The sequence below is a fragment of the Pyrus communis genome, chromosome 6 (genome assembly GCF_041283825.1).
Source record: "Pyrus communis isolate YQ-2024b chromosome 6, ASM4128382v1, whole genome shotgun sequence".
NCBI lineage: Eukaryota > Viridiplantae > Streptophyta > Magnoliopsida > Rosales > Rosaceae > Pyrus > Pyrus communis.
Genome location: NC_142570.1, coordinates 7,672,047 through 7,925,568, shown reverse-complemented (window position 1 = coordinate 7,925,568; position 253,522 = coordinate 7,672,047). Strand labels below are relative to the sequence as shown.

Sequence of the window (253,522 nt, the reverse complement as noted above, 5' to 3'; positions counted from 1 at the left end):
AACGCCCAAAAAGCCATAGAGCTGAAACACCTTTTGGTGCAGATTGGTTTAGGAGATGATGGATTCATAAGTTGCAACTTGGGACAGAAGGATAAAGATGTATAACATAACATTATTCAGCTACCATTATCGAGATTGGTAATTGGATAGGGGCTAAGAAAGTAAGAATAGTATTTGGAGTTGGGTGTCCCAGAGCCACTTCTTGAGTGCCCGTAACTCACACTTCGGAATTGCAAAAGCTTGTTGGGCAAGGAACTAGCGTGGCAGGCTTAATCACATCTACTAGGGGGAGGGATATTTACATTCGAAAGTTATTGACTAGTTATTCTTTACTAAAATTTCTCATCCACAATGTCAAAAGAGGTAAAAGGTTCGGCTTCCATGTCTTACACATATCAGAAAAGAAAGTTCATAAAAATTTGTCTGATCTTTTGATTTTTTTGACCTTCTTAACAAACAAAGCATGTTTTTCGTATTAAAACAGAAATTGATGGAAAGCCTCAGACAAGAATAAAGCGTATGCCAAATTATTAAATAATACTTGAAGAAAAAGATTGAATTTGTGATAACGATCATCCATGTGTACTCACAAGAGACTTCATTTTTACTTATTAATTAATTGTAGGTAGATAGAGAGAAAAGAGAAACTCGCACCTAGCCGCCTACTCATGACTTTAGCTTCATTGGTCGACCGCAACCATCACCTTCCTCTCCCTTTTCACTTCCCTTTCTCTTTGTGGTTCTTTTGTCCTAACATTTTTCACCGGTCTTCATTTGGCTTTAGTTGCATGGGCGGTGCTGTTGCGACAAATAACAACGTATAGTTTTATAATCTAGCTATAGTCAAGTTGACTTACGTATACTTTCGGTACATATTTGTCGTGTTATGTTGATTTGCGATCGAGCTTGCATGGTTGCTAATGAAATTTTATGAACTCAATTAGTTCATGATCAAGGAAAGATTTATTAAGGGACTTCGGTGGTCCTGGGACCAACCAGAAGCTCGGATAAGTGGCTATGAGGACCTCCAAGGAAAACCCAAGTATGGGCGTGTGGTGTAGGAGAAGAGTAGCGACGACTACACAGCAGGTTTTGCAAACCAAAAGCAGAAGAAGACGATTTATTTATTTATTTATTTTTTTTAAATGAATTTACCAAAACGATATCGTTTTGAGCCAAGCCCCATCTTAAAAAAAAAAAAAACAACCTTCTTATTAAGCCACATGAGAGCCTCATCTTTTTTAATTAAAATAAAGAAAGAAAGGTTCGAATGACTGTTTCCTCTACCCCATACCTCCAGACTTCACTTCACCCAATCCCATTTCATTCACTTTTGAAATTCCAGTTCCCTAATTGGCTAATTGGCTATCCCCACACAACCAATCCCAGGCCACCACCAGTCTCCTCTCCACAACCACCACCTGGTTCACTTCTCTCCACCATCATTTAATCCCCTTCTAAATTTAAGTAAGTTTTCTAATTTAGTCTAAATTAATCAAATAAGATATTAAACACATAAAGATTATAGTTATTGTTAATTTGTCATAACCTTTTGCAATTGTTTGGATCATTTGTTGGTTATATACATATTTTTTGGCTTCATTAGTATGATTTTTTGTTTTGAATAATTGATATGTGTAGAAATTAGAAGTATTGGACGATATTAGAAGCAAAAATCATCATCGATTAGTTTGGACAATTCTATTCCTTATAGCTCAACTCTAATTTTGGACAATTCCAAACCTATTCAGGATAGTTCCACTCCATTCCAAATAGTTCCAATCTGATTCTGGATAGTTCCACTCCACAACAAAACTAGTTAGAAACTGATTTAGATAATCTTGAGAGAGACCCCGGAAAGAGAATTCCAATGAAAGATTAGTCTGCAAATATTCGAGATGAGGTTCGAAGAGCATATATATTGGTGAAGCCTTTTAGAACTAACCATCATGATTTTCCATTCACTTTTTCAGAGTATGAAGCCTTTTGTGGACAAATTTAGTCTTTGTTGTTTGTACAAATATTTTGATTGAAAAGTTAGTAGTTTATCGTTTAATTTTTCAGTGTTATTTCATCTAGTTTCTTGAGAGTTTTTATATTAGGACCATCTAATGTTAAAATCCTGAATCCGCCACACTGTATTCCCAAATTTCATGAAAGAACTTTGCAATTGAATGTCAAAATCTATACTTTTACTATAAGGTGGATTCTTGCATTAATTCCAAATGCAAAGTAAACTTTGTCAGTCCCTTTGTATAAAACCCTAACCTGCTCTGCTGGAGTCTGCATGCTTGTTAATGGTCATGGCATCGTCATCTAAGCCTCAGCTAATACGTCTGCTTGCTCTTCTTCTCATATTCCTCCACCTCTCATTCTTTCCATTGTGCATGCAGACCCCCATGGGACATCTCTCTCCTTAGCATCTCATATAGTTCTATAATTACGTTTTTGCCCTAGTATATTCTGAAATTTTGAATACTGCATTTTTTTTCCCTTCTGATATTGCAGAAAGTGATCTTTGTAATTACGACGACGATTCCGATCTGGATGATGTTGCTCCAAACAAGTACAAGCTCGACGATTGCGTTTTGAGTAGCAGGGAATGCAAGGGCATGTGAGACTGCGGCCCTGTGCGTAGAGACATGGGAATATTGAACCCTAACGCCATCAAATGTGTTGTTCTCCCAACCAAGCTGGTGGAACTGGAAAACGTTGCTGCTGTCTTCCTCATACTGAACCCAATGAGCTACCTACCTTAATCACCTTTTTATATCAAAACCCTGACTTCAATGTTGTTTTGTAATAAAGATAATTAAGGTGAGGATTTTCATTTCTCCTAGATGCTTAATTTATGTACCAATTCAAAACCAGGGGTATTTGAATTTGCATGAGTATGTATTAACTTGCAAAAGATTATTGTTTGATAAAACTTTGATTAGAGTCTGACGCAGTGCGCCAAGTGAAATAATAATTGATTACATTTCACCGTTAAGGATGCAAATTCATTATGGATGTTGATCGGCTTGGGCTTTGGCAGTTTTGGGCCCTTCCGCCCAAGTTACAATCATGTCGAGTGATGCAACTTTGTTACTTTTTTTGTGACTTATACTACCGGCATCCTACCATAAGCTAATCTAAATTATGGGAAAGGAGACTCAAACTCCATGCATAAGGGAAGCACATCCACTTTGGCCAATATAGTTACGCTCATGTCTACAAAACGTTTTGTTACCTTTAGGGCATGCTTGTATAATTGGGTGCCCAAATCACTCATGAGATATTTTCCAAACTTTTGACCCCAAAAAAACACCTAAAAGCTAATCAGTTTGTCCATGGGCCTAATAATCATGCCCAAAAAATGTTATGGGCTATTTCAAGCTCATTTCCAATTTACTCAAGAGAAGGCAGATAAAGAAGATTTCCCACGTGCGAAACCGAAGTCGGAAGAATGACAAAACTAGACACCGCTTTTGGCTTCTGCTTCTGTTCTGCCCCTTCAGTGGAAAATGCTCGGAGACCATGATTACGTCAATCCGCATCATCAATACCTGACAGGGTCATCATTCCACCCAGCATTGTACAATGACGTGGCAGACACTGGTCCAGTGCGGCCCCCCACAACCTACGCTGGTCCCCCCCCCTCGTCCTCTCTTCTTCCCAGAGAGGAGAGACCACACTGACTAATTAGAGGTTGCAAAAGCATCTGAACTGCCCGGTTACTTGTTCCCCGTATCGCCGGCACTCGCCATCTCAAAATAACTGCCGTCTGATTGACGCGTCCATCAACATCGTCCGTCCGCCACGTGTCCGGCATTGAGCAAAAGAGAATAATATGTTTTCGATGCATCAGGATGATGATTTACAAAGAAATTTTTAATTATGACTGAAACATAAATGGTATATCACATGTTTTAATAAAAATGATGGAAAATTTTACTTTTTAAGTTATTAAGTTTCTAGCACAAATATCACATCATTTGTATAATGGCACTTGGGTGTACCACTCCATATACCGGTCACCCTGAAAATTATCTCATGGTCCATATTGGCTTTTTGTGTGGCTGATTGATGGCAACCACTCGGAGGCGTACCACAACTCAAAACGCCAGTGGTGAAAACTGCTTGCAAAAGACTTTCACTTTAGCAAATTAGGGTTTGAAAAGCATTAGGAGACGGTAAACCCTAATTTGTATGGAAAGTGTGAAGTAAAACTAAACATTAGGGAAAGCTCTATGAAACTATCCAACCCCAATACTAACGTGGACTATGAATTTCATTAAGCATAATAGTCATGCGCATGCAGAATACTAAGTTGTATGTTCCTATTAACTTTTTAGTGTGAGACTGACTCATCAGGACGAAGTTACGACACTATGAAGGGTTGTACATATAATGTGTGATGAAAGGACGGTGATCTTGATGTTGGCTAAGCATGTGTACTTGGAAAGAAAAAAAAATAGTTCAGAAGATTAAGTTCATTTCAGTAAAGTTTGAAACTCTGGTTTTATTTCTATGACCCGTTAAACCCTTATGATTAATTAGTATTTTTCTTTTTTTTTTAGAATAAATGATATTATCTACATTAAGAGGAAGAGAGATGGGATTAGCCTTACAAGGGGCTAGCACAATATTTGCATTACATCACTTTCATTAGTGTGTACCAATCACTACTGTACATTCTTCTACTAATCATCACAATATTTCACAAAAAAAAAAAAAAAATCATCAAGATAATTACACTATGGCTCTAACCTATCAAGGACTTGGCTAGAAGAGAATAGTTTTGGAATTGCTCTCCACCTCCAATATAGCGTTGAAAACTCCAAGTCTTATAATTATGAACCTATAGTATATATTATACAGCTCAAGCCGTATAATAATAACAATTAACATTCCTCATATATTAATATTATCCAGCAATCATAATATATATAGTGTAAGCGTAATGTGTGTGTATATATAACTAATTAATTGTTAGAATTGTGTGTAGTTTGTGAAAGAGGAATCATGTGGCGTTCAACCCAAGTCATGACCAGCCGGCACACAATTCACAATGGTTGTGTAAAAAATGAGGGGGGAGAGAGAGAGAGAGAGAGACAGAGAGACAGAGAGAGAGAGAGAGACATTCTCTGGTGGAAAACAGTAGTGTAGTGGAGAAGGGGGTGAAAAATATGATTGTCGGATGCTGTTTTTGGGTAATCGGGTAAAACCGTAAAAAGGGAGCCTAAATCAGGGGAGAGAAAGGGCCAGAAGGACTTTTGCTTTGTTTGTTTGTATAGAAGGTGGGGGGCCCCGTGTCTCTGGGGGTGGGGGTCCGGAGGCTGGACCTGTGGACCTGCCTTTTGCTTGCTGATATGGGGAGGAAGGAGAGACCATCTTCTTGATTAAATCAACATGATCATGATTGGATCATCAGTCGTGCCTCAATGGAGTTTTTAAGCTCTCGAGCTTTTGTTAATCAATGCAAATTAATGCAATTGTTACTCTTTACCTTTGTCATCTACTCCTTCGTTCAAAAGCTCTATCATTTCTTTGTTTCCATCTATTCATAAAGACGAAAGACGAGAAACGAACTCTTATAAAGAAAGTCTTGTAATATTATTAGTAATAGTTTGATTCGAAAATGTAATACTACTTATATACACTTCTTTAGAGGTCTACATGAGTGTATTGGAGGTGGTTTGCCAAATTTTTCGAGTTAGCCATTAGATTTTTGGTGTTCGTCCAACTTTTAATTCATGCTGGAAAAACTTATGTTTTTATCTGGTTAACTTATCAAGTATATTTACTCAACTTCCACAACAAAGAGAATATTGTTTTGTTAACTAAGGAATGGATTACAATAACAAAGTTTTACTCTTGATCTCTCTATTTTAGGATAGTTTTGAGGGACTTTCAAGTCCTAAGTTTGAGGGCAAGTTAGTAAATGAATGAATTAATATTAGATAGAGGAGATTAGAAATGCGCTTTATCAGGAATGATACAAAGAAATTATGTAAGAGATTTGCAAATCACATTACTCGGAATGATTATGTAGTACATTTATAACTTCGCAGTATATTTCTGTCTCATTTAACCTAAATCCTTTGAAACTTGGAAGTTGGTCACCCAAACATAACCTTAATGTACTCATAGCACTTACAAGCCTTCATTAATACAGTAGTTTTCTTCTATTGAAGTACCACAAGTATCCAAATTGAACTGATCAAAATAATAGGGTTTTACCAATGGGTCATGGACTTTATTTTGTTTCCTCACATTTTCAATTTGGTCTATGTGTTTTCAATTTGAGAGCTTATGTAATGGTACACATCATAATAGATTAACATCAAATTAAGAAAAAATGAACTAAAATTAGATTAACGTCAAATTAGATAAACTGATCCAGCAGGGGCATAGGCACTCTAAGGCCACCATAGGCCTAGGCCTACCTTCACTAAGGATTCCCCTAAGTTCCTAACTAACCTTTCTAAATACTTTTGTATTATATATATATATATATATATATATATATATATTTTATAAACTTAATATTATACTTCTTTTAATTTACACAAAACTCTTAATTTCTATTTGCCAATAGTTAAAATAAGAGGACTCTTTTTTTGTTTCAATCCCAACAGCACTCATCCTAAAAATAAATTTAAAATCTTATTTTATAAACAAATCAATAATTCTTAAAATTCAAATATCAAAAAATATTCTTTTACATTGCCAACTAAAGAATAATAAACTTTGACTTTTTCTCTGCTTCTTGAATTTTATATATTTTGTTTGTGTTCTTTTTAACTTTTTACTAAATTTTTAAAATTTCGTATATTTTGTTCACCAAATTCCCAATCCATTCTTCTCATTTTTTTGTTCGAAAATTCTCAATCTATTCCGTATTGACTTGGGGCGATGCTAAAGATAGCGTCTACTTGAGACATATTTTAAGACCACATGATTATATAGCAGTTAATGGTTGGACTATTTCTTTAAATCAATAAAGAAAGAATCCAATCATCAACGGTGCCACATTATGTGATCTCCAAAATATGGTCTAAAAACTTAGTATCCCTAGCATTTTTCATTGACTTGATATTGAAAGGTTAATTCTCTTAATCCTCTTTAATTTTTGATTAATTACTTTTTATATTGACTTGAGAATGGAAGGTTAACTTCAACATAGAAAAAACATTTAGAGCCTCAAAAAATTTAATTAGCTCACAACTCCAAGCATGTATTATACTCTCTTGTAAATTATGTGAGGCCCTTCCTCACCTAAAATCTTAACTCCGCCACTACACCGGCCAAAATCTTTAATTGGATGAAACACCAAGGATGAAATTAGTCAAGTTGAAACAAAACAGAAAGAGATAAAAAATATAAAAAAATACAAAACACAAAATTTAACCTTCCCCCTCCAAACTCATTTTTTCTAGCCTCCAACCCATCATATAATATTTAACCGAATAAAACCCAAAGATTAGGATCCAACTAAGCAACTTACCAAATGAAGTTTGTGTGTCCGTTTTTATATTTTTTGGATCCCTAATATACCCCATCTAAACCAGTATGGAAAGTTCTTGTAATTTGTTTTAATTGATCACGTGCATTGAATTTGGCAAGGTCTTGTAGCCATGAAATATGGTTCTAGATGGAGGAATTAATTTGGATTTTTTTTTTAATTTCGACAATAAATTTCAATTTGAATGTACCTAATTTAGTGTTTATTTTCAACAATATCTATTGTTTAATTTTATAAAAACAATATCTATTGTTTAATTTTATAAAAACAATATCTATTGTTTAATTTTATACCTACAATATAATTACATGAAAATAGTTTACTTACTATGAAAATTAATTTTTTTTGAAAACAATATATATTGTTTAATTTTATGAAAATAATTTACCTATTGTATAATTACATGAAAAAATTTACCTACTATGAAAATTAATTTTTTGAAAACAATATTTATTGTTTAGTTTTATGAAAATAATTTACCTACTGTATAATTACATGAAAATTAATGTGCCTACTTTTTAAATTTGTAACAAAATTAATTTTCCTACTTCTTTTTATGGTATTAGTATACATAAATGTAGAATATATGTCCGTATATATTTGATCTAATTAGGTTTTGGATTGGAGTTCACACAAAATTAAAAATATATTAAAGAAATTAAATGTCTAAAAGATACGCATAAGAGAGTTGGTGGCATGATTTTGTAAATAAACACAAATTCATGGACATCTTTTATCCAACATGACATCATATTTAAAATTTAATTATGTTTTGTTTAGAAGTTATAATATATGTGGGTTTTTGTTTAGAGTTGCAAGGCTTAAATCTAAAGAATTCAAATAAGAACGAAGGGTAAGGATCGTGATGAGGGAGCTAGCTAGCTAGCTACGAAACAAGCAACAAGGGTACGTACCACCTTCGTTCACTAGCAAGCTCTCAGTCTCCAGTACTCTCCACCTCACTGAAGGCTGTGTAACCCTAGACGGTCCATGATTCTATAGACGCAGTAACCCAAATGTGAAAACTGACCACACAGTGAGCCATCGAAAACTATATATCCCATGTGTCATCATTTTAACTTTTACTGTTTTACATGCCCACAGTTTTACGTGGCCTTAGACCTCTGTTTGGCGGTTGTGTGAACAAAAACGATAAGCCAAAAAATAGAGATATATTTAGTAATCATAATGCCAACTTTCCCTAGCTACCCAGACATCTAAACGCTGCATTTGATCATTTTTGGGTAACCTAATAATTATGCGTTTCCTCTGTGAAACCCTACATATATGCAAAACCTAACGACATGAAACGATATGTTGCCAAATCTGTGTTTTGAGTTGATTTGAACAGGAAATGAAGTGAGGTTTTAAAGCCAAAGATTTTGCTCTGAGTTTGCCTTTCGTATGGCATTGTATTCCTCTTTTGATGGTAACGTGAGAGGGAGGCTATAAGATTATCATTTATTTATGCTGCACTTTTATTGGACAATATAAAGCTTATGTGGCAGCTCTCTCTCTCTCTCTCTCTCAAATGCTTTGTCAGCTTAAAGCTTCCACTAAAGCACCGAGATTCCTTGTATGATTGATTTTTCCAAGAGAAAATCCATGACGAAATTTGGACGAGGACAAAATCCCATCTTCCTTTTCCTTGGACTAAATGACACCAAGAACCCTAGTCGGGGTTGAATGGTTGGAGCAGAAGAGCCAAGAACCCTAAATTTCTCTAAATCTAGCATATTATACCACTTGAATTCTTGTTTGATTGTATAGTGAATATTATCTCGTAAGGTAAAAGTACACTGCATATGTTCATGAATTCTACATGTTAAATTTGTTTGTGTGCGTACATTTTGTGTTGGCATTAAAACCAAAAAAGAAAATAAAGAGATATAAACTTTGTGATTGATTTCATTCACAGCTGTTACTTTAACAAAAGTTATCCCAATTTATCTTAAAGAAGTCTCAGCCTTTGTAAGATGAGAATCTATAGCAATGAGTACATGTTATTATCTAAAATGATTAACTTATTTATTTAGAACATACTTTAGTTAGTGCTGCTTAACAATAATTAACATAGGTCAAAATCACAATTCAAATTTACTATCTAGCATGCATGTTATTCTCTGTAGAAAAGGGATCATCTCATCGTTGACAAAGAAAGACGTAAAGCAGGTCGATTGCTATTTAGCTTAGCATATTCAGAAGAATAACAACCTTTTGCGGCTACGGAGCAAACTGTTCTACCTAATAAAACCCACACCAATTTTCCTCAGTAAAATTAGTTGGGAAAACGGTTATATATATATATATGTGTGTGTGTGCGCGCGCACGCGCGCATGGGACACAGTTCAAAATAATACAAATACTCTAGTTGCAAGATAGCTTAAGACTAGAAAACATTTGTATCCATTAATGGAGACTATTCTAAATTATTGTTTCCAGTCAATTTGCAAGCCAAAACTTGAGAAAATATTAGAAACCACATGCGCCACTCGTATATTTGTAAGGAACATAGGCTGTGAATAAAGATGACATAATTATATATATGGATTTGTATCACCGCAAGGAGGTCTAACAGTCACACTGAATCCTAGTCGATCAGAGATACTCAAAGCTGCAAGATATAGCTAGGATTGAAAAATAATTTATATTAAGTAATAGAGGCTATTGTTGAATTATTGTTGCAACTAGTTTCCAAGTCAAAACTTGAGAAATTTAGAAATGCGAATCTCATATATATGCCACTGTTATATGTAGGGATCAACATAACATTATGACTATAACGAGAAGGAGCCAGATATCACGATTGGAAGTATTATATATGATATATGACAGTTAGCATTAGATATGGAGTCCATCGAATTCTCGTATGTGCCTCATTGCTGCAACAAGGCGGCTCATTCCATGGCCTCGTTCTTATGCAGGATGGGGGGTGCTCATAGATGGGGTTTGTTTTTCATTTTTCCCTGAATTCTTATTTGATATTCTTGTTGAAGATGTAAACTTATCTATTCGTCTTTGATACAATGAAAATCTATGGTTGACAACAAAAAAACATAACATTATGACTATGAATAATGATTTCTGTCCAGTACCCCTTAAATAGGCCATCCCTGCCCTTTATTTCACAGGACAAAGCATGTCTTCCCAAGAAAATAAAGCTTAAAAATGTTAACACAATAATTAAAACTTTATGTAAGATCTGAATTTTTCATATATTCAATCATCATCTAAATGAAGAACTTTTAACATTTAATATACACACTGTCACCAACTCAAACAGTTTAATTCTTAATTGAGCAGGCTTTGTTTGTTCTTTATAAATCAAACAGGAAAGGAAAAGAGAAAGACAACCAGCAATCCAAATCCTATTGCCGGATTTCAATTCCTCCCTTTTTACCCAAAAAAAAAAATAAGACCAAAGAAAAAAGGAGGAAAAAAAGAAAAGTGTAATTAGCCAAACTTTCTGATGCAGTTGACTTAATTCTCAACGGCTATGATGAAGCGTGTGTTGTCTTGAGGAGACAAAATCATGGTCTTTTGCTTGATAAAGATGAAGGGTGGTGATGCTGAGAAAAATTGAGCAACTTTGCGTCTTTGCAATCACTTGTGGTGGGTTCTATATCTCCCTCGACAAACCCACCCACTAACACAAAATTTTGAGCTCCTAGCTAATATGGTTTTAAGGCAGAGACCTTATAATTAACGATTTTAACTAACATATAAGGGTATTGCTAGGGAGACCAAACTTTTAAAATCAAATTTGTAAACCAAATGATGTGGTTGTTGATGATTAGATTATTAATTAAATATCGATTAATGTGGTTGTTTCCTATTGGTGACACATTATTTGGTTTGCAATTTAGTTTAAAAAATTTGATCTCCCTAACATTATCCAACATATAAACACCAAAATGAATATGTTTAAGAACAATCACATTGTGGTTGACTCTCAATCATGAAATGCCTTGTCAGTTTGAGTAAAATTGGGAGGGAAGTTAATTACCAAAAACAATAACAATAGAGACCTAATTGTCATCCCAACTTATAGTTACCAACTGATGTGACGCATCATACAACGACTTTTTACTTTTTGAGAATAAATGAAGTCAAGAGCATGAGAAAATATGCTCTAATACCAGTTGTATATGATTATATATTTATCTCTATCATCACATAATTAATTAAGTAATGAGAGAGAAATAGATACATAGGTGTATATAATCAACGATACCCAATAGTCTCTCCAAAGTAGACCCAAACAGAAACAAATAAAAACCAAAGTAGACCCAAACAGAAACAAATAAAACGCTATCACATTAGTTAAGATCTCAAGCTAATCACATTAAAGTTGAGATAAAAGTTGGTGTCTCTAATACTAATGTGAAAAAAAGTGACCAGAAAAGAAAAGGAAAGTTGTTCAATAGGTAATTTGGTAGTTTATTGAAGTAGGATATACAGCTGATGGAGGAGGGAGATTGGAGAAGAGGTGAATAGGGTAATGGAGAGAGTGTAATGTCATGTAAACATGAAATAGGATTGTGAAAGATCCAAATTGGCATGGGGAAGAAGAGTAAAGAAGGGATTTGCCAATTTGGTGGTGGTGGTGGTGGTGTGAATAGCAGGATTGTGAAAGGTCAAGATTCTCAGACTAGGAGTAGACTGTAGATGGATTTGCATGGGGACCCATATACATATATATGTCTCATGCACTAATGCACCAACATTTGATCTCTCTTTTTATAATTTTATTTATCATGAAGAATAATGGATGTTCCCCTAAGCTTTTAGGGTGACCTTGGATACCCTACAAACACAGAGAGAGAGAGAGAGAGAGAGAGAGAGAGAGAGAGAGAGAGAGAGAGAGAGAGAGAGAGAGAGAGAGAGAGAGAGAGAGAGAGGTTTTCAAATTTTCAATATTAATATAGCTCTGGTTGTTGATCAGCTGGCTTAGCTGTATCAGTTAAGGACTGACAAGTCACTGAGCTAGGTCTAGGGTTTCTATGGAGCATGTATGTAAAAAACAAATTGTGCAGTTTGATATTTAGAAATAGGGGATGGCTCACCAATCTGGGGCTATGTTATGTATCAGATTGAAAAAGGCTATGAACCATTCATAAATATTTGCATGAAACTCTCTTCTTTTACCCCAGAAAAATGCATAGCAATTGAGATTTTATTCAAGTGGTGTAAAGACGAGATGGGGTAAAAGTGCACGCTAGGTTAGTATGTTAATTCAACGGTGGAGCCAGAATTTTATGTGTGGGAGAGTCTCTCACATACATAGGTAATTTGAACTCATAACATGAGAGATTGGAGTAATTTTGCATCAAAATTAAAAGACCCTAAATTTAATAGAGAGAACTAAAAAATATTGCACAGGCCCAGAAACCCAAATATGAGGTAAAGGGTAAGCAAGAGTTTTTTTTTTTTTTTTTTTTTAAATATAAGTTAAAGCCAAAGAAAATTTGATAATAAGGAGGGAAGTGAAGACTACACCACAATAAGAGGGATGGGGAAGAAAAATGAGGCATGGCCTGAAATGGAAAAAAATGAGTTTAAAACACACTTGGATTTTAAGTGTGTTAGACTGATATGCAGCATCATCTATTATAATAACAAGAATAAAAAAAGGCAGGATAGGTCAAGGATCATTTTGGTCCCTTAGTGGCTCCGCCATGTGTAAATTAAGGGGCCATGGAATTAGGAGCTAGCTATTAATGAAGGGGAGGGTTTGAAATTTCAATTCTACTTCTAACTATTTTTCTCTTTCTATACAACTTCTCTCTACTTTTAGTTGTCGAATCGTATAAGTCAATAGAAATAACAAACAAAATTAAACATGAGTATATATAGAGAGAAAAATAGCGTGTGACTATCCTTAGGCTTGTTTACTAGCTGTTTTTTTTACCTAACCACACTCTGTACTTACACTTACATAGCCCTTTTACGCTGAATTGTGATATGATGTGACTATGTCTACTTGGTGAATTGGAATTGCTCTATATATAACACATGATCTTTTATGTTTACTCATATTTAATGTCATACGCAATCAAAAAAATGTTATGATTCCATTGCTCTTCTATATAACGTATGTTGTAAACTGTATAGTCTCTTCTACTATTACGTTATACTTTATTTATGTGACAAATACAAGTCATGTACACTAGAGCGCCCCATTAAACTTACTTATTTGAGCTTATGTTATGTCAACAACGAATTAATGAGAAGAAATATGTTAACGTCCATCGTGTATGATTGCGTGACACAATTAATACAAACACAGCTCTGATGACATATCATTAAGCTCCACCTTAATGAGAAATACACAAGTTAGAAATAAAATCCTTCGTCTTGTCGATATTTGATACTTTGAACGGGATTGACCACGAGCCATCAATGATTGTGCTTCATATTCGATGCACTTGAATTATATGCAATTCTCGAATAATATTTCATTAAAATAGAAGAAAATTGCCATTTAATTATTGCTATTCTCCTCTGGGTGACTAGAGTGTAGACCTGTCTTCGGGAAAATGAGAGTGAGAGAGAGAGAGAGAGAGAGAGAGAGAGAGAGAGAGAGAGAGAGAGAGAGAGAGAGAGAGGGGGGGAGGCATTGGCAGGGAATGAAATCAGAAAATGATCCCTACAAACCCCACAGACCCTAAATTTCTTAACATTTCCCGAGGGTAGGACCCCTACTAGAGCCCACCGACATCTCACTATTCTATAAGGAATATTCTCTCTGGCACAAATAATCGTCGGGCTCCGACGGTGACCACTTTCCCATTAGAGCTATTGACCATTAGCCGCCAGCCATCACCACTCTTCCCAACCAAGCAACAATATCATTCCCTACATTATTTGCTTATTCATGAGTTTTCCGAAAAAGAAAAAAAAACTTATGTATGAGTTTGAATCTATACCAAATTAATTTGGTTACGTAGTAGTAATGGATTGAATTCATCGAGATAATATTCTGTCAGACAATATTTAACTCGAGTCATGATTCTATAACCATTTTGCATTAGGAGAATGACTTACATAAAATAAATTATGATTAATTTAGAAATGTTCTTAAAATAAATGAAAGCATTTTTAATGAAAATGTTTTTGAAACCCTTATTTCGTAAAATTCACCAGTTATATGTTTCTAAAAACTACTTCAAATGCCTTTAACATTTTACAAATTATACGACATCAAGGCATGGTTATACCAATACAATTTATTGGTATTTCTGTAGTGGCCTTGATGTTCTATGACCTATGAAATGTTAAAAAGTGAGATAGGGATGGAGAAAGAAGGGTGATAGAAATAAAGTAGAACCGTCCATAATTATTAAAATCAAAGTTACTAACTTGCGCAGGACGCGATGTTGATAATATACTACTGGTCGAGGCGCAAGTTAGCATGGATCTTTAGGTGGCGCAAGCTAGCTAGCATGTAGATTTTCCTTTTTTTATTTATTAATTTTTTTTTTCTTTGGAGACAATGATATTTCGGGTATTGGAATTTGGAGTATTCATTAGTGAGTACTCATCTTTTGATTTACTATTAGATTAGGTTATAGAATGGATTAGTCATACTTTGTATCAAACTCAAACAAATATTATACTAGGCACTCATCATCTATGTCGCACATGAAATCTGTACCGACAGATGATGAAAAATATTACTAAATTGTAATCCTAATTAGTTATCTTGGTATTTTAAGTGTAGTAGGATGCATAAATTTAATTATTTATAGAAGTAATAATGGGAAAGGAGATTTTGCATAATAATGTTATTGGCACTAGAATGTTAGAAGTAGTAGGGTGTGTTGCTTTGAGGAGTTGATCGATAGGGATTAGGGACGGTTGCTTTTGTGTGCCTTGTGTGGCTTTTTTATGTTCACCTTGTTTGGGAGTTTATTACATGTGTCTCAAAATTAGTACTTTTCTAGTTCCACCTCTTTTTTTTTTCTTTTTTTTTTTTTTTTTGTGGATTGATAATTTTGTTTCTAGTTCCATTGTTGATTTCGATCGGTCTACCAATAAATTTCGTTGATTCCGTTTTGTGGGATCTGTTCGAGCAAACAATTGAACCCATAACTGGGTGGAAATTTGAAATCTGTAATGTCAGAGCCTTAAGCTGCCTCATTATAGTAGAAGAGCTCGAATTTGCAGGCTTCTCCAATCACGATCCCATTAGAACTTGTATCCAAGATGGATACCAAACAGGTCCTAACTTACGCATCTACTAATTCCAAACCCAGGCTCCTAATTTTCAAAGTAGAGGAAATTCCACCTTTGGTCAATAGCTCTAGGTCATCATCGCCTTTGTCAATTTGTACATTTCCATTTCGTTCGTTGATTTTCTTGTTCAATGTAAGCTTTGTAATCTTATAGCTTTGGTAAAGTTAATGCAAAAGAAATATAATAAAATAAAGAGCTTTATGATTGTCAAAAATCGGAAGAAATTAAGCACTTTAATTAACACAATTACTCGTTTGATTAATTAAATTCATAATATCATTTATCAATAAATACATTTTCTATATTAAATCCCCTTGTCCAATATAAACCCAACACCTGTCAAACAAAAATAAATACTCCATAAATTTCATGATTAAATTATAAATTAAACCAAAAATTTTCCTAATAACTATGCATTAAAAACCTAGATTTTCCCTTTCATTTTCTACTATCTCGCGAAACTTCAACATCTCATGGGATTTGGAAAGTTTCTTCCGAGATATTCAACTATAATAACCGGCTGTAGCCGGTAAATCAACTGAAAGTGATTTGGGCGGACCAATGAGGACCAGTCACCGGCAGGTCCAAGTCTCCAACAAGACAAAGATATTACCACAAGAAAATTCAATACCAAGATGGCAAGATCTCAGTGTTCCCCTTTAACTTCGGAGTAGTGTATCAGATTTCATTTTCGTCTTTTTCTTTTTCATTTTCATTGTTTTTTATTAAATTATTTTATGTGACCGTCATATTGCTACATAAATTGATTACAAATGTAATTTTCCTTTTGTACAAATCTCTAATAAATCTTGTCCGTAATCTTCATGTGATGACCAGAAGATGTGTAGGAGAAGAAAAAAATTGTATGTTATTATCATTTTCTTAAATTTATAAATCCAATTATGTTAAAACACGTGTATTAATTTATTTAATATTATATTGCATTAAACAAAATTATATCAATTTTATCTTTTATCTATCTTAGAACATGAAAATTAATAACACCGTGTGGTGTGATGACCGAAGCTAAACTCATAAAGACAATAATCCATAACATTTATGGAGACTAGAGAGAGCTGAATAAAAAAAAAGAGAAAAAGGAAAGCAAACCTTAACAATCAGCCCCATCACATTCTCCTCATCTATATAAATATAAAACCTTTCCCTTTAATCTTAAACTCTCACACTCTAAGCCGACCACTTCCACCTTCCAAAAATTTCTGGCAACACAACACAAACACTCTTTGTTTCATAAAGACACCAACTTTGTTGTGCCCTTCGGCTTGTTTTCTTGCAGCAACACCAGAAAGCAACAAGCTTTGGTTTTTCTGCTTCATTAATTTATTGAAGTATCAACAAAAATTCCAGAAAAAAAGAGTTGGGTTTCTGGGTTTTTGAGCAACTGAGACTGAGTGACCGAGTTGAGCTGCCTGGTTGACTTGGACATGGACTTGGGGTTCTGAAGATTTGGGATTTTTGAGGTTGGTTTGATTTGGGTAGTGAAATGGGTGAAAGTTCAGTGGTGAGAGAGAGGCTGAGGAGTCTGTGTGTTGGCAATGGGTGGTCTTATGGGGTTTTCTGGCGCTTTGATCACATAAATTCCATGTAAGTTTCCATTTTTTCTGCCTCTTTTCTTTCCTTTTGGGGAAGAAAATAACACACTTCCATTTTTCTTTCATGTTTTTGTTTGTTTCTTTTCGTTCCTGGTTCTGTTTTTAATTTTTTTAATTTTTTTTAATTTTTTTTTTTTTATCATTTGGTTTTTCCAACTTCATATCCTTATATTTATTTCAAAGATTTGGTTATTTATTGTGTGCATGCTAGCTATTTTACACTTAACTTTATGAGATCAAAGCTTGTATTGAAGTTCACATTTATTATTTGGGATTTTTAATAAATTTTAATTGGATTCAAATCTGACGTTAGTTCTGGATTTGAAATGCTTTAGGTTGTTGACAATGGGAGATGCCTACTATGAAGACCATGTGGGAGCAGTGATTGAAAATATGCTTTCCCAGGTCCACATACTTGGTGAAGGGTAAGCCTATTATTTCAGTAACTCCGTTTCTGTTCACACACATTTTCCGAATTCGAATCCGAAAAACATTTGTACAAAACATCCCACAAGATTACTTTTGTTGTTTTCAAACAAGCATTGCAAAGTTATCACATGGCTGATCCTGTTGTTGACTGTAATAGTGTTATTGGGCAAACCGCTTTCGCCGGAAAGCATCAATGGATGCATTCAGATGTTCATGGTGGAGGATGGAATCCATGCACTTCTCTTGAAAGTCAAGATATGTTTCAGGTTGGTAGGCCATCAAACTTCTTGTTGAATTGTTCAAATTAACTTAAAAATTATGTGAAATGGGAGGTACTTGTTTTTACTAATGTCGAAATTTTCTGATATTCTGCAGGATTGTTCTGAGTTCGGTAGCCAATTTTCCTCCGGTATAAAGGTATGATTATTTCCTTGCGATCCTCTATGATTTCGTGAAAGGAACCGTTAATTGTTGAGATTTTTGATAAATCTTATGAACTCTGTACCTTTCACCGCCAATTGTAGTCATATTTGTTGTAAACTTTTCTTCATTCATCCATAGTCATATTTATTGACACTGAAATTTAACTTGCAGACAATTGCAACAATCTCCGTTGAACCACAAGGAGTAATTCAGTTAGGATCCACCGAAAAGGTAATTCAACGGAAGCATCCAAATGATTTCCACATTCTTATGTTCGAATGAGACCATGTTCTCCAAAATCTAGTTCACTTGATTTGTTGTTTATATAGTATGGAATGGTTGAACAGTTTTTTTGACTATTCTGCAATTACTTTTTTCAGATTATGGAGAGGCTGGAAGTTGTGGATGAAACAAAAAAGTTGTTCCAGGAGATGGACAATCGTGACGGGCTTATTCCTTTGGAAAATGCACCTTCATCGATGAACAATGAAACTAGTGATCTAAATGAGTTGTTTGCTTCATTGATTTCACCTGAGAATTCCAACAATGGAGATGTTGCCTTGAATCCCGATGATAAATGTAATGACCACCGAGGAAATATTATTTCTGCAGTGGGTTTTCAATCTACATCATCTGATGATATTGGCGCAACTGATACAACCCCCTGGTTTAGTACTTGGAGTACTGAATCTTCAATTTTGACTTCATTCGAACCGCAGTTGGCATCTGAAATTATTCTTCATGATTCGTTCGAGTCTTGCAGAGATACAGCGCAGAATATTCAGGTGGACTCGGCATTCACTTCATTAGCTCACTTCGAGAAACCTATTCAAGGAAGTTGTGGATATCAGATGAACGACCAACAATCTCTGCATGGATTCCCGGTGGAGTTTAACCCAGCTGATTTGAGTACAGATTTCTCTAAACTATACCAGTTGGATGATCTTTCCCAGTGGTTTGCTACTTCACCGGAACAGAACTTCAATGCAATGGCAACAGCACTGAACGGTGACTTCTCACAAGTAAAAGAAAGTACTTCAGTGTTGTCTAGTCTGATTGAAGGTGATAACTTTATTGATGTTCCAATTCAACATCCAGCTAACTCCATTCAAAGTTCCATTACAAATCCATTTAGCGTTGATGGACATGAGAAATCTGTGATCATTCAGAGTGTCGAAAATGGTTCGTTTGATGGTTTGGGAGCGGATTTTGCATGTGGTCAAGTCGGGAAGTGTTGGGAAGATACTATGATGCCTACTGTCAATGGTGGCTACTTGGCTACTGGTACTGCTTTCTCAGAGTCAGAAATAACTGGCTCTATGCCTGGTCCTCGTAAAGGGTTGTTCTCAGAGTTAGGACTCGAAGAGATTTTAAATGGTAAAAGTACTACTTCCAGCTCCTTAAAATGCACTTTAGAGGTCCAGTCATCCACCACAAGAAAAAGGAAGTCAGAATGTTTATCTGTGAATAGCAATCAGGTTCAATTGCCAAGGCTTGCTGGCTTGGATAGGAGCACGCATTTGGCGAATTCTTTCTACAACCCGGACAATACAAACAGACTTGCTCCAAAGAAAGACTGTTTCCCAAAATCACAGGTAGGCTTATGGATTGACGATAGCTATAGCATCAATGCTAAAAGTGCGGTTCCAGATAAACAACAGAAAGCTGAGGAACACACAAAGAACACCAGGAAAAGGGCAAGGCCTGGGGAGAGTACTCGACCTAGACCCAAGGATCGCCAGCAGATTCAAGACCGTATCAAAGAGTTGAGAGGGATCATCCCTACTGGTGGCAAGGTAATTGCATTTTTGTTTTTGCTTTCAGTGGAAACTAACGAGATGTCAGATTAGACAATGTGTTTCTAGTAAGGTTTTTGACATGTATATATTTGGTTCATGTAACAGTGTAGCATCGATTCTTTGTTGGACCGGACAATCAAATACATGGTCTTCTTGCAAAATGTGATGAAATACGCGGATAAGCTTAAACAGACTCATGAGCCAAAGGTCAGTTGGTTTGGTTATTTCTGTTATATATATGCAGGACAAGCCCAAAATGTTTTATATTTATGAACTAATGTGACAATATTTTGCATGGCTTTACAGCTGATTGGCAAGGAGAATGGAGTGGTTCTAAAAGACAACAGCACCAAATGTGGTGGTAATACATGGGCATTAGCAGTTGAGGGTCAAACGGTGGTTTGCCCTATAATAGTCGAGGACCTTGATCAGCCAGGCCAAATGCTTATCGAGGTAAGCGACAGGCATACGAAAAAGAAAGAGTTCCTTCCAAGTCTTATGTCAACCTTCTCCTGACTTCAATATCTACTTTCTGTTGCAGATGCTTTGTGAGGAACAAGGTTTCTTTCTTGAGATAGCAGACATAATCCGCGGCTTTGGGTTAAATATCTTGAAGGGGGTGATGGAAAGTCGTGAAGATAAGATATGGGCAAGATTTATCGTTGAGGTAAACCTAAAATGAAAGATTTACATAAGGATCTTAGATAATTTCTCCCGTAAAAAAATGAAAAAGTAATGGGGAAATTCGTTATATTTACTTTCTTATGAAGATTTTAATCCGAAACTTTGTAACAGGCAACTAGGCATGTAACAAGGCTAGATGTGTTCTGGTCCCTTGTCCGGCTTCTACAACAAACAACTACGGGTGTGGTCGATCCAACTAATCGGCTAAGTAATGTAGTAGATAGTGGGGTTCCTCCTCTATTGGATAGTTGTCAGCAACAAAGCTTGCCGCCTCCGGTCAGTTTGATGTGAGACACATTAGCTTATTGACTGCCGGATGAGGGGTTTCAGAAATACCTTGAGCATTGATCTGTGAGGACCTGCTGTGATAGGTGTTTCTGGCAACTGAGGAAACCACACACAATGAGAGAAACAGAGACCGGTGATCGAGCCTCGGAAGTAGGTGTGAAGTGTGTATATTGTTAGTAAAGACTAGGAATGTTCCTGCAAAAAATTGCAGTTCTGCTGTTTTTACTGCTTTAATTAGTTCCCATGGTAGATTTATCCCGTCTTTGGATTTGGGATTTTCTTTTACATGTTTATATCTTCAACCTGATGAGAATTTAAACCAGTTAGTAATAGGGCTAACCACTGAATTGTTTTTGGCTTCTGTTGGGGCTTTTTATTTTTTGGTGAAAGTAGTCACGGAATGTTGTCATCTCTCTCTCTCTCTCTCCATCAAAGGGACTTGCCTACGTCTCCGGAACGCCAATATGGCATCCGTGATGAACAACATGATACCACGTGTTTAACTTTACTAATGACGCGTAATTAGTTTGAGACACCATTATCTTAACATTTCTGTTGCCTACATCTCCGGAACACCACTATGGCATCCCAAGAACAACATGACGCCACATGTTTAACTTTACTCATGACGTATAATTTGTTTGAAACATTGTCATCTTAGCATTTTTATTTCATGTAAGTCGTCCAAATGGAGGAATAAACCTAAAGCATACAAAACAAAGAGTGATGGACCACCAGAGAACAGATACTAAATCACAGGAAAAACATAAGCACCTACAAACTCAAGACACAAAACTAAACACATGACTAAACTAGCTAGGAACGCAAATTCAGAAGAAGAAAAATATGGAAAACTTTGGATCAGAGACATACATCGGAAAAGGCCAAGAACTTCAAGAGTTTCATCATGTTTCGTTTTCTTTCTACAATGACAACAAAATTACACGACAATCTTTAGATTTGTTATATGCGTTGCATATTGAAGGGAAAATTTCTCTTCTCAAGCAACTAACATCATGTGAGTCTTAGCGTAAATATTACGATTCACAGTCTTACAATATTATATACTAATACGGGTGCTTTAGATTTTGGCCCTTACAATTCATTATTTCTAGATAAAAACTCATCTATCTTTAAAGATCCAGTTTAAGCCCTAATTTAAAATTTGCAAACATATAGGAATACTATTGACCTATTAATGCAATTTATTTACACTCATGCCACTCATACTTTATGGTCCATTTTTCAAATTCCTAAATTTATGCCAAATTAAAAGTAGTAGAAAAAGTGAAATAAAATGAAAAAAGTGTTTGCATTAACCGTATCTATGTTAAACTAGAAAAGTAGTTTTTTTTTTTTTTTTTTTTTCGTGATATATTTTGTAGCAATTTTATCCATATTAATTGGTAGGTAAATTAGTTTGTTCCAATTATTTAAAAAAAAAGTACTACACCTATATTATATATTTTGAATCAAATAACATTCCTCTAACTTGTAGGTAAATTATTTTCTATGTATTGTTATATATGTTAGACACGTTTTGTTGTTGTATAAACATGAGTGGAACATAATATTGTTGATTTTATACATCAAACTGCATTTCTTTTGTTATAGGTAAATTATTTTCCATGTACAAGTACTTATGTTAGGCAAGTTTAGTTGTTGGTACCTACACCCATGGTATAATTGGTGTAGGTAAATTATTGGAAATTAATTTGTAGTTAGGTAATGAACATTTTGCATCATTGGAAATGAACATTTCAAAGAGTAGGTAGGTAAATTAATTTGTTCTAATTATATAAAAAAAATTACACGACACCTAGTTATATTTAATTTTTCCAATTATTAAAAAAATTTATGCTACACCCAACCAAATAACATTTCTCTAACTTGTAGGTAAATTATTTTCCATGTATTGTTAGATATGTTAGGCACGTTTTATTGTTTTATGAACATGGGTGTAACATAGTATTTTTAATTTTATGCATCGAACTACATTCCTTCTTAATATAGGTAAATTATTTTCCATGTAATTAGTACATATGTTAGGCACGTTTTGTTGTTGGTATATTATTTTGCATCATTGTAAAAAAGAGATATTATATTACACCCATGGTATAATTGTTGTAGGTAAATTAATGTGCATGTAGATAATGAAATACAATGTTCTAATATATTAATAAAAACGGATAAATTCAAAAGTATTCAAGAGTAGGGTGAAAAAACTACATCGAATAGTTTAATGAAAATTCAAAACCTTTCTAAAAAGTTAATATGCAATAAATTTTTAACATTAATGTCTTTGTTTTTTCTTGTTACAAAATCATTTACTATTTCCTTACAATTAATTGTCTACATCAAGTATGTAATAGGGGTATTTTAGGCATGTGAAAAATGTAAAATGTGTGAATTAATATGAAGTTAATGAATTTGCTTATGTGGATCCTAGTCATTGGGTTTTCTTTGAGTAAAAAAGTTATGTAGGGTTTTATATGAAGAAAATTGAGTTTGAAGGGTTAAAGTCATATTTTCACTACTAATACTAATATATATAGCAAGAAAGCATGCATGACCCTTAAAAAATTTAGTATTATCTAATACAAATAGAGAATCTATATTTGAAGGAAGACCTAATATACATACTATACACCAAAGTGGTCATTGATCATCATGCACTAAATTCTTGAAGGCTAAAATACGTGGAATTAGGTACTTCCATCTGACACAGTTGAAGTTAGGCTAAGATTTACGTTGGTTCTAACAACCGATTATTGTTCGAAACTGTTGTTATAGAGTAATTACTGGTAATTGTCTGGTAATCATGGTATGGTACATGAGCACATTCTATGGAAAGCTGATAGATCAAATAATACTTGAAGAGAAAAATATACCATGAAAAAACCCTGCAGAATTGTTGGTGAGAGTGCTATCTCACGTCGTATTTGTTTGATGACCCGATGATAGTGTGTAGTTCTATTCGTCTAACCCTTTCATTACCGTTGATGTTGTCTTCATGGAAGGAAAATGAAAATTTCTTGCCAGGTATGTAGTTTGGCAGTTTTATCTAGTTAATAAAGTCTTTCGACCATTTACGGTTCATGTTTCTTCCCTCGCAAGGCACTAGGGATCTACATATATTGCCAGACATATATGTCATTCATAAAGAGAGTTATTATTGGCATTCCAAAATAATTATCACGCACTCCATAATGATTTTTTTTTTTTTTTTTTTAAGGGAGCAAAGAGCAAAATATAAATATTTGAATTGTTAACAACAAGTTCTTCGTATAAAACAGAAGAAAAAAAAGGAGGAACTGTTGATGAGAGTATTGTCTCACGTGGGATGAGTACAGCCATGCGTAGCAATAAGTATAACGTCTTGGATCCTTTTTTTTTGGTCTGAAACATTTTTGGTCTCTCCATCAATTATTAATTGGTGTTGAGTTTGATGCTCTATATATCATGTTGTTATTACTCTCAAAGTAGGTTATGGACGTGTAAGTATCAGTGTATCACCAGTGGCGAAGCCACATAGGCGCCAGGAGGTGCAGGCGCATCGCTGGTCATTGAAAATTTCTTTTAAGAGTGAGGAATCCGTCCTTCTGAACCTGCACAGAAGGTGTTCGACGAATGTTTGAATGAAGGTGGTTGTCGCTGCTGTGCTGCACTGGGCGCCAATTTTTTTTCAGTACGATTATTTTACAATTGGAAATCAATTTTTCTTTTCTGTTTTTCAAACTAGAGAAAGGAGGAATGTAACGTTGCAGTTTTGCAGTTTCTGGTTCCAAACCAAGGTTCTAAAAGACGCTAGGCACTAGTCGAGCAGCGCGTTGGGGTCTAGCACCTAGGTGGGCGCTTAGGCGGACTAGACGGATTTAAGTAAATCTATTATATTTCGTATAAATAATGTTTGTTTATACTTAAAATATATATAATTTCATCATAGACTACAAAATAGAATGATATATATATATATATATATATATATATTATGAAGATTGGAATATAATGAAAACATGGGGAACAAACATATAATGTGTGTTTATTTAAGTATTCAACAAGTTTCTTACAATTTATTGAAAAAAATAAAATGCAAAATAAAAGTTATTTGTTTTCTTTCTAAGTGAGTCGCAACCTAGACGGGTCTGGACGGGCTAGGTGGGTGTCTAGGCAGTCCAGGCGGGCGCCTCAATAGGTCTAGGCGCCCTTTCTTAATTTTCAAACGCCTAGGCATTAATCAGGGCCGTAACCAGCCGCCTAGTGCCTAGGTAGGGCCTAGACGGCGCTAGATGGAGATTTTTAGAATAGTGTTCCAAACAAAGTAGAAGAGAGAGGAAGAATAAGAGAGTTTCTGTCTTTCCCCTTCCCAACCCACGCGACCTCTCATATTTCACCTAATTTGTATTTTTTATTTATTTATTATTGTCCAATCAATTTGCACCACCTAGCTTGCTAGTTAATATGTCTTGAATATATTAGGATTTGTTTTTTTTTATTTATTTGTTGTGGTCCAATCAATTTGCCCACTTTGTTAATATTTTTTAGGTCATGTGTTTGACACCATTATTTCTTTTAAAATTCGCTACAAACTCATATGAGCTTAAAAAAAAATCTTAAAGTACCATAAACTCGTAATCACTTTCATCTCATACCTGCCTAGGCATTAAGTCCCAACTCATCACCTGACTAGCACATAGCCTTTTAGAACCTTGCACATTATACAGTTACATTATAGAAAGATACTACAAGAAACAGTGCTTAAATCCTCCTTCAGATGATACAGTCAACTCAAACCCTCATTTAGATATTCTGGGTAGTCCAAATCCTTCTTCGAATATTCTGGTTAGTCCAAATCCTCCTTCAAATATTCCGAGTAGCTCACACTAAACCCTTATTCGAATAATACGGTCAGCTCAAATCCTCTTTCGGATATTCCGGGTAGTCCAAATCCTCCTTCTAATATTCCGATTAGTCCAAATCCTCCTTCAAATATTCTAAGTAGGTCACTTTAAGTGAAAGTCACTGAATTTGATGAAATATTGGCCACTCTTCTTGCAGACCCTATATTTAGACCTTGAATAGTTTTCTACATTTTTTCCCAACCTTTAACCTTTTTAAATTTTGTCCCTTTACCCGACAATTCCTGACTTCGTCATTGTGTATCACTACATAAAAATATAAGTTAAAAGGAACCAAACTTAGAGATTTTTTTTTACGTACGGGGTTGAAAACTTGCGTTTGACATGTCTACATCTTCTTTCGGCAAAGTATGATGCATAATTAACACACTTAATTATATTAAACTACATAATAATCAATCTGATCATGATATGGGAGCAAATGTACGCATATATGCTTTTTTGATAGTTGAATTAGCCTTTCAAATCAGTGCATGCAGCTGTGGAAAGGAGGCTGAGATAAGTGCTCTTTCCATTCAAACTGAGATGAGCAACAAACAATCAAATGCAGCAGCCCCCAAGTTTTTAATCCTCTCTAAAATCCAACACCCCACAACTTTCCTTGGTCACATTCGTGACCTAATTTTTCCTTCCATTTCAAATTAAACAAAATCATATACAAACATTTATAGTACCATATTGGACTTTCCACTATGATTGAATGGGATTAAAAGTTTGTGAAACAGCTGGAGTAGTTTAAGCAACTGTGACAAATAGGGTAATGATAGGGTAATGGTGGTTTGAAAGGAAAAAGTTGGGTTTTAGGTTATGGTGGGAGGGGAAAGAAACAAAGGCCAAGACTATTGTTTTTTTCCTCAAAAGGACATAAAACAAATTTTCTTTACTACTGCAGAGGACTATAGAGGGAAAGCAAGAAACACGGCTCCTTATGATTACTTTATCGTTGTTTAAAATATCGGTATTGTGGAGCTAAAAATAATTAAAAAAAATTATGGAGGTGACACGTGAACTTTTGGGTGAGAAGGACAACATTACCCTCGAGGCACACCGGATTCCTACGTGCATGCAACGGACAATAACGGCTCAATAAAGAAAGAGTTAAATGTGATCAATATGGTATTTATTCAAATCCCTCTCATCACTCCCCATCAATCCCTTATTGATTTTATTCAAAAGGTAACTGTTAAAACTTCCTATTTAATTTAGAAATAATTGCCATGTTAATTGCAAGATATTTTTTCACATAATATCTTGTAATTATTCTCCAAATACCATCATATATGGCCAGCCGTGCTCCATCCTAAGGGTTGTCCACGCCTCTATATACAACCCTATTGTCCTACTAAAAAACGGGGCCATTTGCTACCCACAAACTATTAAACACATTTTTTTCTTCAGAATTCTAACTTTGGTATCGGAGATTCTTTGGTCAAAGCACACCCCCCCTGCGCCCCCCCCCCCCCCCCCCAAAAAAAAATTTCATGATGGACGCATGAGGCTTTTCGCATTAAGCGAAGGTGTTATTATTTTGCAGGTGCATTTTAGTCAAAGGAAGAGATAGCGGAAATTCGCATCCAAAAATTGGTGCTTTCATTGAGAGTTTGATTCACACGCTCGAAGAAGACTCTCACATTCAAAGTTTCTCATTTCTCGTTTGTTCGTAAATTTTTCATACGTTTGTATTTCTAGAATTTTTTAATTCTTTGAATAGGCATTAGAGAAAATACAATGGCAGGAAATTCAGAAACCATAATGAACGGAACTTTCTACATTCAAAGATCTGGATCAAATGATGGAGGACGCGATGTAGCCCTACCACAATGATCCACGAGACTTAATGCGACAAGAGGAGTAACCTTGCCACTTCGAAGCACCACCACGAAACAACGACAACTACAACCCATGACAGCTGGGCCACGAAACAACAACAACTACAACCCATGGAGCAGCAGCCCAGCGAGTAGCTGCAAAGCAGCAAGCCCAAGACCCGTTGGCCCATGGGGCAGCGCAAGCCCAAGCAGTGCCAAGAAGAGGAAAGACCCAGCGCCCGCGCGCCCTAGCTGCCTAGCCCGTGCCTGCGATTTAACCCGCACCCGTGGTCTAGCCCATTCCCGTGGTACACTTAGCTATCCAAATCGGTTTGACCATCTTAGCTTCAGATTTTCAGACCGACAATTGAATTGGGGATATTTTCACCCCATTTTTCTGGAGATTTGACATATCTTAACTCAAATCTCGCACCTGGAGACCGTTGCACTTCCACTACTCAAGGAGATGCATACCATCCAAGCTCTTCCATCCTAAATAACGAACAACACTTGTCTCGACAAGTCATAGAGTTAACAAGCACCCTTACGCAACATAGAGGACGGAGAGAAGTAGTTACTCAATCCAACTCCAGTTCAACCGGCAGCCTGCTAGTGACTCGTTCGCTTACCAGGAACATACCACATGCATGACAGCTGTGGCATAAAAGAGACAAGCACAGGGAAAAACAACCTCGACAAACAAGTCACCACCGGGAACAGCCAAAAATCTACTGCCCTAAAGAGGAAAATTCATGAAGAAGTTGAAACGTTCCTAATTGCACAATTGCATGGTTTCCAATGCAACAAAGCTACTGAAAAAATGATTCGACGAGACATGACCAACATAAACATGTCATTTTTCATTGACAAGATCGAGCAGACAGAACTATCCCACATAAACTGGAGGATACAATGATTACTTTTGTTCCGATAAACACAGCAACTCAGCCTAATCGCTTGCTGAGGGCAGACAGGTACCAGAAGAACACACTGACCCAACCACCAAGAACCTGAGACATGTCTTGTTTTCATCACAACTCTGTGCTCAAAGTTATGCTACCTGCTCCACGGCCCCCGACTACCCTTAATCTGTTACATAGTTCCCAGCCGTGCTGATCTTGCCCCATGACTCCAAGTCGTACCACCTTGCGGCTTCTATCTACGTCGACTAAGCCCATGACACTTCAAACTTCAAAGCATCCAACGACGAAGCAAAATATGAGGCCTTACTAGAAGCCTCTGCTAGCGAAAGACTTAGTGGTGAAGAAGCTTGCAATCCATTCAGATTCTTAGCTGACCACCAACCAAGCCTCATAAGAACACACTATAAAACATCTAAGGATGATGCAAATACTTGGAAAAGGTCAAGGAATAGCTTACTGTGTGCTTCCCACATACACTCTTATGCGGGTTCCACAAGCAGTTTGAAGTCTTAAGTAGATCACTGAAAAAGACCTCACAGGCTGAGGATTATTTCAGTTGTCCAGCTTTCCTTAACTGCACTCACGACAACGACTTCCATGCTTTCTAGTGCGAGAGGGTAAACCAATTCCCCGACATCCATATGGGTCAGCTTTTCAGTGCGAGAAGGTAAACTAATTGCTGTCCAGTATGAGGATCAGCTCTTTAGTACGAGAGGGTAAACTAATTGCTCTCTAGTGCGAGAGGGTAAACTAATTCTCCGACACCCATATGAGTCTACTTTCTAGTGAATTGCTCTGCAGTACGAAATGGTAAACTAATTCCTTGACACCCATATGGGTAAGTTCTCTAATGCGAAAGTGTAAACTAATTGTTCTTCAGTGCTAGATTGTAAACCAATTCCTCGACACCTATATAGGTAAGCTCTCTAGTGTGAGAGGGTAAACTAATTCTTCGACACCCATCTGGGTAAGCACTCTAGCGTGAAAGGATAAACCAATTTCTCGACACCCATCTGGGTAAGCTCTCCAGTGTGAGAGAGAAAACCAATTCCCTACACCCATCTAGGCCACACAACTCAAAGGGTCGAATACTCAAATACCAGCTAAGCAACAAATGGTTAGGAGGTAGCAGCTAATGACGAACTCAACAACTCGATGGCCCATGAAGCCAAAACTCACCGCCATAGTGACTCTGTGGGATCGTCAACCTTTTTCCAGCTAAGTAGAGCAGCCCAAGTCATGGCCTTTGCCACACCACTTCCTCGGCCTATGCCGAGCAGACTCCTGGCCCCTACCAGCCGACGTGCTAGACCACCCCAATGGTTACCCAGCAATAGTACCACCCAAGAAGAAGACAAAAAAATTTAAATTTTTCCTACCTTGGAGCGGCGTAAAGAAGACAAAGAAACCAACGGAAGACGATTCTTTGCATGAGCAAGCAATGAAGAATGCTAGGGGATGGGGAACAAATATCCTCTAGCTTTCTCTTTTTCTTGCACGAATAAATAATTGCCCTTCGAAGTTGATTTAATCCCCTACTTAAGGTAGGATTAAATAGGCTTTAGAGGCTATTTATTTCCCTTTCCTAGAAGAATCTAATTCCAAGTCCAAGTGGGAATCTACATCAAAGTTAGAGATCTCTACACCTGCTGTTCTTTCTTGCGAGTAGCATAGCAGGTGTGGGAGCATTTGTGAAGCAAAAAATAATCCAAGAAATTATGGAGGTGACATGTGGACTTTTAGGTAAGAAGTCAACATTACCCTTGAGGCACACTAGGATTCTCATGTGCATGGAATAGACAATAATGGCTCAATCAGCAAAGAGTCAAAGGTGATCAATATGGTATTTATTCAAATCCCTCTCATCACTCCTCATCAATCCCTTATTGATTTTATTCAAAAGGTAACTCCCAAAACTTCCTATTTAATTTAGGAATAATTGCCATGTTAATTGTAAGATATTTTTCACACAATATCTTGTAATTATTCTCCAAATACCACCATATATGGCCGGCCATTCTCCATCCTAAGGGTTGGCCACTCCCCTATAAATAGCCCTATTATCCCACTAAAAAGCAGGGTCATTTGCTACCTACAAACTCCTAAACACATTCTTTTCAGAATTCTAACTTTGGCATCGGAGATTCTTCGGCCAAAGGCCCCCCTCCCCCCCAATTCATTATGGGCTCGTGAGGCTTTTGGTCTTAATTAAAGATGTTATTATTTTGTAGGTGCATTTTTGTTAAAGGAAGAAATGACGGAAATTTGCATCCACAGGTATTGGTGGAAATATTGATATGCAAATTTGTGGAAATATCAACGGATATATCGAATATCGATATCGGTCGCTTTCGATGGAAATCATGGAATTTTAGAATGAAATTTTATGGATTGTCAAACATTGGTTTGTATGAAATATAAGAGTTTCTCCGATTAACAAATGTGTAAGAAATATCGACGATATATGCCAGTTTTAACCTAAACTCAGTTTCTCCAATATAAGGTATAGTTTGGACTTCACCCCCATTTTTATATCTTTCTCTTATTTTTTGGATATTTCCAAGGAAGTATTGACCGTATCGAAGAAAGTTTAAACATTGCCTACAGTTATGTCAGTTAATGAGTTATTTTTCCTTAGCTGCAAATCACAAGCTGAAACATATTATAAATAACTTGTAGCTTGACAATAGTTTATCTGCAAAGAAGAAAAACTCGTTAAACTATAAGAAGCCGGGTGTTTCCGGGAAAGAAACTCTAACACTCAAGATTCTTACCGTAGTACTAGAGAGAGAGAGAGAGAGAGAGAGAGAGAGAGAGAGAGAGAGAGAGAGAGAGAGAGAGAGAGTACAAGATTGTTGAAATAGTTCTTCCATGATGGTATATGATATCGTAATATAAGAAATATGTCTTGAGTGCTGGTTCCTAATTATGTTATCCGTGGCATAATATATAAGTAGAATATATTGATTTGATGACATGATAGTGCGCTGATGTTACCACTTTTGTTGAATTTAGGACGCAAATCCGTAGTACTAGAGAGAGAGAGAGAGAGAGAGAGAGAGAGTACAAGATTGTTGAAATAGTTCTTCCATGATGGATATGATATCGTAATATAAGAAATATGTCTTGAGTGCTGGTTCCTAATTATGTTATCCGTGGCATAATATATAAGTAGAATATATTGATTTGATGACATGATAGTGCGCTGATGTTACCACTTTTGTTGAATTTAGGACGCAAATATGTCACCAGTCATCAAGGTTTGGTCTTAGGTCCATGATTCTCTCTCTGGCATTAAGGAAAAATTGGAAGGTTTAATTATCAGTGTATCATAGAATTTCCTTCAAATGAAGATCTGCACAAATTAGTTATATTTAGTAGAATCACTTGAATGCATTTTTGTGCTCCGGTTCGAAGATATAACTATGAAACAGAGGCGGCAAAAGGAGTAGAAGAAGACTTAAGAAGACTTGGAAAGAAACTTTGAGAAAATATATGGAGTACTTAGAACTAATGGAAGACTTTTGCAAAACAGAGCGCATTGACATCCTAAAATTCATACAGTCGATCCCACTTAGTAAGATAAGACTTAATTGTTGTAGTTGTTGTATTTGTCTGCATATCGTAGCATCAGGATTTTCCTAAAAAAAAAAAGAAAAGGAAGAGAACTATCTGTATGCAGTTTGATTACTAATTATAATCTGTAAAAAACTTGTCCCACTTTCCATATGTTGATAGTCACCTGATTACATTTGGTAAATTTCCACAAATGTCCCATATCACATTTAGTAGGTTAAAGAGTCTAGGCAGAGCAAGTAACACAAATTAATTGTATTATAAAAAAACTTTGAATTTCAGGATTGAACACTGTATATGTTTGAAGTGAAAACGACAAATTGATACAAGTGTAAGAAACAGCGAGATTATAAGCTCGAAATCTATGCATGACCTATGCGTAGTTGCCATTTCATAGATATAAATCGATAACATATGAATATGTTTTATTGGTGATAATGATATCGTCCTATATCGAACACATAATGATAATCGAAAAACAAATGTTCTTTCCATAGTCGAAAGCTTGAATAGAATTTTTACCTATTTTGAGTGAACAGAGAAAGGAATTAATGGAAGTTGTAGATCAACGTGTGTCCTTGAGTCTTCAACCTGACCTACCCAACATGCAACAAAAAAACAAGTGCATTGGCCTTTGGCTGCTATTGGAAATTTCTTGTTTATTCTTTCTTCTTTACATCATTACTTGCTAGTTCATTTGTTTATTTCGTTCCACTATGAGAAATCAAATTCCCACTTAGCATATATACTTCAGTAGTGCCACTGCTTTCCTCACCAACAATCTTCTTCTCCACATAACCCTGAGGACCACATTGTCGTATAGTTCTGCTTGTCTAATTCTCTATTTTCCTTGCTATTTCCGTTTTTGAAAAAATGGCTAAGGAGAAGGAAGCAAGTGGCACAATGGAGTGGAGGATAAAAATGGCCGACGGGTCATCTGAAGCTTTGGCTCCCACCGAGGCACGGGGGTGTCCCGGCATAGCATGTCTTGCCCTAAAGGGTCTGGTTGTAGGGTTTGTAATGAAAGTATGGAACTTTCTGAAGAAAGCTTGGGACTTGGGACACAGTGATCCCAGAAAAGTGATCCACTGCCTCAAAGTTGGGATGGCACTCACTGTTGTCTCACTCTTTTACTACATGAGACCTCTCTATGAAGGTGTGGGAGGAAATGCCATGTGGGCAGTTATGACAGTTGTGGTTGTCTTCGAAAATACTGTTGGTAAGTGAACAATTTTTCTCATTTGTGTCTTTACACGATCTAAAAGTTTAGCTAGTAAAGCTCACAAGCCGAAAAACATCAATTGTTAACTTGTTAATGTGCATGCAGGTGCAACATTATGTAAAAGTATAAACAGAATATGTGGAACTTTTGTTGCCGGATTTCTTGCCATCGGCATCCATTGGATTGCAAATCGATCCGGAAAAGAATTCGAGCCTTTCATCACTGGAATATCTGTTTTCTTATTAGGTATGTAGTAGTCTTATTAATCTCATTTTATTTTGTGAGTAGCTATAAATAGTAGACTTATAAGTTCTAATGTGTTACTGTTATAATGTTATTGTTATTCTTTTTTTCTTCAGCTTCTGCGGCAACCTTCTCGAGATTCATACCGTCAGTGAAAGCTCGATTTGATTACGGTGCCCTCATCTTCATCCTCACATTCAGCTTAGTTTCAGTGTCGGGTTACCGGGTGGATCAGTTATTCGACATGGCCAGCCAAAGAATATTGACCATCGTCATTGGGACTTCCTTGTGCGTTGTCATAACCATGATCATTTGCCCCATTTGGGCTGGGGAGGAACTCTACGTGCTCATCACTCGGAACATGGACAAGCTTGCCAATTCCTTAGATGGTACCAAATTTAATCCAATCCCATCAAGTTTAGGACAATTTAATCCCGTCTTGTGTTTGCTGTCCTAGGACAATTTTGCTGACGGTATAAAATTGTCCCACTATACTTTCAGGTTGTGTGGCAGATTATTTCACTGATAGTGGAGGCTTTGCTTGTAGTGACAAAGAATCTGACAAGAAATTGCTTGGCTACAAATGTGTTTTGGGTTCAAAGGGAATAGAAGAATCCATGGTATGCAACATAAACATATATAATTTCATGGGTTATTTAGCGTAACTTTCATTTTTTATTCAATAAAATTCTCTTGTATCGTCGAAAAAAAAATCTAACAATAGCATTTTCAATTCTATAGGCCAATTTTGCTAGATGGGAGCCCGCACATGGCCGATTCAACTTCCAGCATCCATGGAAGCAATACCTCAAAATCGGGGCATCAATGCGCGACTGTGCTTATTGCATTGAGGCCCTCAACGGTTGTGTCAGTTCTGAAAATAAGGTAATTCCAATATCAACAATCTACTAAAAGCAACTTTATTAAAAACATATGTTGAAAGTTCAATAAAAATCCTAAGTGCTTCTTGAAAAATATTTGAAACTTGGAAGTTGGAACTACAAGAAGCATCTACTACGTGCTTCTCGAGAAAGGCACTTCTAAGTGCCTTTATAACCAATATTTTTTTTTTTTTTTTCAGTCCAACGTTGTCAAAAATGTTTTTAGTTATTTAAAAAACGCTTTTATTATTTCATCACCAGTGCTAGAATGACACAAACTGAACCTCTCTGATATGAATAAACAGGTCTCTGAGCTGACAAAGAAGCATATCAGTAACATTGCCATGAAAGTAAGCTCAGACTCTTCAACAGTGATAAAAGAGCTAGCAAAAACTATGAAAACAATGAAGAAATCAACTGCAATAGATCTCCTAGTTGGAGAAATGAACAATGCAGTTCTGGATCTCCAAGAGGACTTGAAATCTCTTCCTAACTTATTCATTAATCCACAGCCACAACTGCCGCAGGAACCCGATGATTGTCCCGAAAACAACAACACAAAAGCAGAAGCAGAAGCAGAAGCAGTTGCTCTCATGGACATAATTCCACTTGTGACTTTAGCTTCTCTGCTGATTGAAATTGTTGCAAGGATTGAAGGCATGGTAGGTGCAGTTGAGGAACTGGCTGAGCTGGCTGAGTTCAAGGCAGCCGGCGATCGGAAGGCGAATCAGAATCAGACTACTAACAAAGTTGTACCAGATCAACATGCCCTCCGAAGGGTCTGAGTTAGACTGTACATGTCCAACATTGAAATCATATTACTAACAAAGTTAAATAATATGTTTCAAATTTCTTTAAATAATAACTTGAAATGTTGAACATGTCCAACATTGAAAGGTCGGAATTCAAAATTCATATTGAAAACAGAAACTACAATGGTTAATAAATCCGCTTATAAGAGAAGAATAAGTAGAGTATCGCCTTGAAATAATTATTTCAACATAAAGTCAATTATTGTGGGTAGTTTAAGTTTGAAAACTCGATGTGTACTTTTATAATTTTAGAGCTTTCAGAATTTTAATTTTGGAAAATTTTAGAAATTTGAATATCAAAATTGATTTGAGTGTCCCAAATTGAAAACTCCTGAATTGAAATAGGTCAAAATCAGAATTTCCTATTTAACCCTTGCCAAAATGAGCCGATGGACTATAATACGGTATGTGGAATAATGGTAGGTAGACCAACTTTTAGACCACATTTTCAAATTATATGATGTGTTATCAATTAAAATAAGCACGTTAATCACCATTTAAATAATAATCTAATAATCAATAATTACGTCATTGCAGCATGGCGGCAAATCCCTTGACCGCCTTAATTGGGCTTAGTCCATACAATTGGGCCTCTCCATATAGCCCAAAGCAAAAGGAAACGAACGTTCCAGTCTTTGACGGTCCCTTCTCGCTCACTTCATAACTCTCCAAAACCCCTTCGAAACTCGAAAACCTTCAGCCATGGCGGAATCCATCATTACCTCAGAAAAACCCTCCACCTCGTCCCCTCTAGAACCTCCTTCCCGTATCGTCTGCCACGTGTATGTTCTTCTCCAAGCTAATCTCTCTTTCATCAACAAAGCTTGATACTTTATTTTATTTTATTTTTTCTGGAAAATTTTCAGATTTTGATTTATTCAATTTTTGTTTTTGTTTAATTGAAGCTGCCAGAAGCAATTTTCTCAGTACACATGCCCTCGATGCAACTCACGCTACTGTTCCTTGCACTGCTACAAGGTAAGTATGCTAATTTATACAGATTTAATTTAATTTAATATATTTATTTTGTAATTTTGGTGTTTGATTGTTTTGAAATTTGATTTGATTGAGCAGTCGCATAATCTCCGGTGTACTGAATCGTTTATGCGGGAGAATGTGGTGGGGGAGATGGGGCAATTGGGGCCCGATGACGAAACTAAACAGAAAATGCTGGACATACTGAAACGATTTCACTCTGAAGAAGAAGAAACTGACGACATGGATGATGATGATAATGCTGGTAGGTTTTTATTTTGTTATTATAAATTGGTGTTCTCATGTTTTTCGATGAAGTTTATGGCTTTCGAGTTTAATGACGCTGTTTTCGGTACTTGGGATTTTGTATGTGCATTGTAAGATATAAGAGAAGTTTGTTATTGAGGGATTGCTATGGCTTTGAACTAGGAATTAGGACTGGAATCTAGTTAGTTTTTGATAGATGTTTGGTGGTTCGGGTGGGTTTAAGGGTGGAGTGAACAATTTTGCTGATTTAATCCATCGATGTTATGCTGATTACCGATTGTTTAGCAGTTGATGGCATATGCAAGTTTACTAAACTAGTATGTGTTTTATAGTTGAGTATAAATGAAGTAAGTAGGTCTTGTGCGACGTTGAATCGGGCCTGATTGATGATAGCAATAAGTGTAACGCTGCCTTTAAATGAAATTGATAACTAGTATCGTAGTTGGTATAAGGATAGTTTTTCTGTGTTTTATTGGCTTCCTAAGAGATATTCATTGTTTAATTATGGTCCTTAAATGTTTTTTTTCACAAATTTGGATTTCTGACCGAAATCTAAACTTATTTTTCAGCAGGTTCTGCACTGTCTGAGGAGACTATTGAAAAAGTGCTGTCTGGTATGTTGCCGTGTCTATCTTTTATTGATGTATTTAGCTTGTAGCTCTCAAGTTCTTTCGTATCTTTCATTCATTCGATTTTACATTTTCAAAGAAACAGATATTTGCGCTCCTTAGTTTATATTTGGAAGTTAAATTCAGCTCACGTCTACTGGATTATGCGTTCTCTGCTTTCCTCTATATGTCCTAAAGCTGACATGAGTCATTTTGCACTCCGTAGTTTTATACTTGCAAGTAGTAAATTTTAACTTTTGTCTTTCTGGATTATGCTTTTCCTGCATTCCTCCCCATTTCCTAAAGCTGACATAAGTTGGTTGCCTTTAACCTTTGTAGGTGGTGAAGTTAGTCTGGATGATCTATCTACAGAAGAGAAGAAACTATTCCAAAGAGCTGTCGTTTCTGGGGAACTGAGCAAGATGATTAAGCCTTGGGATCCATGGTGGTTGAAGCCTTCTGCCAGAACGATATCATTTAGCAGGGAAGGATCCCAACTTATCCAACCTCTTGTCAAAGACGATGAATCAATGTCACCTGAGGATAATTCAGAGAGCAATCAAGCGAGTGAGATTCCACCCGGGCCTGACACCCCACTGCCACCAGTCAGCAAGCTGAGTTCCACAAAGCCATCACCGTCCTTAGCTGTTCATCTGGTTGACATCATATACAGCTACTGTTTCACACTCCGTCTTTACAATGGAGATTGGAAATCGGATGCCATAGGATCATCCATGGCGGTGCTTTCTGTCTCCAATGTACTGGGCCAGGGTGGGCAACCGGAGACTGTCCTGGAAGTGCTGTCTTATTCCTTGGAGAAGACCTGCTCCCCAGACTTCAAACATACAGGCGGCTTGCAATTTGGACTCGGTCTCATAGATGATGTAACAAGCCTATTAACGCTAGGAACACCTGCTTTGTTGTGCTTGCTCTGTGATCTGCAGAGGATGGTTCAGGCTGGGGAGAGGGATCTGAGGTCGGAGAAACCGCGAAAGTCGTCACGAAGAACAGAAATTAGGAACAAGCTTAAGTTGGCCGAACGGAAAATTTATTTCATCATGTGTTGGGTGCACGAGCAAACCGGGGAAGTTTGGACTTCCTTAGCAGCCAATGTAACGGCCGAAAAGAGTTCAGCTCTGAGTTATCAATCGGCTTCGAGGCCCGGGAAAGCGGAGAAGAAAGCCGAACCAAAGAGCAAGGTTTTGATTCAGGAGATTAGATGAAAATAATAACATTGTAACTATTCTTTTCGGTTCGTTGTTGTAATCAAATTGTTTCTCCTTTTGAGTGTGTGTTATTGTAATTTGCATGGGACTATGAGTAGCACAGAAGTTGAATACACCGCGTAGCACGTGATCTCAGCCGAGAAGCAAAAACGACGACGTTAAACCTTTTAATTACCGGACAATGGCAATTCCGTTATTTCACAAAAAGTCAGGGGACGTTTTTGACGTTCCATCCAAAACCGATATCTATTGACCACCTGGTTTGGCTCCCGCGGATGCTCTCATAAACCTTCTCAGTAATTTCCCAGAGAAGAGAACCGACAATCACAGAACGTCGTCGTATCGTTCTCGGCTCTCTCTCTCTCTCTCTCTTCCCGATTCGAACCAGGGAAAGCCCTAATCTGCGTGCAGAGATGGTCGATGTGAACGACAAGTTAGTGTATTTCCAAGAGATCACAGGCCTCGAAGACTCCGATTTGTGCGTGGAGATCCTCACCGCCCATGGCTGGGACCTCGAGCTCGCGATCTCCTCCCTCACCACCACCTCGAACCATACGCCTTCGCCGGAAGATACATCTGCCGCTGGAACCTCCACAGTCTCCGATGCCGGCGGTGGGGACGGTCTTCGCTCCATTCCTCAACCGTCGTACCAATCTGGACAGTCGTCAAACGCCGTCGCGGCACCCGGTTTGGCTTGGAGGATCATAACTCTGCCGATTTCTGTTATTTCTGGTAGTCTAGGTTTGATTTCTGGCGCGGTTGGGCTCGGGCTGTGGGCGGCGGGTGGAGTGCTATCGTACTCGCTCGGAATGATTGGGGTCGGGGCTGGTCGGGACGGTGAGGCCTCGGCCCGATTAGTGTCGGTGTCGGAGGTGGGGAATGAAGCAGCGCAGTTTGTAGCGAGGTTCGAGCAGGATTTTGGGACGAGGAGGCCGAATTTCGTCAGCGAAGGGTTTATGGACGCCCTGCAGAGGTCGAGGAACTCGTTCAAGCTGTTGTTCGTATACTTGCACTCGCCGGACCATCTTGATACGCCGTCTTTTTGTGAGAGGACTTTGTGCTCGGAGATGTTGGTGGATTATATCAATGAGAATTTTGTGTCGTGGGGAGGGAGCATTCGGGCTAGTGAAGGCTTCAAGATGAGTAATAGTTTGAAGGCCTCGAGATATCCCTTCTGTGCCGTCGTTATGGCTGCTACGAACCAGAGGATCGTGCTGCTTCAGCAGGTATATGATTCTTTGCCTGCCTTATTTCCATATAAAAATTATCGGTCCATCAGACTATATACAGATTTGATAGCTCTATAGATTGAATTGAGTGAAAAATATTATAACTCGGTTTAATTATTATATTATTTGTTGTTGGTAATGGATTGGAATATCTTAGGGCGGAAGTTAGAATTATCAGTATCAATCTTTGTTTGATATTGGGGGATGAAGATGGAGGAATGGAAGTTATGCCTGTGACATTGTATTTTGAAACTAGAGGTTTTTCAGCACAAAGTTCCAATCTGAGTAATTGTTACTCGATTTATCGAATAACACATTTGACTCATTATATTCGAATCTTTTATGTTTCTTTTTTTGTAAATGAGTTGACCAGTCAGTCTGGTGATTCATGGGGTTTAACTGGGAAGCTTACAGAGCGGTGTTTTTAGTGGATTAAGGATTCTTCATTTGATTTCCCAATTTGGTTGCTCAGAGTGCTACAAACATCCCTTTTCATGCAATGTTAGCAGCAGAAACATTGCATGGAAACATTGCTCGGCATGTTCATTTTTGGTGTGAGTGATGTTAGCATTAAAAAAGGTTCTATAGTGGGTTGATAGGTGTTCATGGTCGCCGGCAGAAACAGAGTAGATATTTACATACTGGTGTGGTTTAGCTTCCTGATTCATCATTTGTTCTTCTATTTTCCATCCCTAGAGTTTCTAGTGACTGAAGTTTCGGGGATTTTCCTTTGTTGCTTTTTACCCCTTAACATTGAAAGCATGTTTATTTTGGTGAGAAGGCAGGCACTCTTTTTTTTTTTTTTTTTTTTTAATAGATTAGAATGTAGGATAGATTCTATTGGAGGGGTAAGAGGCTCAACAGAATGGATATCTTTTAGAAAATTTCTGCTATTGTCTTTCTGGAGATGCTATTAATTTGAAGTTGTTTCAATATGATCTGCGCTTATCTTAAAAATTGCTGCTCTGTCTATACCAATGATGTTGGAGCTTTAGCCTTTATTTTGACTGGTCATGTTCCTTGGGGAAAATGGTCAATTATTGTACAGAAAGATTGTCACAATTTATCCTGGACAGTAACTAAGTATTATTGTTTCTCTTTCAGATTAGGTGGATGTTAAATTTGTTATTGAGCTATTGAGTTTAACTTAAGCTATTCTATAGCTTGGTATGAGCATTTTGTTTTATACCCTACCTTGAATGTGTTTTCCTCTTTAAGTGATGCATCTTAAACTTGAAGTTTTTCTTTCTAGAGTATTAGATTGATTTCAATGTTCTTTTTCTTTTCCATATTTCCCAATATTCCGTTTCAACTGTATGGTAACTAAATATTAATGATGTCTAATTTTGTTGTTCATTTTGTCCGTAACGACTATCTTTGTCATCTTTGGCAGGTTGAGGGGCCAAAGTCTCCTGAAGAAATGCTCTCAATACTAAATAGAGTGGTCGAAGAAAGTGCTTCTGTTCTTGGTACAGCAAGGCATGAGGCAGAAGAAAGGAGAATGAACATTCGTTTAAGGGAGGAGCAAGATGCTGCTTATAGAGCAGCACTTGAAGCTGATCAGGTATGTTAATATTTTAACCTAATTTCTTGTGACAAACAAAGGCTATAGGTTTTAGGAAGCTCTTAGGTTGTTCTTTTCTCATTCCCTTATTGTTATGTTCGTTTACTTCAGGCGAGGGAAAACCAGAGGAGGGAAGAGCAAGAACGTCTAGAAAGAGAAGCTGCTGAAGCTGAGCGGAAGCGCCAGGAGGAAGAGGAGGCTTGTGAAAGAGCAGCACAGGAAGCTGCGGAGAAAGAGGCTGCACTAGCTAGGATGCGGCAGGAAAAAGCCTTGTCACTTGGTGCTGAACCTGAAAAAGGACCTGATGTTACACAGGTAATCCCTCTTGCATTATGACTTAAATTTTCTCTTGTTATTTTCTTGTACGTTTTGAATGTATAGGTGTTTCAGATAACTTCTATGATACGTTCACACATTCAGTTCAGTATGTTTAGATATCATTCATGGACATTCTATGCAACTTTTATACTGGTCGCAAATCCCAGTATTCCTTGTTTTGTTCGAGATACTAGTTATTTAACCTAATCGACGCATGGTTATGTTTTTATTTGATAACCCAGGTTGTGGTTCGGTTCCCAACTGGACAACGCAAGGAAAGGAGATTCCACAGCACTGCAGTAATCCAAAATCTCTATGATTTTGTTGATTCTTTGGGTTGTTTAGACGCTGAGAACTACAGTTTGGTGTCGAACTTCCCTCGAGTTGTATACGGACCAGAGAAGTTGTCTTTATCCTTGAAAGAAGCAGGATTGCATCCACAGGCCAGTCTTTTTCTGGAGCTGAATGCTTAGAGAACTTTAATGCACGCATCGTGGTTTGTTATCAAAATTCAGTACAGATGATTACTGCAAACTGCAACTAGGGTTTAATTTATTTTTGCACCTCTATACATAGCAACTATGTCGATTTATTTAGAACGATGTGACGAGTTAAGGTAGATGACGTTGATGATATGTGGATGTGTAGTTTGTTTTCGTTGCAAATTCTTTCAAACACGCGGCCCCTAAAATGGAAGCGGATTGAAATAACGATACTGACTATATGGACATGAAAATCTAAATAAGCTCTTCCACTCGTTTCTCTGTTTGATGTGATTAATGATTACTTTGTGATGTTGCCTCCTCCCTCCCTTTTCGTTTCTTGATAGAGCTGATGAATTTCGAACTTCAGAGATGAGTGCCGGGCAAGAACCAAGTTTTCAATGCAATCGTTACGACTACGAACAACATATGTCGACGGAACTAAGTCAACTTTGTTGTCCTAACGGTTCATTGATCGTAATTTAAATTTCGTAATCAACAGAACTTCGTTGATCTAACGGTTCGTTGAGCGCAACTAAGCTGACGGCAAGCATCGTCAACGTTGGCCAGACTTGAACCGAAGACATTTGATTGACGTGACTTGAACTGGAGACCTTCGACTGATGTGATTACTATACTCGTAAGCATCATAGCTTTACCCCTATCTTACTTGGTTAAGGACATGGTGGTTGTGCACCAAACTCCATGAAAATTGTGGGTACATTTCAACACCCTACTTAAATTGTGCCAAGTAGATAAATAATTGAAATGTAATGCGCACATTGTGGTTTTGAATCATCCAGACCGTCAAATGTAAAGATTTCATATGTCGACACATGGTAAAAAAATAAAAATAAAAAAAAACTAAAATTATGCTTTTACATAACCGAAAGTTGCCATATAGTTGGAAAGGTTGTGGCTGTGGAGAACATGGTTGGAAATATCGTGATATACAAGCCAAGTCCAAGTCATCTGTAACTTGTTTCTCTGTTGAAAATCTTAAATCTCTTATGTTGATTCTAACTTCTTTGTATGGTCGATACATTTGTTGCGTTCCAAGACGTTGAAAGAGCAAAAATGTAGTACTACACATACACCACACCAAGAATTTAAGTTCAAATTACATTCCGTCTTTCGAAATATTACACCAGAAATTAGGAATAAAACCAAAAAGCCTTGTTGTCTTTTGATCCTTTCTCCATTAGACTTTAATCTTACCTCCTTTATTCCTTCGCTTTCCCAAAGCAACAAGATTTGTGACAACACCAAATTTTGATTCTATTAAATTCGTAATATTCAAAAATCGAATTAATTTCCTCACTACAAAAGTTAGTAACACCTCTTTATGTCATCCCTTTCCCCGCCATTTCCCTTTTCTTGTCAATTTTCTTAAATTTATTTGAATTTTTGATCGATATATGTTTCTAAAATAGTTGTGGAGTATTAACGTTTTTTAATGTACCTGAAACACAGTCATGTGACAGTACTATTTTACTTAAATAATAACATGTAAATTTGATTGCCTTTATTAATATACTTTACAATTTAGACATTTAATCATGTCTATACTCTTATTATAACACGTAAATAGTGCACTACATATCCGTAACATAAACACAAACATGTGGTGTGCAAAGATTGTGAAAGAATCCTAGTACATAGTTTCGGAATAAATAAAAAGTAGAACAAATATACGAAAAAATAGAAAAAAAAAATATAAATTTTAATATTTTACCAGAACTCCAATTTCAACTTTTCCAGCCTTTTCAGGACACCGTGATTAATTAAATTAAAGATTAATTTGCTAATATTTTTGCTGATCAGTATATTAATTTTACTAATACGCTCCGAGCTGAATTGTCTTTCCCTAATCAACCTCCTAATTCCTAAATTAAATTAAAGTTAAATTAATTAAATTTAAAATTCAAAATTAAATAATTAAATTAGTTTCCAAGTAGAAGTCGAGAAGAACAGCGTGTACCATCTAATCATAGAGGGAGAAAAGGACTCCACCGGAACACCTCTTCCGATCCAAAAATCAAAATCCCTAGAAATCCCAATCGAACACCATCACAATGCCCCACCCAACCCTACATTTACCCCTCTCCTCCCAATCGCAATCCCTAGGGTTCCATCTCCAATCGCTCTCGCTCTCTCCGAGCTCGATTTCTGCACTCTAGGGTTTTCTTAGGGTTCTGAGAGTCCCCAATTTCGCCTCTCCAGCTGGAAAGATGCAGATAGCACCATGGCTGAGTCTCGGATAGCTTTGACAATGTGGAGCTCCGTCGCGAACCGGAATTCAGGGACGGAATTCGGGAACATGTGGTTTATCGGCTGCCGCTTTCGTCTTCGTTTGGCGTTCGACTCGTACTCCGTCGCTTGCGAGGCGTTTTCTGAACACTATTGTAATCTGATTCCGGTTGGGGTTGTTGAGCGCAAGAAGCTTTTGAAAGGTTTGTGAAGAATCGTTTCCGTCTTAAAAAAAAAGTTTGCTTCTTTCGGGAGATTTTTTTTTGTGTTTTTAGGGTTATGGATTCCTGTAGTGGTTTTGTTGGTGGGAATTCTGGTTGCGACGATGGTGGCGTTGTAGAGAAAGATCCGACTGGGCAATACTTGCGGGTACGGTTCGGGATTTTGTTTGCTCTTAATTTGGTATTTCAATTGTGTTTTAATGTAAATTTTATCGGTGTTTGTTGAATGTGTTTTCGGTCATCTTTGCTTGCTTGTTGTTGGTTTTGGTGATATAATTCTTATGTAGATTTGTGTTTGTTCATCCAGTATGACGAATTACTGGGGAGGGGAGCATTCAAGATTGCGTATGCTTCTCTAACCACCTTGAATTCGTTTCTTTGTAGTTGGTTTCTAGGGTTCTAACGATTTGATATTGCAAAATTATTTGTTTACTTATTTGGATGTTGTACAAAATGTAGATACAAGGCATTCGATGAGGAAGAAGGAATAGAAGTAGCCTGGTGCCAAGTGAATATCAAGGAGGTGTTGCAGTCTCCGGAACAACTGGAGAGATTGTATTCTGAGGTTTATCTGCTGAAGTCGTTAAAACATCAAAACATTGTGAAGTTCCATAACTCTTGGGTGGATGATAAGAACAGGACCATCAACATAATAACAGAGCTGTTCACTTCTGGGACTTTGAGGCAGTTAGTTTTGCTGACTTTTTTTCATGTTTCATGTTTTTACTTGGCGTACCTTCTTCAAATGCTAACCGTTTTTGTTCTGGGATTAAGGTATCGAAAGAAGCATAAGAATGTCGATATGAAGGCCATTAAGAACTGGGCAAGGCAGATTCTTCGAGGATTGCACTATCTGCATTCTCACAATCCTCCAATTATTCATAGAGATTTGAAATGTGACAACATTTTTGTCAATGGAAATACTGGAGAAATTAAAATCGGAGATCTTGGATTGGCAATAGTCATGCAGCAGCCTACTGCTCATAGTGTTATCGGCACCCCTGAATTCATGGCTCCAGAGCTTTATGACGAGGAATACAATGAATTAGTCGACATCTATTCTTTTGGCATGTGCATGTTAGAAATGGTTACTTGTGAATACCCTTATAGTGAATGTAAAAATCCGGCACAAATTTATAAGAAGGTTACCTCTGTAAGTTTCTGATCGACTGATTTATGAATTTCTCTCCAGTTTTTTTTTTTTTTCCTACTAAATGGTTGTCTAATGTTTCTCCTGAATTCCTTTGTTGTAGGGTGTAAAGCCCGCTTCACTCAATAAAGTGGACAATCCTCAAGTCAAGGAGTTCATAGAGAAGTGTCTAGTTCCAGCATCTATGAGATTGAGTGCGGTGGAACTCTTGAAAGATCCATTCCTTGCACCTGACAATTTGAAGGAGCCGAATTGTGTTATTTTACAGTCAGAAAATATGGTGAACTTGCCACACCCCGAAGCTCGTCCTATGGACATAGATACTAACTACCAGAAGTGCCCTGTTGGATCTTGTGGAAGAAGTCCCAATGAAAATTCTAACCCTTCAGTTCTGGAGTTACAGAGTTTAACTGAGAATAATGAGTTCAGGTTAAGAGCAACCAAAAATGCTGATAACACCGTCTCATTAACTTTGCGCATTGCTGATACATGTGGTAAGTACATCTGCCGTGCAAAAAGTTTTTCTTCCTCCCCTTATTTTCCTGAACTACACCTGAATATTATTTGTTTATACAGGTCGTGTGAGGAATATCCATTTTGAGTTCTATCTGGAGTCTGATACCTCAATTTCAATTGCTGGGGAGATGGTTGAGCAACTTGATCTTTCGCATGAAGATGTCTCTGTCATAGCGGAGTTAATTGATAACTTGATCATGAAGCTAGTACCTGGCTGGAAACCTTCATCAGAAGGTTCATCATGTGGAACAAATAGTTCGTGTGGGGATCAGCCTGCACGGCAAAATGTTGTCTCACATTTTGCACATGCGGAGGACCGAGATAACCAAGCATCAATGATTTTAGATACTTCGGCTACCTCAGCTGAGTATGGTGTCCCTACTGCCTCAGGTGCCAGTAATGTCAAAGTTATGGAGTCGGCTAAATACAGTTCTGATGAATGCTGTAAAGCTTCAGATGGTTACGGTTCCGGTCCTGATTGTATGGTTCAGGGTGCGGCCAGGGAGAAGAGTTGCGAAGCTGATTCTGGTGATTCAGTTGTGATGAATGAGGTACGCCCCGACATGTCAAGCATTTGTTCCTTATCTGAGCTGTCTCTAGCAAATAAAGATCGATACAATGAGCAAAAGGGGGAGCTTGTTGCTATTGATAGGCAGTACCGTCGATGCCTTCTCGAGCTCTTGAGGTTGAGGGAGGAAGAAATTCAGAGTGCAAAGAAGAGGTGGATAGCGAAAAAGAAAATAGCTGTTAATTGATGTACTATTTAGTGTTCTCTTTCGTCTTTTTAATTCGTTTTGTACTTGTAATTGTTTTTTCGTCAAGAAATGTGGCGAAGCGAATCATGCCCGTGTTTTTATGTGTCGATTTGGTTCATACATTTGGTTTTACGGTTACTAATAGTAATAATGATATTTTCTTTGTTCCATTGCTTACTAAAAAAAAAAAAAAAAGTGACGGCCTGTGCTAATACTTCATATTTTCGACAATAATCCACATATGAGAGAGATAATGTGTGCATATATATGTGGACACTTGGACGAGTATAAGAAGCAGAGACCCCAGTTGACCGACTTTCAGCTAGTTTTTACTTTCCTCCTCTCACCCTCTGGTTCATTTCTGCTTCACCTGAGCCTTCACAAACGAGGACGTGATCCAGGGAGGCTCGGGGTCTCTCTCGAACGGGAGGAACATTCATCATGGCTCCATCAACAGCTACCAACCCCCCACCGGATTTGAGTGAAACTAGTCCGAATCTCGCTTAATGGTACAGAGGTACGTAAACTTTGAATTGAAGTGAATACAAGTTTTGTTATTTAAACTAGTAGATCATGGCACTGGCTTTAGTTGGAGGGGCTGCTGTTGGAGCACTGTTTGGAGCTCTCTATGATGTGGTTAAGGTGGCCGTGGGAAAGACTGCTATGCAGCATAGACCCTTACTTGGAGACCTCAAATTCACACTAGATTCTCTAAGACCGCGGATCATCCAACAGATCGGAGATCATAACGTGCAATTGGGTCTTCCAAACGACGAAATAGAGAGCCTTCAGAGACAAATGGAGGAGGGTATAGAGCTGGTTAGGAAGCTATCGAACGTTGGTATGTGGAACTGCAATATCTGGTGCAGTTGCTGCAACTGCACAAAGCCAAGTTACACGGATCAACTTGTTGAATTGGATAGGTCATTAAGAATACTGTTAGAGATACTGAAGCTGCAGGAAGCAAGGGATGTGAAGGAGGCCTTGCTTCTGGCAAGGAAAATCCACGACAAACAAGATGAGTTGGATAAAAAGATGTCGGATTTGCTCAAAGTGCAGCAGGAGGCAGGGTTGACAGCGCAACATGAAACGACTGTGGGAGAGATTTCAGCAAGTAACACACAGACGATGGTGCAGGACCGAGTTGAAGGGAATAGTGTGCAAGGGACTGCTTTAGGAGCAGCGTTTTCTGTGCTCTTTGGTGCTGTTATACAAGTGAAGGACAACACTAGGATGTTTAAGCGCGTCCTTGGATATCTCAAATCCACGCTAGACTCCTTAAAACCGTTGATAGAAGAGGTAGCCAAATGTAACAGGGTACTGCATCTCCCAAAGGAGGAACTAGAGAATTTTAGAATAGAAATGGAGAAGGGTGTAGAGCTAGTTGTCAAGTGCTCTAAGGTTCATCGGTGGGCTAGCTACAAAAAGTATGAATATTCAAACAAACTTCTTGGGTTGGACGAATCTCTTCAAAGATTGTTACATATACTGAGAGTGCAGTTAGCAAGGGATGTGAGAGAGAGTTTGGTTTCCGTAAGTAACATGGAGAAGGTGATCAAGCACATTGCAGGGCATGATGTGGTACAAAATGATGAGGTTGCAGGCAAAGGTTTGTGTCCCCTGCCTGAACCTACATCCACTACAGTTGGATTGGATGTACTGAATGTGCAGGAGAGAGGCGATGTGATCAAGGAGGCATCGGTTGCAGCAAGGAAAATAGTAGAAGGCGTCAAGCTAATTGAAGGGAGTGGTGTGTTAAAAGATCAAAACGGAATCAAAGGTTTGTATGAAGTTGTAGAACCACCATCACCGAAAGTTGGATTGGATGTACTGAATCTGCAGGGAACAATGAATGTGGAGGAGACATCAGATTCCACAACGAATATGGAGGCAGGGATCAAGCAAATCGAGGAGAGTGGTGTGGTGAAAAATCAAATTGATATTGCAGTAACTGAACCCCAGTCGCTTCGAGATGGATTGGAAGTAGCGAACATGCAGGGAACAAGGCATGATAAGCAAATTCAAGGGATAGGAGCGGTTGCACTCCAAGCTCCAGTTTCTGTATATGAACCTTCATCGCTTATTGATTCAAGCTTCCAATTTGGGCTCTTAGATTCAATGAGTAGCTTCGAAGACAACCAGCAAGTAATAGACTGGCAGCAGCAGCAAAACTCTTTGGTATGACTAAATTCATGCATTCTCTTATCCTTTTAACTGTGCAGTCAAAAGCCTAGTTTTGAACCTTATTCTGAGACCATATCATTTTTCATGAACAGGCAGAGGCACTGAAAAGCCCGCAGCAGTCACTGAATTTCAACAAGTACTATAATTTGCCAACAGAGAAGGCAGGACTTGAGTCTGAAATTGAATTTGAGCCAGAATCACAACCGGGTTTCTGCCCAGACATTCTCACGGGCATTGCATATTTACGGAGTAGGCAACATGACGATGCTCCAGAGCCTGACTACATACATAGAACTCAATCGTCTCAGCATGTTAGCCAACTAAAGTCAGATGATGGGTTTAACTGGAGAAAGTATGGGCAAAAACAAGGGAAAGGTGGTAAGTATCCCCGTAGTTATTACAAGTGTACATATCACAATTGCCCAGCAAAGAAGAAGGTTGAGAGATCATTGAATGGAGAGACTACTGAAATCGTATACAAGGGAAGTCACAACCATCCTAAGCCCCAGTCTACAAGACAATCAACCTCTCGACCAATTCAGGGTTCTTCATACGGAATCTCTGATCAATTGGCCCCAAAAATATCCAACCCAAAAGTTGAATCAGCCAAGATGCCGGATGATTTGGAACAAAATTCTCCAATCAGTAATTCAGGAGTTGAAGATGAAAATGAGCCCGTCGCCAAAGAATGGTAATCTCGGACGATTCCGGTTAGTACTGTATATGTCATATGACAGCCAAAATTGCATATGCGGTAATGGGTTTTTTTTCCTTCTTTTGCAGGGATGTAGGAAATGCAAATGATCAGACAACTCATACCTTTTCTGCTTCTGGGAGTAGCATTGTAAAAGAACCAAGATTTGTGGTGCAGACAGTAAGTGAAATTGATCTTCTGGATGATGGATATAAGTGGAGGAAATATGAGCAGAAAGTAATGAAGGGAAATTTTCTTCCAAGGTACACATTCTAGGTCTTTAACACTTTTAGTTGCTTATATAGTATTGCAACCTTGTAAATCTGTTTAGCTTTCCTTGGTAGATTCCTTTCATTACAAGCAAACACTTCCCAACTCGGCTGCTTATCCTTTTCAACTGTTTTCCAATCTGTAGGGCCTACTACAAATGCACGCATACACGTTGTCCGGTGAGGAAACATGTGGAGCGATCACCGCATGACTCAAGGTCCGTGATCACCACATATGAAGGGATACACAACCACGATGTTCCTGCAGCACGCTATAGTGACATTTATAGTGCTCCAAAAGAAGGTGCTTCCGAACACCAATCTCAATCTTTACTAGGCGGATTAGATGTATTAGACGTGCATGCAACAGAGGATGCCATAAAAAAGACACCGGTTGAATCAGAGCAAGAGTTGCTAAATGAAGGGAATGTTGTGGTACAAGATCAGATTGCAATTAAAGGTTATTGTGAACGGATTGAACCTCCGTTGTTTGCAGTTGGATTGGATGGACAGGGACCAATGGATGTGAAGGAGATGTCTGATTCAACAGTACGGAGACACTGAAGCGCCGAGGACGGCACTCATCGTGTTTCAACAAATTCTCAAGAAAGGCGACTTTATCAACAGAGATAACGGAGTGAAGTCTGGAATAGCTGAAATGATACCCTGGTTAAACCTAAAAGATGTTCTCATGCGTGCAGTAGCCTTAGATGGTCTCCCCTCGGCAACAATTTTAGTTGAAGCTTTGGGGAATATGGTGTCGGTCTCTGGGGAGCCAATGCAAAGATTGGGTGCGTACATGTTGGAAGGTCTTAGATAAAGTAAATTAATTATATATATCATTAAAAATGAGTGTCTATTTAGACTTAAACTTATATTTGTATTGAAAATTTGGGTTTATTATTTTAATTAAGTTTATTATATAACATATAACATACAAAAATATAAAAAAATTTCGCTTTAGTATTTTAGTGAATTTAATGGTATTAGATGAAAGTTTAAGTGATTAGAAGTCCGTCGTACTTTACTAAATTTTTTTCAGAGATCATATCAATTTATGTGAAATTTAAAAGAAATAACTGTGACAAACATGTGGTATAAAAAGTATTGGTTGAATAATATATCATTCCTTTATTAATTAAATGCTAAGTGACACAATCTGATTGGACAATAATTAAAAAAAAAAGAAAAAAAAAAAAAAAGAAGAGTTGATCACGTGGAAAATGGAGAGAGAAAGTCATTTTCTCTTCTTCCTTGGAACCAAGGTCCAAGAATAACATGTGTTGCAATTTACATGAATTATTCTAACAATTAGATGATGGTGCATTAAATATATGTAAGTATTGTAGAAAGAATATAGGATAGAATGAGAGTCGAGAAGGGGAAAAGGGGGAAATTTCTAGGGTTAGGGTTCACCCAGTTGCAATCAATCCACTTGGTTAATCAGAATCTCTCTGCAAATTTCATTTGGCTTGTAGTTAATTGGTTAACTAGTTGGATAACATAGGGGAGGGAAATTTCAATTAGGGACCAAAAGAAATTAGAATTTAGTCATTTTGATAAGGCTCGAGATTTCGCATGTTTTGATAAGTCCTTGTCTCGGGAGGATAATCCTCATCATTATGTTAAAAGAGGAGAGTGTGGTGTGCTAATTCATAATGAGAAGATCAAGAGACGAGGGAATTACCCATGGTGGGTGACTTGGGAGGTGACGCTAGCTGTCGTTTGCTGCCGTAGAATTGATGACCTGCTAACCGGAGCATGCAAGGTATGTTTCGATTATCATTGGTTCATTTTGGGTGGAGATAATTATAACACATGTTGGAAGCTAAATAGTCTTTTTGATATGAATATGATTTTAATCTCTAGGCTTAATCATGATTGCTTAAATATTAGTTGTTGGTTTAGAGTGTCTTGGTTTCCCAATTTAATGTTTTTCGAGAGCATGCATGCTTTCTTTGTTGTCTGGATTAGGTTTAGGTTTTGTAGGGTGTTAATTATCTCTAAATGCTTATGTGTGTCCCTTTGACTTATGGGTTTGCCCACTTTGTATTCCTAGAATCATCTTAATAGCTTTGCCATTAGTATTTATAGGCGTTGGTTGATTAGTTTTAGTCTTTACTTATCATCCTTGATTTCCCCTCAGAGCTTTAGTACCTTAACCATGACTGTCATTTCCCAACTTGGAGCTTCCTCTTCTAAGCATGCTAAAATTCCCACCAGCCCTAGAATCCCTGCTTGGGCCAACAAGTTTGCCAATCCCCTTCTTGGTCAACCCCCAATTGTGGTTAAGGGTGTTCGTGGTACCTTCACCATGGATAGTGGTATTACTAGAGTGTTTACCAGCCTTTATTTAAACCTGAATGTTAAGTACATGGAAAGTTGAGTGCTTATGGGGTAAGTTAGTGGGTAAGTAATTGGATGCTAGGACCATCAAGTGGAAGTTGGGGTTAACTTGGGGTACTAGAGTTAAGAATCCATTTTATTTGGACCACTTTGGGCATATGTGGTATACTATTGAGTTTACTGATGAGGAAGAGTTAGAGTTTGCCTTAGGCAATAGGCCGTGGTATGTTCAGGGTCAGATCTTCCATATGGAGAGGTGAAATGTTCATTTTAGAGATACATACCTTATCTCTAATTTGAGGGTTTAGATTAGGATTCCCAAAGTTCCGGTCCAATACCATGATGCTGAGATTTTGGAGGTTATTACGCAACCTGTGGGTAGCTTTGTCCGAGCAGATGAGACTACCCTATCGGGGCTCAATGGCTTGTTTGTTAAAGTTCTTCTCGAAGTAGATCTGAGGTTGCTCCTGAAGAGAATCCTAGTTGTAAATGATGAAGAATGCCTATTGCTACTGAGCTATGAGAAACTTTTTAAAGTATGTTTCTATTGCGGAAGAAATATGACTGATAAGCACTCTTACCCTGCTGACTATGATAATGATGGTTGTCTCATTGTGGATAGAATCTTTGAGGATGAACCTCTGGTGTGCCCTGCTGATTTCCCAGTGAATGGTGAAACCAAGAGTGAGCTTCATGATGGTGTTATGATGTTATTTCCCCAACGTACTCTAGTTGATAAGTTAGGTTCTGCTGAGCGTGAAACAGCAGTGAAGGGTGAAAATTTCCAAGAGCAAACCGAGGATGATAAAGGGTGGAATTCGGTCCTAGTTAGAAGAAGCAAAAGTGCTAGTAGAGGCATGAGTTCTAGTCATATGGATGCCAGAAGCTATGAGAATGTTGTACTAGGTATTAGAATTTGGGCATCACAGGCTGATCTTGTTTCTAAGTGGTGTCCTCAAGCTGATAGTGGGTCCGAAACTGGCAATGCCGAAGAAAGGATTGTGATGACTGAGAATGTAACGCCCCGCCCCAAAATATTTATTTCGGAAATTAATACCGGTGATAGGCCCAAACTAAACTCTTGTTTATTTAACTACCATTAATCGCGATTCTTTAATTAAATTCCTTAATTCCACACGTTATCTGTAACCATAATTCTCTTACCAAAGCATACGATTATATTCTCAATTTATCACCATTTTCTTCTCTTAGATCAAATTACACTCTAAAGATTAATTCTCAATTATTTAAGGCTGCATCTAACCCTGTTAGACTGCCTACGTACCATTGAACAGGATCAAACCTTTCGTAGTTCACATTTCATTCTTTTATCCATTTCTGAAAATATTCTAGTATCGGCCACATTCAACATTAGCTTTCACAATTGAATCACATCAAATGGGCACCAATTACGGACCTAAAATATCAAAATTTTCATGAAAAAAGGCAGCGTCGGCCGCCTCGACTCGCCGAAAAATTCAACTATTTCCAAAAATTACCAAATTCCACAGAAATGTAGATCCCAATGAGTAGAGCAAGTTTTATACTGAGGCCAAGTCCAATTTGGCCGGGAAACACCTCAAATTGCCCACGAACCGCCAGAAACCCTTGATTTTTGGGTGTTCTTGATTCGACTCCAATACAGCTCTGACGCCCTAACTAATGCATGGTCTTTGTTCCTGAGGTTGATGGGAGTCTATTGGTGGTGGTGGTTGAAGGAAATCACTTTAGAATTTGGAGGATCAGCGACAAGAACCCCCGCACCCACTGGTGCGGTTTTCCCGAATTCAAGGCCAAATATCTTTGAATTTTGGTGTGGAATTGGTATAGGGGAGGCTAGGGAGTTGTTTCCAAGTGATGGATGGCGGCGATTTTCCGTGAAACACCGTGTTTGGCATCAGAAAACTGCATTGTCGTCGAGTTGGGTCGCAAGGGGTGCAGGTCGAGGATTCCCTGCTTCCTCTTTCGTTATAACTCCGTTTTACGAACGGTTTGCGTCTACGCACTCGTGGAATTGTCCTTTATCCAAATATGTCAAGAAATATGATAAAATCTATGAGGATAAAATATGTCCTCGAATAATTCAATTTAGCCTACTAGGGGTATTTTTGTCTTTTCAACTTAACAATAAATTTTATGATGTAATATACAATAATTTCAGGAAACAAAATTTTAAAAGTTCTCAATTGAATTTTTCATACTCATAAATCGATTTATTTTTTATTTTTCTCCACATATTCATATATTTAAATTTTCAGGGTATTACAAAGAAGGCTACCGGTAGTGGAAGTAAAGGTAAGGGAGTTAAAGAAGTCACTGATCTGGATACTGATGAGGTTTTTATGGAAATTGAGGAAGTTCAAGCTGGAGGTAATAAGAAGGGGGTTAGAAGTGAGGTTAAAGGTGGAACGGGTCCTAGCTACAATTTGGAGGATGTTGATTAATGAAGTCACTGTTATGGAACTGTAGGGGCTGGGGCAGGCTTGATTTTGCCTCGCATCTTAATTTTCTTTGCTGTCTATGTTTTTTAGAACTTTTTTTTTTTTTTTTTTTTTTTTTTTTTGTATTGTCGAACCTAGATCCAGCCTTGATAGAAGGCTTAATGCTTTATTGTCTAAGAGTAGACCTGGCAATTTCTTACACGACCCGTTAACACGACACGTAAACGACACGAAAATAACGGGTTTCGGGTCAACACGATAACTAATCGGGTCATTATCGGGTCACACGATAATAACCCGTTAATAACGGGTCCTTAACAGGTTTACACGAGAGTGACACGCGGGTAACCTGTTTCGACACGATAAGAAAAATGCTATTTTGATGATTTTAATTTTTTAAACTACTAAAAAAAACTTACTATAAAATGCAATAGATATAATGAATATGTATATATTGTTTATTAATTATTATTCTATATAAACTTTAAATTTTAAGTTTTATTTATTTATTTATTTTTATAGTATATTATAGGCAAAGATTGAGATTAAAAATCATAAAACACATTAAAATAAAAATATCAAGTAATATAAAAATACCAAACACATAAAAAAATTATAATAATTAATTTCCCACCTAATATTTCAAGAGTTTCATCCATTTCCCACCTAATGTTTGGGAAATTTTGCAGCCTATATCCATCCATTTCCCGCCCAATATTTAAGCCAAAGAAACTCTAAGTGTTAGTTAATGTATCGTTTTGATGGGATACGCATCCTATGAAACAAATTTCAATGATCCAACCGTCAAACTTGTTTATATATGCTTCGAGATCTCATACGCCAAAATTTGCAAAAAAAAAAATATACAGAGATCAAGAAACGAGACAAAACTTTTCAACGGTTATAAACGAAAAATCACGATTTAACGGTTGTTTTAACTCTGATTTTGATGATTTTTTACAGCTATACTCTTTGACCCTATATGAATATAATGAATGAATTCGATCTTCAATTTAAAATATTTACATTGGTGGATACCACAAAATCTTATGTTATACTTGATAAAAATATAAATAAACTCTCAAGTGTTAGTGAATTTATCATTTTGATGGGATACGCATCTTACAAAACTAATTTCAACGATCCAACCGTCAAACTTGTTTATATATGCTTCGATATCGCATACACCAAGAATTGCAAAAAACAAACATTCAGAGATCAAGTAACGAGACAAAAAATTTTGACGGTTATAAACGAAAAATCACGATTTAACGGTTATTTTAACTCCGATTTTGATGATTTTTTACAGCTACACTCCTTGACCCTATATGAATACAATGAATGAATTCGATCTTCAATTTAAAATATTTATACTAGTGGACACCACAAAATCTTATGTTATACTTAATGAAAGTATAAATAAACTCTTAAGTGTTAGTGAATCTATCGTTTTGATGGGATACGCATCCTACGAAACTAATTTCAACGATCTAACCGTCAAACTTGTTTATATATGCTTCGAGATCGCATACGCCAAAAATTGAAAAAACAAACATTTAGATATCAAGTAACGAGACAAAACTTTTCAACGGTTATAAACGAAAAATCATGATTTAACGGTTATTTTAACTCTAATTTTGATGATTTTTTACAGCTACACTCCTTGACTCTATATGAATACAATGAATGAATTCGATCTTCAATTTAAAATATTTACACTAGTGGATACCACAAAATCTTATGTTATACTTGATGAAAATATAAATAAACTCTCAAGTGTTAGTGAATCTATCGTTTTGATGGGATACGCTTCCTACAAAACTAATGTCAACGATCCAACCGTCAAACTTGTTTATATATGCTTCAAGATCGCATACACCAAAAATTGAAAAAAACAAACATTCAGAGATCAAGTAATGAGACAAAACTTTTCGACGGTTATAAATGAAAAATCACGATTTAACGGTTATTTTAACTCCGATTTTGATGATTTTTTATAGCTACACTCCTTGACCTTATATGAATATAATGAATGAATTCGATCTTCAATTTAAAATATTTACACTAGTGGATACCACAAAATCTTATGTTATACTTGATGAAAGTATAAATAAACTCTTAAGTGTTAGTGAATCTATTGTTTTGATGGGATACGCATCCTACGAAACTAATTTCAACGATCCAACCGTCAAACTTGTTTATATATGCTTCGAGATCGTATACGCCAAAAATTTCAAAAAACAAATATTCAGAGATCAAGTAAAGAGACAAAACTTTTCAACGGTTATAAACGAAAAATCACGATTTAACGGTTATTTTAACTTCGATTTTGATGATTTTTTACAGCTACACTTCTTGACCCTATATGAATACAATGAATGAATTCGATCTTCAATTTGAAATATTTACACTAATGGATACCACAAAATCTTATGTTATACTTGATGAAAGTATAAATAAACTCTTAAATGTTAGTGAATTTATCATTTTGATGGGATACGCATCCTACAAAACTAATTTCAACAATCCAACCGTCAAACTTATTTATATATGCTTCGAGATCGTATACGCCAAAAATTTCAAAAAACAAACATTCAGAGATCAAGTAATGAGACAAAAATTTTCGACGGTTATAAATGAAAAATCACGATTTAACGGTTATTTTAACTCCGATTTTGATGATTTTTTATAGCTACACTCCTTGACCCTATATGAATACAATGAATGAATTCGATCTTCAATTTAAAATATTTACATTAGTGGATACCACAAAATCTTATGTTATACTTAATGAAAATATAAATAAACTCTAAGTGTTGGTTAATGTATCGTTTTGATGAGATACGCATCATATGAAACTAATTTCAATGATCCAACCATCAAACGTGTTTATATATGCTTCGAGATCGCATACGCCAGAAATTGCAAAAAACAAACATTCAGAGATCAAGTAACGAGACAAAATGTTTTGACGGTTATAAACGAAAAATCACGATTTAACGGTCATTTTAACTCTGATTTTGATGATTTTTTACAGCTACACTCCTTGATCTTATATGAATACAATGAACTAATTTGATCGTCAATTTAAAATATTTACAGAAGTGGATATATACCACAAAATCTTATGTCATGATGATCTATGAAAATTGAGGATTTTGTAAAAGGAATAACATGTAAGCTTTGAGTTCCATTGGCAAGGTTACATGGTCGTTTAGATTTTTAAAACCCTCCAAATCTCATGAACAATGTTATTTATTTTAGTGAAAAATTAATAAAATTAATAATAATTATTGTAGAAGTGTGAAAAATGTAATCACTCGTAATAAAAAGCTTTACAACTTTCATTAAGGGGTCAACTCCGAAATTTAGTATGCATATACTGATTTAGTATTATGTTTTACATTTTTTTGGGTCAAATTATGTTTTTCATTTTCATTTTTATTGATTTAAAATATATTTTTCTTAACGGGTAACGGGTCGGGTCATATTACCTGAAAATATTAACGGGTTGATTTCGGGTCGGGTCATATTACCCGTTTACTTTAACAGGTATTACACGACACGACCCGTTAAGCTATCGGGTATGACATGAAAACGACACGAACACGAGAAACACGACACGAATGCCAGGTCTATCTAAGAGGTTCACTAATGTGTTTTTTGCCAGTGGGGATGGAAGGGCATGGGGTCTATGCCTTTGTTGGAACGATCGAAATATTAATATGAATGTGCATGCCCATAACTCTAGATTTATTCACTGTGATGTTTTAGATAAGCAAACAAACATTAAATTCTTTTGTACTTTTGTTTATGCTTACCCTAAAAAAAATCTGCAACCTCAGATGTGGAACAATATCATTAATCTAAGGCCTACAAATAACGAAATTAACCCCTGGCCAATATCATTAATCTTACTGAGAGGTTGGAGGTAATAGAAGTGTCCCAAATCACATGATAGACTTTAATAAGTTCTTGAGTGAAGGCAATTTAATTTCAATCCCTACTTTAGGAGTGCCTTTCACCTGGCGTAATGGTCATAAAGATAACACCATTATCTATGAAAGATTGGAGAGGGCTATTACTAACTCCAATTGGTTAAACTTATACCTCAATGCCTCTCTCCATAATTATCCCATTTTTGGCTCGGATCATAGCCCAATCTTATTGGATACTAATACCTTGTGCTACACTAATGTTGTAGGTAGTAATAAGTTCAAATTTGAGGCTATGTGGTTTACTCATCCGAATTTTGTGAATGTTGTGAGTAAAGCTTGGAGTGATGACATGCCTAGTAACTCTTGTGATAAGGTTAAGAGTTACTTAAGTAGATTCAAATTTCTTATCAAGAAATGGAATAAGGATATCTTTAGGAACATCTTCGACAAGAAAAAGGTTCTTATGAGTGAGTGAGATAAAGTCCAACACGATAGTATACGTATGATCTCTTGACATCTTGAAAAATTTGGAAATGTGAATAAATAGTTTTGGAAGTGGTTAGAAATAAAAAATGGAAGAATTATATCAAAAAAGTGAATTTTGTGTGGATATTTGAACAAATAGATAGGTATTAATAGTGTTTTTGGATAAATTTTGATTTAATATAATTGTTTTAGCCGTTGAATTTAATTTTAAGTCGTTTGATATTTTTTTATCACCGTTAGATCATTGGATTCAATATATTTATAAAATTTAATTAAAATATAAATAAATTTGAATCCAGACCATTAAATCAAAGAAAAACTAACGAAAAGTAAAAAAAAACTTATCTTTTAATGAAAAGCCATTTTTAAAGGTATAGTGAATAGTACCAAGAAAATGTATAAATGTGGTTTTTTTTATTAAAAGTAAATAGTGCCAGAAGTGTTTTGTTAAACCTTGCTTAAATCAACCTACGTTCCAATCATCATGACAGCCCGATCGAGAAAGAGCCCTTGTGGAAGTATTGGGTGGCAACAAATATTTTAGCATGGGCTAAAGTTAAGTTTTAGCCCAAAAATTATTTTAAGTCCAACAAATGACGAAAGTTTTGAGGCGGAATTTTAACCAACTATTGGAATTGGTCCAATTTTTGGGTCACCTCCACTTTAATGCATGCATTGCCATACTACTTCAAACCATGTTTTTTGAGTTTTGACTCGAAATTCAACTTATGGAGACAACCACAAAAAGTCAAACTGGTTATAGAAGTTAACGCGTTAAATGTCTGTCGAGTGGCGTGAGGGAGGGACATTCCCAAGATTGGATTCCTGAGTTCGTTCAGTTGACCGAAAACTCTTCGCCGCTCTTCATTTCTGTAATCGGAGCTTCTCCGGGGAAAACAAGGAGGAGGCCTCAGCAGCCACCCACGCGGCGGCCACGCTGTTCGGATTTTGAACAAAAAACTGGTCAGAAAAGTGAAACCAGTCGATCAGGTTAGAATTCAGATTGAAAGACAAACAATTATACAAAGTTATGTGATTTTCTTGTGCGTAGTGGTGGTGTTGTAATCATGGCACTGTCCTTAGTTGGAGGGGCGGCCATAGGAGCGCTGTTCGGAGCGTTGTATGATGTCGTTAAGATATCGATAGGCAAGACAGCTATGCAGTACAAACCCCTCCTCAGAGATCTTAAATTCACACTAGACTCTCTAAGGCCGCGGATCATCCAACAGATAGGAGAACATAACGTGGAATTGGGTATTTCGAACGAAGATATAGAGAGCCTGCAAAGACAAATGGTGGAGGGTACAGAGCTCGTTAGGATGTTATCGAACCGTGGCACGTGGAGCTGCTACATCCTGTGCAGCTGCTGCAACTGCAATAAACCGAGTTATGCGGAACAACTTGTTGAATTGGATAGGTCTCTTAGAATATTGTTGGAGATACTGAAGCTGCAGGAAGCGCGGGATGTGAAGGAGGTCTTGCTTTTGGCTAGGAAGATCAACGACAAACAAGGTGAATTGGAAAGGAGACTGGCCGATTTGCTCAAAGGGCAGCAAGAGTCGGGGGACGGGGGAGAGTCTTCGGGAAGTGGTGCAGAGACAACACCGAATGAACAAAATGGAGAGAATGGTGGACAACAAGTGGCGCCGTCAGGTGGAGGAGTAGGGGCTGCTGCTCTAGGAGCGGCATTTGGGGTGTTGTTTGACACTGTTATGCAAGTGGAGGACAAGACTACCATGCTTAAACGCCCCCTCGGAGATCTCAAATCAACGCTAGACTCCGTAAAGCCGTTGATAGAAGAGGTGGCAGAATGTAGCAAGGTATTGAATCTCCCAAAAGATGAATTAGAAGATGTTAGAATGCAAATGGAGAAGGGTGCAGAGCTTGTGAGCAATTGCTCAAAGGTTCGTCAGTGGAGTAGCTATAAAACGTATGAATATACCAACAAACTCCTTGGTTTGGACGAGTCGCTTCAAAGATTGTTAACTGTGCTAAGAGTGCAGTTAGCAAGGGATGTGAGGGAGAGTTTGGTTTCCGTAAGCAATATAGAGGCGGTGATCAATCAAATTGAAGGGAGTGGTGTGGTAAAATTACAAAATGAGAAAAATGAAGCTAAAGGTTCATGTGAAGCGCCCGCAGCCATGGCTAAGAGTGCAGTTGGATTGAATGCACTTAGTGTGGAGGGAACAAGGGACGTGACCGAGACATTGGATCCAGAAGCGAATATAAAGGTAGAGTGGCAGAAAGTTGAAGAGAGTTGGGTGGCACAAAGTGAAACTGAACATCCATCACGTACAGTTGGACTGGATGCAATGAACATGCAGGTGGGAGCAAGAAGTATGGAGGAGATCTCTGTAAGTGATGTAGAGCCGGGGCTCAAGCGAATTCAGTGCAAAGAAGTATCCAAACTTGATGTGCCATTTAGGGTATTGGGGAAGGATTTTCTTAAGGATGAGGAAGATGAGGAACTTGATGAGCAAGTGGAAGATCATCATGACAGGAAGAAGAAAGGAGCTGAGTCTGTGACAGGTGCAAGTGGAGACAGGATGGTGATTTGTAAAGCTGATGGGTGTGCAGTCGATCTGAGTGATGCAAAGGCGTATAATAGAAGGCATAGGGTGTGCGAACTTCATTCGAAGGCTCCACTTGTGATTGTGTCTGGTCTAAAGAGAAGATTTTGCCATAAATGCAGCAGGTTTGGCCTCTCAACCTAGTTTTATAATTATCGTGCTGCTAATTTTTTTGCTTCTATGATTTCTGTCTGGTTTGGTTTTCGGATTTCAGTCTTAGTAATTTAGTTAGTTGTCCTGAATCTAAATGTTGTGTTGTAGATTTCATGATCTATCAGAATTTGATGACACCAAACAAAGTTGTCGTAGGCATTTTCCCTACATTGAACACCATGGTACAGCCACTCAGTTAAAGGACTTAAGTGGTGATATAGATAGGGTGATCAGTCAAACTGAAAGGAGTGGTGCGGTACAATCACAAAACGACCAAAGTGAAATTAAAGGTTCATATGAAGTGGTGGAAGCCACACCACCAGCAGTTGGATTGAATGTACCGAGTGTGCAGGGAACAAGGTATTCAAAGGAAACATTGCAGACCTCACTGTGCAGGGAACAAGGGATTCATACAGAGCCACGACTCAAGCAAATTCAGGGGAAAGACGTGTTTGATTCTGAACCTCCGTACGCTGAATACAAGGAAACTGAATATGTACCTCCATCGGTTACAATTGACATGGATGTGCTTTTGAGAGGATTGAAGAGGTTTCTTCTTAATGAAGAGGTGTCAGCGGTTGTGCTAACGGGTCCTGGGGGAAGCGGGAAAACCACATTAGCAAAATTCTTCTGTGAAGATGAGGAAGTCAAAAATATATTCAAGAACAACATCTTCTTTGTTCATGTTTCGGAAAATCCTAACTTGAGCCTTATGGTACAAACACTATATCAACAGACGGGTTTCCAGATACCTGTGTTGGAAGACGAATCAATTGCGCTTCACTGGTTGCACCGATTTCTCATCGAAACAGCAGTGCACCCATCAGTGTTGGTCTTGGATGATGTTTGCCCTGGATCAGAATCCCTTCTTAACAAGTTTGATGAATTCAAAACACCAAATTACAAGATTATGGTGACATCAAGGTATGAATTTCCGGCATTTGGTTTTCCATATTATCTGAAACCACTGAATGCTGAAGATGAGATGACTCTTTCTCATCATTCCCGCGCACACAACATCGAATTACTGGATGATGACGACCTGATATGTGTTTCTCCGCCGTCCATCACATTTGATGATGATGGCCCGATAACTCATTTTCCTGATTCCTCCGCGTCCTACTTGGGAGACGGAAGCTCTCATGTTTCAACAGCTATCAGGCCAATGGATCAATTTCATGATTCCTCCGCATCAACCTTGAGAGATAAAAGCTCGTATGTTCCAAAAGATGCAGGGACAATGGTGAGTTCTTAGTCTGCAATGAACACCTACGAATTCTCATGCCTTCGTTTTTTTCGTTTGTGCAAACGCGTTCATACTGTTACCAACGTGGCTCAGGTGCTTATCCAACTTTAACATGCTCTCTTTCTTTCAATTTAGTTTGAGCCCGACAACCCTGTCAAGTCGACGCAGACATATATGCAGCAGAAGTTGGAACTGAAGGTGAGTGCCAGTGACAAAGCAATGAAGAAAGTCATGAAAGCTGTCCACGCCATAAAGGGTATTCTAATCTTTCTTGCCTAGTTTTGTTTACAGCACTCAATATGAGACGAATACAAAGTATTATGTAATGAAACCGTTTCATTTTTCGGGTGATTTGGATGAGCAGGGGTTCATTCGACCAGTTGGGACGCGAAGAACCAGAGGCTAACAGTGACGGGGCAGTTGGATCCGGCGCTAATAGCTACTAGGTTGAGAAAGATCGCTGCGAAAACAGAGGTAATATCAGTTGGGCCAGCGAAGGAAGAGATCAAAGAAGACAAGAAAGAGAAATTTCTTACCAAGACCGAAATAAAAGACGATAAGAAAGCGAGAAATCTCACTTTGAAAGAGAGAATGGAAGACAAGAACCAAGAAAAGAAAGAGCGAAGTCTTCCCTTGAAAGAGAGAATGGAATACAAGAAAAGAGACGAGGAGGAGAGATTCATTACGCCCAGGTGACACGGCCGTAAGAAATCTCTCTTCCGGCTCCTCCGGTGGCTGTCCTTGTATTTTGTTTGTAATCTATATAACGATAAAAGAGATTCATCCAAGAACGCTGCTTCAGATGCCAACGATATCAAGGGTGTAGATCAGATAAACGTGCATTTTCGACCAATACTGTAGAGGTTTCAGATAGCAAAACAGAAAACAGGGGTTAATTGTTGTACTGTGTTCCTGCTAGGGTGTATCATATCTGCATTTTTCCAAGACATTCATTTTATTCTTAATTTATCTTTCAGGTTTTGGTACATCCATTTGCTTTAAGGTTTATATACGATGCTGCAATCATATACGTTGGTTTATATACGGTGCTGTGAACTACCTTATTTCTTGGAAATGACAAATTCGAGAATCTTGCACATTGCTGATTGCATAAATCGCCCAAAACAACCTGACTCTAGCACTACAAACATATTCTCTAACATTCCAGATCTTCAATTTGCCCGTCGGGGACAGGAGGTGCGCGACAACCATGTCAAGAAGACAGCAGAGCTTGCCGAGAAACCAACCAGCCCAATGTTAAAGGATTAGTACTGGCTTGATCAGCTGACTTGAAATCGAAGCTTAGAGAATCAGGTAACTTTGATCCCCGCCTCCAGGCGAAAGTACTGAAAGTGGTTGATGTTTCTTATGGAGGAGAGGATGGTTTCAATCAGGCTGTTAAGTGCCGGCCGAGTTTCTGTCCAACGTGATATTTATACAGGAGCACAACTTGCTAGGAAGACACTTTGAAGAGGTTAACCATGGGCGTAGATGACACGCTAAAGGCTTTGGAGATGGGAGCGATTAACAGACTTATTGTGAGGGAAAATCTTGACAGCAATAGGTATGTGTTAAAAGAACTCGAAGACCGATGAGACTGTTGTATAACATTTCGACAAGGAGCAGGGAAACAATAAGAGCAACTTTCGGGATCTTGGCACCCAAGGAGATCTAGAGGTTCAGGCTGTTGACGAGCACAAGTGTTTTGGTTGTGATCTTAAGTTTGTCACCAACAAATCACACGAGGGTCGCAGTTCTGTCGAGGTTTTGGAGGCATTGGAGGGTTACCAAATGAATATTTCTAAACAGCTTACTGAATGAATTATTCACATCTTATTCAAATTAGTAATATGCCGGTTCCAGATACAATATTCACACAACAGACACAAGAGGAATCCACAACGAACAACAACAATTGAATTTTTCAATTGTTAAGACTTTGACAAGATAAATACAAGCACGAGCATCCATACACTTACATTTGACATGCAGATGGTTGAACTTGAAAGCCTTCACAGATGCTACCAGTCTTCCTTGACTATCTTCGATTTCTCGAGAACGAATTTCCCTTCCTTGTACTTCTGTGTTTGCTCATAGGCACGTTCATACTTCCAACCCAGCACCTCATGGCAGTCGCAGCAGGAAACATCAGCGACCGTGTGCAGACCGGTCATGAGTTGTCTGTCTTCTTTTGGCCCGACTGTAACGTTCATTGCATGTGAAAACAGAAACGCTCGACCATTTCTACCCTATGATTTAATAAAAATAGATAGTGGAATCATGTTTCTTGCAATCTACTCATCATACTCAAATCCTGAAGACTATCGTTTACACACACAATAACCATACGAACACAATGCAGAAAATAGGAACTCTCAACCAAACACAAGACAACCACTCGGCTCCTGGCATAGATAACCGAGTACAAATTGAATCTTCATTTCATTCCCAACATGCAAAAAGGCAAAATCTTTATCCCTCATTTACTCCCAAAATCCAAATGTAGTGAAAAGTAGACACCAATTCATGTCAAAACAAGAACGGATGAACGTTAGTTAATTGAGTATGAACTGAATCTTCATTTCAAATTAGGAAAAGGCTAAAATTGTATTCCTCATTTCCTCCAAATGTAGTGAAAAGTAAACACCAAATCATTTCATTGTAAAGACCAGATTTTTGTTAGTTATCCAATAAGCATAATGAGCGGCAATCAGAAAAACCACAACAACTTGATCAAACATCAAAGTAAAGTTGTTCACCTGAAAGGCTTTCGAAATGACATCGTCGTGAAGGGCAACATGGTTTCGGCAATTGCAGCAGCCGTACAACCTCGGCCCAACCAATTCCGCCATCGAAAATCGAGATTACTAAGAACAAGAACGGACCCCTTACAGCCAAAATATACAAAATCAAGACCCTCTCCTTACAAAGGATCCAGCAATCAGCCTAACTTCTTAGCAAAAAAATCAAAATTACAAAAATTCAAGAGTAACAAAACGCTTACCTTTTTAAACCAAAAGATATTGGTCTATATGATTTTGGATATCAACCAAACTTGTACGCAATCTGTTGACAGAACAAAACAGGACAGTGATTACGTGAAGAATCAAACAACTTAAGCCAATGATTAAGAGTAGTAATGGTGATCAGTTAAGCCAATAATTGCACAAAAACCCAACTTCTAAAACCACCACAAGATCAGAAACAAGGTAAAACTTCACAATAATTGGAAATGACTCGTGGCTTAAAAATAAAACCCAGAATTTAAAAAGTGAAAATTTTGAAACCTTTTCATTAATTATGAAATGGGCAGTGGATGATCACCTGAAAATGCACGAGATATTGAAGATGTGAAGATTAAATGGATGGATTAAGATTGATTAAGAGTTGTACCTGACCAGAGTGCCATGGTGACTTTAGAGGGGGGAGAGAGAGAGAGAGAGAGAGTTTAATCGTAGTAGCAGTAAAGGAGAGATGCGTCAGTGTTTGGGGGTGGGAGGGGGATTCTTTTTTCTCTTTTTCTCCACCTTTCTTATTTGAATTAAGTTATATTAATATTTTATATTAATTTTATAATCACCTTAGATTTGATGGAACCCATTGATGAAGATCATGGGGGGAGATGAACAGTGGGAGATGGAAGAAACTGGTGATTTGAATTTGGGGCAAAGCTATTGAAATCAAGGGCAAGAAGAGCAGTAAAGTGATGATAGCTGCCATCGACCCTAGCCACAACTACGATCATCGGCGACAAGGAAAGACTAAAGATATGTTATTTCACCTAATTATCTGCCACATGTCTTTTTACTTAATTCTAGTTAACTTTATATTAAAAGTTACTTATACAATTTTGAAAAAAAATTAACCAAAGTTAAGTAAAATGACACGTGACAGATGATTGGGTGTATGGTGCGCATACACAAAAGTTTATGTTTATGATAGTAAGCAAAAATGCTCACTTAGTCATTAGAGAAATTTCGATCATTTAATCTCAATAAAATAGTAGAATTATGAGGAATTAGTTCATTCACAGAATAGTGAGAAGGACTCTCACCGAAAGAGAGAAATGACTTTAACGGACACTATTTATATAATTTTGCATTCATTATCATGCCCACATTTGGGACCCTTACATAAATTAAAGGCTGTGTCTGGTGCACATTATTATTTGTATAAATTAAAGGCGAGTGGCCATGTATTACAATGGTGAAAAAGAGTTAAGCTTTTGTATGACATCATAGTTTCGAATTTCATAGATAACTAATTTAACACCTAATCTAACAAACTTTATCATTTTGACAAAAAAAAAAAAAAAAGAGAGAATTTGAATGCAACTCTAAAAATATAAGTTTAAGACGATCCATCATGCATATAATAAAATAAAATTTTGACTACTTAATTGTTTATTTCATTAGAGCGACAAACATTTTTTTTTTAATGAGACAATTTGTCACGTTATTATAGTACAATTTTTTTTTTTTTCTAAATTTATGTACATCAAGAAGATGCTCTTAGCTCTGATGATTGCATCTTGAGTCCCCATAAATTAAAGGCTAGGTTTCTCGCATATTATCATAATTCCATTATCTTTGTTAGAGAGCAACGTGGCCTGATATTGGACAGTATTATACGGGATATTACAAATACATGCAAGTTGCAACACCGGCAATAGTGTCAATTTTGGCAATTGCATTATGATGCTAAGAAAACTAAATTTTTAAACTAAATTTACAAATAAAATGATGTGTAACTAATAAGATATAAGTACATTAATCGACACTTAATTAATAATTCAATCATCAACAACTATATCATTTGATTTTAAAATTTTGATTTCACTAACATTACCCATCGAAAACAGCTACAACTTTTTAAACATAAAAATACTTTTTCAAGTCTTAAACTTAAAAACACAATACGTGAGTTTTTGAAGTTTTTTAACTCAACCAACCTCTGCTCCCTCCCTGATCCTCCTCTCTCCTTGCCTTCTCACTCTCCAATATTTGCCGCTCTCTCTCTCACTCTCTCTCCTCCAATTTTACAGATCTGTTCTCTCTTGTCGTTCTTCAATTTCTGCCTCTCCTCACCAGAATCACTAAATCAAGTTTAGCCTCTACGATCTCATTTGTCCAATAAACCTCTTTGACCTGGTCATCGACATTGCATCGATTTTGAACCGTGGTGAGGGTTTTTTCTACACGTCTGCTGCCGTCGCCGTCGTTGCGGAGCCAAAAATAATTCAAAAAATTATGCAGATGCCATGTGGACTTTTGGATTAAAAGGAAAAAATTATCCTTGAGGCACACCGGAATTCCCACGCGCATGCAATGGACAATAACGACTCAATCAAGGAAGAGTAAAAGATGATCAATATGGTATTTATTCAAATCCCTCTCATCACTCATCATCAATCCCTTATTGATTTTAGGCTTTTTAGTCAAAATAGTCTCTAAGATTTGCATGACTTCTCACTTTGGTCCCTGAGATTTGAAATCGATAGAATTGGTCCCTGAGTTTGTCCACAATCAATCATTTTGGTCATTCCATGAAAAACCTACATTAAATAAGAGTAAAATGACAAAAATACCCTCAATTTTTGTTAAATCATTTTGGCATATTGCTTATTATATTGAGGATAATTTTGTCATTTTAATCCTTATCTAACATAAATTTTACTGAAAGACCAAAATGATTGATGGTGGACAATCTCATGGATCACTTTTATTGATTTTAAATCTTAGGAACCAAAGTGAGGAGTTAGGCAAATCTCATGAACCATTTTAACTAAAAAACCTTGATTTTATTCAAAAGGTAACTCCAAAAACTTCCTATTTAAATTAGGAATAATTGGGTGAATAATTGCAAGATATTATTTCACATAATATCTTGCAATTATTCACCCAATTACACCATATATGCCTGATTCGTTAATTGCAAGATATTATTTCCCAAAACTTCCTATTTAAATTTCACTTTGTCATGAACAATTTTGATGGCCAATTTGTTTAGCATGCGTATACGTTATAACAAATACAGCTACAACTGCACATGAAGGCAACCAAAAACTTCAAAGTAGAGCTGGGAGGGCTTCTTGGGGAGAGTATAGCTTGCTCTGGCAGGTGAAAAAGTAATAGCTGCTAAGAAAACGACAGAGATTTTGAAGTTATCCGAGGAGCCCACATCATTCTTCATAAACAAGATGATTACTTAAAAACATTCTCAACTACACATTTTTTCAAAAAAGTCTCCCCTTTCTCTCTTTAAAACTTTCTCTGTGAAACACAGTTCTAATAACTTTTGTCACCGGCCCTAGCCTTTGGCTTTGGGTGCCAGAGGCATCCACCCCTCATTCCTTCCTTCCTTCCTTCCTTATTTCCCCTATCTTCTCAGTTTCTCTCTCCTTTGCCCTCTCCCTCTCGTTCTCCCATATCATCTCCTTTGTTCCTTTCGCCTTTTCCAGTTTTCTTCCTTCCTTTTTTATTCTAGGTTCTCTCTTAATTTTAATCTCAATTTTCCTTGAGTCAAGCCCCCAACTATCCCAGACTTCAAGCCCCTTATTCGGCGTTTTTCCTCTGCTTTTACTGCTTTTTGTCTTTTCCTACCCTCTCCCTAGTTGTGATGCTTCATCCCCATCCCACTATGTGCTTAGATCAACGGGCTCCAATTTGAAATTGGATACCAAATTCACTTCCCTTCCCTCAACTAGCATGATGGACCCCATCGAGGCCAAGTGTTGGGTATTTTACGTACCCCTTAACCTCACTCTCTACCCATATGTTACTTTGTTTGTATATATTTGCAGGGGTTTGTGAAGAGGACTTGGATTTGATGTTTATTTTCTTGGTTCAGAGTTTTGTTTCTTCCAAGGATGTGATGACGGCAGCGATGTGGTCTTTGTTGCTGGAGAGTAGGGTTTTGTTGTTTGTTTTTTACAACCTTTGTGCCTAAGATAGTGCGGCTCTTCCATTGTTTCTTGGGTTGCCGCTTGGGCCTTTTACTTTGTCTGTAATTGTCTACCTTATTCTTTTTGTGCCTTGTACTAGTTTTTAATGTAATGAAAATGATCTTCGTGATAAAAAAAAAAAAAATTACTTAAACCTTCAGGCCGTGTTTGGTACACCGGATAAGATTAATAATACGGAGTACGGTGTTTGGTGTTTGTTCATATTAGATAGCCATCAGATTAAATAATTCAGGCCCACTTATTTTATACGGTAAGCACCCGTTTCCTTATCCCCTCTAAAACCACGGTACAATTTAGTCGGCTTCCTGAGAACACACCCTCGCTCTTTCATTTCTCCTGAAAACGCACTCTCGCTCTCTCTTCCTCTCCAGACGGTACAAGAAAATCTCTCGCTCTCTCCTTCCTCTCCAACCGCACCGATCCTCTCCAAACACACTACTCCCAGGTTTGTCTTCTCATTCTTTTTCTTCTTCCCAGGTTCCGCCACTCTCTCTATTCTTCCCCCTCCTTCTATTTTTCTTGCAATTTTCTTTCAATTGTTTGAATCTAGTTATTGTTTTCTTTGTAATTATGCAAATGATTATGTAATTTTGTGTTTTAATTAGAATTTTCGAATTTAGGGTTTGTTGTTAGGGTCAAAATACCTGAGACTCGAAGCTCTCAAAGGCCATTTCCTTTTTTCTGGAATTCCTGCGATTCTTTAATCCAAAACCTTCGAACCCTTTTCTGGAATTTCGATCCCAACCCACTGAGTGGAAGAGAAAGAGGGCATACTCTGCATGTTTGGGTGATGAGGCTGGCATCCATTGGGAAGAAAACCCTGCAATGGAGCAACATTGGAAGAAGGGCAACTTGAATGAGAAGTATGATCAATGTTTGAGATGTGAAACTCGTCATCTTCATGAGCAAGAAAAAGAGTTTGTGAGAATTCGGGCAAATGTTTTTGATAGAGATTAATGCGTTCTACAACTTGAATGAGAAGTATGATCAGTGTTTGAGATGTGAAACTTGTCAAATTTTTTTTTTCTTCCCTTTTCTTATCCGGTTCAGTACCAAATACAATATAAATAATACGATCATTAGTCCGATACTGCACCAAACACCCAACTAATTTAGTCAGTACTATCCGGTGGTTATTTATCCTATCTGACAAAAATAATCAGTACAGTCCGAGCTGACAAACGAGGACTCAATATATCTCCATGGCTACAAGGCCCTTTGACTTGCCCGGTTATACGACTACTAGGGCTTTTTTAATTATTTTCTTTCATTTTATATTTTTTGTCCGGTAACATTCATCCGACCATTGGGCTATCCCCAATGGGGTAGGGTCCCAAACTTTTGATTGGAGGTTTTTTGGATTAATTAAACTAACATCCCCTTAAACTTATCGAGATTTTACAAAAATTTTTTAGAAATTACATTAACATTTTTTGAAATTTTAATTAATTTACACATAACCCCTTTTACCCAAATTTCAGCTAAATTTTTTTAGATACAAATTTAGCCTTATGATCACATAAGAAAATGAAAAATAAATAAACTTTTATAAAGGAATAGAAAAATAAAAAACAATAATAAAAAATCAAAAATTCCCAAGCAGCCAACTATCTCCTTGTCGATCAAGCACCTGCTTCCCCACTGCTTTGCCATGGCTTCCTGCAAGCCATTCCTTTTATTTCACACCTACAACCTTGTCTCTAACTGGGCCTCTCCATCCTTATCTCTATTTCTCTCCCTAGAGTTGTGGCAGAAACGTAGAGATCTTGATGGTGGTTCGAATGAGGCTAGTAAAGCCGTGGCGGCTGGGTTTGGAGCTGGAGGAGCTGCTTCTGTTGTACAATCAGAATCACATACCGAAAGCACCTTGAATGGAAGCTAAATAGCTGCTTCCAAGTCTTATGTATCTGTTAGGCCCCAGCCATTGCTATTGTTACTTTCTTAACCCAAACCCAGATTGTGACCGACATCCATATCAAAATTCAATCTCCGACCTAATTCTTTCATGGGTATTTACCATTCACCTTAAAATTATAATCTTTTTTTGTGAATGATTGAAGAGATTGTGGTGAAAAATGAAAATTTGTAGCGAGAGAGACAGAGGTAGTTAGGGCTCTGACTGTTTGATTAAATTTTTTTTTTAATATTTAACGTTTTAATTTGTTTTTTTTATATGTAGAAATTAGTAAATAAAAATAGAGATTTTCTTTAATTATATGGGGAAATTAGTAAATTTATAATCAGATTTTTTACTCAAAGGTTTATATGAAAGAATGTACTTTCTCTGCTTGTGGGATTGTGTTTGATAAACCTAATCTTCCCCAAGCGCTCGGTTTCTCTAGTTTGTGTTTTGTACTTTTTTCTGCAATCTCCCTGTTCTAATTTATTGGGTATTTTGAACTTTGTGTGCCATTATGGAAGGAGAATAAATTTTTAGTTGTGACGGGAACACAAGTGGTACATCACATGTTTTAGAAGTAGTGGGAAATTTTATTTTTTAAGTTATTAACTTTTTAACACACATATCCTACTATTTATATAATAATATATAATGTACTGTCCCGTGTACAGATCACATTGAAAAATCTCTCATGAAAGGAGATGGAGGAATTTATTACTGGAATCTACTTCGTATAGTTAATGAGGATAAATGAAGTCCACCTACTTCTAAATCAGAACTCTGCTGCAAAAGTAAATATCCTTTGAAGTACAGGTACTCAAATCTAAACTTCCTCTTTGTAGTTGTTTTACTTGCTCACCAGTTAGAAGAAGTGCAAACGGAAGATCTGGTTGTGGAGCGCGAATACAATCGAAAGTCCAAGCTCGGAATTGAATCCACAAAAGACATCTCTATCATATCTGCTCCAAGGGAACAAGGAGTAAGCGACAGCAACGGACACATGGCGCACCAGGAAGTTGAGGGGTTCGTGGTCCATCTGGAGAAGTCAATGGATCTGTCCGTGCTCTTCTATTTGTGTAGTTACGATTAATCCACGTTAATATTTTATATTACTATTTATTTTTGTCTTATTATCTCTATAAAAAAAACAACATAAAATGTTGACGTGACTTAATTATGACCACACAAGATAGGAGGGCACGAGAAGTGGGAGGGCAGACAATCTTGTCCCTTTCTTAACCCAAACCCAGATTGTGACCGAAATCTATATCAAAATTCAATCTTCGACCCAATTCTTTCATGGGTATTTACCATTCACCTTAAAATTATAATCTTTTTTTGTGCATGATTGAAGAGATTGGGGTGAAAAATGAAAATTTGCAGCAAGAGAGACAGAGGTAATTAGGGCTCTGACGTTTTGATTTTTAATTTTTTTTTTTTAATTATTTAACGTTTTAATTTGTTTTTTTTTATGTATTTATTAAAAAAATTATTTAAAAAATAAAGCTTTTCTTTAATTATATGGTTAAATTAGTAAATTTATGAGCAGGTTTCTTACTCAAGGGGTTATATGAAGGGGAGTTAAAACTTCAAGGAATGTTAGTGCAATGTTTCAAATACGAGTGAATTTTGTAAAAACTCGATAAGTCTTAAGATGTGTTAGTGTAATTAATCCGATATTTTTTTTTTTATACAATGATATGATTACACTAAGTGAATGAAATAATAAATTAGTTGCACTATCATCATTTTTTAGGGAAAGGAATCCTCGCCGAATCCTTTTCCTTAGGATCTCAGGAATCGTATAATCATGTTCGTTCATTGTATATCGTGCGATCAAAAATTATTTTAAATTTTAAAATTAAATACAAATAGTATCTAACGAAAACTGATTAGACGATGGACGATGAACAGACATGATTACACGATTCTTAGGATCCTTAGGAAAATGATGCAACGAGGATCTTTTTCCATTTTTGAGATTCAAACTTAGGATTTTTTACTCATAAGTAAAAAAAAAAAAAAAAAAAAATCTTATAACTAACCTGTAGTACAAAGTAACTTTTGATCAAAGTTAATTTGCTAGGTAAAGAATGCGTGAGATTTATTCAAAAAAAAAAAAAAAAACGAAGAGTAGCAAACTTTTATAATTTATAAAGTCAGTCTCTAAAACCAGTCAACCCCGTAACATTTCCACGTAACCCGAAATCTTATCTTCTTGTGGATGCGGAAGGCTTCGTGGAGGCTGGGCACAGGAGGAACATCCATATCCGCTTTATGGTCCGCCACCAACTGCCACCGGATTCGAGCAAAACTGGTCTGAATCCGACTGATCAGTAATAAGGTTGGTCAATTTAGATCGAATCGAATACAAGTTTTCTGTTTTTTGCGTGTAGGGAGTTTTCGGAAGCTCGTATATCATGGCAGTGGCTTTGGTTGGAGGGGCTGCGATAGGAGCACTGTTTGGAGTACTGTATGATGTCGTAAAGGAATCGATGGGAAGGACTGTTATGCAGTACAAACCCCTCCTTGAAGATCTCAAGTTCACACTAGACTGTTTACGACCGCGGATCATCCAAGAGATAGGAGATCATAACGTGGCACTGGGTCTCCCAAACGATGACATAGAACGTCTCCAACAACAAATGGAGGAGGGTATAAAGCTCGTTGGCAGGTTATCGAAGCTTAGCATGTGGAACTGCTACGTCTTGTGCAGTTGCTGCAAATGCTCGGAGCCGAGCTTCACCGATCGACTTATTCAATTGGATAGGTCTCTTAGAGCACTGTTAGAAGTGCTGAGGTTGCAGGAAGCCAGGGACTTGAAGGAGAACTTGCTTTTGAATAGGAAGATATACGAAAAACAAGATGAATTGGCAACAAGGCAGTCGGAAATACTGAAAATTGCAGGGGAGATACTGAGAGCGCAGCAGGAAGATAAGGGTGTGCAAGAGCTTTCAGGAAGTAATGCACAAACTGTGGTGCAGGAGCAAATTGGAGGCAGTGGTGTGCAGCAAGCGGCATCAATAAACAGAGGAGGAGCTGCTCTAGGAGCAGTGTTTGAGGTACTATTTAGTGCCGTTCAACAAACGAAGGAGAAGACGAGGATGTTTAAACGCATCCTGGGACATCTCGAGTCCACGCTAGACTCCATAAAGCCATTGATAGAAGAGATTGCAGAATATAACAAGGTATTGTTGGTGTTTTTCAAATAAAGAATCTAAACCAATTAAATACAAGGAACTACAATTAACATCACAATCAAATACAGCATTGACTCTATAGAAACAATCTGTAAAACTTACTTGATGAATTCATAGTAAATGGTTCTTGAATTAGCCTTCTCCTCTCTGGCTCTCGGTATTCAGTTTCAATAGGGAAAACTTCTTAATGAACATAAGAGTGAGAGGAGAGACCAAATCCATATATATCCAACTGTTGGCAGTTTCCTCCTATTAAGGAAAACTGTCATCCCATTATGTGAGTGGCGTAAACCACTCCCTCAGAGTTCTATTCCCAATCAATTTTGATATAAATAATTATATTATTTATCTCCTAATACATGTATAATTCTATTTCTTATTTAATATAATACAGATAAAATGATGTGGCAAACTCACACACATGGTAAAATCTTACATTCTCCCACATGAGTGCAGCCTCATCATTTCCGAAATAGTATTACATCCAATAAGACAATAGTGATCACAGAATCATACTCATGTATACCAGAATTTTCAATAACTCTCCACATCAATACAATTACAGGACTATAGAAAACTTGACACAACCATTCTTGTACCAGCACTCTACAATCACTTAGTAATCATATCAAGTGTCATCATTGTAATTAGGGAATCGATGTGTGAAAACTTTGGTACCAATAAAGCTCCCACATTTTGGTCCTTTTAATGTCATAGACATTCCAAAATTTCTTAATAGTTTTGCAAAACACAATCAACAATACTAGATCCAAGTGAAAATTACTCCATAAGAAATTACCAACATAATGTAATTTGCTTACAAGAAATAAAACTCATCTATAACACAGATAAGTCCACTGTCTAGTTAACAACATGAAGAGTTGAAACAAAAAGAGAAAACAGTACCTTTCTCCCACATTCAAACTAGATCAAGAGATGCATGTAGGCCCATCTTTGGCACCAATCTCTGGAAGGTTGTAACGTTCACTGCCTTCGTCAAAGGGTCTGCAATCATATTATGAGTACTAATGTGCTCTATGTCAATGACCTTATCTCTGACCTTGTCTTGAACCACCAAATACTTGATGTCAATAAGCCTTGAAGCTTCAGAACGCTTGTTGTTCTTAGCAAAGAAAACAGTTGAGCTATTGTCACAATATAGCTTCAATGGTCGTTCTATGTTTTTGACAATTTTCATATCCAAAATCATATTCCTAAGCCAGTTAGAATGTCTAACAGCTTCAAAGCATCCAATATACTCAGACTCCATGGTTGATACTGCTCGAGTCTTTTGTTTCTGGCTCTTCCATGAAACAGCACCATTTGCCAAGAGAAAAATGTATCCACTTGTTGACATACGATCATCAATATCTCCACCCAAATCAGCATCACTATAACACACTAAATCAAGGGAATCTACATGATTATATATCAGCATGTAAGACTTGGTTTTTTGCAGATACCTCAAAACCTTTTTGGCTGAATTCCAATGAGAGACACCTGGATTTTGTTGAAATCTTCCCAACACACTTACTGCAAAGGCCAAATCTGGTCGAGTACATACCTGAGCATACATGACACTTCCAACCAATGAGGCATAAGGCTTATCCTTCATGGTTTCGATTTCATAATCTGTTTTGGGACACTGATCAACCGAAAATTTGTCTCCCTTGCCAATAGGAACATCACCACCAGAACATGCTTCCATATTGAATCTCCTTAGAACTTTGTTTATATAGCTTTGTTGAGACAATCCCAATACTCTTTTAGCTCTATCTCTGACTATTTCGATGCCCAAAACATAATTAGCCTCTCCCAAATCTTTCATATCAAAATTGTTGGCTAACATGCTTTTTGTCTCTTGCAATAATTGAAAATCTGAGCTAGCAAGCAATATGTCATCCACATAAAGAACAAGAAAAATGAAATTGGATTTCACCATCTTCATGTAGATACAATTATCAATTTTATTTTCAACAAAACCAGAAGAAGAGACCACGTTATCAAATTTGAGATACCACTGTCTCGAAGCCTGCTTGAGACCGTAAATAGATTTGGTCAGTTTACATACCAGATTTTCTTTCCCCCTTTCAACAAATCCAGGTGGTTGAACCATATAAATATCTTCATCCAAGTTGCCATTGAGAAAAGCAGTTTTCACGTCCATTTGATGCAAGTGAAGATCAAAATGAGCTGTAAGAGCCATAATTATTCTTAAAGAATCTTTTGTAGAAACTGGTGAAAAAGTCTCATTATAATCCAAACCTTCTTTCTGAGTAAACCCCTTGGCTACAAGTCTGGCCTTGTGCCTCTCAATTCTTCCTTGTGAGTCACGTTTGGTCTTAAAAACCCATTTACATCCTATAGGCTTAATTGTAGGATTAGGAGTTTCTAAAGACCACACTTTGTTTTTCTGCATAGATGCCAATTCATCTTCCATAGCTGTAAGCCAAAAGGCAGCTTTATCACTTTGCATAGCTTGTTGAAAAGAAGTAGGATCATCATCATCTCCCAAATCATATTCGACTTCCTGTAAGTAAACCAAATAGTCATCAGAAATTGCTGACTTTCTTGGTCTTTGAGACTTTCTCAGAACTGGTGCAGTTACTATGTTTTCTTCTTGTGGCTGTAATGGTTGCATATCAGCAATCTGAGGTGGAACTACATTGATTTCAGGTTGTTGAGTGGATGTAACCTGATTCTCAAAAGCTACATTTTGCATGGAAATAGGCAGAGATACGGTATTGCTGGAAGATGGCCCTTGTGTTTCATCAATTTCCTCAAAAACATATGAATTCTTGGATTGACAGTAGAGTGTATTGAAATCCTCAATGAACTTTGCATTATTTGTCTCAGAAATTCGAGTATGAGAATGAGGACAATAGAATTTAAATCCCTTTGACTTCTCTGAATAACCCACAAAATAACAACTGGTCGTTCTTGGATCAAGCTTCCTTTCATTAGGATTATAAAGTCGTGCTTCTGCTCTACAACCCCAAGTGTGAAAATGAGCTAAGCTTGGTTTCCTACTTGTCCAGATTTCAAATGGAGTAGAGTGAACAGATTTGCTAGGCACACGATTAAGAATATAGTTGGCAGTCTTTATAGCTTCTCCCCATAAGAATTCTGGCAATTGAGAATGAGATAGCATGCTTCTTACCATGTCTTTCAACGTTCTATTTCTCCTCTCAGCTACTCCATTTTGATGTGGGGTTCCCGGAGTTGTATATTGTGCCACTATCCCCTGTTGTTGGAGAAACAAGGCAAAAGGTCCCTTTTGTTGCCCACTTTCTGTGTACCTGCCAAAAAATTCCCCTCCTCTATCTGACCGAACAACTTTAATAGACTTTTCTAATTGTTTTTCAACTTCCAGTTTAAAGACTTTAAAACAATTGAAAACTTGAGACTTTTCAGAAATTAAATAAAGATAAGTGAACCGTGAAAAATCATCAATAAATAGAACAAAATAGAGATTACCACAGATAGTCTTTGTTGGAAATGGACCACAAACATCTGTGTGTATTATTTCTAATAAGTTACTGCTTCTAGTTGAACCTAGCTTCTTAGTACTTGTGGTTTTGCCTTTAAAACAATCAATGCATGACTCTAAATCAGTAAAATCCAATTCTGGCAGCATACTAGATTTCATCAAACGTTTCATTCTATCCTTGGAGATATGCCCCAATCTCCTATGCCAAAGCATAGATGACTTATCATTAGAGAGCACTCTCTTAGGAGCAGAATTTTCAATATTGAAACATTCTTGAACATAAGTACATTGAAGCTGCCATAAATCCCCATTTGGAAAAGCATAACCAAGTAAATTATTAAATTGGTTCTTATGAAAAAGTCTGATGCTTTCATTATCTCCGATAAAAGAAAAACCATCCATTACAAACTTAGAAACTGAAAATAAATTCCTTCTCATAGAAGGTACATATAAGACATTGTTCAAAGTTAAAATAAAACCAGAAGACAACTCTAATTTGATACTTCCAACAGACTCGACATCTACTTTTGTCCCATTTCCAACAAACACTCTATAGGCCTCTCTACTTGGTTCCCTCTGGCTTTTGAATCCCTGCAATGAATTAGTGATATGGACAGTGCAACCAGTATCAAACCACCATGAATTTTGGGGTACAAAAACTAAATTTGATTCAACAGTAACAAAAACATCAACAATTTTGATACCTTTCTTAATCAACCAAGCCTTAAAACCAGCACAATCTCTTCTAAGATGTTCAGTTGACTGACAAAAATGACATTTTTTGACACAATCTTTACTCACTTTCAGATTAGAGGAAGGAACATTTTTAGCAAAGACACCAAAGTTTTGAGCACCCTTTTTAGTTCCAGAAGAAGAACCTGCTTTGAATTTTACAGATTTGATTGGAAAGTTCCCAGCATTTCCAAATTTGTTGAATGCAGCAGCCTTCTTCCCTTTTCCCATATTCACAAGGTTGACAGCTTCGTCCTTGCCTTTCTTGAGCCTTTCTTCCTCTTGACAACAGATTGCAATCAGTTCATTAACACTCCAGGATTCCTTTTGTGTGTTGTAGTTGATTTTGACCTGTTCATATTCAGCTGATAGAGAACCAAGTGCCATGTGCACTAGAAATTGCTCAGAAATCGGCACATCCAAGTTGTTCAGCTTATTGGCAATATTGACAAGCTTGAGTAGGTGTTCTCTGATGCTCCCAATCCCATCAAACTTGGCAGAAGTGAGAGAGGATAAATAAGACCCTGCCTCCACTTTATCTGACCTCTTGTATTTTTCCTCAATAGCTGTCAAATAATCCTTAGCCAAATCACATGAAGGTATGCCTCCTCTAATATGTTCCTCCATAGCACTCTGCATAATAAGCAGGGACATTTCATTTGCTCTTTCCCATTTTTCAAATGCATCTTTCTGTTCTTTTGTACTCTCAGTAGTCAAGGCATGTGGCTTAGGCTGCTTGAAAGCAATCGCAAACTCCAAAAGTCCCAGATTCATGTCAATTTGCTGCTTCCATGTTTTGAAGTTGTTCCCATTTAATTTCTCAATATTGATGAGATTTAGAATATTGAGACCTGAAAGTTGTTCAGAATTTCATAAGTGTTTGAATTTCATAATATCTATGACAAGAAAGTTGAACAAGCTTTCTCCATATTCAACTATAGAAACTGGTTACACCTTTGGGCAAGAAACCATTCTATATATTAAGATGAACATTCAAACATTTGCATAGCCAAGAATAAAGCACCAGAAATTATGTCAATCCACACCTTTAGGCAAGAAGAACAATATATAATCCAAGTTTTCCATTGCTCACTATACATTAGCTTATGACTAATCCCAGCAAAACAACCCCTTTGGAGGCTAATTTTACTTGTTACAGTTCATAAACCATAATCTGGTTAAACGAAACTTGATTTCTTAAGAGCAAAATTTCAAATAAACCACTTTGGTAGCAAATTGAACATCTTAATGAAACCAACCCAGAATTCATATTTGTCGATCCAAGATATTGACAAAAACAAAAAATTTACAGAAGGCCATCAGACAAATCAATTCAACTAAATTTGATTTCCAATGAATTCTAATATGATTCAGACAAGGTTCACAACTATAACCATAATCGAAAACGAACTCAAAATAAACGATTACAGTAATAATTTTAAACAAAATGTAAACTTTATCTGATTTAATTAGACAAGATTATAGAATTTTGATGAAATAATGATCGAAATGGCAGAAAACTAAATTAAGGTCCATACCTTTAATATAAGACGAAAAGTAGAGTTGATAAAATTGAGATCAATCTCAAATATCAAGAAAAGAAAAATTGAACAGCCTCCATATAAGAATTGAAGAGAAGAAGTTCATCATTATACCCAGAACAGCGGAAGAAAGTGAAGTTTTATACCCAAAAGACAAACGGCACCGTTTCAGCTTTATATTCTTTAAGTCAAAATAATTGAGTTCATGATTTAACTGGTGGCTCTGATACCACATTTTGGTGTTTTTCAAATAAAGAATCTAAACCAATTAAATACAAGGAACTACAATTAACATCACAATCAAATACAGCATTGACTCTATAGAAACAATCTGTAAAACTTACTTGATGAATTCATAGTAAATGGTTCTTGAATTAGCCTTCTCCTCTCTGGCTCTCGGTATTCAGTTTCAATAGGGAAAACTTCTTAATGAACATAAGAGTGAGAGGAGAGACCAAATCCATATATATCCAACTGTTGGCAGTTTCCTCCTATTAAGGAAAACTGTCATCCCATTATGTGAGTGGCGTAAACCACTCCCTCAGAGTTCTATTCCCAATCAATTTTGATATAAATAATTATATTATTTATCTCCTAATACATGTATAATTCTATTTCTTATTTAATATAATACAGATAAAATGATGTGGCAAACTCACACACATGGTAAAATCTTACAGGTATTGCATCTTACAGAGGAAGAACTAGAAAGTTTTAGAGTAGAGATGGAGAAGGGTGCAGAGCTCGTTCGCAAGTGCTCAAACGTTAGTCTTTGGGCAAGCAACAAAAAGTATGAATATACCAACAAACTTCTTGGATTAGATGAATCTCTTCAAAGATTGATAAATATACTGAGAGTGCAACTAGCAAGGGATGCGACAGAAAGCTTGGTTTCGGTAACTAATATAGAGACGGTGACCATGAAAATTGAAGAGAGTGGTATCATACAATACGATCCATTAGTTGAACTTCCATCGGGGGACAGGGGAGAGTCTTCGGGAAGTGGTGCAGAGACAACACCGCATGAACAAAATGGAGAGAATGGTGGACAACAAATGGCGCCGTCAGGTGGAGGAGTAGGGCCTGCTGCTCTAGGAGCGGCGTTAGAAAGGGATGTGAGGGAGAGCTTGGTTTCCATAAGCAATATAGAGGCAGTGATCAATCGAATTGAAGGGAGTGGTGTGGTAAAATTACAAAATGAGCAAAATGAAGCTACAGGTTCATGTGAAGTACCCACAGCCATGGCTAAGAGTGCAGTTGGATTGAATGCACTAAGTGTGGAGGGAACAAGGGACGTGACTGAGACATTGGATCCGGCAGCGAATATAAAGGTAGGGAAGCAGAAAATCGAGGAGAGTTGGATGGCACAAAGTAAAACTGAACATCCATCATGTACAGTTCAACTGGATGCAAAGGACATGCAGGTGGGAGCAAGGAGTGTGGTGGAGACATCTGTAAGTGATGTAGAGGCGGGGCTCAAGCGAATTCAGGGCAAAGAAGTATCCGAACTTGATGCGCCATTTAGGGAATTGAAGGAGGATGTTCTTGAGGGTGAGGAAGATGAGGAACTTGATGAGCAAGTGGAAGATCATCATGACAGGAAGAAGAAAGGAGCTGAGTCTGTGACAGTTGCAAGTGGAGACAGGATGTCGAGTTGTAAAGCTGACGGGTGTGCAGTCGATCTGAGTGATGCAAAGGCGTATAATAGAAGGCATAGTGTGTGCGAACTTCATTCGAAGGCTCCACTTGTGATTGTGTCTGGTCTAAAGGGAAGGTTTTGCCATAAATGCAGCAGGTTTGGCCTCTCAACATAGTTTTATAATTATCGCGCTGCTAATTTTTTGCTTCTATGATTTCTGTCTGGTTTGGTTTTCGGATTTCAGTCATGGTAATTTAGTTAGTTGTCCTGAATCTAAATGTTGTGGTGTAGATTTCATGATCTATCAGAATTTGATGACACCAAACAAAGTTGTCGTAGGCATTTGCCCTACATTGAACGCGATGGTACAGGCACTCAGGTAAAGGACGTAAGTGGTGATATAGATACGGTGATCGGTCGAATTGAATGGAGTGGTGTGGTACAATCTCAAAATGATCAAAGTGAAATTAAAGCTTCATATGAAGTGGTCGAAGCCACACCACCAGCAGTTGGATTGAATGTACCGAGTGTGAAGGGAACAAGGGATGCAAGGGAGACATTGCAGACCTCAGCAAGTAATACAGAGGCAGGACTGGAGCAAATTCAGGGGAAAGACGTGCATGATTTTGAACCTCCGTACGCTGAATATAAGGAAAATGAATACATATCTTCATCGGTTACAGTTGGCTTGGATGTGCTTTTGAGACGATTGAAGAGGTTTCTTCTTAATGATGAGGTGTCAACGGTTGTGCTAACGGGTCCTCATGGAAGTGGGAAAACCACATTGGCAAAATACTTCTGTGAAGATGAGGAAGTCAAAAACATATTCAAGAACATGATCTTCTTTGTTCATGTTTCGGAAAATCCTAACTTGAGCCTTATGGTACAAACACTATATCAACAGATTGAACCCGAGGGTTTCCAAATACCTGCGTTGCAAGACGAATCAATTGCACTTCACTGGTTGCGCCAATTTTTCATGAAAACAGCACTGCACCCATCAATGTTGGTCTTGGATGATGTTTGGCCTGGATCAGAATCCCTTCTTGACAAGTTTGATGAATTCAAAACACCAAATTACAAGATTATGGTGACATCAAGGTCTGAATTTCCAGCATTTGGTTGTCCATATTATCTGAAATCACTGAATGCTGAAGATGAGATGACTCTTTCTCGTCAATCCCACACAGACATCGAATCACTGGATGATGAATTCCTGTCATGGGTTTCTTTGCCATCCTCCGTCACATTTGATGATGAAAGCCTGATAGATCATTTTCCCGATTCCTCTGCGTCCGACTTTGGAGGCAGAAGCTCTCATGTTTCAACAGCTAGCGGGCCAATGGACCAATTTCAGGATTCCTCCGCATCAACCTTGGGAGATAAGAGCTCGTGCGTCCCAAAAGATGCAGGGACAATGGTGAGTTCCTAGTCTGCGATGCACGCCTACAAATTCTTATGCTTTTGTTTTTTTTGTTTGTGTAAACGTGTTCATACTGTTAGCAATATGGCTCAGGTGCTTATCCAACTTTGACATGCTCTCTTTCTTTCAATTTAGTTTCCGCTTGACAACCCCGTCAAGTCTACGCAGACATATAAGAGGAAGATGGTATTCAAGGCCAGTTTAAATGAGTATCAAAAGAGGAAAGCCCTAAAAGCAATTTCTCGATTTGAAGGTATTCTAATATTTCTTGCCTGGTTTTGTTTGCAGAACTTGATTCAAGGCCAGTTTTAATGTAATAAAACCGTTTCATTTTTCTTTCCATTAATTTTTCGGTTGATTTGGATGAGCAGGGCTTGACTCGATCGCTGGGATTCGTCGAACCAAAGGCTAACAGTGGTAGGAGAAGGGTTGGATCCGGTGCTAATACTTACAAGGCTGAGAAAGATCGCTTCAGCAGACGCACTATCAATTGGGCCAGCGAAGGAAGAGATCAAAAAGGACAGGAAACAAACAATTCAACAGGACGGGAAACAAACAATTCAACCCCACTATACGTGTTACCCAGTTCAACAATCAGTTCAACAAAAGTAACCATCTAGCATATTCCGATATTTCTATCCTTGAATTGTTGCCCTGGTGTGTTTCTGTTTTTGGGCTTCAAAGTATGTTTTGGGCACTTTCTTGTTTTGCTTTGGGGTCTATTTTTTTTTTTTGGTGCTATCATGTAATTGGACATCTTCTGTATATTTGTTCCATTGATTATAAAGTTTTAACGGAAGACGTGACATATAACCGAGCGCAATAACGTTTTAGGATTCATACAGCCAATCCTATTTAAGTGGAAAAGGCTTTTGAAATGACATTGTCGTGAAGGGCTACATTGTTTCGGCAATTACATTAGTTGTACAACATCGGCCCAACCAATTCCACCATCGAAAATCGAGATTACAACGAACAAGCACAGACTACCGCAAAGCATACAAGCATTTACACATACAGCAACAACTAGGGGTACAATTTGGGTTGGGCCAATCCGAACACACCCATGTCCAACCCAACTTTAAACCCTAACAAGTGAGTTTTTTTTTAGTTATAACCCGTTTGAACCCAACCCAATTTCAACCCGTTCATTGATTAGATTGAGTTAGGTTGATCATTTGCCCATACATCCCCAACCCAACCCGACTAACCAAACCCAATCTAACTAGATTATAACTCATATCAATTAATACTCATACTACACCCAAGTGAGTCAAGTCCAAAAAACAACGCCCTTTCTAATATTTTTTTTTTTAATAAATTACCCTTTATAATTACTTAAAGATTTTAGGGAATAAGAGGCTTTGATTAGTTAGCCCATATTCGTAGTCTCGAAATCCTAAAACTTTATAGTAGATTAATTTATGAAATTAAAGTTAGCTAGATTTGATGCTACTTGGCTTTTTTTTTTCTTTTGAATTCTTGAAAATTAAGTTGTTACAAGATTAAACTTGAAAAAGTTGGATAATTCAAACCCAACCCAAGTAAACCTAACCCAATTAAACCTGAGCTCAAATGAACCCGAATGAAACCAAACCCAAACCTCAGCCCGAATTGTAAAAGTTAGATTAGGATTGGGTTGATCTTCCAACCCCCCAAACCGACCCAAGTTGTATCCCTAGCAGCAACCAGCACTACTTTTTAATTAGTAATATCAAAATTGAAAATTCTAAGAACAATAATTCAAGAGCGCCAACAACTTACCTTCAAATTCAAGAGGGTTTAAGCCAATGTAATAGATCAGTAATGGTGACCATTAAACCGATAATTAAGCCAGTAATCCACAATGAAATCAAGATTAAAAAGAAAACCCATAAATTGAAAGGTGGAAATTATGGAACTTTTTGTTTAATTGTGAAATGCGCAGTGGAGTGATCACCTGCAAATGCTAGAAACGTTGAAGACGTGATGATTAAATTGATGGATTAAGATTAATTATGAGTTGTAGCTGGCTATTGGGAAAACAACGGTTGAAAACAAATGAAGGTCCAACATAAAATCAATTGTCAATATTGCGAGTAGCGCAATGTCTTCTAAATCCTCACAAGGTTTCTTCTTTTAAGGATATGAGACTCTTTTAACTTCACATTCTCACATCACCTTGAGCTAAATTACAAAGTTACCATTTGTACTTACTTATTTGGTTAACGGTGAGTGAAGTGGTGGTGCCAAAGTACAACTCCAGTCAGTTTAGTGGGAAAATCGGCAGCAACATAATAGTAGGATTGAAGTGGAGTTGTACCTCACTTTCTACTCCCTAAATTTCTACAGGACATAAACTTACCTACACTCTGAAAATTGTATAATGGAGAAAAATATTGTCATCTATGATAACTCTACAGAAGAAAATACAATATTTTTGTATGTTTTTCCATTTATATCAGTCTATAACCTCGAGACTTTCTAGATACTCTTGACATGTGTGGTGTGACACAATTCGACCCGGGTCTCAGTAGGCATCAAAATTGAGGCGTGCTAGCCATCATCCGAATGGTAACGAAGCCATGATATACACGAAAATAATATAAATAAAATTATCAACTAATCAAACTTACCCAAAATTCGGCAAAACTTGGACAAGCCCAAGTTAAAACACTTGCAGGAAATCATATTTATATCAATACATCCTGGACGGGCCACACTTAATGGGTCTCCAACCCCCAGTTACATACATAATAATACTTCAGAGCACAATTGTGTAATACCAGTTTACAAATAAAGCTGAGTAGATAACCTACTTGATAATGATGTGCCAGCGCCTGGAAGGATGCCTCGATGTCAAAAATGCTCATGTCAACTACTGCAGATTCATGTATGTACTGAGAACAAAGTCTAAGCCTGTATGGGTATATGCATGCCACAAGATAAGTAGTAATGATTCCTAAGTTCATAAAATCATCATCGTCATAAATCATAATTCATAAATCAGGTAAAGTCTGTACCAAAGACAAATCATAAAAATATCACATCCAAAAATCGGAGACATGATACACCGTTTAATTTTATTTAATCTTATGACCGCATCTAACTTTCGAGTTAAACTGCATACGTATAATGTGAAGAGATCAAGCTAATTATAGTTCACCCTTTATATGAGAATTTCAATATATACTACTTAAACATTGAACATCGTACTTAATAGAAATAAATGTCTCGCTTAACCATAAAATAGAGTGACGATGGGCAAGTTCTACCTGCTAGGCTCTAGTGGGCCTCTAATGATGCTAACGTCAACATTCGAGAATTATTCAGGATATGTTGACCCAAGTCAACCCAGAATTTCCCCGAGCTCATATCATTGTCATGTCTCCACCATTTCACACAATCCATATATAAAAATTTAACTACTCAACGAGATGAACACAGCTTGGTGCTCCCTTCCCTCTGGAAATCACTTTCAAGGTAAAACTTTCGATGACATCCAAGTTGTATTTCTTTTAATTATAACCTAAATGTGCACTACTTCATCGTCTCCTTGTCATACGTTTACATCTTTAGGAAGCCTTGCATCAAGATTAGCTCGATGACCGTATCTTTATTTTGAGGAAAACATTGAAACCACTTACGTGCGATTTATTAAATGGGTCGGCACAAGCATGACACAAAGTAAGATTAGTCTGGTTTTAAATAGGTTAGCTCACCCTTAATTGAGTGTTTTATTGGTTGAAAAGTTTAGTCGTTATCTTCTCAATCTCTGAACCGATTTGTGAAAATCAACTCCGTCAATCAAGATGCAAGCAAACCTTTTCAGAGCAATCTTCATGCTCCCCCCTCTTGGAAAGTCACTTTCAAGGTGAAACATTCGATGGAATCCTCCAAATCTTATGGTGCATCTCTTATGATTCTAAAAAAAAAACTCAAATGTAACACAACTAATTTAACAATGTAATGAATCCTTCGAACCCATTATACATCAGTTCTACCAAATTCAATAGATAACTAAATTCAAATGAATACATCAAGACCTCTTCCTTGGCTAGGCCAACTGATATTTACCATCATGAACTGAACTTCCCCAACTCACTTAGTGGTTCCACGCAATCCATTTATCCTATCAATGAGTCTCACATTGATGGGAGGAAGGACATTGCATGGACTTATAGATGTTAGGCTACTCACTGTATTGCCAATTGATGGTGTTATGGTAAAACTTCAACTTCTTCACTTTGAATATTATAAAAGAAACTTAGCAAGAAAATAAATACCATCTAGTCCGCACATATCTCTCATGCCTTTCGGGATATTTTCCTTGCCAACACATGTCATCAAAACCACCAGCTACATAATTCAAACCAGCTAGAAGAAAAGGAAAAACAATGGTTATTAAATGTCTATTTATATAGGAAAAGGAAGAACAATGGTTATTAGATGGCATCCACCCCTCCTTCCTTCCTTTCTTCTTTTCTCTCTCTTCTAGGTTTTCTCCTGAGTTTTCTTGGTTTCTCTCTCCTTTGTCCTCTCCCTCTTTTTCTCTCATCTCATCTCCTTTGTTCCTTTCGCCTTTTCCAGTTTTCCCCCTTTCTTTTTTATTCTTGGTTCTCTCCTGATCTTAATCTCAGTTTTCCTTGAGTCAAGTCCCCAACTATCCCGGACTTCAAGCTCCTTATCCAGTGTTTTTCCTCTGCTTTTATTACTTTATGTCTTTTCCTCCCCTCTCCCTAGTTGTGATACTTCATCCCCATCCCACTATGTGCTCGAATTGGCAGGCTTCAATTAGAAATTGGATACCACATTCACTTCCCTCCCTTACTTCCCTTCCCCCAACCGGCATGCCAAAACCCATTGAGGCCAAGTGTTGGGTATTTTACGTACTCCTTAGCCTCACTTTCTACTCATATGTTACCCTGTTTGTATATATCTGCAGGGGTTCGTGAAGAGGACTTTGATTTGATGTCTATTTTCTTTGTTTTTTGCAACCGTCATGCCGTGTGGGTCTTCCATTGTTTCTTGGATTGCCACTCTCATTTTGTTTGGACCTTTTACTGTCTGTAATTGTCTACCCGATTCTTTTTGTGCCTTATACTAATTTTTAATGTAATGAAAATTATCTTCATGATTAAAAAAAAATAATAATAAATAAAAGAAAAAAAAAGAAAAAAAAAGAAAAAAAGAAAAAGAAAAAAGATTACTTGAACCTTCAATATATATCCATGGCTGCAAGGCCCTTTTACTTGCCCAGTTATACGATTACTAGGGTTTTTTTTTAATTATTTTCTTTCATTTTATATTATTGGTCCTGGAATTGTGTAACATTCATCTGACCAATGGGCTATCCCCAATGGGTAGGGTCCCAAACTTCTATAAAGGAATAGAAAAATCAAAACAATAATAAAAAATAAAAAAATCCCTAGCAGCCAACTCTCTCCTTGTCGATCAAGCACCCCCTTCCCCACTGCTGTGCCATGGCTTCCTGCAAGCCATTCCTTTTATTTCACATCTACAGCCTTGTCTCTAACTGGGCCTCTCTATCCTTATCTCTATTTCTCTCCCTAGAGTAGTCGCAGAAGCGTAGAGATCTTGATGGTGGTTCGAATGAGGCTAGTAAATCACCATTAATTTGCCACCATATGCAACTTAAAAGTTTGGTTTTTGAGCGTCGTTCCTATCTTGTAAATCACCATTAATTTGCCACCATATGCAACTTAAAAGTTTGGTTTTTGAGCGTCGTTCCTATCTTGTAAATCACCATTAATTTGCCACCATATGCAAGGAATAATCAAAGACCAATAGTTGCAAAATAAGATGTGTACATGAAAAACAAACTATGAAGGGAGACACTCATCACTACTTAAGTGCTCCTTCCACTAGCCATGTCAATTATGACTCTCTCCAAGCTTCCCTTCCATAAATTGCACAATTTATTAATAAGTTTTCATCAATTGTAAACACTACTAGTCTACCACCTTCCCTTCGGTTGGTGTTAGAGTTGGAATTGAACTTCTCAATGATTTTAGCCTCCAATTATTTTGATTTGTACCGACGACACCATTTTCACTAGTACAAACTCAAGCCAAGCACAAAGTAACATCTTCATCATTTGACCAATTAGGTCCTCTATATGATCTCTTGACATCTTGAAAATTTTGGAAATGAGAACAAATAGTTTTGAAAGTGGGTAGAAATAAAAAATGGAAGAATTGTATGAGAAAGGTGAATTTTGTGTGGATATTTGAACAAATAGATAGGTATTAATACATTTTGTAGGTGAATTTTGATTTAATTTAATTGTTTTAACCAAATTACCGTTAGATCATTAGATTCGATGTACTTATAAATTTCAATTAAAATATAAATAAATTTAAATTCAGACCATTAAATCAGTTCCAATAATCATGGCTGCCCGATCGAAAAAGAGCCCTTGTGGAAGTATTGGGTGGCAACTAAGATACCAAAAATTATTTTAAGTCCAACAAATGATGAAAGTTTTGAGGCGGAATTTTAACCCAAGGAGTTGGTCCAATTTTTGGTCACCCCCACTTTAATGCGAGGATTGCCATACAACTTCAAACGTCTTATGAGTTTTGACTCGAAACTCAACTTATAGAGACAACCACAAAATGTCAAACTGGTTGTAGAAGATAACACGCGTTAAATGTCTGTTGAGTGGAGTGAGGGAGGGACATTCCCAAGATTGGATTCCTGAGTTCGTTCAGTTGACCGAAATCTCTTCGCCGCTGTTCATTTCTGTAATCGGAGCATCTCCGGAGCAGCCGCTCTGTTCGGATTTTGAGCAGAAATCTGGTCAGAAAAGTGGTGGTGTTGTAATCATGGCACTGTCCTTAGTTGGAGGGGCGGCCATAGAAGCACTGTTCGGAGCGTTGTATGATGTCGTTAAGATATCGATAGGCAAGACTGCTATGCAGTATAAACCCCTCCTCAGAGATCTTAAATTCACACTAGACTCTCTAAGGCCGCGGATCATCCAACAGATAGGAGAACGTAACGTGGAATTGGGTATTTCGAACGAAGATATAGAGAGCCTGCAAAGACAAATGGTGGATGGTACAGAGCTCGTTAGGATGTTATCGAACCGTGACACGTGGAGCTGCTACATCTTGTGTAGCTGCTGCAACTGCAATAAGCCGAGTTATGCGGAACAACTTGTTGAATTGGATAGGTCTCTTACTGTTGGACATACTGAAGCTGCAGGAAGCGCGGGATGTGAAGGAGGTCTTGCTTTTGGCTAGGAAGATCAACGACAAACAAGGTGAATTGGAAAGGAGACTGGCCGACTTGCTCAAGGTGCAGCAAGAATCGGGGGACGGGGGAGAGTCTTCGGGAAGTGGTGCAGAGACAACACCGAATGAACAAAATGGAGAGAATGGTGGACAACAAGTGGCGCCGTCAGGTGGAGGAGTAGGGGCTGCTGCTCTAGGAGCGGCGTTTGGGGTGTTGTTTGACACTGTTATGCAAGTGGAGGACAAGACTACCATGCTTAAACGCCCCCTCGGAGATCTCAAATCAACGCTAGACTCCGTAAAGCCGTTGATAGAAGAGGTGGCAGAATGTAGCAAGATATTGAATCTCCCAAAAGATGAATTAGAAGATGTTAGAATGCAAATGGAGAAGGGTGCAGAGCTTGTGAGCAATTGCTCAAAGGTTCGTCAGTGGAGTAGCTATAAAACGTATGAATATACCAACAAACTCCTTGGTTTGGACGGATTGCTTCAAAGATTGTTAACTGTGCTAAGAGTGCAGTTAGCAAGGGATGTGAGGGAGTGCTTGGTTTCCGTAAGCAATATAGAGGCGGTGATCGATCAAATTGAAGGGAGTGGTGTGGTAAAATTACAAAATGAGCAAAATGAAGCTAAAGGTTCATGTGAAGCGCCCACAACCATGGCTAAGAGTGCAGTTGGATTGAATGCACTAAGTGTGGAGGGAACAAGGGACGTGACTGAGACATTGGATCCGGAAGCGAATATAAAGGTAGGGTGGCGGAAAGTTGAAGAGAGTAGGGTGGCACAAAGTAAAACTGAACATCCATCACGTGCAGTTGGACTGGATGCAATGAACATGCAGGTGGGAGCAAGGACTATGGAGGAGACCTCTGTAAGTGATGTAGAGGCGGGGCACAAGCGAATTCAGGGCAAAGAAGTATCCAAACTTGATGCGCCATTTAGGGTATTGGGGAAGGATGTTCTTAAGGATGAGGAAGATGAGGAACTTGATGAGCAAGTGGAAGATCATCATGACAGGAAGAATAAAGGAGCTGAGTCTGCGACAGGTGCAAGTGGAGACGGGATGCCGATTTGTAAAGCTGATGGGTGTGCAGTCGATCTGAGTGATGCAAAGGCGTATAATAGAAGGCATAGGGTGTGCGAACTTCATTGGAAGGCTCCACTTGTGATTGTGTCTGGTCAAAAGAGAAGGTTTTGCCAAAAATGCAGCAGGTTTGGCCTCTCAACCTAGTTTTGTAATTATGGCGCTGCTAATTTTGTTGCTTCTATGATTTCTGTCTGGTTTGGTTTTCGGATTTCAGTCTTAGTAATTTAGTTAGTTGTCCTGAATCTAAATGTTGTGTTGTAGATTTCATGATCTATCAGAATTTGATGACACCAAACAAAGTTGTCGTAGGCATTTTCCCTACATTGAACGTGATGGTACAGGCACTCAGTTAAAGGACGTAAGTGGTGATATAGATAGGGTGATCAGTCAAACTGAAAGGAGTGGTGCGGTACAATCACAAAACGACCAAAGTAAATTAAAGGTTCATATGAAGTGATGGAAGCCACACCACCAACTGTTGGATTGAATGTACTGAGTGTGCAGGGAACAAGGGATTCAAAGGAAACATTGCAGACCTCAGTGTGCAGAGAACAAGGGATTCATACAGAGCTAGGCCTCGAGCAAATTCAGGGGAAAGACGTGCATGATTTTGAACCTCCGTACGCTGAATATAAGGAAAATGAATACATATCTTCATCGGTTACAGTTGGCTTGGATGTGCTTTTGAGACGATTGAAGAGGTTTCTTCTTAATGATGAGGTGTCAACGGTTGTGCTAACGGGTCCTCATGGAAGTGGGAAAACCACATTGGCAAAATACTTCTGTGAAGATGAGGAAGTCAAAAACATATTCAAGAACATGATCTTCTTTGTTCATGTTTCTGAAAATCCTAACTTGAGCATTATGGTACAAACACTGTATCAACAGATGGGTTTCCGGATACCTGCGTTGCAAGACGAATCAATTGCACTTCACTGGTTGCACCAATTTCTCATGAAAACAGCACTGCACCCATCAATGTTGGTCTTGGATGATGTTTGGCCTGGATCGGAATCCCTTCTTGACAAGTTTGATGAATTCAAAACACCAAATTACAAGATTATGGTGACATCAAGGTATGAATTTCCGGCATTTGGTTTTCCATATTATCTGAAACCACTAAATGCTGAAGATGAGATGACTCTTTCTCATCATTCCCGCGCACACAACATCGAATTACTGGGTGATGAAGACCTGATATGTGTTTCTCCACCACCCATCACATTTGATGATGAAGGCCCGATAACTCGTTTTCCTGATTCCTCCGCGTCCTACTTGGGAGACGGAAGCTCTCATGTTTCAACAGCTATCAGGCCAATGGATCAATTTCATGATTCCTCCGCATCAACCTTGGGAGATAAAAGCTCGTATGTTCCAAAAGATGCAGGGACAATGGTGAGTTCTTAGTCTGCCATGAACACCTACGAATTCTCATGCTTTTGTTTTTTTTTGTTTGTGCAAACGCGTTGATACTGTTACCAACGTGGCTCAGGTGCTTATCCAACTTTAACATGCTCTCTTTCTTTCAATTTAGTTTGAGCCCGACAACCCCGTCAAGTCGACGCAGACATATATGCAGCAGAAGTTGGAACTAAAGGTCAGTGCCAATGACAAAGCAATGAAGAAAGTCATGAAAGCTGTCCACGCCATAAAGGGTATTCTAATCTTCTTGCCTAGTTTTGTTTACAGCACTATATATGAGACGAATACAAAGTATTATGTAACGAAACCGTTTCATTTTTCGGGTGATTTGGATGAGCAGGGGTTCATTCGACCAGTTGGGACGCGAAGAACCAAAGGCTAACAGTGATGGGGCAGTTGGATCCGGCGCTAATAGCTACTAGGTTGAGAAAGATCGCTGCGAAAACAGAGGTAATATCAGTTGGGCCAGCGAAGGAAGACGATAAGAAAGCGAGAAATCTCACTTTGAAAGAGAGAATGGAAGACAAGAAGCAAGAAAAGAAAGAGTGAAGTCTTACCGCGAAAGAGAAAATGGTGTATTTATGCACCAAGAAAAGAGAAGAGCGAAGTCGTACCAAGAAAAGAGAAGAGGAAATTGATCGTATTTATGCACTCTGAATAATTATAATCAAATTCCATTGCTCCTAAGCTAAGGTCAGAATTTGTAGCATATAAAGGAAGGTTAGCAGATACTTACCAATTATCCAAAGCTGGATATTAAGGTCTTTAAGATTAATCTCTTTTTGTATGTGTAGCATCTGCTTGGAAAAGGTTTCAACTTTATTTTTTATTTGTTAGATGATCAATTGATGTATTTTATGAAAGTTGATCTGCAAGATGCAAAGATGATTTCTTTGTTTATGTATACTGTTTAATTATTATATCAATGGAAATTGGTGCTGCCATTGTGGCAGTAGATGAGTTTCTGGCATTTGAGATGAAGTACGAAAAAAAAATTATTTCTTTTTTCTTTACATGCTTTTCTTTTAATTTTGCAGGAATTCTCACGTTGCTTTCATTAAGTTATACATGGCCATGATAAGGTATTGCTCATCCCCACAAACATTTTGTACATGTGTGGCATTAATATATATATATTTTTTTTTTTATTGAATTTGTTTTCATTCAATGGGGTTAGTGAGCTAAACAGCAAGTCGCTTTTTAATCATATTTAAGTTGAAGTCCTAATTTCGTTGGTTTGTTCATAATTAGTGTGTTATGTTGTTTTCCCATGTGTTTTATGTGTTTGTTAATTTATGGAAGTCTTCACAAGAAATGTTGGGTACAAAAATATTTTGCTTCCATCAAAATGTATGATAAGGTTACATTCATTTTTTTAACGTTTAATTCACTTTTTCAAATCCACGTAGATAAATACATTTAAATTATATAAGTCGAACGTAGAATGCTATAATTATAAAAGGGTCCGCACGCACATGAGCGCGCAGAAAGGCTAGTAATTTATAAAGTAAGTGACAGGAACAAAGAGATTGAGGACATATGATGGGGAACAAAGAAAAATATTAGAAAATAGAAACCAGTCTTCAGCTGAATGAGCCACAGACTCTTAAACCAGTCAACACCTTAGCATTTCCACCTAACCCGAAAACTGTAGCTTCTTGTGGATGAGGAAGGCTTCGTGGAGGCTGCGCACAGGAGGAGCATCCGTATCCGCTTCATGGTCCGCCACCAACTGCCACCGGATTCAAGCAAAACTGGTCTGAATCCGACTAATCAGTAATTTAGATCGAATCGAATACAAGTTTTCTGTTTTTTGCGTGTAGGGAGTTTTCGGAAGTTCGTATATCATGGCAGAGGCTTTGTTTGGAGGGGCTGCGAAAGGAGCACTGTTTGGAGTACTGTATGATGTCGAATTCATTTTATTCTTAATTATCTTTCAGGTTTATATTGATGCCGCGATCATATACGTCGGTTTATATACGGTGCTGTGAACTACCTTATTTCTTGGAAATGAAAAATTCGAGAATCTGGCACATTGCTGATTGCATAAATCGCCCAAAACAACCTAAGCACTACAAACATATTCTCTAACATTTCAGATCTTCGATTTGCCCGTCAGGGACAGGAAGACTAATGCGCGCGACAACCATGTTAAGAAGAAAGCAGAGCTTGCCGAGCAACCAACCAGCCCAATGTTAAGGGATTAGTACTGGCTTGATCAGCTGACTTGAAATCGAAGCTTAGAGAATCAGGTAACTTTGATCCCCGCCTCCAGGCGAAAGTACTGAAAGTGGTTGATGTTTCTTATAGAGGAGAGGATGGTTTCAATCAGGCTGTTAAGTTGTCGGCGGAGTTTCTGTCCACCCTGAAATTTATACAGGAGCACAACTTGCTAGGAAGACACTTTGAAGAAGTTAACCATGGGCGCAGATGACACGCTAAAGGCTTTGGAGAAGGGGCGATTAACACACTTATTGTGAGGGAAAATCTTGACAGCAATAGGTATGTGTTAAAATAACTCGAAGACCGATGAGATTGTTGTAAAACATTTCGACAAGGAGCAGGGAAACAATAAGAGCAACTTTCAAGATCTTGCGAGCCAAGGAGATCTAGAGGTTCAGGAGAACATCTCACTGCTGCAATGGTCTGTTGACGAGCACAAGCGTTTTGGTTGTGATCTAAGTTTGTCACCAACAAATCACACGAGGGTCGCAGTTCTGTCGAGGTTTTGGAGGCATTGGAGGGTTACTGAATGAATATTTCTAGCCAGCTTACTGAATGAATTATTCACATCTTATTCAAATTAGTAATATGCCGGTTCCAGATACAATATTCACACAACAGACACAAGAGGAATCCACAACGAACAACAACAATTGAATTTTTCAATTGTTAAGAATTTGACAAGATAAATACAATCACGAGCTTCCATACACTTACATTTGACATGCAGATGGATGAACTTGAAAGCCTTCACAGATGCTACCAGTCTTCCTTGACTATCTTCGATTTCTCGAGAATGAATTTCCCTTCCTTGTACTTCTGTGTTTGCTCATAGGCACGTTCATACTTCCAACCCAGCACCTCATGGCAGTCGCAGCAGGAAACATCAGCGACCGTGTGCAGACCAGTCATGAGTTGTCTGTCTTCTTTTGGCCCGACTGTAATGTTCATTGCATGTGAAAACAGAAACGCTCGACCATTTCTACCCTATGATTTAATAAAATAGATAGTCGAATCATGTTTCTTGCAATCTACTCATCATACTCAAATCCTGAAGACTATCGTTTACACACACAATCACCATACGAACACAATGCAGAAAATAGAAACTCTCAACCAAACACAAGACAACCACTCGGCTCCTGGCATAGATAACCGAGTACAAATTGAATCTTCATTTCATTTTCAACATGCAAAAAGGAAATATCTTTATTCCTCATTTACACCAAAATTCCAAATCTAGGGAACAGTAGACACCAATTCATCTCAAAATAAGAACGGAGATTCGTTACTTAATTGAGCATGAACTGAATCTTCACTTCAAATTAGGAAAAAGCTAAAATTGTATTCCTCATTTACTCCAAATGGCAACTGTGATGAAAAGTAAACACCAATTCATGTCAAAACAAGAACGGATGATCGTTAGTTAATTGAGTATGAACTGAATCTTCATTTCAAATTAGGAAAAGGCTAAAATTGTATTCCTCATTTCCTCCAAATGTAGTGAAAAGTAAACACCAATTCATTTCATTGTAAAGACCGGATTTTTGTTGGTTACCCAATAAGCATAATGAGAGGCAATCAGAATATCTACAACAACTTGATCAAAGTAAAATTGTTCACCTGAAAGGCTTTCGAAATGACATCGTCGTGAAGGGCAACATGGTTTCGGCAATTGCAGCAGCTGTACAACCTCGGCCCAACCAATCCCGCCATCGAAAATCGAGAAAACTACGAACAAGACCAGACCCCTTAAAGCCAAAATATACAAAATCAAGACCCTATCCTTACAGAGCATCCAGCAATCAGCATAACTTCTTAGCAAAAAATCAAAATTACAAAAATTCAAGAGTAACAAAATGCTTACCTTTTTAAACCAAAAGATATTGGTCTATATGATTTTCGATATCAACTAATCTTGTACGCAATTTCTGTTGACAGAACAAAACAGTACAGTGATTACGTGAAGAATCAAACAACTTAAGCCAATGATTAAGAGCAGTAACGGTGATCAGTTAAGCCAATAATTGCACAAAAACCCAACTTCTAAAACCACCACAAGATCAATAAACAAGGTAAAACTAAATCAAAATAATTGGAAATGAATCGTGGCTTAAAAATAAAACCCAGAATTTAAAAAGTGAAAATTTTGAAATTTTTTCGTTAATTATGAAATGGGCAGTGGAGTAATCACCTGAAAATGCACGAGATATTGAATATGTGAAGATTAAACGAATTGATTAAGATTGATTAAGAGTTGCACCTGACCAGTGTGCCATGGTGACTTTAGAGAGAGAGAGTTTAATAGTAGTAGCAGTGGAGGAGAGATGAGTCGGTGTTTGGGTGAGTTGTAAACTTTCTGATCAGGAAGATGACAAGTTGCCTCGAAGCTGTCCACTGAAAAAATGACATCAGCTTTGCGCTAAATTACAAAATTAACCATCTAGGTATAACTATTCGGTTAATGGCGAGTGAAGTGTCAGTGCCAAAAATGTGTGCGCGTCGAAGGTTGGAAAAGTCGGCAAATCTTCCATGGATTTTGTTACTTTATTTAATGTTTTATGATTGTTGACTGTTGATGTAATATGAGATTGTCTGCATTAGCCAGAAGTCTTCGCACTACTGTTACTAGCACAGCTCAATCAATCATTTACTTGATGGTTCTTTTTTTCTTTGGTCAAATGGTAAATATATTACCAACAAATAGCAACTACAAACATTAAGGTTCAGATACAAAGTTAGCACAAAAGAAAAAGAGTGCTGATATTTCTACTCCTGTGTCTTATAATACAAGGTTATTTTGGGAATGGTAGTTGGTGGAGAAATAGGGTTTTAATTTTTTAACTTTTGATGGTGGGTAGGTTTATAACGTGGGTATAGAAATAAGATGTTGTGATGGGTTTAGTAGCCCATAACACAGAAAACACCAAACAGTGAAACCCTAAAGAAGCTACAATCTATGTAGCTACTGCCTCCGCGGCATAGCTCCTACTCCATGCCACGATCAACACAATCAGTCGCACCCTTGATTGCTTGCGAGTGCCCCAGTGTTAAATAAAAGTAAGGTCGCAGCATCCTCCCAGGACCACCACAACAACGATCGCTATCACATGACATAGGAAGTCCACAAGAAGAAAGATCTCACATGCAACATCGCTAACAAAGGCGAACAGCAGGAAGGACCAACAAGGGCCAACAAAGGAGATGGTGCGAACACTCAAGCTGAAGCTCTACACATCCTTCCTAAACTTTGCTACAAATTACGAAAAACACAAACGGTAATCGATCGAACTTGTAAATGGATGGGAAGATGATGGAACCCACTGATGAAGATGATGGGAGAGATGAACTGTGGGAGATGGAAGAAAGTGGTGATTTAGATTTGGGGTAGAGCTATTGAAACAACAAAGTGATGATGATCCTAACCACAACATGGCCAATGGCGACAAGGATTGGTGAGACTAAAGACATGTCATTTCACCTAATTATCTGCCACATGGCCTTTCACTTAACTCAAGTTCAATGTTACTTTTACAATTTTGAAAAAAATTAACCAAGATCAAGTAAAAGGACATGTGGCAAATAATTAAGTATATGATGAACATACACTATAGTTTACGATAGTGAACAAAAATGCTCACTTAATCATTAGAGAAATTTCGATCATTTGATCTCAATAAAATAATTGGATTACGAGAAATAAGTTCACTCATAGAAAAATGAGAAGGACTCCCACCGAAAGAGAAAGGACATTCACACCGACATTATTCATATAGTTTTGCATTCATGATTGCGTCTGCCCTTGGGACCCTTACATAGATTAAAGGCAGTGTCTCATGCACATTATTATTTGTATAAATTAAAGCCAAGTGGTCATTCAACACAGTATGAAAAAAAAAATTTTGAATTTTTACATGATAGTATGATTTCGAATTCCATCAAACACATAATTTAACAAAATTTATCGTTTTGACAAAAAAAAAAAAAAAAAAATCTTCTTCCTTCTTTTTTGTGTGTGTGTGTGTGTGTGTATACACCATGAAGATGCTCTTAGCTCTGTTGATTGCATCTTGAGTCCCCTTAAATTAAAGGCTAGGTCTCTTGCATATTTTCAAAATTTCCTTATCTGTTTGGAAAACAACATGGCCTGATATTGGACAGTATTATATGGGATAAGAATACATGCAAGTATACAAATACATGCAAGTTGCAACACCAACAATAATGTCAATTTTGGCAATTATGTTATAGACAATGCTAAGAAGACCAAATTTTTAAACTAAATTTGTAAATTAAATAATGTGTCATCAATAAAAAAACAAACACATTAATCGACACTTAATTAATAATTCAATCATCAACAATTAAATCATTTGGTTTAAAATTATAGTTTCCCTAATATTATTAATTAGGTTACTATCATACTTCCATTGAAAACAATTTTTTAAACTTAAAAACACAATACGTGAGTTTTTGAAGTTTTTTAACTCAATCTCCCTCTGCTCCCTCTCTAATCCTCCCTCTCTCCAATTTCTTACTCTCTCATGCCCCGACATTACCTATGTTGTCAATCAAGTTTGTCAATACATGCACAATCCGAAAACCACTCATTTTCAAGCAATCAAGCACATTTATTGCTATATCAAGGGCACCGTTGCTCATGGTCTCCTCTTTCGTTCCTCAACAGACTTCTCTTTTCGTGGATTCTCCGATGCTGACTGGGCTGGTTCTGTTGATGATCGTCGATCCACTAGTGGTGCGTGCATTTTCCTTGACTCGAACCTTCTGATTTGGACTGCTAAAAAGCAATACACGGTGTCTCGCTCAAGCTCTGAAGCTGAATATCGCGCTCTTGCCACCACTGCAGCTGAACTACGGTGGTTCTGCTATTTGTTTCGTGAGATTGGCCTTCCTCTTTATACTCCACATGCATTTATGTTGATAATGTCTTCGCTCTTCAAATGGCTACAAATCCGATCTTCCTTGCTCACACTCGGCACATAGAAATTGACTACCATTTTGTTTGTGAATTAATTGTTCACGAGGTCCTTGCCACTCGACATATTCCTTCACATCACAATGTTAAATTGCCGATGTCTTCACCAAGGGACTATCTCGTGAACGATTCTCCTTCCTTATTTCCAAGCTCAATCTTCACTTTGTTCTGCTTCGCTTGAGGGGGGATAAAGAGATTACTACAAGTCCAGCAAACCAAGTAGACAAATCTACCATTAGGATGTGATTTGCTACACTGCACGAGTCTCTGTCTTTACTGTTGTGTTGTATTCTAATACTTGCCTTCTATGGCTTTACAAAGTCAACTAATGTAATATGTATATATAAATATACTAGAAAACTTCATTTTAATCATTGGCAAAGATGACTTTTAGGTACACATATGGTACATTAATTCAATATAATACATTTTGGTACTAACATTTTGGTGCATACATTTTGATACACACATGTAGGTACATTAATTTAATATAATACATTTCGGTGCATATATTTCAGCACATACATTTTGATATTAACATTTAAATACATTAGTTCAATATAATACATTTCAGTACTAACGTTTAGGTACATTAATGGAGTCTTTCAAGTTTAAAGAATGTTAGATAAAATTAAAAAATTAAAAAACTTTTTTTTTGGTCAAAAAATAAATTAAAATTTGTATATTAATAAATTTAAATATTTAATGGGAGACATTAAATAAAATACACATTAATTATTTTGAATTAAGGACACATCAAGGGATTATAATCAATATGTAATCAAACACTAGATTTATTTTAAATTTCAATCTTTCTTGAAGGATTAAAGTTAAAAAAACCTTGAAAACTTCATTTTAATCCTTGGCAAAGATGACTTTTAGATTAAAATCATGAGTAAGATTAAAATCTAATTTCAATCCCTTGATACATTAATAAACTCATTTATTAATTATATTTTGAATTATTAATTATTTCTCTTTTTACTTCCTAATTTTTAATGTATTAATTTTATTTCATTATAATTTTCATTGTCATTTCATTTATCCTAATATATTTTATTGTAAACATTTAGATAAACTAATTTTTGTTATACAATATATTTTGATGTACTTTGTCTTCTTCATTTAGGTACATTAAATTCATTATAATAGATTTTGGTGCATACATTTAGATACATACATTTCGATACAAATATTTAGGTACATTAATTCAATATAATACATTTTGGTACTAACATTTCGGTACACACATTTAGGTACATTAATTTAACATAATACATTTCGGTGCATATATTTCGGCACATACATTTCGTTACACATGTTTCAGTACTAATATTTAGGTACATTAATTGAGTCTTTCAAGTTTGAAGAATGTTAAATAAAATTAATAAATTAAAAAACTCTTTTTTGGTCAAAAAATAATAAAAATTTGTATATTAATAAATTTAAATATTTAATGGGAGACATTAAATAAAATGCACATTAATTATTTTGAATTAAGGACACATCAAGGAATTATAATCAATTTGTAATCTAACACTAGGTTCATTTTAAATTTCAATATTCTTGAAGGATTAAAGTTTAAAAAACCCTATATATACAATATGTGATAATGCAAATAATCAAGTAAATCAATCACAAATTATTCTCACCTATTCTCTACTCTTTTGCGTTCATACATTTCCTTTCCAATCTCAAATTCTATATCTCACTCCCCAATTTTTGTCGATCTCTCTCACTCTCTCTCCTCCAATTTTATTGATATGTTCTCTCCTGTCGTTCTTCAATTTCTGCCTCTCATCACCAGAATCATTGAATCAAGTTTAGCCTCTACTCCAATAGACCCCTTCGACTCAGTCGTCGACATTAAGTCGATTTTGAGCCGCCGTGTGGGCTTCTTCTACACGGCACCGGCCGTCACCGTCGTGGTGTAGAAATGGAACCTGGTTTAGTTTCTTCTCTGATGCCATGAAATTCTTGCTCAAGAGTGTTTGAGTTCAACCAAAAAAAAATTTTTAGTAGGATACCAAATGGGCTCTAAACATTGACAATATAACATGTCAAAATTTATTCTTATGTACAATTGAAAAAATGCAAATAAGATTGTCATATATTAACTCATAATAGCATTGCTATATTTCAAACTAAATATGTAGACAACATAAATAGAGTGACGTAAAACATATGTGGCCATTGAATTAGACACGAGAGAATTTGCTCTGCTGTAATGAAATGTTTGAAGTTTTATCATAAAACCAATTAACATCACGAAAAATAGCTCTTAACTAATTATAACTAAATACAAATTCCTTATCTTATTATTATGAAACTCATTTTCAACAACGTGAACGATTATATGTAATCTTTTTGTTTTCTATTTCAAACAAAAAGTCGAGGAAACTTTACGTGTGCGAATGTGTATCATCAAATTCCACCTGCAAATCTACAGAGGTTCAAGAATGATATTTTGAATCTAGACCAGAAAGTGCGCTTTAGACACACAAGCGTAGAATAAATTGGCATTGGGTTGGGTTGGAAGGGTAGGTACCACACTGCATCGTACTAATTTGGTCATCAACTATACAATTACGTGACAAACCAGCTAGCAATAATTAACCCCTCAAAACTCTTCTCATTTGCCATCTTGTCTTGTCGTGCAGCACATGATCACTGCCCGGCCAATAGCAATCAAAAATCATATGTTAGGCTTATGGGGTTCTTAGCAATGTTTCAATTATTCCCAACTTGTGTGAATAATATAGAATAATACTTCCATATAGTTTCCATTAAAGAAAAAAGTCTTAATGTCTTACTAACATGATATCATTTCACCGAATAAATTAAAGACATTATTTTAAAATGAATTTTAGATGATGATGATGATGAAAAGAATGACTTGCTCTAATTATCACATTTTTTATACAGCGAATTTTCTAAAATAGTCTCAATATCACAAACTATCAAACAAAAAATTTAATAAAAACTTACTTCTATGTTATTGAATTAGAACAATTGTGTAAGTTATAGAATTCAAATTTGATTAGATTGATGACTTTGTCTAGTTATCCACAAAGTCAAGTTAGTTAGGTCCATCGAAAGATTGAAAATAGATCTATGAAAATGATAGATATTAATAATAATGGACTTTGGCTATATAAATATAGGCCAATATTTTTCTCAACCCTCATAAAAAGAAATGGACGAAATACTAAAAGTAATAGCACTGAATGAACCTTTTTTTAGGTGAATGGCAGCACTTTTATTTCATCATCGAAGAGAGTTACAATCTTATAGTAAAACATCGTGAATTAAATCTGGAGGTCCATCGAGCCAATAAGAATTCAACCAAAGAAATAGAGTCATTCGAACTAATCAATAAACCATTTTGTTAGCTGAACGATGGACATGTGAAACTCGCACATCATCAAAGGAGTGAAGCCACAGTTTAATGTCCTCCGTGATAAAACTGAGGACAAGCCTTCGGTTAGAGAGAGCCCACCGTCTGCACGAGATCTAGGTGAAGTGAATCACTCTCCACCGGGATATTAGGAAGGCGATGTTCCAACGTTGAATGAACCCTAAAACAATAACTTGTACAATGACTCAAATTAATAACTTAAATCAACAAAAACTTTAGGACTCACTAATAAAAGGCCCCTCCTTAAAATAGATTTCCAAAGAAAAATAGGATAATGTATTGATGCTAGAAAATAATAACTTAAATCAAACAAACTTTAGGATTCACTGATTGTAAGTTTACAAATTTCATTAAATAATAAGTAAAAGAGCTACAAACATTAACCTTCACTAAATAGATAGATTTTTCAATATGCCGGAATACGGGATGGTAAACCACGTGTCTCTATATAAGTGGTGAGATTCTTGTGTTAAAAAATAAAAAACATAAAAAATAAAATTTCCCACCACTTATATAATAACACATGGTGTACCACATATGTTATGGGCACAAGGAAAAATTTCTCCACTAAATAATCAAAATCAGTTAAATCTGAAACAGCTAAATAAGAAAAAAACCTTCAAAAACACTAATTTAAAATTCACTTGAATATATAGCATGATTATATAATAAAATTGGGAAAAAAAAATTATTTTTAAGGGTCTTGTATTATTGACACTTCAGATATTGTGCACTCCAAAATTTTATATTCAGGAAGAAAACAATGTGCACTAATAAAAAGTGCACAATGAGATTTTAAAGTGCTAATAAAGGTAAGTTTTTGTTGTAGGCCTAATTTATTGAACAATATAAAGGACAGAGAGAGAAGGTGCGACAACAATAGAGAGAGAGAAAAAGAGAGAGATGTGTAATTGTGAGGTGTGTGTTATTCCATCCCATTTTGCCTTTATTTATAGTAGTAGGGAAGATAAATTCCTTATCCCAATAGGTTTACAACTCTAATAGGATAATATCGATAGGATAATATCTAGTCTATGAGATATGGTTAGAATCCCATAAGCATATCCTACATATGTTAGGATTTACACAATCACATTCCTAATCTAATAGGACTACAACACTTCACTTTGAGTGTGTAAATACTCAAACAAATGGCGCATCAGGTCTTCAGCGATGAAGTAAGTTCAGTTAATGAAGTCTTCGACACAATGAGCGAATACGAGTCTCATATCAACAAAAGAATGCATAAAAGGTAAAACTCACAAAACCTCGCTATGGTAAAACCCAAGGTGGGAAAAGAACTCATAGACTAAGGAGAAAAATGAGAAGCTGCATTAAGTCAAAACTAAATGTCTTCTAGATGCATGTAGAAGAGCTCACAAGAGTATGACCAGCCCATGATGGGTGCCTAGTCAAAACCTAGTTAGGTAGCAAAAACCCAATGGGAAAATGCTCCTAATCGTAGGGGAAAATGTACATTAAGATCAAGTAAATATACTTTTGAATACTCCCCTTAGTTTGATAAAACTTCCAATGAGAACTATAAGCATTGTATATGAATAGTTAGGTATACCAATTCCTCGGATAAGCTGCTAGAAGGTTGACTTCAACAGTGACATTGTGTAGAGGTCGGTAAGGTTGTTTGGGATCGGCTTGCATGACTTCAATCTCCTGATACTTTGCTAATGCGATGTAGACGCAATATGTCTTAGTGTTAACTTTATTGATGATGTCTTGGTTAGGTTGATACATGGGCATAGTCTTCATGGATCGTCCTCGGGACTTAACGATGAATGAAAACAGCAAGTATTTCGAATATGCTCAACAAAAGCTCTCAACCATGTCTCATGTGTGGCATAGTGAAGTAAGTTGAGTCTTGGAACGGTTCGAAGATTTCACAACTAAAGTCATATCATCAACTTCCAAGATATTGTGATATCCTTAACAGTAAAGACATAACCATCTTGGGACGTACCTTGTGTGTATTTGATAAGCAACATGCGTCAGCATAACAAACAGAGCAAGCACTATTTCTAGGATCAGGGGGGTCGGATTCGCTTGTGATGCATTGAGATTAACCTAAGTCTTTAGAACCTTCAAGGTAACGGAAAATTTTCTTTAATACCAATTTAGTGGTTGCATGTAGGTGTGGTGCTGCATCTTTACCAATAGATCAATAGTGAAGGAGATGTCATGTTTAACGCAATGAGCCAAGTACAACAAAGTGCAAAGTTGAACTTAATTATGGAATTTCGGATTCCATAACCTTTTCAATAGTCTCATTTGCATACAATGTATGGAAGATCATTAAATACTCAAAGGTAACACCTTAGGGGTATAGTTCAACTGTTAGACCAAAGTACCATCAAAGTAACACTTAAACTTCAGGTCAAGGCATAAACGAGTTTTTCCAAGATCATTTATCTCAAATTTCATCTTTAGATGCAAGGTAGTTTTATCAAGCTCTTCCAGAGTCTTAGTGAGATTCACGTCAACGACATAAACTGCAACTTTAGGAATTCGGAATAAGACTTCATAGTTTAACACATAAGGGTATTTATTCATATTCCTGACTGATTAAATAATCACTTAGACGAGTATACCATATCCGTCAGATTGCTTTATTCTGTAAATGAACGCCTCAAACAAGTTGAGAGGGTGTTCCGTGGTTTGGAACAATTTGAACCAGTCCATGTAATTCTTCAGGAACTTACATGTAAATCTTCGTATCAATATTCCAATGGAGAAAAACTAACCATATTTCATAATGTTACTGCCAATCACAATGCATTGAGAGAAACCTTGCACCGTAAGGCGTGCATTACTTTGCACTATTTCATTCATCTCATTATGCTTCATTTCTCACTAGTACTACAACTGGGTTACCTTAGGTAGTATAGGAACTATAGGTTCAAAACACACTTTGGTATGGAATTTAACCTAGATTGTAATTTCAGTTGTCCAATCAATTCTATGTTTTCACTAATCAACTGAACACGGTTTGATATCTTCGTTTTTCATTTATGTCGGTAGCTACCATATAAGTGAAAACATCATCAATGATAATCTTATTCCAATTTGATTATCTCATCCAAACTAGTATATTGGACCAAGAACTTTAAGTTTTGAGAGTAATCCGGATTAATCTCATGAAATGAAAGTGATTTGAGATAGCGATCGAGTATAGATTCATGTTGTGTCGTGATCTTCCTCTTCGAGGGAAGTGAATCCTATGAACTAAGTGATTAGTCATGCTTCAGGCTGAGACAAATTGATTGGTTATTCGCTGGTGTACCGAGCCGTCCAACAGGGGTAGCCAAACCGTCCTTTAAGGGCAACACACCTTTCAAGGATATTTACTCGATGTTCGTTAGGTATGTCTATCATTGCAAGCATGTTTGCAGCTGGTATATGATCATGTCGCTTTAGCTAGATTAGATGAATGTGTTTAGAGCAACATTCTGAAAGCTAGAATACATCGCACTTGTTTATTACATTTGTGCAGTACATGGATTGAGATGAGACATAGTGGGCAACGTCCATGCAAATTCGTGTCATTCTATAGGAAGGTTAACATTCTTATCTCCCCCTAACGGTGGGAAGGCTGTCTTATAATAGAAATAAATGAATTTTTTATTATCTCTTCATTATTTAAATAGAATTTCCATTTCTACAATCGTATAACCAATTATTCATGATTGAGTAAGAGATCATTTGCAAGGGCTTTAAAGAGCTAGTGCGAAGAAGAATCATGATCGATAAAGATTCACATCCTTCTTTGAGGACCCATATTGATACATTGCGGAGGCGAAACTTGGCACATAGAATGCACACCTAAATGCATAAGTATGAAATCTCAGGTTAGTTCCCATTAACCAACTGTAACGTCGAAAAGGTTGGGTGGCAATGGGCCTCAAGGCAAACCAACATACATGTGTACAAGATTGCATAGCCCTAAGCAGAAACCTAAAGTTTGGTACGTTTACCAAGGTTCGGGCGATCAATTAAATTGCGCTTTATGACTACTCTATGAGGCTGTAACATAGGAATTTGATGCCCAATTATAAACCCAAAAGAAATGTAATACTTATCAAAGCATCTTTGATATAAACTCTCCGGGATTATCAAGTCTTCCAAACTTTATGCGATAATTAGGGTGGTGAACCCTTAAAATCGGCCAGGAGGTTTAGCAACAATGTGTGTGGACAAACATGTGACCATTTTGTCGATACATCAACCAAAACCATAAGTATTTATATAGTCCGCATTTTGGTTGGATTAGTCCACATATATTCCCTTGATTCCACAATGAAAAGAGGGTCATTTCGTATCTTTACGAATGGTGATATAAAAATCAAATTTCCTGAACAAGCGGGCTTGGCAAAGTGTGCTTGTAAGCACAAGATCCTTACTTTGGGTAAGAAGATGTGTCATAGCATCATTGTCTGATCGAAGTGTTCCAAACAGTCGTGCCAAGGCAAGTAAACTACTTGAATCACCTGACTCTAGGCCGGCTACATGGCGCATCCCAGTTAGGAGACAGCCCATTGGCCTCAAAATATAGCTTCAGGCTCATTTTTAGAGGTGGTGCAAAAATATTCCATTCTAGTTTCTTCAGTGGGTTCATTCATGATCATTGGAAAAAAAATATTTTTTTTTAAGGGTGTTGTTGTTGACACTTTCTGTCACATCCCGACCCGGGAGGGACCACTTCCCTGCCCCGCTCCACCACCGTAACACGATATTGTTCGCTTTGGGCTTACCATTCCCTCACGGTTTTGTTTTTGGGAACTCACGAGCAACTTCCCAGTGGGTCACCCATCATGGGATTGCTCTAGTCACCTTCTCGCTTAACTTTGGAGTTCCTACAGAACCCGAAGCCAGTGAGCTCCCAAAAGGCCTCGTGCTAGGTAAGGATGAGAATATACATATAAAAATCACTCCCCTGGATGATGTGGGATGTCACAATCCACCCCCCGTAGGGGCCCGACGTCCTCGTCGACACACCACGGTCAGGGTAAGGCTCTGATACCAAATTATCACATCCCGGCCCGGGGGGACCACTTCCCGGGCCCGCTCCACCACCGTAGCACGATATTATCCATTTTGGCCCCGACCACGCCCTCACGGTTTTGTTTCTGGGAACTCACACGAGAACTTCCCGATGGGTCACCCATCCTGGGAGTGCTCTCACGCGCTACTCGCTTAACTTCGAAGTTCCGATGGAACCCGAAGCCAGTGAGCTCCCAAAAGGCCTCGTGCTAGGTAAGGATGAGAATATACATATAAGGATCACTCCCCTGGATGATGTGGGATGTCACACTTTAGATATTGTGCACTCCAAATTTTTATATTTAGGAAGAAAAAAATGTACACTAATAAAAAGTGCACAATGAGATTTTTAAGTTCTAATAAAAGTAAGTTTTTGTTGTAGGCCTAATTTACTGAACAATATAAAGAATAGAGAGGGTGCGGCAACAATAGAGAGAAAAAGAGAGATGCGTAATTGTGAGATGTGTGTTATTCCACCCATTGTACTTTTATTTATAGTTGTAAGGAAGGTAAATTCCTTATCCCAATAGGATATGGTTGAATCTCATAAGGTCATCATCCTAGATATATTAGGATTTACGCAATCACATTCTTAATCTAATAGGACTGCCACTTAGTACTACGATCTAATAGGACTGTCACTTAGTACTACGGTTTAATGGTATTCCTCTTCACTTGTAAGTGAAAGGTTAGGTTCGATTCTCGTCAAAAGTGAATTTGAACTACATTATTACTAGTCTATTGTAAGGCTAATCTCACCCCCTTCTTTTGAGTATAGATAATTTCGTTTGTTCAAAAAAAAATATATATATATATATAGCCTTATTATCTATAAATATTAGATGGCAAAATTTAGGGGCTTCTTTGCAATTGCCTTTTTACTTTCCCAAGCCACTTTTAGTGCTTGAAAGACCTTTACATGTATGTTTCCGGACTGTAGTACGATAGTGAGCAGCTCACATGTTTACTTAGAGCAACTCTACCGTGGTGGATTGCTCGGGGGACAGGCCAGAGAAAATGGCCCGAGGCCCTGTGGATTCGCTCCAGCATGAAAGAGCCCGAGTGGAGGTAGAGGCCTGAGCTCAGGGCCTGTGAAGAATTGCCAACCCGAGAGCCTGAGTGAATGTGATGCCAGGGCTGACATCAGCCTGGTGTCAGGCCCTTTTTTAATTTTTTTCTGTCAAGCGCGTGCATCCCACTCGCGCGTGAGGGCGCGTCGCCCGACATATTTTCAGAAAAGTCAGCCCACTTTTTAGATTGAAATGTTACCGTTGGAAGCCACGTGGCTTCCCACAGTCCGTTCGATCTCAACGGCTCTTTAACTTGGACCGTTCGAACTCAACGGTAAAAAAAATTTAAAAAAAATCTTATTTAATATCAACCGTTCGATCTGAGATCGACGGTTGATATTAATCTGCTTTATAAATAAAAAAATAAAAGAAAAAATAGTTTTAAAATTAAGAAAAGTTACCGTTGTGACACGTGGCACAATCTGGAGTGTTGGAATTCAAATTTTTTTTATATCCAACGGCAGAGATTAATTAGTTGAATAAAAATTTTAAAAAAATTGTAAAAAATTCGAAAAAAAATCTGAATTTTTTTTAAAAAAATTGTTTTTACTTTTCTATAAATACCTTCTCATTATCATCTACCTTATGCCACAATTTCATATTTTCTCAACTACTTTCAATCACATTCCTTTCTTTCTCTCAGAGTTTCAATCCATTTTTTTTTTCAACAACATGACTACTGATGTAGTACGAATTGGTCGCTTCTTGAAGATGTTGCGTTGTGTACTAGCTGCGTTGAAATTACTCATAGTTCGCTTACGGGTAATGAGATGCAGTTGCGAGAAATGTGGAGTCTTATTTATACAAATTATCTTGAGAAAATTGGTGAGAAAAGAACCAAAGAATCGATGTCCAGTCGTTAGAAATTACTTAGCCAATCATTTAGTATGTGAAGAGACGCCTTGGCACAAGCTAGTACTAATATTCGAAGTGGGGAAAATTACTCGGATCAAGTAACAATATATTATTTGTTTGTTTGTACTATACCCAAATTTACATTATAATTATTTGTTTGTATTATTTATTTGTTACCTACTTACATTATAATTATTTGTTTGTATTATTTATTTGTTACCAATTTTCACTATAATTATTTCTTCTCCCGCATTGTGTAGGAATTTCAAGCACAAGCTTGGTACGGTGCCAAAATCAAAAGCAAAAATAAATCTTTCAACCGGTGGGAATGTTGGAATATTGTCAAAGATTATCCTAAATTTAGAGTTGAGCTCCCACATCATCCTTGAAGAAGAAGAAGACATTGTAAGAAAGGAGCAAAAACTATGAATAATGATAGAGATTTTTGTGATGAAGGAAGCAGAAATTATGAATAATGATAGAGATCTTGAGAAAATTGGTGTGAGATTTGTGAGGATGGATGGTGGATTATATGGAGGATTCAGAAAGGATTAGGTTGCAGATAATGCACGTGGCATGCCGTCATTCGTTAAAAATCTGATGGAAATCTATCCTCAAAGATTGTAAACAGATTATGACACGTGTCACGATGTGATTGGTTAATAATCTTATCAGAAATCCATCACAAATAATTGTATTTTCGGATAATGACACGTGGCATGCCGTCATTCGTTAAAAATCTGATGGAAATCTATCCTTAAAAATTGTAAACAGATTATTACACGTGGCGCGACGTGATTGGTTAATAATATTATCAGAAATTCATCACCGATAATTGTATTTTTGGATAATGACACGTGGCACAACGAGTACGATTAAAAATCTTATCGGAAATCTATCCCCAATAATTGTCTTTTCGGATTTTATGACAAGTGGCGCAATGAGAACGATTAAAAATCTTATCCGAAATTACAAATAAAATTATTTTGTATTATTTAATAATACTTCGGATAATGACACGTGGCACAACGAGAACGATTAAATATCTTATCCGAAATTACAATTAAAATTATTTTGTATTATTTTATAAATAAAAAAAAATACTAATATTTTATTGCCTATTGTCAGGGCTATTGAAGTGCAACAATAGAGATGCAAAAGGCGATTACTGTTTTTTAAGGGCAGTTATTATTCACCAGATGGATAGCATAGTGCATTGCCTAGGGGAAATTTCACATGCTGGAGTTGCTCTTACTAGCTAATTTTCCTAATTAGTTTTGATGGCGCCATGCAACTAGATTTATTATAAAATCTCCTAAAATTAGTTACCATTTACCACCTATGAAATTAAACTTCTTAGATTTTGACTATCCTGCCTACCCTCTCTCCCTCTTAATATTCTCAGTCCTCTAGATAATTCAATTCCTCACTACAAAACAATCACACACGGAAAACTATATATCCAAAATCCATTTAATTATACTTAGGAATAAAAGACACAGAATAACAGAAAGCAGCAGAGAATCCATGGAAGAAGCATCGTCTCATGAAATCACATCCCCTCTCAGTAAGCCCCCTTCATTTATTTTACATTTTTCTCTTTTTCTCTTTTTGTTTTTTTCCTAATTTTACTTTTTTTGGTTTCTGGAAATATTTGCAGTTCCTGAGGAAGATAAAAAACATGGCGACTTCCATGGCCAATCATCATCTTTCCAATCAACAGATGAAGAAAATTCACCAGTCGAACAAGTAGCTCTAACTGTGCCGACCACAGACGATCCATCCCTCCCAGTCTTAACGTTCCGAATGTGGGTCCTAGGCACTCTCTCCTGCGTCCTCCTCTCCTTTCTCAACCAGTTCTTCTGGTACAGAACTGAGCCCCTCACCATCACCGCAATCTCCGCCCAGATCGCGGTGGTGCCTCTGGGGCAGCTCATGGCTTCCAAAATCACCAACCGTGTCTTCTTCAAAGGGTCCCGCTGGGAATTTACCCTCAACCCTGGCCCTTTCAACGTTAAGGAACATGTTCTAATTACCATCTTCGCCAACTCCGGCGCCGGCACCGTCTATGCCATCCATATTGTTACCGCGGTTAAAGTTTTTTACAAGAAGCACATCACCTTCTTCGTGTCCTTGCTTGTCATCTTAACAACTCAGGTAGGTTTTTGTTAAATTTTGAAGTTTTAATTGATTTATTTGTTGAAGAAGGTTTGTTTTGATATTTTGTTGATTAGGTTTGATGGGGTTTGAATGGTTGGTAGGTATTAGGGTTTGGTTGGGCTGGGATTTTCAGAAGGTACTTGGTTGAGCCAGCTGCTATGTGGTGGCCAGCAAACCTGGTTCAAGTTTCACTGTTCAGGTACGTACATTTTTTTTACCATTTTACTATACAATATTTACTGCATATTAAGGTGGTGTTAAATTTGTCATCTCATTTTTTTCCTCTATATTTTTGGGTTATGAATATTCCATGGATTCCGTTGTTTTTTGAGTGGCCGTCGAGCTTATTGCTTTTAACTGGTTGGTACCTCGGTTTGGAGGGTCTAGAATTTAGAAGAGGGGCAGGTATCTGCGTTCAAGCAGTGTCGTTTTCAGTAGTCGTCACAAAAGTTTATCACGCTAGCTATAGTCATGACAGAGATATTAGTTGTTTGCATTGTTTTGGCATCTACAGAATATGATTTATGAACCCCATTTTGTACATGTATCATAAAAGTATAGATGACATTTTATTTTCAATAATTAAAGATAATTTTTCAATCACAACTAATTTTTCTGCAAACGTTCATGCATGCAACAAATCTTCGGTACATCACGACGCACGACACGCTGTGGATAGAGGTTTTTTTATTTCTTTTTCTTTTTAGAAAGACATTATAATTACAGTTCGCTACGACACCAGTTATAAAATCTAATTTTATCACGAAAGCTATGTGTACCTAACATCTTCTAGTAATTTGGCTGGAGACTGATTATCCTTTCTGAATTAGAAGACCAATTTTATCAAACAAAAATATTACTATTCTCCTCCACGTGCGTTTCAGTTCTTCTCCACGTGGGTTTCAATTCTCCTACACATTGGTTTTTTGCCATCTGCTCTTCACTCTTTTTTATATAGTAATCACGTTAATTAATACTTAAATAATAATTTAATCATCAACATTCACATTATTTGATTTACAAATTTTAATTTAAAATTTTAGTTTCTCTAACATAAGATTAATACAAATATATGACAAGAATAACTTTTTTGTTTTAAATGATTACTCGTAAACAAACGGCATTTTTGGATTCATTTGGATGTTTAATTATATAGGCTTCTCCTTAAGTAATATGGATGACGAGTCGGGTTGTCCAACACACAAAAGAAATACATTGTTTACATATAAAACCAAAACAAGTCATTATTGTCCATTCTTTTTATTTTATTTTTTATATAAGAAATCATAATCACGTAAAAGATTCTTCATTATTCTTGAACTTAAGGGAAGGAGAATTATAAAAGAAATTCTTGCCATGTCTCTTCATGCTAGAATCTGGGGGTATATTTCTTATGGATAATGGTAGGGATATCAAGTTTTTAAAATCAAATTGCAAACTAAATGATGTGTCATCAATAAGACATAAGCACGTTAATTGACACTTAATTAATAATACAATCATCAACAACCACGTCATTTGATTTGCAAATTTGATTTAAAAAAAAATTGGTCTCCCTAGCATTACCCATTTCTTATTTGTAAGTAAGAAACTTTTAGGTTCGACTTGTGTAGACGACTAGTTCTATACTAAATTTTTATAACTAGACTATTGTATGTGCTTTAGTCCAAATATTCTATATATTAGTGTAAATATATTGTTGCATTAAAAAGATTAACAAGTTTAATCAACTTTAATAGTAAAGAAATTTAAAACTCTGGAATTTTTTCTTCAATGATATGTAAAATTAAGTGGTATGAAAAATGTATGAAAATAAAAAATTTAACAGTTGTTCAACCACATTAATAATTAAAATACCCATAACATTAAGTGGTACATAACATTAAAGCCACACTTAGCCTATAAATCCCAAATTCACTACCAAATTTTGATGAGTAAGTTGCAATAATTTCATTTGTTCATGCATCATTTCACTTTAAATCTCATTACTAAAGCAAAATAATTGCATATCACACCTATGCCACACATTATTGATTGACTAACATTTGAGAGAATCTTCATGCCACAGGGCTCTCCATGAGAAAGAAGTAAGGCCCAAGGGTGGGTTGACACGTACACAGTTCTTCCTAATAGCATTCATGTGCAGCTTTGCCTACTATGTTTTCCCAGGCTACCTCTTTCAGATGCTAACCTCCCTCTCATGGATATGTTGGATTTTCCCCACCAATGTCTTGGCCCAACAGCTCGGCTCAGGTCTTCATGGGCTTGGAATTGGAGCTGTTGGGGTTGACTGGTCAACCATCTCCGCCTATCTTGGAAGCCCACTGGCAAGCCCATGGTTTGCCACAGCCAACGTGGCTGCTGGTTTCTTCTTTGTCATGTACATATTGACTCCCCTTTCTTACTGGTTCAATATCTACAAAGCCAAAACCTTCCCCATTTTCTCAAACTTAATGTTCACATCGGATGGTCAAGAATACAACATAATAGCCATCATCGACTCCAATTTCCGCCTTGATTATGATGCCTACGAACGGGAAGGTCCTCTTTACATTAGCATAATTTTCACCATAACTTACGGTGTTAGCTTTGCTGCACTTACCGCCACAATTGTACATGTTGCTCTATTTCATGGAAGGTAGCAAGTCAAATTTCACAAACAATGCGTTTTAACTAGCAGTCAGTTGTTTACATTTATGTGTGTATCTCACTGAGCGTATGACTAGTCACGTGATGAGACAGATTTATACATAGTATACATTCAATGATAGGTATGTAGGGTTTTGAAGCTCATTCTTTGGCTATATGGTATGTAGGGAAATATGGGAGCAAAGCAAAGCAAGTTTCAAGGAGAAGAAAATGGACATACACACAAGGCTGATGCAGAGGTACAACCAAGTGCCTGAGTGGTGGTTTGTAGTCATACTTTTGGCCAACATTGCACTCACTATATTTACCTGCCAATATTACAATGACCAACTTCAGTTGCCTTGGTGGGGGGTTTTACTAGCTTGTGGTATTGCCATTTTCTTCACCCTCCCAATTGGGATTATCACTGCCATTACAAATCAGGTACCTATTTTGACACTTATTCTAGCTAATATTTTCATTTGAACCTCCTTTAGAATCGAGAAATATAACCACTCGAACACTTGTTTAGGTAATACTTCAACTCCCTTTTAGTTGTACTTTAACCTCGTCGAGCAGCGCTCAAACCCCCCTTTCGAGTGGTTAATACTTTTAAAAGCTAATAATTTTACATTCAAATTTTGGTTGTTTTGGTTTCTTCATTAAGATCACCTTTTATTATGCATTTCTATGGCAGGCACCAGGCTTGAATGTCATTACTGAATACATAATTGGGTACATCTACCCAGGATACCCAGTTGCTAATATGTGCTTCAAGGTTTATGGCTACATAAGTATGTCACAAGCCGTCACATTTTTGCAAGACTTCAAGCTTGGCCATTACATGAAAATTCCTCCAAGAACTATGTTCATGGCTCAGGTACATTTTCTAGTCCAAATTTACAAGAGATTTTATCATGCAACCGAAGTTATATTATCATGTTTCTATATCTCTCATCACGTGATAAGATCACATTCACATAACGAGAGATAAAAAAACATGTGGATATATATACGTCGGTTGACCTAAACATCTCCCCTGATGTACCATTTCACCTCTTAGGTTGTGGGAACCCTAATAGCAGCCATAGTCTACTTAAGCACAGCTTGGTGGCTAATGGAAACCATCCCAGACATATGTGAGGACACGACATCAGTGTGGACTTGCCCGGGCGACACAGTGTTTTATGATGCCTCAGTCATATGGGGATTGATTGGTCCTAGAAGAATATTTGGTGACTTGGGCACGTATGAGGCAGTCAACTGGTTCTTCCTAGTTGGTGCAGTTGCCCCCATTTTTGTATGGCTAGCTGCCAAGGCCTTCCCACGACAAGAGTGGATTGGGCTCATCAACATGCCGGTCCTCATGGGAGCGACAAGCTCAATGCCGCCAGCTACGGCGGTGAACTACACTTCTTGGATCATTTTAGGGTTTTTGTCTGGTTTTGTAGTGTATAGGTATAGGCCAAATTGGTGGAAGCGGCACAATTATGTTCTATCTGGGGCACTTGACGCAGGACTTGCCTTCATGGGGGTACTTTTGTATTTTAGTTTGGGGTTGGAGGACATTAGTCTTAGCTGGTGGGGGAATGACCTTGATGGTTGTCCCTTGGCTACTTGCCCTACGGCCAAGGGAGTGGTTGTGGAGGGTTGCCCTATTTACACATAAAAGAAATTGTAAATTGTATATATAAGTCATTTTTGTTTCTTTCTTAAATAATTGCACCAGTTGAATAGAAAATGATCAATAAATTTTAATCGATTGTTTATATTCCTGATTTGTAAAAAAGGATGAAACGATGTGTTCAGAGTCTTAGTTACGTAAGATCTGATTGTGTATAAATACAAAGGGTGCTATCCACACATCATTTTTTACTTCTCACACACCCCTTGTTAATTTATGTCCGTTAATCTTCTTCAATTCATCCGATCCAACGGTCAAAAACTAAAAAGGTGTGGAAGAAGTAAAAAGGGATGTGTGGATATCACACCCCCAAAATACAAAAGTAGAGTTCATGTTCCTTGTGAAAATAAAATGCACGATCATCCATCTAGTTGAGCTGATTCCTAAGCAAAATTTGACATTTTATAAATCATCTTATGAGGTGGTGTGTGAAAATTACTGTGTGTTTGTTTGATACATCACTTAGAATGAGTTGGCTCCGTAATTACCTAAAAACACTTTGATTCAAGTGCAAAAATTTAAGCTATTTTTGAATTTATTCGAGTTTTTTTATTTTTCAACTTTAATTAAATTCCTTGATTTATGCATATTTACTTAAAAATTTTATTTGAATATTTAAATATGAAAATATAACCACTTTCACGAAACTAGTTTAAAAAATTTCAAATATGTACATGTAACCTGTGATATAAGTATCTTTGAAAATAAATAAAAAATTAATTTACCTATCATCCATAAAAATAGTTCTAAGAAATTTCATCTTTCATATGTTTAAAAATCCAGATGAGTCTATATGCTGATATATAATAGACCTACAACGTAGCTTTGTTTTTTTTTTTTTTTTTTAACAAACGATATTATCTACACTAAAAGGGAGGAGTGGGCTAAGCCTCATAATAGAGTAGCAATAATGTGGTTCGAATTCTCCTTTGGCGAGAATAAAACTTAGGACCTCTCACTTATGAATGAAGAAGAATACCACTAGACCATAATACTAAGTGACACAATTTAGCTTAAGTTAACACAACTAACTTGTGATGGAGGTAGAAGAAAAAATTGAGATACGAATTAGGAGCAGTAAAAGGGATAAAAAATATATATTTAATTCTAAATTTGAATAAAAGATAAACTTATAAATAAGGATGACAATTATCAGAATTTATCAAAAGAGTAATTTTTAAAAAAAATGCTGATGCAGATAATCAGTAAATAGACGTAACCCAATAATGACTCACAAAATTGGACTTAAATCAAGTTTACAACATGGTTAGCCACGTCAGCAGACACATTAGTCCTGTCGGACTAAGTGGGCTGACTGGGCCCGATGGCCTAAATTTGAAAGCAAGGTCCAACATTCGGCCCAGACAAATGAGCCCAATTGGCCCGGCCTCGCCAATACAAAGACCCTCCGCTATTCCTAGAGACGGGGATACGTTAGTTTGCTTCGGCTGCTTCTTCTAAAACCTCACTCAAATCTCAGTCGCTCGCACAGAGAAAACCACAACAAATCCATAGCACCAGCACCAGCACCAGCAATGGAGACCCAATCGGAAGGTGGAGGAGGCAAATCCATGGCCAGCATCCGAACCATGGCTCAACAGCTCGAAGCTCGAATAGAGTCTCAACGCACCACCCAGTTCGAACTCCTCTCTTACCTCCAATCCCAAATCGGCCCCACCATCGTCCCCACCATTGATCTCTCTCTCAAGGTTCTCTCCGCCTTCAACGACCGCCCTTTTACTCCCACGCCTCCTCTTCCCGACCCCAAACCAAACCCCAGAAAGCCGATCGAACCCACTCTCCCTTCGACCCCAGAACCCCACCGCAGCCGCCTCCCGTCCCCTGAGCCGAAACCCACTAACCCAATTGACCAAAGCCCGAAGCTTTCTTTGAAACCGGAGAATTCGGAGCCGACCCCCCAAGCAGAACCGGAGAAATTCAGCCCCATTGATGAGATGGGGAACCCGTTATCTCTGGTTCGGGCTATGGTGGCGGTTTGCTTACTTGAAATAGTGCCCTTTTCGCGAATTGACTCGTCAGCAGTGTTGAGGAAGCTTGAGGGCGACCAGAAAGCGACTGAGGAGGAGAAGGCAGCCTTGCGCGAGATGGGAGGAGAGTCCGGGGCGATATTGGCGGTGGAGATGGCGTTGAGGTCAATGGCGGAGGAGAACGGTGGTGTAGAGTTGGAGTTTGTGGTGGGTGGTAAGTCGAGGGTTGTCGTTTTGGGGATTGACCGGACTCGGCTGATGAAGGAATTGCCAGAAAGCAAGCAGTTTCATAGTCGAGATTTGAATTCAGGAGTTGAGAATGGGAGTTTGAGTCAGAATCAGCAGCAAGTGGTGGCTAGCGGCAGCGATGGTAATGGAGGTGGAGTGTTTGGGATGGGAGGCCCTAGTTCAAGGCCAATGCAGGACATGTGGATGAACCCTAATGATGCTCACATGGCCAGTTTTCCGCCTATGTTCCCTGGGAGTGGACAGCCGGGTTCATTTATGGGTCCAAGGGGTGCTCCTAATCCTAGAGTTATGGGCATGATGGGAATGCCTAGAGGGATGGGTGGTGTTCCTCCAATGCATAGAGCTAATAGTATGGGGCCGAATGCAACAATGGATAGCCCCAATTCGATGTTACATAAGCCGCGGAGTGAAGAGGAGGAACTGAAGGATGTTGAGGCACTGTTGAATAAGAAGACTTTTAGGGAGTTGCAGAAGTCAAAAACTGGTGAGGAGATTTTGGACCTCATTCACCGGCCAACTGCGAAGGAGACTGCTGTAGCTGCCAAGGTTTGTCAATGTCAATTTTTTTATTTGTATTGCTATCTTAATATATTAATGGTTTTATCTGTCAAAGACTACTCGACCAAACCTGGAAATCTGCTATGTGTAAAAACTATTACCTGTCTGTTAACTAAACAATGAGTAGGCTGAAGGTTTCAAATGGTCATGTAGTTTACTCTATATGTGAAGGTTTATGGGTAAGTCCTATTTTATAACATTGCCCTTTTGGTCTTCGTCCATTACCGGTTTTAGTAAAATCTCTAATTTCCGTCAATGTGTAATGTAAACAAAATTGGAGATTTGACTAAAATTGGTGGTTGGCATAGACCGCAAGGGTATTGTTAACAAATTGAAACCATATGACTTATCATCTGTTCAATTTGTCTCAAAGAGACTCACGACATATATTACCATCCACATGAACCATTTGTGAGTAGTAAAATGGGTGTGAAACGACCATAATGCTCATGCACATGATGCGTGTGTTGGATGATCTGTTCTAAAATTTGTTCGAATTAGGAGGTTCAACTAAAATTGGTAACTGCTGTAGACCACTACAGTTATATTAACAATTTTATAAAAACTTACATTGTCATATATGGTAAACCACGAGAAACTTTTGTATCTACAGAAATGTCTTAACCACCTGGTCTTACTAATCTAGCACCGTAACATGTGGGGGCGATGGGTTTGTGTTATGACACAGGTTGATTGTAACACCACATGACGGTGTTACATATCATGTGGAAAATTACTCATAAACATGTGGGCCATATGTGATTTTATGCCTAATAAATGTATTAATGTGATGAATAAGTATTAATATGATATATTTCGTATTTTGTATTCTCTTCTTTACTTATTGACCAGTAGCACCAAAATAATGATTTTGGGTTCTGTAATCATGAGTAGGCAGCTTGTGGTGACTTGTCCAGAACATATAATTTTGCTTACAGTTTGTTCTGTATGTTACACCTGCAAGTCAATTATTTCATGGAATCATTGCTTGCACCTAAAATACGCTCAAGCTTTCAACTTCGTAATGTGTCGAATATTTCTGGTTTTATATTCTGTATGGGACTAGTTGCACCAGCAGGAAAGGCTGATGTCAGTTAATGTACTTTTTTGTTTCAGTTCAAAACTAAAGGTGGTTCACAGTTGAAGGAATACTGCTCATCCTTAACAAAAGAGGACTGCTGTCGTCAGTCTAATTCCATGCATGCATGTGAGAAGGTTGGTAAGATATAGTCAGTTAGCTGTTCTTAAAGCACAAAACATGCATTTGATCATGATTCCTTAATTCCTGAAATTAGTTACAATCAGAATGCTGCCTCTTGCTTATCATTTTTTTCTTGTTGTGCAATTTCAATTTAGAGCTTGCATCTACTCTAAGGCCTCGTTTGTTACAGAGGATTGGCTTGGATAAGACTATTGACTATATTTAAGGCATTTTGAAGGAAGAAATGGATGACAACCTTTCATATTATGTTAAAGTTGAAGGATATTCATGAAGAAAAGATATCCCTACTAATCCCCAATAACTTTGATCTTAGTACTTACAACTATTTTGGTTCTTCACATTGAATTTTATTCTCTCTTCTTTCAGGTTCATTTTAGGCGAATAATCGCTCTACATACTGATGTCAATTTAGGAGACTGTTCTTTTCTAGATACTTGTCGTCACATGAAGGTAAAGGTTACCCCCATTACTTGAGTGATAAACTAACTATATGCTAATGACTGGATTTCATAAAGTAATGCACTTTTTTGTCTCCATTGTTAGACATGCAAGTATGTCCACTATGAGCTTGATCCAACACCTGATGTGTCACACATGATGATGGGGCCTCCAGCACTCGCTCCACCTAGACAATTAAGGCCTCAACGTGCTGAATACTGTTCTGAGGTTGAACTTGGTCAACCACAGTGGATTAACTGTGATATACGCAACTTTAGAATGGACATTCTAGGGCAATTTGGAGTGATAATGGCAGATCCACCATGGGACATTCATATGGAATTGCCTTATGGGACAATGGCTGATGATGAAATGCGCAATCTTAATGTTCCGGCGTTGCAGACTGATGGTCTGATTTTCCTTTGGGTCACTGGACGTGCAATGGAGCTTGGGCGTGAATGGTATGTGTATGCTTTGGCCATCTGTCAACTATATGTTTCCTGAAACATATAATCAACTATGCTTAGTTGTATCTGCTTATTCTTTGTCTTTCGCTCACAGAAATATCACTGTTCTTGCAGTTTAGAATTTTGGGGATACAAGCGTATCGAGGAGATAATTTGGGTAAAGACTAATCAACTTCAACGAATAATTAGAACAGGGCGGACTGGCCACTGGCTTAATCATAGCAAGGAGCATTGTCTTGTTGGAATAAAGGGGGAACCATTAGTAAATAGAAATATTGATACTGATGTCATTGTTGCTGAGGTCAGAGAGACAAGCCGCAAGCCAGATGAGGTTAGTGGAATATGCATCATATAATTCTGCAGTGAAATACCTATTGAAATATAGTTCATCCCAATTCGCTTACAGGACGAACAATATTATAATTGTACATTTCCCTTACAATTTAAGAGGTGGTTGTCTAGAAGTTACTGCCTTCTGCTAGAGAGTTTTGTCTTAATTATCGTCTTTATTGTATTATTATTTCTTTATTTTTTCTCAAGAATTCAAATTTGACTAAATATACGTGCATTCCTGCAGATGTACCCTTTGTTGGAGAGGGTAAGTCCAAGGACAAGAAAACTGGAACTGTTTGCTCGCATGCACAATACTCATGCAGGGTATGATTTTTGTACTAACGATTGTAATTGTTTAAAGTGGTCCTTCGTTGTTGTTGATTACCAACGTGGTAAGTAGCGATTTTGGCATAAACTGATAATCAAGGTAAGCAGAGTATCCTGTGACAAACGGTGACAATTTGAATATAGTCCTGTCTTAGGTTTCTGTAGGTTAAAGGTTTTTGATTGTGCAACTCAAAGTCGGGTATCATGGTAATGAGGGTAGATGCCATTGTATCTCTTTTCCATAGTTATAATGCGTTTACCATTGTTTATTCCTTGTTGTCTGTGGGGCTTTACTTGAAAATCAAGCTTTCTAACCCTCCACTTGCGTTGCAGATAGACAACCAATATGAGTGTGTGTTTATTTTGCTACCATCTTGGTTATGGCTTTATGTTTTTTTTTTTAACTTTATTCGAAACTATCTTGTATCAGGTGGATGTCACTAGGTAATCAACTGAGTGGTGTACGATTGGTTGATGAAGGCCTGCGTGCACGATTCAAGGCTGCTTATCCGGATGTGGAGGTGCAGCCCGCTTCCCCACCCAGGCCATCTGCTATGGAAGTCGACTCTACTGCTGCCCAAATGCGGAGTCCATTTTCAGAAACTGCAGCTCCGGAGGCCCCCTATGCTGCTTCTGAAGTTAAGCCTTCACCAATGGATGTTGAAATGGCCGGTTAATTAACCATTAGATTCATCGCAGTTACTCAACCGAAACAGCACTCCGTTGTCTGGTACATTTGTACTGAGATGTTGAGAGGAAGTCCTGCTCGGCCCTTGCCCGGATTACGATAGTAATGTAATGAGCTTGAAAGGGACTCCATGATCGTCATCGATTCTGTCAGATGTGTTCACCTCATCTTAGTTAAGAAAAAACGGTGGTATGACGAGGGTTTATTAGTGTACTTCTGTGCCATATAGAATCGAGCATACTATGTTTTACAGTTACTACAAACAAATTTATTTTCGGCCTTCAAGGAGCCCTATGAGGTGAAAATCTCATTTACAGTTCAGTAATAGCGATAGTAACAGTGATGGTATCACCGACATTAATCAGTTAACAGTTTAAGTACAATTGATATTGTTGAGGCACCATCAAAATATGGTTTTTGGAATGAATTTGTGGCGTCAGCCTATATGGTTAATCATTTTTATCATTTATTCTAGAAAAACTAATGAAAAAAACTTGAAAACTTTGAGTTTTAACGATAAGGATAAAATAAAAGAGAAGTGAATAGTATCAGAATTGATTATTTTAGTGTAAAAATGTGGTTTTTCTTAAAAGTGAACAGTATCTAGGAGTTTTTCGTTAAAGCTCTCTTTATTCTTTAGCATTTATTCATTCAATTCAACGATCAAAAATTAAAAAGCGTTTGGTGGATAAAATCACCCTTATTCTTTGTCTATTATGTTCCTTGGATTTTCATTATCCCTAACTTTGTCCTTTCAATTGTTTGTTACATTCAAGATTTTGAGTTTCAGTAGTTGGGTCCCTTTCAATGTTAGCGTTACGAAAATCGAAAAAATGGGGAGCTTGCTTGTATAGCCTAGTGACTATCGAGTCAATAAAATAAAGACACATGAAAAAAAACAATTTTATTTTATATCATTGTATTATTAGCATATGAAATCACTATGCCAATAGACCGGTGTCATATAAAATATTATTTTAAAAATCAAATCAGCGACAAAATTTTCTCATTTGTGAGATATTTTATTTATTTTGAATCTATGATATGCTGCATAGTTTTGATTGGTGACCCACGTAAGAGGGAGATGAGACATTGTTGTCACACCGTCGCGGGCAGGCAAGGCAACCCACGTCCAGCTGGAAACCTAATAATTGTACAAACAATTAGACCTGCTCACCACCATCATTGCCCGGCGGTGTTCTGTTAAAAGAGTGAAATGGTAAGGAAATTCTCTAAACGTGGAATTCTTCATAAATTTTCTGACATTTCATGCATTTGGCACAATAGTTTGTAATGTTGGAATAAAAATTAATTTTAAACTGCAAGGCGGCAAAGAATTTATAAATAGTATAATTTTGAGAAAAATCCCCTTAACATTTCTCTCTTTGACTTGTCACATGTGAGGAAAACCATGTGATCTTTCTCGACACCAGAAAAAAGTACTTTATAACTTTCTGGTTGAGGTTAAAGCCCTTTCAATCGAGACCTATCAGGAATTGTACATAAATATCAAAATACGATTATATGTTTATTTCTCTATTTACGCTGTTTCAAAAATTAGGAATTTCATCAAAAGAATCTAAGAACAAGAACACTAAACATCACATAAGGAATTTTCTTTATTCTGTTGAATTAACAAAAAAAATTACAAAACCAAAACTTCCATATTACAGAACCAATATTAACGGGAAAAAGAAAAAAATAGAAGTAAAAAAAGAATCACCATCCAAATGTGAAGAGAAAATTCAACTCATGAATGTTAAGGGTCTTCACATATTGCCACTGAAAAGTGCGAACACCACAAATCCAACAACGGCCGCTGCGAAAACTGGAAACCTTTGTGACGGAGAAGAAGAAGAAGGCGGAGCCGGGATGGTGCCAAAGACGGTGGGGTAAGAAGGAGCAGAAGCATCCAATGAACTAGGGCCAGAGGAAGGAGAGTCAGCAGAGCCATTGCCAGACAGAAAGGAAATGTGGAGCTTCTGGTTCTTTTCGCAATGGCCCGGTTCGCCGCTGGTGAAGTAGAAATCCCCCAATGTGGTGAAATTGAAGAGAGAGTTGCCGTCGTTCATGTACAAGATTGGATCTTTGAGGTTGCAGCTGCCGTAGGATTGTGCTGTCACTCGAATCACCGAGTCTTGGCTTGGTGGGTACAAAAATACTGCATATCGAAGAAAGAAATGAGAAAGGCGACGTTCTAAACTGCTCTAAATTATTCAAACTTCTTGCAATGGGGCCGGGACATTGTTCTTGCCCTCACATAAGGGAAATGAATCGATTTAGTCTCCCTTTTGTTCTTTTAGTGATTTGTTTGACAATGTGATATTCCAAACTGCAATATATTATTGGAAGGGCGATTTGAAATGGGGTGCAATGAAACGGTCATACTACAACATGCGAACTGACCTAACCGACGTCTTTCGTTTGGAAAGGAGAAAAGAGGAAGAAGAAACTTACAAAGAGAATCTCCAAGCTTGAATTGATGGTATTTTGACCATTTGGTGTAGACCTGTGGATTTGCAGAAGTTGGTATTCCCCAAGAATCTAGATCTCCTACTTTGTAATGGTAGCAGAGCACTTGGGACTGAATTAACATGAGGAACTGCAGAGCCAATAGGAAGTGCAATCTTGGAGTTCTGAGGTTAGCCATCTCTCTCTCTAACCCCTCCCCCACTCTCTCTCTCTAACCTGAGAGGTTTATTCTTGAATTTGGGAGTGAGAGTTTTAAGAATTAGTCACTGGATGGGCAAATCTTATTGGCTCTGAGGGTGTCTGCAGACAGATAGCCTGAAGACAGAATTACCAAATGCCCCTTGGTATGTGTGTGATTGGGCAAATTTATATGATGCAGATGGTTTACATCTTTTTAGAGATGGTCCAAAAAGTAAATGTCAAGCCAGCTGTATCTCATAAGGGGCATCAAAAGGATATAAAAGGTATTTCCACACTTTTTTTTGACATACATTTATTTATTTCAGGCTATCGAATTAGATGAAAAAAAAAAAAAAAAAAATTTTAACGGTACTGTTCACTTTTAGAGAAAATGACATTTTTATTCTAAAAATTGATTTCTGATACTATTCACTTATAACACCTTTTTGCCCTTTTGATTAAAACTCAAAGTTTTCAAATCTTTTTCATTAATTTTCCTAAAAAAATAATGGGAGATATGTAAGAGAAGAATTTAGGTGAGACAACCATCCCCACCGTTGAATCTCAAGTCACTAATACAAGGTCATGCAGAAAGTGTCTTACACATAAATTTTGTATAAGAGGTTTGAAGCGCCATAATAGCAATGAAGTCTCTCTCATACTTGTAGATCGTGGGAAAGGTTGGTTTGTTCTTGGTAAGTGGTAACATAATGAAGAGATTGTCAGTTAGGAGAGTAATTTACACATAATATTATTATATGATATCTCAAGCTGATCATGCATTATCAACGTTTTAAATTTGATACTTAACCGTGAGTAATTGGCTCCAAAGTTTGTTGATAGGATGAAATTAGAAAGCCAACATCATATGGCCAATAATTTCACATGGGCAAGTTGGGAAAGTTTGTTGATAGGATGAAATTGGAAAACCAACATCATATGGCCAATAATTTCACATGGGCAAGTTGGGGTGGTGATCTATGGATTCAACACCAAATGGGATTAAGAATTTTCATTTTAATATGATTGGGAAGATAAAACGAGTTGTAATTGGATGATTGGATCATGTTGAGCACAAATGGAGTAGCATGAGAGCCTGTCTCTATTCCACATGGAGTGTTTGTCTTCTAGATTCAGTCACAGCCAGAGGCCACTTAGGGGTCACAACTACTTAGATTTGGCTGCAATACTTATTTATATTTAATAATATCATCGTCTCGATGTCAAATAGTTATTGTATTAAATATATATATTAACATAAATTATAATTTAACCGTCAATTGATGATTGTATTGAATACATGTAAGTATTGCAATTAGTCCCCATCTACTTGAAATTGTCTTAGTAAATTATAGTCAATCTATAAAAAAATAAAATTAGTAAATTATAGTCAATCTATGAAAAATAAATAAATAGAAAATTTATATCAAAAGCTTTTTCATTGCCCAATAATAATTCAAGATTATTATTATTATTATTATTATTTTGCTAGGAAATAAACTTCATTAAGAAAATGAGAATCCCCGAGAACACTTGGGAGTCCATACAGTCAAATACAAACACTTGGCAATACTGTGAACAACGGATGTAATAGCATCGGCTAGAGATTTGGCTTCTCTATAACATATTGCCATTGAATAGAATCAAAAGAGGTCGCCAGCCATTTGATGCCCTCGAATATAATTATGTGCCTCCAAGAGATCTTGCATTGGTCGAGAATCCCATCTATAACCATCTTGGAGTTCCAGCAACAATTGGCCTTCCAAGAGAATCTCGAATAACAAATCCTCCAACAGCTGAACCTGTCACTGAGCCATCAAAGTTGATCTTTAAAGTGCCTTCTCTCGGAGCTTTCCATTTAATGGTGACTATAATTTAATTCCTATATTGACTCTCCAATTAAGAAAACAATGTCAACATTCTCTCTGTTGGCTTTATGCAGCTCAGATTCTCATAAATTCAAGACTTCAATGTCCAACATTTTCAAATTTTGAAATGCAAAAGAACACTACAACGTCGAGATTCTCTTTTTCTTATACTAGGCAGAGGGATTTCGAACTCGAAACTTAATACGAAGGAGAATACTCTTAATCAACACCGAACTGCAAAGCCTCTTGTCAATGTTAACATCCGCCTAAGTTCAAATTTCAAAGACGACAATTGTTTGATCGAAGAAAAAACTAGATGCAATCTCATATTTCATAGGTGTATCAACGAAGGAAAAATAGAAATGTAACAAGTATATGCTACCTCCAAGTATTTCTAATAGAAACAAATAACAAAAAAAATAAAATAAGGGGACAATAAAAGGGAGAGAAAAGAAACCATCACTTGCATGTGTCCTTACATTTTCTACCATTCATATGACAAAATATACCTGATAAAGCACCAGTCTACCATAATTGGAGAATACATGAACTACACATAGTAACTAGAGTTGTTAGTCATTTCTTTGTGCTGTAACCACCAGCTGATTGCCCCCTGAAAATCCTCCATACCTCGTTTCGAAGTAGGAATCAAACGGGATTTTCCTCATTGATCAGACGGCAAACAGAAAACCAAGATATACAGCTTGAAAATCCAAATTACAGTAGGTTGTTTTCAGCACCAAAAAATTGCAGACATCTTTTCCTTTTTCTTCTTTTTTCCTTTATTGTTGTTATTTTCATCTTCCAATTAGTCGTTTAATGGCTCCGCTTCTGTGTCCCTCTCCTGCATTGTCCATTCTTCTGGTTCTGTAATGAAACATAAACATATTTCATTAGTAATGAACACCGTAAGGAACCCACAGAAAAAAGGAAGGGAATACAAAGATTCGAACATATTAATTAAATCGGAATATGTGTTGACTACTGCAGACTCACTTGACTTGTGGCCATCAGAAATCACCATGAGCCGCCTCTGCAATACAGCAGCCATAAAAAGGAAAATCGAGCACATACCAAACATGATGGTGATGGGAAATGCATTGACCTACAAGGAAACCAAATATTTAGATACGGGGAAAAAAGTGCAAATATAATTTTTTGTTTACCTATGAGAAGCAGAAACCATTCAAGGATGCTCGTGAAATTTTTGTTTTCATAAAAAGAGCAATTTCTGATTGGTGCAGTCCCAAGGAATCATGAGCAAATGCAACCAAATCACTCACATTGTACAGCACAACACACACAAAGATGTTGAGAGGAATGCGGAAGAAATTCATGATGGTGCTTCTCGCCTCCTCTGGGATGTATTGGGACCTCATTTTCATGATAGATGGCCAGAATATTCCCACACAGGCCTCAAATGTGCAGAAGCCAACAAGCTGACAATACCCTGATAATGACATGCTCCCACCTTTCACATCAGAAGGTGCAATCAAGAACTGCAAAAATTCATAGACAAGTTGATGTCCGTGGTTCAAAGAAACCAAAATTCATAAATTTGAAGAAAATTGATAAATTAAAATTCATGACATACGCTTGTCACAATGGGAAGCAGAAGGGAAGCCGCAGAGACTGCAAATACAATCTGCATGTAGCTCTCAACTCTTAGGGATGAACCTGCCATCAGCCGAGATGCTAAAGAGCTTCCCAACATCGAGGCTAGCATGAATGTTGCAAAAATGAAACCATGTGGAATCTCCTCATCATTTGGGCTCAAAGCAGGAGTCCAGAGGAATACAAAGGTGTACATTGAGCCTTCAAATAGGGACTGTATGGCACCCAGCAAAGCAATTTTCTCATCTGCTCCAACAGAAAATAATAGAAAAAGAATTTATGAGAAATGCAGAAGAATAAGGTTAAAGTCTAATATTATGAAAGTCAATGATGGAATTAACCACTAATGAAAAAGGAGTAAGTATCAAAAGAGATGAAATCAGGGATTCACCGGAAGCGATGGCTATGGCAGCACCCCTGAACTGGGTAAGTAAGTTCTTGTTTTCTGTATCATCTCCATAATTTTCACCCCATGATACCATTATAATTGCCATGCCAATTGCCAAAAAGCATGCAGCAGCATCAAATGGAGAAACGGGGCCAAATCCCAGAGTATCTACCAGAAGATTCCCAAGCAACCCAGCTACTATAGCAATTAGACCATTTCCAAGAAATACAGCCTTAGAGAATGTCAATGAAAGCCACTGTTGCTCGAAGCCCCTCTGCAAAAATTAAGCAATTGAAGTGAATGAAATTTACTTTTATGACACAATGTCTAAGTAACAAAAAAAGATGACTTGAATTGAGCCCTATGGACCCAATCCAACTTACACCTCCTGGGCCGTGCCATACAAAAACAATGCACATAAGTAGGAAGTCCATAATATCAAAAGAATGATATATTCATTGACAAATTTGTCACAGTAACTACATATTGGAGACTTTCACAAATACAATCTCCAGAATTGCAATTAATTAGCTGAGCAGTTGTCACACCTTATTATGTTCCGCCACAAGCCAAGACTCAAAAGCTGAAAAAAGTAGAGAAGTAGCAATGCCTCCCAATATGCGTCCCAACAATAAAACCTTATAGTCGGGAAAATGTTTGGTGAAGCAGCTTAGAATGTAAGTTATGCAGTACGTAATACATGCCCTCTTCCGACCCCTGGATTTGACATATCATTATTCAGAATCAATAATGTGATCATGTTAAGGGAAATAAAGCTAATCAACAAGGAAACCTCTTACTGTTTGTCAGCTAGAGATCCAACAACTGTCCCGAACAACATGGATGATCCAAAGCCAGCAATAAAAAGTTGTCCAATGTCCCCCTTGCTGAACCCATACTGGCTGTATAGATAGTAAACATATGGACCCTGCAACCAATCACCGGCTATATCCCACAACCAATTCGATCAGATCCAGAAATGATACAACATATCTAGTATAAATCCCAATGTTAAGCATCAAACTTCAATTCCAAGCAATTTTCAAGGACAACAATACTCTTGAGACCAAAAAGGTTAATGTTACCATAATCAATGCAATGAAGTCCACTACAAGCAAAAGATCCCGAAACCACGGTATAAAGAAGTACACAAATTGTAGAATCAAGAATGATAAGGGTTTTCATATCACTTTGCGATCGAATCAAGACACTGTAAATTGTAGAAGAATCTCTAATTTCAGTCCAATTGGGTTTTCCTATCACTTCACAATGGAATCAAAATTTCAAAGACAAATTCGATCCAAAATGAAGTCCACTGCAAGCAAAAGATTCAAAAACAGCACAGCCAAATACATAAATCACCACTCCAAGCAACTGTAAATTGTGGAATCCATAATTTTAGTCCAATTGGGTTTTCACATCACTCCACCACGCAATCAAAAAACAGCAAATTCGATCCAAACATTCAAATCTAAAAAAAAAACCCAGATGAAAAAATGGCAGATCCGGACGTACCCATCATGAGAGAGTATATGAGGAGGTAATTGTTCTTGAAGGCATTGAAAGCAGAGGTGGTATGAATGCGATCTTTGTTGTTCTTGCTCAGCTCGAGAGCTGCCACCACCGCTGCCATTCCCCCGAACAGAAGGATGTAGAACAACTCCATTGCTGCTGCTGCTGCGAGCTCTCAATCTCTCTCTAAAACCCAGAAAACAAAAGGGAATCGATGAGAGAGAGAGGGGGGGGAGCGAGTGGGAGGGAGTGTTGAGTAGTTGAGAAGCTTATAAAGGACCGGGTACCAACTGTGAAACGGACGTGGAGTGGAATGCGAAGTTTAGGTGGTGGGAATGCGATTTGTTGAATTGAAAAAAGGGGTTCAAGATTTCCCGGGGAATCCAATTCCCGCAAATCTCACACCGGTTTTGATCCGATGGGTTTGTTGACTGTATCTACTATGTTTTCTATTTTTTTTCTTTTCCCTTCTTTTCTCTTTTCCGCTTCCTCTCTTTTCTTTTCAATTCTACAACGGGGTAAATTTACTGTTAGTACTACGATCCAGTAATTTTTTTTTTTAATTACATTATTACTAGTCTATTATGAAACTAAGCTCCCTGCCTTCCCGAGTGTAGATAATATCGTTTATTAAAATAAAATAAAATAAAGTAAATTTGAGCTTTTAACCAAAATAGTCTTTAAAATTAGCATAACTCCTCACTTTGGTCCTTATATTTGATACCAATAGAAGTAGTCTCTGAGTTGTCCACCATTAATCATTTTGTGTCATTCTATGGAAAATTCTATTAAACAAGGACCAAAATAAGGAGTTATGTCAATCTCAGTGACCATTTTGGCTTAAAAAAATCTAAATTTGAAGCCCAAGACATAAGATAGTTTTAACTCAAGTCATTTCTTATATTAGTTGTTTATTGCGCGCATGAGTTGATTTTAGTTGTTAATTCAAGTGGTTTATGTAGGACGCATGTGTATTAACAGCTAAAATTCGTTCTCACATGTAACTGATATTTATTAACTGCACTATTGTGGTCGTATCTCTTACAAATTTAAAATTCACATCTCAATTTCAAAAAATGCTTCAACAACATAACAACCAAATGTAATAAATATAAAATTACTAAAAATAAATTAAAAATTTGTTACAAACTTATCATTCCAATTCCAAATTCCCTCAAGAAAACATCCACATACAAACTAAATCTTTAAGTTGACAAATTGGTATGGTAATTAGCAAGAGCAAGATAGTGCATTAGGCAGGGTGCACATAATTAAGAAAAAGGTTAAAATGCAATAATCCACTTTATTTGGTAGATAAATTTTGTTAATGCTCCACAACCTATATGTTCTAGGAGATGAAGTGCATATAAGCCGACTATATGGACAAATACTTGCAACGCCATTTCTTATTCGTGGTAAACTTGTCAACATCCTCTCTTTGACTTGGTCGGTTTTTTTTCCATTTTGCCTACTGTCTTGTTGTTTTTGACCCAAAAAGAGTCGGCATTCCACTCGTCGCGGAAAATCAATCCCTAAAAAGAGTCGGCATTCAACTCCTTGTTTTCAACATTTGCCAAGCTTATTCCGATTGATTAGAGTGCGTAGAACGAAAATAAGTGTACGAAGATCCTTATAAAAAAAATATACTTCTTTACCTCCTATCCACTCCTTCTAAGAGCATCTTTAATGGGGGTTTTGTCCTTTATGAGGTTACCACATTTCCAGTCTTAACGAGAAATTTCATCCTTAATAAGCTGGAAAATAAAATTAGATCAACTACTAGGGCTAGCAACTTCCTTTCTTAGGTAGCATAAAATCAGACTACATCTAGCCCAAAAAACCAATGGGTCCTACCAAAAAAATAGCAACCCATGTGAGCAAAATTCTATCAATCTCCTCCACTTGCGAATACACTTATGCTCTCATTTTATTTGTTTTAATTATTTTTTCGTACTTATTTTTCTTGCAATTTGGCTAATTAATGATCGTTTTAAATTCCATAAGAATTAAATTTTCAAATTGATTTAACGTTCATAGCCATTCATGGGTGAAATTTTCAAATGATTTTTTTTCAAAATTGTATGATACTAACTTACCAATTGGTGCTAGGTAAGTTGTTGTGTTATATATGAAAATCAAATTATTTCAGAGGGCAAAGTGGGGATTTCATTCTTTCAACAAATGAGATTGAGATAAGGGAATCTAATCCAACAAAAGATTCATAAGTGATGAAATCTAACTGTTTCACAATTTGAACTTTTTAGGTTGAAGGGTTTATAAAATACATTAAGTTAGCATGTCCAAAAATCAACTTAAGAAAAGCTAACACAAACAAAAAAATCATCGCTTAATCAGATCACTACAAAAGAAATATATAACCTCGTATAGAGTTCGAAAGATATAACCCTCATTAGAAGAGATTCTTTTATAAAACCCTAAAAATTTCTCGAAGCTCTAAAATAAACTATATCCATTATTTTTCCAGCCACTTCTCAGTGGAATGCTCTAATTATGTAATTTGGCCGGCAATAATAATATGACCTTTATTATGAAAACATCCATGGGCCCAATACAACTACAAAAGAAAAAGAAAACGAAAAATTTACAAAAAAAATATGTTTTCAACAACCGCCCTTTTCATTCACTCCAGTACTTCTCATCAGCATCCTTCTCATCCTCCTGCTCATCATCTAAACCGTCCATCAAGCTCATCTTGAACCTCTTCACGTCCTCCACCGCCGCGCCCCTAAACAGCCCAACATCAACGGCTCCGGACACCATGTGGTATCCACGTGTCCCCAAATCGCGAGGCCCATCGTGGGGCATAGCGAACCCGGCCAAGTAGGCCCCGCTCTCTTTCGGGTCGGACCCCAGCACTGCCTTCTCGGCCACCTCCATCATTTTCCTCACCTTCTTGTTCGCTGGGTCCCACAGGTATCCCAAGCTGGCGCTCAGATCCAACGGTCCCATCTGAATACAGTCGACCCCATCAACGGTCGCGATGTCCTCCGCGTGCTTCACGCCCTCCTCGCTCTCCACCTGGCACATGATCAGCAGCTGGTTCTCGTAATTACTCAAATACCCCTCGTCGATGCCGTAGCTGGAGGCGCGAACGACGGTATGGGCGGATCCGCGGACGCCGGCAGGAGGGAAGCGGCAGTAGGAGACGGCCTCCTTGGCGGCCTTGGAGGATTCGATCATGGGGAACATGATGCCTTGTGGGCCCAGATCTAGGGCTTTCTTGGCCCAAGTTGCGGAGGTCTCGGGCAAGCGAAGAATGGCGGGGGTTTGGGTGGCGGCCAAGGCGTGGAGGCAGGAGAGGCCTTCGGGTATGCCACCGTGGCCGTGCTCCATGTCGACGACGACGAAGTCGTAGCCGGAGAGGCCAGCAATCTCGGCGAGGGTAGGGGAGAAGGAGAGGAGGAAGAGGCCGTATAGGGTATCGCCATTTTGGAGGCGGGACTTGAGGGTTAGTGGGGAGGGGGAGATGGAGGTGGTGGTGGTGATTGTGGTTGTGGCGGTGGAGGAGTGGTCGGAGGAGGCGGTGGATTTGATTGAGAAGGTGGTGGGTTTGGAGGTGCGGTTTAGGGTTTTGAGTGGGGAGATGGAATTGGGTTTGATTGGGATGACGGAGATGGTTTTCCTGAGAGCTGGTGGGGTTGTTGATTTGGTGGTTCTGACTGTGGCGGCGGCGGCGGGGTAAGTCAGTGTGGCCATGGTTGCCGGTTGGGATTTTGGGTAATGGGAGAAGGCTGTAACTTTTCACTTCACTGACTCGTGAGCTACTGAGCTGTGTGTCACGACGCAGATTAATTTTGGGTGGCAAAAGAGAGGTTGTCACGTGTGCACGTGCATGTTGGACTCTTGGAGCTCTCTTGCCGTCGAGCATGTATTCAACTGTACTCAACTCAAGAGTCTGTGAGTATGTAATCTAGCTAAATGGCTGTAGTTTGCTCCGTTTCATGAAAGTCTTTCTCGTTTTAGGAATTATTCTCGTCTTTTCGGGTGACGGGAATTGGGGTTTAAGTTTTGTGTAACCCATAAAATGCTAAACAGATACATACATACATACATACATATATATATATATATATGCTCAGCTGGATTCAGCTAGTCGCATGGAGCTAGGAAGTTCCTTCACATAGCGACCAGGAGCTAGAACCGCATCTTCCAGTCATTGACAGAGAAACATCAATACAATTAGTGTCTTCCACAATCCATATACCAGTTTTTGATTCTGTAATTGCTGATAAAATGTTTACTTAATTCAACTTAATAAGGAAATTTATCGTCAAATACAATATCAGAAAACGCAGTTATGAGCAAAATTGGTCCCGATGAGAAATAGGCTAAAGTAAGAGAAATTAGCCAAGACGTAGCTGAAATGCCCAAGATTTTGTAAGCTGAATTAGTAACACGCCAATGCAAGTCAATCTGCTCAATCAAACTTCAAACTCGCTTTCGCCATGGCAAGAGCACCTTCATAAGTTTGATTTCCTCCGATAAATCCGCTCATGTGAACAAAAACACATCCGGGAATCCCAGCCTCCTTCGAGAGCTCCTCATCCCTAAGCCCCCGCCATTGTGATGCAAGAGCCTTTCGGCTCTCAAAACTTTCAGGAGCAACGGCCACCGCCTGAACTCTCCAGTGTTTGCTCCTATCATCCTGCATATCATTTTATTGTGATAACAAAATTACGGACTCTTCTCCAGACAAAATTTGCAGACATTATTAGCTGCATAACCAAATGGAACGTAAAGGTCACAGAAAACATTCAAATTTTGTTCTAGGTAAGTTTGGGAGATATCATACATTAGTAATGCGAGTATAGACAACGCTTCCAAATGATCCCAGAGATACGTCCTTTAAAGCTACTTGCATTTCCAATATCTCTATAAAGAAGCTAAATATATTTCGGACTTGCATGGAAAGAACTTGCATATTTACAGGCAAACAAGTTTCCAAATGCCAATACTCTCTTAACATGTATTATATCCATTGTTGTGACTCAGTTTCCTAATATTTTCTTTGCGCATGATAAAATCACAAGCGGGAATAATTATAGCACCTAAATGCATTCGTACTTCGTACACATTAATGGAGGGAAAGATTATATTAAGAAAGAAGAGAGCATGGACACCAGATAGATAATAGTACCTGATAGAGAACATATTTGATGGGCGGCTCAATCTTCATCTCCTCTTCAAGTTCAAATAAATGAAGCTTCCACTGCGTGAAATAAAAATTATATAAACCGCTCAAAAAGTTGAATGTAATGAAGAAATTGTAAAACTAATAGCATTAGCATTAGACAATGATACGAGAAAGCTTAAACCTAAGAGTATTTAACTGGCATAAAGAATACACCTTTGCATACTTACAGGGCAAAATCGATTCATAACCATGATTTCTCCACTAGGATCAACACTCCATCTTGCTAAGAGACACTCCATTACAATAGACCGTGCTGGTAACCATGATTTTGCATGAAAACGGACACTCTGAAATTGGAAAAAGGACCATTAAAAAGGGATGCTTAAAATAAATCCCCATAACATAAAACCTCAACAAAGCTTTAATCCCTTCTATTTGGTTATGTGCTCGATTCAAGACAAATATATTGCATAAGAATGTTAATGTGAATTTATTAATGAAGAAGTAAAGAGAATATTCCATATTTCTGTTAAGTCTTAACAACAGAAAGGCATACACTTAAAAACTCGCTGCCCGCCAGTTCCATTGCTCGTTGAAAGGCTTCATTCTCCTTTTCAGATGATTGATCGGGATCTATCCAATCCAAATTCAACCTGCCTACCCTTGAAGACAAGTGTGTATTATTCACATATCTTGGAGGCTGGTCAGTATCATACTGATTGATCCCATTGTCAACAGCATCAATTGCCTGTTACAAGTAATCACGGCAAAAATGGCATCCTTACAATGGTTTTGTTCTAATTTATAACATAACAGGTCTTCAGCATCAACACACCCGTTCAATTTCAAATTAAGTTAAAAATTTAAAGGTAGCACGGCCCTATTCTACTTTCACGTAGAATAAGAAGAAAAGATGCAGAATTTAGTAGTACCTCCATAAAGCTTTTGTACACAGCCAGGAATAACCTATGCACATCGAGGTGACCTTCATCGACCTGAAGCTCCTTCGCTATTATTTCCTTCCCGAAATGCTTCAAACAGATTTGTACACAAGAATAGTTACGCATTTGGAAATCCCATTACTTAAATCCCTAAAAAGATATGACCTTTAGAAGCACATACCTTGTAAACCAGACCAGCACTACTCAGCTTAGTCTTAAACCCATGCCCAAAAACCTCCTCGAAACCCTTCTGGTGATGATCGTATCGATCCCGACTAGGATCATACACACCCCCAACATCAAGCACAGCATCCAGACCCTCCAAAACCTAAAACCCTCAAACAAACAATAACAACGACAATAAGAAATCACAAATTGGTTTCAAATTTCAACCAAGTAACTTCATTTATCATCAATTTTCTCGGGAACCAAACAGAAAATGGAAAAGGGATGAAAAAGAAAAACCTTGGGGTCGCGGGTGCGGACGATTTCGGCGTTGGAGAACTTGTCGGTTAGGCGAATCATGAAGCAGCCGAGGGCTTCGTCGCAGTGGAAGCTACCGTTGTGGGTCCCGACTCGCTTAGGTGAAGTGGCGGCGGCCATGAGAGAGCGGGATAGGTGCAGATGTAGGCAGTGGTAGTGGACGGGGAAGGCGATAGGGAACGTATGCTTAAACCCTCTGCCTACTAGCGGAAGCATGCCTTAGCGGGGAATTCAACAGTCGGGAGTTATTTCTACTAATTTAATCATTAATTTTATCATTTGTTCAAAAATTATTAATTTTATGAATTTGGATCCTCTCCTGAATATACAGTCGGGAGTTATTTCTACTAATTTAATCATTAATTTTACCATTTGTTCAAAAATTATTAATTTTATGAATTTGGATTCTCTCCTGAATATATAAGAGGCTAAGCCTCCTTAATAAATCACACGGGCCGTTGAATTTTAATTCAACGGCTATAAACAGGAACCTCTCTAAAAATTATAATAATTGTAACCGTTAGATCAAAATCTAATAGCTTGTGTGGTTTGCTCAGAAGGCTTACCCTCCTAAGCTTAGGAGATGATCCAAATCCTAATTTTACCATTAACTTCTTAACAATATATTGAGAAATGCTAAGAGTCAAAATGTCCACATCAAGCACGTGGTCATTTACCGCAGCGGTGGAAAGGTGTTGTGCCCATGCATAATAGCGTGGGTTCAAACCCTCGTCGATGACTAATATAACATCTAACTTACTAACGCTATCGATCGACTCAAAAAATAAAAAATAAATAAATGTCCATATCAGTAATAATAGTAAAAAAATAGTATTAGTATTTTCTAATCGAAATGCCAATCTACTAGGAAGGGTGGACGAGCTTCAAATAATTTTAATTAATTATGAAATATTTGTATTAATTTTTATTGGTTTAAACATTTATTATAATTAATTGTTGATTGTGTGTCTGTTGCAATTTGTCTTCTATCCTATATTTTTAATATTCGTGTTAACATTACAAAATATTGAACCAAATAAAAACTTTTAATCACTTGCGTTGCAAGACCTTTGCCTTCTCCAATTTCAAATAAGGATTTTTTTTATTTTTTATGTCAACTCCAATTTCAAATAAGTAAATGGTAATTAAACATGAAAAGTTTGAGGTGAGTGGTGGGTACTTCATCAAACAAAACACGAGATAGGATAACAAAATCCTCCAGTGACCACCATGCCCTCAACCATCAAGCTCGTTTGGGCACCCTCCACAAACCCCACATCTCATCTCCTCCCACCAAAACTCCTCACCCCATCAGAATCCTCCTCTGCACTCTTCCCCCGAGCCTCTCCTCCTTCCCCACCTCATCGACCCCTCATAGCAAAATGCACGACTGGCGGCACCGCTGGAGAGGGCGGCGGCCTAAAGAAGGCACTGAGTGGCATTGTGGGAGAGCAAGTGGAGGAGCTCCTGAAAAGAGAAGAGAACAGGGAGTTGCTCGATGGGTTGGAAAAGGCGTCTCAGAGGGTTGAGAATGCCAAGAGAGAGCTGGCTGAGATTGAAAGGCAGGAACTTGAGGCCAAGCTTGTGAGGGATTACATTACCCAACTTGAAAGCAGAGCTTCTGAGGTTCTCCCTCTTTCCAATTCCCAATTTTTGTGGGTTTCCTGAATTGGGTTTTTGTTTTAGGTGCCTTATTAAATTTCCTTGAAGTTATTCGATTGAGAATTATTAGTAGCGCTTCAAAATAGTCATCGTGCACTCTGTCTGCCTTATCTTATTATCGGGGATGACTATTTTGGAGTGTCGATATCAGCTCCCACTCGATTGTTTGTTTAATTTGTAAGTGAAAATGGTCAGTTTAATTGTTGAAAACATTGATTTGTCCTTTGATTCTGTTGAGTTGTTAAGACTTTTTTGTTTCTGACTTTAACTTTTGTTCAAAGACAATGACAATTGACGTGTTATATGTTGTTGGGCATCTGTTCCTGCTAAGATTGTTAGCTGTGTTTGCATTGAAGATTGCAGAATGTCAAAAGGAGATATCAGAAGCGAAATCCATGGTTGAAGAAGCCGAACGTGCCCTCTCACAAGACGGGGATCAACTCGGAGATGGATATGCTTCTGCAGAGACCGAAAATAAGGAGATAAACAAGGATAAGGAGAGATGGCAATCGATAAAGGCAGCTTCAGTTTCCGCCCTTGTCGGCACTGTTGCCGGATTGCCCTTCTCCTTCACTCAAGTGGCAAGCATTTCCGAGCTCATCCTCCCTCTGGGAGTCACCTTCGCTAGCTGCGCTCTATTTGGAGTCACGTTTCGATACACAATGCGAAGAGACCTTGACAACGTTCAACTCAAGACCGGAGCGCCTGCAGCCTTCGGTGTTGTCAAGGGGCTTGCTACACTGGATGGTGGAAAGCCTTTGGAACTGAATGCTGGTAGCTTCGTATCACACGCTTTTGATGGAGCGATTTACGTATCTCAGAGTCTTTTTGTTTTTCTTTCTGCTGCTGTTGCTCTGGACTATTGTTTTAAGACGGGGCTCTTGAGTCCCTTTCCTATCAAGAAATCTGTATCGGGATCCAATTAACCGAAAGATGTACATACTTACGAGAGACACGATACTTTGAGCGTTATTTAAGATGTTGATGATAAATAAAATGATTATTTCATGATCTTGTACTTCATCTTCATCTCTCATTTCCTAAAACAAAATAACTTAATCGATAAACAAACCATGGCGCTTTGCCCGCCAGTGTCGGTAAAGAAAAGGCATCTACACTCTCCATCATGTGAATTCATCTTCGTCATCAGGATGTTCTAATTCATATCGGTGTGCAGCTAGTGACATCGGACTACACTTCTTGTATGGTATCTCTCGACGCTTCCTCATGCGCTGAGCTTGCAGTCGCGGCTGTCTTTATTTTAGTAAAAGATGACTATCTAACATTCATGATACTTTGTAAGGCACAAGGCTGCGTTCGGAAATTCAAGTTGACCTTCTAGTGTTTCCTTCTTTCATTTTCTTTGTGAGGGCTTCTTGGGAACTCCCCAATCATCGACCTCGTTTCTCGATTGTTCATCACTGGATGGAAGGTTCTTATTTCCTCTTTTCTTCCCCTGCAGATGACGTAAAACCGATTAAGCTTGTGTTGGACATGGGTACAATCTACCTACAATTTTTAAAACTGCTATGGAACTTAAGTAGTTAATACCTCCTCAGAGGTTCCTTGATACCCACTCCGATGATCTTTCCTACTAGTTGTTGACGAGAGATGCTTTGCAGCCTCGTTAAAGAATTGAAAGCCCTGAAGATCTCCATTTTTAATACTTGTTTCCAGCTGCAAGGGAAAAAATGTGGAATTGCAGAGAATACGGTTACATGATGTGCAAACAATTGAATGAACTCGCAATCAAAATGCCTCAAAACCATTAGTCTAGGAACTCTAGAGCTTTCCCAACAACATAATATTACATGACAGCATATAGTTCCATCCATGTTGCCTAGCAATATATTTCTTTTCCATTCCGTAACATTTCACCGTTCATTTGAAAAGGCTCCGTTAACAGACTCAAACATACACTCTATTGAACCCCAACAAGCCATAAAGGTTAAACAGGGTAGAAAGAATGGTCGCGAACTTATACCTGAACATGAATAATGCAGAAAACGATGCTAGCAATGGGCAGCCAGCTCTCCTCAGGTGACAACGACAAATTCGTCCTAACAAATCACGGGCAAGTCACATTAGTGCCCAGAATCACAGATACAGATAACCAGAACAGAAGCATAAGCTCAACAGTTTGTTGATCATTGGTATGACAGATTTTCCTCATTTGTCAAAAACTGAAAACGATAAGCACACAAGTATGCAATACAACTGCTCAATTAAACAACACCAGAGTATGCAAATACAATGCAAGCATTCAATCAAGAGTATGAGAGTCAAACCTCAGGTAGGGAACCAAGTACACAAGCGCATACACCGCATACCGCCGTTTTCCGGTATCCAACCAAGCAAAAATCCAACTCTACAATTATTCAGTCCAACCCAACAAAAATTAAAACAAACCCAACAAACAAATTCATATGAATAATCAAAAAGTTCAAGAATCTGAAAGAAAAATGGGTTTTTTGTTTGTTTGTTTTACCAGCCAATTGAAGTAGGGAATGAAGCTGATGACGCCCATGACGGCGAACCTGGCATCGGTGGAATCCATCGCCGATCCGCCTTCGGCATCGTCATCGGGAGTGCTGGCGGGAAGCACCAGAGACGAGAGCATGCAGGCGCCAATGGCGGCGACGAACGGCGCGTCGTTTGAGAACTCCGCTCTGGAGGGTCTGTATCCGGTGAGCTTTTTGTTCTTCTTACTGTTTGGGTGTTTGCTGGTGGAGAGGAGAGAGGGTCTGAGGCTGGAGAGCTGAGGAGGAAGCGGCGGCGGCGGTTTTAGAGAATGGAGAGTGGAGGAGTAGTGGATTGCGGCCATGGCTTTGGCTTTAGCATGCGCCACTACACTCCACCGCCAATGTAATCTCGGCACAGCTGAATGGCGGCCGCCTCGAGTCTCGCGCGTTTCCAACTACACGTCGTTTAGTTTGATTGACCACAATAATAATAAGAAATGCTGCCTACACACTTATATTTACTTTTTATAATCTCTGTCAATTCACGATTATTAAATTAAATAAATTGAAAAATATTAGTGATAAAAAATTAATAAAAATGTATAAGAGATAAAAATGAGTGCTTGAGTAGCAGTGCTATCCTAATAATATCATGAACTTACCTACTCAAAGTCACAATAACAATGTCTCAATCTAATTATTTTGTGTTTTAACCTTCTCACGTGCTAATACTTGATTTTTGTGTTATAAATTAGTTGGGTGAACTATCAATTTAGTTCTTGAATTATTATCTCAGTGAAAACTAGGTCCCTAAACTGTTTTTTTTTTTTAGAAAAATCAATCACTGATTTATAAAAATCTACCAATTACATCCCTAATATTATATTTGAATCTACTATATTCAATTTTCCGTCAATTTAAGTCACATTACTTGAATGTGATACACATTAGAGGGTAGATTGGTAATTTTATCTTAAAAAATAGTGTATCGAGTTAACTTTAGATGGTGAATTGGTAGTTTTTCATAAAGAAATAGTGTAAGTTAACTTTGGAGGGTAAATTAGATGTTAAATTCGCAACCTATATGAAATGTTAAAGGCTTATAGGCGAGAAAATGATATTATTACACTCTAAAGAATGTGATACACATTAGAGGGTAGATTGGTAATTTTATCTTAAAAAATAGTGTATCGAGTTAACTTTAGATGGTGAATTGGTAGTTTTTCATAAAGAAATAGTGTAAGTTAACTTTGGAGGGTAAATTAGATGTTAAATTCGCAACCTATATGAAATGTTAAAGGCATATAGGCGAGAAAATGATATTATTACACTCTAAAGAATGTCAAGTAACTTAAATTGACGAAAAATTGGATAAAATTACCAATTTTCAATGAATTTGGGGACTTATTTTACCGAAGAAATAATTTAAGGATCTAATTTTTACTGAGATGATAATTCATGGACTAAATTGGCATTTCATCCTAAATCAGTTTAAACACAGCTCGAGCTTGCATCTTGTTTGACTATTATATTTGAGTTTTTATCACTAATAGCATGGACGGATCTATATAGGGATCCGAGAGGTCTCGGGAGCCTTCGGAAGCCCGAAGAAACACTTGTGATCAACCTTTGGGACCCTCCAACAATTTGGGCAAGTGCAACGGAGAGGCTTGTTGCCTCCATGGATGTGCATGCTGCAGTGCTTATAAAGAAGAAGAAAATGTTTCTAATTTTTGTTTTAATCCTCTAAATCGTTGCAACCTCCCAACTTTAAACTCAAGTTACCCCATCCCTTAGCACCATTTGCCATTCCACCACCTCTAGCTGCCTAATTTTATTTCTTCCAAATTCATTTAAGTTTTTTAATCCTAAACTCTAGTCTCAACTCCCAATTGTAATATACATGTTACATTAACAAATTTCATCTTTGTAAAGTCATTAATTGATGCGTTATGTTGCTGAGGAGAATTTGTTGGTTTTATTACCTTTGAGATTAATCTTGATTATTATTATTTTTCAAACGGGACAACTAGTGGTAAGCCACGGTTATCCACCCCTTCTAGGGGCCTAGAAGACTCACAAAGACATTTTAGCTTTCTCATGGCCACAGTCAAGCAGACTCACTAGCTTGGATCCTCGAACCCGGGACCTCCCTATTTTTTGTATTTTAAGAGCCGAAATCCGCGCTCTTACCACTTGGCCACTTGATGCGGTTGATTAATTTTGATTATTCAATGAACCAAATTCAATAAAAAATAGTGCTATGGAACCAAATTAGTCTAATATTTTTTTTTTTGAACTTTTATCTTGGGACCCCCCCCCCCCCCGAGATCTTGAAATCCTGGATCCGTCACTGACTAATAGCCAAATTTTTTACTGAGATGATAATTCATGGACTAAATTGGCATTTCATCCTAAATCAGTTGAAACACAGCTTGATTTGCATCTTGTTTGACTATTATGACACACCCCGACCGAGATCGGAGCGTGCTGGCCGTCACACGAAGGTGACGTAGCCATGTGCACGTGCGGAAGCTAATAAAGTAATAATAAAAAGGTATGAATAATTAAAAACTAGCGTACAAAGTACTAAAACAAGTGCTAGTAAGTGAGATACAATTTCAGAGCAGGTCTATAGCAGCCCAAAAGAAAAAGACAACAGTAGTACGCCCGAAGGCGACCCTACAATGGGGAGTGTCTGTCAGAAACGCCGGAAAGCCCTCAGGGGAAACCACCGCAACGGCTAAGCAACTAGAACCTGGAGGGGCGCAAAACAAAAGCATGAGTGGGCAAAAACAAAGCTATTTGAAAACCATTTAGCAAAATACATTCTAACCTCTCGCCGTAAAACCTGTATACTTCCCAGATAAATAAACATATATACGTATGTATAAATATGCCAAACATGCTCAAGGGTATGTCAATCATGCTCCAGAATATGCCATGTCGGAACCTCATAATGAATGCAAGTGCCCAGGTATAAATCACATCAATAGCACAACATCTGGCAGCCGGAGTCACCTAACGTGATCTGTACGGCTGCATATAGAGCTCAAATCTCAAACTCACTAACTGAACCTGCCCACGAGTCGGAACCACCTAAAGTGGTTTGTACGACAGGCCTGGGTGTAATATATATATACGCTCTAGTGCTACGATCACGTGAAGGCTGTGCGAATAATCGCGGGTCACCTACGAGTCGGAACCACCTAATGTGGTCTGTACGACAGGCCTATGCACCTAACTTGGATCCAAGCTGAGCGTGTGGTGCGGGAGGTGAACATCACGTGAAGGACTGCGCCCTACTCTGGGCGGGAGCACTAACACCGGGGGTGCAGGTTATGAGCTCTCTAAGCATCTCTAACCACTACTGAAATATAAACGTGAATAACACTTACCTGGCACTTACCTGTACGTCCACAGCACCAATAGGCATATATAAATGTATGCCACTACTAATGCATGTGATGATGCATAAACAATAACAATATGGTGCATGGCATAACATACAAAACCCTTTTTAATCAATTTCTGGGAATATAAATGTATATAGGTATATACGGAAAACAAAAGCCCACTCACTGGTATGTAGAAGGGTCGTAGCCCCCCTGCCTCGCGTGTGCACGCTCGTCCTCGGGGTACGTGTCACCTAAATGCGAAATAACTATAAAAACGTTAACTTTAAAGCACATAACCAACTTCTCGTAATAACTTCTCATACATTGCTCAAAATGGACAAATGAATATACCAACGTGCTCTACACAACCTCAGGATCACAACCATATTTTTAAAATAATTTTCCTCCGCCGCACGCGCCCCCACGCGCCGGCCAAGGCACGGACCTACGCGCCCCCCAAGCGCGGCCACGTGCCATGCACACTGACGGTGTCAACTGACGCCGTCAGGAATATTCCGTTAAACTGACGGAATATTCCGTTAAACCTAACTGACGCCGTCACTGCCATTAGGAATATTCCGTTAAACTTAACGGAATATTCTCCTTTCTTCTCCGATCTAACCTCGCCGGACTCCGGCCACCGGGAAAACTGGGAAAGTTTAAAACTCACTAATCTCCGTCGTTTTTCATCCATTTTTCACGTATTTTATACCAAAATGAAGCCCTAAACCTCATCTACCACGTTGGACTAGTTTTAGAGCCTAAAAACAACGGAACCAAACTTTTCAAAAACATGAAAATTCGGCCAAACTTACAGTTCTTCGTTCCGACGTCCAAATCCGTCCAACGATGCACTCCCAAGCTCCTTGGGACCTCACCAACACATCTACAAGCTTCAAAAGTCCAAAAGCTAACTAGATTAAATTTGCATGAACAGTACACAATTCGGACCACTTCGAAACGACGTGAAAATGGTAGTTTTCTTACCTGAAAATGGTACCACTAGACTCCTCTCAGCCTCACGAGCTTGATGGTGTACTTGGTTCCCTCGATCTGCTAAGGTTTGAGGGGTTTTGGGGTTTGTCCGTACAGTTTCAATGGAGAAGCGAGGAAGGGAGCACGGGAGAGACAGAGAGAAGACAGAAGGAGAGAGAGAGAGAGGGACAGTGTCTGTGTGTGGGAGTGTGTGTGTGGTCCAACACATGCCACACCACACAAAACAACCCATAACGTGACAAAAACGAACTAGGGGCAAAGTCGTAATTTCACATATGCGTTTCGATATTTCCGGGACGGGATGTCACAATTATATTTGAGTTTTTATCACTAATAGCCAAAATTTAACACCTACTTTCATAAATGTCATTTTTTTTATAAAATTTGTCAAAAATAACAAAAAAATCCACTTAAATAGACTTAAATACCCTTAAAATTAAAACCAAATAAACATAAGAATAACATAAGTTCTTATAAGTGGTGGAACATGCCCTTTTAAGACTAGCATCCAATATATTCGTTAACACAAGTTCGTATACAAAATTTTACTATCAAAAGCTGTAATATCTTCATTTTATCGTTGTTTTGTAATTTCAGAACAATGTATTTAAACACTTATGATTAAACACAAAAGGGAGTCCTTCTGATTAAACACAACAAGGAGTCCTTCAACATGACACTTGAATTTTGTTTTGGTTTTAATAGTTAGAGTTAGTAATATACATCATTAATTTAGCTTTGTCCAACAATTTTTCCCTGCTTGAGCGGTTGAGTTGTTTCGTTACAACTCCCACCAGAATTTCATTGACCTCCCATGTTCAATGAGTTATAAACTAATCAGAAATTGATCTCCACAAGTTTGATACTACCAACTCTCCTCGCGGTTTCACAATTTGAACAACAAGTACGAGATATATATTTAAGTGTTTTGGCTTTTATATGTAAATGGATTTTGAATTTTGAAGGTATTTAGGTCTATTTATTTGAGTTTTTTTTTTATATATATATTTGAAAGTTTTTATAAAATGTGACATTTATGAAATGAGGTATTAAATTTTAACTGTTAATGATAAATACTCATTATATTTATTATTATTATTATTATTATTATTATTTGAGTTTAGTGATAGCGTTAGTACGTTAGAAGTTAATTGTTAGGGACAAAGGAAAGTCGGTTAGAATCGAACCCACACCAAGATACATAAACCTAAATGCTTTCCACCAATTTCAATACGAGTTTGTGAACTAAACAACTTAAGCTTAAGTACTCCACATTTACAATTCGAGATGCCCTGAGAGAGTTTCCTTAATTCTCCATATTTTCCAGTTAAATTAGCCAAAAATCTATGAATTAGAATTTAACTCATCTCAAAGGTAAATATTAATTTTAATACATGAATTATTTTGATTCTTTGTAAAATTTATAACCCCATCACGCTTTGTAGTATAGGAAATCATAACTTCTATGAACAAATTAAAATAAAGCAAATGTATTAAATCCCAAATTGATAATGGTTTCGATGAAGCAGATTTGGTATAAATCAAATAATAAATAAGCATTGTGACCAGAGGAAGGCTGAAATGCCTCTATGAGTCTTCCCGGCTCCCGAAAGGGATGGAAAACCGTGACTTGCCACCGGTTGTTCCCCATTTAAAGGAGAAGAAAAAGAAAAAAATATTTGTGTTCTACAGCAGCCATCATATACAAGCTCATAAAATCTGTTTAAACATTTATGAATATAAAATAAAATGCATCCCTATTAACTATAAAACACATATAACCTTCTCTTTTCCTTGTGATCATGGCTACGATCATCACCGCAGGGAAGGACCTAATTTTCTGTTTCCAAACCACACAAATCACATCATGATGAACCCGTAAACTCGCGTATTACTCATCTGGATTCTGAAGTGGCTGAAATCCTTGAGGAAGGAAACTTATTACCTGCAATGGGAGGAGATCCGGGAACATCAACTTCTATCCTCTCGATGCATTTACTTTTATCGGCAGCCATAAACAATTCCCATTCAGCAAAGAGGAAAATTCGTTGGAGAGAAACGGTCTACAGCTTGTGGCCGGATGTACACCGTGGATTCCCTTACACTAATCACACCTTCGGGTCACGCACCCTCAACTTCTTTCTCCATTTTCTTGCCCACATACAGCATTTAGCTGTTGTTGCAACTGTCAAGCGATAACCAACTAATTAATGATAACATAAACGCAAGCAAACAGAGGGATATACATAGAAACCCATCACCATCAACACTTTCAACTCACAACGTACCAATCCTAACCGTCCCATTTCTAAAATTCCCACTCTAGGCTCAACCACAATATTATAGAAATGTAATTGTTTTTCCATCTTTTTTCAAGCGTATTTTAAGGCGAGAATACTGTTATTAAGAACTCTTAGCAACTCACTTGATTGTGTCTCATCTTTTCAGCATTCAGTTCATCACTCAAGTTGCTCATCCTGGAAAGAGAGAAACATCAGCCAAACTTGTATGAAAGCAGGAAAAATAAAATAAAAAAGGATTCTTCCAAAGTACTCGATTTAGACTTGGGATGACTAACCTGGCTTGAAGCTCCGATACTTTGGCGAGCAATAAACGCTCCCTCTCAGAAACTGCAGTTTCAACCTGTTGGTTGGACAAATTAGAGAATGTTACAAACTCTACAAAGATAATGACTGACTAATCATTGATATACAAGTCCAATAGAGTTTTAGAGTAAGGCCACCACCATAAGGGACAGACTAATCTATCATTTGGAAAGAAAAAAAATACCAAAGGGAAACTCCTGAGAAGCTAATACGATGCGTTATCTTTATATAAGAATTGGGAAAAAAATAAAATATACGTACATTTCCATTGTTCTCAGAACTGCGAGGCAATGGAGGTAACTTTCCATTTTGAGTAGCTGAAATAAGAAAAGGAGGTACCTTACTAACTAGTTCAATAAAAATCTGTACAAATACACAACTCATATCCAGTATTATACTCCCACAGATATTTCACTCACCTTCTACTGCCTCAGCTGGTTGCAAGCTGTTTAGCAAATTCATAATAATATCCTGCAATCAAAAGAATAAACAAATTTGCACTAAATTTGCAAGCTGAAGTTTTAAAATCAATTCTTCAAGTCTATCCACTATCTATGTTGCACCAGATTTGCTCTTTTACCTGTTGAATCAACGTCTGTTGAAAAAGATTCTGAAGCTGAGGCAGGAGAAGTGATGCAGGTACGTTGCTGTTGTTGAACTCCTTCATTGACAGAGTGGCAGGCTGAAACATAAAGAATGAAATCACATAAATAAAGGACAAATAAGATTTCAAACTACCGCAGAGGCAAAGTAAGTAACTGAACCTTCTACATTTTTGTCATAGCACAAAAAAAACAACTATGTTAGAACTAAGTGAATATAGAAAATGCGGAAAAATCTAAGATAAGATCTAATATTGTTCATCAAATACTCCCATGAACTCAGATATATTTGTATACGCATACCTATAACTTAGATATCCCAGTTATTGATGAGAATGAAGTTCATGCTCACTATAGTTGAATCAATATCTAACGGCTGGGATTCAGATCTCATAAAGCAATCTTCTTTTATGTAAGGGTTTTTTTTTTTTTTTTTTTTTTAAATCACAAATGGTCCCTGATGTTTCGCCAACTCCTAATTCTAGTTTTTAGGTTTCAAATATCAATTTGGTCGTCCATTTATTGACATGCTCATCAATGTTGTCCCTCCGTCAGATTCTGTTGAAAATCCGTTAGTTTGCTCACATGGCGTGCATGTGGGGACCATTATCCAATGAGATAGTGCCATGTGGGTACAATAAATGGTTTAAAATTTACAAAATTATGAAAAACTAAATTCAAAAAAGTAAATTAGAAACCAAAATAATACACACGAACCGCTGGCCGAACCACCCTACCCAAACACCACCTCCGACGACCCCCCACCCCTTCCCAACAGTCCTCTTGGACTACCATGGAATTCAATTAAAGCCAACTTCTTGATCGCCATGACCGTCCCTGTAGAGCTCACATATGATAATAGACTTATGGGTCACAGATTAAGTGGGCTGGAGAACCAGGTCTTGGTTGATTGATGTGTGCGTGGGGGGTGGCGGGTGGGTCGCGGCCCGAAATCTGGGTTTTCGGTTTTGGGATGAGGGTCAGGGAATGAAGTGGTGAGTAGGAGGGGGAAGTGGTGAGTAGGAGGGGGAAGTAGTGAGTAGGAGGGGGAGGAGGTTGAGCTGGGTGCTGTAGGGGTGGGGGAGAGGCAGGTGGCAGAGATAGCAAGGGGGATTTGTTTTAGTTTTTTAACATTTTATTTATTTTACTCGCTATTTTTTTTATTTAACTTTTTGTGGGTTTTCTTCAGCATTTTTTGAAAAATGGTAATGGACAAATGGTCCCCGCATGCACACCATGTCAGCAAACTAGCGGATTTTTTTTAACGGAATCTGGCATAGAGGCAACATCAATGAGCATGTCAATATACAGACTAGAAGTAAGAGTTGACGAAACATCAAGGATTATTTCTGATAAAAACCTCTAGGGGGAGAGAGAGAGAGAGAGAGAGAGAGAGATCACAAACAAACCATTTGCCTGGAGTCAAATACCCAATCACCAACGCTAGCAGACTTTCTCAGAGGTGATCCCTAAAATAACAAAACAGAACATGATTTAGAACTAAAAACATTTACTTGAGAAAGGTTAAGTAAAACCAGCTACCCACCTGTGAAGAACGACGAGGTACTGGACTCGATGGAATATCCTATGGCAATCTTTTAAAGTTAGTGATTATAAAAAATAGAATAAGTAATTAAGCATAGCATAATAATAAAGCTTCACCTTTACAAGATCCAAATTTTCTGATGTCACTGAAAATCTCCCCCTGATTTGCACCAAATTAGCCTTTGACTTGTCATCCAAAGAATCTCTAAATCCTATTGACGGTAAAACAATTGGCAATAAGAATTCCAAGCAATAGGGCACATAATAGTTGGAATAGTTGCACTGTTGATTTTCATCTTTAAAACATAGTGAAAATAATCATTACCTCCAGAAGATTTTATAGGAGCTGATAAACTGTTTGCTGAAGCTCGATTGGGAAGCATCAGTGGACCACTAAAGCTTGGTGTTCGTCGTACTTCGCATTTACCTTTATCAATTATAGGTTGATTTTCATTCTCATTCCTGAAGATATCAAAAGCATAAGGAACTTATCCCACGAGAGAGAGCGAGAGATGAAACCAAAAGCTTACACTCTGGAGCATTACTCAACCATGACAAACCTTTCAAAGATGTGGCCCCTTTCTGATACTGAATGACCAAGTCCAGCACCAGGTGTGAGTGGACCACTCTGCGTTTGACGACTTTTCACAATAAGAGGTTTAGGCTTGGCCTGCACCGTGTCTTTTTCTGATGTAGATGCTGTTGCCTCAGAGCTTGATTCATTTGTCTTCCAGCCTGTTTTCTGCTGGCCAGCAGATTCCAATAAATTACCTTCAAGATCCTTGCCCTTTTTGTTTAAGCATTCAACCTGTTGTGATTCATCACCATTGATTTCTCCTTTGTAATCAGTCCAATATGATTCATTATTTTCGTTCAACTTCCCCAAACTGGAACGCCAACTAGTTTCAATCTGCTAGCATAAACAAAAAGGAAATCACCTTTCTGCATAATAATCATACTTCTAAAAGCAAAAGGCCAGCGAAGTGCAAATATAAAACAAAATCTTAAACTGCAGTTAAAAGAGTGACAAATTTCTAAAGAATATAGCAAACTGTTGACCTTATCACCACTAACAGGTTTAAATTTTTCATCTTCATCCATCATTTCATCATCATCTCGCACCTAGCATAAAAAATGAAAGATGTTAATTTAGAAATACACAAAAACGAGGAAACCCCCCAGAGATACTATCTTTATATGGAACATGCTGATACTTGCTAAATAATAAAATGTGTCATACCAGGGATGCTTGAGCTTTTAAATCCTCAATGTCAAAGTTCCAGGCACTAACTCCTCGCTGGTACTCACTCTGTAAAGAAAGAGAAAATGACGCCACTAAGGATTACACCAAATAATTTCTTTTACATAAATTAGTTACCATGCTCAAATTACTGGACTCTGAATGTGAACATCTGTGACCCTGTTTAAGTCAATTTTAGGTGAAAGAATAACATCTTGAAGATACATATCACACCTGTGACATTGCCTCTTGCTCTGCTGACGGCATTTTCTTTAAAGCCAGTTGTGCTGCATCTTTAAGCTGTGATAGTCCAATACTTTAGCAATTCATACTTTAGCAATTCATGAAACAGGCATACTAAAACATATGAAAGACTGAAAGCAGGGAAGCAATATAATAAAAGTGTGACAGCTAACCTGGAGGGCTTTTACACGATTCCAAAGAGGTGGTAAGTCCGTAAGCAATTTCTTTATAGAAAGCTCTGGAGGTTTTGCATGCTTGAAAAAGGAGTGTTTTAATAATTTCTCTGCTGTTGGTCTCTTTGTTTGATCTTTTACCAAGCACATTGCAACCATTTCTTTAAAAGACTGATCACAACTGGAAATCCTCCAATTAGAATATTATTCTGTAATCGAAATACAATACAAGGCAACTACCAGAATTGAAGTCTTTGACACTTATATACCGATTAATGATACACAATGCAGTAACAAATGTTTGTTTACCTACATAAAACAAATGTTTGCAACAATGTCACTCTATCTAGAAAGAAAACCAATACCTTAGAGAACTTTTTATCACGGTCATAATCAAGTCCTGGAGGGGCATTCTGTATGGTCATGAGAAGAACCTACAAAAACAAACAAAAAGAGTGGCACGTCAGAGGTTTCAATGAAGAAGCACCATATAGGTGTGCAGTGTAGTTATACCCTAGTAACACAAGTACCTTCATTGGAGGGTATTTTGAAAATGGTGCATGACCATGGGCCAACTCCAACGCCGTTATACCAAATGACCAAATGTCAGCCCTGAACAGTTATCATCCAACAGAAAACTAAGAAATAAGCACACATGACCCCCTTTTTATTATATTTCAAATTATAAAGTACTGAGCAAAATGTGTCCGTTGCTCGAGAAATCAAGTTACGAAGGTAGCTTACAAAGCAGATAACATATTGAACACTTGCAACAAAAATGTGATTTCCTCTGTTTATCATGAAAGATTAAAAGATGTAGAAAAGAGTTATCCAGGGCCCCCACCACCCACCCACCCGCATCCCCTTGTATAGGATTCACAAGTCATATAACTATCTATAATTAATATGTGCATAAACATATACGTATAGATCTAACATGTTAAAAGGCACAGCTTCTATATCTTGTTGTCTAGTTATCAGCTCAATATATATGGCACAGTGGCAATTATGAAGAAACAAAAAAAAATCCGTAATAAACAGCTCTGATGCTCAGGGAAGGAAACAAATGTGGAGCTGCGATTTGTGAAATCATGCATATTAATACGGAAGCTATGTCTCTGTCTCCTGACGAGGAGAAGAGATTTTAGGTGTTCACAAGCCTGGAGCCACATATTATTAGAAGAAAGAAAAAAAAATTTAAGTTACTACATCAAATAAAACTCACTTGGAATTGTATCCACTTCCTGGTTGCAATACCTCCGGTGCCATCCTGGAAAGCAAAACATAAATCCAAATCTCAACTACATGGATTATAAAGCAAGCAGTTTAACATGTGGTACCAAACAGGAATTAAGTAATAACTTCTGTGGCACTAAAACTTACCAGCACGGCGTTCCTACAAAAGTGTTTCTTGACCGTTGTCTATCAGCTGCCTCAAACATGCAAGCTGAAACACCAAAATCAGCAAGCTTCACCGCCCCATTACTATCAAGTAAAATATTTCCAGCCTGCAGCCAAGACATTAGCACAATCAAAAAGTGAGATCCTCAGAACAAAGGTATGAAAACAAAGCACAACGAATGATTACCCACAAAATGAAACAAACCTTCACATCTCTGTGAATATGACCTTGTTTATGAAGGTAAACCAAAGCCTTGAGGGTTTCCTTAAGAATAGAACCAATTGCCGACTCCTCAAACCCATCCGGATATGCGATTTTCATGAGGTGCAAACAAGAACCCTCTGCCATAAACGGCATGATCACCCAAAGGTTTCTTTCAACAACAAATGAACAAAACGCCCTCACGACATTGGGATGATCTATTAACCTCATCGTCTGCGCCTCCCTCCGGATATCCTCCTACAAAACAAAACAATCAGAAAACGGGTTACAAATCCGCCACAGTATAAAAAAAATAGAACTTGGGTTTTCTTCAACAGCATTCATTCCAAAAAAATTACTTCAGCAACTAAGACAATAGCATTTGCAAAAGTTACGATTTGCACTCATCGATAACAACAGTTGACGGGTTGAGGATCATAACCATGTATACTCATCCAAATTAAGGGGGTGTATTCAATTGGAATTTTGAGTGATTTTGATTTTTTAATGAATCTAGGGTATTCAATCAGGATTTTAAGTAATTTTCTGAAATTCAAGATGTATTCAATTAGAATTTTAAGATAGTTTATTAAAATCCTTAGAAATCTGATGTATTCAATTAAGATTTTAAAGAAGTTTATAACATTTCAAATGTATTCAATTAGAAATTGATTTTAAAGAATTTGAGAAAGTTAGAGGAATTAGTGGGAATTGGAGAGATTTAAGTATCCACAAATCTCGCCTCTCCTGTGAGATTTCGAGGAAATTGAATCAAAATTTTATATGAAATCTCTACAAATCAATTGAACTACGTAAAAATCCATGAATTTATAAATCCATTATAATCTCTCAAATTCTCAATTGAATATACCTTAAATCCTACACCAATTCAAAAAATAAAAAAAATAAAAAGCAAAAAACTTACGATTGCTCACTAATTTCACATTCTCAAATCAACAAATCAAGCATTCAAGTCAGAAATTGAAGTCCAATCTCAGAACAAAGCAAAGATCTTAATTCCAACTCAAATCTAGCTTCAATTATCAACCAAACAACTAAAAACTATTCACAATAGTCATTGAAAACTACAAAATTTTGGGATTTAAAAAAAAAAAATCGAGACTAGTAAGAAACTGACGAAATTGCTATTGCAGCGATCGAGATCCAAGCACTTGACGGCGACGACTTCATTGAAAGGGAGATAGATCGCTCTGTAAACCGTTGCGCTGGCGCCATATCCGACCTCTTCCAGAAGCTTGTAGTCGTTCGGATTCGCCGAGTAAGACCTCGAATTGCTCCCCATCCTCCCCATCTGCTCGAGGACTTGTGCTTCAGCTATGGCGTTTTGAGGCTACGGGCTCTGCGTTTCGATTGTATTACATGGACTCGTTGACCGCCATGAGAAGCGATTGAAGAGAAGCGAGAGTGAAGAAAGAGAGAAGCGAGGAACAGGAACTTGGCTTTGTGTTTGTGATGAGAGAGAAGTGATGACGTGGCCGAAGTGCTGAAGGGTGAAGGGGATGCTGACACGTGGACGGGTCATTGTATAAGGGACGGCGGGGACCCGTGCTCGTTTCTTTTGGCCTTTTGGTAATTTTGCTTTTTTTATTTATTTTTTGCAATTTTTTTACTGGGTGAGTTGTTAATAATTTTGTTGCTAATTAAGTCATTATCTGTAATTTCGAATAAATTCTGATTTTTTGGAATTACAGTTTTGAATTAATTATTTGTCTTTCTTAACAAAAAACAAAGGAGGCAAGTGGCCCTTTTACAACAGTGAAAATGTGTTGAATTCTTGCATAATAGCGTGAGTTTAAATTTCGTTGGTAACTAATCTAACAAAATCTATCGTTTGATAAAAAAAGAAACAAAGGGGATTTGCTACTTTTCATTGATTATTAGATTAAATTGGTGGACATGTCCATCATTAGATCATTAAATTTCTAACTCATAATTGTTGTTGAATGAGTAATGTTTTTTTTTTAGTACGTCGATAGTTTTATACTAAAGGGAGGGAGAATTCGACAAAACTACATAATAGGTAGTCTAATTTAATATCGAATATGGTATCAAATGAGTAATATTATGTTACAACATATTTGTACCATCGTTTGATGATCTCCTTTTAAACCACAAAAATCCGAAAACAAAATTGTCGGCAAGAAAACGAAAAATCACAGAGATGAAAAGCCATGGTTCTAAGCCCCTTGTGTTTTTTTTTTTCAATCTTTTTGTGTGCAGTAGAGTTGGTGCATGTAGAGATGGGAGAGAGAATAATTGAAGGGGAATGAGGGATAAGATTGGGGTTGCGAGGATCAGGAATTGAGATAGTTTAATTCAAAATATATGAAATTTAAAAACTCAATTTACTCATGTGCCCTTGTCCAACTCATACATCACCTAAAATAGTATTAAATTGTGGTATGAAATTTTGGTCAAAGTAGCATTACTCTTCAGCTACAACACAAACCACATCTTCTCTTTACTTGTAGTTGTCGAATTGAGGAAATCAAACATAAAGTGCATGATTAAATAACAATGCGTGAAAAGCTAAAAAACACAAACTCGAGATTACAAGTACAAATGTAAATACTCTTAGAGCACTTTTACCGTGCTCTTTTGCCCTGTGGACAGACTCCATTTGCAATCCAATCCCCTCCCAAAGTGGTGTCAGCCCATTCGTGCAATTGGGCTAAGGGGGAGCCCGTGGGAGAGCTTAGGCACAAGTCTAAGGCCTGAGCATTTGAGGAGAAGTGATGCAAAGCTAACGTTAACCACGTTATAAAAAAATTTGCGTCAAGCGCGTGCATAACACAAGCGCTTGGGGGGCGCGTTATCGATAATATTTCAGGCGGTGGGGCCTGCGTTGCAGCCTACTAAGTATTATTTGAATCTAGACAGTTTGATTTCAAGATTTTCAAGATCAACAGTCCAGATTTTTCTGTTTTAAAAATTAAAAAATAAGAAAAAAAACATAAATGTTTCAAGGGGACACGTGTCACAATCTGGACTGTGGGATTTCAATTTTTTTTATTAAAAATCATATCCGAAATTATAAATAAAATTATTTTTTATTATTTTTGAACATAAAAAATACTAATATTTTATTATTTATTGTCATGGCTATTCAGTTTAGGAATGAAGATGCAAAAGATAATTACTGTTTATTACTATTCACCGAAGGGAATTGAATTGCCTATCACCAAAGAGAACCTTTACACATTGAAAGTGCTCTTAAATCACGTCCGCCACTCTATAAGAAGTTTTGAACAATTGATAAAATGACAATTTAATTTTACAAAGTAAAAACTTAAATAGCTTTAGCTAGTGTGAGGTGCCACCATATACCAAGTCACCATCACAATAGCAAAAAATGCAAAACTCAAAGAAATTGACGAAGATCTAGACAAGTGATGGACCATGTGGTTTAATCCCGATTCGGTGTACAATCTCGAATGAACCAAAATAAAATAAAATATTTGGTGAACATTCACATCTCATAGTATCCAGTTATCTTAATACGTGGTATAGGAATTGGATTCCATTTGAATTCAAATTATGAGAATCTTAGAGATTTCACATTTTAATTATTTATCGTGTATCATGCGATAAAAAATTATTTGATTTTTTTTATTTAAAATTAAACATAAATAATTGACACACCCCGACCGAGATCGGAGCGTGCTGGCCATCACTCAAAGGTGACGTAGCCATGTGCTCGTGCGGAAGCTAATAAAGTAGTAATAAATAGTACGAATAAATCAAAACTAGCATACTAGTACAAGAATAAGTGCTAGTAAGTGCGATACAAGTTCAGAGCAGGTCTATAGCAGCCCAAAGCAAACGACAACAGTAGTACGCCCGAAGGCGACCCTACAATGTGGAGTGTCTGTCAGAACGCCGGAAAGCCCTCAAAGGAAACTACCGCAACGGCTAAGTAACTAGAACCTGGAGGGGCGCAAAACAAAAGCGTGAGTGGGCAAAAACAAATCTTTCTAAAACCATTTATAAAATACTTTCTAACCCCTCGCCGTAAAACCTGTATACTTCCCAGAAAATAAACATATAAACGTATGTATATATATACCAACATGCTCAAGGGTATACTAATCATGCTCAATATATGCCATGTCAAAATCTCATAATGATATGCAAGTGCTCAGGTATGAGTCATATCAATCACACAATCCTCTGGCAGCCGGAGTCACCTAACGTGACCTGTACGGCTGCATATAGAGCTCAAATCTCAATCTCGATATCTAGACCTGCCCACGAGTCGGAACCACCTAAAGGGGTCTGTACGACAGGCCTGGGTGTAACATGTATATACGCTCTAGTGCTACGATCACGTGAAGGCTGTGCGAATAATCGCGGGTCACCTACGAGTCGGAACCACCTACTGTGGTCTGTACGACAGGCCTATGCACCTAGCTTGGATCCAAGCTGAGCGTATGGTGCGGGAGGTGAACAACACGTGAAGGACTGTGCCCTACTCTGGGCGGGAGCACTAACACCGGGGGTGCAGGTTATGAGCTCTCTAAGCATCTCTAACCACTATTTAATGCAATCGTTAAATAACGCTTACCTGGCACTTACCTATGCCTCCACAGCACCAACATATAAATATATATGACATATGCATAATTGAATATATAATTAAACGTATATGTCACTACTTATGCATAACCACCAATTATATAAAAGAAATGGCATATAACTAAGCATTTATACTAATTTCTGGGAATTAATATGTATATAGGTATGTACGGAAAACAAAAGCCCACTCACTGGTATGTAGAAGGGTCGTAGCCCCCCTGCCTCGCGTGTGCACGCTCGTCCTCGGGGTACGTGTCACCTAAATGCGAAACAACTATAAAAACGTTAACTTTAAAGCACATAACCAACTTCTCGTAATAACTTCTCATACATTGCTCAAAATGGACAATTGAATATACCAACGTGCTCTACACAACCTCAGGGTCACAACCATATTTTTAGAAAAAATTTTGGACCCCACACGCGCCCCCACGCGCCAGCACAGGCACGGACCTACGCGCCCCCCACGCGCGGCCACGTGCCAGGCATACTGACGGTGTCAACAGACGCCGTCAGGAATATTCCGTTAAACTGACGGAATATTCCGTTAAATCCAACTGTTACCGTTAACTGCCGTTAGGAATATTCCGTTAAACTTAACGGAATATTCCCCTTTCTTCTCCGGCGAGACGCCGGCGCCGGCGACGGCACCGGAAAACTGGGAAAACTTCCAACCGTGTTTTCTCCTTCGTTTTTCAACCAATTTTCACGATCTTTATACCAAAATGAAGCTTAGGACTAGTAGAATCACGATAGACTAGTTTTAAGGCCTAAAAACCATGGAATCTCACCTACAACAACGATCCAAGTTCGGCCAACTTCGCACCTAGCCTTCCCGACGTCAAAACTCGTCCAACGAACTACTCCCAAGCTCCTGGGAACCTCACAAACACAACTACAAGCTTAGAATCTCCTAAAACAAGCTAGATTAGGTTTGCATGAACAGTGCAATATTCGGCCATTGTTGAATCGACGTGAAAACCAAGGATTCCTCACCTGAAAATGGTATGGCTGTGCTCGCCTCGACCTCACGAGTTGAATGGTGTAGTTGGTTCCCTCGATCCGTGATGGTTTTGGTGGTTTTGGTGCTTGTCCGTACGTCGAAGAAAGAAGAAGAATAAGAAGAAAGGGAGAGAGAGACACGGGACAGAGACAGAGGGAGAGGGAGAGTGAGTCAGTGCGTGTGAGTGTGTGTGTGTGGTCCAACACCTGCCACACCACACAAAACAACCCACAACGTGACAAAAACGAACTAGGGGCAATAAGGTAATTTCACACGTGCATTTTAAATAACCCCGGGACGGGATGTCACAATAATACCTAACGAAAACTGACCACACGATATACGATGAACGATTAAAATGTAAGAATCTTTAGAATTTCCACAACGTGGATCCGAAGAGGCTCCTCTTCCCATGTTATATATTAGGCACAAGGACAAAAAACATCAAATAGAGAATAAGTGATGTACCTGTGTGTATATGGGTGTACTGTTTGTCTTGTATGTATCCTAGAACAAGATTTGGCTGCTAAATTTTCAGCAGCCATTCCTACTTATATTCAATCTTGGATAGACACGTGTTCAAATTTTAATTTAAAAAAATCAAAACTTGAATATATGTCCACCCGAGATTAATTGTAAGCAAGAGTGGCTGCTGAAATATTCAGCAGCCAAGTTAATTCCTATATCCTATGGGATTGTCAGCTCCTCAACTATTGAGCATGTTCATGTGTTTGGGGTTTCCCACCTGCTCGTTGTCCCTTTCCTCGACCAAGATTGCCCTTACTCGTCTTATCATTGTAAAGTTGGTCTTCTTGCCCATTTATTATATAGAAAAATGTTATGAGACTCTCTTAAAAGTGAAAATTTTAATAAATTTTTTGTCATCTTATATTTTTGGTACGATGCTTATGATGTTGGTACTATAATTAATGTTAAACTATGAGATGATAGAGAGTGTATGGAAAATCTTGCTTTCAAATAGAGCATTTCTATATTATATATGCACAAAGAATATCATCAATTTCCAACTTAATTAACATTAATATTAAAAGAGTGTCACAGAAGAAAGAAATTATTCATTGATGACTAGATCGGAGATATAATATAATTATAGTTTAGTGTTGATGTGTGTTTATTTCGTCAATTACTGTGATCAGCTGTCTAATTGACTAAGGATCCTCTTTGGATCTTCTTTGTAAGGATTTTAGGGATCCTTTAATTGTGTCTATTTATCGTAAATTGTACGGTAAAAAATCATTTTAAAATTGAATACAAATGGTACTTGACAAAAACTGGTTGCACGATTTACGATGAAAGATTACGATTGAAGGATTATCTGGATCCTCACAAAGAAGATCTGGAGAGGATCCTCATTCAAATTATAAGACCGTCGATTATTTATTTTTATTTTTTTGAAAAAACGAGTTTTCTTCATTAAGAGGTTGGGAAGTAGGCTAAACTTCACAATAGTTTAGCAATAATATGGTTCAAATTCACCTTTAACGGGAATTTAATCTAAAAACATCTCACTTACAAGTGAAGAATAATAACACTAAATCGTAGTATTAAGTGGCAAGACCGTCGATTAATTAGATCTCTCTACATGAGCAACATCCTACTTTCTTTTTTTCTATTTTCATCATGCAATGTGGATTTTTAATCAGAACTGTCCCTTTTTTAAAGCTACCTTTAAAGATTATCTACACACAAAAACTAACTAATTTGCCAAAAGGTTATGATCCTTTTGGGGAAAGGAAAGGTTACGTCTGTATGCATGATCGGAAAGATTTTTCAATGTATTCAAAATATAGGACGGAACAATATATATTATTATATAATTCCTCTAATTATATAATAATATGAAGATTTTTCAATGTATTCAAAATATAGGACGGAACAATATATATTATTATATAATTCCTCTAATTATATAATAATATGTAATATTCTGCTATGTATTCTACTCACACTAAAAATCTCTCCATAATTAAAGCCCATACGATGAAAAAAGCACAAATAAGGGGGTGTTGGAATCTTCTAAGAGTGGATGAAACACTAATTGGTGTTACTCCAACTAACTTCCCCACAATAGAGATTAAATCCGTGATTAGATTGAGTTGACCCAATTCATTATCTTAAATGAAATTGATTCATACTTTGAAAATTGGAAATCATCCCAACTGTTCTTCAAAAGCCTTTTTTTTTTTTTTTTAACAAACGATATTATCTACATTAAAAATGAATGATGGTCTTAATCTCACAATCGACTAACAATAATATAGTTAAAATTCGCTTTTGGCAAAAATTGAACCTAAAACTCTCGCTTATAAGTGAAGAGGAATATAACTAAATCGTAATACTAAATAATTCAAAAACCATGTTTGGTGAAAAGATAATCATTTTTGTTTGTGCTTTACAATTTAACAAATTGTCCAAAATTAGATTAGAAATTGACAAAACAAAAAACCAAAAAACTAATTGGGCCTTATATTAATCTTGTGCGTCTTAAGCTTTTGGAAGAGGCTTTAGAAACAAAGTAGCCCACACCCAAACACATGACCCAGATCCCCACATCCACGGCCCATCTCACTCCTTCCATATCCATCTCCATCTCCCCCTCATCCTTACCGTCCACGTCACTCCCCATCTCCGAATCTCCACCGTCCGATCCACAGTTACAACAGCAGCCGTCCGATTCATCATCCACCTCTCCCTCCTCCGGGATCTCCTCCAACCGCTTGAACCCGCATTTCCGGTGCTTTTTCGTCTTTTTAACCGCCATGCTCACTCTCTCATTCATCGCTACGTGTCCCTCCACCGCCACGCACACCTCAGCCTCCGTGAGCTCCGCCGCGACACTCTCGCCCTCCAGCACACACTTACACTCCAATTTCCACTCTTGCCCCTCATCCTTCCTGAAAATTCCCTTCAACACCTTCTCCTCCCTCAGATACACCTCAAACCGGATCCCGTCGCCGGCCCCGACCCGTTCCCTGGACCCGAATACCACCTCTCCTTCTCTCACCTTTGCGTTCACGACCCGGTACAGCGTCACAAACGCCGGCGAGTCGGGTCGGATCTTCGACCCGTCGATCTCAAGCTCGTTTTCATTGATCCGTGGAAGGTAAACAAGACTGAGCGATTCGGGTAACGGTTCCCGGGTATTCAAACCCGAAAACCGCAGAAAAAATTCCCGAATCTTCAATCGGTCTCTGCGTGACTGGAATCCGTGGTAGTCCGTTGACCTACACATCTTGAATTTTCGTAGTTTTTGCTGCGACCCGAATTTTTGACCCGAATGGAATTCAAGTACTTGATTTGGATAAGAGATATGGAAATCGTGGGATTTATATAGTGGCGAGAAACGCGGGTCAGTTCGGATTTCCGGGGTAGGGAGCACACGGTTTATGGTGCTGACGTGGGGAAAACGACAAAAGGGCCGCCAACAGGTTTTTTCTGCCTGCCGGGCTGAGAGAGAACGTAGTGGAATTTGCATGTGGTATGTTATCAGCTGCTTTGCAGGTTTTGTTACCAAATTTTGGACCGTTGATTGGGTACGAGGTGGGAAGATGATGAGGGATGGATGGTTGGGTGTCGGTTTTGTGAATTTTGAGAAGAGGGATGGAGGATTGGGTGGTTTGGGAGGTGCATGAATTTTGAGAAGAGGGTAAGAGGATTGGGTGGTTTGAAAACCCTCGATTGTCGTTTACACACAAAATTAAGACTATCACAATATATTAGGACTAAATTTGTACCACGTTATAAAAATTGACGGCCTAAGGGAAGAAGAAGAAAGAGTTTAAATAAGATTATTCTCACTTCAACTAATACCGAGATCTTTTGTGATAACATTTCACATATGACAGATTGAACATGAGGTAATTATCAAATTAAGGACAACATCGATACTGTTGAAAGTAGAACCCTCAACCCACCTCTTTGAAAATTCCACAAAGCTCGAATTCTGCTAGAGAAGTGATCTATAAGAGGTGGATTAGATGATTGGTATTATGTATTAATGGATCAGGATTCTCTCCTAATCTAAGGATGAGGATCCTCATGACTAAGAGATGTGGGCCGTTGGATGAAAATCCAACGGTTATAATTATTATAACTTTAAATGAATTTTCCTGTTTATAACCGTTAGATTTTCATCCAACAGCTCATATCTTTTGATCTTGAGAATTCTCATCCTTAGATTAGGAGAGGAACGAATAATTGTCGATAAGTGAAGGGGCCTCAAAAGAAAGAAAGAGGTACCGCCAGCGCCGAGTCAATTGCTTATTTTAGACAATAACAAGTTGTTGTCTTTGAATAGTTGAATAGTTGTAGCACATAACCTTTCAGTTTGATGTTCGTAAGTATATCTTTCCCATGAATAAATAAAAAGCTTTAAAATGCTTTTGGAATTTTTTTATCAAGGAAAAGAGGATAATGAATCTCTAATATTAGTGTATTATGCTTGTCATTGCATATACATTGTGTATAATTGGATATTCTAGTTATATTAGTAGCTCAGGGGTAGTGCTATTTACACACTCTTTTACTTCTCACACACTCTTATTAATTTTATTTATTATTTTTCTTCAGTTTATTTAATCTGACAACTGGAAATTGAGTGGGGTGTGTAAGAAGTAAAATAGGTGTGTGGATAGCACCACCCTAAAATTAAAAGGAGAAGTGGCGTTTAATGAAGAAAAGTGATTGGAGAATTGACAATTTAATGGTCAATAGATTATTGATGTTGTCGTATCTCAAAAGTGGATGTTTTGGACATTTCAGGTTGTCCAAATTAATGCACCTGTGGTTTGGCATGTTCGTTTTGAGCCCGTAATACATGGATTCGAAGAGAACGACAAGATCTACAAGACTTGTTGCAAACAATAAGCACATTCAGAATTTGGCCGAATAGCAGCGTTTAATTGCCAAAAACAAGATTTTATTATTTTAATACAATTTTGATATTTGTTTAGTTCCTTTTCTATTTGAATTCATAGGATTTCTAGGGTTAAGTTACCTTATAAATAAGTCATCTTGGCTTGGTTTGTAATTAATTCATATTGTTATCAATTCAACTTTAGAGTTTTCTCTATTTTCACGTGAATTTCAGATTGCTTATGAACTTCAGTTTATTTGCTAGTGGACTCTAGCTTTGGGATTTCATGATTTCCTTTGTGTTATATCTCGATGCGTCATATTAACAGTCCAAAAAGGTTTAACATTTGAATTATACTCATCAAAATCTAGTTGCTCTATTATAGAACTGTATGATGATTTTTCTTATGTTTGGATGGGGAATTTCCAAATTACAAAGGATTGAGATCAAACTAGTAAGAAATTGATCATAAATATTTGAAGAATTAAAAATCCCCGTATACGCACTACAAAGACATGTAAAGGAACTTGCGTATGTCTATTTCAAGGATGTCATCTACAAATGAAATCCGTTCTACGTGTCTTTGTAACGCTCATGTAAAAAAATTTCTAATCTCTTTTATGAATATTTTATGATCCATTTCTTCTTGACCTCTAGCTCTTGGGACTTCAAAATCCTTGGCCCTAACTGTTCCCTAATTAGGGCAGCACAAATATGAGTTTAATTCATCATCTAACACCTTGAGGTGTTCTAAATTTCTGATCCAGCCCAAATACAAAATACTCCAAGGACATGCATGCAGCACACGCACAGAAAGGAGCCTTCGCATAAACACGAGTCAATAACCATGGCTTGACACATGGCAAAAGAACAACTTGACAGCTGCTACTTTGTTTTGCAAACTGTTGTATGGTTTAAGTAGTGTATTTATTAGGAATAAGGTTAAGTCGATGTTTAATGTTAATTAAGGGAATAATTAATATCGTAACCGAGATTAGTGAATCTCTCCCAAAATGGTACTCTCCAACCTTTCACTCTTTTTTCTCACAAAGTACACCATGACTTCATCTTTCTTCATCATGTAATCATGAACAGATTGAATGATTTCTGAAAACTCTGCATTATATTTTACACAAAATATGTGATGAACACTATGAAAAATGGGTCCCATATCAGAATGTTTAGTCAAATCTTCTTTACAAAGTGGTTGTTTATAGGGTTTGGAGTTTATCACGAAGAACATGGTAGTTGTTCTTATTGCTGTGGTTTTCATGGATTGCAGCCCCACTCTCTCCTTTTTATCTTTAAGAAGCTAGATGAACAAGAAAAATGCTAAAGCGTGACAAGAAGTGTGGTGCACAGAGGCTTCTCTGCCCGCCACATTGAAAAGATAGAGGCATGGACCATGTTAGATTAGCCTAATATTCCTAACCATTGTACTAGGATCCTGAAAGAAAAAGTCAATTTCAAATCAAGTAAAAGGGATAATGTGCAAATTATGTCATTCTCTCTTTCCTGCCAAAAAGAAAGTTTGACCTTCAACTTCCAACTCTGCAAACTCATGAGAGAAATGCTAAGAAGACTCTTAAAATGAGATTTTTTACGAACTTTTTGGCACCTCACAGTTTAACGTTAATTTCCGTACCAACTGTATTAAACATTGTACCAAAAACCCCGAGGTGACAGAGAGTTCATGAAGACTGGAGAGTCTCACTTTTAAGAGAATCTCCTTACCGTTTCTCATCCCATCTATATTATGATTGCACAAGCCACTAGGTGACAAAGGTTGCCTCAATGCTTCACTAAGGTGATGATATCTATGATTGCAAGAGCCACTTGGGTGAAGATTTTCTCCTTCATTTGGTCAGTTTCGTCACATTACAACCCACCCAAAGTCCTCATCCAAGAAGGCAAGGACAAAACATACCATGATACATTAAATAAAAGGTTGCATCAATAAATAGGAATTGGATTAGGGTAGTTGCTTGTAAAACTTATGGTAGAAGTATGTTGATCGATATCCTAACTTCTAAATTGAGCAAACATATGTCTCCGAGGAGCACAAGCCTAACCTATATATAACTTGTTCAATCCCAAAAAGAAAAAAGTACAAATATTTTGTTTGAAAAAAAATTAGTGAGTTCTGGTCTTATGGAAACTTTTAACGTTTGAAGGCATATTGTAGTAACGTTATCTTTCAAACTTTATTTGCAAGTGTGTGAAGAGATTGTGCAAATACATTTTGTTGTTACAACGAAGCTCAATGCTCAAGTAAGTCTAACAAGATGACTCGATATTCTTGGAAACTAACATGTGCACTATTTAGTTCCTAGTAGTTGTTCATAGAAAATTTTGAAGAAGAGATACTTTTGGTGTATATGAATCAAATCTTAATAAGCAAATTAATATCTTTATATATTATTTGAAATGTGTGACGATAAGTCACGAATCGCTTGGGCATATAAATTATGCAAAAAATATATTTCCAAAAGAGAAAAAGAAAAAGAAAAGGGCTAGTAATCATATTTGATTGGAACCCACAAATACACCATAAGCTTCTTGATATCTTCACAAATTATTGGTTATTATATTTTGTGAACTATTGGATGATGTACACACCTACAAAATCTTGAAACCTTTAAATCAGGCCATACCTATCACCTATTTCCGTCCCAAATTTCAACATGGGTGTATTTTAAGGGTGCCTATTACCCATTTCTCTCTCCTTCTCCCTTTTGTCCTTCTTGCCTGGGTTTGGTCTTTGGTCATCGATTGATTTCTGGGTGGGGATTTTCGAGTCGTCGTTCAAAGATGGGAAGGGCGCAGATGTTCATACAAATTGAAGAAATTGAATTGCAGTAATGAAAGAAAACAGAAATTTTACAAGACAATCCAACTTAATGAGGCGCGATTTGGAGAGAGAGAGAAAGATATAGAGAAAAATTGTCTGGATTGGGTTTGTGCAATTGGAGTGGCGGTGAGGAAAGTAGATGTGAGGACGGTAGTTTGTCTAGGTTTGCAAATAACAATATGTTTTCTCTTTTTCAATATTTTTTTGTCTTTCACATTTATAAATTCTGAAAAAGAAAGGATTTCCCATTACAATTTTTACTTATAGAGTGCATTTTAGTTTTTTAGACAAGAAAGTAGAAGTTTTCATAATTAATAAAAAAAAAAAATTAGTCCTAACTAATTCGGCACTGCACTTAACGCTTCACAATTCTAGTACTATTTAGTTCATGCTAAGCCAATCCGACTTAGTCCCTTAAACTAATCCAGTCCGAAATAATCTAGTACAACAAACGCACCCTAATAGTTATTTCTCGAAGAAAATAACAAATATTTTCATGATTTTGTGAAAGAATTTCTACTCTTAAACCATCTTTTGAACCAAAATGCCCCTGCACTCCATCTTTTGACTCCATAAATACATGTTTGACCATGTAATCAATCATTATACACACACACAAATATATATATATATATATATATATATATATATATAAGATTCTTTTTTCCACCTAAAGTACGTGAATCATTAACCTCAATAGGCTGGCACAGTAGTTGGAGACGAATTACATGTCCGTATTCCACACGTCACGTATTCTGTTCGATTTCCAGCATTAGTGAATCGCATGATGGTGGTCAGGAAGAGATCCAAATGCCTATGTGAGTCTTCCTTGCCCCTGAAAAGGTGGACTACTGTGACGAAACCACTGCTGATCCCTTTTTTTTCAAAAAAAAAAAAAGAAAAAAAACGTGAATCATTAGACATACAGAAAAGGTTTGAATCATAAAATTTGACACGTTGATAAAAACATAAAAAACAAAAGTTTACAACAATCATTTTAACATGTACCATTTTTCAATCAACCTAAAATCTATATTCACGAGTGACACGATTGTTGCCCAAAAAATCATGTGTTACATGTATTGGTCAATACCTGAATTCTTTTTGTAAAATAGAGCAAACATGTATGTGTCCCCAAAGGATCACATGGTTAGGCTTGAACCTAGCTACAAATATCTCTCAACTTAACATTGTGGATGGGTTGGAGTGGGGTGGGGGAGTCAATATCTGTTGATATCTTGACAAAAAAGATGTGTAATATTACTATATTTTTGGATGAGCTCACAGGTTGATTAAATATTACACAGTACTTGGATACAAAAATCTTGAGACCTTCAAATGAGGCCACGCCTAGCTATCTCCATTGGCCTAAGTCCCTCCTCCCATTTAGTTTTCAACATTGGGGGTACCCACCACCACCACTGTAAATATATTCTTAAGTAGTAGTAATCTTTTAAAGAAGAGAACAAATTTTCCATGATTTGATGAAAGTTGAGATGCTTTCAAAAGCTAGAAGTTAAAAAACAGTTCGGCGGAGAAACAATGGATTGTTCTAGTAGATGGACCAGGATCATATCCTAATCTAAGTATGAGGATCCTCATAATTAAGAGATGTGGATCGTTGGATAAAAATCAAACGGTTATAATTATTATAACTTTAAAGGAATCCCTCTGTTTGTAGCCGTTAGATAAAAATTCAACGGCTCACATCCCTTGATCATGAGGATCCTCATCCTTAGATTAGGAGAGGATCTTGATCCCTAGTAGATAGAGTCTTCATTTTTAAACTCATTGCGTGCTAAATCTGAACCATCCGCATTCCTCTTACTCTAGCTTAAGATTGTAATATCGATGTAACACAAAAATAATAAGTCGGCAACCTAATAAATGAATAAGCGAATATCAAATTGGGTTTATCCAAGCCCAGTTTTTGTTTTTGGTCAGATGAGAAAGAAATATATAAGCTCATAAGTGAAGCTTAATTAATTAAGTAATCTGGGATTATATCAATGATGGGGTCTGAAGTTTCAATCAGTTAATTTCATCTGTCATCTTTTTTCTCTTTTTTTTTCTGTAATTTTTATTTTCTGGTGTGAAAGCCACTTTCAAGTTGCAAGCAATATTCCAAAAGCACAGCTGGGGACAGTGCGTGTGCAGAGCTCATGGCCATTGCTTTTTACACGGGGCAAAGAATGGTCTGCATTCGTTCTCATTAACTGGTCATCCCCTACATTGTTTAGCTTCCTCTTTATTTCTCATTTGATTAAGATTCTTGAGAATAAAAACCTATTTTTAGTGTTTTGATCTAGATGGTTACATATTGAGTTGAAAAGTAGTTGTTGGATTTGACCTGGAGAAATGATTTACCCAAACTTATTTTATTCTTCTGCACACTCTTGTTTGAACTTATGCAAACTCAAATTCTCTAAACAAATTTAAGTATGCAGGATAAGAACAGAAGTAAGAGGATCACTGTCTTTTGATGTTTAATGTAATGCAATATAATGAGTTATTTCATGAGAACACTTGACAACCTTGTGGACAAAGTTCAAATTGGGTAAATCACATATTTGGCTGTCTTGATTGTTGCTCTGACATTTCAATTTTGATTGTTGATCTATTTCTATGCATCAACAGATGTATACTTACTTGATTAGAAACGAGTATTTTGTTTGACAGTGCTTTTAGAATGACTAGCATTGTTTTCAAATGAGAAGCACTTTTGACAATGTTTGGTAGAATAACTTCAAAGTGTTTTTGGATTATAAAAACACTCAAGAAGCACACTTCCAAATGATTTGCCATAAAGTACTTGAATTTTCAATAGGATTTTTGTTGCTCTTCTAGCAGAAGCGTGCACAACGATTATGTATATAAGTGGTTCATACAAAAGTATTTCCAAACGAACCATCTAATTAGTTGAGAGTTCACAAGCAAAGACTCCAAAATATAGTAGAGAGCAACTTACAATGAAATTATGTGGAATAGAAGCACTATGATTGAAAGAAAGTTTTTTCAAATACAATGGATAATCTTCTTGACTATTATGAACCCATCATGCTCAATGAGGGGGTGATTTGACCCACAAATCTACAACTTACAAACTCCCAATGGTCCAATTTAACCACTTCATTACATGGGAAGGCAATCACTAGCCCTACCCCAACACCTTTATCACAATTGATAAGGGCAACACCTTGTGGAAGAGAATAAAGAGAAATGTGATCAATGATAAGGCCGGCTAGTAAGGCCAATGACTGTGAAGTAGGACTGTAGGATAGAGACTTGCATGCCATTTTCGGATTTCAGAGCAATAATATAATTCATGCGAAAAAATTAATATGCATATATTGTATTATTGGACAAAAACATCAATAAGAACGTTTGAAGAGTGTATGTAAGTACTTCCCGTGAAGTCCGTAAATCATTTGTACCCATAATTATGATATTGTAATCCATTTGCCCTACCTCTATATCGAGCACTTTCTGCCAGATTCTGCCGTCCTACCATTGCAGAGATTCTTATTTATTTGGTTGGTAATTTTGCAAGTGGTTGAATTATATATAAAAACAAAGACCATAACGTGAGATATTTGCACTGTCGGAAATTTTCTAGTGATAAGATATACTCATGTGGTTTTGGAATTTGTAGGTTGCCGAGAAAAACTGAAGAGGATAAACATGTCCAAGTAGTAATTTCTGCACTTCGTGGGCTATATATTCACCAAGGAAGCATCCTTTTCTTCCTGTCTAGCTTACTACAATAGGCAACACCAAATACTTTCATCAACTTTTCAAGAGTATGTAATTGTAATTGTATAGCCAAGTCAATCCAGTCCAGTCCCTTACCATCCATTGTAGCTAAGCTCAAGGTGGAAAAAGGACTAAAATACAACAACTCGACGGTAAATTCATGCATAAGTGACATTTTGAGAAGTTCTCGTGCTGCATCCTCCTCTTTTTATTTGATAGAGAAAAAAAGTGGTTTTCGTGCATTCCATTTGAAACTCTTTTTTTATTCCCATTGCCTAACAAACAAGCAACAGGGACTTTGAAACCATGAACATGGAGTTGGAACCAAGAGGGAAGAAGGAGGTAGAGAGAGATGACATGGAAGAAGACACGATAGTTCAATCCGAGGGGCCAGTTGGGACTATCCTTCCGTGGACAGAGCAGTTAACAGTCCGGGGAGTCGTCGCGAGCATAGTGATTGGAACGGTGTACAGTGTGATAGCCATGAAGCTAAACCTCACAACTGGGATTGTTCCTAATCTCAATGTCTCCGCTGCTCTCCTCGCCTTCGTGTTCATCCGAACGTGGACGAACCTGCTCAAGAAGGCGGGATTCAAATCAAAACCCTTCACTCGGCAGGAGAATACTATGATTCAGACTTGTGCTGTTGCTTGTTATAGTATTGCTGTGGGAGGTACTTTTTGTTTTTCTTTATGTGTTATATTAATTTTTAATTAATGTTTCTTAAACATTATTTAATTTTGTACTTTTTTGGATAAACAGGTGGATTTGCATCTTATTTGTTGGGATTAAACAAGAAGACATATGAGCTCTCAGGTGTGAACACAGAAGGAAACTCTGCAACTGCTGTTAAGGAACCTGCGCTTGGTTGGATGACTGGCTTCCTTTTTCTAGTCTGCTTTGTTGGCCTTTTTGTCTTGATTCCTCTAAGAAAGGTATTGATCTTCTACTCTTTAGTTTCTTGCTATTTTCTCGCTTTTATACGGGCGATATTGGGAAGGGATTCAAACTCAGGACTTCCGGCTCAGAGTCATTGTTTTAAAAATTCCCTCTAAACGTTAGGTGGTTGATCACCGCCCTGATTAGTTCCTAGGCGTTTGAAAATTAAGAAGGGGCACCTAATCCGCCTAGGCACCCGCTTAAGTCGCGATTCTCACCTAAACAGAAAATAGATAACTTGAATTTTGCATTTTATTTTTTCTATAAATTGTAAGAGACTTGTTGAATATCTAGATAAACACTTATTATATACTCGTTCCTTATGTTTTGAATATGGTTTAATACTTTATAATGTATATTCCATTTTATTTTGCAACTTACGTATCACAAGACAGTTATGTATGCATTTAAATATAAGTAGGCATTTATTTATATATTACTTGAGGAGTAGCACCTTTATCTGGCACAAGCGCCTTTTAAAACCGTGCTCAAAGTAAATAATGTTAATCACTTGAGGATTTAAACTTAAAATCTCTAGCTCAGGATAAATGATATTAATCACTTAAGTTGCAAGCTCCTTGCCGTCTTCAGTTACTTGTTTGATGAGACGGAGATAAATATTGTTTCTTTTTCTTTTAAAGTAGATTTTCATATGGAGTTTTTGTTTTTTCTTTTTACAGATTATGATAGTTGACTTGAAATTGACTTATCCAAGTGGTTTGGCAACTGCGGTTCTCATCAATGGCTTCCACACTCAGGGAGATGAGATGGCCAAGTAAACATCTGCCAACACCTCTCTTCATCACTCCTTTGAAATCCATATTTATGTGTGTATATATACTATATATATATATATATATATGCATAAATATTTTTAACTCGGGTGCATAAGAAAGAGCACATTCGCTTTAACTAATGTGCCTACGCCCAGGTTTGCTCTTAAAGCGCCCCATTAGAATCAAAACTCAGCCAAAGCTATGACGATTTGCAGGAAGCAAGTACACGGATTCATGAAGTATTTTTCAGTCAGCTTCCTGTGGGGATTTTTCAAGTGGTTTTACAGTGCCACAGAAGAGTGCGGATTCTCGCAGTTTCCGACATTCGGATTGCAAGCGTGGAAGAATACGTACGAATTTTTTATCACTCAATCGTTTCACTTTCCCTGCTTCTGGTTCTTGTTACTAATCCTTCATAATTTGCTGCTATCAAAATGCAGATTCTATTTCGATTTTAGCATGACTTTTGTGGGAGCAGGCATGATATGCTCCCATCTGGTAAACCTGTCTTTGCTTCTCGGATCCGTGCTCTCCTTCGGGGTAATGTGGCCGCTCATTGGCCGGCTTAAAGGACACTGGTTCTCGGAGAGTTTAGACGAATACGACATGAAGAGTTTATACGGTTACAAGGTTTTCCTCTCGGTTTCCCTAATCCTCGGTGACGGGATTTACAACTTCATCAAGATTCTGGCTTGCACCATTGTTAATATTCATGTCAGATTGAAGAACAAGAATCTCCCATTGGGTAATAGAATCAGCCTCTGAATTTCCTTTTGTTTCATGCTGCTGCTGTGTTTTTTTAGTTAGTTTTTGCTAATCAACTTCTTCTCCCTGCAGATGTCGAGGGCAAGGCGAAGCCGATTGAAGAAAAACAGAACGAAATCTTCCTCAGCGAAAACATCCCTACGTGGGTTGCAGTCGCCGGATACGTTGTCTTTTCAATCATATCGATAATCGTGATCCCGATGATGTTCCCGGAGCTTAAATGGTATTATGTTATAGTAGCCTACATGCTTGCTCCGTCTCTTGCATTCTGCAATGCTTACGGAGCTGGTCTAACCGATATAAACATGGCTTATAACTACGGAAAAGTTGCCCTCTTCGTGCTGGCAGCAATGACGGGAAAAGAGCACGGTGTGGTGGCAGGGCTTGCCGGGTGCGGTCTCATCAAATCGGTGGTTTCCGTGGCATGTATTCTGATGCAAGATCTCAAGACAGCCCATCTAACTTTCACCTCTCCTAGAGCAATGTTTGTGAGCCAAGCCATTGGCACGTTACTAGGCTGTGTGACAGCTCCTCTCAGCTTCTTCCTATTCTACAAGGCATTCGATGTGGGAAACCCGCACGGAGAATTCAAAGCTCCGTACGCCTTGATCTACAGAAACATGGCGATTCTAAGCGTTCAAGGCTTCTCGGCGCTGCCTCAGCATTGCCTACAGCTCTGCTACGGCTTTTTCGCCTTCGCGGTGTTAGTTAACCTAGTCAGAGACTTTTCGCCTAAGATTGGAAAATGGATGCCACTTCCGATGGTCATGGGCGTTCCCTTTCTGGTCGGGGCATACTTTGCCATAGACATGTGCATTGGGAGTCTGATTGTGTTTGTATGGCACAAGCTTAACAGCAAGAAGGCCGTGCTGATGGTTCCCGCGGTTGCTTCCGGATTGATTTGCGGTGAAGGGTTGTGGACTCTTCCCGCTTCCATTCTTGCTCTGGCCAAAGTAAAACCCCCAATGTGCATGAAATTTTTGGGTTCCTAGAGTGAAAAGGCTTATATATATATATATTTAGTAGACGGAAGAATGGTAGCAAGTTGTGTCCGATCCTAAACAATAAAAATTTCATCTTGGTGGGTGATTCACCACCGCTTGAGCAAATATTTCTGCATTTCTACTTTTGCTGGATAGATCACAGAGAGAGAGAGAGAGAGAGAGAGTACGTTATGCGAGGGGAAACCTGAAGAAATACGAGGTAAAACTTAAGTATTCGGTATGACATAACGTAAACGCACTCTTTAGCGTGAGGAAGCTCAGCCGGATCCAGCCCAGGTGGATGGCGGTCTGAGGTCAGTTTTGAGATGAGAATGAGATGCAGACATCAAACACATAGATGTTCAAAAGAGATGAAAAAAGAAGTGCAAATGCTAGTTTTCTTTGAGCTTTCTGGAAGATAGAAACAGCAACCAGGTCCACTAATGAAAATAATCTGACTATGCAGAGAAAATTTGTATTTGATCGTGTAAAAAAAATTTATGATATACAGAGTTTATTCGAACAAGTCATTCTCGATCGGAAAATTATACATCACTCGAAACAAAATAAGGAACTGACGATACATTAAATCAGCCTGTTACAATACCTGCCAGAACATCGCTCTTACCCCGCGCATAGATAGTGTAAACTAGACGGATTGCATCAAGCCATCCATCAAGGGATTCCCACGAATCGGCAACCTGGAGGTAGAATGTTCGCATTAGAATCGGGTTTTAAAATATAAATGCAATGTTTTTAGTCCACTTTTCATGCACTTGACAGACTACCGAAAAAATTCTATGATTTGATGCCCATCACAAAGAACCGAAGAACTTCTCTTCGTATAAAGAATTTTTATCTGTTGCCAAGGGCATTCCTTACCAGATAGATGGGTCCGTGAATTGTATCGATGCAGAGGCCAGCACCAGGTGGTAAAGTCAGATCACCACATGCTGAAACAGAAACGATATCGGGAACGTCAACTTTTATAGCTGCTTCCACTGATCTACTTGAGATGCCTTGGGGTACATGCTTTTGCTCATTTTTGCTAACCTGCTGAAAGGAAGTAGATGAACAGAAAGAACACAAGTAAGTAACAAACAGATAAAGAATATACTTGGCACAAGCAAGGAAAGTTACTATAACTAATTCAGTTATCGAATGTGCAGATAATTTTTCTTCGCTTGATATACACTAAAACGATAAAGAATTACCTGTTGAAGCCCTTCATTATTCAAAACAAACTCCGATTGTTTCCAATCACTATGAGGTGCAATTGGTTTTCCCGCTGGTGGTGCAGTAAGATATCCAACTTTAAGATATGGTAAAGGAAGCTGTAAAGATTAGAAATTATCATGTCAGCAAACCAAAAAAATAATCTCTCAACCAACGAGATTAAGCAGACATCAAGGTATGACCACTGAAAGAATTAGGAAAATTAAGTCTTGATGATCAGGGAAAAATCAGGAACGCGCATCATGTATGGCTCTGTCATAAGGTTCACTTCTCAATGGAGAACCAGTAGAGACCCGACCTCATAACTGACCAAAATTATTTATACAGAAGCCTAAAGGGTTTACTGAAGTTGGTATTAGTTCTTAACTTCTTACCATGGATCGCACGAGCCGCAAGGCACTACTGTAAACCTGTAAATAATTAATCACACAAAAACTTAGCATACACAATCAAAGTGAATATCCTTAAACCTTAAAGGAAAAATAAAACCAACTACATTTTACGTCTCTCTCGCTGAAGGGCTATCCTTTTCTCCATATAAATATCAAATCAAATTGGTTGAGAAAGAAAACTATGGGAACCTTACATTGTAATTTGGTTTCAAAGCATGAGCAGCTGCAATGTAGATAGCCGATTGACTATACAATTCATTAGGTGAAACTTCTTTGGGGTGTCCAGATCCCCCAGTTCTTAGTGTGTCCTCAGCCAATCCGTACTGCAAGTAAGAAAAAGACCAAGGTTTGGTAATTCAAGTTACGGGGGATTATTAGATAAGAGAACCGGTGGTTTCTTGTTATCCAGTATAGAGGAAACTGAGAGTCCATTTAAATTATGAATGGAGTATCACATTATCCTAAAATTATTAAGATAAGTAACAAACTAACCAATACGGTTCCAAGATTGTAAATTGCTCGATGGAAATCAAACTGCAACTGAATAGCTGCGCGGAACTGCACCAGAAGAAAATGACATGAGTCATGACAGTATAAATGAGAAACAAACACTTCAAAGATGAAAATAATATTCTGGTTTCCCATCCACATTTATCCAATCATTCTGATATCTCCAAAAAATTATTATACGGTACCTTACTTATTGCAGATCTTACAATTGTTTGCTTTTCCCGTGCAGGAACAATTGCGCTGAGTTCCTAAATTGCATAATTGATTAAAAAAAAAATCAATTTGGAGTTCATGACATGGAACATAATTATATGCCGAGTGAGAAGAAAATTTAAAAAGATTTTATTTCTTCTAAAATAAGTTTAATTAAAATAATGCAATTTAAGATACCTGCAGAGCAAGTCCCCAGTTGTTAAGTGCCTGGAATATATGACACGGATTTAGTAATAGGATACAAAGGAGACAATGCAAATAAGTGCATTCTTCCCGGATTTCATAATCTGTTTCTCTTCATAATTGTATAAAACATTGGTTTTCGCAGGATATCATAAGAAATAGGAATAGCCTAATACAACAATTTATTGAGTCATACCTGGGGACTGTTCCAGTTGAGCAACACTGCTTTTTCGTAATTTTTTGTAGCCTGCAAATCAAATCAAGGGGTGGTAAAAATCACTTCATTTATTCGAAATTATGTTTTTCTTTAGGGATTAAAAATCCAGTTGTTTATGATTCGGCGAGGAATAAATGAGAACTATCGCCACTTGATGCCAGCACCGCCACATCTAAGGAGAAGCAAAATTGATTTAAGAAGCAAACTCCTAGTTTCCTAAACCTCCAAAAGATCACCTAGTCCAAAGGCCTAGTTTTTTACAAAAGAATAAACTAAAGAGTATCAAATTGCTCATGTTTCTATGCTATTATATCTTGAATATTAAAAAGTCATATCCAACTTCCAAGCGTCAGAATCCAGCTGCCACGTGTAAGAGTTGCCACAACAGCCGCAGCAGGAGATTAACAAGAGCAGCAACTTTTTTAAGACATGGAAAAAGAAAGTAACTTCTATCTGGCAAGGCTGAAGCACTGAATTATGGTTTAACCTGCTTCCATAGTTCTTCAGCTTCCTTTGTACGACCACGCATTTTTGCCCGATCAGAGATAGCAATAGCCCAATTATAGAAAGCCTGGAAAGTAAAAGTCAAGCATTATTTTCACTCTCACACAAGTGAGATAACCAATCAGAAATTATAGAAAGATCATCTACACACATACATACACCTTCTGAATAACTCTATCATGGCACTTTCAAGATTACTAAGTTCACTTGCTATTTGAGGAGATTATATTGTAGAAGGATATGCAAACATACATCATGAAGTGTTGGGCACAGACGGGTAGCCTCATCATACTTTCTGCAAGCCTCCTCAAGCAAAGCATCTTTAGAAGGATTAGTAGAATCTGGACTAACATTATCTGCACTTTCCTGCATCCCAGACGAGGATTATTTAGATAGTAAATTCACACTGGTTCACCTAAGGGGAAGACAAAATGTCCCTTAAAACAAAAATTTCAAGTGACACCTCACATTATTTAATCATTTAGAGAGAAGCTGAAACAGCTAAAGGCACATAACTGGAGGAGAGAGCTAACATAATGAAGATACTTATACCCTTATTCATTCCACAAAAATGACCCAATTGGAAAACGTTGGCTAATGTAGAATGGCACTTTAGCTTAGTAAACAACACATAAGGGTAGACCAAGTTTCAGTGAGCATATTATTCTTACTACCATGTGTTGTGAGTTGGCTCATCAAAATACAAAGGCCAAACAGGTTTAGGTTTCCAATTGGTGTTTGGAAAGGAGAAAAGGAATGTGCACAGGTTATCTCCCATAAGAATTGGGAAATAGGTTTTTCTTTGTAATCCGAATGAGTTTAGGATTAGAAAATAAGTTAGTTTTCCCAATTCTAAGAGAATTTAGGAATCCTATACTTGTAAGGCATGTAAAAATTAGTGTATGTGCTATAAATAGGCTTGTGGGGCTGATTTATTAACACGAACAGCAGAGAAAATACAAGGTAGAGAGCCAAGAGTGATAAAGAGATCTAAAGAAAGGTTTTGGGGTTTAGCATAAGGGCTTTCAATAAGTTCTTGTAACCTAGTTGTTATTCTCCATAGTGCAAGTGATTTCTCAAGAGAGATCACACAAGGAGTAGGCAAAGTTCGCCAAACCTTGCTAAATTCTCTATGTTTGTGTGTGGTGTGTTTACTAAACTGTTCATATATTCGCATGGCATCATCTTATAAGTTTGCATAACACCGGAGACTATCGATAAACATGATCAACTAAGGGGGATTAAAATCAACACCTTGTGCCTCCAAACCCATATAAAATAACACCATTCTCACAATTGCATCGCAAGGAAATAGTTAAATTCACAGAAAGCCGTCTAGTTGAAATTTGATAAGCAAAAACCATAACTAAATGCAACCACAGATCGAGCAGGAGAGTATCTCAAACCTGAAGAACCAGCGCCCAATTGTAAAGTGCATCATAATCATGTGGGTTTCTTTCTATTGCACTAGCATACCTACAAAATTTATGTACAAATAAGAATTCCGGGAAAGCAAGACACCTAAAAGACATTGTGTGGTTGCAAACATCGCAAAGTACCGTAAAAGAAACAAAGAAAAGAGAAGTATGATCATGAACATTACAAAGAACTCAAACTTTGTTTCAGTAGTAAAATATAGGATTATACTATTCCCTACAAGCTGACAAGTAAGAAGGAAAGACAAAGAAGACAGTACCTCTTGGCAGCAAAAGTAAGAACCCGTTGGCGAGACCGACCGTCATCATCGGTACCAGTGACACTGTTGATCAACTCCATTGCAGCAATGTTCTGCTCTGAGTGTTGCTCTTGTGGGCTTTCTTCACTGATACAATTCAATCCACAAATCGCCAAATAAATTGTCAAAAAATGGTTAACAACGTAGGTGATCCAGAACAATGACCATACAAAACTTACATTTTTTCGGTCCTCAAAACAAATTTGATCCATTGACTAAAACTGATAACTTTTGTCGAAAACAGTAACATGCAAATCGACCTACCCAATTTAAAGTTACAACTTTTAACATTAACCACTACAATGACCATACAAAACTTACATTTTTACCACCCCAAACACAAATTTCATTCACTAACAAATTGATCCACACCTAAAACAGATCAATTTCGTCGAAATCAACGACATTCAAATCCATCATAACCAATTCAAAGTTCATAATTCTATCATCCTTTGTGAATTCCAGTTTTCGAAAACCCGAAAGTGGGAACTGCAGGAAAAAATCACCAATTGGACTAATTCTCCACACTGAACCAAAATTCAAGCACAACAAACAGAATTTTGTACAATTACATTACCAAAAAACCAAAATTTAAAATCAAATGAAGGAATGAGAACCTGTAACTGTAAGGGGAGCTGGAATCATTAGTGACCTCGTTTGATTGGTCATTTTTCAAGCCACTAAGCAGCTCCCTCATCGTGAATGTACGGCTTCCTTCGTCTTTCTTCAGCTCCGGATGCGCAGCTCGCTGGCCGTGTGATTGGATCGAGGCTTCGATCACTTCATTCACCTTCGGATCCGCGCCATCGGCCACCACCACTTCATGTTCGGGTAGGGGTTCCGGTCTAACTTCGGCCTCCGTCACTGGCTCGGGTTTAGCTTCGGGTTCGGGCACCGGTTCCGGTTTAATTTCGGGTTCCGGGGCCGGTGCTGGTTCAGCTTCGAGTTCAGGCGCTGGCTCCGGTTTAGCTTCAGGCTCTGGCACTAGTTCTAATTCGGATTCGGGTTTCGGATTTGTTGTCTGATCTGGTTCAAGTCCGTTCTGAGCGGGGGGTTGTTCGGCGATGGACATTGCGGGAGATCGGAGGAGGGATCGGAATTCGAAGAGTGATCCGACTGTGAAGTAACAGAGAGGTTGGAGGGAGAGAGGGAGGGAGAGAGGGAGAGAGAGAGAGAGAGAGAAATGCTCGTTGTTCAAAGTTACAGACTTTGAGGAAAATAAACTGAAAATATTAAGCGGTCGTACGGAGCCCCGAGGGGTTAATTAATGTAACCAAGTCATAAACGTACTGTTAACAGAGTAAAAATTTCACTTAAAAAAAAAAAAAAAAAGAAAAAAAACACAGTAAAAAATGGTTTGGTAGGTTAAAACATTTTTTCTTCCAACAATTGTGGATGCCTAAATGATCTCGATCATTGCGTTTAACCATACATTTTAATTTTCGTATGTAGCATTCTTTTATTATGTATGTCTTTTTATAAATGACATGGTTAGGTTGTCCTACTAAAAATTTTATCCAAATAAATTGTCAACTCGGAATTTGAAGTATGTTCCGAGTATCTATGGATTTTATTGGCACATGCAAGGTTGCAGCATTGCATGTACTTGACCTTTACCTTAAGATGTTGCATACCATGGGAGAGCGAATTGTTAAAGCTTCCTTCAACTGCATACGAAATTAGGTTAACTTTGGAATAACATAAAATGTGAAGGTGTGATTTTCGCAGGTTGTTTCGATCACTTAGTGAAAGTAATATATAAAGGAATAAGAAATTAGTAACTTATGATAATGGATTAAGGAATCTTAGATCAGGAGAAGGCTAATTGTGGGAGAATGATCTCCTTTTATAGTTATGGAGAGTCTCCTTTTTCGCCTGCAGTCAATGTGAAACTGTAAGAGCTTTATTTTGATGTTGACACGTGTTAGTGTTGCAATTGATCTCTTGATTGGAGAGAAATTCACATGCTTCAATAGGGATGCCTCAAAACGAACCCTTCAACGAGTCTCTAAAGGTATAAAGTTGACATGAGCTAGACAATTTTCTGGATTGGTGTATGGTAGAAAGTACAAACAGCATATAAGAAGAAAAAAAGAAAGCTCCAACTACATCTACACGTCCATGAATAAAATGTTGGATTGAACCATGAGAGGTAGAAGAAGATGGCACTTTTACTAGAGAATCTGTCTTGTAACCAATTGTATTCCCTTGTGTGACTGTCTATCTCCCTCGTCACATCATCGTGTGACGAGAGAAATAGATCGATAGATAGATAGATACAAGGACTATACAATCAGGCTGAGATTAATCTCCCCGTAACACGATACCATTTATATGTCATGTATTGCCACCAAAAATACAATTTACTCAAAAGACGGGAGAAAGTTCATTCATAAATCAGTGTCAGGTTGTTGATCTGAGTTTACTAAATCTGCATTGTTGCCACAGCCACTCTGAAAAGCAAGAGAGTGCGGGCAATACATTATATACTAAATCCATAATTTACTAAAATCCAGAAATTGCCCATCAGATGCTCGTTTCAAGCAAGTGTGAAACTCACCTCAACATCCCTTGCTATCAAAGGGATCCTCGCCAGGTGCAACAAAAATAAGGAAACGTAAAAGAATAGAATCGGGGGACGGGCAAGAAAGCAAAAGAAGAGAAGGAAAAAGACCAATGCCCAGCATTACCATTCGGTGTTTCTAAACCTTGTCATGAAGAGTCACCACCAAGTGATGGGCATCATCTAAAAGCTTCCACACATCCAGACGGCCCGCCATGCTATTGCACTCCCTCATGATCTCTTCCATGCTGCTGTACTTCTCTATTATAGTCTTCCTTCTTTGTAGCACACAGGCCGCTATTGCATAGAGCAAGAGATCATCGGTAGGAGGGGCTCTTTGCCTAATCCTTCCCCAAGCAGACTTGGCGATCCCCACCCTGACTGCTGCCTGATCTGCCCACATTACCTCCCAGAGGCAAAGCGTATCCTCAAAGCTCAACTCTCTCCTGAACAGAACCACCACCATTCTGTACACAAAAAAGCAATCCTCCGCTTGAAGCTTCTCCAGGTGTTTGTAGAGAGGAACATCTTTGCACTTTATAATCTTCGAGACAAGGCCAAGTTGCCTCCGGATTCCTGCCTCATCCAGTCGAAAATTATGCCGTGCCTTTTTCATAAAACCCACAAAGCACCAGAAGGCTTCATGGTCCTCTTCCACCACTGAGATAATAGGACTGAGTAGATCACTCATCCCCTGGCAGTACCCAATCTCAGGATCATACAGAGCATAGGCTTCCAGGATTCCAACCAGGCGAGAGGCGTGAAAAATCCTGCATGGCTCCAAGTGATCATAATCCTTTAACCCAACACTTTCGGCTAGTCTTCGTGCCTTTATCTCTGACACATCAGCCTGTGATGGTGAGTAAATAATCCATTCATCATTTGCGCGCACAGCATCAAGGCGGATGATCTTCTGCCATGTGGCAAAATCTTCTGCTGAGTGGACTTTGGGCTTGTTGTCTATATTGGAGGGAGAAGAGCTCTCCTTAGCCTTGTCATCAACATAATTTTCTTCAGTAACATCAGTGGATAGTAATGGTCGAGTGATATCAGATTCTTCAGAGGAATCAGAATTAGTTGATTCCGTATCGGCAGCATAGGGATCTTCACAGGTTACTCCACTTTTCTCACCATCTGCTTCAAGTGATTCAGAAGTCTGGACAGCTTGATTGCCTATAGGGTTATCTGAATCCTTGGGTAATTGGTTTCCACACTCAGTTGAAATGGATTTCCTGGCACTTGTAACATCCCCTTGGTCAAAACAATCTAAAACTTGACTAAAATCCCCGCTGCCCTCAGTGCTACTGTTACCAGAAGTTTCCTTCAACTTCAAGCTCTTATCACTTTGTGTTAAAATTCTCCAGCACTGTCTCCGTAAGTGTTCATATTCTTTTCTGCATTGCAAGTGATAAAGAAAGTGTGAACAATGTGAAGAAGAAAAACACGCCAATATACAAAAAATGAGAGATGGAGCCGTGACAAGGAATATGCCATAGAAAATTTATGTACTAATCACAATTGCATACAACATACAAGGAGAAGGGCAAAAAGCTAAAAGACAATACCTATTCTGTTTTTTGACAGAGTCTCTTTCTTCCTTGGAACTGTTCACATCATAGCTGTTGGGAAAGAGCAAATCAATGTCAAATCAGCCAGTACCAAAATCCACAGGCAAACCTTTTTCACAACAAAAAAAGGGCGCAAAAGCACTTTATAAGTGCATATTTCTTGCGAGACTACAAGGCAACCGAGATGAGGTTCCATATTTCATTATGCCAAACCAGAACCAAAGGTCCAAACTTCGCCTACAGATGCAAATTGGGCTGGAAAAATAATGAAAAAGAAAACAGGAAGAAAAATTCCTCATCTTAATTTAACACCATGCACTCGGATGCCAGTTCCCATGTTAATCAAGACTAAAATATCCATTAAAACAGAACATACAAATGGGTCCAGGCTTTAAAAATTGTTGGAACTTAAACAAACACATTTAGGTTTTTCATCCCTCCCCATTGTACCAAATCATAGCCACTAGGAAAATCACCCAGGATGTACATAATGAAACCAAAGAAAAAAATTGAACAAAATGTGCATGTATTCCAAAGTACTCGGAAAACACAGTGCTAAGGCACACCAGAAAAGACTAAAAGTACATCTGGGTGATGGATGAAAATTCATCATTATTCATAGCAGACACCTGCAAGGCTCACCGAACCAAGCATTCCCCAGGACCAGGCAACCAAACAGTCATCACTTTAACAAGAAGTTCTTAAAATTTTGAAATCATATACTAACTAATTTTCATATAACACATACGAAACTGGAAGCATTAAAGCAATCGCATAGATATGAAAATACTTACACTCCAAGAAGAAACGGCCACACTTCAGCTCGAATACTTGGATCAACACCCTGCATCAGAAAGTAAGTGATTAATATCCAACAGCTGTAAAACATACATCAAATACAAAGTCAATTCCATGGAAAATAGAAAAATAGGTCTGACAGAAGTCAAGAACATACTCCGCTGCGAACTTTCTTTAAAAACTTGAGACCCCCATCAGTGAGTTTCCCATCTGGTGTAAATAAACTTTTCCATTGTTTGGGTAGAAGGGCATGTTTTTTTCTCCTACGGGACCAAGGTGATTTAAGACTGCCCCTGAAGAAAGAGACAAATAGAAGTGATCAGACTTCACTGCACGAAGTATAAGTAAAACAAACATAACTAATAATCCAAAGTGGTATACAAAAGACACGAAGATCTCCAGAAAGAACAATGTGCAATGCACCTATAAAAATAAGGTCCGCTACGAAAGGACAGAGAACCATTGCCACCAAAGTAGAGAAAATTTTTGTGGACAGTGCAAGGTTTATGACTAAACAGGAAACCCATAAAGCACTTTTATTGTAAATCAGAGACAACAGAAGAACCGAACTTCTAAATTTGTGGCAAGAAAAGCCTACTCAAACCCGATTTCATTTCCGACATTCCACAACTAATGCGTACTAGTACCGGGACAATTCAATCCAACCAATATAGAAAAGCAAGGAAGCAATAATCAGAATCTGAATCCTACAGGAGAGGAGTAAAGGAAGACTAGGAATAAGTACTTGAATAGGACAGTTTTCGACACGAATCAATTGGATACTTCTAGATCGAGCTCCAGGATTTACATCTCAAATTTAAAAAATATGAGAAAAACCCCATCTGGGTGCTTAGAAAATGTGGAATCTCAGCTTTTCTTCCTGTTCATACAATTTCTAAGTAACCAAGTAGACTTGAAGGGACAAAATTTAAGGAAGAACAAGAACAGTGAAAACTCACCGATCAGTGGAAACTGGTGTGGAAGACGAGGAAGCAACTACTAACAAAACCGATCGCAAATGAATCCATGACGACGACGACGGTGAAGATGTGGAATTTGACGACGGTGACGGTGAAGATGTTGAATTTGACGACGGTGACGGTGAAGATGTGGAATTTGACGGTGGAGGTGGATTAGAAGAAGTGTGACTCCGCCGTAGGGCTTTCATTGGTTGTTTCTGATGCGTAATCATCTATGTGTGTTTTTGTCTACCTATCAATCTATCTAGCTATTGAAGAATCTAGGGTTTTGCTCTCACAACGAATTAGGGACTTACTTCGATTTCGATTCAGTAATTTTTTGGGGAATTTTTGTATTGCTTTACCTACGAGAGTAGACGACTGTGGCGGCCAAGGCGATACCGGCCATGGCCGTGACGGCGACGGCTAAGCCGACATTGGAGGAAGCAGTCCACGACCAGAAGCCGCTTCCGCCACCGACGCTGCCGCCGATGTGCCAGCCGCTTCTCCCTCCACCACCACCGCCACCGCCGCCGGTGCTAGCCTCCGCGAACACGATCCATTTCCAACCATCAGCTCCCCCGCCGAAGAGCATTAATGAAAAAAACTCACCCTCAATTCCAATGAGCCCCTTCTCCAATCACCCGTCCTCCCGTCGCCAATTAGGGTTCCTCGCCTTCAGGCCTAAATCACCATTACCGAACTGAAAACCCTCGGCACTCTTTCTCTCTCCCTCCTTCTCAAGCTTTCTCTCTCTAAACTGCCTTTGTTTTTTTCTTTGTTTTTGAGATTTCGCTCTCTTTCAATGAAAGGCATGAATTATAGAAATTTAAAATTAAACAAAAAAAAATTCATAATTTATTTTATATTTTATTTGCGATATTAATATCCATGCATCTCTCCCTCTCTCTCTACAGTCTCTATCTTGGTATGCGAATCTCTTTCTCTTTCTCTCTCCTCTCTGTGAGTGTGAGAGAGAGAGGGACTGGAAAAGTAGATCGAAGACTTGGAGGGTCGGAATCTCGGAGTGCGCTGCAATGGCGGGGAAATTAGTATTGGTCCAGCCCAATTTGGCCCAATTTTACTTTATTAGGCCATCTATATTGGGGAGGGCCGCTAAAGGTCGCAAAGCGACAAAGTGGTTTGATTTGCTCAAAAGTTTATCTCCCACTGATGGTTGAGCATGGAGTCATCAGAAATTTTTTGGCCAAATCGGCATCAGGCTAGCTAAATATAGCCCATTTTTTAGCCTTTTCTAGATTTCAGTTCCTCAATTGCAATAGTTAATTCAAATTCAACGGCAAGATTTAAAAATATTCAACGATAGTTTAATTAAATTAAGTTAATTAACCAATAAATTTAAGAGAACTTTAACGAAAAGCTCCTAGTACTGTTCACTTTAACGAAAAACCACATTTTTACACTAAAAAGTCAATTCTGGTACTATTCATTTTACCCTTTATTTTGTCCTTATCGTTAAAACTCAAAGTTTTCAAACCATTTTCATTAGTCTTCCTTAAATTTAAAGTATCAACTTAAAACTAATAAATTATTGAAGGGGCTATGTTTAGCTTTCTGACTGAAAATAGTATATGAGCATTGTCTGACACTATTTATTTAAAAATAATTTTTTTGCAATGCAATAATTCTATATAGGGCTATATTGAGCCATTTCGTTAGAAGATGACCTTACAACATTGGTGTGCAAGAAAAATAATAATTCAGCCTTATGATGCGTCAGTAAATTGAGCAAATTTAACATTTTGCTCAAGGAGAAACAAATGATGTAGTAGTAAATACTATTTTTATCACTTTGATCACTAAAATTTGATAAAAACTTATCAAAATCCTCTTGTTAAAGTGTTAATCTATAGATTTCATTCCAATGTAGTGTTGGTGGCTCGTATTTATAGAGCAGTTGACTCACCAATTATTCCAAGGCACTTTGTACAAATTGTTTTGATCGGCAGCCATTTCATCATAGCATGCAGTGGCAGATCTAGGAATCGAAGCTTGAGGGTCTTAGTGTTAAATACAAGTCTTTAAGATAGAAACAGAATGGGAATAGCACAAAAAAAGTCTTAGTTTATTCACTGGGGCATTTTGTTCAACACTTAATGGACTTATTATCGTCAATTAAATCATATTGCACACTTGTTAGCAGATATAGACATATGTCGATGCAATTTAATGAGTAATATAAAGATAATTTTTTAAGTTCCATCAACGCAACCTGTCGATATATGCCTAGCAGAAATTGCATCAAATACTTAATAGGCACAAAAAGAATCTATAATAAACATTTGAAAAATTCTCGTAAGACCTTCACATATATATTTTTCAAACTTTGAATGGTCCTGAAACTACTTTGGTCCCATTGTCCATCCACTAGCATGGCTGTAAAAAGTGAGTTACTTCCATAAGCATATGCAAAAGTTAAAAGACAAGTTGGGATTATTATTTATTATTATTGTAATTATAATTAAGTGGGATTATAGAAGATGGAATTAGCTCACATGGCACACAATTTAGAAATAGAAAATCGATGTGGGATTTTAATTATCTATTGGTATAAACTTATGGGTCCACATTTTGTAGAGACAATGGGGAGACAAAAGCACTCAAGTGTTGCCGGACCACATGCCTCCGTTCAGTTTCTTAAAGTATCACATGAATCATGGGATGTCACAATGGAGTTTCCTCATTTATTTTCGACTTTATTAGACATTGCAATAATAAATATATTATTAGTTTTTTACTATATAGATTCAAACTAGGGACATATTTATATATAAGGAAGAAAAGAACGAACATAACAAAAGATGTTTATACATTTTAGTATGTACCTTGAATTAACGTTAGTTGCGTGATGCGAACTTCATTCAGTTTGTATTTGGAATTGCTTGTATCGCTTTGGTATTTGTTACTTCATATGCACACTAGGGAACTGATGGAGCTTATAAAATCATTTGTTATTTGATGACGGTCTTTAACGTGTAATATATACTTGTAGGTTTAGAATCGGCTCAACTAATTCATACAATCAGTTACTTCAACATCGTGTTTAATTACAAGTTCACTTACCAAACTCTTCTTACGATCTTGGTATTAGTCTTTGCTCTTTTGTAATGACAATTGATTACATGCTTCCTCTGTATTATATATATACTCTTGAAATATTTTATTTTATGCTTAAACTAATTTAGTAATTTATAATTTGGAATTGGATCTTCTCCTGACCAACACACAAAAGCCATTGGATGAAAATCCAACGGCTACAATTATTATAACTTTTAGAGTGCTCTCTATTTGTAGTCGTTGGATCAAAATTCAACAACCCTTATGTATTGGTCAGAAGGCTTTTGAGCCCAAATTCAGGAGAGGATCCAATTCTGTATAATTTAATAACACCAGTTGGCTGATCCATTTTATATCCCTGGACAAAGGATAGGCCGGTTTTATTAAAAAATAATAATAATAGGTAGGCCGGTAGGAAAGTACACAAACTAATAAGAGAAATTAGTTTTTTAACAAAAAAAATAATTGAAATGATTTTTTAAACAAAAAATAATAGAAAGTGGTGTTCTATTCACTCTTTTTTTTCTCGCACAATTTTTTAATTTTTCGTCGTCAAATCAAATGAATTAAAAAAAAATGAAATGATAAAATTTTAATAATGAGTATGTGAGAAATAAAAAAAATGCGTAGATAGTACATTCCTAATGGAAATAATAAAAAAATTGGGCGTCTGGGATTCTGCCACTTGGAGGGTTCAGGATGATGCTACGAGTGACCAAGGGTCCAGATTACAATGACCAAATTCATGATCAACAGAGGGCCCCGCTTGTAAGTTTTGTGGTCGGACCCACACTGAACCATCAAGTCTTTTGTTGGGACACACTGATGAGAGATTCTGAGACAACCACCGACTCGCTTTAGGCTTTAAGCTAGGTGGTTGTTCCAAGAATATCAGACTGGGTAGATTTTGATCCATCCCCTTTCAATTTTTTTTTTTTTTACTTTTAATCTTTTTATTCATGTAGAGTAGCATGGACTTGTAAATAAGTAACATAATGCATGGTTTTAATTAAGTAGGGTAACACGATTTTGTAAGTTTGTAATTGAAAAGTTATCAAAGTGATTTTGATTTTGTGATTGTGAAGAAGTCAGGTTAGTAAAGTGTATTAGTATATGAATAATCGTTTGGAGTATGGAGATGCATTAAACGCGTCATAAGCCATTTAGATCATTATGACACACCAATCACTATAAGCGAGTAGCAAATCAAACTCTTGACTATATACATGTGAAAATAGAGGACTCTGTCGATTCTGGACCATGAACATGTTTGTGAAATATGTTATGTGAAATTAAACTGATCCAACAAGTAATTATAAAATTTACTTCATGCGTAACTCATAACTTATAAGAGTCAAATCATGAGCTTGAACATTCAGATTTCAAACCAATACAAATGTAGCCGAGTTTATCTTATGTGTAAGAAAATGTATAAGCGATTACATGTATTCAGAGTCCATTGTAAAATTACGATTGTGCTAGAGACACTTAACCAAATCCAAAATTTAAGCAAAACATAGGTAGCTAATTTTGAGAAGAAAAAAATGTGAGTAATTGGCCAAAAAAATTGCTTTGAAAATATGATTCTTGTGATTAATCATGATAGTAGGGAAAGTGTAGATTTAAAAAGGATAAAAAGGAGAGATCTTGTGAGACAAGAAAGCACCAAAGTTTGGTGCGTGTGGTGGGAATTTGGTTGATGTTCATAGCCCAAAACTAAAGCCATTGATTCCGAACCCACTATCATCACTACTCCTTTTCTTTGGGAAGATTTTACATGTTAGGTTTCTTGGCGAAAATCTTCTTTTGACTTTTTTTTAGAACCGATAGATTCTTCCTTATCTTCATTTTTCATTAACATATGCCCCACACTTTGTGCGTGAAAATAATTTTGATTTTGATTTTAAAATGAGAACGAGAAAGGAAGAAAAAAGGAATGTGGATTAGAGAGAGAAGTTTTCTTTTTATATTTTATTGTTCAAAATTAGAGGGTGTTATGATCACCCTTGAGTGAGGCTTTGAATAAAAAGGTAAAATATAGTTTGTGTGAATTTACTTTATTGCCCATGATTTTGTTTTGTGGTTGAAGATAAAATTGTCTTTTTACCCTCTTTTGGTTGGCAAAGAGGGTTTTAATGTAGTTTAGATTATATGGAATCGATTTTTATAAAGGAAGACGATAAACACGCTCTTTTTAACGTTTTACATATTTTTGTTTGATGTTGTTCATTGTTTTTGTTTGATTTATTCTATCCAATAGTCATAAATCAAAAGAAGTTTGTGAAAAGTTAAAACGGTGTGCGGAATCATATCTCTGTATTAATAACAAGTATGATACCTAATATTATTGCTTTATGTGTGGTTTAGTGCAACCCCACTTCTACAAGTAAGACAAACGAACGTATAGAACTAATTTTGGCAAAAAAAAAAAAAAAAAAAAAAAACATAATAGAACTAAATTAAGGCTTATTTTTAGTTACGCTCCTAAACTCGATTTTGATCTCATTTTGCCTACTGTAACTCAAAAGTCACCATTTTAATCTCTTTACTTTGACTTGTGAGCTCTCTCTCTTAACAACGTTTATAGATTACAAAAGAACTTGTTAGTGCTTTCAGTAGAAGCATCTAGCTTCTTCAATAAATCCTTCTCGATAGTTTAAAAAAAAAAAAAAAAAAAAAAAGCTCTTCAATAATCGTGCTTCTATCAAAATCGCTTTCAAGCATAAGTGCTTTTTGCGCATGCATTTTCAAGCGGGAACCGAAGGTACGCAGGATAAATTGAGAGGATTTAAAAAACAACCCAAGTCCAAGGGCACTTGGACCCAGTGTAGGTCCATTAACAACAAAAACCCAAATGCTTTATTGGGTCCATGCAAATAACAAGACAACCCAAAACCCATATTTTAACTTGATCCGCAACCTTCGGTGCTCTCTCACCCGCAGAAATTCAGAATCCCTCTTCTCCGCCACCACCACATTTTCGCTCCGCCGTCTCAGTTTCCCGCGAAGCCACCGCCCAGGAGCAGCCCCAAGTTTACCACTTCAACGTCCGAACTTCTCTTAGGTAATTTCACGCTCACGCTCACTATCATCTTTAATTTCTGTTTTTATATTTACAATTTGATTTTCTGAATCCAATTTTACATTTTGTTGCCGATTTAAGGGTTATTTTTTTTTTTTTTTTGGGTGGTTTTTGTGATTTGATTCAGATTAAGATTATATTAAGATAAGAAGAATAATAATTACTCAGCGACCATGGCTACTGACTGGGGTTGAGAGGGGGACTTTGTCTTCCGTGTTTAAATAGTTGGGAAGCGAATTTAAGTTTCAAAATTTTGAATTATTGATATGAATAATATTTGACGTTGCTTGAATGGAAAGAATGTTAAAGATCAACTCTGGACCTTGATTTTAATTAATCCTCACTTTGGTTTTATTTCCTGAGCTGTTTCGATAATTAATATGTCCAATTTTATACATATTTATATCATTTTTTGTAAAACAGTTTTCTTGGCACTTGAAAACATAGCGAAATCTCAAAATTCTGGGAATGGATATCCACCCTTTTGGCTAAGTTAGCTAAAACCTTGGTTATATGTTTTGAATTACATTTGGTGGATTGAATCCGGAATCATTTCCTTCGTTTGGATTGGGACTAGGTTTTGCAAGAAGCAGAAGAAGTATGGCTTTGACAAACTTCATACTCACAGTTGCTGGTGTAGGCGCGGTGGTTCTTATGCTGAGGAGCGATGTCAGGCAATCAGCTTCCATCTTCAAGCGCAATGTCAAACACATCCGCACCTGGCTTGAGGAAGAATCCCCCAAGTAATCCTCTTCTCATTCTTTTTTTCGTTTTGTTTTTCTGTAAAATATGTTCACTATGAAATTGTTTGTAAGTGTGCAAGTTGGTACTCAATTTAGTCAAAATTTAATTTGGCAGTTCATTTGAATTCTATATGTTTCTTGAAAATGGTTCAGCTTAACCGTGTGTCACTCTTAACATGGATACGTGTTAGCGTTCAGCAGATTGCAGCATCTGATATGCTTTATATTTAGATTTTGGATGAAGATTTATGATGTTATCATGAACCGTTTTCGTTTGTTTTGTCTTGATGTTGGAAAAGAGGAAGGTTTAGTAAGTTAGCAAGCAATGGTGTGAAAATTGATCTCCTGTGTGAGAGATGTTAGTTTGGTGGGGGTTTGACGGGTTTGATTTTTGAAGCCTTAGATGTACTGTATTACCTAAATGACTAGGCATCTTTAAAATGATACTATCTCCATTGCCTTTTCTCTTTTATCTTAGCCTTTCAGTATTACCATTACCCTAGTCTCGATCTTTTGGTTGGAGTAGGGCATTAATTTCTGTAATTTGGAATCAGCCCTCAAATAGAAGGGCAGATCATAAAAGACTTTCATTTATAGTATTACTTGGTTCTATTCTTTGTGTCAAGATAAACCAAGAATGATTTGTTATCAAACACTGGTGCAGTGTACAAATCATTGTCCAGCCAAACCTGGACAGTGGACATTGATGATTGCGTAGGGATATTTTTTAAGTGTGATCTTGAGGACTCGATGAATTGTGATATGCCGTTTTATGTTTATTATCATGGAAATAATGTACTCTGCTTTCGTATATTTTTGTTAGTGGTCTTGCATCTTAATACGACTTCATGGATTCTCTCAGAATCACCAAGGAACTGGAATCAAAGGTTCCACCAAAGGATATTCCCAAGGACAAGCACTAGTGTTGATACCGGCTTCTTGTGTTGTTCGCAACAATTGACTACTCGGTTCTCTCTCTCTTCTAAGGAAAAGTTTATTATGTGATGGCGTTTCCTTAGGAATAAATCTTGACCTTGATTTTCTGTTCATAAAATGTCTTATCTTGTTTATCGTAATTGATTTTTGGTCTTTAGATACACATAAGTAACTATTGACTGTGGAGAAAGCTATAGTTTGTTAATCGGAGGTTTCATGTTCGTATCGGTGTATTTTTGTAGCTAGTAACACTCAAAGATGCCGCAGTTGTGACTTGACCAAGATATTCAGGTACGGAATATCCACTGCATAAGATCATCGAACCTTGTCAAGTTTTGTGTGGTTCTACTCCAAACTTTTACCTAAATTTCAGCACTGAATGCTACGCTTGGCAAAATTTCACCTATTTTTGCATTTCTGGTCAAAATTCATTCAAACAAATTGACACCTAAAAGTTTTCTCAACTTCCAGTCACCAACAGGAGAAATTCTTCCATCCGAAACCTGGAGGTGGTAGTCCAAGGTGCGACGGACACATGGTCCAGATGCCCGACCTAAGACTTTCTCCACCAGCAGATATTACCAAAATGAGAAAAGTACAATAGGTAGATAGGTAGATTCAGAAGTGGCCAGTAATTGGTAAAGTGTGTTATATGAGAACACGAGTACGATTTTGGCAGCGTAAGTTTGGCAAGAAAACATGCCCCCGTTGGTTATAGATGGTATATGAGTGGCCTGATGCTGTGCATATAAAAATAATTTTTTACATAACTATAATTCGAGACGATACTATATTTAGCTTTTTTCGGTTGGAGATAATATGAAATAACTCCTAAATTTTGTTCGGATCAGCCGCAGGCAAGCAGATATGTTGTTGACCTACGTGCACGAAACCCATTGACGCCTAGCACTCGAAACATCATTTGAGATGTATTCGAGCCGTGAGGTTTAGACTTTGGTATCCTATAGATCAACTTTTAGATGTAGTCAAGTATAATCATCCAACACGCCAAACCATGTGAAACCGTGGCAAAGTCTTTACCTTCCCTTTTTAGAAACACTAAATTAATGGTAACCGGTAGCAAAAACTAACTTTTCTTTACCTAAGTTGTAAGCAATTAACCCTTCTATTATTTACCAAATTATTTGGACACTTAAAACTGATAAGCTAGCTAGCACTCTCTCTACTACAAGTGAATATATTGATATCGGTGGAAATATCGATATGCAAAATTGTTGAAATATTGATATCGGTTGTTTTCGATAGAAAAGATGACAATTTGCTAAAAAATGTGGAAATTTAAAATAAAACTTTAGGAAATGTCATATGGTAATTTGTTAACAGTTAACCGATATGTCAGAAATATCGAAGAAATTTGTCAATTTTAATTGAAATTAAGAGTTTCTCCGAAGGGTGGGTGAATACAGTGTCATCAACGTGTCTCCGACCCTTAAAGTCCATTATCACCTTAAGCACGTAATCACCGTGCCGACCAATGACACAAGCGCAATGTCCATTTGGTGAACAACCCACCTCCCTCTCCGAACCCTAATTCTGTTCAACTTCCATCCAACAACTTTGAAGCCCTCTCCCATCTATTAATTCAACCCAACAAACTAAAAGCTCCAAACCTTCAAACCCTCCTTCCAAACACTCTGAAAAATATCAAAGATTTACTCGCGACTCTCCTCCAACGATGGCTAGTGGCAAGCAAATTGTTGGTGAAGACAAGCAGCGTGCCGGGGCGGAGATCGTGTACGGCCCCGAAGATTGCTACCGGCAGTCCATAGACCTACTGGAAGAGCTAGGGTTTCCCAAAGGCGTCCTCCCCTTGCAGGACCTCGTGGAGTGCGGGAGGGTCAGAGAAACTGGGTTCGTGTGGATGAAGCAGAAGCAACCCTACGAGCACTTCTTTGAGGGGTCCAACACGCGTGTCAGCTACGCAACTGAGGTGACTGGGTACGTGGAGAAGTGCAGGATGAAGAAGATGACGGGGATCAAGAGCAAGCAGGTTTTTCTTTGGGTCCCGATATCTGAGATGAGCGTTGAGGATCCGGCGGGGAAGAAGATCGTTTTCAAGACTCCGATGGGGATCGGGAAGTCTTTTCCGGTGACTGCGTTCATGACGGAGGAGGAGAAGCAAAAGTATTTGGAGAAGGTTAGCGAATGAAATTAAGGAAAATAATTGAGGTTTTTCAGATGAATTTGTGGGGGTCAGTTAATTATATGATTAAACAACTATTTATGGGGTACTTTTGTTTTTAATTTTTTATTATGTTATGTTATGTTTTTAATTTTATTTAATAAAAAAAAGGACAATCGGTGACAAGTCACGTCCACCAACACATGAAGATTTATAAAAAATTAACAGAACATTAAAATTAAAATTTCATTTTACAAAATTAACTACAATACATACATGTATTTAATAAAATTGTCATATAATTATTATATTGTTGTAGGCATAATTTACTGAACAATTATGGATGCCATATAAAGAGAGAGGGTGCGGTAATAGTAGAGAGAAAGAGAGATGTGTAATTGTGAGGTGTGTTTGATTCACCCCAGTGTGCCTTTATTTATAGTAGTAGAAATGGTAAAACCTTTCTCTTTAGGATTACAACATTTAATAGGTAATCTAATTCTAATAGGAATATATAATACTTTCCCAGATTCCCTAGGATTTACAATCACATTCCTATTCTAAATATGACTGCAACACTCCCTCTTGAGTGTGTAAATACTCAACAAACCATCACATCAGATTCTTCAGCAGATAAGGTAAAATAGTTGATGAAGTCATCGGCACAACGGGTGATCGCGAGTCTCAAATTTACTTTGAAGTATGCATTTGTAAAAACTCACAAAAACATTGCTATGGTAAAACCCAAGGAATGGGAAAAACTCATAGACTAAGGAGAAAAGTAAGAAAAATATGTATAATGTCTAAAACGCTCGTCAAACTGGACAAAGGTACTAAACTCAACGGAGTATGATCATCCCGGGATGGGTGCCTCATTAAAACCTACTTAGGTAGTAAAAGCCCAGTGAGAAAAATGCTCCTAATCGTAGGGACAAAGAGTACATTAAGATCATGTGAGTATGTTTCAAGATACTTCCCCTGAGTTAGACATAACTTCTAAATAAGAGAACTACAAGCGATTCAACTCAGATAATTTACGCATACCGATTCCTTGGACGAGCTTCTGAAGTGTAGACTTGGGCAATGACTTGGTGAAGAGATTGGCCAAGTTGTCTTGTGAACAGATTGCATGACTTCAATCTCCTGATGCTTTGCTGATGTAGATGTAAGTGCAATATGTCTTGGCGTTGACTTCGTTGATGTATCATGGCTTGGTCGGGTTGATACATGCGGCATAATCTTCATGGATCATCGTCGGGACTTAACGATGGATGAAAACACAACAAGTACTTCGAAATTCTCAACAAGAACTTTTAACCATGTTTCACTTGTGGCGTAATGAAGTGAGCTGAGTCTTATAACGATGCGAAGATTTCGCAACTAAGGTCATATCGTGGACCTCCAAGATATTACGATATCCTTAACAGTAAAGACATAACCATTCGGGGATTTTGCCTTGTGCGGGTTTGATAAACAACCAGCGTCAGCATAACAAACAAGGCAATCATCATTTCGAGGATCAGGGGGGTTGGATTTGCTCGAGGTGCGTTGGGATTTGCCCTCATAGTACCTTCAGGGTACGTCTTTAATACCAAATCAGTGGTTGCGTATAGGCACGGTGCTGCATCTTTACCAAGATCAATAGCGAAGGAGATGTCCTGTCTAAATACAATGAGCTAAGTACAACAAAGCGCAAAGTTGAACTCATATATGTAATTTCGGATTCCATAACCTCTTCAAAGGTCTCATTTGCATATAACGTATGGACGATCAAAGGTATACTTAAAGGTAACACATTCGGGGTGTAGTTTAACTTGTAGACCAAAATATTGTTAGAACAATGCTTCAACTTCAGGTTAAGGCATAAAAGAGATTTCCCAAGATCCTTCATCTCAAATTCCATCTTCAGGTGCGAGGCGGTTTTCTCAAGCTCTTCTGGAGTCTTAGTGAGATTTGTGTCAACGACACAAATTGTAACTCTAGAAATTTGGAATAAGACTTCATAGTTTAACACGTAAAGGCATAATTCATATCCCTGACTGATCAAATAATCATATAGACGGGTATACCACATCCGTCAGATTTTTCAATCCATAAGTGAATGCCTCAAAACAAGTTAAGAGGGTGTTCCGTGGTTTTGGAACTATTTGAAACAATCTATGTAATTCTTCGAGACTTACATATAAATCTCCGTATCTATATCCTCATGGAGAAAACACTAACCACATTTCATAATGCTGCTATCAATCACAAGACGTTTGAGAGAAACATTGCGCCGTAAGGGGTGCATCATATCGTACCATTTCATTCATCTCATAACGTTTCATTTCCCACTTGTAACACAACAGGGTTACCTTGGGCACTGTAGGAACGACAAGTCCAATACACACTTTGGTAAGGAATTTGATATGGATTGTAACTTTAGTTGTCCAATCAGTTCTACGTTGTCACTTAATCAACGGAACACGGTTTGATATCGTCACTTTTTATTTATGCCGGTAGCTACCATATAAGTGAAAACATCATCGATCATAATCTTATTTCAATTCTATTTAGCTCATCCAAACTAGTATACTGGACCAAGAACTTTAAATTTCGGGAGAAATCTGGATTAATCTCATGAGATGGAAATGATTTAAGACATCGATCGAGTTTAGATTCATTGTTGTGCCGTGTCTTCCTCTTCTAAGAAAGTGAATTAAACGAACCGAGTGATCTGTCGTGCTCCAAGTTAAGGCAAATTGATTGGTTATCTGCTGGTGTACCGGACCGTCCAACAAAAGCGTCCAAACCGTCCAACAAGGGCAACACACCCTCTAGGGATGCTGACTCGACGTTTGTTAAGTACGTCTATCTTTGCAGGCATGTTTGCAACTGGTATATGATCTCGTCACTTTAGCTAGATCAGAGGAATGCATCTGGAGCAACGTTCTGAAAACTAGAATTCATCGCATTTGCTTATCACACTTGTGCGGTATGGGATCGAGATAAGACATAGTGGGCAACGTCCACGCAACATCGCGCCGTTTTACAGGAACATTGACGTTCTTATCTCCCCCTTATGGCGTGAAGTCTGTCTCATTAAAGTGACAACCCGTAAATGAGCGGTAAAGAGATCGCATGCAAGGGCTTAAAGAGAGCTAGTGTGAAGGAGAATCATGATCGACAAAAAATACACATCCTTCTTTGAGGACCCATAGTGGTACGTTGCGGCGACGTAACTTGGCACATGGAATGCACACCCAAATACGTAAATACGAAAATCTTCAGGTTCGTACCCAGTAACCAACTGTAACGTCATATAGGTTGGGTGGCAATGGGCCACAAGGCAAACCAACATAACTGCGTACAAGGATTGCATAGCCCTAGGTAGAAACCGGAAACTTGGTATGTTCACCAAAATTCGGGCAATCATTTGAATTGCGCTTTATGATCACCAGGCGAGGCTATTTTGGGTGAACATGGGAATTTGATGTTCAATTAGAAACCCAAAACGACATGTAATACTTTATCGAAAACCGTCGATGTAAACTCTCCGACATTATCCAATCTCCCGGACCTTAAGGGATAAGTAGGGTGGTGAACCCATAATCGGCCAAGAGGTTTAGCAGTAATGTGTGTGGACAAACATGTGACTTAGTTTATCGATTCATCAACCAAAACCATAAGTATTTATATGGTCCGCATTTTGGTTGGATTAGTCCACATATTCCCTTGAATCCACTGTGAAAAGAGAGTCCTGTTGTATCTTTGTGAGGACTGATATAAAAAATCAAAATTCCTAATGAGCATGCTTGGCAAAGTGTGCTCGTAGGCACAATATCCTTACTTCAAATAAGGAGATGCATTGTATCATCATTGTTCGACCTAAGTGTCCCAAAAGGTCGTGCCAAAGCAAGTAAACTGCTCAATCACCCAGCTCTAGGCTGACCACATGTGATGTATTCCCAATTGGGAGACAACCCATTGGCCCCAAATCAAAGCTTCAAGCTCATTTTTGGAGGTGGTGCAAAGATATTTCACTCTATTTTCTTCAATGGTTTCATTTATGATCATTGTCATCTCGAATATTCTTAAAAACTCAACGTTAGGGAGAATTTAAGGTCTCTTAAATGGTAATTCAGTATCATTCATAAACGAGGAGCGTGCAAATGCTCTTAATCTGGTTGGATAGACATGAAGTCGTTGTTAGAGATGTGATTTAAGTGTAAAGTTAGTGTGCGTAGTACGCATTCATCCAGACAACTAACTTTCCCACATTCCAACCTAATCACGTGTTTAATTGAATTGGTCACATGTATTAAGAAACATGATTCAATTAACTCATATTCGAGGACAATATCAATAAAATTATCCATAAGTAAAACATACACCAAGCTTGAATCCAAGAACATGGAAAAATGTTCACAAAGTAAATGGTTTACTAAGGGGATTCGGCAAACAAGACCATCCATGTCAAAATTCTGCTCTTCCAACGGTGTTTGGTGGAGCAAAAATTAGTCTCACATATTGACTACTAGAATGGTACTCCTTAACAACATTGATAGGGGCACAAATATATGCATAACCAATGATCTATTCCATCAAGACGGAAGAAGATTTTGTAGGGTTAAGGTTCGGGAATATTATCCCTTATTCTTGAAGTTTTAGGTCTTAGGTGCCAAAGATCACGCTTCGGGTATGATGCCACACCTTGGCAGGCTTTGATTCTACCATATGTTGTAAAAACAAACTCGAAATTGTATTGTGAAAGAGTATGTCATTCAGTGTATCCCTGCCAAAGCAGTGCATTACCATTCGGTAGGCTTTGACCAAACTGGGTCGAGCCATTCTGTAGACTCTAGCCAAATTGGATCCATACCTTTCTCTCACATTTGTGGTAGTAATCAGATCCGAGAATGTGGTAAACTTCTGATTTCTACACTGCTGCTTCAGGGGCGAGTTAGAAATAGGGAATGACGAGAAAAATATTCTCCAGTCAAAATTCGATCAAATTTATAAACTTCAGAATTGTACTCATTCATGGACGTAATCATGGTGTGCTTCGGGCAATATGTCTCATGATCACATGGTCCGTAGGAGCAAGCCAAAGAGCCATGGAATTCTCTTTCGAGAGGTATCTCCATTGATAATGCTTTGAGCATAAGTCTTCGAATGAAGATTATAGCGGAGGCTTATTCAACTCTTCCTTGCCATTGTTAGTTTCAATGGTTTCTCAGCTTCTTGCTAGTCAAGTGGAGATTCACATCTTGTACCCCACATAAAGTGGTTTCTATTAGAAACATCCAATTTACGAAAATCGAACTTGTGACGGTACGACAATCCACTGAATGGAGGGAACAAGATTGTAATTGGTTCTTTGAGAATGAATCAACCATAAGCATCAAAGTTAGAACATTCGAGTGCTAAGACATGGTTTTCATGAAAAACGTCGAGTTTTAATGGGTGTATTGTTTTATGAAAACTTCGGATTTCAAAGGCACTAAATTGGAAATTACAGGTTCAATTTAGTTTTATGAACAATTAGTTCATAATAAGAGGTTCTTGTAAGAAACACATAATGCAATATGCTAATTTAAGTATAGTGGATTTGAGTTTCTTCGGGAACTCAAATGTGAGAGTTTCGTTACTACGAAAGTATGTGATAGTTCAAAGTATCAAAAGAAATTATTGAATCGTTAATGTCCAAAAGTGATCTTCAAGTCAATAATTTTGGATTCATTATCAGATTAATGGACTGCAAGTCACTTTTAATTAATTCAATAGATTGAAACCATTCGGGGTCGATCGTAGAAATAAAATAATATTATTAGGTAAAAAGTATAGCCTAATTTGAGCTTGGCCGTGGGCACCCCATGGTTGGGTGCAGTTAGAAGCAGAAACGGGCCAAATTTGGCTTGGGCAGGCCACACGGGGTAGCCCAATCAGCATGTGCAAGCTATAGGCTTGCAGTGTGAAGATGGGTCGTGTGAGGCTGCTGCAAGTAGCCCAACAACCTGCAAAACAAGCTTTGCAGGCTTGCTACAGTCACGGGTTGAGAATGAGAAGATGGAGCCCAACGTGCTGCAATCAACAGAGCAAGCCAAGAGGAAAAAATGGGCCCAGGTGTGATTTAAACCCAGTCTGGTATGCGGGCCAAGGCTGTAGGTCTGTCAGGTGATAAACCCAGCGTGTGGGTTTAGGTTCGTGCACAGAAAAGCCGCCCCCCTTCCTCCCCCCCCACCCCCCCCCCCCCCCCCCAAAAAAAAGGGAGCTGCTGTCTTGGCTTGGCTTCAGGCCAGCTAGGCGCGGCTCAACAATTTTCCTCTTTTTTTTCTCTATTTTTTTTTTTCGACATCTAGGGTTTGAACAACCTTAACTGTTTCTAATTTATTTATATTATTTAACTCACAAATTTCACATAGTATAATTGCGTAATGCATGAAACAAATATATATTGACAAATATATGAAACATATACAATATATATATATATATATATATATATATCGGAAGGTAAATATAAATGTAGGGGGTTCATGCATCATGGGGAATATTTTCATGCATTATGGTCGTTTTAAATATTTTACTTTATTTTAAGCGTATCTGATTGGTAGAAAACAAATAAAAGCCTTTGAATTTGTAGAAGATCCTTCTCTGTAAGCCAGAATTGCATCTTCAATGTGTTGTATCACGTTCAACACAGAAAAATTAAATTGAATCAATAACATGTAGATCAATTCAAAATAATAAATTAATCATAAAAAAATGATTTAAACGTAATACTCCCCTGATTGAAGAATAAACTCTCTTTAGCGCAGCGTCAAGAACGTATTGTAGGCATAATTATGGAGGCCATATAAAGAGAGATGGTGCAGTAATAGTAGAGAGAAAGATGTGTAATTGTGAAGTGTGTTTGATTCATCTCATTTTGTCTTTATTTATAGTAGTAGAAAAGGTAAAACATTTTACTTTAGGATTACAACATTTAATAAGTAATTTAATCCTAATAGGGAATATATAATACTTTTGCAGATTCCTTAGGATTTACACAAACACATTCCTATTCTAAATATGACTTCAACATATATATATATATATATATATATATATAATTTATGTAAATATATTTATTTAATACAAGTATTATTTAACCGTTTGTAGCCAAATAGTGAAAGAGAGAGAAACACTTTTTGTTGTCTTTCCGAAAGCCACTCGTCAAGCTATCCGCTGCATACAAAACCAACCAACCAATGGCCAGAGCCTCCCTGGGCTACTCACCACCTCTCTCCTATTTCCGCCACGTGTCCCATCTCCACAGCCGCACTCGCCTCTCCGCCTTCTCCTCGCTCCCCGTCAACTCATCCGCCGCCCCCATGGCCCACCCGTCCCTCGAAATCCTCGGTGGCGCCCGCGACCTCTTCCTCCCCGTCCTCACCACCGTGACCCGACCCTACGACCCGTATCCCATAATCGGGTCGAACCGCCACGTCGAGACCATATTCGCTTCGTTCTACAGGTCCACTCCCGACGTCAGGCTTCGCCGAGAGTGCCTCCGTACTGCAGACGACGGCGCCGTCGCCCTCGACTGGGTCTCCGGCGACGACCGCCTCTTGCCCCCCGATTCCCCTCTCCTCATTCTCCTGGTGCGTTCGCTCTCACATTTCTCTTCCTTTAAGGGGTGTGGTCAAACTTGGAGTTAAAAGAGCATTTTAAAGTGATAGAATTCACTACATTATTTCCTGTTTGTTTCCCGGGAAAAATTACAATAATGAAAAAAGCGCAAAGCTTTTGAGTTAAAAGTTGAATTTGGATTCTGGGTAATGGGTGTTTTTGCAGCCGGGTTTAACTGGAGGGAGTGATGACTCGTATGTCAGACACATGTTGGTTCGCGCCAAAAGTAAAGGATGGCGGGTTGTGGTGTTCAACAGCCGCGGTTGCGGCGGCAGCCCTGTGACAACTCCTCAGGTATTCTCACTTTGGCCCAATCAATTTCCATTTTACAATTGTACCAATTTGTGATTCTCTGTGTTTAAACTTATAATCCTAATTAACATTTTTTGCTAGCATTGTTTACAATCGGCAGGATTGATACTTGTTGTCATGAGGTGGTTGTTTTCGAGTTCGGATTTTCTTTGGTTCCTTGATGGGAGTTGAATGCTGAAGATTTGAACTTTTTGATGTGTTTATTAAGCCTGTTTTGTGATTAGTTATCTTATGGCGCTGATGTGCAGTTCTATTCGGCTTCATTTTTAGGAGATATGTGTGAAGTAGTGGCTCATGTTGGCACTCGGTATCCGAAAGCTAATATGTATGCTGCTGGCTGGTCTCTTGGTGCTAACATTCTCGTTCGCTACTTGGGTCAGGTAAAATGTAACTTCACTCATTTCCTCTCACGTTCTGGCAGTATACTTTGTCATTGACCAATCACTTTTAGGATTTCTGTACTGTTTGTTCGTTTGGACAATTGACTTGCACTACAATTGTCCAGTGTGTGTGCACTACAATTGTACAGTTATAAAAATTACCAATACACGGACCTACATTTTGCACTGGAATTTTCTTATCCCTTTCTCCACTTTCATTTCATTTGTATTCAATGATGTGGTACCTGCAGGAATCTAATGCATGCCGTCTTTCTGGTGCTGTCTCATTGTGTAATCCTTTCAATTTGGTCATTGCAGACAAGGACTTCCATAAGGGCTTTAATAATGTTTATGACAAAGCTCTTGCAAGTTCACTCTGCAAAATTTTCAAGAAGTAAATCTCATGAAATATTAAATTATGTTCTCAACCGTTGTTTATATTTCAGCTTCAGGTTGATAAATAACCCAATTTTATGGCACTACATTGTAGGCATGCTCTACTTTTTGAAGACATGGGTGGTGAGTATAATATTCCATTGGCTGCCAATGCAAAGACCGTCAGGGAGTTTGATGACGGACTAACTCGTGGTATGTATGTTGTGTACATGAAACCATTTGATTTCAGATGGGATAACATGACATTCATCTGATGAGAACACCTTCAATGAAAACTGCAGTTTCGTTTGGCTTCAAGTCAGTAGATGACTACTACTCTAATTCCAGTAGTTCAAATTCCATAAAGGATGTCTGCACACCATTGCTTTGCATTCAGGTAATCTTTCTCTCGAACATTTCATATGGTTAATAGACATTTTATGAACCTCTCAGCAGATGTTGGTGTGTGTAGATTCTAAAAGCTCTTTTGTTATTATTCTGGTTGAATTTATAGTGGACTTGTTATAAGAAATATTAGACATATCGAGCCGGGGCATATCTATTCAGTGGTGTTTTCTTATACCGAGTTTGGTAGGAATGAGGTGGGAATGATAGAAAAGAGAGAGGGAAGGAAAGATGCAAAGATAGAGGGATAAGGAAAAATAGAGCGATAAGGAACCCCCATGCCCAGTATAATCTCTTCCTCTAACAATGAATAGATTGGTGATTGGTGGAGGGATTGATGAGCATAATAAGCACAAGTTATGACATAATAGTGGTAATCCGTGGCTTTATATTATATTTCCATCACTGTTTATCCCTTCGAAACAAGAAGAGGACAAAACTACTACTTTCCCTTGTCATGACTTACCTCATCCATCCTTTACAGTTATGTCCCTTCTATCAAACAGTGTTCTTGTTATGATTGCATGAGCGGCATAACTAGAATTGTATTCAGTTATTGCAAATGTTCTTACACTTATTGTTCTTATGGTTTCAGGCGGAAAATGATCCAATTGCTCCTAACAGGGGAATTCCTCGTGAGGATATCAAGGTTTGTAGAGTCTCGTGACCAAGACAATATTCCCTAAATTATGTTAAACCTTACCTAATGTTTGGATGAGGGCCTAGTTAACTGAGGCAATATTTGTTAGGAATGCTCTAGAAAAGTTAGACAGAGGTACTTGGAAGTGACTAGATGCAATACATATGAGAGAACTTCCGAACGACTCCTTGAAAGGTGTCATTTGAAATTCTGCTTTTTAGTGTTTTAGTAGTGGCTTTGTAGTGCTTGAGTAGTTTATTGGTAGTGTTCTTGTATTGCATTTTTGACAATCGAGCCGAGAGTTCCTTGGTACTTAGAAACTCCCTCATCCAAACATAGGGATTAGTGGTTTATTTGTTATTTTCCAATAGTTCTTGTATTTTGTTATTTCCAATATAATTTGGCATGTGTAATGCCTTTTACACCAAGATAAACCACAAATTTTTGAAATACTAAGTAACGTGATAGGGTTTAGGGTAGTATGCCGTGGATGGACTGTTCTAGACCGAGCATACCCTTGAAAATGAAATGACCAGGGAATCCCTGTTTCTTACAAAAATTCAACGGACCCCATATGCTTGGGATTGTTAGAATTTTTAATTTTTAATTTATTTTATAAAAGAGGTTATCTTCCTTGGATCACTTGCATAAAATGGATTGGCATACTGTCATGTTCCCTCTGCTTGTGAAGAATATTTCTGACATATCTCTGGTGATCTCCTGTATACTATCAGCATGTTAATATAGTACATCCCTTGCTGTTTTGTCAGGACAATCCAAACTGCTTGTTGATAGTGACACCCAAAGGTGGCCATCTAGGGTGGGTTGCAGGTGCTGAAGCTCCATTTGGAGCACCTTGGACTGATCCGGTCGTCATGGATTTCCTTGAGCATCTGCAGAGAGGAAAATTTGAAGCCTTTTCATCTAGGAATTTGGAAGGCGCGCACCGAAGTTCAGAGGGCTTGCACAGCTTGGAAGTTTAGTTGGATATGTCTTCATTGTTGCCATATACATCTTATATCTTTATCAGATCGTAGTCTTAAAAATGCGATGGAATATGATCAAATACAATACAAATAAGCTAAAATCATTCGATTCTTTGTACTTGTATGCTGTCGAACAGTGACAGCTTAGCGAGCATTCGTGCCTTGGGTCGATGTTTTTCAAATTCTGATGTACCTCGTGTAATCCATGGGAGAAAATTTCACCAGTATTACGTTCTTGTAGTCTTCGCCATTGTGAAAGGTGTAATTGTACGCTGCTCTCAACGTCTATAATGTTCTGAAGAAAACTTCTTTTAAGGGCCTGTTTGGTATCTTATTTGAAAATTTGTATTATTTCTCAAAACATTTCTTAAGAACATTTCTTGAAAACAATTTTCTTTAAGACTCAAAAACTTGATTGGTTTGCGATTTAAAAATTTTAAATCTTACAACTTAAACTAAACAAAAAGATCTAAAAAGAGAGGATCGTAGGATAGGGAGAAACATGAGAAATGAGGAAAGAAAGTAAAAGATGATTGAAGGAAAGAAAAAGAAGAGAGGATCAGACGAGATAGAGAGGAAGATAAGTGAGAGAAAGAACTGAGAGATTGAAAATTGCGAATTGGAGGAGAGACGAAAAAAGTTACCTTTAAAAACTCTAAAAACTCACTTTTTATGTTTTTAGATAATAAACTATATTTTTTAGTTAGCTAAGTTTTTAAGACTTAAAATTTGAAAATTGTTTTTAAGTTTAAAAAATGAAATTCAAGTAGAGTACCAAACACGTCCTAAGTTTTTGTACTGTTTTCATGTTAGTCCGGTGCTTATGCATCTGATTCTTTCGTAGAATCATAGCTGAAATAGAACAAATTGCTACAGAATCCTACCAGGAAGTGATTCAATACACCATTTTCCCCCCTTTAATTTGCTGATTTTCCTACATCTATGTAACACATAGGCCCTGTTTGGCAGATCGGATAAAGGATCGGATAAGATTAGTTATACGGACTCGGGTGTTTGGCGTTCACTCGTACTAAATAAGCGCCGGATTAATTTAACCGGTCGGATAGGATAACATGGTATACACCTGCTTAATAAAACCAACCAAAACGCCTGGATTATTTAGTCGGGGAAGAAGAATATGGGAGAGAAAGGGAGGGAGTTGGGGGGGTGTGGCGGAGAGAGCTGGGGAACAATTATTTGGAATTCTTCTACAGTCGGGGAAGAAGAAGGGAGAGAGAGGGAGGGTGTTTGGGGGGTGCGGAGAGATCTGGGAACAAAAAAATGATTTCACTTTTTTCAAATTTTTTTTTTAAGTTTGATGCCTCCTATCTAGTATAATATCAAACACAGTATAAATAATACGGTCATTAGTCCGATACTGCACCAAACATCTTACTAATTTAGTCAGTACTATCCGGTGGCTATTTATCCTATCCAACGGAAATAGTTAGTACAATCCGAAATGTCAAACGAGGCCATTAGCTCCACTTTAACAAGTCTATTCTTATCCAAGAATCCATAGGTGCTTTTCGTTCAAGTGCTTTCTTCTGTGCGCGCGCTTTTTGCACTTGGAACTTTGTGATGACTTAGACTTCATTAGTTTATTTATTTATTGGTGGTCGTCGCATGGAACTTGGTAGTGTCTAGTGAGGGTGCCCTTGCGTCATTGCTTCTCCAAATACAGTAAATTAATATATATATATATATATATATATATATATATATACTTTTTTTAAAGTATGGTTTGGTAATAATATCTGTAATTATCTAAATGCATAATCTGATCATATCCTTTCTGATTCAGACTTTAAATTTTCCACAACTCAATTGCAATTCTTCTTCCAAATTTGACCAACCTAAACGAAGCTAATAATCATTTTCCCTTTGAAAGGTGGGATGAACTTGGCCCTTTTTAAGTACTCAAGGTTTCAAACTTCCAAACTCCAAAAGAAGATACTAATTCAACATTTTATCTTTCATTTTGTCGTTAAATAAAGTCAAATGCGATAATTCACTGCTTACATTTTGGTCTTGATTACAAAATCAAAATATATATTCACAATTAGGAAACTTCTTCTTACTTTTAGATTGGATTGTGGGACATTACACTTAAGATTTAACATTTCTTTTAACAATACTCTAATAATTATAAAATTTAAATCTAATGATTAAAACACTTGTAACATTATCGCTATGAAAATATCATGTGTTGAGCTGCACCGAAACTATGTTACAAAAACGTAGGACCAGATAGCACATGGTGTGATGTCTTGAATTGATGAAGGCCAATTTTTAGGAATGAGAATCATCTCCAGATCCTCTTTGTGAGAATCCTTAGGATTCTCAAATTGTGTTTGTTTATCGTACATCGTGCGGCTAATTTTTCTCAGGTATTATTTATATTTAATTTTAAATAAAAGTATTTAAAATAATTTCTAACCGCACGATGTATGATAAACGGACACAATTTGAGAATTCTCGAAATCCTCGTAGAATTTTTAGGTCACATGATCCTGACCTCTTCTATTAAATTATTGAACAATCTACTTTTGATATAATGCGCGGGAGAATGGGGGCAATGGGATCCACCAAGTCATGTTTTATCCAATAAAGCCTACGCAAGCCCTGACGTAGTTCTTCCCATGTCATCCAAGCCAAACTATCCAAGATCGAAGCAAAAGAGTTTAAATTTTTTACACCTATTTTGTGTATAGTTTTTATAATTGATTGACATGTTAACAAATTTAATCATTTTTAACTTTATTATCATAAATTTACATATGTTAATTAATAAGAAAGATCACACAGAAGTCACACACAAAATAAATGCACAAAATTTGATTTTAAAGCAACAAGACATTGCTACATCTTTTAGTTTTTATCATTTTGGTTAATTTTCTTGTACTTTATAAGTTTTTTTTTTTTTTTTTTTTTTTTTTTTTTAACAAACGATAACGTTAATAAGTTAAATTATTAATTATTAGAAGATGGATAAGAATCGAATACATACAAAAATACATAAATATGATTGTATACTGTTAATGTGATAAAGCTTCATCTGCTTATGTGGTTTAGGTTTCAATGGACATGATTCGGATAAGATGCTAATTAGTGATTGGTAGTGATTAAATAATTTGGATTAAGATCATTGGGACTAAGATATGTGGATCATGATCATTGATCAGTCCCATTCCTTGACCCATCTCATTTGTTTCTATTGGAACACCTATTGCTTGTTTATCACTAGCACGTGTTTTATTTCTTTTCGTGAAGGAGGCTTTTTTTCCCCTCAATTGACTTTACTTTTGGATTCACGTTTTGTGGAGAGCTTTGAGATGGAGGTGTGGAATCAAAATTGTAGACAGAAAAATGAGCGTCGCTTTCAACTTTTGTTCATAGCTTGACTTTTCCATGCATTATATACATATATATATATATATACACACACACATTAGCAGAAAGCACACAATTTCTCTTAATAAGTGTAAATTTTTTTTAATATTACATAATTACTGTTTTGTCCTCTTTATGTAAATATTGTGTATCAAAAGTGAGGGTAAAATTGAAAAAATAAGTATATGATTGTCATTTTCTCAAAAAAAAAAAAGACGGTAAAATAGGAAAAATACGAATATGATTGTCATTTTGTCAAAAGGTTCAAAATTACTATTTTGCCCTCCTTTTGTCAATAGTGTGTATCAAAAGTGAGGGCAAAATAGAAAAAAAAAAAAAAGTTGACAATGAGGGTTCTCTTAATAATATAGAATAGATGAATGAATCATCAGTTTGTTTATTCTTCTACTTGTTTGTTTGTAATTTTAGAGTTTTCTACGTTTGCAATCTCGATCACTCTACACAGAGGGTATATGCTACGATCCAACTTTCTTATTCTTCTTTTGAATTCCATCATTTGATGATAAATTATTTTTAGAGTAATGATACACTTGCCATATATTTGTACTATTATTGTATCATTTTTTTAATAGAGATGGGGCTCACTAAAATATATGTACGATTTCTAGTAGAGATAGTACAAATGATGATATAAATATGTGATACGAAGAACATTTTTGTTATTTTTATGATTAAGGTTTTGGATGAGAACCCAAATCATAATGCATCAACCAAAAATTGCGTGCTTGCGTGGCATCAACCAAAAACTTCGGTGCTTGCCTGTCAATGCTATTTGTTTGCTGCCTAATATCATAGCTCATAAGTGCAGTGTGGATATTTTTTTATAAGGGAAATTCTAAGGAGATTTTTAAATATTGTATTAAAAATATACTTTAACGAGAGTATTTTTGAGAAGTCTTCTTAATATTTATCCTCTTATAAACTCAGAGATGCAAGATTATGAATAATCATAACTATATAATATTTTTTTTTTCGACAAAAAAAAAATTGATATATATTTTTTATCTACTAGATAGTCATGGATGCCATATGGTCCTACTAATGCATACGAACTCATGTCTGCAAGTTTGTTGCTTTTATTATTTTTGGATTTTTATAATAGGAATTCTAAACTATTAATCTTAGGTGGTGTATTTAATTGGGATTTGGAGGAATTTTAATTCTTTTAATAAATTTAGGGGTATTCAATCAGGAATTTAAGTGATTCTTTGAAATTCAATATGTATTCAATCAGGATTTTAAGATAGTTTATTAAAATCCTTAGAAATCTGAGTGTATTCAATTAGGATTTTAAAGAAGTTTATAACATTCCAGGTGTATTCAATTAGAATTTGATTTTAAAGAATTTGAAGAAGTTGAGGAATTAGAGGTAATTGAAGAGATTTGGTAGTGTATTTTAAGTATCTACAAATCCCACCTCTCTCTAAGAGATTTTGAGGGAATTGAATCAAAATTTTACCTGGAATCTCTACAAATCAATTAGACTTCATAAAAATCCATGGATTTATAGATCCATTAAAATCTCTCAAATTCCCAATTGAATACATGGTCTAATGGTATTTCTTTTCACTTATAAGTGAGAGCTCTTAGGTTCGATTATTGCCAAAGGCGAACTTAAACCACATTATTGCCAAAGGCGAACTTAAACCACATTATTGCTAGCTTATTGTGAGGCTTAAACATTCCCCACCCCCTTAGTGTAGATAACATCGTTTGTTTCGGAAAAAAAAAATTCTAAACTAGTAACAGTGATTAGTTAATAACCAAGAAGAGAATCTCAATCAAGGTGTCATATTAGGCTCTTTAGCTAAAATAGTCTATGAGATTGACATTTCTCCTTTGTGTTTCTGACATTGAAAATTGAGAGAATGGTTCTTGAATTTGTCTACCGAAAATCATTTCGGTTATTCCATGAAAAATCTGTCAATATCCTTGTTAAGTGATAAAGGGGTTAGCTTTACAAAAATACCCTTAAAAATGGTCATGTAGTCATTCACGTGACAAATTTAACAAAATTTTTTACAGATAATATTTCACGGAAGGACTAAAATGATTTACGGTGGATAAATTTAAAGACAATTTATATATATTTTTAATGTCAGGGACTAAAGTGAAAATGACTTATGCCAAACCCATTGATTATTTTAACTAAAAAGGCATGATATTTTAGTAAACTATATACATATATATTATATAACATATGTGTAGTGACTAGTGACTATGCTGGTGGGACACAAAATTTCATAGAACTAAACATCGGTAGATAACGTTCCAAGTCGACTGGAAAACGAGTTGTCTGAGCAATTAAACAATGACAAGGATTGTGCTTTCAGGCATGGGCTCTGCCTTATCTCATTGGGACCATGCCTGCTTATAACGCTTGGAAGAAAATACGGTCCGTACTATCTAGTTGCACATAAAGTCTTGGAACACGTGGAAAATAAGACGTGCTTCAATATTATATTATATTTATGCTCACAATCGCAAGAAATATGATTATACGACGTGCATGTAAGAGAAAGACCAGTCTCCTTGAAAGAAAAATGGAAAAAAAGGGAAACTGTGTGAATTAGTCCAACTTACGAGCCAAGTTCCAATTCGCGTCCTTTTCAGGATCACAACTTTTCCGATCTTGTCTTCCTATCTAGCTTTTTGTGGTACCACATATAAGGATTAGGTTCCTACTTACTTGGACGATATAATCAATTTCTTCAAAAAACAATCAGAATCGCTTTGTCAGTTTTGGATTTTGAATCTTCCTTACGTTATTCCCACACCCCCCCCCCCCCCCCCCCCCCTTTTTTTTCTTTTTTTCTCTTGGTTTTGTTTCGTTGCATCTAAACAATATGAGTATGCATGCGTTTTAGAAAGTTTTGACATGATCTCTGACTTTTATCAGTTGGTCATGAAACGTCCATGGAAAGAAGATAAGCATGACGAGCTGGAGTAGGTGGTCTTGCTTAATTTGATGACTACATGCTAAAGAAAAAGTTCAAACAAATATTAATCCATGATTTAATTATTTTTCTGGATCAGCATGCATAATTTATTTTCTTTATAGATGTACGTACCCTTGTTTTTATCATTTTCTGTATGCAGATAATTAGTATTTTTCATGTCATATGTACACATTTTTGAATGAACAAATTAAATCGATCTTCTCATCCCAAACGGCCATGATCTTTGGACTTTAATTAGACTCGACCCTTGAACATTGGAACCCTAATCCTTGATCCGTGACCTGGTCTAGGAACTTGAACCCAAACCCTAGAAGGTTACAATGAAATCAAGGTCAATTTCACCAAATGAAGTTGCTTTTTTTTTCTTCAAGGAACTGTTATTAGCACTCTAAAAATTTCATTCTACATTCTTTATAAGTGTATTTTTCTTTCTAATTATAGAGAGTTTGGAGTGTTAAACGAGATTTTTTGAGTGCTAATAACAATTCCCTTTCTTTATTGTATTGTTAATTCCTGTAATTAATCGAATCGAAAAGGAAGAATGCAGAGAATAACACAAGGGGGATATTTGGTCATTAAATTGTTGTGTATATTGTTTTTCTTTATACAACGATATTGTGCTATAAAGGATGGGAATTCTTCATCACATGGTAAAAATAATAAAAAGACAATACAATAATAGGTTTGGATACCAATGAGTATTTGATCTTTCCTTTAAGAAAAATGAAAGGAGGACTGCACGTACTATTTCTGGTAAAAATTTAGTTCCTGTAAACATCAATATATCGTTTTCACGATGTGTTAAGGAGCGAAAGTAAAATAAAATGAGCCACACAGAAGAAAACAAGAATGTAGGAGTTTGATCTGCAAGGTACTAATTTCTCTTTTGTATTCATTTTATTGTGTCTTTTTAGATAAGACCGTTTCTGATCAGTTTGCTTTATTTGTGTTCTCTAGCATGATTACAATAAGGAATAGAGCCAGCCCAGAATAAAACGTGTAGATTTCACTTCCCACAGGTTTGAGAGATTTTTCAGCGTATTTGAAACACGGAAACATATATTTTTTGTCCTCCAGAAGTTGGAATTTTGGCAATGCCACTTTCTCCATCACTTCATCAGAAGTAACGTTGTTATGTCATAATATAAAAATTAAGAGTGTAGTTCATTTTGAGATTTCGTTCTCACATGTGGATTTGACTAACTTCCTCTTCAACTTATGACTAACAAATTTTTTGCTTCTATAATGTTATAATTTCATTTATGAACTCGTTGTTTGCTTATATTAAATCATTTGATATAATATGCCCATACATACCTTACCATTGATATGGTATGCCCTTTATAGTTGATACAACCAACACTTCACCTATTCGTGCTATATAAACTCAAGCTTTCCATACGTCCAATGATTTAAAGGAAGTGCTTCACTATGTGCACGTACTTATGAACCTACATATGGACACAATTGGGGACAAACACGATTGTGCACATTTTGAGCCTAATTCGACATTTTGTACCAGTAAGGATACCAACTTGCTTTTCTCGTCCCACAAAAATTAGAAAAACAAAACACTTTCAAGTAAGGTTATTGATTAGATGAGGGGCATATTTTCTATATCTTAAGAATAAGAAGGAAAAAACTTCAAACAAAATAACGTTATTTCTAAAAAAAAACATATTAATATAGACGCCTTAGTTTATAATTTTCAAGACTAAATGTTTAGACTCGTTTGGATGTAATTTTAAAATGACTGAAAGCGCTTTTAGAGAAAATATTTTTGGGTTTCAAAAGCACTTTAAGTGCTTTCTGTAAGAAGCACCGATTATGTGCTTGTTCTAGGAAGCACTTTAAGTGCTTTTATTTATTTGCAGCTTTATTAATAATTGGTTCTAAAAACATTTTCACCAAAAGTGCTTTCAATCATTTCAAAAGCACATCCAAACGAGCTATATGCATTTTAGAGATTTAATTAAACTTTTTTTCGTATAATTTTGGTGCCACACTATTAGAATTAATCATTTCTTGTACCAAAATTAGTTAACATTCCACTGCCCCATATTTCTAATATCTCACGCCAAAAAGAAATGCACAACTTATTGAGACAAATTCCTGTATATAATCTAATTTTTTTTTGGATGAATTCAGGGTATCCCCCGCATGTAGGTGAGGACTAATCCCTTGACCTGGGTCGGATCCCATTCGGGGGGCAAGCTCTCCCAATGATGGCTACTCCATTCCCAAGGCTCGATCTTGAGACATTGCTTAAGGGGAATAAGCTCCTTACCACTTGAACCACCAAGCATTGGTTATATAATCTAGTTTTTTAATTACCCTCTCCCTCTTAAGAGATAATTGTGAAAATAAAAATGTAGTTAGATACAATTTTATTTTCACAATAATCCCTACAATTTCGTAATGATTATTTACAATTAATTTTTTTTTTCAAAAACTGTTTAAAATATGTTCAAATCCCACGAATTCTAACTAATATATAACGTGTACAAAATCAAATGTAATAAAAAATAATGTAACAATATCAACAATATGTATCATATCAAACATACCAAAACTGCAAATAAACATACCTATCCACAATTTTTACAAATTCAAATGTACCCAACAATAATATACACATATATGTTGTACTTGTACCTAATAGTTGTTTCTCAACAATTATAAGTTAAAAAAAAAAACAGCAAAGAAAAACAGTTTGAAAAAAAGAAAAAAAAAAAAAAAAAAAAACTAGACAGTACATTTTATGTTGGATCCCCAACCATTTGGGAAAAAATCCATAAAAACAAACAATTTGGAAAAAGAGATATTTAATGTTTGTCGGACATAAACAAATTAGTTTGATTAAAAAAATATATTAAAAAAATATATAATAGAGCTAATAACTAATATCTCCACTACTAGCAAAAAGGAAATATGATAAATTCGAAAAAATATATAATAATGAAATGTACTTTAAATTTATAAAAAATACCGAGGTAGTTATTAGTTAAGAAATTGGATCCCCTTCGGATCCATATATACTAAGCCTGCTAAGCAGACAATACAGGCCGTTGAAATTTGATCTAACGATTACAATTATTATAACTTTTAGAGAGCCTCCTATTTGTAATCGTTGGATCAAATTTTAATGATCTAGATCGCTTGCTTAGCATGCTCAATTTTATTGGATCCGGTTCCATTAGTTAAATCACTTTACTCAAATCTTAAAAAGACACCATTCTTTAATTTAAAAAAAAATGAAAAAACTGTAAGTGATTCTTATTTTCTCTGAAAAAATTATTAAAAAAGGAAAAAAGAAAAAACGTGTATGCACATTAATTACACCGCAGCAACAGAAGGGATTCCAGATTAACCGCAGAAAAAAAATTGACCAGATTCACTGTACCTTTCAACCTCTGTTTACCTATATATAGAAGATATTACATTCCCCCGAAAGCACAAACCATCTCCTCCTGTCCCTTTGATATACCTCCCCCCAATCCAATCCTAAACTCCCTTAGCAATCACCAAACATGGCTGACACCAAATCCCAAGGATTAGTCTTCCCCACCACCAACAGCAAGAAGAGAGCCGAGCACGACGACATGGACAACGACGACTACGTTGCCGCCAAAAAGTCTATGTTGCTGTCCTCGGCTGCAGCTGCGGCCTGGGAAGACCCAGCCGCGGCATTAGCCAGTGCTCGCCACGAGTTTGGTGAGCACGGTGGTGTCAACATGTCGATTGAGGCTTCCGCCACGTTCACCGTGATGGAGCCCGAGACTCTTCGCAAAATGTTCTCCGGCGAGCTTGGTGCCGACCGCGATTTCTTCATCTACAGCCGCCACTTTAACCCTACCGTGCTCAATCTCAGCCGACAAATGGCGGCCCTCGAGGGTACGGAGGCCGCCTACTGCACGTCCTCTGGGATGTCCGCCATATCCTCCGTCCTGCTCCAGCTCGTCAGCAGCGGGGAACACATCGTCGCCGCCAGAACCGTCTATGGCGGGACCCACGCCCTCATGTCCCACTTCTTCCCCAGGGCCTGCAACATAACGACAACATTTGTGGACATCAGCGACCTGGACATGGTGAGGAATGCCATCGAGGTCGGGAAGACCAAGGTTCTATATTTCGAAGGCATGTCGAACCCGACTCTAACCGTCGCCAACATACCGGAGCTCAGCCGCATCGGCCACGAGAAGGGGGTCACGGTTGTGGTGGACAACACGTTTTCTCCCATGGTTCTCTCTCCGGTGAAGCTTGGTGCTGACGTGGTTGTTCACAGTATTTCCAAGTTTATTAGCGGCGGTGCTGATATCATTGCAGGTAAAAATAGTAAATATTTTCCTTACGTTTTGTGTTATTTTCTTTACCCTCTACGGTTGCAAAAATTATTGATAATGACAGTAATATCAACACCTAGCATTTTTAGTCCAGATAAATATATATTTTATAATATAAGTGGATTGATAGTAGTATGTTCCCGTACAGCGTTACAACACATTATAAATGTGATTTAAAAAATGTAGTCTAAATATTTTAATAAAATATGAAATCTAATAACGCTCACGATGATACCGAACGCGTCACCTATAATTACATTAAAAGATCATATCTTTAAATTTTACGTAAAATTTGTGTTCAGTGGTATTATTTTATAAACTACTTTTCGCAAGGGTGGGGAGGGATAGGTTTGGTTACATGTGAGGGCGTTACTTTTGTGACTTGTGATTCATATCTTGCTATACTGCGACAGCAAGACAGGTGTTTCTGTTCGTTTTTGTTGGGTTGTGTATTTTCAGGTAACTTACGTTTATGTTTGTTTGTGTTTTTCTTAGACTGTTTGTTTGGTGTCAGTTTCAATCTGCAACCTAAAAATAAAAAAAAATAAAAAAAAGGAGTCGAGGTGAGAAATTAGGAATTGTATTCTTCTTACTAGAAGAATCTTTTATGTGATGCTTGATTTGATTTTTCATTTTGTTACTTTTTAAGAAAAATTAATAAAAAAAGTTTGAAAATTTTGAATTTTAACGATGAGGACAAAATAAAAGATAAAATGAATAGTACCAGGATTGATTTTTTAGTATAAAAATATAATTTTTTGTTAAAGTAAACAATACCGGAGTTTTCGTTAAAGTTCCCTATTTTCTATGGTCATTGCAAGATTCTATGTGATGTGATGTACAAAAATTAAAAGAAAAAGGTAAGAAAAAAACATCAATTCGAATAAGGATAATGTTAAAAGGATTAGATTTTAAATTAAATTTTGTAAACTAAATAATATGATTGTTGACAATTGAATCATTATTTAAACTTTGATTAATATGCTTATATTTTTATTGATAACATATAATTTGATTTACGAATTTAGTTTAAAAATTTAGTTTTCTTAGCATTATTCTTTGAATAAAGGAGATCAATCATTTATTTACTAATGTCGTTGTAAATTTTAGGTCAATGCATTAGGTCACTTCATAAAAGAAAGAATCTTAATCGTATATTTAGCATTTTCCTCTGTAATTAGATGGAACCCATCCCACCACTTCTCGCTAGTGTGTTTTGTATTTTTTAACCCATTTTAAGTTTTCTTTTGTGATTGGCAACAAAAATGCTGAACTGTTTTTATATGTGGCATCAAAATTTCCAGGTGTTGTGTGTGGACCTGCAAGCCTGGTGAACTCCATGATGGACCTGCACCAAGGCTCCCTGATGATCCTGGGCCCCACAATGAATCCCAAGGTGGCATTTGAGCTCGCTGAGAGGATTCCCCACTTAGGGTTGAGAATGAAGGAACACTGCCACAGGGCAATGGTTTATGCCCAAAGGATGAAGAAGATGGGCTTAAAAGTAATTTACCCGGGGCTCGATGACCACCCCCAGCACGAGCTTCTCAAGTCAGTGGGAAACAAAGATTACGGATACGGAGGGCTTCTGTGTTTGGACATGGGGACTGAGGAAAGAGCCAACAGGCTCATGAATCTCTTGCAGAACTGCACACAGTTTGGGTTCATGGCTGTGAGCCTAGGGTACTATGAAACCCTAATGTCCTGCTCTGGAAGTAGCACAAGCAGTGAGATGAATGATGAGGAGAAGGCTCTGGCTGGAATCTCACCGGGGCTGGTGAGGATGTCGATCGGATACATTGGGACGTTGGAGCAGAGGTGGAGCCAGTTTGAGAAGGCAATTTCTAGAATGCAGGATTCTGGTTTGTTGAATAACAAGTGAATGTAAAAATGTGTTTGGTGGTGTCTATGAATGAGTGTCTAAGAGCATATAGCTGTGTTGGTTGTTGCTCTTGGAAAAGTAGATATCTCCTCTGGCCAGTTTCGGACAATGAATCCTAACTATCCTTTCTATACTTCTACCATTGTTTGTATATTATTGCGTGAATGCTTTTATTAATTTTTGGCATAGGGAATGCGTTTAGATTATACTTGGGTTAAAATTTATTTTGAACTAAATTATTTGTCCTTGATTCTTTTCTGGGTTGTATAGCATTTTGTCAAACGGGTTTTGAATTGATCGTGTTTTAATTTGTTGTCAATTGATGTTCTAAAGTTTTTGGCAAGGGCATGAGGACGAGACTCCGTTCTAGTGTTGAGTCTAGTAAGTTGAGTTTCCGTCAATCTCTTAAATAGTAGATTGTTTTTTTGACCAAAAATGTGTTTAAACACAATTTTTCAAGTGGTGGAGTTTTACGTCGTTAAACCGTTATGCACTCCAAGTTGATTTGCTGCTTCCGCGCACTTACTGTTGTAAATTAGGATTGATCTGTTCTCGTGATTTAGTAGGCACGAGTGTAATGTTATTTCGATCACGCAATCTAGTTTAGTTAGACAAATTTGTGTCCAATCCCACTGTATTTCGACACCCTCGTCCGATTCCCTTTCAGTTCCTTGTCAGCTGCCTGAGTCTTCATTTACGAGCCAATGCCCCGAAATGGTTTTCAGAATGAATATTCTGGTTCTTCCTTGTTGGGCACATTGAGGCCCAAGAAAAGCATGTTCAGTTGTCCTTAAATGGAAATAGTTCAAGGTGTTGGGTGCACTACAAAAATGTTTGGACGCATACAGACCATAGAGCGCAAACGCAATATGAACTGTTGAGTGTAAAATTAAACATAGCCCAATTTGACTAAATAGAGCACAAATGATGAAATCTATAGGGTACAAACAATACTATCCCAACTTTATAAAATCAATTGAGGTATCATGTAGGATACACGAGACAATTGTTTTCTAGACGTTAATGAATGAGGTCCAAAACGGATCCTAAGTATAGCCAAATGAAATGTTGGTAATCAGCATTTTAGATTGGGCGGTTGCCTCTCTCCCTTGCCCAGGTCTTTTTTCCACAAACCCTAGCCCCTAGCTGCCCGTTCCTCCTCTTGGTTGGGTCAGTGGCAGCCTTTATTAAGATCGTTCTAAAACTTTCTGCTTTCCTTGTTTTCGTCTCAGATTTGGTGTTTTTGTTTTTGAGTGAGTCACCTTGTTTTGAGCTTTGTCTCAATTTTCATGAGCTTGGTCTCAGATTACAGCAGTTCTCGTCTCAGATTTGAGACTCATGCTTTCTTCCTCTCCAATTAGTGTTCCTATCCACAAGTCAGTCCACGGGCCTCTGCCACTCGGCTCATTGAGTGTTTCCTCCATGAATTTCATTTGGAGACATGTTTTGGGTTTAGGTGTATCTTAAAGTGCAATTTGCACTATTTGGTAGGATTATGAGATCGCTCATAGCACGAGTGGTTTGGGCGTCTCTTAAAGTGCAATTAGCACTATTTGGTAGGATTATGAGAGTGCTCATAGCACGAGTGGCTTGTCCATTTCCATTTCCGTTCATCTAGTTGGTTCGTTGGCTCTTCCTCTTTTTTTGTCAAACAATAGATTTTGCCAGATTACATGTTAGATTAGTTACCAGCAGGGTTTGAGCCCACACCATCATGCAATGACTCAATACCTTTCCATCATTATAGTAAAGGGCCACTTGCAACCCCATTTTTCAAATATAGGGTTTTATGTTTTAGGTTTGTTATGAGAACTCCTTTTGGGCTACTTCTTGTATTTCTTATGTGCTGGGTTGTAATCTTACTTTGTTGTTTTGGATTGTCTTTGAACATTCTTAACCTTCTATTAGCTTTCTATTGAATCAAATTATATTGTTTGACCGAAATAAGAAGAAGAAATGTTGCTGATAAGTTTTAATATATGATTTAGTATATTATAGTCCATCAATGTGTATGAGCTTTCAAGTGTTAACCCATTAAGAAGTTAGTACGATTCTAATTAACAACATTCATAGATTATCTTTTCAAAAACTTCATTAAAATAAAAATCCGTTGAGCGCTTTGATTGTCATTGTGAACATTTTTTGTTTTATTGACAACGTTGTGGTCATCCATCTATTGCCACAACTATATAATTAAATGAGTTCTTTTAGTAGAATTTGAACTACATGATTGCTAGCCCATTGTGAAGCTAAGTCCATCCCTCCATCTTAGTATAAATAATATCGTTTGTTAAAAAAAAAAATATTGTAGTTGATCAAAATTCTAAACCAAATTTTATAAACCAAATGATGTGTATGTTGATGATTGAATTATTAATTAAGTATTGAGTAACGCACTTATTTCTTGTTGGTGATACATCATTTGGTTTGCAAATTTGGTATCCCTAACATTATCCTTGAATTATTAATTAACTGTCGATTAACATGATTATTTTTTATTAGTAACATATCATTTGATCTGTAAATTTAGTTTAAAAATTTGGTATCTAGATGTGCTGAATTGTCAAGGACTTGGGCTTGAGGTATTTATATGGCTAATTCTCATCTAGCAAACATAACGTCTAACAAAGATTATCCAAGACATGAAAATCATGCATTGCATGCACCCGATATGTATATATGTGTAAGATCTCATTACAGACAATGCGCATATTCATTTCTAAGATAGGATCCAAAAAAGACCACACAAATCTTAGCGATAAAAATCTTGTCATCACAAACTAGTTTGTTTACAAAATCGACAAGCGCATCGTTCAGCAATCAACGATCCCCTGGCTGCTTTCCTAACTACAATGATATTGCCCCAAGGTACGTACAGGTACAGCCAAACGACAAACATAAAACTGATGAACCAACAGATTAATTGAGAAAATAACCTTACATATGTATAAAAACTAATGGCAATGCATCGCAAAAGATTTGATCTGGACTTGACCAAATACCATCCCTTTATTGCTAAGACATGCGGACGACAAATAAAACAGCCAGGTCTTATCTGTTAGGAATAGTACTGGACAAAATATTTGCCAGCGTTCATCATCGTAGCTTTATTTGTGTCGTTCAATCCATGTCCTCTCTTACCTAGTTGCTTATGACTAGTTACTATCGTATTTAATTAATCGAAATGACTCTAAGTGCAGACAAACGAAGCAAAATAAGTTGATGATTATCCGTTGAATATTTCAAGTTATAGAATATATGTATATATGTATATATGGTTTTGGATTTTAAAAATTTTGTAGACATGATCCTTATGGTAAAATATAAAACATAAACAGTTGGATCGTTGAAATATATTATGAAGTGAATTCTGCAAAAATATGTGATAAAACGTGTGTTCCGGTTTCCTAACCCATTTATATGATTAATATATGGATATAAGAAAAGTGAATTACAGTTAGTCTTTTGCCTAACCAGTATGTCTTTCAATTGATAAAATATATGTAAATCAACATGCCTTTTGATAAAAGGCGTGGCTTTTGGTGAAATCTTGTATCTGTTAGCAAATAGGCATGACCTTTACCTAAATGGTTTTGCATCAGATATTGTTGGGATGTTTGAGTAGAAAATCATACTTACCCATCTCACATTGATAAAGTGCAGGTTTCTCACACACTTAATAACACTTGACTTTCCTCACTTAATTAAGTTAAGAAATGGGTCGAGCAATTACTTGATTAAGACCATGATAATTATATATTTAATTATCAAAGACTAGGGTCTTGGGCCTTTGGGTGAATTCAATTAAACATTTTAATCTTGTTTTAATTTTATTAAAATCAGATTTTTTGTTAATTTCAGTCATATCCTTTCCTAAAGAATAAGTCTGATGAGAAACGGTTTGTAAGAGCAGTGACAAACAGCGGAGAAAAAGAGTCTTAAGCGACTAGAGAGATGAAGAAAAGCAGTGAAAGTGAAGGCGGAGGTCGAAGTCGAAGATGCTAGGCTGCGAAGTGTCTCGATACTCCACTAAAATTGCCAATAGCTTAAACTAATGAAGAAAATTGAGGTTTCACATAAAATCAATAGACGATATAGAGACTAGCCCAACTTTCCTGTAAGCTCATGCAAAGTTCATCCTCCCATCAGTGTGTGATTAATTCACAACATGCCCTTCATCTATGGCAAATTTTTAAGTCAAACACGTGGACAACACAGACGGGGTGACATGAAGCACTTGTGACCGTTAGCTTCACATGTGGACAACCTACTTTCTGATACCATGAATAAAGTTGAGGTTCCACCATAAAATTAATTGGCAACATGAGAATTAGCCCAACTTACTCGTAAGCCCATGCAAGGTCTCTTTTCTTATCAATGTGAAATTCATTCTCAACACAACAGTAAACGCAAGAGAAAGAAGGGAAAAAGAAGAAAGGGAGAAAGGAACATGCAAAGCAAATAGAGAGAGATAAACGGTGGTCTTAGAATTGTTCATGGGTTGGGATTTTGTTTTTGGGAACTTTAACAAAAAGCTTCTGGTATTGTTCACTTTAACAAAAAACCACATTTTTACACTAAAAAGTCAATCTTGGTACTATTCACTTTACCCTTTATTTTGTCCTTATTGTTAAAACTCAAAGTTTTCAAGCCTTTTTCATTAGTTTTTTTTATTTTTTATTTATCAAGTGAATAAGTAATTAAATCTTAAAGGGTAGAGTGGTTAAATAATAAAATATTGTAGTTTTTGTTAAAATAGCTAGCAGTGTTGAGATGGTCATGCTAAATTGGCTAGGTATAATAGCTTTTGGACATTTCGCTAGCTAAACTAGCAAAATTTTAGCTTGAAGGGTTAGAGATGCTCTAACTGCTCACACCTGTTGGTATGATGTTCAACATGTTTTATATAAACACATCATTGCATGACAAAGAATATAACATCAACCCCAAACTTCCATACTTGTCTTCCTATTGAGAACCACATTGATTTTCGCTAGAAATCAAAGTCCCACTGCAAGGATTTTGATTTAGATAGTTGAATCATGGTGAAGCGAATGCTTAACAAACTACAAGCATTTTGTAGAGCTGAAAATCTGTTTCAAAGACATTGCAATCCGTAAGCTTCTATCTACTCAACAAGTTAATGAATTCCTATTGAGATGTTACTGTTCTTTGTTTTCTGTCATTTGCTTTCAGTTTGTATTGCAATTTATATTCAAATTTTAATTTTGAAACACATACATATATACTTGTTATGTTCTTCATTTTTGTATCTATTAGATTATATTGTGGTTTTATATATTATTATTACATCAATAATATATTGAACATTGTTGATCCGTTTCCAACATATATATTTATAGTCAAAGATAGAAATTCTTGGATTTATGAAAGATGAACAACTACGAAAGAATTTGCCAATGATGTTTACATTAATCAAGAATGAAAGTTGGCTGCTCGAAGACGATCAGATACCATCCTAGTTTCAACCATAAATGATGCTGACCAGGGATCGACGAATGTTACATTTAGGACTCCACCGACACCTTATGAGAAATTAAAGTTTTATAGATTCCGAGGAAAATATGCTCGCAAAGCTGAAACTTAAAGGAATTGACGGAAGGGTACCACCAAGAATGGAGCTGCGACTTATTTTGACTCAACACAAGGAAACTTACTAAGTCCAGACGTAGTAAGGATTGACAAATTGAGAGCTCTTTCTTGATTGTATGGGTGGTGGTGCATGACCGTTCTTAGTTGATGAAGTGATTTGTCTAGTTAATTCCATTAACGAACGAGACCTCAACCTGCTAACTAGGTATGCATAGGTCATCCTCCGCAGCCAGCTTCTTAAAGGTACTATGACCGCTTAGGCCAAGAAAGTTTGAGGCAATAACATGCATATGATGCCCATCATTGTCAATGAATCAATACGTTAAGTTACCTCTCTTTTGTCTCTCCTTTTTTCTTAAAACCCTAATTCTAATTATAAATGTGGTATCCCCCTCCTCCCTCTTTCTCCATAGCTGCTGATGCGTCCTCCTCATCTGTTTGGCTCCTATCTATCCAGCCCACCATTGCTTACTTCCTCGAGCTAATCTTAACTATTTTCTTTGGACTTGTCAGATGAAGCTATTATCCTTCTTTATATGTATATCATTTTCAATCAATACATTCATAATTAAGTTCTAAAACTTTGGGTGAGGGATTTTCCATGTCCCAAATTATTGAAGAATACATCACATTGGAGATTAGAAATGCCCTTTATAATCATTACAGAGGCATATGAATGAGACTTATAAATGATTCCCCAAGCAAGGATTTAGGGTTCCCTTCTCACATCCTTTTTCAATACTTGTAGAAGACATTTCTAATCAAAAAAAAGAAAAAAGAAAAAAAAAAAGACATTTCAAATCCCTCTTATATATTACACTTTGTTATCTATTTCTTAATAGCTTAAACTCAGTTTCTTTCACCCGCAAATACCTCTCACTCTCCTGGTTTTTTTTCTGCAATTTGACTCTCTAAAGTGTCTTTTACCTTTTATATTTCCTAACTACAGTCACTGTCGCCGCCTCCACAACCAAAACCGCCCGGACGTGTGGTCAACAAAGCCAATCAGCCGATATATTTGTATTAAAATACTTCTTACTTTTGCACATTTCTTTTCACGCTTGCATATTCCCCTCATCTGGAGAGATTTTTCTGTGTGGATCATATCGTTTGTTGAAAAAAAGCCAAGAATTGAGTTGTACCCAAAAAGAATCAACAAAACTACTAAGTATTCTATTTGAAAGAAAATAAAAGAATTATTATTGACATTCAAAAAATCTCATTATGTACTTCTTATAAGTGTAATTTTTTTCAAATATGAAAAATTTAGAGCGCGACTAAAATAAAATCACCATAAAAATCTTAGGAAATTGGACATAGATGTTTGATTCTTACACAAACACGACCATCATTGTGATGCCAACGGTGTCATAAGACGGTGTTATAAGGATAATTTTGACCATGATTGTGATGTTGATAACATTTAGTTCAATAACACGATATCATATATTAACTCTATACATATGTTAATCACTCTGCACATGAATTATTGACCGACATGTGCTTTCATCCTAATTCATTTGCATGTATTCGATATGCCATAAGCATATACGTGGGTAGGGTCTCATCTCATCACAGACAAAGGGCATATTCATTTGTTATAAGATCCAAAAAATGATTTCATACAAATCTTACTATAAAAATCTTGTCGTCACAAGCTTGTTTAGAAAACCGACATGGTCATCGTCGCAAAAATAAACATCGCTGGGCCGTACAGGTACAGCCAAACGACAAACATCAAACTGATGAAATCAGAAGTTGATTGCCAACCTTACGTGCAAAAGATTGATTTGGACTTGACTAAACACCTCTTAATTACTAAGACATGCAGACGAAATAAATACACATGTATACCATTTTAGTAGTATTTCTCACAGGGGCTGGTCCAGAGATTTTTGAGGTTTGGGGAGACGCTAAAAAATATGTCCTCACTTCATATAAAGAAATTATTTGTTTTTACACTTAAGACATTGATAAAATTATATTTAGAAAAACACTTCAAACTCAGTAATTTAGAAATACGGAAAAACTAATTTATTTTGTATCGAGAGAAGGAAACCAAAAAACTTCAGGCTTACAAGTAGATAGATTATGAGTTTTGTCTTCCATTTTAACTTTTAAAGTGTTTTTATATAAATCGTGAGGTGTTTTTTCTTATTTACTAACCTCGTCAATATAAGACTAAAAAAATAATGATATTTTCGAGTCTTTAAGGATATGTGTAAGTAATGAATGAGCACGAAATTAAACATTTTGATGGCACGCCATATGATTTGTAAATTTGGTCTAAAAATTTAGTCTACACATTACCCTTTGTTGAAGATTAGACTTGAATTGGAACAAATGTTCAAAAATAGCAACCTACATAGTTACTAGCTAGTAATTAAAAATAAATTAACAACCAAACAAAAATTTGTAAAAATTGAAAAAAATAAGCATGCACATAGCATTTCGAACTTAGGACCTAATTTTAAATACAAAAATCATTGCTTCTAATTAAACTTCTAATCATTTAGCCAAATTTTATAAATTTATACTGTTATGAAATTTTTTTTTTTGTAAAAATTAGAATTTAAATAAGCACATATGGTGTTTTGAACCCAATATCTCATTAATTTCAAACAATAAAATCACCGGTTCTAGTTAAATTTCTTTGTCATTAGAGCAAATTTTATAAATTTATACTCTTATGAAAACATATATAAATATGCCACACTAATAATTTTGGTACCCCTAATTTTTTTGGGCCCCAAACGGTCGACCTGCCCACACTGGACCTGGGCCAGCCCTGATTTCTCATCGTTCAACATAAAAGCTTCATTCAATCCACGTTCTCTTCTCTCAACTAGTTGCTCATCTGTAATTTTCACGCTAGCTAGTTCTGTCTAAGTTGGTGCATGAGATAACTTTGAGAGGTTCTTAAAATTGTAAACTATCAAGGCAAAAACCTATTGTTTATTTTTTATTTATTTATTTTTTTTATAACAAAGGACAATTTGATTGCTATTACGAAAATAAACACATTACAATTAATAAGTCTTAGTCTAGTACTATAACTTATGCTTTATTGTAAGGATCACAAGCCTGACACATACTAATATTGTACGATCGAAATTAGTATATACAACCTGATGCATTAAACAAGACTTCACTTGAAGGTGTACTTCTTACAAAGAACTTCTAAACATGTATATCCTACCAAATTCTCGTCTTTGGCGGTTGGCTATGGACAAAAAGATGAACACTCCGAGTCTCGGACAAAGGGTTTTTCCGGCTGGATGTAACCGGCATGCTTTAATTTGTTTAGTTGCGCCTGCGAAGCACTTGGACAGTGAGAGGGTTAGCCATTTGGCATGAAAGCCTCATCACTTCGGACAGGTCCACCGGGGCATTAGGATCCGACTTAAACCACTCAAACTCATATAGCAACAGCCCGACCCAGTAGTTTACTGTAGTCAACCCCAATACTTTCCCGGGGCAGCTCCTCCTACCCGACCCGAACGGTGCCAACCTCAAGTCAGACCCGAATACAGAGAACTGAAAGTCAGCTTCCTTGTTATTGGACACAAATCTCTCAGGCTTAAAGTCTAGTGGATCCAGCCACACTTCTGGGTCCCTGGTTATGGCCCACATGTTCACCATTGCTGTGGTCCCCGCTGGCACGTGATAGCCATCCACTATGGTATCTGTGATGGACAAGCGGGCCCAAGATAGAAGTGGACCCGGGGGATGCATTCTCAGCACTTCTTTGACCACCGCTTGCAGGTAAGGCAGGGATTGAATGTCGGATTCGACCAACGATCGTGATTTTCCCACGACGCGATCGAGCTCCTCGTGAACCTTCGATTGGATATTATGATGCATCACCATCCTTGCAAGGATCCACTCTATCAAAACGGCTATAGTATCTGTTCCTCTGAATATCATCTCCTATTGTATGAAATCAAAACATGCAACGTTAATAAATTTAAAAAGACCTGCTAAATATAGTTTATATTGAAAGTTGAAGGAAAAAGAAAATGCAAAACCAATTTACAACATAATTTAAAACTTTGTACTACTCTGTTTTTTTGAGAAACATCACACTATTATACATAAAAGCTATATTTTATACTAATTTACGTTAAAAAATTGAAGAGTTTGAACTCAATATTGAAAAAGAATATCATAATCACCTAGACAATCCACTACTTCTATCAAACATAAAATTAGACAAAATAAATATGGAAAATTAATTTAAGTGTTCGAGAATTTTTCGCTTACCCAAAGAACTGAAATCATATCATTGTCGCACAACTTATCAGCTCCATCAAGAGATAGAAGAACGTCGACAAAATCATTGTTCCTAGGACCGGTTTGGGCTCTATGCTCCTGAATAATTCGGCTGACGAGCCCGTTCACTTGAGGAACGAGTTTGTTGCATCTAAGCCGGATGCTCTGGAGGTCCAGGCCAGCAAGCCAAGGAAGGTGATCGGACCAGTTCAACTTTCCCAACATATCATAACCTTCATCGACAAGTCGACTCAGCTCCTCGGTCTCTTCATTCGATGAACTCAGCTCGTATTTACGTCCCAAAACTGAGCACATCATGCTGTTCAACGAAGCCTTCCTAAGTACGTCGCGGACAAGGAAGCTGTTATTACAACTTGTCGAGATAAGGGACACCATTTGATCAGCAATCCTGGAACGGAGACCCTCGGAAGTGGAGATTTGCTTCGGGCAGAAGAGGTGGGTGGCGGCGATGCAGCGGAGAGTACGCCAGTAACTTCCGTAAGGAGCGAACCCGATTGCTCTGTTGAACATGAGACAGTATGCTGACTCTTTTATTGGACGGTTGGCGAAGACGGAGCTGTTGAGGATTTCCTTAGCTACGTCGGGGTCGCATGTGACGATGGCGCGCGTCTCGCCCATGCTAAAAGCCATGAGCCTCTTTGCGCCGAAAACCTCCGCCGCTTTTGTGAGTTTGTGGTGAGCTAGGTTTGTCATGAGGTTCATGCTTCCTATGATTGGAAATCCACGTGGCCCGGGAATTGGGTTGGAGTTAGTGATTTCATTTTTTTCACGAGAGTTTCTTCTCTTCCATCGAATATTTCCCCACGCTGGACCTCCGGGAGAATAAGCCCAGTAGAAGACGGCCGCGCCTAGCCAAGCTGCGGCCGTGCAGAGGAACGCAACGACGGTGGTTGTGGAGGATAAGGCTTGGCATTTGGAGATGATAGCCAAAACCCATAAGCTCTCATCGATTTTTTTTTCCATGGAGGGTGGAAGAGAAAGTGTTGGTTTCCTTTTTTGTGTTGAACTATGAAGTGGGATTTTTGGGTTTATATAGAGTTTTGCAGTCACAGGTAATAGCAGGGTTTGTAGTGTGATACTGAAAATATAAAAAAGATAACCGTTAATTTGCAAAATCAAATTTGGAAATTTTTTAAGAATAATGCTAGTAAATTTGTAGTCTAAATGACATGGTAGTTAATGATTGAATTATTACTTAAGTATTGATTAACGTGTTTATTTCTTATTTGTGACATTTTTTAATTTGCAAATTTAGTTTACAAATTTAATCTTTCTAGTATTAACCAATTTTTAAACCAAATTTGCAAACCAAATGATGAAGTTGTTGATAATTAGATCATTACTTAAGTGTTGATTAACGTGCTTATTTTTTATTGGTGACATATCATTTAATTTGTAAATTTGATAAAAATTTGATCTTCCTAATATTATTTAATTATTCATATGGAAGTCACGGAACATTGGAGATCTTGGCGCAGAAATCATTTTCGTAACAGACAAGGGACATGCAGCAATCGTGTGACTCGACGCTCATTTCAAGTTTAAGCCATGGTTCATATTGTGATTTTTTGGGCAGAGACTCGGAATGGTTTATATTGGCATGTTTTTTTTATTTTTTATTTTTTTTTATTCTGAACAAAAGATATTATCTACACTAAGGGGAAGGGGCGGGTTTAGCCTTATAATGGGCTAACAATAATGTAGTTCAAATTCGTCTTTGACAAGAATCGAATTTAAAGTTTCTCACTTATAAGTGAAAAGTAATACCATTAAAACATAGTACTAAGTGACTATATTAGCATGTGTTGGCCGAGCTTAGTATAGTGGTCTGAAACTAAGAAATGCAATAAAGTGATTGGTTGTAGGCTTAATGGTGCACACCCTACCCTCCACGGGTAGGTGGTAAACGCCAAATGATTTCAAATACTGGCATGCGCTGGGGGAACATTTTCATACCAAAATAGAATACGCTCATTAGTCCTTAAATTTTTAATTTGTGAAAAATATCAAACTGATCAAGTAAATTGTTGGAATGAGTTATAATAATATATTGGTTAATTTAAATTTTTAATTTTATATCTACAGTATGGAATTTGTGTTACTAGGATTTTTTTTTTTGTTTCCAATTCAGGTTAGGAAAAAGCGAGTTAGCCAGCTAGACAAGTTGGAAAGATATGTGAAAGAGAGACAGAAAAAAAATTAGAGAAATTATAATGACATGTGGGCGATGTCTGAAGAAAATACAAATTTGGTTTGTGTAAAATTATATTACTGCTCATAATTTTACTTTATAATAGAAGACCAAATTGTTTGTCATCATCTTTTAATTGACAAAGAAAATTTTATTATTTAATAGTTTAGATATATATTTGTAATTGGTAAAAGATTGATTGTCGCATGAAGAATTTTATTTTTGTAACTGTGACCAGTAACCCATGCATGATCGTCCATGCCCCTCTTGAGTATTGACGAGAAAGAAATAATTTATCAAACTTTCCTCTCTTCTTTCCCTGTAAGAGTTCTTCCCTCTGTTTGAGGGTGCTTCTCACCATATTGTGTGAGTGATTTCCTGATCGTGCTTCCGTTTGGTACCGCCGATCCTAGCTGCGACTGGGATCGGTGGGTGGTTTTTTGTTTTTGCTTTTTCTTTCTTCTCCCCTTCCATCTGCTGATGGTCTTTCTCCTTTTCCTTTGGTTTTTTTGCTTTTGTTTTTTCTTTCTTCTCCGCTTCCATCTGCTGATGGTTCTTCTCCTTTTCCTCTCTGGCTTTTCCCATCCCCCAACCCCCGTGGGTATCTCTTTTCATGGCCCTTCCGTGCTTTGTTTTTCAGCAATGGTTTCTGTAGAGTTCGTGTGTAGAGTTCCGGTGTTGTATCCGACTCGGGTGTTTCTCACACCACCACGTTCTCTTTGTTGTTTGCTGTTTGCGACTGTGTTGCTTGGGATTTTCCCAGAGCTTCTTTCCGATGGTTGGCTTCTCTCTCGACTATCTCTTGTTAATGGCTGTGTGCAGGTGGCGCCTGTGGAGGTGATGATTGGCGGTGGACGGAGAATTGGATGGCTGGCTGCTTCTCGGATTGGCAGTGGAGAGGACAATGGATGTTTCTTAGATGTTCGTTTTTGTTTGGGCTTCACTGTTGTTGGGCTCATTTTCTGTGTTTTCTTTGTTTTTAGGTCCGTTTTTTTTTGTTTGTTTCTAGAAATAAACTGAACTTTGTTTTGTGTGTTAGTGTGTGTTTGTTTTAATAAAAGCTCGGCCACTTTCCCCCCAAAAAAAAAAAAACGAAATAATTTATCGAAGCCCTGTTCGTAAGTGAATGTAACTACTTTATCATTGCAGTTAAAAATAGTTACAGGTTTTTTAAGTTGGTTAAACTGTACTCGCATTCAAGAAAAAGTATATAATAGTCGTATAAGGACAATGTTTTGTCATTTTAATCCTCAAAACCGGCACCTTAACAGTTTTTTTTGAACGGAGATTCTCTCCGGATCCTCTTTGTGAGGATCTTAGGGATCCATAAATCATGTTCATTCATCGTACATCGTGTAGTTAGTTTTCCTCAGGTACTATTTATATTTAAATTTAAATAAACAAGTTTAAAATGATTTCTGACCGCACAATGCATGATGAACGGACACAATTTATGGATCAGGATCCTCGCAAGTGGATTCGGAGAGGATATATACTCGTTCATTTTTTTTTTGTCGAAACAATTACCTTAACAGTTGAGTTATATATAATTGTTGGTTCATTTTGTTAGTTTAAACTGTAACGAAGAAAAATGAGTAATATTACATTTGTATTACCTCTTTAACTGTTATAGGGCCCAACAACACAACTACCCAAAGCTTTGTTAATTTAATTACTAGCATATGGCCACATACAAAGTGTGTGAGAAATTTTTTTTATTTTTGTTTTTGAAATAGAAGGAGATAGGAGGAGAGTGATAGAAAATGTGGGAATAGGAAGTTTTTTTTTTAATTTTTTTTTTTAATTTTTTTTTTAAATTAGAGATATGTTAGGATTTCATGTAGGTGAGGCTTTGAAAAGAAACAGAAAAATTTGGTTGTGTGAAATTACATTTTTGCTCCATATTTCTTATTCATGTTCTGTTTTAATTAGAGGTTTAAACTCGTAATTTCTTAGGATTTTGGTTGGCAATAAATGTTTTATTAATTAGTAGAGATATCGATAACCAGAAGTAAGTACTTCACCACTGCATTCATAAATTTGGTTCGTGTTGTTAGTTAATTTTTACTCAAGGAACTGTATACATGATGGTCGCATGATGACTTTGTACTGTTAGTTCAAATTATATTAGTAAGTGCGCACAATTACTGAAGGTGGCTGATAGGATTTTTACCACCTGCAAAAGTAGTGAGAAAAACACTTAAAAATACTTGTAAGAGAACAAGGTAATTGTAATATAACAGCTCAAATAAGATCGTTCTCTACAATGATTGAATGAATAATTTGTACTTAAAACTAGTCCTTAATTCTTGTTTAAAAACTGATTTGAGAAAAGTATTTGAAACTGTGAGTTCAATTAAAGAAAACCGAAAACAAATAATTGATATTGATTTATAATTAAAACTGGCAGGAAGAATAAAATAAAAATAGTTTTGGAAAAATTAAATGACACACCCCGATCGAGACCAGGGCATGCTGGCCGTCACGTGGAAATGACGTAACCATGTGCACAGTGCGGAAGCCAATAAAATAGTAATAAAAATAGTACGAATAAATAAAAACCAGCTTTACACGAAGTAATAACATACAAGTGCAAGCGCAAGTGTGAAAATAAAGTTCAGAGCACGACGACCTAATGCAGTCCGGGAGAAAACGACACTACAAAAGCACACCCGAAGGTGGTCCTACACTGGTGATGGTCTGTCAGATATGCCGGGGAAATCCTCAGGGAAGCCACCAAACGTGCTAGCCAACTAGAACCTGGAGGGGCGCAAAACAAAAGCGTGAGTGAGCAAAAACAAAGCTTTTCGAAAACCATTTAATAAATAAGTTCTAACCCCTCGCCGTAAAACCTGTATACTTCCCAGAAAATATAATATACTATATATCAATCATGCTCGGAAAGTATGCTATGCCAAAACCTCAAAGTAAAATGCAAGTGCTTAGGTAATATCACATCAATGCCATATAATCTGTTAGCCGGAGTCACCTAGCGCGACCTGTACGGCTGAATCTAGAGCTCAAATCTCCATCTCACTAACTAGACTTGCACACGAGTCGGAACCACCTAAAGTGGTCTGTACGACAAGCCTGGGTGTAATATAAGTATGCTCAAGTGCTACGATCACGTAAAGGCTGGGCGAATAATCGCAGGTCACCTACGAGTCGGAACCACCTAAAGTGGTATGTACGACAGGACTGTGCACCTAACTTGGATCCAAGATGAGCGTGTGGTGCGGGAGGTGAACATCACGTGAAGGACTGTGCCCAACTCTGGGCGGGAGCACTAACACCGGGGGTGCAGGTTATGAGCTCTCTATGCATCTCAAATCACTACTGAATGTAAACATAAATCATAACTCACCTGGCACTTACCTGTGCGTCCGCAGCACCAAACATATATAAACATATGCGACTCATAATGCGTAAATAAAAGGCAAACTATAGGCATGGCATATAAACGTATAATGTTTCAAATCAATTTTTGGGAAAAACATAAGTATATAGGTATATACGGAAAACTAAAAGCCCACTCACTGGTATGTGGAAGGGTCATAACCCCCTTGCCTCGAGTGACCACGCTCGTCCTCGGGATAGGTATCACCTATATGCGAAACAACTATAAAAACGTTAATTTTAAAGCACATAACCAACCTTAAGAAATAACTTATCATACAATGCTCAAATGGGGTGTATGAATACACCAACGTGATCTACTCAACCTCAGGAACATCCCCATATTTTTAGAAAAAATTTTCACCGTCGCACGCGCTGGTTACGCGCAGGCACGTGCCTGGCACGCTGACGGCGTCAGGAATATTCCGTTAACTTTAACGGATTCCGTCAACGGCATTAGGAATATTCCGTCCAAACTGATGGAATATTCCGTCGTCTTCTCCGGCGAGGCTTCGGCGTCGTCGCCGGCGCCAGAAAATCGTGAAATTTTCAAATCGTCCTATCTTTTTCGTTTTTCAACCAAATTTCACAAAATTGGTACCAAAATGAAGCTTACAACGAGAGGAACAAAATCATACCACTTTCAAGTGCTAAAATCCACGGAATCTCGCCGGGAAAACACCCCCAACTCCGGCCAACCTCGAAACTCACGATCCCGACATCCAAAACCTTCAAACGAACCACCCCGAGCCTCCTAAGGACCTCACCAAGCTTCCTACAAGCTTGAAATTCCCAAAAACATAAGAATTTACGTGTGCATGAATAGTGACAAAAATCGAGTATCCCGAGTTCGACATGAAAACGAAGGTATCCTTACCTGAAATGGGTATGGTTGAACTTCTACGGGCCTCACGAGCATGGATATGTACTTTGTTTCTTCGATCTGTGAAGATTACAAGGGTTTTGGGGTGTGTCCGTACAAATGGGATAGAAAATGGGAAGGGAAATGGCACGGGACAGGGTGCAGGGATAGGAAAGGGTGAAGGAAAATATGGGAGAGTGTGTGTGTGTGGTCCACAATCAGCCACACCAAGCTCAAAACAACCATACAACGTAAAAATCACACTAGGGGCAAAATCATCTTTTCACGCGTACGTTTTAAAATTTTCGGAACGGGCTGTCACATTAAAGGTAAGAAACACTAGGGTTTAATAATCGCCATCGACAATCCTATGTAGTTTTACCAATTATTTATGAATTACACATCAGCTTTGAAGCTTAAATTTTCCTTACACATATTCTTCTTGTAATATTGAACTAATAACATATATCTAACATGCAATTTGTTTAATTAATCATGAATGCTCCGGAATATTCAGTACTCTGGATATTTTAACCATTAAATATTATTTATTTATTTATTTAAAAAAGAAGAAGATCTAACAGTAATGCTATTCATACCATATTTTTGTACCACATTTTCATACCACCTTAGGTGGCATTTCATGTGAACAGCTATACCATTTGAATTAATCAAAATTTTAAATTTAGTTCATTATTTAATAAACTAATAATTAAGAAAAACTAGTTAATTAATTGATGATTGTAATATATGATGAGTATTTCTCCTTCCTTTCCTTGGGTTTTGCAAATTTTTCAAATGATGTGGCTGTCCACATCAGATGCCACCTAAAGTGGTATAGAAATGTGGTATAAAAATATGGTATGGATAGCATTACTCGTAAAAATATGCCCGCAATATGTCTATACTCTGTAGTATCCTAGAAAGTCCCTTACTACGCTCTATCTCACCCACTCATAGACCTAGCTATCACACAAGCCATTCCTAACACTCAACCTTACGTCTGGTCTTCAATCCTCCATGTACTATCTGGTCATGGAAGAAGAAGCCTTAATGGTCAAACTTAATCTCTTCGGCCTTGCTATTTTCTCCCACCCCACCACTCCCACCACCACATTCACTACGGTCTCCTCACTGCATCCAAAGCTTACATTAATATTAATTTACTTCTTGAATTTCATTTACGAGTATCAAACCAAGCTTGAATATATATAGAAGAAGAAGAAGATAACAAACTTAGAGAGAGAGAGACAGAGAGAGAGAATACTTGGAGAAGAAGTAATTTGTTTGTTTTAATTCTTTTCATTAACTATTTACATCATCCTTATAGTATATATACACCTAATGTTGCTTACACTATAAGCTAACTGTTTAACAAACTACTAACTACTTGTCTAATCTTATGACACTTGTCAAGAGTATAGTCCTTAGATTGATTATTCCTTACATCCTCTCTCAATCTCAGGGGTAGCAAAACTGAGTCTGAGATTGGTACAGTGAGTCTTGAATAATGGGGCATACAACCCTTTAGTTAAGATATCTGCAAACTGCTCAAAGGGAAGAGACAAACTGAACCAACAACAATCTTTTAGCCACCCGTTCTCTCACAAAGTGAACATCAATTTCAATATGTTTTGTGCGCTGATGCTAAATAGGATTACATGTAAGAGCAATTGTAGAGAGATTATCATAATAAAGAGTAGGTGTACCACAAATGGAAACTTGCAGAAACCTTAACAATTGCTTGACCTAATCGATCTCAGCAGCTGTGGAAGATAATGCTCGATACTCTGCCTCATTGGAGGAATGAGATACAATATTCTATTTCTTTGAGGACCAGGAGATAAGATTAGAACCAAGAAAGACAACCAGTCCTGTAATGGATCGACGATCATTGGGATCCCCTTCCTAATCAGCATCGCTGAAAGCTTGTAAATCCAATCCTTTTTTGGTATAATGCAAACCACATCCTTTAGTAGCTTTCAGATAGCGCATAATCCTTTTTACTGCCACAAAGTGAGCTTCCATAGGGCACTGCATAAACTAAGAAACCTGATGTACTGCAAATGCAATATCAGGCCGAGTGAAAGTGAGGTATTGAAGGGCTCCCACAAGACTTCTATACAATGCTGGATTATTATATGGCTTCCCATCATCTTTCAGCAACCGATTATAGGGTAAGCAAGGAGTAGCACATGGTTTAGACATCTCTATTCCAGATTTAAGAAGCAAATCAGTAACATACTTATCTTGAGATAAAAATAATCCATCATTCTCATGAATAACTTGAATCCCAAGAAAGTAATGCAATGACCCGAGATCCTTAATATCAAATTCTCGAGCAAGGGCATGAATAACATCTAAAATAGTTTGAGAAGCACTACCCGTGATGATAATATCATCACCATACTGTAATAGGATCACAACAGAACCATTCATAGCTTTAACAAACAAAGATGAATCACTATAGGTAGATTGAAACCCCAAAGATGGTAAGAAACTAGTAAATCTCTCATTCCACGCCCTATAAGGACTTGTGCAACTTACAAACATAATCATTGTGAGTAGAATCCAGAAAACATGGAGGTTGAGCCATATAAACTTCCTCTTTTAACACACCATGCAAAAAAGCATTTTTCACATCAAGTTGGCGAAGGGTCCAATTAAATTGAGCAGCCAAGGCAAGTACTAACCTTACTGTAGTGGGTTTAACAACGGGACTAAACGTCTCACTATAGTCAATTATTTCTTCTTGATTGTAACCCTTTGCAACCAATCAAGCCTTATACCTCCCTATAGAACCATATGCATTCTTTTTAATCTTGAAAACCCACTTGCAGCCGACTAAATTCCTGTGAGGAGGAAGAGAGACAAGAGACCAAGTGCCTTGACTATGAAGAGCACTCAACTCATTTTTCATTGCAGCCAACCATACTGGAGACTTAAAAGCAGATTTGTATGTTGCATGTTCTACTTTAGTTATAGATCAACATCACCATGTTCATGAACAGAAGCTAATAAAGCAATCTTTTTAGAGATCCCACTCTTGGACCAAGTCTGCATAGGATGCAAATTTAATGGTGGTATGGACAAAACCACCTGAAGTTGATCCCTTTGGAAATCAGGAACCACAGAGAGTGAAGTAGAGGATTGTTGAGCAATGGGTGATGTAGCAATGGAAGAACTAGAGCTGGAATCATTTAGAGATGTAGAAACATTGTTGTTCAATTCTCTAGAATTAGTCATAGTTGGCACATATTCAGTACTTGGTGATGGTGACACTAATAATGATGAGGAAGTGGGCATAGATTCAAAACTGGGATGAACTATGACATTATTAAGGGTTGGGATTGGTGCAGGTATAGATGTTTGCATAGTAGGTAATATAGTAGACACTGATGAGGATTTAGAGACCAAAGTAGAATATGGGAACTCGGTCTCATCAAACAGAACATGGCGAGATATATAAACTTTCTTTGTATTGACCTCAAAACAAATGTAACCCTTATACTTGGAAGCATACCTTAGGAAGATGCACTTGGTGGTCCTAGGTTGTAGTTTGTTATGTGTATAGGGCCTAAGTAAAGGTTAGCATGAACAACCAAATACTCTGAGGTGATGAATCTTAGGAATAGAAGTAAACGAGACCTTAAAAGGAGATTTATTGTGCAAAGTGGAAGAAGGCATTCGATTGAGGAGGTAGACTGAAGTTTGACAAGCAAATGACCAAAAAGAAGGTGGTAAATAAGCTGTATGTAAAAGAGTAATGGATGTCTCTATAATATGTCTATGTTTTCTCTCGGCAAGCCCGTTTTGCTCTGGAGTATGTGGACAAGACATGTGATGAATAATGCCTTTGTCCACCAAAAGTTTTTGAAAGGATTTGCTTATACATTCACCCCTACCATTAGACTGCAACACTTTAACAGAAGCATTGAATTGATTGACAATGAAATTATAAAAAGAGACAAAGGTAGTACCAACATCACTTTTATTGCAAATTGGGAAAATCCAATAAAACCTAGTACACTCATCTATAAAAGTAACATAGTATTTGAAGCCTTTAACAAAAACAGAAGGAGCTGGGCCCCAAACATCACTATGTACAATCTCAAAAGGTTTTACAGATTTGGATGAAAACACAGGAAATGGTAGTTTACTAAACTTGCCCTCTAAACTTGTCGAACAAACACTAGGTAAAGAATCAAAAGTATGAGGAACATTTGACTTTTGAAGGATTTGAGAGACTATGAGATTAGATGGATGGCCTAATCTGTGGTGCCAAAGCCGTGATGTAACTTGCTGTCCAAGATAGGCAGCTGCATAAGCTTTCTTTACTGAAATAGAAGTTGATGGAGAAATGATTAGATATAACCCATTACTGCACTGCCATTTGTATAAAATCCTCCCTGTGGTTTTGTCCTGAATCCAGAAACAAAAGGCATAAAAAATTAACCAGCAATTATTGTCCAAACAGATACGATGGACATATAATAGATTCTGTGTCAATTTGGGAACATATAGAACATACTTTAATTGAAAAGACTGCAATGGAGTATGAAGAGTGGAATGACCAATATGAGAAATAGGTAAACCTGCACCATTAGCTGTTTGAATAGATTCATAAGAGGGATATGGTGTAGCAAGTGAAAGATTGGACAAATCAATGATCATATGATTTGTAGCTCCAGTATCTGTGATCTAAACTTGTTAAGGTGGTGTAGATGGCAAATGGGGTGCATCTGAATTATCATGGTTATGATTGACATATATGGCTGTCATTGGAGAGGAAGAACCTTTCTAAAAGCAGAACTCAACACTATGATTTGGGTTACCACAGATTTGACAGGCATTAGACTGAGCAACATTTCAAAATCTGCAAGTGATAGCATGTGATTAGTCTTGCCACAAATCTGACACTCTTAAGAAAACCGAAACCTACATGTATCAGCCAAATGATTTGTTTTTCCACAAATTTGGCAAGGAATAAGAGAAGTTGTTCCAAACTGTGCAGTCGAGCCAAGAGTACCCGAACCTGAATTACCATTCTTGAAAAATGGTTTGGAGTTATTGAACCTAGTATTTAAATTGGATCTGCCTTTGTTCCTATTGTTGAAAGATTTGTAGCTAGAGTTGGTGTTATACGAAGAATATGGCCTACCAGATTGAGACTGTGATTGAAAAGTGAAGGGTTTTGGAGATTGAGCCACTAATGCATTGAGCATAGAAGCAGTATTAAGAGTCTTAAGCATGGTTTCTTTTGCAAGCAATTGTGACCTAAGATACTTCAATGAAAAAACTGATGCATGCCCCCTTGTCAGACTAAATTGTGTTGTACTCGGAGGATAGGCCATTGAGGGTAAGGATCACAATGTCATCATCCTCAAAATAAACCCTAGCAGCTGACAGACAATCTCTAGCTTCTTTAATTCTTTGAAGATACACAGTGATAGAATCAATACCTTTCTTGATAGTTTGCAACTCAGACTTCATCTGAAAAATGCTTGTCTAAGTAATAATGGAGAATTGTTCTTTGAGTCGAGTCCACAAGTCTCGAGCACTTGTACTGCCAATTGCGCAGGAAATTGCTGGTGGAGATAGAGTAGCAGTGATGAGTTGCATCAATGCTCGATCATGCATCCTCCAAACTAAGTAGTCATCTGATTCCTTATGAACAAGAGACGGATCTGATGGTTGCCCAGAGGAAGGCTCTAAATCTCTAGAGTTAGAAGCAAGAAACCAAGGAGGACATGGGGTAGACCCATCAACAAAACCCATAATTCCATGGCCTTCTAATAAGAGTTGCATTTGAAAATGCCAAGTTAGGTAATTGGTATCATCCAATTTCATGGTTACAGAGGTGGAAACCGCTGAAATGAGAGAGGTCATAGGAGACTGCAATATCTGCAACTGAGTGGTGGTCACCATTGTTGATTAACAAGAAGACGATTCTCAGAGAACAAAACAAAAACAATTGGCATGCACAACCAGAATCGAAGAATGGGATCCCAAAATTAGAGAGAAGAAATCCTAAATCAGAAAGAATACAATTCAAGAAATCAAGAATCCAATTCAAGAAGAATACAGTAGCGGAAGCAAAGAATCCAAGATAGAAGAACGGCCTAGACTTTATACTTGCACCAAAACGAATGCTGATGAAGCTGGAGTGGTGATTGATACCATGTTAACCAAGCTTGAACATATACAGAAGAAAAAGCAGATAGCAGACTTAAAGAGGAAGAGACAGAGAGAGGGAAAGAATAATTGGAGAAGAAGTAATCTGTTTGTTTTGATTCTTTTCATTAACTGTTTACATAATCCTTATAGTATATATACAACTAATGTTGCTTACACTATAAGCTAATTGTTTAACAAACTACTAACTACTTATCTAATCTTATGACACTAATCAAGAGTATAGCCCTTAGATTGATTACTCTTTACATACTATACACCTTTGTCTACCATTTAACTGTACGTAAAGCCAAGTATTCAATTACCCAGGAACAATCAGTAACAGTGACATGGCTGCCTGATTCTTACACGTGTCCAACCTGACTTTGATGCTGATGCTACCTTGCCTATCGTTCCCTGTTTTCTTGTACTCCTATAACTTCCCTGACCGCAACGACTTTTATACAAGGGCATGCAGCAGCAGCATGAGGGTGGCTCCCATGCAATGCATAATGCAGTGGTGAGACCCTGTGGCTCAGTGGCTGCGTATTATTCTGGCTGCTTTGCTTACTGCATCTGCATGTGACATGCAGTGGCCTAACCCTGATTTTCCTGCGCACCAAAGCTCCTCCTTCAGCCTCCACGCATATTCTCCGCTGAAAGGGAATGTCATCAACTACTTGAATTATATTTTGTAAACTACATGATGCGGCAGTTGATAGTTGAATTTCTTATTTAAATCATTAAACAAAGTATCTAACTATCAACCGTCACATTTTATGATTTACAAAGCATAATTTATAAACATGGTTTCCCTAACATTTTCTCTTCCAAAGATACCTTGCATGGGCAGCTCTCTCACGGTAACTCAGGGGTGGGTAGGGAATTCTAATTTGCCCCATTCCATACATAGTACACGAGTAAAAGTCGCAATATAGTCCAAGGAGGTTTGTCTCCTCATGCTAGCCTTTGAGATTCAAGATGGGTCCTCCACTGAAACACCCCTGACCATTGGTTCCAGATGCATGGTGAAGATTCATTAATATATTCACAAGTAATTAACACCAAAATCTAGTACGAAGAATTAAATACTTTTTCCTGGTTGTTTTTACTCTTGACAATACGAAATCTAAAATCCCTAAATCATTCAAATTGGAAGTCAGCTCGATTTCAAAATTTTCCATTTTCGACGGTAACGATTGTTCAATTTTGAGTATGAACCCCTTTTGAAATAGAGTCAAAGGTGACTGGTTCGCTAGAAAACTGAAAAACTCACTGGAAACTGGGTAAACTTTAAACGTTCATAACTTCTTAAATAATCAACGAAATCGAGTGATTTAAAAAACGAAAATCATACTTCTTGATGAGAAAAAGAGAATGGCATCTTTCTCGATGGCTAAATCGCCGTGGTTTGGTTGGTAAACGGCTCGAAAGTGGCTAACTCGAAAATGGTTAGCCACTTTCGAGCCATTTTCCGGCCAAACCACGGTGAATTAGCAGTCACAAAAGGTACCATTCTCTTCGTCTCATTGAGAAGTATGATTTTTGTTTCTAAATCACTCGATTTCGTTGCGTATTGAAGAAGTTATGAACATTTAAAGTTCACCTAGTTTCCGGCGAGTTTTCCGGTTTTCGAGTGGATCAGTCACCTTTAAGGCTATTTTCCTGCCATCTCTGGCAACCATTGGGCTTCCAAATGATATAATCTTGTTATACACTTTCCTATCTTCATTTTGATATATTATGGGTCGAATTTGGTGAAGAAACGATTGAGTTATGAAGCTTTGAAAATTGCCCAAAGAGTTTTTAACGGAAATACCAAAATGATGGATGGTAGACAATTTCAGGGACCATTTCTATTGATTTTCAGTCTCAGGGATCAAAGTGATGAGTTATGCAAATCTCAGGGACCATTTTCGCTATTTAGCCTTTGAAATACATGTAGCATAAATTATCTGTGTAATTTTTTATGACTAGAAATAACCAAACCTAGTTAGTCTTTTACTGTTTTGGTAATGGTAATAGTTTTAAGTCCTAAACTATAACAAACTGAACAATCAAGTTAACATTACTTCGGTTTAGACCTAGATCAAATTGAAAGAATAAAATCCTCCTAGTTAGGATATCTTGTTCTACAGGTATTGCAAGTTATTTTCAATTTGATTTTCTTACTTTTTAAGGAATCCTAATCGTTGAAGCTCAAAACTTCAAATTCAATAGATATGAGAGCATTTCATAATTAATACAAGCCTATCAAAAGAAATCTTAATGCCTACACCCACAGTTCTAATATTAGCTCTACAAGTTTTAGTAATTGGGTATCATTTATCAATAAAGGTAAGTTAGGGAGACTAAATTTTGTAAAGTAAATGACATGAAAGTTGACAATTGAATTATTACTTAAGTGTTCATTAACATGTACTTATTTCTTATTGATGACATATCATTTAGTTCGTAAATTTAGTCTACATATTTGATTTATCAATAATCACGGTTCTAATAATATTCCACAAGTTTGCTTGGACGACAAACCTTATCAAAAGAAATCTCAATGAACACCCACGTTAAAAAGTGAGAAGACATAGAATTGACCATACTGTTCTATTTTCTGTTCAAGAGATTTGGCTTTAAATGGTTATAAACTTATAAACGACGAGAGTCCTTGTTGCTCGATAGATCGATTGATTGAGATGTTCTGATACATGTATAATCAGATCCAAGACATCAATAATTGATGGCCTCATGTGTCTGCACTATAATTGTTCATAATTTTGTTCAATATATAAGGCAAAATAAAAACCTCTGTTTACGTAATTCACACTAGATTTTGGTTTGCCATCTTAGTTTAGGAAAAAAAAAAAAAGTTTTTATCACGAATGTTCTTTGAAATTAACCCACATCATCAAGATGGTCTCCAAAATTGAAAATCGATCAATATAGTCCCTGAAAATAGGTCTTGCAAATCAATGTGGTCATTCCGTCATAATTCTATCAAAAAATTTATTATATGCTGATGTGGAATATAATTGAGTCCCACAAGTTGTTATCACAAATGATCCCTGAAATTGGCCAACATATCAAAATGGTCCCTCAAATTAAAACTTGATTAATGTAGTCCTAGAAATAGGTGTCTCAAATTAATGTGGTCCTTCTGTTACAATTCTGTCAAAAATATTATTATGTGTTGTTGTGGCACATAAATGGGTCCTACAAGTCTAATTAAATTAAAAATAATTTCGAAATAGGTTTAATATTTGATAATTAATTAAAGAGTTGTCAACTTAGAAACCCATACCTGCAATCACCTCTGATCTTAACCCACACTCCTCGGCCTCCATCTAGAGTAGCCTTCGCTGTCTCTTCTTTGAAAAAAAATTCTCAAGACACCCATCTGTACACCCTTCGACACCTTCACTGAATTGGACCAGGATTGAGACTAACTTTAGTGATGAGTGACGACTTGGATTGTAGACGACTTATGTGACATAACCATTAACATTTGGGCTTGACAACCTCACAACCTTAATCTTGGAGAGCTTGTTTGGCGCTCCCTTGGTGATCTTGGTGACATAGAGACGAGCTCTGCCTTGAGATAACCTCATTGCACAAAAAGTATTTTGACAACTTTTTTAATTAATCATTAAATTATTAAACCTACATCAGCACATAACATAATTTTTAATAGAATTGTGGCGGATGAAGTATATTAATTTGCGACACCTATTCTTGTGGACTACATCGATCGATTTTTAATTTCAGGGATTATTTTAATGGCATGGATCAATTTTAGAGATCATATGTGATAAAGACCATTAAATCTTGTGGGACCCATTTATGTGTCATATCAACATATAACATAATTTTTGACAAAATTGTAACGGAAATACCATATTGATTTGCAATACCTATTTTCATGAATTACATTGATCAATTTTCAATTTTAAAAACGATCTTGATGGTGTGAGTCAATTTCAAAAACCATTTGTGATAAAAACCTCAAAAAAAAAAAGAAAAAAAAGAAAAAAAAAAAGCTTGCATGTACTGCTGGATGTGGGACTCACTGTTTATGGTGAGTCTCGCATCTTAATATTTCACTAAGAAATACTTGATTTCCCACTTGTAGCAGTCAAAAAACAAAGGGGAAATATGCCATTGTCCTCCATCATAGATATTTCTACGTACTTGTTCGTCGTCAAAACCTTCACCTATAACAACTTTTAGGATTTGGCCATATGGACAAAAGGTTGTTCCTACATTATAATTTAAGAAGTGCGTTAAACGTGGAGATGATATTGACATTCTAAAAAAGTTAATGTACACTCTTCATATGTGTATTTTTATTTTTAATTATAAAAACAATTTAGTGCTTAATGACTGTTTTAGAGCGCACACTTTCTAAATAACGAAATATTCATGCTATTTGAATGCCGGGACGAGGTGATAAATTTTTCTTAATGAAGGCTACTTTGAAAAATAAAATAAAGTTTAACAAATAATAATGCTGGAATATCCATATATTTTTCTATAAAATTTTACAGGATAAATTTACGTGGGGGTAGCTGCCCCAGTAGGTCAAAGTTGTAGCCATCCATGATATATATACAAGCTGACATAAGTCTGGCAAAGAACCATTATTTGTACTTATGATTAAGAAAATATTCATTTATCTACTCCTTCAGCTGCCTCAATTTTACTAGTTTTAAGTTGAGTCAATGTAGTTAATATTGGTGGATCGGTCTTCCCACTGAAACAAGATAAACAAAAGGTTGATCATTGGATATGAATTTTATCATAAATATTGGATTATTAGTGGCAAATTGAAGGTGGCATTGGAAGGTCCACATTCACTCAACTCATTCCAATTTGAATGGCTCTGAATCTTATTGGTAATCAGTGTTCTTTGAGAAGCTAGCTTCAAATCTAATTAATTAATTTCCACAAACTGTTGATTTTGATTCTCATAGTTTGACCACAAATCAAAAGGTGATTAACTTTTGTGCAGCCACTGAAAGTTATTTCCTACCAACAATTATGGATAATTGTCTGAATGAGACGGATTTAGAAATGAAAATTCAAATGTTTTTCAGGTATGGAAAAAAAACCGTGAATATTATTCGATTATGGTTTTAGATATGGTTCTAGAGGTTTCCGATCTGTATCCATCCCAAAATCCGCCCCAGATAATATATGCACATAATATATGTGAATATACATATATACATATATATATATATCATATATGTGTGTGTATATATATCTATCATATATGTATATTCACAAGTGTTGAAATTATTTGATAATTTGTTTCTTTCTCCCGAAGAGGCTGTTGTATTTGCTTTTGTCATCCCCTTTTTTTTTTTTTCATAGAACCAGTTTGCCTTAATTTGCTATCATATTCGGCTTATCATGAACATCTTCAAAAATATTGTTATGTTTTTTATGATTTGGATGTGAATATTTAATGACAGAATTAATACCTTTTAAATTATAACGTGTTAGTTGAACGAATAATTTTGCATTGACAAAGGTGGATATAACCATTAACCAATGGAGAATCCGTTATCTTGTGGGTATGATTATGAATAATCCCGATGATTAATTTGAAGTTATGAATATAATTAATTTTTGTGGTTATGGAATAAACCTAGAATTTTCGTTCCCAAACTAAACCGTTGCCATCCTTACTAACCAATTACTAAGTACGATTCAATAAAATGAAAATTTGTCGCGTGGATATTTTAACCTTCAATTTGGCAGTTCAAGTCTTGCACCTGGCATTTGATGCGTGCTACTTATATGATATGACTCAAATAGGACTTTGATCAACCATTATAATCGTCTAAAAGTACTAATTAAATTAACTTTTTGAAGAAATAAGTTTGATATGATTCGATGGATGATTGATTTTGTATATGATCGTATAAATTAATTTATCATAGAATCGATTCCATCGAGGCTTTATTACTTTTCCCTGGGAGAATACCTGAAGCTAGAAAAAGATGATGAGTTCAGTGCAGCGATTCAATTTATTCTCATTCTGATATAGATTATTATTCACATTTTTGCAAAAAAATATACCCAAAATTAGTTTTCTTAATAATTCCATATACAAAAACAGATTCACACATATTTTGCTTAAAAAAAAAAAAAATCATGTCTATACACTTTAGTGCAGGTTCGATCTCCACCAATTCTCCGCGTCCTCTTAACAACTAATTATCTAACCCATTAATATCGTTATTGCTAGACTCAAAATGAAAAAAAATAAATTGAGGAACGCTTGACGGTGAGAGTATGTGGAAGAAATATATGTATATGGATGATAGCCAAAATGAAAAACCTAAGACAGATTTTAGTTTAGGTAATATTTTTCCCCTTCCCACCACCCTTCTTCAATTCTCATTTTCTTCGTGTACTTTCCCTCTAGTTAACAAACCTAAAACGACTCATCTCCATCTCTTGAAGTTCAAGTTATAGCTATATATGAGTCTATGCATGGTGACTGAAACACGTCATGAACAAATAATTATTGTTGATACGATGTCACTATATATAAAAGCTCATCCGCTCATTTTGCACTCAAAATTAACGATATAATCTTTGCATAAATACGTCCATATGGAAATCATGACATTGCCTAAAGCAACATGGATCATGGATATAAGATATTTTGTATACGCTCAAATTTCACATCGAGACGAAGCACTTGCAGATATTCTGAAAAACTATATGCCGATGCCAACCTGGTGTAAAGCTTCCATATCTGCATATTCTTTATTCTTCAATGAGCAGTTGGTTGGTGAAAAACAACAATTGCAAGAGTTAAATTGGTCATCTAGCAGAACATTTCCATAGCCATTAACTAGATATTGTAAAATATAAGTTCAAGGGAGTGATTATTCTATTTTAGTTCAGAAAAGAAGGCCAAAAAATATAAGGAAAAAGTGGATTATTTAAACTTCTACAATTATGAGTGGTCACGTAGCAAAAGCAGTGGTGGAGGCAGGATTTGAACTCACTGGAGTCATGATAAATAAGTAAATGTGGTAACATTTTGTTATTTAGATATATAATTCATGACTGGTTCTTATAATGTGAACTCGTCAATGTACGATATTATTATTAATAGTGTCATTATTTATTTCGACATAAACAACCAAGTTAACCATACATAATATTAGATTTTTGTGAAAGATTATTGATCAATCCTTTCAATTGATTGAACTCACTATGAAATACTGTTGATTAATAGTGTTTTCATAAATAATGAAAATTAAAAGCATGCAGACAGAAACTGAACCTAGAACTTAAACTGAACTTAATTATTGCCTTATTGGAAGTTCTTGTTGGGGTATTGGGACCAATAGCAAAAATTCTGTGGAGTAATATAGAGTTGTTGTATATGTGATCTCATTGACCCCCCTTTCCCTCCGCTAGTGAGCAAAAACAACACTAATGGGATGGTTGATGTTTCATTTGCTTTACTTAACGTGCTCTTTCTCTGTCTATTTGTGTTAGATTTTGGTATTTGGACTTGGTCCCCGTATCCTAACTAAAATCCAAACTGGCACAGGCAGAAGATGGCCATTTCAAAACCGGACAACTTTAGAAGTTTATCATGGGAATTATAGCCTAAAATCAGCTCTTATTTGCAAGTAAGAAGCCGGAATTCATAGTTTTTATTTCTTCCCAAGGATAACAAATTTACGACACAAACTCCCTGCAAGTCTGTAACAACCTAAGCTCGTTCTCTTATAACTAAAAGATGACTCGAAAGCATAGGAAGATAATTATTCCACACATAAGTTGGAGTCAAATTACCAGATTGGACGAAGGACTGAAATTTCATCGAATTTAGGCTGAATTAGTTAGGACATACTATAGAAAAAAAAAACGAGGGACTTTGAAAATAACATGTTGTATGCTGAAACATATCATTTTGAAAGTCTTTATTTAGCGTGTATATAATGTTTTAGTAGTATTTTTCTTGTGTTTGAGTAGTTCGCAGGTACTTTTGTAGTACTTCTTACACAATTGAATTTAACATTTTTGAGACTTTGAAAGTTGCTCATCCAAACATCGTTACATAGGATAAAAGGGCATTGCGAGAACATTAGATTTGATGGAATAAAACCATTAAGAACTTTAGAAAAATATCTTTTTTTTTTTAACAGAAGCGATGAATTTTTCTTTACTAAAACCAACCAAATACAACCGGTGCTAGACAGTACATTTGCTCAAATGACCAATTTCTTGATTTGAAGATAATTTACAAAAAATCACAAATAATTTTAAACCTTATACGGCTACTAGAATAGATCAACACAACCAAGGATCGCAAAGCGGATTTGTCACAAAAAATGGCAGCATGCAATGACGCCTTCACATAAAGCCATCACAAACACGAGGTCACCACAATCGCCGAAGCGACACAAACAAATCGTTAAAGCAACACAAAAGATATTAAAAAAAAAAAAAAAAAAAAAAAAAAAAAAAAAATATATATATATATATATATATATATATATATATATATATATATATATATATAACTAAGCTAATTAAAGCCGATTACGTGTCTACAACGAAGCCACGAGTACAAATGTGGCATGAGGTAAGCATAGCAGGGACTTAGGGGTCCGTCGTGGGTTAACAACAAACAGAGGCTTGGGTGGCAAGGGAGTTACACGCCAGAGACACTTGCCGCACCACGAGCCCATAACCTACATACATAGTTAGCACCAGAAGCCGTCAAGGGTATCCGCCAGCTGGAAGTGGAAGATGACATTTTAGAACACTAATGCCACGTGGGTCATAGCTTGACAAAGGCAACAAAGAGTGGCGCTAAAAGAGGGAACCCACGCCAAAGTCATTAACGACGCCACAGTGATATCGTTGCCCGCCACCATCACAAGACGAAAAAAACTAGCGGACCGAACCATAGCCTCCAAGGTTAAGGCCTGGGTAATAACCAATATAACAGAATTGCCACATGGCATTATCTAGAAGATGGGTTAGTTAATACAGGTAGAAGGGTACTGTTGTAATTAGTCCTTATGGGTATATAAGGAGTAATAGGGTTCTCATTTGTAGTAAGAGAGCATTGTAAGAATTTCTGAAAGTATTAATACATTCTCTCTTTCTTCCTCTCTATCTCTCCTCATCTTCTTCTTCGTTTCTGGTATCCATTGTTGTTCACAGCTTCTCTGTGTTAATATGGTATCAGAGTCGGTTTTGGCTAGTCGCCATTTTCGGTTCTGGTGAAGACTTCCACTGGTTTGGGTGCTATCTTGAAGATTGGGTGCTCGAAGATTTGGGTGTTTGGTGGTTATCTGGAATGGCGTTCTTAGGAGATTTGGTGGTGCGTTTTTCAGCGAATCAGGTGTATTTGTTTCTTTCTTGGGGCTGTGATTCAATCTGTTGGAATTTGATTGAAGTTGGGTCAATTTGTTGGAATTCGATTAAAGCGAAGATTTGGGGTTTTTTGGTAGAATCTTGATGTGTTGATTTCTGTTCTTGTTATTCTATGTGTTTGTTCCTTGGAGTATCATTCTCTAGGACTTGTCGATTTAAAGAAGAAAGTGTCATTCGTTCTATGAATCTTGGAGTTTCAATCTCCTGAGCTGTGTTTGTTCCTTGGAGTATCATTCTCTAGGACTTGTCGATTAAAACAAGAAAGTGCCATTCTTTCTATGAATCTTGGAGTTTCAATCTCCTGTGCTGTGTTATATTGGAGTATCAATCTCCTGGTTTGGTGTCTTTAGTCGAAGTGTGCAATTTGGGTTGTGATTTGGAGTGTCATTCTCCTAACTTGGGTATTGTTTTGTGAATTTTTCGAAGTCAGTTGTGTGTTCCTTGTTTGGTAATTTTTTGGTTTGCTCAGAGTTGTGGTTGATTGAATTCTTTTCAATGGCGTCTTCTTCATTCAAGATTGAGAATTTGTTGGGTATGCTGACTATAAAACTTCGAGATGATAATTTTGCCAAATGGGCCTTTCAGTTTCAGTCGGTTCTTAAAGGGTACAAATTGTTTGGTCATTTTGATGGTACGATTGGTTGTCCATCAAAGTATGCCGTGAGTTCAGAGACTGGTGTTACAAGGGAGATTACCACAGCGTTTCTTGATTGGGAGTCTACTGATATGGCTTTTATTAGTCTGCTACTTGCTACATTAACAGATGAGGCAATAGAGTATGTCTTGGGGTGCAGGACTGCCTTTGAAGCATGGTCAAATCTTGTTGAAAGATATGCTTCTGTTTCGAAGTCTCGGGTTAACCATTTGAAAACAGAGTTGCATACGATTCAGAAGGGGGCAGATAACATTGATAAATACTTGTTGCGTTTGAAGAATATCAGAGATCAGTTAATGGCTGCAGGGGAGACAGTTTCTGACAATGATATTATCATTGCTGGGCTGGCAGGTTTACCTAAGGAATATGGTGTTATTCGCACAGTTATCTTGGCACGGGAATCTTCCATTACCTTAAGGGAATTTCGTGCTCAACTACTTGGAACTGAAAAGGAGATTGAAGGGGAAATGAATCTGCTGCCTCAGAATATGGCTGCTCTTTTTGTTCAGGGTTCTCAGTCTGGGCAGAATACTAGTTTGGGTTCTGTCATGTATGGAGGTGGATCTTCGAGTGGTGCATCTTCGTCAAATTCTCAACACCATGCTCATATACCTGCTACTACAGCAGGCACTATTGTTCAGCAACCACAGGGTTCATTTAATAATGCTCATCAACATGGTGTGGAGTCCCAGATGTTTGGTTCGAATACTTTTCCTCCAGGGCATCATGATCAATCTTCTGGATATGGTTTTGTAGCTCACTCTCATTCTGGTCAGCAGCA

The 253,522-nt window shown here is 37.2% G+C and overlaps 29 protein-coding genes and 3 pseudogenes across 53 annotated transcripts; 19 read left to right on the top strand and 13 right to left on the bottom strand.

Moving 5' to 3' along the window:
* The first annotated feature begins 16,874 nt into the window (after positions 1-16,874).
* On the top strand, positions 16,875-21,395 carry LOC137711441 (transcription factor bHLH157). The gene is made up of 10 exons (XM_068450685.2): positions 16,875-17,353; positions 17,697-17,786; positions 17,948-18,056; positions 18,166-18,207; positions 18,385-18,444; positions 18,594-20,009; positions 20,118-20,219; positions 20,319-20,465; positions 20,554-20,679; positions 20,808-21,395. Exons 1-10 carry the CDS (start codon positions 17,253-17,255, stop codon positions 20,985-20,987), a joined length of 2,373 nt encoding a protein of 790 aa, XP_068306786.2. The 5' UTR covers positions 16,875-17,252; the 3' UTR covers positions 20,988-21,395.
* Positions 21,396-32,983: 11,588 nt separating this feature from the next.
* Positions 32,984-35,385, top strand: LOC137710303 (aluminum-activated malate transporter 10-like). The gene is made up of 6 exons (XM_068449234.2): positions 32,984-33,429; positions 33,538-33,678; positions 33,792-34,064; positions 34,177-34,295; positions 34,417-34,560; positions 34,862-35,385. The coding sequence occupies exons 1-6, from the start codon at positions 33,084-33,086 to the stop codon at positions 35,339-35,341; spliced, it is 1,503 nt and encodes a 500-aa protein (XP_068305335.2). The 5' UTR covers positions 32,984-33,083; the 3' UTR covers positions 35,342-35,385.
* A 612-nt stretch (positions 35,386-35,997) lies between these two features.
* Positions 35,998-38,557, top strand: LOC137711549 (HIT-type Zinc finger family protein). Of its 2 annotated transcripts, none has more exons than XM_068450798.2 (5): positions 35,998-36,150; positions 36,274-36,346; positions 36,443-36,608; positions 37,180-37,224; positions 37,558-38,557. In XM_068450798.2, exons 1-5 carry the CDS (start codon positions 36,071-36,073, stop codon positions 38,439-38,441), a joined length of 1,248 nt encoding a protein of 415 aa, XP_068306899.2. In that variant the 5' UTR covers positions 35,998-36,070; the 3' UTR covers positions 38,442-38,557. The 2 variants fall into 2 exon arrangements, with proteins under 2 accessions (XP_068306899.2, XP_068306900.2); XM_068450799.2 differs by having other exon boundaries at positions 36,012-36,150; positions 37,183-37,224.
* LOC137710718 (plant UBX domain-containing protein 10) lies at positions 38,557-42,317 on the top strand. The gene is made up of 4 exons (XM_068449826.2): positions 38,557-39,670; positions 41,067-41,237; positions 41,349-41,552; positions 41,798-42,317. The coding sequence occupies exons 1-4, from the start codon at positions 38,858-38,860 to the stop codon at positions 42,026-42,028; spliced, it is 1,419 nt and encodes a 472-aa protein (XP_068305927.2). The 5' UTR covers positions 38,557-38,857; the 3' UTR covers positions 42,029-42,317.
* A 1,677-nt stretch (positions 42,318-43,994) lies between these two features.
* Positions 43,995-47,073, top strand: LOC137710354 (serine/threonine-protein kinase WNK8). Of its 3 annotated transcripts, none has more exons than XM_068449307.2 (6): positions 43,995-44,656; positions 44,816-44,853; positions 44,968-45,195; positions 45,283-45,661; positions 45,762-46,152; positions 46,235-47,073. In XM_068449307.2, exons 1-6 carry the CDS (start codon positions 44,567-44,569, stop codon positions 46,927-46,929), a joined length of 1,821 nt encoding a protein of 606 aa, XP_068305408.2. In that variant the 5' UTR covers positions 43,995-44,566; the 3' UTR covers positions 46,930-47,073. The 3 variants fall into 3 exon arrangements, with proteins under 3 accessions (XP_068305408.2, XP_068305409.2, XP_068305407.2); XM_068449308.2 differs by having other exon boundaries at positions 43,998-44,656; positions 44,968-45,192; XM_068449306.2 differs by having other exon boundaries at positions 43,998-44,656; positions 44,968-45,661.
* Positions 47,074-47,117: 44 nt separating this feature from the next.
* LOC137710103 (uncharacterized) lies at positions 47,118-50,985 on the top strand. The gene is made up of 4 exons (XM_088695684.1): positions 47,118-49,107; positions 49,206-49,804; positions 49,897-50,070; positions 50,223-50,985. The coding sequence occupies exons 1-4, from the start codon at positions 47,503-47,505 to the stop codon at positions 50,638-50,640; spliced, it is 2,796 nt and encodes a 931-aa protein (XP_088551810.1). The 5' UTR covers positions 47,118-47,502; the 3' UTR covers positions 50,641-50,985.
* An 8,997-nt stretch (positions 50,986-59,982) lies between these two features.
* On the top strand, positions 59,983-64,242 carry LOC137710857 (uncharacterized). The gene is made up of 4 exons (XM_068450001.2): positions 59,983-61,982; positions 62,119-63,253; positions 63,392-63,512; positions 63,621-64,242. The coding sequence occupies exons 1-4, from the start codon at positions 60,355-60,357 to the stop codon at positions 63,950-63,952; spliced, it is 3,216 nt and encodes a 1,071-aa protein (XP_068306102.2). The 5' UTR covers positions 59,983-60,354; the 3' UTR covers positions 63,953-64,242.
* A 28-nt stretch (positions 64,243-64,270) lies between these two features.
* On the top strand, positions 64,271-65,503 carry LOC148696212 (eukaryotic peptide chain release factor subunit 1-3 pseudogene; annotated as a pseudogene).
* On the bottom strand, positions 65,071-66,322 carry LOC137710858 (protein yippee-like At4g27745). 2 transcript variants are annotated; one of them, XM_088695682.1, is made up of 3 exons: positions 66,261-66,322; positions 66,016-66,143; positions 65,071-65,505 (listed from the first exon to the last, which is right to left on the bottom strand). In XM_088695682.1, exons 2-3 carry the CDS (start codon positions 66,106-66,108, stop codon positions 65,278-65,280), a joined length of 321 nt encoding a protein of 106 aa, XP_088551808.1. In that variant the 5' UTR covers positions 66,109-66,143; positions 66,261-66,322; the 3' UTR covers positions 65,071-65,277. The 2 variants fall into 2 exon arrangements, with proteins under 2 accessions (XP_088551808.1, XP_088551809.1); XM_088695683.1 differs by having other exon boundaries at positions 66,016-66,123.
* A 7,990-nt stretch (positions 66,323-74,312) lies between these two features.
* Positions 74,313-84,696, top strand: LOC137711482 (uncharacterized). Its single transcript, XM_088695678.1, has 5 exons — positions 74,313-75,308; positions 81,764-82,878; positions 83,014-84,142; positions 84,281-84,398; positions 84,517-84,696. The coding sequence occupies exons 1-5, from the start codon at positions 74,541-74,543 to the stop codon at positions 84,555-84,557; spliced, it is 3,171 nt and encodes a 1,056-aa protein (XP_088551804.1). The 5' UTR covers positions 74,313-74,540; the 3' UTR covers positions 84,558-84,696.
* On the bottom strand, positions 79,157-81,187 carry LOC148696211 (uncharacterized). The gene is made up of 3 exons (XM_088695679.1): positions 81,081-81,187; positions 79,515-80,393; positions 79,157-79,401 (listed from the first exon to the last, which is right to left on the bottom strand). Exons 2-3 carry the CDS (start codon positions 80,314-80,316, stop codon positions 79,373-79,375), a joined length of 831 nt encoding a protein of 276 aa, XP_088551805.1. The 5' UTR covers positions 80,317-80,393; positions 81,081-81,187; the 3' UTR covers positions 79,157-79,372.
* A 5,958-nt stretch (positions 84,697-90,654) lies between the features above and the next one.
* On the top strand, positions 90,655-94,852 carry LOC148696210 (uncharacterized; annotated as a pseudogene). Its single transcript, XR_015963529.1, has 4 exons — positions 90,655-92,595; positions 92,732-93,865; positions 94,005-94,125; positions 94,233-94,852. The product of XR_015963529.1 is annotated as an uncharacterized LOC148696210 (transcript).
* LOC148696209 (eukaryotic peptide chain release factor subunit 1-3 pseudogene) lies at positions 94,818-97,133 on the top strand (annotated as a pseudogene).
* LOC137710852 (protein yippee-like At4g27745) lies at positions 96,668-98,528 on the bottom strand. 6 transcript variants are annotated; one of them, XM_068449998.2, is made up of 4 exons: positions 98,379-98,528; positions 97,983-98,046; positions 97,739-97,896; positions 96,668-97,102 (listed from the first exon to the last, which is right to left on the bottom strand). In XM_068449998.2, exons 3-4 carry the CDS (start codon positions 97,829-97,831, stop codon positions 96,875-96,877), a joined length of 321 nt encoding a protein of 106 aa, XP_068306099.1. In that variant the 5' UTR covers positions 97,832-97,896; positions 97,983-98,046; positions 98,379-98,528; the 3' UTR covers positions 96,668-96,874. The 6 variants fall into 6 exon arrangements, with proteins under 6 accessions (XP_068306099.1, XP_088551807.1, XP_068306096.1 ...); XM_088695681.1 differs by having other exon boundaries at positions 97,739-97,846; XM_068449995.2 differs by having other exon boundaries at positions 97,739-97,866; positions 98,379-98,527.
* A 14,312-nt stretch (positions 98,529-112,840) lies between these two features.
* On the top strand, positions 112,841-118,063 carry LOC137710960 (oligopeptide transporter 7). Of its 4 annotated transcripts, none has more exons than XM_068450131.2 (7): positions 112,841-113,073; positions 113,167-113,663; positions 113,768-113,865; positions 115,735-116,304; positions 116,483-116,738; positions 116,992-117,174; positions 117,358-118,063. In XM_068450131.2, the coding sequence occupies exons 1-7, from the start codon at positions 113,034-113,036 to the stop codon at positions 117,961-117,963; spliced, it is 2,250 nt and encodes a 749-aa protein (XP_068306232.2). In that variant the 5' UTR covers positions 112,841-113,033; the 3' UTR covers positions 117,964-118,063. The 4 variants fall into 4 exon arrangements, with proteins under 4 accessions (XP_068306232.2, XP_088551801.1, XP_088551803.1 ...); XM_088695675.1 differs by having other exon boundaries at positions 112,907-113,073; positions 116,483-116,742; positions 116,996-117,174; XM_088695677.1 differs by lacking the exon at positions 112,841-113,073 and having other exon boundaries at positions 113,525-113,663; positions 113,775-113,865.
* A 1,338-nt stretch (positions 118,064-119,401) lies between these two features.
* On the top strand, positions 119,402-124,569 carry LOC137710388 (N(6)-adenosine-methyltransferase MT-A70-like). Its single transcript, XM_068449357.2, has 7 exons — positions 119,402-120,761; positions 121,890-121,988; positions 122,362-122,445; positions 122,539-122,894; positions 123,015-123,231; positions 123,478-123,557; positions 123,991-124,569. Exons 1-7 carry the CDS (start codon positions 119,514-119,516, stop codon positions 124,235-124,237), a joined length of 2,331 nt encoding a protein of 776 aa, XP_068305458.2. The 5' UTR covers positions 119,402-119,513; the 3' UTR covers positions 124,238-124,569.
* A 1,280-nt stretch (positions 124,570-125,849) lies between these two features.
* Positions 125,850-126,982, bottom strand: LOC137709744 (early nodulin-like protein 8). Its single transcript, XM_068448724.2, has 2 exons — positions 126,706-126,982; positions 125,850-126,409 (listed from the first exon to the last, which is right to left on the bottom strand). Exons 1-2 carry the CDS (start codon positions 126,896-126,898, stop codon positions 126,018-126,020), a joined length of 585 nt encoding a protein of 194 aa, XP_068304825.2. The 5' UTR covers positions 126,899-126,982; the 3' UTR covers positions 125,850-126,017.
* A 2,227-nt stretch (positions 126,983-129,209) lies between these two features.
* Positions 129,210-132,783, bottom strand: LOC137710747 (uncharacterized). The gene is made up of 8 exons (XM_068449868.2): positions 132,286-132,783; positions 131,571-131,715; positions 131,319-131,487; positions 130,774-131,044; positions 130,363-130,628; positions 130,052-130,267; positions 129,765-129,873; positions 129,210-129,635 (listed from the first exon to the last, which is right to left on the bottom strand). Exons 1-8 carry the CDS (start codon positions 132,434-132,436, stop codon positions 129,577-129,579), a joined length of 1,386 nt encoding a protein of 461 aa, XP_068305969.1. The 5' UTR covers positions 132,437-132,783; the 3' UTR covers positions 129,210-129,576.
* A 2,016-nt stretch (positions 132,784-134,799) lies between these two features.
* LOC137711035 (uncharacterized) lies at positions 134,800-136,498 on the bottom strand. The gene has a single exon (XM_068450231.2). The coding sequence runs from the start codon at positions 135,997-135,999 to the stop codon at positions 134,920-134,922; it is 1,080 nt and encodes a 359-aa protein (XP_068306332.2). The 5' UTR covers positions 136,000-136,498; the 3' UTR covers positions 134,800-134,919.
* A 27-nt stretch (positions 136,499-136,525) lies between these two features.
* On the bottom strand, positions 136,526-139,136 carry LOC137711034 (uncharacterized). The gene is made up of 7 exons (XM_068450230.2): positions 138,844-139,136; positions 138,560-138,706; positions 138,370-138,468; positions 137,994-138,185; positions 137,665-137,784; positions 137,441-137,512; positions 136,526-136,948 (listed from the first exon to the last, which is right to left on the bottom strand). The coding sequence occupies exons 1-7, from the start codon at positions 139,075-139,077 to the stop codon at positions 136,721-136,723; spliced, it is 1,092 nt and encodes a 363-aa protein (XP_068306331.2). The 5' UTR covers positions 139,078-139,136; the 3' UTR covers positions 136,526-136,720.
* An 882-nt stretch (positions 139,137-140,018) lies between these two features.
* On the top strand, positions 140,019-141,537 carry LOC137710498 (uncharacterized). The gene is made up of 2 exons (XM_068449538.2): positions 140,019-140,487; positions 140,880-141,537. The coding sequence occupies exons 1-2, from the start codon at positions 140,092-140,094 to the stop codon at positions 141,447-141,449; spliced, it is 966 nt and encodes a 321-aa protein (XP_068305639.2). The 5' UTR covers positions 140,019-140,091; the 3' UTR covers positions 141,450-141,537.
* On the bottom strand, positions 141,485-143,474 carry LOC137710499 (uncharacterized). 2 transcript variants are annotated; one of them, XM_068449539.2, is made up of 5 exons: positions 143,012-143,474; positions 142,812-142,891; positions 142,508-142,583; positions 142,075-142,200; positions 141,485-141,979 (listed from the first exon to the last, which is right to left on the bottom strand). In XM_068449539.2, the coding sequence occupies exons 1-5, from the start codon at positions 143,345-143,347 to the stop codon at positions 141,878-141,880; spliced, it is 720 nt and encodes a 239-aa protein (XP_068305640.2). In that variant the 5' UTR covers positions 143,348-143,474; the 3' UTR covers positions 141,485-141,877. The 2 variants fall into 2 exon arrangements, with proteins under 2 accessions (XP_068305640.2, XP_088551800.1); XM_088695674.1 differs by having other exon boundaries at positions 141,648-141,981; positions 142,080-142,200; positions 143,012-143,457.
* A 5,420-nt stretch (positions 143,475-148,894) lies between these two features.
* LOC137710104 (serine/threonine-protein kinase BLUS1-like) lies at positions 148,895-156,866 on the bottom strand. 4 transcript variants are annotated; one of them, XM_088695670.1, is made up of 21 exons: positions 156,530-156,866; positions 155,395-155,649; positions 155,172-155,296; positions 155,014-155,058; positions 154,319-154,400; positions 154,154-154,222; positions 153,789-153,959; positions 153,607-153,672; positions 153,373-153,441; positions 153,192-153,254; positions 152,693-153,042; positions 152,458-152,594; positions 152,250-152,344; positions 152,134-152,172; positions 151,997-152,056; positions 150,566-150,667; positions 150,405-150,456; positions 150,247-150,302; positions 149,958-150,022; positions 149,805-149,856; positions 148,895-149,564 (listed from the first exon to the last, which is right to left on the bottom strand). In XM_088695670.1, exons 1-21 carry the CDS (start codon positions 156,701-156,703, stop codon positions 149,511-149,513), a joined length of 2,181 nt encoding a protein of 726 aa, XP_088551796.1. In that variant the 5' UTR covers positions 156,704-156,866; the 3' UTR covers positions 148,895-149,510. The 4 variants fall into 4 exon arrangements, with proteins under 4 accessions (XP_088551796.1, XP_088551798.1, XP_088551797.1 ...); XM_088695672.1 differs by having other exon boundaries at positions 155,418-155,649; positions 156,530-156,834; XM_088695671.1 differs by lacking the exon at positions 152,134-152,172.
* Positions 156,867-163,370: 6,504 nt separating this feature from the next.
* LOC137711663 (NADP-specific glutamate dehydrogenase) lies at positions 163,371-164,320 on the bottom strand. The gene has a single exon (XM_068450918.2). The coding sequence runs from the start codon at positions 164,241-164,243 to the stop codon at positions 163,476-163,478; it is 768 nt and encodes a 255-aa protein (XP_068307019.2). The 5' UTR covers positions 164,244-164,320; the 3' UTR covers positions 163,371-163,475.
* A 7,906-nt stretch (positions 164,321-172,226) lies between these two features.
* On the top strand, positions 172,227-176,059 carry LOC137710311 (metal-nicotianamine transporter YSL1). Its single transcript, XM_068449243.2, has 7 exons — positions 172,227-172,622; positions 172,764-173,143; positions 173,233-173,405; positions 174,090-174,184; positions 174,401-174,535; positions 174,626-174,930; positions 175,023-176,059. The coding sequence occupies exons 2-7, from the start codon at positions 172,777-172,779 to the stop codon at positions 175,940-175,942; spliced, it is 1,995 nt and encodes a 664-aa protein (XP_068305344.2). The 5' UTR covers positions 172,227-172,622; positions 172,764-172,776; the 3' UTR covers positions 175,943-176,059.
* A 318-nt stretch (positions 176,060-176,377) lies between these two features.
* Positions 176,378-182,159, bottom strand: LOC137710312 (protein HLB1). Of its 2 annotated transcripts, none has more exons than XM_068449245.2 (14): positions 181,541-182,159; positions 180,885-181,010; positions 180,595-180,664; positions 179,441-179,554; positions 179,172-179,255; positions 178,664-178,714; positions 178,462-178,491; positions 178,257-178,319; positions 178,054-178,119; positions 177,756-177,884; positions 177,544-177,579; positions 177,148-177,267; positions 176,816-176,989; positions 176,378-176,634 (listed from the first exon to the last, which is right to left on the bottom strand). In XM_068449245.2, the coding sequence occupies exons 1-14, from the start codon at positions 181,993-181,995 to the stop codon at positions 176,524-176,526; spliced, it is 1,629 nt and encodes a 542-aa protein (XP_068305346.1). In that variant the 5' UTR covers positions 181,996-182,159; the 3' UTR covers positions 176,378-176,523. The 2 variants fall into 2 exon arrangements, with proteins under 2 accessions (XP_068305346.1, XP_068305347.1); XM_068449246.2 differs by having other exon boundaries at positions 176,816-176,986; positions 181,541-182,155.
* A 1,126-nt stretch (positions 182,160-183,285) lies between these two features.
* LOC137710277 (rab GTPase-activating protein 22-like) lies at positions 183,286-187,883 on the bottom strand. Of its 4 annotated transcripts, XM_088695669.1 has the most exons (6): positions 187,180-187,546; positions 186,812-187,015; positions 186,010-186,145; positions 185,849-185,898; positions 185,052-185,105; positions 183,286-184,880 (listed from the first exon to the last, which is right to left on the bottom strand). In XM_088695669.1, exons 1-6 carry the CDS (start codon positions 187,404-187,406, stop codon positions 183,626-183,628), a joined length of 1,926 nt encoding a protein of 641 aa, XP_088551795.1. In that variant the 5' UTR covers positions 187,407-187,546; the 3' UTR covers positions 183,286-183,625. The 4 variants fall into 4 exon arrangements, with proteins under 4 accessions (XP_088551795.1, XP_068305307.1, XP_068305308.1 ...); XM_068449206.2 differs by having other exon boundaries at positions 186,812-187,883; XM_068449207.2 differs by lacking the exon at positions 186,812-187,015 and having other exon boundaries at positions 187,177-187,880.
* Positions 187,884-192,775: 4,892 nt separating this feature from the next.
* Positions 192,776-195,447, top strand: LOC137711366 (uncharacterized). 3 transcript variants are annotated; one of them, XR_011065052.2, is made up of 5 exons: positions 192,776-192,953; positions 193,549-193,714; positions 194,577-194,682; positions 194,893-194,941; positions 195,122-195,447. XR_011065052.2 is itself a non-coding variant. In XM_068450596.2 (4 exons), the coding sequence occupies exons 2-3, from the start codon at positions 193,572-193,574 to the stop codon at positions 194,635-194,637; spliced, it is 204 nt and encodes a 67-aa protein (XP_068306697.1). In that variant the 5' UTR covers positions 192,776-192,953; positions 193,549-193,571; the 3' UTR covers positions 194,638-194,682; positions 194,893-195,052. The 3 variants fall into 3 exon arrangements, 2 of the variants coding, with proteins under 2 accessions (XP_068306697.1, XP_068306695.1); XM_068450596.2 differs by lacking the exon at positions 195,122-195,447 and having other exon boundaries at positions 194,893-195,052; XM_068450594.2 differs by lacking the exons at positions 194,893-194,941; positions 195,122-195,447 and having other exon boundaries at positions 194,577-194,871.
* Positions 195,448-196,162: 715 nt separating this feature from the next.
* Positions 196,163-196,995, top strand: LOC137711401 (uncharacterized). Its single transcript, XM_068450637.2, has one exon. The coding sequence runs from the start codon at positions 196,347-196,349 to the stop codon at positions 196,818-196,820; it is 474 nt and encodes a 157-aa protein (XP_068306738.1). The 5' UTR covers positions 196,163-196,346; the 3' UTR covers positions 196,821-196,995.
* A 6,943-nt stretch (positions 196,996-203,938) lies between these two features.
* LOC137711100 (embryogenesis-associated protein EMB8) lies at positions 203,939-207,859 on the top strand. 2 transcript variants are annotated; one of them, XM_068450304.2, is made up of 8 exons: positions 203,939-204,418; positions 204,612-204,740; positions 205,007-205,138; positions 205,390-205,532; positions 205,629-205,726; positions 205,816-205,910; positions 206,514-206,567; positions 207,329-207,859. In XM_068450304.2, exons 1-8 carry the CDS (start codon positions 204,026-204,028, stop codon positions 207,539-207,541), a joined length of 1,257 nt encoding a protein of 418 aa, XP_068306405.2. In that variant the 5' UTR covers positions 203,939-204,025; the 3' UTR covers positions 207,542-207,859. The 2 variants fall into 2 exon arrangements, with proteins under 2 accessions (XP_068306405.2, XP_088551793.1); XM_088695667.1 differs by having other exon boundaries at positions 203,952-204,418; positions 204,983-205,138.
* Positions 207,860-217,356: 9,497 nt separating this feature from the next.
* On the top strand, positions 217,357-220,276 carry LOC137711205 (methionine gamma-lyase-like). Its single transcript, XM_068450416.2, has 2 exons — positions 217,357-218,244; positions 219,566-220,276. The coding sequence occupies exons 1-2, from the start codon at positions 217,449-217,451 to the stop codon at positions 220,141-220,143; spliced, it is 1,374 nt and encodes a 457-aa protein (XP_068306517.1). The 5' UTR covers positions 217,357-217,448; the 3' UTR covers positions 220,144-220,276.
* An 8,519-nt stretch (positions 220,277-228,795) lies between these two features.
* LOC137709676 (cytochrome P450 78A6-like) lies at positions 228,796-231,075 on the bottom strand. Its single transcript, XM_068448663.2, has 2 exons — positions 230,020-231,075; positions 228,796-229,686 (listed from the first exon to the last, which is right to left on the bottom strand). The coding sequence occupies exons 1-2, from the start codon at positions 231,010-231,012 to the stop codon at positions 229,060-229,062; spliced, it is 1,620 nt and encodes a 539-aa protein (XP_068304764.1). The 5' UTR covers positions 231,013-231,075; the 3' UTR covers positions 228,796-229,059.
* Positions 231,076-253,522: the final 22,447 nt, after the last annotated feature.

Excerpts from the sequence above, each read along its gene's own strand:
- LOC148696211 (XM_088695679.1), bottom strand. The coding sequence starts at position 80,316 with ATGAATCTGGGACTTTTGGAGTTTGCGATTGCTTTCAAGCAGCCTAAG. Across the intron at positions 79,402-79,514 it reads GGCTTGGTTGATTAAGAAAG|GGATTCAAAAGCCAGAGGGA; the intron begins GTATCAAAATTG and ends AATTCATTGCAG.
- LOC137709676 (XM_068448663.2), bottom strand. The coding sequence starts at position 231,012 with ATGGAAAAAAAAATCGATGAGAGCTTATGGGTTTTGGCTATCATCTCC. Across the intron at positions 229,687-230,019 it reads ATATGATTTCAGTTCTTTGG|GAGATGATATTCAGAGGAAC; the intron begins GTAAGCGAAAAA and ends TTCATACAATAG.
- LOC137710312 (XM_068449245.2), bottom strand. The coding sequence starts at position 181,995 with ATGTCCATCGCCGAACAACCCCCCGCTCAGAACGGACTTGAACCAGAT. Across the intron at positions 179,555-180,594 it reads ATTGGGCGCTGGTTCTTCAG|GAAAGTGCAGATAATGTTAG; the intron begins GTTTGAGATACT and ends TCTGGGATGCAG. Across the intron at positions 177,268-177,543 it reads TGCGGCTCGTGCGATCCATG|CTTCCTTTACCATATCTTAA; the intron begins GTAAGAAGTTAA and ends TAATCTTTACAG.
- LOC137711100 (XM_088695667.1), top strand. The coding sequence starts at position 204,026 with ATGGCCAGAGCCTCCCTGGGCTACTCACCACCTCTCTCCTATTTCCGC. Across the intron at positions 204,419-204,611 it reads CCCCTCTCCTCATTCTCCTG|CCGGGTTTAACTGGAGGGAG; the intron begins GTGCGTTCGCTC and ends GTGTTTTTGCAG. Across the intron at positions 206,568-207,328 it reads TTCCTCGTGAGGATATCAAG|GACAATCCAAACTGCTTGTT; the intron begins GTTTGTAGAGTC and ends CTGTTTTGTCAG.
- LOC137710960 (XM_068450131.2), top strand. The coding sequence starts at position 113,034 with ATGGAAGAAGCATCGTCTCATGAAATCACATCCCCTCTCA. Across the intron at positions 113,074-113,166 it reads TGAAATCACATCCCCTCTCA|TTCCTGAGGAAGATAAAAAA; the intron begins GTAAGCCCCCTT and ends AAATATTTGCAG. Across the intron at positions 116,305-116,482 it reads GTTGCTCTATTTCATGGAAG|GGAAATATGGGAGCAAAGCA; the intron begins GTAGCAAGTCAA and ends TATGGTATGTAG.
- LOC137711034 (XM_068450230.2), bottom strand. The coding sequence starts at position 139,077 with ATGCTTCCGCTAGTAGGCAGAGGGTTTAAGCATACGTTCCCTATCGCC. Across the intron at positions 138,707-138,843 it reads TCCGCACCCGCGACCCCAAG|GTTTTGGAGGGTCTGGATGC; the intron begins GTTTTTCTTTTT and ends TGAGGGTTTTAG. Across the intron at positions 137,513-137,664 it reads TTATGAATCGATTTTGCCCT|TGGAAGCTTCATTTATTTGA; the intron begins GTAAGTATGCAA and ends TATTTCACGCAG.
- LOC137711482 (XM_088695678.1), top strand. The coding sequence starts at position 74,541 with ATGGCAGTGGCTTTGGTTGGAGGGGCTGCGATAGGAGCACTGTTTGGA. Across the intron at positions 75,309-81,763 it reads AGATTGCAGAATATAACAAG|GTATTGCATCTTACAGAGGA; the intron begins GTATTGTTGGTG and ends AAAATCTTACAG. Across the intron at positions 84,143-84,280 it reads CAAAAGATGCAGGGACAATG|TTTCCGCTTGACAACCCCGT; the intron begins GTGAGTTCCTAG and ends CTTTCAATTTAG.
- LOC137710858 (XM_088695682.1), bottom strand. The coding sequence starts at position 66,108 with ATGGCGGAATTGGTTGGGCCGAGGTTGTACGGCTGCTGCAATTGCCGA. Across the intron at positions 65,506-66,015 it reads TCATTTCGAAAGCCTTTCAG|GGTAGAAATGGTCGAGCGTT; the intron begins GTGAACAACTTT and ends ATTAAATCATAG.
- LOC137710311 (XM_068449243.2), top strand. The coding sequence starts at position 172,777 with ATGAACATGGAGTTGGAACCAAGAGGGAAGAAGGAGGTAGAGAGAGAT. Across the intron at positions 173,144-173,232 it reads TTATAGTATTGCTGTGGGAG|GTGGATTTGCATCTTATTTG; the intron begins GTACTTTTTGTT and ends TTGGATAAACAG. Across the intron at positions 174,185-174,400 it reads CAGGGAGATGAGATGGCCAA|GAAGCAAGTACACGGATTCA; the intron begins GTAAACATCTGC and ends GACGATTTGCAG.
- LOC137710498 (XM_068449538.2), top strand. The coding sequence starts at position 140,092 with ATGCCCTCAACCATCAAGCTCGTTTGGGCACCCTCCACAAACCCCACA. Across the intron at positions 140,488-140,879 it reads TTGAAAGCAGAGCTTCTGAG|ATTGCAGAATGTCAAAAGGA; the intron begins GTTCTCCCTCTT and ends TTTGCATTGAAG.
- LOC137710103 (XM_088695684.1), top strand. The coding sequence starts at position 47,503 with ATGGCACTGGCTTTAGTTGGAGGGGCTGCTGTTGGAGCACTGTTTGGA. Across the intron at positions 49,108-49,205 it reads AGCAGCAGCAAAACTCTTTG|GCAGAGGCACTGAAAAGCCC; the intron begins GTATGACTAAAT and ends TTTCATGAACAG. Across the intron at positions 49,805-49,896 it reads GAGCCCGTCGCCAAAGAATG|GGATGTAGGAAATGCAAATG; the intron begins GTAATCTCGGAC and ends CTTCTTTTGCAG.
- LOC137710104 (XM_088695670.1), bottom strand. The coding sequence starts at position 156,703 with ATGGGGAGGATGGGGAGCAATTCGAGGTCTTACTCGGCGAATCCGAAC. Across the intron at positions 152,595-152,692 it reads AGGGGCCACATCTTTGAAAG|GAATGAGAATGAAAATCAAC; the intron begins GTTTGTCATGGT and ends TGATATCTTCAG. Across the intron at positions 150,023-150,246 it reads GTTCTGAGAACAATGGAAAT|GTTGAAACTGCAGTTTCTGA; the intron begins GTACGTATATTT and ends TCCAACCAACAG.
- LOC137711663 (XM_068450918.2), bottom strand. The coding sequence starts at position 164,243 with ATGTGTAGGTCAACGGACTACCACGGATTCCAGTCACGCAGAGACCGA.
- LOC137711035 (XM_068450231.2), bottom strand. The coding sequence starts at position 135,999 with ATGGCCACACTGACTTACCCCGCCGCCGCCGCCACAGTCAGAACCACC.
- LOC137711366 (XM_068450596.2), top strand. The coding sequence starts at position 193,572 with ATGGCTTTGACAAACTTCATACTCACAGTTGCTGGTGTAGGCGCGGTG. Across the intron at positions 193,715-194,576 it reads CTTGAGGAAGAATCCCCCAA|AATCACCAAGGAACTGGAAT; the intron begins GTAATCCTCTTC and ends GGATTCTCTCAG.
- LOC137710499 (XM_068449539.2), bottom strand. The coding sequence starts at position 143,347 with ATGGCCGCAATCCACTACTCCTCCACTCTCCATTCTCTAAAACCGCCG. Across the intron at positions 142,892-143,011 it reads TTCCCTACTTCAATTGGCTG|AGTTGGATTTTTGCTTGGTT; the intron begins GTAAAACAAACA and ends GAATAATTGTAG. Across the intron at positions 142,201-142,507 it reads TCTGCATTATTCATGTTCAG|CTGGAAACAAGTATTAAAAA; the intron begins GTATAAGTTCGC and ends TTTCCCTTGCAG.
- LOC137711401 (XM_068450637.2), top strand. The coding sequence starts at position 196,347 with ATGGCTAGTGGCAAGCAAATTGTTGGTGAAGACAAGCAGCGTGCCGGG.
- LOC137710388 (XM_068449357.2), top strand. The coding sequence starts at position 119,514 with ATGGAGACCCAATCGGAAGGTGGAGGAGGCAAATCCATGGCCAGCATC. Across the intron at positions 122,895-123,014 it reads ATGGAGCTTGGGCGTGAATG|TTTAGAATTTTGGGGATACA; the intron begins GTATGTGTATGC and ends CTGTTCTTGCAG. Across the intron at positions 123,558-123,990 it reads ATGCACAATACTCATGCAGG|GTGGATGTCACTAGGTAATC; the intron begins GTATGATTTTTG and ends ATCTTGTATCAG.
- LOC137710277 (XM_088695669.1), bottom strand. The coding sequence starts at position 187,406 with ATGCTCTTCGGCGGGGGAGCTGATGGTTGGAAATGGATCGTGTTCGCG. Across the intron at positions 186,146-186,811 it reads ACACCAGTTTCCACTGATCG|GGGCAGTCTTAAATCACCTT; the intron begins GTGAGTTTTCAC and ends CTCTTTCTTCAG. Across the intron at positions 185,106-185,848 it reads TGGCCGTTTCTTCTTGGAGT|CTATGATGTGAACAGTTCCA; the intron begins GTAAGTATTTTC and ends CTTTCCCAACAG.
- LOC137710354 (XM_068449306.2), top strand. The coding sequence starts at position 44,567 with ATGGATTCCTGTAGTGGTTTTGTTGGTGGGAATTCTGGTTGCGACGAT. Across the intron at positions 45,662-45,761 it reads TTTATAAGAAGGTTACCTCT|GGTGTAAAGCCCGCTTCACT; the intron begins GTAAGTTTCTGA and ends CCTTTGTTGTAG. Across the intron at positions 46,153-46,234 it reads GCGCATTGCTGATACATGTG|GTCGTGTGAGGAATATCCAT; the intron begins GTAAGTACATCT and ends TTGTTTATACAG.
- LOC137711205 (XM_068450416.2), top strand. The coding sequence starts at position 217,449 with ATGGCTGACACCAAATCCCAAGGATTAGTCTTCCCCACCACCAACAGC. Across the intron at positions 218,245-219,565 it reads CGGTGCTGATATCATTGCAG|GTGTTGTGTGTGGACCTGCA; the intron begins GTAAAAATAGTA and ends CAAAATTTCCAG.
- LOC137710857 (XM_068450001.2), top strand. The coding sequence starts at position 60,355 with ATGGCACTGTCCTTAGTTGGAGGGGCGGCCATAGGAGCGCTGTTCGGA. Across the intron at positions 63,254-63,391 it reads CAAAAGATGCAGGGACAATG|TTTGAGCCCGACAACCCTGT; the intron begins GTGAGTTCTTAG and ends CTTTCAATTTAG. Across the intron at positions 63,513-63,620 it reads AGCTGTCCACGCCATAAAGG|GGGTTCATTCGACCAGTTGG; the intron begins GTATTCTAATCT and ends TTGGATGAGCAG.
- LOC137710303 (XM_068449234.2), top strand. The coding sequence starts at position 33,084 with ATGGCTAAGGAGAAGGAAGCAAGTGGCACAATGGAGTGGAGGATAAAA. Across the intron at positions 33,679-33,791 it reads AATATCTGTTTTCTTATTAG|CTTCTGCGGCAACCTTCTCG; the intron begins GTATGTAGTAGT and ends TTTTTTCTTCAG. Across the intron at positions 34,561-34,861 it reads GTGTCAGTTCTGAAAATAAG|GTCTCTGAGCTGACAAAGAA; the intron begins GTAATTCCAATA and ends ATGAATAAACAG.
- LOC137710747 (XM_068449868.2), bottom strand. The coding sequence starts at position 132,436 with ATGGAGTTGTTCTACATCCTTCTGTTCGGGGGAATGGCAGCGGTGGTG. Across the intron at positions 131,716-132,285 it reads CATATACTCTCTCATGATGG|CCGGTGATTGGTTGCAGGGT; the intron begins GTACGTCCGGAT and ends TGTGGGATATAG. Across the intron at positions 130,268-130,362 it reads TGCTTCCCATTGTGACAAGC|TTCTTGATTGCACCTTCTGA; the intron begins GTATGTCATGAA and ends GAATTTTTGCAG.
- LOC137711441 (XM_068450685.2), top strand. The coding sequence starts at position 17,253 with ATGGGTGAAAGTTCAGTGGTGAGAGAGAGGCTGAGGAGTCTGTGTGTT. Across the intron at positions 18,445-18,593 it reads AGTTAGGATCCACCGAAAAG|ATTATGGAGAGGCTGGAAGT; the intron begins GTAATTCAACGG and ends TACTTTTTTCAG. Across the intron at positions 20,680-20,807 it reads GGGCAAGATTTATCGTTGAG|GCAACTAGGCATGTAACAAG; the intron begins GTAAACCTAAAA and ends ACTTTGTAACAG.
- LOC137710852 (XM_068449998.2), bottom strand. The coding sequence starts at position 97,831 with ATGGCGGGATTGGTTGGGCCGAGGTTGTACAGCTGCTGCAATTGCCGA. Across the intron at positions 97,103-97,738 it reads TCATTTCGAAAGCCTTTCAG|GGTAGAAATGGTCGAGCGTT; the intron begins GTGAACAATTTT and ends ATTAAATCATAG.
- LOC137711549 (XM_068450798.2), top strand. The coding sequence starts at position 36,071 with ATGGCGGAATCCATCATTACCTCAGAAAAACCCTCCACCTCGTCCCCT. Across the intron at positions 36,347-36,442 it reads GTTCCTTGCACTGCTACAAG|TCGCATAATCTCCGGTGTAC; the intron begins GTAAGTATGCTA and ends TTGATTGAGCAG. Across the intron at positions 36,609-37,179 it reads GGATGATGATGATAATGCTG|CAGGTTCTGCACTGTCTGAG; the intron begins GTAGGTTTTTAT and ends CTTATTTTTCAG.
- LOC137709744 (XM_068448724.2), bottom strand. The coding sequence starts at position 126,898 with ATGGCTAACCTCAGAACTCCAAGATTGCACTTCCTATTGGCTCTGCAG. Across the intron at positions 126,410-126,705 it reads CAAGCTTGGAGATTCTCTTT|TATTTTTGTACCCACCAAGC; the intron begins GTAAGTTTCTTC and ends TTCGATATGCAG.
- LOC137710718 (XM_068449826.2), top strand. The coding sequence starts at position 38,858 with ATGGTCGATGTGAACGACAAGTTAGTGTATTTCCAAGAGATCACAGGC. Across the intron at positions 39,671-41,066 it reads GGATCGTGCTGCTTCAGCAG|GTTGAGGGGCCAAAGTCTCC; the intron begins GTATATGATTCT and ends CATCTTTGGCAG. Across the intron at positions 41,238-41,348 it reads CAGCACTTGAAGCTGATCAG|GCGAGGGAAAACCAGAGGAG; the intron begins GTATGTTAATAT and ends CGTTTACTTCAG.